The 288,358-nt window shown below is 47.7% G+C and overlaps 3 protein-coding genes and 1 pseudogene across 3 annotated transcripts; 3 read left to right on the forward strand and 1 right to left on the reverse strand.

Annotated features, from left to right (window-relative positions):
* Positions 1-73,659: 73,659 nt before the first annotated feature.
* Positions 73,660-172,127, reverse strand: BANP (BTG3 associated nuclear protein). The gene is made up of 16 exons (XM_087827210.1): positions 171,771-172,127; positions 168,775-170,529; positions 161,691-161,786; positions 158,131-158,269; positions 152,963-153,054; positions 149,598-149,797; positions 130,453-130,569; positions 128,545-128,720; positions 115,772-116,011; positions 109,784-109,951; positions 108,546-108,572; positions 106,890-107,020; positions 105,224-105,286; positions 102,207-102,245; positions 77,291-77,434; positions 73,660-73,850 (listed from the first exon to the last, which is right to left on the reverse strand). The coding sequence occupies exons 4-16, from the start codon at positions 158,198-158,200 to the stop codon at positions 73,779-73,781; spliced, it is 1,539 nt and encodes a 512-aa protein (XP_087683336.1). The 5' UTR covers positions 158,201-158,269; positions 161,691-161,786; positions 168,775-170,529; positions 171,771-172,127; the 3' UTR covers positions 73,660-73,778.
* LOC148091009 (small ribosomal subunit protein eS1 pseudogene) lies at positions 154,692-157,023 on the forward strand (annotated as a pseudogene).
* Positions 172,128-177,021: 4,894 nt separating the features above from the next.
* On the forward strand, positions 177,022-214,744 carry CA5A (carbonic anhydrase 5A). The gene is made up of 7 exons (XM_016197333.2): positions 177,022-177,057; positions 189,207-189,404; positions 204,622-204,740; positions 206,451-206,546; positions 206,701-206,763; positions 211,930-212,085; positions 214,464-214,744. Exons 2-7 carry the CDS (start codon positions 189,236-189,238, stop codon positions 214,605-214,607), a joined length of 747 nt encoding a protein of 248 aa, XP_016052819.1. The 5' UTR covers positions 177,022-177,057; positions 189,207-189,235; the 3' UTR covers positions 214,608-214,744.
* A 19,782-nt stretch (positions 214,745-234,526) lies between these two features.
* On the forward strand, positions 234,527-271,501 carry SLC7A5 (solute carrier family 7 member 5). The gene is made up of 10 exons (XM_016197320.2): positions 234,527-235,076; positions 249,025-249,150; positions 260,784-260,889; positions 261,485-261,529; positions 261,980-262,103; positions 263,484-263,587; positions 264,042-264,138; positions 265,561-265,710; positions 267,856-268,033; positions 269,196-271,501. Exons 1-10 carry the CDS (start codon positions 234,527-234,529, stop codon positions 269,249-269,251), a joined length of 1,536 nt encoding a protein of 511 aa, XP_016052806.2. The 3' UTR covers positions 269,252-271,501.
* Positions 271,502-288,358: the final 16,857 nt, after the last annotated feature.

A 288,358-nucleotide genomic window follows, 5' to 3' on the forward strand; every position in this document is an offset into this window, starting at 1 on the left:
AAAATGCGCAAAAAATGTAAAAAATTAAGAAGTAGCAATAAAGGCAAAATATTTATATTTAGTGAAAAATAATCAGAACTAAAAGAGATAAGAGTAATGAGGTGTGGGAAGTAGGATTTGAGGTGGGAAGAGAGGCAGGGAAGGGCTGTTCTGAAAATATGTCCTATTGGACTTTCAACTGTGTGTATGGATTACTGGGAGGGCGGGAAGAGGAGGAATTACACTGAAGAAAAAAAAAAGCAGGGAAATAATTGAAAAGGGGGTGAGTTTTTCATGACAGCTAGCCATTGTCTTCCCAAAGCAGGTGGGCCATGATTCATCCACATGGCCTGTCTAATGGTTCTTGACCTTCCTTTCCTTGACTAAAATTTTACTGTGCAGCATTGCAACCAGTGAGCTGGCAAGCGGGCAGCAATCACTAGACTCCCCTGGCTCCTGGAGCATTGAGCCCCCCAAGCAGGAAGCCCTTACCCCAAAGGTTACAAGGACCAGAGAGTCATCCCTACCACCAAGCAGTCCTACCCTTAGAGAAGGGTTCCCAATTTGGACACGAATGACATTTGGGGCCAGCTCATTCTGTGTTCCGAGGGGCTGACCCGTGTGTAGGGTGTTGAGCAGAAGCCCTCCTCCCACTAGACGCTGGTAGGTAACCCCTAGTTGCAGCACCAAAATTGTCTCCTGACACTGCCAGATGTCTCCTGGGGATAGGGCTACCAGATTTAGCAAGCAAAATATAGGATGCCCTGTTAAACTTGAATTTCAGATAAAGAAGAAAAAAAAAAAAAAAAGATTTTAGTATAAGTATGTCCCAAGCAATATTTGGGATATACTTATGACTACTTTTAAACCTATTTTGTTTAATTCAGAATTCCAAAATTCTTATTTATCCAACCTTTCTGTATTCTATCTGACAGCCCTAAAAACTGCCCCCCATTAAGAGGCACTGCTCTAGAAAAAGTCTCAACTTTTCTAATTGCACATCTCCATCTGTGAATAATTCTGTCTCCTTTATAAGTTTTACACATATGCTGTTCCATGACTACACTGGAGATACGGTTGAACATATACACATATTGAAATGTTAAAATAATGATATTCAGAAGTCAATAGAAGTTTTCATCCTTTCTTTGCACATCCTAGTGGGTCATATTGTTCGCCCAATTGGACACCTCTGCTCAGTAACCACCTGTGTGAACCCGTCCAGTGCCTGGACGATGCCACCTCCCAGGGGGCCACCTTTTGACTCCTGGGTGGTTTCAGAAAAACAATTGCTCTCTTGACGCTGATTTCCTGCTAGGACTCATGAAGCTCTTGGCTATTACCAATTCCTGGTCGATTCATCAAGTCATTCTTGTGTCCGTTCGTTTGGCAGGTATTCATGGACCCAAGCGTGCCAAGGGTTGGGTCCCAGGTTCAAGCAGCGAACAAGACTAGAAAACCCCTGCAGCCCAGAGCTGATATCCTAGCGGCAGGACAGACCCTAAATACTAAATATGTACATAAAGTGTTGGCTGGGGCTGTGTGCCACGAAGAACACAGAAGCAGGTAAGGGTAGCTGGGGAGGTGGTCTTTGAGAAGAGCCCAAATGGAGTGCAGGAGCAAGCGGGCAGTGATAGGTCTGAGGAGAAAGTCCCCACGCGGAGTGCTAGAACGCCTGCCCTGGGCAGAAGGGCAGGGCAGGCAGGCAGGAGGGGTAGGGACCTCCCTGACCGTAATTTGGAGAACCAATGCCGGGCCGGGGGGATTGGGAGATCTGTCAGCAAGCTATGGCAATAGTCTGGGTGAGAGGAGGGGCTTGGACCAGGGTGCAAACGCTGGAGGTTATTACAAGATTTTGCATCTATCTTTATAGATAGAGGACCTGCTGAGGGACTGAATGTGGGCATTAGAGTGAGAGGGGGTGGAATTCAGAATGATTCCAAGGGTCTTGGCTGGAGAGAGCAGGAACATGGGATTGCTCAGGAGGGGAGCTCGGGGGAGGAGCGGATGGGGGCAGGTGGTCAGAGGCACGGAATTGGGGGTGGCCATGGTAAACAGCTTTCCAGAAACAATGGATCCCTGTGTATCATGTACCTTCCCTTACCTCAGAAAATAGACTAGATGGACATGGGAAAGGGACCTGCTAACTGTAAAGCCCCCCACAGAGGCTGTCTTGGTTATTGGTTTCATCATGATTGCTGTGCAGGGGTGAGGAAGGAAGGAGCTAAGTCCACTGGCAGGAACGAAGCAGAAGAGCGACGGGCACGTCAAGGAGTTGTAGCAATGACCGTGGAATGAACAGATAACCAACCGTCGAGTGCTTTCTGCCCATTACCTGGCCTCCATCCTCACAACAGCCTGGGAAGCATCACTATCCCCAGTAACAATTGTAGCAAATGAGATGCAGAGAGGGGAAGGGATTTGCCCAACATCACAGAGCAAATTAGCAGCTGAGCTAAAACTAGGCCTCCGACCCCGGTCCCCAGCCTAGGGCTCCTTCCACCCCACCCCCCAAACAACTTCCTTTTAAAAACAACCATGGAAGCCCATGAAAAGATGCTCAAGATGTCAGTCATGAGGGAAACACAAACCAAAGTCCTAGGGAGGAGCCACTGTAAGCCCACCAGGATGGCCAAGAACAGAGACACTGAAGGGACTGAACTTGGGAGGCTGTGGGCGTCACCAGTGGACATGCCTCCTGGTGCAACCACTTTTGAAAATGGTTCAGCAGTTTCTTATAATGTTGAATATACTCTTGCTGTACAACCCAGAAACCCCTACAAATATGCATGAAAGTACTGGCCAAAAGTGGGGAGAGAGGGGCAGAAACACCAGTCTGAGCACAAAGCTCATAGCCTTTCTCTGCATGACTACCAAGAACTGGGATCTGCCCGGACATCCTTCAGCAGGTGGCTGGATAAAACGGCAGCGGTGCATCTGAATCGCGGACCACCACTATCATGATGCCCACAATAGTGCCGGTCATCAGACGCAGCACTGAAAGAACACAGGCTCAAAGGGTTGCATTCTGGATCATTCCATTTTGATGATGTTCTGGAAAAAGCAAAACTAATTTCTGTGACAGAAATCAGATGGGGGCGGCTAAGGGCTGGCAGATGGAAAGGAGTTGACTACAAAGGCCATGAGGGAGTTTGGGATGGGGGTGATGCAACCCTTCTGTATCCTGATTGCGATGTTGGAACCACAACTATATGCATTTGTCGAAACTCAGAACAGCATGGCCAAGAGAATATAGACTATGTAGATTATATCCCAATAAACCTGACTTAAACAACAACAAAAATTGGACCAAATCCTTCTGTAGGCACATCAACGTGTTCTGATTACCCTTTGGGTAAAATGCAAATTCCTTTCTGCTGCCTCTGAGCCAAGGATGACCTGGCCCCGGCTCCTCCTCTTTGCCCGTTTCCTGGTCCTTGAGCACACCCAGTCCTCCAGTGACTCGGGGATCCTGCATACTCTGTTCTCCACCCAGAATGCTCTTCCTTTCACCCCTCCCCACAGCCTCCTTCTCAAGCTTCAGACTTCAGTCTTCCACCACGTGCCAGAGAAGGCTCCTATCTTGTCTTGTCATACCTTGATCTTGCCCTTCATCGCAAGGTGCAATCAGGTTTTTATTTAGCTGTTTACCTGTTTGTTAGCCACCTATCTCCCAGACAAGTGTGTCAGCTCTAGAAGGACACACAGAATGTCTTATGCTCATCACTGTTGCCCAGCCCTTATCATAGCACTTGTCACATGATAGGTGTTCAATAAAATTACTGAATAAGTGAATGAAGAATGAACGAAGCTCTAGAGAAAAGAAACAGACAGAATTACTTCTCTACGTGCCATTCTTTGGCAAACAAAAAAAGGCTATTAAAAAAAAAGTCTCCTAGACTCCTCAAGACTCCACGTAAGGCAACATAGGCACACACTGGGCCATCCCAACCAACAGAGGAGCAAGTGACATTGAGTCCTACCTGTCACAGGAGTGGGCCCTGGACTCCCTGCTCAAAGCTTGTTGTCAGCCTGAAAAATATAAAGAGAAAAAACAGTTAATAAATTTGCCTAGAGTCTAGTCTTTCCCGACTGCCTGGCTTTGCTCAGACTAAAATCAGTAGAGAATGTTCGGCCAAGTTCAGTGCCTGCTCAAACACCAGGGCTTCTGAGTTTCGGACCAAACGTCAGTCTTTTGAAGTTGAGGTTCTGTTAAGGCTTGGCTCAAAACACCAGGGTCAGTAAGAGGCTTATAAAAAAGACTTGAAACGCTACCCAGGCGCCAATTAGCTCTTACAAAAGTCTATATTTTGATGAGCAACGTGTAAATGAATTAGCTACACATGGCTTACATTCCCTGGAAACACTTAAAGGGTGGATGGGAAAGGTGGGGCCCAGGGAGAGGGATCTCTGGGACCAAACGTCAGCGCAGGTTTTGCCAGGGCCCTAATGCTGGGAGGGGGTAAATAGCTGAAGACATCTGGCTGACATAAAAACGTGGCTGGGTTCATCCTTCCTCGAAGCAAATATTATTCTCATTAAAACATGATCAGATCATCTATTGGGAGGAGCGAGTCATCGTGGAGAGAGATGCAAAGAATCCCTTTTGTTACACAACAGCTGCGCTCTCCTCCGGGCTGCAGGAAGGAGGCGCAGACGCCACCACCCCAACGTGGTTCCTGCCCAGCACGGGCTCCCTCCAGTGACTGGTCAGACTCTCAACCAGGACCATGACTCTTCCCTTCCAGTTAGGTCTCTGGTTGTACCTCCCTCCTGTCGGCGGAAACATCCTCAGCCAGGGCTGGGGCAGGAGGTCTCAACTCAGAGGCATTACACAGGGTGGGTGTTAATTGTACGTGTCAACTTGGAGAGGCTGTGGCGCCCAGCTGTTTGGTTGAGCACCAGCCTCCATGTCGCTGTGAAGGTTTTCGGTGGATGTGGTTGGCATCTACCATCCGCTGGCTCTGAGTAGGGAGATTATCCTTCACTCGACCAGTTGAAGTTCTTATGAGAGAAAAAATGAGGTTTTCTAAAGAAGAAAGTGTTCTGTCTCAGGACTGTAACAGACATCCTGCCAGAGTTTCCAACCTGTTGGCCTGCCCTACGGACTTCAGACTTGCTAGCCCCACAATCCTTAAATAAAAATCTCTCTCAGGTAGATGATAGATAAATAGATAGATAGATAGATAGATAGATAGATAGATAGATAGATAGATAGATAGATAGATAGATAGATAGATAGGATAAGACAGATGATAGGAGATAAGATCAGATCGATGATAGATAGCCTATTGGTTCTGTTCTCTGGAGATGCACAGAGAAAGCAAAGATCTGTCAGTCTCACAAAGCCCTTGAAACACCCCTCACCCAAGTGGCAGTGTAGCCAGGTGATTAAAAATGCTGACTCTGATTCACATGAAGCTCTGGAACAGGCAAAACTAACCTATGATGAAAAAACCAGGGCAGTGTTTGTCTCAAGTCCAGGGGGCTGGGGAGCAAGGGTTGCCTGGGAAGTGAGCGGACTTTCTTGGGTGGTGGAATTTCCAGGTCTCACAGGGAAGGTGTTTCATAGGTGTTTGCTTGTGTCAAAATTCAGAGAATGGTCCCCCAAGGCTTGTGCATTTCATGGCATGGGAATTTTACTTAAAATACAACTATTGAATTGTAGTTGATGAAATGTTGGCTCAAGTGTTTAGGGGTGAAGGTAATTGTTTTCTGAAATGCGTACAAAAATAAGATGGATTTGCTGGTGGGTAGAAGGATGGAGGGATGGTCAGACATGTGAAAAGTGAATGCAGTTCTGTGTTGATGGTGGAATCGGGTGGCGGGTAGGTCTGTGGCCATTCGCTACAAAATTATTTTAACTTTCCTGTGTGTTTGAAGTTTTTCATAACAAAATGCAGGAAAAAAAGAACAAATGCAGTCTGTGGGGCCAGCCCATCTGCTGTGCGTCCTGCCGGTGCCGTTACACCAGCTGTGGGACCCTGGTCAGCTTCCCCACCTCGCTGTGCCTCAGTTCCCCCAACTGACCATAGCGAGCAATGGCAGCCCCGGCTCCTAGGGCTGTGTGTGGGTCACAGAGTTACTGTGCATAAAGCACTGGGACCAGTGCCTGCACAGTTCAAGCGCTCAGAACCACCAGCGATTCTTACCCGTCGTTTCCCCCTAAAGCTCTAGGAACTGAGAACGTGGGATTTGACAGCTCAAAGCCCTGGGTTTCCGAAGCTTCTGAATGTGGGACTCCTGAGGGGGCACCTCACTGAATAGGAGAGGAAGCCAACCTTGGCAGCAACACCCTCATTCAATTACTTTCAATAAGCATCAGGGGATACCAAGCTGGAGGCTCAAGGGGACCTGGAAAAATAAGATGAGTCATGGTCACCTGGGGCAGCGTGAGCCAAGGGCTGGGGGAGCCCAGAGCAGGCAGAGGTGTGTTCTATATGGACAGGTGATGGGTGGCCTTTGGGGAGAGGTATTCAAGGTGGGTAGGACTTCAAGAGATGGGCATGGGTCTCAGATTAGGTAAAAGATGCTGTGATGCAAGGTTCTCATCCACAGGTATGCGGTTCTCATCTGCCAGTTACCTGCTCAGAGTCAATCTGGAAAGAGCAGTTGGGGTTTCACCATCCTGCCTCGTGGAAAGGGTCCCTGGCCAGTCCTGGCTTCCAAGGGACAAATGCACTGTCCAATCACAAAGGAGTCCACAGACCACCATTCAGAAACCCAAAGGCCACCTGTTTCCCAGCAAGGGTTTGGGAAGTTTACACTGACCCACTCTTGGTTTCTCACCTACTTTCCCTGATGACCAGGGGCTCACAGAACCAAAAATACAATGTGAAATGAGCCGGCCAGCAAAGAGATAGTATTGTAATGAACCAGGAGAACATGCTTCAGACTCAGAAAAGGGGAAAACTCACCTTTATAGTATCAGTGATGCCCTTATTAATGACTAAATTTAATCTACCCTCCCATCCTCCCACTACTCACTCATCCATCAATATACTCACCTCATGATCAACCCATCCATCCTTCTACCCACCAATCCATCCATTCGCTCATCCACCCATCCACCCACCCATTCATCTATCCATCCATCCATCCATCCATCCATCCATCCATCCATCCATCCATCCATCCATCCATCATCTACCTTCCATCCACCTTCCATCCATCCACCCATCCATCCTTCCATCCACCCATCCTTCCTTCCATTCATCCATCCACCCACCCATCCAACTTTAAAGAGCCTTGCATTACTAAAACCTTGCTACTTGCTCGTTTTATGAAGTTGCAATATCTGGCGTAGAGTAGGCACTAAGTATTTGATGCATATTTGGATTAAGTAAATAATGAACCCAAAAATGAGTAAGATATTTGTATTTTTAAGGAGCAAAGGAAACAAAAGGGAACAAAATAATAATCAGGGTGACAATATAATATCAAGCAAACCAAGGCACGGGCGAGAGTAAGAAGGGAGAGTAAAAGGGGACACTAAAAAATTTTTTTAAAATGTATACTTTTTTAAAAATCCTCATCTGAGGATATTCTTTCCACTGCTTTTCAGAGAGAGTGGAAGGGAGAGAGAGGGAGAGAAACATCAATGTGAGAGAGACACATCGACTGGTTGCCTCCTGCACGTGCCCCAACAGGGGCCAGGGATTGAGCCTGCAATTGAGGTTCCTGCCGTTGGCTGGAATCAAACCCAGGACCTTTCAGTCCACTCGCTGGCATTCTAACCACTGAGCCAAACCAGCTAGGGTAAAATATATACTTTCTGAAAAATCTATTTATTATCTGACATTTTTATTTTACTGGTGGACCTATAAAATAGTTCTATTTAATCTGCTCTCAAAAATAAATTATTCAAGCATATCTGGCTCTAACACTGTGTCACTAGTATTTTTTTGAAGACTGTTTCTTCATTATTCATTAGCTTTATTTTCATAAATTATTCCCAGTCTTCTTCAGTGTTGTGCTGTGTGACTGATAAATTCAAAAATGTTGCCACCTTTGACCAACTCTCTAAAGTGTAATATTTTATTGAGAAAATACTCTTCTTATAGGTATTGACAGACCTGGTAAGCTCAGAGGAAATGTGGTCAGGTGGAGAGTTTCCTCAATTCTAATTTTTCCACGTGGACTCATGTGGCTATTTCAGCCTGGGTATCTGAGCAGGTGCTATCTTCTGTCTCCATTCAGAGACCGTCTCATCAACAAATACTCCACGAGCCAAAATTCATCAAGTAAGTTGTCTCTATTTAGGATTCTTTAGAAATGTTTCAGAATCTTAGGCTGTCTCAGCTACATTCCATTTGAGCAGAGAATATAAATTTATCCGATTAAAAAATGTGAACTTCATCAGAAGATTCCTCAAGTCCAGGACATTCCAGAGTGAAACTGCAGCGCTGCGCAGGAGGTCCAGGCCCCACGCTCACAGCGTTTGGTGCCTCTGCTCCTCCCGGGCTGGAGGGAAGCGTTTCAGCACCTTCCCGTGAGCTGGCTTTCCTGGTGAGGCTGGTGCTCCATGAAAACCTGCAGCAACTGAAGTTTTCTGGTACAACATTCGTTGAAAATTTTGCAGTTTCCAGTAAATTTTGAATAAAGTGCAGCCAAAATTTAAGGACTCATTTGCAAAGCAATTCAAAGCCACTGTGAGCCGCTTTGTTTCATTTCCAAAGACCCCAACACATCTGAACCCAGTGGTGGCAGGCGGCTCAGCAAGAAAGCAAAGCTGGGGATGCCCGGCTGAAGCTCCTTTTGCTTTTTTTTTTTAAATCCTTACCCGAGTATATGTTTTCCATTGCTTTTCAGAGAGAGTGGGGGGGGGGGGGGAGAGAAACTTTGATGTGGGAGAGACACACCGATTGGTTGCCTCCTGCATGCACACCAAGGCCAGGGGCCAGGCATCAAGCCTGCAACTCAGATACGTGCCCTTGACTGGAATTGAACCTGGGACCCTTCAGTCCACTGGCCGATGCTCTAACCACTGAGCCGAACCAGCTAGGGCTGCTTCTACTTTAACTCAACGTTGGCTTCATCGCACAGATTCTGTGGTCTCGTTGTCTATGTAATAGTCATGCATTTGGACAACCTCAGCTTCTACTGTGATTGGGAGAACATTCTAATGCAAGTGTTGCTTGTGGGGCAGCATTGATTCCAAGCATATTTCTGCCTCATAGATGTCCCAATTCAGCAAAAATATTTTTACTATGATGTATGCGCCACCAAAATTGGAATTTGCGTTAACACTGCAAAAACAAATCGTTGTACCTTCAACATTGAACTTTTAACTGAATCAGCAAAAGCCTTTATATTTCCTAGGCTCCCTACTGCCCCTGCCAGCTGAGGGTTTCCCTGTGTCCCGCAGGCCACCTCTGGGGATGGCACAGTGTCAGGGAACCGGAGGTTGGCAAGGCAGCGGGCTCCACACCCTAAAAATATTCATTTTTTAAATCTTTAAATTCTAGCTAGATTCTCTTGCCCACCACAGTCTCTGCACCTGTGATGTGCTGCTTCTTTGCCTAAAAGGGAGATTAGTGAGTGTCAGAGACGAAGCTAACACCTGGCTGAGTCTTCCCTGGTCACAACCACAGGACTGGAAAGAACAGGACCCTAGTCCCTTTCTATGGTTTTCAAGACATTTGAAGTGGCACACGGAGAGTCACCCACATGGGATGGGATGTGGGAAACTCCAGGAGTGGGCACTTGAAGAAAATGAGTTGCAAGAGAGAAAGCAGGGCCCTGGCCTTGTGGCTCAGTTGGTTGGAGGGTCATCCTGTGCACCAAAATGTGGTGGGTTCAATTCCCACTCAGGGCACATGCCCAGGTTTAGGGTTTAATCCCTGGTCAGGGTGCGTACGACAGGCAGCAGATCAATGTTTCTCTCTCCCTCCCCCCCCGCCACCTTCCTCTCTCTCTAAAATAAAAATTTTTTAAAAATTAAAAAAAGGCCACCCAGGCTGTGGGGAACCAGAACCTCCACACCCTCCCTCCACAGGCTGCCCACAGACTGCCGGGGACACCAGGGGACCAGAGGGAGCCTCGCCTGTGATGTCCAGTCATGACCCTCGGAGCTCCTGGGTGCCAAGGGGACACCCCAGCTTTTGGAGACGACAGCCCGGCCCCCCACCACTCATGACAAGGTATGGAGACTGCTGGCTGCACAGTGAAGACAAAAAAGCTATTGCTCAACAGGAAACGGGAAACATCCCCTAGAATACAGCAAATAATTTTAAATTATAGGAGGAATGTTAAAATAAATATTTAGAGGTTTTGATGAAATGCAGCTCTGTTTTGAAGGAAAATGAGATGCTGAAAAACAGGCTCAACTGCTATTTTTGTTTCAAGAAGCCGAGCTGGATGCAAGAACATGTGGGAAAAGCCATTCCTTCCACTCCACCTACACTCCCAAACCGGGTCTCCATAGTCAGCCATTCAGTCCTTTCACAGTAGCTCTCACCGTGAGCACGCTGTCCCCCAGGAGCCCTGGGAACATGGGGCCGACGGCCATGCCCCTCCCAGGGGCCAGGACAAAGAGGAAGGCCGGCCCTCGTGGACTCTCCCAAAAGGCCAGCACTGCTGGGCACACGCAAGGATCGCCACTCTCCCTCCTGTCTACAAGTCTCCACTGTGTACAACGACCAGGCCCGCACCCTTGAGGAAACTGAGGCCGGTGGGGGTGAGGGCCCAGCCCAGTGTCACACTGAGAGGTGGGCAGCCCTCGGTGCCTCTGCACTGCCCCTTCCCCTCAGCCACAGCCCAAGCCTTCCAGGGCAGTCTGAGGACCAAGAACCAGGCTGCTTGATCCTGAGCCTCCTCATGACAGGGCGGGACAGTGGGCAGGTACAGCCCCTGCAGAGGAGCAGGGGACAGGCCAAGTGGACACGTGGGCAGGACCAGCTTGTTGGGATGGAGTTCAGCCAGTGGAGAAGGCAGTGCGGGTCTGTGTATTCTCCTGGAGGAGGGAGGAACCAGGCTCCTCTCTGCACAGGTGAGGGAGGTTCTAGAAAAGTCCCTCACTAGCAGAGGGCAGGCAGGATCAGAGTGCACAGGAAGAGCCAGGTCCCAGGGGATGGACCTGACACTGACCAGCAGTCATTCCTCAAGGCCCCAGGAGTCCCCACCAGCTCCCAGCACTCAGCTGTGACCAGGATGGCCAGTACATCCCCCTGCCCTCATGGGGATGGACATAATGACAACAGAGAGCCAAGAAGCGCTGACATGAGGGCTGCAGCAGGGCTGAGGCCACCTGACCCGGGAGTGGCAGGGGCTGCAGCAGGTGTGAGTGGGCTAGACTGACACACTGTCCCGACACTGTGGGGACCAGCCAAGGAGGGCTGCCCAGAGGGAGGGCTGGACTCTTCTTTGTTAGCCCCACATTGGACTAAATCAGACTATCCTTGCAGTGCCACCCTTTGTGGCATCGTCTGGTCCCTGAGAGGGTATGCATGGCATGGTTACCGAGAGAGCAGGGTTTTGAGGGTCTTGGGAGAGGAGAGCTGATGGGGGAGCCCTTGAGAGTTGGACATTGCCTGCCCTCAAGGGACAAGAACCTGCTCTTGATGGGGACTGCGGAGGTTGTAAGGGACAAGGCTTGGCTGTCCTGTGAGCAGCGGCTGAGAAGGAAGAGTAACTGTCTCCGGGACCCTGTTTAATGAATTCTGCATGGGATTTAGCACAGGAAGTAGAATTTGGTGCAAGTAGGACTCTGGGAATATGAGAAGCAGCTTAGGATTCAGGTCGTCCCTGAGGCCAGACACACGATGTCACCATGTGAAATGAAGTGGCAGTCACTCATGCCCCAAGAGGTGGGACATGGAGGACATGGGTCCCCCCACCCAAGTCTGGAGGCACTCCATTGAATCCAGCTGCATAGGACATTCAGGTAGACAGGATGTTAAAACACCAGGCCTCTTGGAAATTGCTTAGAAAGTCCATGGGAGTCTTGGTCTTTGCCTCAGGCCCCAGCCCACAGCAGAGCAATGCCAGTGTGGTCCTGAGCTGCTGCTGGCAGGTGGACACCATCCCTAGGTACTGGCTGCCTAGGTGCCCTCACACACTTCACAAGGGATCTGAGCAGCCTGAGGGTGAGCCAGGCTCTGGAGGGAAGAAATGCCTCCTGCAGCTGCTCCGCAGGCAACGAGGGCCCAGCGAGAAAATCCGGGCGAAGGGGCCTCCCTGGAAACCACTGTTTGGGGCCATGTTTTCTCCAATCCTTTGTTACCAAGGACGTTTTGTTCCAAACCGCTACCCTCACCTGAGATCATCGTCCATCTTTGTGAAGAGAAGGAGTAATTCTTTCCATGCCTGCTGGCCAGGTTGGGTGCGCGTGGGCCAGGCCGTGCTGGCATGGCAAGGAAGAGGCGGGAACGAGTGAAGGCCCACCCCCCGCTCAGCCCCAGCCCACTGCCTCTCCCTCCGGCCTTCATCCCCCAGCAGTGCACTGCTTCCAGGAGACCAGCCACCCCCTGCACCCACGCAGTCTCCGTCATCATCACATCCTTGCCAAATGCCTGCATGCCTTTTAGGTGCCAGGCCATGTATGGGAAGCTCCTCACGTGAATTATTTCATTTAATCCTCGTAATAGCAATAGGATACCAGTATTCATTTTTATCCTGAGTTCAAAGATAAAAATCTAATGCTCTGAACCCTCACACGTATGGTCAATTGATTTTCAACAAGGTGCCAAGACAGTTTAGTGGGTTAAGGACAGTCTTTTCAACAAATGGTGCTGACAGCTGGACACTCACATGCAAAATAATAAAATTTGAGCCCTATGAAACAGCATAGACAAAAATTAACTCAAAGCGGCTCACAGACCTTAATGGGAGAGGTAAACTGTAACTCTTGGCAGAAAGCAAAGGCACAAATCTTCTCGACCTTGGATTAGGCGATGGTTTCTTAGATATGACACCAAAAGCACAAGCAAGCTAAAAAATAGATGCACCGTACTTAGTCAACATTTAAAATTTTGTTGCGAAGGACACCATTAACAAAGAGAAAGACAGAGGGCTGCGACTTGGCAACCGGAGACACGTGTATTATGGGGCCAGTGCGCCAACCGCAAGGAACTTTTCACGGACAAGTTAAGTTTTCACTCAAGACCAAGGCTCCCGGCTTTGGGTTCAAAATGGTGGAGTAGGAAGATCCTGAGCTCACCCCTTCTCATTGACACCAAAGCTACCACCACCTCATAGGGCCATCTGTGGATTAAATAAGTAGATGCATAAGCTGGTACATAGTGAGTACGCAATAAACAATAGCTGTTATTATTACACTATCATTAGAACCATTTTATTAGTAGCTGCCCTCTCACACCTGTTTTGCTCTGGTCAGTTCCTCCTGGTCCCTGTCAAGACTAGGTTCCAGGGTTACTCCCTTCTGTGACTCCTGTCCTGACCTTTCCTACCAGGCCTCACATACACACATAAATGTGCAACTCTAATCCCCACAGCCATGTGCTGTAGGCAGATATTTATATGAATTTAACTTACCACATATTGGAAACAAAAGACCCATGAGGGGAGGAAAGGCATGGTTTCTTTCCTTCCTCTTCTGATCCAGCGACGTGGGGTCACATCTTACATGTGAGATTCTAAAGTGGGCAAGTCAAGTCACAGCTGTGTAGTCAAAGTGTCCCCTTGACAATCCTTTCTGTTGTCCTTGCAGAACACAGGTGGTTTGGTGCATACGTCCCTGACTAAGGTCACTTATGAATGTACTTATTTAATCCACACACTGAAGGCGGAGACCCACAGGCCAGGCAAAGAATGGACCTGGATCAAAGTCTACATGCCGAAGTAGGGGCCTTTGATCCCTTCTTTGAAGAGGGCTGGCCAAACCCAAGAAGAAACACCAGGAGTGGCGGGGAGTGGAGAGGAAGGGCTGAGAGTTCCAGTGTCCTGCTCAGCAGGAAGGCTCACTCAACTCTGTCCCTGTCAAGGTTCATCTATAACCTGTGAACAGGTCTGGCGATTGTCAAGAGGGTAAAAACAAATGGAGGTGAGTCCTACAACGCAGGGTAAATTGTCAGCCTGGGGAGTTAGCTAAATGTGTGCCTGTTGGAGGCTCCAGTGCTATGAGGTCTTACTGTGTGTCAGTCGTTGAACAATCCTTAAAAATACAGAAATGAGTAAGACAGTCTGTTTCTTCAAGTAGATTCCACTCTCTTCTGTAAAAAGCAGTGGGGAGCGGGTGGTCTCAGAAGTGGGTGTTCCGTGGAGGACTCTCTCCCCTCCATTCCTAAGACAGAGTAGGGCTCGGCTCGGTCAATGTTTGTGGTTCAAATGAATGAACAAGAAAAATGGAAGGGCGAAACCACCATCAGGGTAGTTCAAAGTGCACATGTTAACAGCTTCTGATTGAAGAGGCACCTGGGGACAACAAGTAGCTGTTTCCTTCATACTTTGTGTCCAAACTCCACTTCGGGAACATCAAGATCAGGAATTATGGCTCCCGGTGGCCTCTCCTGTTTCCACGCAGGCAGAAACAGCGCTCTGCTCCACCCTCAGGGCTACGAGCTCGCCTCTATAAATCCCTGCGCTCCGTTTTCACGCTCCAGGGCCTGCTGACCCGGGCCCTGCTTTCCTCACTTTGAAGGATGAGCCGCTTTCCTGCTGGACCCTGGCGGCTCTCTCTCCAGTCCTGCGCTTACCTTGCAAAAGATCTGGGAAAGAACTCCGCACTGCAAGTGCACACACGGTTCACATGTTCTCCTGCCTTCCTGGGAGAGACACTCCCCTCTACACACCCACCACACACACACACACACACACACACACACACACACACACACACACACACAGTACAGAGCCCCCTGCTGGCAGCCTGACCCAATGGCACAGATGAGGCCCCTGGAATTCTTCCTAATGGGCCAGCCCCACTGTTCCAACAAAGGGACAGGCTCCCCTTCCCAGAGAGTAGCCTAGCCCGGGAGGGTGAGGAGTTGTGGCTCCAGACACACGGACAAGACACCTACACTGTGAAAGACACACTCCACCCCCAAGCTGGAACAGGCGGCCTTCCCATCTCTTTTTTCTCTCAGCATCAGAACTGCCACCAGGCCAACCCAAACCAGCAGAAGCCACACGTGCCCGGCAGATTAACAAAGATCAGAAGGGATGGTGGTACACAGAGTCGGCCCAAGTGCACACAACCACCTAAACCGGCGCACCCACATCTAAAAGGCAGGTGGACACAGCAACCGCATTCCTAGGTTGGTGCGGTACGAAGATGTGGGCACAGCGTGATGTGAAATTTCAGTAACCGCACCCCCGTTACCAGCAGGGAAACCGGCTAAATCAGCGAGGTTCGCCTTCCCTGTGGACTGTGGCACAGCTGTTCAAAGGCATGAAGCCGGGCCGCGCTTAGGAAAGTGAAATGGCTCGAGATAAGCTAAGTGAAGTCAGCAGGGGTAGGATGATGTGTTTCCAGAATAGAGGAAACCTGTGTGCCCACGTGTGTGTGCAGGCATAGGTGATCTCTGGCAGGTATGGAAGGAAACTGGAGAGAAGTGAGGAGGTTTTTAAGGAGAGAGACTCGCTTCCCCTGACTTTCTATCTGGTGCATGGATGACTTATTCAAAACAATAAATATTGTCAACTACATTTTACTATAACATTAGAACCCAGAAACCAGCAATGCTTCCAATACGTGTCCCTCTTCTTGCCCCAGACCCAATGTAAGGCCTTCTGAGGTCCTCGAGATGCCAGGCGGGTGGGTTAGAGGAGTTAGTTCTTGCCCAACTCTGCCTCTCCTTAGACCAAGGGGAAAGACACCCCAGTTTGGGTTTTTCCAAGCTCACTGACTTGGGGGCCTGGTGGTGAGATGGTGGCGTGTTGTAAAGATACTTGGAAAAGTAGAGAGCTCTGTGCTGTGATAGAGACAGACTGAAAATACACAAATTCGCGGGTGTTGGGGACTGAAATGTGTCCCCTCTAATTCATGTGTGGAAGCTCTAATCCCCAATATGACTGCATTTGGAGATGGGGCCTTTAGGGGGAATGATTAAAGTTAAATGAAATCATAGGGATGGGGCCCTGATTGAACAGGACTGGTGTCCTTATAAGAAGCATAAGACAGACACCAAAGGCATTCATTCCTCACGAGGAAAGGCCACGTGAAGACGCACTGAGAAGGCGGCCATCTCCAGCCTAGAAGAGAGACCTCTGGAAAAACCAACACTGCCAATACCCTGATGCTGGATGTGCGGGCTCCAGAACTGTGAGAAGTAAATGTCTATTGTTTAAGGCCCCAATACTTGGCATTCTGTTGTGGCAGCCAGAGCTAAGCCGATATGTCCCTACATCTTTGAGCTGGGGACCTTGCTGATGGTGGTGGTCACCTTCCATGCCCACACACCTCGCCCATTCTCCCAAAATGCAAACACAAAGATGCACCTTGCCCGTGATGGGAGGGCACACCTTTGTGCCCCCCTCCCCCACTCAGAGAAAAAGCTTCAGGGCAACCAGCTAATTCTACCCTCTTTTCCTGTTCGCTTTTCTCCTTCCCAAATGCCAGATAGCCTCACTGACTCCAAGATGTTAGCATTGTAGGAGACAGCAGAGAGCCACCTGAACCAGCCTCGGCCAGGTGCACAGTGTGGAGCCCACCTACCCTCAGGACAACGAAAGACACCCCACCTGGAAAACGCTGGTGTAGAGCCAGGCTTCTAGCACACCTACTCCATTCCTTCACCCCCGGTTCAAGTGCAGTGTGACAGGAACTAGACTGCATGGAAATGGGCCGCCCTCTCTGGGCTGCTCAAAGGCATCCTCTCCATGCTCACCGTCCGGTGGGGCGGCAGACACCAGCCGGGGCTGGTGGTGCTGGGGGCACCCACAGTGCAGGGACGCCTTCGCAGCAGGCGTGATGGAGGAAACAGCATTTGGAACAAATGCCCTTGACAGAAACTTGCCCCAGGTCCAAAATCATCATTGAAAACCCAAATGGTTTAAGTCTGGCAACTCATCAGACGGCTGTTTGTGTAAGAACCGTGTAGGGAGTGGTCACAGCAGAGGCAGTGTTACCAACGCTGCGTGCGGGTCTTCGGAATCTCAGAATCCTCAGCAAGTGACAGCTTCCCTGGAAATGAAGTTGTTTTGAGTGGAGCAAAGGGATTTAGCAATTGCTAAGTGATTCTCACATTTAAAAAAACAAACAAACAAATAAACAAAAACACACAAAAATCCATCCAGAGAGCCAGGTAGAGGTTAAAGGTTTCTCTCTGATTAGCACAGACTCCGGGATGAGGTATTTCGGAGGGCGCCCCTGCTCCTGTGACTCAGCGGGGAAGGCACCAGCAGCAGGCCGGGAGAGGACCTGGCGGGGCAGATTCCAGCGCAGTGGTGTGTAGCCGGCCAGGCAGACATCAGCCACACGGATCCTGGGCCTCTGGGGCAGCCAAAATCCACAGCTGCTGGGGCCCTGGTTCCGGCCAGCACCTCAGCGTGCAGAGCGGCTGCACCCTGCTACCCCGCACGAGTAAACACCCTATAGGAACGTGGGGAAACCCTATGGAAACCGGATACCTGCCTGCGGTCTGCTCTCGGGCATCGCACTATTTTTCCTCCACCAAAGCCTGTCTCCGAAGGTTATAATCAGCTCAGAGCAGAGCAGTGCCTGGTGCAGAATTACAGCCAAATGGTAATTTTTTTCCAACACATTTAAAGATGAAATCTTCCTTTTGCTGCAGTTCTTAGAATTGTTTTTCCATCAACAGTCTAAGACGCCTGCCCCCTCCTCCCACTCCCTCACCCCCTCAGCCCAGTTTTCTCTAAAGTTAGCTCCCTACTGGGTTTACCCATTCCCGGTCCCTGAGAACTGGGGAAATGGGGATTTTAATTTCTAAGATGTTCACTGTGTGAGGGGACTGAGAAAATCTATGGTTGCTGTAGGACAGTTAGCTCCTCTGCAGAAATACATCCTTTGCAAACTTGATGGTTAACCAAGGAAGAGTTTTCTGAGTTTCCAGGGTCCCGCAACTTTGTCATGTGAAGCAACTTCTGTGCCTTAGTGGTGATTAGCTCATGAGCACCCATACTAAGGTGTTTTAAAAATTATTCACTGCTTCCTACCCAACTCTGAGCTCCATTTCTTGTGAACTGAGGTTTCCAGTTCAGAAGAGGCCAGGGTGAGGATTCTTCTTGAACCTCAGGTCAGCTTGCTGAGAACGGTTATCAGCGGGCCCTCAAGTGGGTGCACCGGGCATTTGGTAGCTGCTTTTTAAAGAACAAGCACAGTGTTTAAAGTTGGCACCCGTAATCCACATGGAAGATACTAGAAGCAGTGGTGTTATAGACATGACTATGACAAATGACTTTAGCAGATGCAATTTTAACATGAGTCGCCTGGAGCAGGGTCTTCTCCAAAGCCCGTGTCTCTGCAGACGTTTCAATGACTCTTCGATGTGCAGTGCCCCCTTGCAGAGCTGGGGCACCACTAAATGACACTGTGAAGAGCAGGGGAGTTTGTGGCCAGTTCTCTTTCAAGGTTCCACCAGGGACACACACACTTTCAAACTCCCAGTCTACTCCAGTTTCCGTATTAAAGTTGTTGCTAAGTAACTGGGTAACTCAGGCTGAGTGGCCACGTGAACTTCACAGGCTGGCCGAGACTATCTATGCCAATTCTCAGGACGACTGATCTAGAGGGGTGGGGGCGTTTCTGGGTATCAAATAACTGGTTGACGTTACTTTGGGCAAAACAGATCTCTCTTTCCTTCTTTGTGTTGTTGTTGGATAATGAGAATGTCCAGGCTAATATCCATCACTTCAATAAACATCGTGACAATCAGCTGACTTTCTTACTCTGTGAGTTTCCTTTTTAGTCTTATTTTTTTTTTAAAAAGAGAAAGCTGACTGTTGAGGCCTGGGTCATGTGTCCTCACTCAGCTTGACATTCCATGTCAGCAGCAGGTGGTCTGGGGCACCTGTGTCACTAGCATGCCACGACCACGGAAGACAGTGTTCCTTGCAGGGTCTGCACTTGGCCTGGGCTGGCCGAGCTGCTCTCGGGATTCTGGAGGCTTTGTCCTACAGGGTTTCCCTCTGAAGGACACCGGTTCAAGGACCAAACAGCATGTCTGTGCATTTAAATTAGTGAGTCCTAAGCAATCTGGAAAGCATGTTCCTCCTGGACATTTCAAGGCTACATTTTTAAACCAATGGCCATAATCGCCTCCAGGGGCCTGGGGAATCCAGACCCTCTGCCTCTGCTCTCAGTTTCCCCATGACGTCAACTCATACCTCGGAGAGACGATCCATGGAGCAGAATTCTACTGCTCTGCCCCCGGAATCCTGTGGCCCTTCTACAGCTGGGCCAGTTTCACTTTTCTTGCTTAAATGTTACCTCCTCACAATTAACACCCCCCCACCCCCCATCTACCTCCGCCCCATCAAACAGCATCCTGTCCTCCCTTTGCCCTCACTCTGCACTGGGACAGCCTGTAGCTGCAGATCTATAACTGTGTGTGCTGTTTCCCCCCACTCTGGACCCAAATCCACAGGGCCGGGGCCAGGTGTGTAAACACCCACCTAGCAGACCTTGATCGAGAGGTGTGAGGAAGGACCCCAGGCTTCAAGAATGCTCCAGGGGAGCTTGGGGCTGCCTAGCAGGGCACCTGAGCTCCACAGCAGCAAAACCACGGTGTAAACACCTTCTTCTGAGACTGGAAGGAACGTGGCAAATTAGAAGTGAATTCTAGAACTACACCTCTGACAGGTGGCAGGGAGGGCTTTCCGCAATGTCGCAGAGCATGCCAAGCACCAAATAAACCAAGGATCCAGCTCCCTCAAAAAATTAAAGTAAAATTACCATATGATCCAGAAATTCTATTTCTGGGTAAATACCCAAAAGAATTGAAAGCAGGGTCTTGAAGAGAAATTTGCACATCTGTGTTCATGGCAGCATTACTCACATTACTCACAAGAGCCAAGAGGTGGAAACAACCTAAGTGTCCCTCGACGGGTGAGTGGATACACACAACATCGCATATTACGCAGCCTTCGAAAGGGAAGAAATTCTGACACATGTTACATCATGGATGGATCTTGAGGACATTATGCTGAGTGAGATAAGCCAAACACAACAAGACAAATAGTGCAGATTCTAGTCACACAAGGTCCCTAGAGGAGTCAGTTTCATAGAGGCAGAAAGTAGAACTGTGGTCTCCAGGGGCTGGGGGAGGCGATGGGAAGCTGGTTTAATGGGGATAGAGTTTCACTTTGGGAAGATAAATAGATTCTGGAGATGGACAGAGGCAACGGTTGCACAGCAATGTGAATGTGCTCGATGCCGCTGAACTGTACACTGAAAAATGACTAACTTGCTAAGTTTCATGTTATGTATATTTTACCACAAGGAAAATGAGTAAATAAATAAACCAAATGTCCAGACAAAGTCCTTCCGCCTAAGCCTGGATTTATCCAGCGTCTCCTGGGTACTGTGGGTTCAAAGCTCGGAAGCCGGAAACTCCCGCCTAGCACCCTGTTTTTAATGAGTCCTGCTCACGTGGCACTTTTAATGGTCTGAGCAGGGATTTTCGCTGTGTGGTCAGAGACCACCTACGGCAGAGTCCTGTGGGGGCCGATTTACAATGCAGATTCCTGGGCACTGGTCCAGGCTCCGAATCAACTTGGGAGTGGAGGGGCCCAATTACTTGCATCTTAGCAAGCCCCTCACATAATTCTTATGCCCACATAAACAAGAAAACAGTGCAGAAGGGGAGGTCTTCTACCCAGACTGCCCTTCAAAATATTGATTCATGAACCAAAACCCAGCTCTGGTCAAATCCCAGGTAGGAAGGTCACTAGAAATTGTTTTTCATGAGCACGCTTTGAAATAGTTTAAGTCCCCAGGTCTCCATACTGCAATAACCTTTTTAAAAGGGTGTTAATCTAGAGGTGACCCTTAAACAGTTACTAATCTTGAAAATTTATAGAATCATTGACTTTTTCAGGAGAGGCCAATAAAACCTAGCCCTCTCACTTGCCCGTGAGGCCGCCCGGCCAACTGGTGCAAAGCTGGAACCCCAGTAAGAGATCCCAGCAAGTCACAAGTGCTGCTGGGGCCACTTGCTGCTCTTGGGTGTCCACGGTGGCCCAAAGTCACAGTTCCTCTGGAGCACGAGGTGAGGGGGTGTGCCACCGCACTGTGAGAAGTGAATTTCCCCTTTGATTCAGGGGGTTAATCTCACCTGGCATCCTGCCTGCAGGAGGAGGAAGTAGTGGTCAGACAGTTGAGAGGGTGTCAGCCACACACCGTCAACCTCTCAGGGACGCTGGCCAAGCAGGCAGTCCACCAAGGACATTCTCCTTCTCTCCCTTGATGACTGAACCTCACTCAGAAACCGTTCCCGTTAGCAGCAAGCAAGCCCTCTCAGTCCAGCCTGGCAGGCTGGGGGGCGAAGAAGTCAGAACTGAGACCAGACAGAAACGACTTGGAGGAAGACAGTTACAAGGGCGCATTCGAACCCATCGAGGCCAGGCCTGGGGAGGGAAAGAGTCTCCCCGGGTGGGCCAGGACATGCTGCTGCAGCCACACACCTCAGGGTCCCTTCCGGAAAGCCGTCTTCCCTGGAGTTATTGTGCACATAGAGGAAAGAACAAGAGTTTGTTTAAAACAGGTACCTTCTATGAGGACCCCCCCAAGAAGGCCACCAGCTTTGAGTAGTTTGTACTCTCTGGTGTTTTTTCAGTCAATAAATGGTTTTTTAATCTGCAGATGTGCCAGGGGGCTATCTACCTGCCTGTCCATGGGAAGTGTGACACATGGCAGATTCTACATTGGGGCACAACAAGGACCCAGAGGACAGCAAACCATCCCCACCCTGAGAGGAGGGGCACATGAGCCGGGCTTTGAAGGATATGTAGGAGTTTGCTGGGTGTAGTATTTTAAAGACCAGCTCTGCCTCCTGTTTTACCAAAAGGAATCTGGGCCTAAAGAGAGAAAAGAATCTTCCCAGCATGTATGTATTAGCGCTAACACTGGAACTGGGCGCTGAGGCCCAATGCCCAGCATTATCTGTGTCCTGGGGAGCTGGGAGACAGGAGGGGAGCAGTTCTTCAGAGGAGAGACCACCTGACAAGTCAGTCCTCTTGCTTCTTTGTGAAAGAGGTTCTCTTAGCTTGAGTATCAGACACACGCAGTTTTTACTAAATTCATCTCCACCTTGCAAAAGCTGGCAGCCCTGAGCAACGCCGATAAAGAGCGAGATGAGTGATTCTCTCGTCTCTGCTCAAATGCTGCAGTTACAGGGTCGGGGAGAGGCAGGGGCTGGACAAATGGTATCTGCCAAAGGACAGGAATACCAGCCCAACAGATAAGGGACACTTAGACGGCTGCAGTCTGTTCTGTGAAAATGGACACAGTGAAACCCCACACGTCCCATCAGATGCCGTGCAGAACGAACTTGACAAGGAAGAGTCTGGAGAGACCACGGACAGGTGCCCTGTGTGGCCTTCACACATCTCCTTCCAGGAACAGCCCAGGGGGATGGGCCTGGCTACGGCCTTGCAAGGGGAATGCTCTGGTTCTTGCCCTCTGGCAGCAAGGGCACAGTGGGCGGGGTGACCTTGGAGAGCATTCCCCTTTACATGAGCTCAGTTTTCTCCTCCAAAAATGACAGCAGAATCAGCTCCAGCCTCCCCTGACCCCACCAGGGAAGGTGAAGAATTTGACTTAATAAATTGAGCAAGCACATGGGAATCCAGAAGGGGCTTGACCTCTCTCTGACGGGACAAGCCTGTCAGTGGCCTGGCAGTGAGCATCCCTCTCTCAGTCGCCACAACCAGAGCCCTCTCGAGTGTCCACTATGCACCAGGCTCTGCCTGAACACCCAGCATGCTCCCCACGGGAATCCTACCCATAGGGGAATTCACAGCGCCACACGTCCACGGATGCCTTATTGACCTCTGGGCCATGTGGGTGCCAGCCCCACCTCAGTCTCCCCAGCATCTTCCTGCATAGCAGTTACCTGGCACTGGAGCTGCTCCGGGACACAGAGGCCCGCCCAGTCAGGGCCCGACACCCCAACTCTAGTGTGCTATCTTCCTAGGGACCCTGGGGTTCTGGAAGTGAAACTCCCTCCAGGCATCTGGAAGATGAGGCCCAGCGGCAGGAGCTCACTGCCCTGGGCCTCTCTCAGGTGCCTCTGTGAGAACAGCAGCAAACCCTCGAGGACAGCTGGTCTCTGGTGCAGAGTGGCCATGTGAGGCTTGCAGAGGGCAGACAGCAAAGCTGGTACTGAAGGGAGAAGCCAGGATTTCAACATGCTATTGTGGGATTGACCTTCACGTCCCCCGGTATGTGCCGGGGGAAGGTATGGGGAGCCGAGAGCGTGGGAATGACAACCCTGCAGCTCAGTGATGGGTGCACGTGCATTCACCGTGTATCCACATGTTTGAAATTTCCCAAATAATTGTTTATTTAATCCTGACCGATTCGACTACGAAGTCATGCTGTTCCCCTGCAGTGTGATTCATTGCTCCTCCCTGGGACTTCAGGTCACTTATGGTTTTTTAAAAATGTTTTTAATCTTTAAAAAGGCAGCAATGGCACTTAACTGATGCCTGAGGTGAGGGAATCTAGTCCAAAATTTAGGGACACATTCAGAAAATAATATGAAAACTGCTGCAAAGTTCAATACAGTGGACTTCTCGTTTCATTATTTTGGGTTGAAAACAAGGACACAGCTCTGCCTTCTCATCAGAACGAGTGTATTTGGGGAGGCCACATGGCAATTGCAGAGGTGAATTCAGAAAACACGTATCTTAAACCGCCTTTGGGATCAAAGGCAAAAATTAACCTAAAACATTTCAAATGCAGCACGTGTCACATCTATTATCACATCTGTTGTTGAAAACTGAGATAGAAAAATGAGCCTTGAATAGCAAGAAAGAACTTAAAACTTAATGTATTAATGGTAGAGGTAGTTGGAGGGATGAGAGAGATTCCATCCCCCTCATGAGAGCAAAGGCAGCTGGCATTAATCACATGTGCTCCTTTATCTTCTCGCCGCCTCCCAACAGGACTTCAGAGAGCTAGGTTGACGCCAAGCAAATATTTAGTAATATTTTATTCTATTTACAGCATCTCATGGCAACACTGTGCATGGTTATTGAAGTTAGACACAACTTAATCAACAAACAGACACAGCTGCAGCTGGTAACACAATTCAGCTCCCCAGGGCAAGACCCTGTCCTGGACCACCCCAGAAAGTGCCTGGACTGTGCACCCAACTGTCCAGCCTCCCCTTCCCAAAAGGTAACTCAGCCTAGATGCACAATCTCAGCCTTATGGCCCAAACCTTCATAGTATCTTAGGATCATTGGTCATCTACCCCTCTCTTACTTCCAAACTCCATCTTCTCCTAATCCAAGGTTGTTGAAATGCTTTCAAGGAGCACAGAACCTTTTTTCCACAATCAGAAACCAAATATCAAATGAAAATCAACCTAAAGACAGCAACATCCTGGCTTAAATTCATACTGAAGTGTAAATGACTGCCAGAGGACTCCTCTAAGCCCAACTAAGTCTTGGGTTCTTTCCATTAAAGCCTTCAAGAGCCTGCACAGTTTTGGCCCTCTCCCCCTCTCACCTGCCCTCTCTGTTCTTTGCTTGACACTTTGTACTGAACTGTTCCCACTTCCTGCTCTCCCCACTTTGCCTGTGCTCCCACTGTGCCCCTTTCACTCCCCTCTACTGCTCCTCGCTCCCACAGACCCGACCAGGCACTCCTCTGCTTCAGTTGCTCCATTAGTGCCCAGGCGCATCTCTACTATCTCGCCCCTCCTGGATGTGACCGCGCATCTGTCTCCCCAAATAGACTGGTTCTGTTTCTAAGCCTTTGTTGTTTTTCTAGCACCTGGCACATGTCTGGCTCCTGGTAAATGTTTGTGAGGGAAAGAACAAAGGCAGGGAGGATGGGAAGCCCAGGGCCAGATGCTATCAGAGGCCTTGGGAAAAGTAAGGCAGCAGACACACACACACACACAAATAGCAGCAGGTCCTTGCCTTGGCTAAGGACCCCAACTGTCAGTGACCACAAACTGTGCCTAAGGAGGGCCTAGGATCATGAACTAATGCAGCTCAGGGACAACGCCTGGGCCATCGGCGTGAGCAGAGCCCAGCGGACCTGGGCCGGTGAGAAGCCTCTCATTCCCAGGCCAGCTCAGCATCAGCAGCCCCTTCCCCTCCCAGCTCTTGGCAGCTCAGCAGCAGGCATATCCGCTGGGGTTTATTTGCATCCACTTTGGAACAAATGGATTTCTTCCATATTTATATCATAGAATAAACAGAGATTTTCCTGATCAAAGGCCGCCCCGGGGCCTGGAGACAATTACCAGAGTGGTTTCCCAACTGAGGTCACACTGCCCATTCAGGAGATGGGCCCTGGCTGTGCCCAGGACATGTTCCAGTTTGGTGACCATCAGCATATTCTGAAAAGGAACAAAATTTCACACTCTTTGGGGCAGGCGGCTCCCTGCTTAAAGAATTAATCAAGAGCCCAGCTGGTGGGAGTCAGATCGCCACTGCCACTCAGGCATGATGTTTCCCCTGCAGGGAGGTGGGGGTCGGCCCTCCACACAGCCCTGTAGGCTGGTGGAGTCACCCCCCTTATAAATGGTGGGTGGAGACCTGCCCTGGCCACATGTACCCGAGGTCACATGGCACCTAGCGGAGGAGCCGAGATTGGAACCCAGGCCAGACGCTGCAGATCCTGCTCAGTCACAGGGCGACCTAGTGAGGCTGGTTTGTAGAGAAATGGTCAGGGGAGGTATTTCTGTCCATAATGAGGGCGCGTGCAGAGACAGCAGGGTATTTAGCTCCCTAATCCATACGAAATTTATTTTGTGTGTGAGGTAGGGCTCTAACTTTATATTTCTCCAAAAGGTGGATTAATTGTACCAACAACATTTCCAAATGATCCTTTCCCCTATTTGAAACATTACCAATTTCCTAAATTAAAGTCTTCTTTCAAGGGCCACATGCTAGACTCTATTTGATTTTGATTTTTTTAAAAATATATCTTTATTGATTTCAGAGAGAGGAAAGGAGAGGGAGAGACAGAGATAGAAACATCAATGATGAGAGAGTCATTGATTGAGCCCACAACCCCGGGCATGTGCCCTGACCGGGAATCGAACCCCGATAGCCTGGATCCTAGGTCAAAGCTCAACCACTGAGCCATGCCTGGCCAGGCTATTTGATTTTTAAATCCACGGACCTGTTTCTGGGCCATGCTCCTGAATTTTCACAGCTTTAGAGTAGGGCCTGATGCCTAGGGGGGCAAGGCCGATGCCTTTTCCCTGGTATCTTTAAATCTGGCCTCTCCCAGGCTCTATCTTTTCACTTGTGTTCTGCAGCTGCCACGGGGGTTTTCTGCTCTGCCCCCCTTTTTCTAAAGGTCTGTCCTCTCTTCCGTACGCCTGCTTCTCTCTTCTGTGTTGTAATTTCTTCAGATCTAACTTCCAAATCGGCTGCTTTTCTCGTCAGCTTTGTTAATTTTAATGACTACGTTTTCATTTAAATAAATTCTGCTGGCTCATTTCCAAAACCATTTCCCCTGCCCTCGTCTTCCATTCTGACTCCTTTTATATGTCATAATTTTAAATAAACACGTCTACTTCACATAGTCCGGTTATTTCTGTGTTGACAGAGAACTGGTCCTGTGCTGGTTAATTATTCCTCGTGAGAGTTCATTTCTTAATGTGGTTTCCTCGTGTGCTTCTCTCTGGGAGGAGCTAATTGCTGGGCCTGTCCCAGGGACGTAGAGCTGAGGAAATGTATATGCGTTTACCAGCTCCCTGGCTTCTGGCCTCAGTTTTATGTGAATTCCTGTCTTCATGATTCTGTGCCATGCAGACAGTATAAATGCAGTCACCAGACCCACACACAGTAAAGGTCTGAGTTTATTTTTCATGGCAAGCTGCTTGCCTCTCCTCAAATCCCTGGACAGACAACATGTTTCCTCATCACTTCCCCAGGCCAGAGGCGAAGGGTTTCAACCCACTTTTCATGGCATCACAGCCCCTTGGGGCTTTGAACTTCATGAGAACACTCTATCCCAGTCCCCTGCAACACCCAGAGTTGTAGGCACTCGTAGGTATAGGCATTCATAGTTGTAGGCATGTGTAGCTGTAGGTACAGGGAGCTGTAGGCATGTGCAGATGGAGGCATCAATAGTTACATACACACAAGTCTGTCTGTGGATGCTGAGGTCTTTGAGGTCCAAAGGCAGATTTCATCTATGCGCCCTCCTCTCCAGTAGCCAGGCTCAGGACAAAGCTCGTGCACATTCATCCCTCAGATGCACTTATATTAATTCAATACCCAAAGTCTGAGCACTCACCAAGTGTCACGCTGTGCACCAGGTGTTTTTATACATTAATACCATTTAATCCTCTCAAGAAGGGAAACAGATTGGATTAAGGGGTGGGCTGGCTGGGCAACCCCTTTATAATGGGCAGGAAAAGATTGGATTAGCTGGAGTCGGGGGGGGGGGGGTCACTGAGGTCCCCACTCCCCTCTCTTGGTAGTTAGCAGGTGTAAACTGGTCTTCAGTGGACAATGTCCCCACTGCATCTGTCAGGCTTTTTTTAAATTGACTGTTACAGCGGGGTACTGCTTGCCAGGAACACAGAATTTACCTATCTATTCAACCCTTTAATATGAAACCCAAGAAGCTGTGTTTGAGAAAATTGCAAAATAAAACCGAAAAGAAATTAAGGATTCTTATTTCTGATTTTTTTTGGTCTGGAACATTGGTTCACCCAGAGGAGGTCGATGAGAAAGTTTCCATGTCAGGAAACCAGTGTCTCCAGCTCTACTCAAGGGCCATTGGAAGCCCTCGAGGCTGCACCAAATGCTGAACCCTCTGCATTCAGGCCCTGGGCCCAGGCATTGTCCCCGTTGTAGGTGAAGAATGTGAGGCTTGTAGAGAACAGTCAATTGCCCAAGAGGCCACGTAGCTGATGGGTGTCCACAGGGGTCTTTGAGGGGCCATAATCCAGGACCTCCACCCTCCATGAGAGCCCCCCATCTGCCGAGGCTGCCTGGGGCACAGGTCCGCCTGAGGGACCTGAAAGCATCCTTCCCATGCTCCATCACAATTAGACTTCTGGTCAACTGCTTTTCCGCAAAGCAGGCCTTCCACCAGCCTGCAACCCGTGGCTCCTACTCAAATTCCAGAAGGGATTTGGCATCACACACAGCGCCAGATGTGCGGTCCTCTTCCAAGCTTGTAACCACCGAGCCCCTCCTAGAGCCCAGAGAGATAGCTGGAGGGAAGGAGGTGACACAGCCCCACAGAGATACAGCCTCCAACCTGCCTTCTGTCCAGACCAGAGGCCAAGAACAAACCCCACCTGGACCCAAGCCCAGATGACCACCCCATGTCATCCCGAGGCCCCGGGGCAGTGGTTCACCTTGGAAATGGCTTGGCTCTGTGGCAGCAATTTCTGTTTGAAATAACAGAAATTAGAGAGGCGAGAAGGAAGATGTCCATGCCTGTGGAAAGAAGCCGGAGGTGGTGAGGGGGAGAGGCAGGGCCAGGCTGGAAAGAAGACCAGATGTGACTCTGCTCCTGGGGGCCTCCCCTGAGCAGCTGGGAAGCTGTTTAATACAGCGATTTGCCTCTAGTCACAGACAGGCACTGCTGCACATCTTGTGGGGTCATTAGCCTGCTGACCACATATAATAAAACGACACATCATTGCCCCTATGAAAAACAAGATTCTTGGGGCCAGATCTTTGTCTTCTCACTCACGAGGTCCCCGTACCCAGCCAGCATTTGCTGAACAACCAAATAATCAGGAAGCAGCAGCACTGATTGTCCGGAATACGCGGGCCTGGTGTGGGTGCTCCCCACCCCGGGGCCCGGCTCCCAGCAGTGCGGAGGCCCCACGCCCTGCAGGGAAGCCCGGAGAGCACACCTTCCAACATCAGGCCCTTCCAGCTCCATCCACCTGGAGTGAACTCTCTTCAGTGGTGTCACTGACAAAAGTCAAGGAGCCTCAAAGTCTTCCCAGCAGATGACATCTGAGTGAGCTGAAACCCCAAACGCTATGCAAGAGAACAAAGGGCTGACAAGCGACCGGAGCCAGAGAAAACGCATCAGCAGATATGGACTCGGGACAAGGAGCCTTTATGAGATGAAGGAGGGGGAGATGGGGCACCACAGAGGAGCCGAGAGGGTCTTCTACAGCCCTGTGCCAGGGACTGCTCACGACCCCGGGCAGCAGCCTGCCCTTCGGATACGGGGTGCCCCCCTTCTCCTGTGCTGTCTGGGGCCCTCTGCCACCTGTGCCTCCTTGTGGCCACGTCACTGAAGCACAGAGGACACTCAGCAGGTACCACTCCTGACTGACCATCGACGACGGGCCCCCCCGACATGAGACGTGTCCTGAATGAGACAGCAGTCACGCAGGGACGTGGGACACACCAGGCAGGCAAAATAGAAGCTGGTGGAGGTTTTTTAGGAGTTACTTGGATATGTGCCCAAATTTTAAATGGGCTTACTCCTGGCTCTGGAATCCCACTTCTGGGAACTTATCCTAAGGCAGTAATAGGACACTTACTCAAAGATGGATAAATAAAGATGCTCATTGCCACGTGGGTTTGCAGAGGGAAAAGACTGGATTGCCTAAACACACCAATTAGGGATTTATTAAATAAATGCTGTGCGTCCATGCAGATCTTGTCTTTGTTCTTCATTTCTGTATCTTCAAGCCCAGAAGGTGCCTGGCACATTTGAGGAGACCCTCCACTGATGCTGAAAACATGAATACCAGAGGATCCAGGCAGCCACTGAAAAAAACCACTGAGACGCGGCTCTGTCTGCCAGGAAGGACGGCCTCGGTGCACAGCACACAGAGAGGTACCCGGACAGTGGATACAAATAACCCATTTACACAAAAAGAACTACAAAAAAGATGCATGTAAAACTCAATCACTGGGACCATTGTGCTGTTTCAATTTTTTAAATCAATAATATTCTATCAGCAAGCCACATAAAGACATTTCCAATATTGAACACACATTCAATTGTATCACTTTAATATCCCAGAAGCATAGAGAATTTGCTGCCAACTTGGACTGGGAGGCCAGCCTGCATCTCCCACCAGCAGGTGACTCAGTTGTCAGCTCTGGGCCGCCGGTCTCTGGACTCTGACCCCACCAGGCTCTGGAGTGGCTGACAGGGACGGATGGGAAAGGGAAATGAGAGACTGTGTGTGAAAATGTTCTCAACTGCTGTCAAGGGGAAGAGCTGCTGAGGTGTGGGGCTGCTGGGACATCATTCACGGCAGGATACAGTAGAAAGAATACTTTATTCTCAGGCCATCAAAATAATAACAAGAAAGAGAGCCCATGCACCAGCCCATCTCCATGCCCGCATCTCCCAAGTGGCTGTGGAATGGCCAAAGTCATGGCCAGCCACACCTGGGGGGGGGGTGACACTTCATCATGAGACTGCACTTACTAACTGCACACACCAGGAAGGTGGCCTTCCTGCAACACCACTGTCATCTCAAACGCGTTGGTGACCCTCCTGCTGAAGCTGACTACAGGGCCTCCTGCGTCTATCTCCAGGGCACCCACCACACCTGCTTCCATACGACACCTCTGCCTGCTCCGCGGGCTCCGACGGAGACCTGCTGCGTGCGGAGCGCCCTGCTGACCTGATGACGTGTCTTGACTCCCTCTTCAGGGCCACCAGGTGGGCTCCCAGCTCTCACTCTGCCAGAGAAACTTGGGCTTCCAGGCTGCACAGTCACTTGTCAAGGACACTCCGCGAGTTTGCATTCCAGACATTTCCAGCTTGTCCTGAAATTTCAATCCACCCTTGCAAGATAAAAGTTTGTCACTAGTGAGAACGTCCAAAAGAATGAAATACGGATGCTTTTCAACGATTCCAAAACTACTTTGGTAAGTGGCAGCAGAGCTGGAGCGAGCGGGGGTATCCGGAGCTGCTGTGCAGGTCCTGACGAGTCTGACACTGGACAGGGACATCTTAGGTGAGCTGGAAGCAGCAGGAGCACCAGGTACAGAAACATCACACAGCTCAACAGGCTACAAAAACATCAGTTGACCGGAGTGAAGCTGAGGGCGGTATGTTTTAGCCGATACCGCCTGACCCGAGAATGGAGCCGTGATAAAGTCGACTTCCCCTAATCCCGCTCCTTGGCTCAGTGTCCTGCGGCTGTTGGAACAAATGACCACAAACTGAGTGGCTTAAAGCGACACAGTGGATTCTCGTCTAGTCTGGAGGGCAGAAGTCTGACATGGTCTCCCTGGGCTAAGGTCAAGGTGTCTTAGGGCTGGTTCTTCTGGAGGCCTCAGGGGAGAATTCGTCTCCTTGCCTTTTCCAGCTCCTAGAGGTGCCAGCGTTCTTGGCTTCTGGCCCCTTCCTCCGTCTTCAAAGCTGGAAGTGGAGCATGTTCCCATCTCTCTTTAACTCTCAACCCTTCTGCTGTGATCATATCTCCTCTCTGACCCTCCTGCCTCCCTTTTATAGAATCCAGAGGATCACCTCCTCATCTCAAAACCCGTAACTTAATCACATTTGCGAAGTCCCTTTTGCCACATATCCACAAGTTCTGGGGTCAGGCTGCAGGCGCCTTTGGGGGCCGTTACGCTGTCAGCCACAGGGCAGTATCGCCGCGCGGGGCTCTGAGCGAGGCCAGAGCGCGTACATCGCAGCCGTGGAGCTCCACACCTCTGCAGGGCAGGCGCTGGGCTACCCCCCGCAGGTAAGGAGCCTGAGATTCGGGGCAATACAGTGCTTGCGACACATGTCCAGGAAGCCGGGACCCCCGTCTTTTCATTATGCTCCTGCCCCAACTGAGTTCCCTGGTTGGCCGCACCCCAACACGTGGCAGAGTGAGGACTGGACCCCAGCTTGCCCTCTGGCCACGCTCTAACGATCACCAGCATTAACCCCAGCCTGGCTTTTGAGGATCGTCAAATCCACTCAGGAAGACAAGACAAACACATGGAGACATTAAATGTAATACTGACATTTACGAAGAACCTGAATGTTTGTTGTTTTGCATCCTGCTCTCCACGAGAAAACTTGGGCTGGGAAGGGCTGAGTCGTTGACTCAAGTCATAGGGATGGAGTGATGGAAGCGATCAGTCAGCCGGGTCTCTGACACCCCGTGCAGAGTGCACCCCTTGGCTGAGTTCAGTGAATGAATGACCGAGGATGTGGGAGCCAATCACTCTCTTCTGGAGCAGCTTGTGGCCAGGGGAGCCAAAGGTCAAGGCGGTTGGACAGAGAGACCCTGGGGCAAGCACCCTCCCAGTTTGAGCTACAACGGGTGGCGGGCAGTGGGTCCTGTGCCATCACTGCACAGGAGGCGGGCCAGCTGAAGTCATCACGAGGCCAGCCTGTGAAGGGGAGTTTCCAAAGCATGTGGCCGAGAGTGAGCGTGAGGCACTGGCACTCCAGGCCCCGATGCAAAACAGATGGAGAGGTTGGGCGTGTCCTCCAACAGCTGATGGGTTCCTGAGGAGCCAAGAGTGAACACCACTGTCCTCAGCTCCCCCGAAGATGAGTAAGGGATGGGCAGCAAGCAGCATCCGGCCCAGGAATGTCATCCTCGGGCAGCTGGCAGCTCCAAGCCACCCACCAGGAGGTCACAGAGGTGGATCCTGACCACGGGCATGTCTAAGGGGAGTGCCCGTGCGCCTGCCCATCAGCAGTGGACAAGGTGACCCCTGTCCCGTGTCCCTCTCCTGGAGGGGTGTCCACCAAGACACCCATGGACACTGCTTTGCCTCCCGCATCTGCTTTCCCACGCCCCACCGAACACATCTGCACGAACTTCACTGAGCCTGCCTCGCCTCGTCAGCTTGACTTCCCGAAGAGTGAAGGGGCCGTTAGGGAATGACCCTCCCTTCAGGAAGGGACAGATGAGAGGCACCGACTGGCTTTCTGTCTGCATCTGGCCGGGGTCACAGACTTTGACTATGGCGATCCAAGTCTGTGACTCAAAAGGACAGCTCAGGCCCTAGCACAGCGGCCCCGCTGCAACGCTTGTTTTGAAAATGTGAATTTGCTCCAACATGATTGCTCTATTAGGGAGCAGTCTGAGCATAACACAAATGGCACGTTTTCTTATGCACGATTTCACCCACCGGAAACATTTGGTGCACAGACAAGGGCACCCGCTGAACTGAACCTTGAAGAAGCCCACGGCACACGCTCACCTCCCAGCCCACAGTGGTCCCAGCGCACCCAGCGGGAGGGCCACACCCTCCACCTCCAGACCACTAGGCATCTGACCTCACAGTGTGGGCCCTCCCAGGCCCGCGTCCAAGCAAACTCTGCCTGGTGCCATGTTTATTGTACTAGTTCTGTATTTAACTATCTAACACATGAAACTGGACTGCCGTTTGTATTAGGTTCTTAAATTACATGTCACTGATGAGGTTTTGAGTGCTGTGCCTCCAACCCCATTTTTCCCACAAACCCAGTGGCTTTTGTTGTCATTGTTAATCCTCAACAGAGGATCTTTTTCCATTGATTTTTTTTTTTTTAGAGAGAGGGAAAGGGAAGAAGGGAGGGAGAGGAGAGAGGGAGAGAGAGACATCCATGTGAGAGAGACATATCGATGGGTTGCCTCCCGCACATGCCCCGACTGGGGCCAGGGATCGAACCTGCAACCCAGGTACATGCCCTTGACTGGGAATCGAACCCGGAACCCTTCTGTGCTCGGGCCAGCACTCTAACCACTGAACCACATGGGCTAGGGCAAACCCCGTGGCTTTTAATTGCGAGATTTTGCACAGTGTGGTGATTTTTTAGGAATGCATTCATCACGTTATAGGAGGACCGTCCACATTATGTGTGCTGTGTGGTTTGTCTATAGAACATCCCTCCAGTATCCTCCCTAAAGACCCAGAGAGCCTCTTGGCCCCGCCTCTGGGTGTGTGGGGAGGAACTGCTCCCTGTTCCAGACTCACCTCTGATGACACAGATTGTGGTTTGGCCTTTAGATTATATATAACAGTAGGTAAGGACGGGTCTGTAAGTTCTAAAGAAAGGCCCCTCCCTTATCTACACTGTATAGCAGTTCTTTTAATTCAGACATACAAGCCTTTTGAACTAAAGGGAAAATTTTAGTGCAAAACTTTCTGCCGCAAGACAATTTTGATGAAAAGTAAGAAGAATTCAGCCCCAAATTGGCAACTTTTTCCAACCAAAGACCAAAGAACTTAAGGATTAACTCAGAGTAACTTCAGCAGCTGGTTAAGCGATTACCTCAGTTGAGCAAGCATTTATTTATCACCTATCGACTCCTAAGCACTGGCCATCAAACCAGATCAAGAGTCTAGACAGAGAAACAGGAGCCCACATAAATTAATATAACACAGCCCAGCACTTGCAAGAATAAATAATAGGTGTACAGAGTTCAGAAGCCGAGAATGAGGAGTCTGCCTCCGCTGAATCACTCACAAGCTCACGGTGTCGATGGTGGGACAAGAGCCCCAGTGGGGTTCTCGGGCCTCCCGCCCGCCTGACACGCCTACAGCCGTTGGTCACCGAAGCTCTGTGACAGCCCTGAGGTGGATCCCAGCCCAAGATAAGGGATCTGCGGCCCAGAGAGGGTTAGTGACTTGCATGACTTTATACAGCGTGAGCCGCAGAGCAGGGCGCTGAACGCAGCTCTCGGTGGATAAACGCTTTTTCTTGTTTGGGGATTTTATGCTGTGTCACCATAGCACAGGTTGTTTTTATTAACTCATGTTACTTACTCTTAACCATTCCTACTGTGTTTATAAGCATGGGACCTTTTTGGAAGCGAAAGTATGTGTCTTCCGTAAGTGGAAGGATGCTCTCCACCTTCGTCTCATTACCGTGAACGTGTTTGTTCAGAGGGCAGTGAGGCTGCTGCGAGCAGAGCTGCCTCCACGCCACCCCCTCAGAGGTGTCCTTGCAGCCAGGTGAGCAGAGCACCCGGCTCCGTGACCAGGCAGGTGCACAGGGAGAGGAAGCAGGTCCTGGGAAAGGTTCTGTCAGGGGTCCCATCCCACCCAAGGCACAGCCGAGAGGGGTTTGCACCACCTTCTCGGATGACAAGAAAGTACCCAGAGGAAATATTCGAATTCCTGGGCAGACAGAGACCGGACAGGGGTGGGGGGGAGCAGAAGTCCCTGACTCCACCCAGAAAGGTTCTCTCGCCTGGGCTGGGGTGTCACACCACAGAGGGTGCGCCTGGTCCTTGGCTTAGGAGCTCAGGTTTCTAGGGGTGGAGAGAACTTCCAGCATGTTCCAAGCCAGCACGTGTGAAATGGGACGAATGCATCTCGAGCGACAACAGTGCATCTTCCCAGAGCATCCGTTTTATTCGAGGGTTGAAGGGTAAGAACAGTAAAAGCAAAATTCAGCTGGTCAGTTATTTTAAACATTATTTTTATGTTAAAAATATATGGCTGGCTGGTGGGAGTCAATGTAAAACTTCAAAGAAATATCGCCCTTGCCGAGGGCTGCACCAGCCAGTGCCCCCAAATCGCCATCAGGGTCACCGCACAGACACTGACCTCTGCCCTTCCTGGGCACAGGCGGTCACGACCTCACTCCCACGTGTGTGAGATGGCACCGCCCCTCCTTCCCAGGACATTCGCATCTGACACTAATCGCAGCCGGGCACGAAATGGCCTTCCCGTAGGCGAGCTTCGGGCTTGTATGTTCCGGGGGAGGCGTCTGGGAGCCAGCTCTGATCTTCAGTGTTGAAACAGCCCTTTTAAGACTCTCTCATTCTTAGATGAGGAGATAGAAAGATCTTCTGGTAATTTGGGGGGAAGCGTTGCTTCAAGTGACAGAGTTTCCCTCCTAAACACGGTTCCGATTGTCACCAAATCTAGTCTTCATCTCAAATATAGAATCCAATCAGAAGGAGACCCTCCCTGCCTACAGCCTGAATCTGGCCGGTGCTTCGACTTGGGAGGCAGGGTATCCCCGAGGCCCCCCCTGCCACCCAGCGTGCCCAGCGGGTGTCATGCTTTAGGTCTTCCCATCTCTATGCACAATTCTTGCCACATCTGAATGCCCCTTATACTACTGCTCCCTTACTTTACTTTCAGCAGACTTATGTGTAAGCTCAGACATATGTATGGAAATCAACCTTGACATTGCTGCTGCAAATGAAACACCAGAATCAACGGACTAAATGGTAGTGCCCACAAAAGTAAAAATAGGGCGATGCTATTAAGTTCTAGCTAGATCCTGAGATCCCGGTGCATTCATCACTGAAGTCTACCGAATTTATACAAACTAATTCCGAAAACAAAGGAGAAGGGACATTTTCTTATTCATGTTGTGAGGCCTATTACTCTGATACCAAAACCAGACGGAGGCATTACAAGAAAATAATAGAGCAAAACCCCCCTCACGGCCATAGACACAGAATTCCTTAAAATATGAGCAAGTCCATTCCAGCAACATTTGAAAATGACAGCACATTACTACCCGGCGGGGTTTGTTCCAGGAATGTAAGGTCAGTTTCATACTTGAAAATCAATCAGCCTAGTTCACCATACACATGGAAAAAAGAGAAAACCAGTATGATCTTCTCGAAAGATGCAGTAGAAACTTTTGACAAAACTCAGCATCCAGTTATGATACAAACTCCGGGGACAGAAGAGAACTTCCTCAATCAGGTAAAGGGCTTGTGTGTAAAACCTGGAGCTCACATAATCCTTAACAGTGAAATATTGGACCTTCCCCCTAAGACAAGGGCAAGGCAAATATGTCTCCTCTCCTCCCTTCTGTTTAACGTTGGGCTGGAGGTCCTGGATGGCACAGGGGGACAGAAACAGACAATAAAAGGCATGCAGGTTGGAAAGGAGGAAGTTAAACTCTATTCACAGACAACGTGAACACCTACCTAGATAATCCCAAGGAATTAAAAAGGAAGGTGCTACTAGAACTAGAACGAAGCAGGGTCTCAGGATAAAGGCCAATATCAAATATCAGTTGTATTTCTCCACATAAGCACAAGTGATTAGAAATGGAAAAACATCAACTATCATTTACAGTTGAATCATAAAATGCTTAGGGATAAATGTAACAAAATATAGGGTGCCCCCAAAAAACATATACACAATTTAACAGCTGATAACTCACTTAATTTTCACTCCTTTTCAGGTTTAACTGATTTGAAATAATGGATGAAGCCAGACTAAAGTGCCACTAGACTTTTTTTTATCTTTTACATAAAAGATAAAGTTTATGGTACAAAACCAGCAATAGTCTACACACGAATACCAAAGGAAATGATTCTTGATGTTTGCGATTCCACTGCTTCACATTATCAGCAGGGCCTGGACCAGAAGGGTCATCAGTTTGAAAACAGTCACTGACAAAAAAATTATTCATTTCTGTAGGTTCTTTTAAATTTTCAAAATGAACTGTATGCTAATAAACACCGACTTTATAATCATTCAAAGAATGTGTACATTTTGGGGGGACACCCTGCACGTGCTAGACCTGAGGATGAAAACTACAAAACATTACTGAGAGAAACTGTAGAAGACCTAAATAAAAGAAAAACCTTGATAAAAGAAGAGTCCAACTATATTAGAGGATTATGGAAGTCAATACAGTAAGTTGACAACTTTTCCTAAATTGGCCAGTACATTCAAACCAATCCCACTCAAGGATAGGTAGGTGATTTTTGTAGAAATGCACAGGCCAGCCTAGCCAGCATGGCTCAGTGATTGAGCATCTAGCCATGATCCAGGAGATCGTGGTTCGATTCCCGGTCAGGGCACATGCCCGGGTTGGGGACTCAGTCCCCAGTAGGGGCCGTGCAGGAGACAGCCAATTAATGACTCTGATCATTGATGTTTCTATCTTTCCCTCTCCCTTACTCTTTGAAAAATAAAAACATATTTTTTTAAAAAAAGTTGCACAGGCCAATTCTAAAATTTCTATGGAAATACAAAGGCTATATAATAGGCAAAATAATTTTGAAAAAAGAACACATTTTGAAGACATACTATTTAAAACAGTATAAAGCTACAATAGTCAAGACAATGTGATATTACTGTAAAGACAGGTCTAGAGATCAAAGGAAAGGAGTCAGAAATAGACCCACACGTAAATGATCAATTAATTCTCAACAAGTTACCAAAGAAATTCTATGGGGGAAAGACAGTGCTGAAAAACAGTGCTGACACAATTGCATATCCATATGGGAAAAAAATGTGAATCTCAGCCCTTACTTCTCCATACACAAAAATGATCTCAAAATGAATCACAAATCTAAATTGAAAAGCTAAATTTCTAAAACTTCTGGAAGAAAACATAAGAAATATTATTCATGACCTTGGGATAGACAAATCACTCTTGGAGGAACACAAAAAAGCATAAGTCATTTAAAAATTTGATAAATTGAACATTATAAATTTCTGTTGTTCAAAAGACATTATTAAGAAACTAAAAAAAGCAAGCCACAGATTGGGAGAAAATATTCACAAAATACATATTTCATGAAAGACTTGTGTCCAGACTACATGGAAATGCTCTCAAAACTCAGTAATAAGAATATCAATACCCCAATTAAAATGAGTAAAAGATTTAAGTGGTCACTTCGTCAAAGATTGCAAATGGGTCCATGAAAAGATGCTCAAAACCATTAGTCGCTAGGAAAGCTAAAATTAAAGCCATAATATGATACCAGTACACACCTATTATAATGGTTAGAACATTTTTTTTAAAACTGACAATATCCAGCTTTGGCAAGAATGTGGGACACCTGGTAGCACCGGCATTAGGGTGGGGCAAGTGAGGCGTCTAGGGTGAACAGTTAAGGAGGCATGCTCTCTGGGGTCCAGCAGGCTGACTGTGGGGGGCCCCTCGCCTGCGCACCTCCTTAAATTCTGCCTCGAGGTGCCTCCGAGCGTCGCCCTAGTCCCGGCCCTGACATCTGGTGCATTGTGGTTGGAACACACGATGGAGCAGACGCTTTGGAAAGCAGTTTGGCAGTTGCTTATAAAGTTAAGCACACACTTATCACAAGACCCAGCTATCCCACCCCCAGAGCGGAGAAATGGAAACACATGTCCATAATAAGATTTGTACATTAATGTTCATAGCAACTTCATTCCTAACAATCAAAACCTGGAAATAACCCAAATGTCCATCAGCAGGTGAACACATAAGTTGTCGTACATGCAAACAATGGGACACTACCGACAATAAAAGGGAATGAACCTCTGATAAACAATACTACAAGATAAATCTCAGTGATATTATGCTCAGTGAAAGGAGCCAGACACGCAAAAAGTACAATTGTCTGATTCCGCTGATATGAAATCTAGAAACGAAGTTAATCTATGTGAGAGAAGGGAGACCAGGTGGGCCACAGGCTGCGATGAGGAAAATCGTTTATCTCAATTGCGGTGTTGGTTACATGCAGGTATAAATTTGTCCAAACTCATTGACATGCATAATTCAAATGATTTAAAGTATTTCAGATAAAAAATAAGAAAATTAGTATTTAAAAGGACACAGGAGCATCTTAAAGGTTTAGTTTTCCACTGGCCAACGATGGAGTCATTTGAGTATCAAACATTTATTGGCCATAATAGATGGTGTACAAACCCTTACGTTCAGAATTATACAAAAATATGCTTGGCCTTTTGGAGGTTCATCGGGATAAATGCCTGGTCACCCCTCCCAACGATATTTACCAATCGCTAGAACCAAGCACGAGCTTGTATGAACTAGATTTCAGAGCAGCCTCATGGTCAGTGAAGGAAAGTCTTTTTCTATAAAGGACTGAGAAACACAGAAGGAATGATAGAATCGGACAGTCACTGTCATGCAATCTGAGCACAGCCGTGGATCCAGGCAGGCTCTCCTGCTGCTCAATATCCAGGGGAAGGGCTGGAGGGGATTTTGTAATGGATGGAGCCACAGGCCAACATCCCAGCCTGCTGGTCAGTCGAGCTGGGATTTGCTCTAAATACTCGGGTAGAGGCGTGCGGTGTGCATGGGAGGGACAGGTGGAATTGATGAAAGGAAATTAAGACCTGTTTATCATTGTTGCAGCTGGTGATGGAGCTAATCATTCCTACTGTTCGTTTTACTTCTGTGTAGGTTTGGAAAAGGGGAGGGAAGTAGCTTTGATGAGGCTGATAGATTCACACCATCTCTCTATGTTTTCATGAATTTCTACTCTAGTAGCCGGTAAGATAAGAAAAAAAAGGCATATTTTGACAAAATAAAGCCGGAATTATAAAGAGCGAACTTGACCTAAGCAGGCTTGTTAATATTACGCAGTTACATCAGAACTGTGTAATTTGGTCTGGCAACTGCTTTGCCAATTAGGGATTAGGAAGGCAAGACTTAAAGGTTACCGAACAACAGGCAAAATGATTTATTATCCTTAGGTCATTGGAATAAAACATAGATATGCTTAACTATTTATGGAATTTCACCTACTCACTTTCGCACAGGCCCAGGGCCAGATTTAAATGTTGGAGCCAGCGCCATGGTCTTACAGCCAGACTTCAAGGGCCGTGCAGCCAAAGTTGAATTCCTTTCAAGAATGATTTTGTTTCTCTGCTGATAATGTCATCCTAATTGTTGAGCCTATTAGTCTATCCATTGGCCATCATCAATGGTTTTGAAATTTATAGCCCATGATATGGCTTGAACTGCTTTGCTTAGTTTCTATTTTCTGCCTGACTTGGAACAAATCTCTTAAACTCTCTGAGTCTTTCTTTAAAAAGAAAATCTGTATAATAGAGTTAACATCTAAGAGAGGATTTTATTTTATTTTTTTAAATTCTCACCCAAGGATATGTTTACTGAGAGAGAGAGAAACACTGACGTGAGAGAGAAACATCCATTGGCTGCCTCCCATCCGTGCCCTGACCAAGTATTGAACCAGCAACCTTTTGGTGTACAGGACGACACTCCAGCCCACTGAGCACCCGGCCAGGGCTCCAGGAGGGTTTGGACAAGGATCGGGTCAGAGGAAGGAAACCTTAGCAGACTCTGTGCCTGGGACTCAGCAGGGACTCGGTCATGTCACATCACCTCAATGGAGAAAGGACAAACGTCGCACACCTTATGATGAGGCTTTTCCAGAACCTCAAAAACAAACGCCCCTGGCTGAGATCCAAGAAAGACCACACCAAATTCTCACCAAGGCCCAGGGCATGTGGCTGCAGGCAGAGACTGGCTTGGTGGCCAGGCCTAGTTTTCTGACTGCACCCCACAGGCTCATCTCCTCTAGAACCAATACTGGACCCCAGTGACAGTGTCTGTCCTCCAAATTCCCTTTCCTCAGCATTTTCCAGCCAGCGTTCAGTGCCTTCCGCCAGCCAGGAGCCAGTTCGGAGGAGCATGGGAACCATGTGTCCTCGCCTGCGAGGCCGGCTGGGAGGCGGTGAGTCAGGCTTTCTGGCTGGTGAGTACCAAGCACCACGAGCCCAGCTGAGTGGCCCCGGGCCAAGGGCGGGGCCTTCCCCAGGGTAGACACCCGCCTCCTCTAGGCCTCCAACTTCAGGGTCAGGCCACTGTCGCAGCAGCCAGCAGCCTGGGGATGCCCAGCACCCAGCCCCTGCCGCATGCCATTAATGAGTTTTCAGGTGACCATAATAACGTCCGGCCACTTCCACCAGCTGCCTGGGGTCTGGGGAGAGCCACCTCGGCATCCTTTCCCAGCTCTGTAACTAAAAGGGCCTCCCTAAAGGGCCCGGTGACATCACCGCATGGAATGAAACAAAGCTCCAAGGCACAAACTGCTTCATCACCTGCCATGTCTGTGATGTGCACACAAAGGAAGGGGGTGAGACCTCCTTCGTGATCCCTGGAGAGAGTAAGCGGTCAGGGGCACTGCCAAGGACGTGCTCTGCTGGGCCTGCTTTGACTTCCTTTGAAGAGTACTCCGGCCTCAAAAAACAATCTGGCCAATCCAGCATTTTCTGGAAACGGAGAGCCGGAGAACGGGTTGGGGCAAATGCTTCCCCACCTCCACAGGCCACATCCACCCACCATGGAACCAGCTGGCATTAGCTTCTTTCTCCAGACCCCCATGCAGACTTGGGGGGGCCTCTTAGTTTGACCAGTCTTAGAGCTATCTGAAAAATCTAAACAAAAGAAAAGTGATTCTGTCCATAGAAATGCAAAGGATTGTGTGTGGGTGGAAGGCAGGACCCTGGCCCTGGGTGGGCCAGCTTCCCACCCCGGCACTTCTCACTGCCTAGTGCGTGGTTCTCTGAAATCTCCTGTGAAAAGCTAGTGACATCTTCCTGGATCCCTCCTTAGCTCATGAGTTAAATAAAATCTCTGACTTGTGTGCATTTTGTATTGGTTTGAGTCAGAATTTTCTCTTAAAAATGATCCTTTCCCACCAGGCCCCACCGCTAGTAAATGGCAGAGCGGGGATCTGAGCCAGCTCAGCCCACTCTGTCCGGAGGAAGGAGGGAAAGGAGCCTCTCTGGCACATCCATGGTGTACCTGCCACCTGTACTACTTTCAGTCCCCACTTCAGTGCCACAGACGTGAAGGCGAGGATCAGCCAAAGCGGCAAACTCTGCTCCTAAATCTATGATCAGCCCCAAAGCCGGCACCTCCAACGGGGAATGGACGGCGACCCCCTCGGCTGGGAATTAACCTCAGTGAGGGGGTAGAAGTCCCCTGGATGCTGCAGCTGGGTACAAACTGCCATCATCCGCCCAGAAGGTGGCGGACCCCATGTCGAGTGACGGGCACGTCCCCTCCCATCCAAATATGGCGGCACAGAGGAGGCTGACGTGGGGAAAGCCGCCCTGAGGAGGCGTCGCTGTGCGTTTTCCTCCCCCCACCCCAACCCGTTGTTTCTCCGTGATGATGCCAGGGACAGGTGACCCACAGCCCCAAGACGACGCCATTCCAGGAGGCTTGTTGCTCCTCACAGAAAGGAGAGAGGCCCCTTCGCCCCAGTGATAACAGGACTTCCCTCCAGTCAGGCCGCAGCGAGCAGAGGAGAGAGGCTGCCTGTGTCCCCACTGTACAGCCGGCCAGAGCCTGAGGGTCAGAGGCTGAGGCCCAGAGAGGTGAAGCGGCTTACCTGAAGACACACAGCAGGAAGTTTCAAGGCCTCCAAGCAGATTCCAGGCCCCCAGCGAGCTGCCCTCTCCTCAGGCTGGCGCGTCTGCGGGTCCGCACTGCGGGACTGCAGGAGGCACTGGACATGCGCAGTTACGGGAGCCCGCTAGGCAGGAGCAGCGCCCTGCCCGCTCTGACAGCCGCCCCTGCCCCCGGCCCAGGCTCCGCCAGGCTGCGTGGCTGCTCTCACTGCTTAAGGACCCCGTGAAGGCAAAGCTGTGTGCTCAGGCCAGACCCAGCTTCCCCACCTGAGCTCTGCTGCCCAAGAAGCCAGCTTCACCTTCCGTGCCCTGGGCCATGCAAGGGACAGCGGGCCAGGCGCGGGCAGGGCTCAGCCCAGGTCAGAACCCACAGGGGAGGAAACTGATCGCCCAGACTTCTCGGCTGAGCCACACCAGCCAGGACACAGGCTCCCCTTTAGCTTCTTCAGTGGTGCAGTCATCAGCCTCCTGAGGCCGGAGAAATGCCATCTAGAGCCAGGTGGCCTAGAGTGGGCTTGTCCTCCCTGAGACAGGCGTTCCAGGGGTGTGTGGCAGCTGGTGCCAGCTTTTCCTGCATTAATTTTGGTTAAGCAGGTGGCCTCCAGAACTGGATGACCTGGGTTCAACCCACTTTACCACTCACCAGCTGTGTGAGCTGGGACAGTTTGCTGTACCTCTCTGGGCTTCACTTTTCTGTGTCTGGCACACAACAAATGCTCAATAAATATCTGTTGAATGGGTGCTGAATAATACAACTGACAACTTTGTGGGTTACTCATCAGTCACCAAGACTTAAAGAGGGCCATGACCTTCTGGGGAAAGTCCCGCCTCTCCTCATTGCTGTCTGGGGAAAAAACCTGACTTTCAGCACCCCAGCCTCCCCAGAGCCCTCCAGTGATTCAGACACTAATTACTTAAAGATCTTAATCAGTTCTCCAAGTTTAAAAAGATTAAAGGGACACAAGAATCCGTGCTATTTTTCCTTTGGTTTTCCCCTTTTAAAAAAAAAAAAAAAAAGCTTTCACTTTTGAAATAATTCACAGGAAATTGAAAAGAAATGGATAGCAGGTCCCATACACCCTTTCCCTCCGTTTCCCTCCTCCTGTCGCCCCTGGGTAACTATCTGGCACAACTGCAATATCATTGCAACAGTGCAACCAGGGGATTGGTGCAAATCCCTAGAGCGGAGCCAGATTCCACCAGTCCTGTGTGCATGCATGTGTCTGTGTCTGCGTGTGCATGTGTATATGTGTGTGTTTCCCTCTCTACTGAGACTGTTTCTCTTTATTGTCCAGTAGTATTCCATGGTGACCAAAGGCATCTGAGTTGTTTCCAGGTTTTGACTGTTAGAAATGCAGCTGCTACAAATATTCATGTACGGTTCTTGTGTGACAATAGGTCTTCATTTCTCTAGAATAAATGCCCCAAGAGCGTAATTGCTGGGTTGCATGTTCCGTTTTAGAAGGAACCGCCAAACTGTCCTTGAGAGTGATGGTTCCCCTTTGCATCCCATGGGCAGAGGACAAGAGACCTGTTTCTCTGCATCCTTGCCAGCATTTGGCATTATAACGGGTTTTTACTGCAGCCATCCTGATCCGTAGGTAGTGGTATCTCACTGTGGCTTTACCTGTCCATGTCCCTACTTGCCATTCATGTCTCCCCTTCGGATGTTCGTGTCTTTTGCCCATTTTCTAATTGGGTTCTTTCGCACGGTTTTTGAGTTCTCTCTATATTTGCGACCCAAGCGCTCCGTTAGACATGTGATTTGCAAATATTTTCCCCACGAGTTAGCTTGTCTTTTCACCCTCCAAACAGAGTCTGTCAGGACGCAAAATTTTCCACGTTGATCAAGCCCAGTTGATGGACTTCAGTACATGCTTTGAGAGTCAAGTCTAAGAACTCTTTGCCTGCCCCTAAATTCTAAAGATTTTCTTCCATGTTTCTTTTTTCTAAAGTTTTATAGTTTCACCATGTTCCACTTCAATCCACAACCCATTTGGCGTTGATCTTGGCAGAAGGCGTAGGGTTACCTGGCAGCTCGTCTCTGCCTCTGGACGGGCTGCTCCAGCACCGGCTGGGGAAGAGCTATCGCCCTCCACGGAAGGGCCTTGGGCCTGTAGTGAGAGTCCCTTAGGCATGTCTGTGTGGGTCTATTTCTGGGCCTTCTGTTCCCTCCCATTGATCTGTGGGTCTGTCCCTCTGCCGACGCCACACCGCCTTCATGGCTGTTGCTCTCACACGCTGGCTTATCAGGTACAGTGATTTTTCCTACTTGAGTCCTCTCTTCCAAAATTGCTTCAGCTCTTTCTTCCAGGTCCTTCGCCTTTCTGTAAAACTTTCAGAATAAATTTGTCTATGTTGACAGGAACCTTGCTGGGTTCTTACTTTCTCCTTTTAAAATATGCATTTGAAACAATCTGCATTTACACCGGCATTTCTGCGCACCCCTGGCCAGAGGTGCCTCGAAGGCTTCCAGAGCTCTGGGTGGATAGAAGCTGGGTTTCCTGGGACACCAATGTTTACCACTTAGTGAGTGGCCTCCTGGGTGGCCCTCGCCTACTGGCTTCCTCTAGCTGGCCCCTCCCCCGGCACACTCGCAAAACCAGAGCAGAGAGTCTCTCTCAGCGGCTTCTGCAGCGGCTTTGGCTGCTCCCTGGGGCTGTGCCTACTGGGCGTGGGGGGAAGCACTCCTCAGAGGTGGGGCTCCAACACCTGCACCGCACTAGCACCCCGAGGGCTCGTAAAACACAGATGCTAGCCTCACCCAGAGCTTCTCATTCAGGCAGCCTGGGACCCAAGAAGCTGCATTTCGAACAAGCTCCAAGGTGCTGCTGCTGCTGGCCAGGGATCCGCACTTGAGAACCCCTGCGTTACATGATAGACTCCTGGCCTGCAGGCACCCAGAGCCCCAGCCAGGCTCTTCTTAGAGAAACAACACCCTGGACGATCTGTGTGGGCTGATAACAGCCCCCAAAGATATCAGGGCTTCACCCCTGGAACCTGTGAATGTGACCCGATATGGAAAACGGGACTTTGCAAGTGTGACTGAGTTAAGGATCTTGAGATGGGGAGACTGCCCTGGATTATCCTGGGGACCCCTAACTGCAATCACTGGTGTCCCTAGAGGAGAGAGGAGGCGGGAAATCTGGCCTAGATAGAAGAGGAGGGGACACGTGAAGATGGAGGGAGAGACCGGAGTGATGTGGCTACAAGTCAAGGATGCCTGGAGTCCCCAGGAGCTGGAACAGGCAGGAAGGCTCCTGCCCTAGGACTGCTGTTGAGCGGCAGCACCTGCAGTGCTAAGGTATCAAAGTGACATCAGAGGGGCCAGAGAGCAGCTGCCAGGTCCATGTCCCAGGCAGGCTCCCAGGACATGAGCAGAAGCAGAGATGTGGCTGCAACGGTTCCCCAAAGGATGCTCTCAGGAGCAACTTCTGCAGCGAGTGAAGAAGGCAGGCCTGGGCAGAGAACAGCGGGCTGGCACGTTCTCTGGTTGGGCCAGTGGCCTCAGCTGAGTCTCCTCTCCAGAGCTCTGAAGCTGGGACACCGCATGGAGGCAAGAAGGCCGGCAATTGCACCTGTCACATGCCACGTGCTTCCCCAGGCTGCCCCAGAGAAGGCATAATTGTGGGGAACATAGCAGTTTCCGAGGGGGGACTCAGCTGTGAGCTACCAACCTCTCCTCTCCCTGGGTGTATTGGCGCATTAGTTCTCTGTTACTGTGAAACAGATCATTCCAGGACTTTGTGACTTAAAATGACAGCAGTCATTGATTATTTCACAGTCTCTGAGAGTCAGGAATTCGGATTTGGCTTGACTGGGGTCTCTCATGAGGCTGAATGTCATAGCGTCATGCTGGGGTTGTCCAAAGGCTGGACTGGGACTGCAGGACCCACTTTGGAGGTAGCCCCCTCACAGGGCTGCTGGCTGGACCTCAGTGCCTCTCCCTGTGGGTGATCACACAAGAGCATGACCACGGGCGGCACCGGGTCCCCAGGAGCATCTTGGGGCCACGTCCCTGAGAGACGGCGTCTCCCAGTGCTTGGCAGCATCCACACAATCCACTCTCCAGGAGTCTTCCCAAGGATGGGACAGTTGAACTGAGGCTGTCCAGGCTGACAGAGGACAGGGAGGAGCCCAGGACATCTCTACATCAGAAACTTGGCCCTGAAGCAGAGCCAGCCGGATGGTGCAGACACTAACCTGGGTCTTCCTCTCCTTGTCGCTGCTGTGTTTCCCATCCCGCCCATTGGCTGCCGTTTCCATAGACACATGCAGAATGATGAATCATGGGTGCCTCTGTGGACCCACAGCCCCACGGCTGCACTGTACCTCCAGTCACTGCAGTCTCGGCATTTCCCGGCAGAGAGCCCTCCACGGGCCTGGCCGGGAGAGCCAGGTGGGTTGATGGCTGGACATGTTGGTGAGCTCTCCATCCCAGGGGTTAGTATCATTTTAATGATAAAAGCACTGAAATTGGAAACTATGCACTATCACTGCCCTTGTTTTATAGATGAAAAGAGTAAGGCTCGGGGCCTAAGACCCTCGTCCAAAGCCAGGCCACATTATGCTGGACCCTTGGATCCATCACAGGACCCTTTTCCCCCCTGAGCCACATCGGGTTGGAACTCTCAACGCACAAACTCAGAACCAAGGGGAGATGCAGAATACACCTGGGTGCTCAGCTCAGCCCTAGAGAATCTGCTTTCCCTAGATGCTCAGGAGATAGTGTCCTGGAACCTGGGGGACCTTCCAGGGGAGCTGTCCCCCAAAATAGGCTGCACAACACCCACAACCCCCAGCCCCACTTGGAAGGGAGCCACCGTGATTGATCTGGTCTCTTGCTTCCAGTTTCTGCCTCTGATCCAAGTAAGCATCTCTCCTGTTTCTTACTCCCGACCCTGTCCTCACTCCCCTAATTCCGTCCTGACAATTAGGGGAGGCCTCCTCACCACAGGCCATGTGCTTCGCAGTCCCTGCCCTGTGCCTTCACGCATTCCACTCTGCTTGGGGACTGCAGCGGGCTGAATTAAAGCCCCAAAAGTTGTATGCATGTCCTAGTGTCCAGAACCTGCGTCTCTTACCTTAGGTAGGAAAAGGGTCTTTGCAGGTGTGATTAAGATCACACGATGAGATCATCCTGGATTTAGGATGGGCCCTAAATCCAATGACTGGTGTCCTTATAAGGTAAGGACAGAGGGAGGTGTGAGACACAGACACAGGGAGAGGCCATGTAAGGACAGAGGCGGAGACTGGTGAGATGCAGCTGCAGACCGAGAATACCTGGGGCCCAGGAGCTGGAGGAAGGAGGGAGGGTTCTCCCCCAGAGCCTTCGGAGAGAGCATGGACCTGCTGACACCTTGATTTCAGACATCTGGCCTCCAGAACTGGGAGGGAGTACATTTCTGTTGTCAGCCCCCTGGTCTGTGGTAACTTAGTTCCCCCAGTAACTAAGACGGTGTCCAGCATCCCTTGGGCAGGATGGGTCAGCTAAAAGGCCTGCTGGGCATTCTGGGTTCAGCTTCTGAAAGAACAACAGACAGGAGAAGTCTGGGGAAGGGGCATCAGACTTCCTAGGGGACCTTCAGCGCCTGGCAAGTTTTGGGTGAAACATGCACATCCTGGTAATATTGATTTCCTGGCACATTTTCGTAGCTAAACAATAATTTGAGCCAATAAAACTGGAGATTTGTATGGTGGGAGGTGCTCACAGGTACCCTCTCCCTCCTTGGCTTAAAGTCCAGGCAGACCCTGCACATAGACTGGTTTTTATCTTTATAAACCAGTGCAACGACACCTTACGCAGTTCATGTTCTGAAAAGGAAGAAACGGAATTATTTTCCTCTCTTAACAACAAAACTCACTGAAGCCGCCCACACAATAGCTGGGCCCTGTTCGCTTTCCAGAACTTCTCTGTCTTTGTCTTCTCATTTTAGCTTCACCAGAGCCCAGACCCAGATGGGGCAGGAGGCACCATGCCCATTGTTAAGATGGCATGGATGCTGGAGAAGGGAGGGGCTGGTCTAGGGCCACAGTTCCTCCATAACAGAGCCAGCTCTGCCCCCAAACCATGCTGGCCACACCAGTGAGACAGGCAGCTGGAGAGCGCCAGAGCTGGGGTCTCTCTGCCCAGCTGAGGGCAGAGTGCCTGGGTCTCCCCACCAGGAATGACTTCATAAGCTGATGGATGCAGGCCTCACTTCTTCTTAGAGAAAGGGGAGCAAAAAATGCTAGGGAAAAAGTCCTCTGTCCTCCACCTTTATTCATCTCCAAATGATACAAAAAATGGTGTGGAGGATCTTGGACCCTGGGGTAAGCTATCCTGCACTCAGGTCCTGGCTCTTAGCTGATGACCTAGACCTGAGTCACTGCATGGATTTCCTATGGCTGCTGTAACAAATTCAATGGCTTAAAATAACACAAATTTATTTTTCTGCGGTGGCTAAAATCAAGGTGAAAGGGGATTTGCTCCCTCCTATGTCTCCAAGAGAGTCTGTTCCTGCCCCTGCAGCTTCTGGTGGCTGCCAGTGGTCCTTGGCTCTTGTGGTTGCACTGCTCTGGCCTCTGATGTCACATGGCTTCCTTCTCTCCTGTCTGTGCCAAATCTCCCTCCACCTCCCTCTTATGAAGACCCTCTGATTACATCGGCCCACCTGGACAATCCAGAAGGACCTCCCTATCTCAAGATCCTTAACTTAGTCTGTTAAGGAAGTGAAGTCCTTTGCCATGTAAGGTCATGTATCCACGTGTTCTGGGTATTTGGACATGGACAACTTGAAGGCCATTTCTCAGCTTACCACAGTCATCTAATCTTAAACAGGAGTTATAAACCTGCCCTGAGAAGCCTGAGAGGGCAAAGGCTCCTAGAGCATGCATAGCGGGGGTGGGGGGGGTGGGGGTGGGGTGGCCAATATGAGCTCAGGCCCTGCCACATCAGTAGCTGGTGGCCATCAGTGTCCCCTCTTATGGCTGGTAGAGCCACCTCTACCCCCTGGACTGCTCAGGTTAAATGCCAATCTCTGGGGACCAGGAGAAGCTTTGGGCCAGCTCAGCCCATCTGCCCACAGAGCAAATGACATGGTGGATGACATTCAAACTCAACATCCGTGAAGAGAAACTTCTGGTCAACCCAGATATGGAGAGGCTGGCCATATACTCATTTGCTGTCTGGATTGGTTTTTAAGGGGAAAATTGGATCTTTTGCAAGAAATGAATTAAGCAGAAGGTTGCAAACAAATAAAGGAGGTAAGTTAGGTGACAATAAAGAAAGTTCTAGAATTCTGGCAACATGAGTCCAGACACCCTACTCCTTTGAGAAAGTACACAGGGTTCTTCCCGCTAAGCAACCAATCTCACTTGTGGGAGTTTATTGTGCTCAATTCACTCTCTATTGGAAGAAAGTTCCTCTGGGAGCCCTTATCTGCCAAGGACTGTTTGTTAATTATGAGCAGAGGAGGTTCAGGGGGCAGGACAGTGCAGGGGGAGGAGGAGAGGCTTGTAATTCCTTTGCAATGCACTGACTTCAGAGGTGTGGAGACATGTGGTGGGAGGCTGGAGCCCAGCCCGCGGTGCTGGCGCCCATCCACGCTGTCTCCCTCTGTGGGGACCCACTGGCCAAGAAGGAAATGCATTGTGCCGGCCCAAATATTGCCAGATGTGACAGGGCAACGGATTCTGGTTTTTAAATCCTCGATTACTCAGAGGTGGCTGACCTGGGACATGACTTCCTCCTGGACTCCCTGAAACGGGCTTGCTTGGCCTGGGCCCAGACCCCGCCCGACTGAAACTTGGCCTGGTCACTGCATGGCTGGGTCTAAGGATGTGTCCTTCAGTCCACACACATACACACATGAGCTGGTGTAAGTACTTGTCTTCTGAGTGGGCCTCAGCCTGACTTCCGGGATCCAGCGACTTCTCTCTTCTTACCAAATTTGTACCAGACACCACCACATAGCATGCTTTCTATCAGCCCATTCCCCAGTCCACGGCAGACATCACTAATCAATCACCTAAATCCCAGCAAGCCCTCTAGGATCCTTTACAACATAGTGCTTCAGGCTCTCGATATATTATCAACCTGAAAAGACACATGTTTACTAATCTTGCCTGAGACACTGTTTACTTTCAGATACACATCACATACACTATCTTGACAATGTCCCCCAGCACCCCCTGAAAGTGCTGGATGTGTTCCAGAGCCTTTTATACTTTCAATGGTCAGAATCCCTCTTATTATGCAAGGGGTGTCCTGTCCATGAGGAAAATGACCACGGTGCTCAAATCAATAGGGGAAGGCAGGTGAGGCTGCTAACAGCAAATCTAGCTGGCAGTGCAAGGATCTGCAGCCTTCTGTGTGTATTGGGGGGTTGGGGGGAGGGAGCAGTAGGGAGGGACTTTGTCATGACACAGAGAACAGGGCAGACCATGGGACTGTGCGAGGACGGTGAAGTGGTTCTGCTGACAGAGCCACAATAGTGAAGTGAGGCCACTTACAAGCCTGTGTCGGCTCCAACAGGAAAGGCTAAGATCTCAACTGGAGACAGCCTGCAGTGTCTGTGATGCTGAGCGAGAGAGGCCAGGCAGGAAAGAACACACAATGTCTGATGCCATCACAGGAAATGCCCAGAACAGGCAAATCCATGGAGATGGAAAGAGGACTGGGGCGGCCAGGGGCCAGGGAGACGGGGCAAATGCTGATGGGAATGGATTTTGTTTGGGGTAATGAAAATTGATAGTGGTGAGTACAGCTCTATAAATATGCTAAAAGCCATAGACTTGTGCTCTTTAGTGAGTGGACTATATGGTATATGAGTTGTAGCCCAATAAACCTGTGAGGCAGAGTCACCTCACAACAGGACAGCCAGGTTGCTGGGAGGCTCAGGGCTTCAGGGTCAGGTGGCCTTCACAAGTGTCTTAACCAGCCTGAGGAACAAATTCTATAACTATGAAATAGGGTTAAGACAACTCACCCAGCTGGGCTGTGGGGGCTCTTATGAGGATTAAAATATACCAGAGACAGCCTGGCATGCAGGAGACAGTAAATCTGGGTCCCTCAGGAGCAGGCCTGGTGAGTCCCAGATGTGGACCTAAGAGTGGCCAACAGTTCCTCTGATGGCTTCTGACAGGCAGGCCCCAGAGCTCCCACGCAGTGAGAGCACGCTCGCTGCAGACAAAAGGGGACCAGATACCCCCACCCCCACGCACGTAGCCGCCTGGTACCAGCGCCCCTAACTCTCGTGGGGAGTGTCCAGCAAGGAGCCCCTTCATGAAAGGGGCTCAGGGAAAGTGCCCGGGCAGAGAGGAGCAGCACCCCCCTGAGAGCGGTCACCGCTTCCTTCTAGAGTCACGTAAGGGAGGAGTGGGGAGCGGGGTGGGGGGTGGGGGGTTGGAACGAGGTTCTACTGGAAATTTCCACCCCAGAGGCTACCATGAGGGCACTTGTAGCACCTGAAGGCCTTTCCATGCTTGGGACTCCATTGGGACACCATTTCAAGAGAAACCAAAACCATGAAAATGTGGGTTCGCCCCAAGCCTGGCAGTTTCCTTCCTCTTGTGGTCACAGCCACAAGGCACAAGCTCTGGGACACAAAACCGAGGGGACAGGATCCCAGCAGACAAACGTCGGAACAACACACTCAGGCCCCGGCAGCTCCTCTTTTCTGTCTTTTCAGCTTAAACCAAGCTCTGGGTCTGGAAGGACTGTCCTCAGAGTCCAGCGTCGGGAACACTGTGGGAACAGTGGATAGATGGCACTTTCGAATCTGGGAGCCTGCCCGCCAGCGGGGACAGACCGGACCGAGGCCATAGGGGGGTCGGAAGCCCGAGATCTCAGCCGTCCCCACGGAGCCGGGACATCCTGCCAATGTTTTCAACAACCGAAAAGCCGCTTCGCCCTGTCTCCGGTACAGCGCGGGCCGCGCAGGGCACGAGGGAGCGCCGGCGCATCGCAGCAGCTCCCCGCGATCTCACGTTAAGCCCGATTTTTACAGAGCATAAGGACACTGGGGAGAAATGGGACTTCGGAACGGCCTTTGGCAAACCCCATCCATTTTCCTTCCCGTTCCATCTCTCAAGTCCCCTCCAAGCATCCCTGTTAATTCGATCGCCACCCTTCCCAGCTCTGAAGCTCAAGCCCAGGGGGCCTACGGCAACCCCTCCCCGCCTTCCCGAGTGAGAGTTTTGGGGTGCGTTTGCATGTTATGGAAGAGCCTTCCCAGGGAGTTTCAGGAAGTTTATGTGCGGAAACCCAGATTGTCACTTTCGTTCATCGCCCGACTTTCTAATGGGAAACAGACACGTCAATAAGCACCAGGAAGAGACCAGCTTTAAAACTCGCTCGGATGAAATTGTTAGGCTCACACATGCTGTAAAAGCGGCTTATTATCGGTAGGGCATGCTTAAGGTGGCTTGTGCACAATTGCAAGCTGTTGATCCCCAATTCTGCCCCTGGTTGGTAAGGGGGGACCCAGCCCTGCCTCCATGCTTGGTCGGAAAAACCGTAATGAGTTGCACATTTAGCACAAAGTATAGCTAATTGGGTTTGTTTGTGGCATATCCGAACCGGGTGCTGAGAGACAAGCTTGTCACCAGGGACATGTCACAAAATAATGCAGTAATTGATAGAAAACCTTGATGAAGGAGGAAGCCCCTGACTGCATCAGATCAAAGGCTGCAGACAGATCGCTGTTCCTACCAAATGAATCTGCTTTTGAGCTTCTGCCTTTGGTCTAGCACTCGGGATTTTCGCTGAGAAAACAGAATGCTTTGTTTTGCTTAAAGATATTCCCAGACTGCATTTGTCACATAATTTCATTGCCAGTCTGAATGCATTAATAATAATTTAAAAATACAGATTTCCTAATAGCATCACATCCAAAAACTCCTAAAGAAAGCACTTAATTTCCGACGTCCGGGCTAGAGCCAGGGAGCCCGCACTTACCCTGGAGGCAGCGGTGGGTGTCTCTGCGTGTCCTGCTGTGTGGCGTGTGCTGGGTCGGCTATTTACGTGTCCCCCCTGACGGCACTGGCCCAGGTGCCCGCGGTAGTCGCAGGGCGCTGACTCTGCTCTCCTGGACTGGCTTGTGCTCAGCTGGGAAGTTTCAAGTTCCAGGCAGTCTGGGATTCCCTCTCCCCTCGCACACACTTAACCCTGCTTTTGCCTGGTTAAGAGGGATCTGAGTGAAATCAGTCTTGCACGCTTGGGGACACAGACTGCCTGTGCTCGGTGGAGGAAGGACCTGCTCTTGGTCTCCATCTGGCTTCCCTCCTGCTTTCTCCCTAATAAACTGGAGCATGTGGGGAACATGCTAGAAGATGCTTCTTTGCAAGGTTTGTTGGTTTTCTTAACCTGCTGGGCTCTTTTTCCCCAGGCAGCAGAGGGTGCACCTGCTGGAAGGAATTCGGGAGTCCTCCCTGGGGGTTACCAGCCTGCAGGTCTCATGATGGGGAGTCCCCTTGGCCGCACTCCTTTTCAGGGCTGCCTTTGGAGAGTTGAAGGCTTAGACCCCACCCCCAGGCTCAGGAAGGATGGAGGCGCTGGGGAGAAGCAGGGCTGGTAAATTCCAGCCCACTCCCAATTGTCTGCGGATGCTCAGCCAGCTCCTTCCTTCCTTCTGCGCCTGTAGCAAGTAAATAGCGCCCACTGACCAATAAACTGGAAAGCAATTTACTGCCCAGTGGAGGCAGCGGCCGCCAGACTTCTGAGCCCACCTCTTCTCTGAGCCCTCACACAACCCCTGGCCCCTGAGTTGCCCATTCTGTCCAATTACCAAGGCATCCTCAGCTCTCATGAACTACAGGGAAACTGAGTCATGAGAGCTTGACATGCTGTATTTCACCCCATAAGTAGGCACTGAGCTCCTACCATGCACCAGATGGGGGTTGCATGGAGGATGTAGGCAATGACACACACACGTGCTCACTCACACACGCTCACGTTCTTGCTCCCATCCAACCACGGCGACCACATGAGGCCATCGTTAGTATGTTTCCCGGTCACATGAGAGTCACAAAACCCTCCCAAAAGGGCCCTGGGGTCTCAGGTATTCTCTCTTGCTGACTAAGACACCTTCAAGAAATAGGTGTCGGTAGCCATTAACTGAAAAGACACAACCCCAATCTCGGTTCTGATTCCTGATTCCAGAACTGACACCCCAAAGTTCCAGCACTTGGAAGCACGTCTCTGGGGCCTTGTTCAGTGGGCCTCCATCAGCCCCCATATGGAGGAAAAGAGAGACCCACGTGGCCCAGAGAGGCAGCAGCAAGTAGGGGTCAGACTGACTCTGCAGCCAGCTGCCTGGATTCAAATGGGACTTCACCACTTACTGGCTGTGCCACTTAAAGCAAGTTGCTTAACCTCTCTGAGTTTCAGTATATGTATTGCTAAAATTTGGATAATAGTACCCCTCTCATGGGGGTGATGTTCAGGATTAAATACTTTAAAACATGTAGAGCTCTTGGAAGTGATATTACTGAAACTCAAAAGAGAGATGCCATCGTTCCCTGGTCCCCTCACAGGGCTCCCTGGGAAGCCCCGGGGGCTGGAGCACGTGAGAGCCAGGCTCTGGCACTCATGCTGTGACTGCAGCCAATTTGATGTGTATCTGCAGCCTTGAAATCGCTGTTAACCTTTGCCACAGTCGTTCCCTGGAATCTCCTCTACAGAATAAATCCAAGATCCAGGAAACAGAGTACAAAGTACTAATTAACCAGAAACTAAATGCTCCAAAATAGGGGATGGCAAATTTGGAAACATTGTGAAATGGGTCAGCAGCAGCCCATGGGTGATGCATAAAGAGCTCCTACTTCCACGGGGTTTATATATAAACATAGATTTAGATACGAGCACTTTCCCTAAAAATGACAAAATAAAATCTTCAAAATGGAGGACCAGTTCATTAAAATAAAATCATTAGAAGTTTTAAATCATCTTAATTGATATCTGAGACACAAAATCTTGCAGCTGGGTGGGAGTGTGGGAGTAAAGACTGAGCGGGCCACCCCACCCCACATGTTCATCTTGGGGACGCCTAGATGGTAGGATTAGGGGTGGTCTCTACATTGCTTTTCCACTTTTCTGTATTTTTGCAGTTTCCCACAATGAGCATGCATTTCTCTTAGTACCAAGACCCAGACATTTATAAAATAAAAAAGCCCATCCTGACTTTTCCTTCCCTCCTTTTCATCAGTTCTGCTTCTTCGCTGCAATGTCTCTCTCATTGTTTCCAATTTTCTGTCTCAGCTCTTTTCTGCCAGTCAGCAAATATCCCACCACCCACCTCCAGCTTCCCAAACAGGCCCCCTTGCCCTCTGCTTGGGGCCACCTGCCTGCAGTGGTCCAGTCCACTATCACACTCTCCCTCCTAACAACCTGGGGGGTGCCAGTATTACTGTGCCCAGCTCACAGATGTGAACACTGAGGCTCAAAGACTGTGACTTGTCCAAGTCACCCAGCTAACAGGTGGCAGGGCTGGGAGGTGAGAAATTCCACCCCATGAAGCCTAGTTGGGAAGATGCCGAATTTGACCTGCTGCTTCCCTGGGTGCTGCCTTTCAGTGTAGTGGCCTCATGATTCGCATCCCAGTCGTCCCGAGGTCACCATCACAGTTAGCATCTGGTGGGCAAGGATGGTGTACAAAGTACCATGAGGGAATGAATGCTTAATCCACTTACTCAAGGGACACTTCTGAATGCCTCCGCCTGAGCCACGGGGACAAGTTCCCTACTCTCGGGAGCTCACACTATATCGAGGGGATGACTCCAAAGGCACCCAGATGAGCAAGAAAACGTAGGAAATGCCTGAGTCCGGTGTGTTTGGGCAGAGAATTCCAACAGGGTCTTTATTTTAGGGGGTGACCAAGAGAGGCCCCTCTGAGGAAGGGGCAGGAGGATCCCAGGCCGAGTCTGGAGCCTGAGATGGTCAGGTTTCCGTGTTGGCTCAGCCAGGCTGACGTCTTGGTGATTCAATCAGCTCATCTGGGTGTTGCTGTGAAGGTTTTTGTAGACATGGTTAATTAACCCCTGCAGCCAGGCTTCAGGTAAAGCTCATCACCCAATGGGTGGGCCACCCCCACTCAGCTGAAAGACTTTGGAGAAAAACCGAGGTTTCCATGAGGGAGGAGAGTCTGCCTCTGGACAGCAGCGTAGGCTCCTGGCTGTCTCCAGCCCTGCCCCAAGAACATCAGACTTGCCAGGCCCACAGTCGTGAGAGCCAATTCTCTAAAATAAATTTCCTTATATATTTAAATCTCCTACTGGCTCTGTCTCTCAATACAAGATGGAAACTTTGTCTGAGTCCTGAGACTCTATGGTCTGAAGGAGCCTCAAGAGTTAATAAAACATGGATTTCTCTACTATGCTTCCTTTTGTAATGAGATTTTATAGTTGGGAAACTGCGTGCAAGGCAGGTACACAATCGGTTAACCATGGTGCTTGTGGCCATTTCCATTTAAAAAGCCAGGCCGGGCATCCTGCCCTTCACAGCACCATGGCACTGTTTCCTGTGGCAAAATGTGATTAAACATAAACCATTTCAGGTTAGACCACCATTTCCAGAAACACAATTTCCTCAGTTGTGGACTGCCAGTATTTGTTGGATCCTACTTTTTAACCAAGTGCTCTATTTTGTACACAAGGCCTGAAAAAAACTTTATAAGCAGGAATCTGGTCGATTTAAACCAGTGGTTTCAGCCGTGGCGGCATATTTGCCCGGGTGGGTTTGTTCTGAGAGTGCCCACTTCAACTCCCGACAACTAAGCCAGTCTCGGGGTTGGGGAGGGCACCAGTGCTTCAAGTTCCCCCAGCTGTTTCCAAAGCATCAGCAAGGTTGAGCACCTCTGGTTTACCCACAGCACTCCGCTGAGGCATTCTCTGACTCCAGATGGGCGTTCTCCTTCGTGAGGCAGGCAGGGGCGTGCCCTCTGCCAACAGCATGCCCAACTTTCGAGAGGAGCCGAGGACCAAACACTGGCCTCCCACGAGGTGAACTTGCTAGGCTGATAGTCATCAAGTGAGGGTGACTGGTGGCTGGCCTATTTAAATGACAAAAGCTATGAGAAAGCCTCGTTCGTGTCCCTGCACCTAATGGAAGTTGAAATCTCAAAGCAATTGATTGATGCTGATTGGAGTGCAATTACCCCGGGATTATTTTTTTTTTCGGGGGGGGGGGGGTTAGATGGTGTTGTCTGTTTCTGGCCCAAAGACATGGTGCATGCCCTCTTTTCTATTATGTGCAGGTCTGGGTGCTTGTTTGAGTATCTTGCTGTGTTACAAACCCCCCAAACCTGGTGCCTCGATACAGCAAAATCACTTCTCTCACACTCTCCGCTGACCACCACAGTGCTGCCCTAGAGAGAGGGAGACATGGAGAGGCTCAGAGAAAGGCAATAAGAGGTCAAGGAATCAGATTAACCCATTCCATCTGGAAATGGCCAAATTAGCCAGGGGTGGGGATCAGGGCTAAATCATGAAGGGTCAGCTAGGGTGCGCCTGCAGAAAGAGCCAAAGTCGGAATCTATGGACCGAAGCCTTAGCCCTACCACCTCCTGCCCCGCCTGTGACGTCACCTGACTTCCTCACCAGAAAGTTGGAGATGAAGCTGGTGCCTGACCTCCCTTCTACATCCATTTGTTGGAAGAGCAAAGGGGCGACAGAAAGCATAGTCAGGTACAAAGAGTTATGCTGTTTTCATTGATTTATTTATTATAATTAGCATAAGGCCTTTTAAAATTACGCTTTATTGTGATATAATTCACATACCATACATACATTTCACGGATATGAAGCGTGTAACTCACTGGTTCTTAGTCTACCACTGCTACCGAATAATAAAGTCCCTTTGACACTCGAGGGGGTACTGTCAGGCCACGAAGAGAAGCACCAGCGACATGGCAGAAGTGAGCCAGGGAACCCCCCCGGAGAGACTAGCACCATGACGTTCGGCTGAAAAGGGGCTTCGGTGGGCAGAGAGGTCTGGACACGCTGGGGGTGGGCCTCCTGTGCAGGGGTTTCGGGACAATCCGTTTCACTCCCTTGGGGCTGGAGTAAAGCTGACAGCCTGTCCTGGGGGCCTCGGGACCACAGTCCGAACCCGCTTCCTGAATCCTGAGCACCCGTTTCACTGGCCGATGTTCTTTCCCTTGTTCTCTTACTCCAACGGCGGGGGGGCCCTTCCCTTCCAAGGCAAGTCGTTTGGGGGTAAGGGGCCCTGGGGCCTGTGGGACCCGCCCAGCCCTGTGGGATGGGGAGAAGGGTCATGAGTTTGGGGGTTTAATGCCGCCCCTCCATGTGACCCTCGTGAAAGCCTTTCCGGCCAGGCCATTCCGCAGCCCAACCAGGGAGAGGGTGGATCTGCGGGCCAGAGCACCAGTAGCAGGTTGAGCAAATGGTGGCAGAGGCTCCTCAGGGCAGGAGACAGGCTCAGCCCCACCTAAGCACCTCCACAAAGGATAAGGGCCACTGTCAGGTGTGCTTTCCTTCAGGCTGACCACATCCAGGTGGAGGGGACAGGAACACCTGCGGCGGCAGAGGGAAGGCAGGGCAGCGAACACGGACTTGCTGGGCACGCCGATGGGGACTTGCACCTCTGCCCCTCCCTGGCTCCACGGCAAGTCCAGTGAGCAGAAGGCACTGCCGGCCCACAGCGAGGGTATGGGGGTGTCTCCTGGAGTGAAGCTGGGGGGCTCCCTCCCGACCCCAGCAAACAGGTTGGAGTGCTCTCTCTCCCACTGCGCTACCCTGGGGCCAAGTCCAAGCTGTTTTGCCAAAACATTGTCTCCTCTCACCTCCGCAGGCTTCAGCTGGAGAACCACCACCGCTGCCCTCTGACCCCGACCCTCAGTCAGGAGTCAAGAATTCTGTGGCATGCCCTGGCCGGTCTGGCTCAGTGGTTGGAGCATCAGCCTGAGGACTGAAGGGTCCCAAGTTTGATTCCGGCCAAGGGCACATGATTCAGTTGCAGGCTCGATCCCCGGCCCTGGTCGGGGCGCATGTGGGAGGCAACCAATCAATGTGTCTCTCACATCAATGTCTCTCTCTCTCCCTTCCACTCTCTCTGAAGAGCAACGGAAAAAATAACCTCAGGTGAGCATTAAAAAAAAAAAAAAAAGAATTCTGTGGCAGTCACCCAAGCCACAGTTCAGGGAGCCATTCTCTCATCGATGAACTGGAAGGGTTTTCAACTTTTTGCTCTTATAAAGAACACAGCTAAGGTCAGAAATCTGTTCAGAGAACCTCAATGGAAAACTGACTTCTGCCACTTGTCCAGGTTTCCCTGTAAGCCCCAGTGCTCCCTCCGTCAAAGTATAGGCTTGAGGGATATGCTTCTTCCAGGCCACAGAACCCTGGTCTAGATTGAGTGAATACTGTACATCAATGAAGTGAAAACACAGACCGTTTGACAAGGGAAGGAAGCCGCCATTGGCTGACTGGGGAAACTCACTGGCAGATAAAGATGGATGAAGTGTGTGAGCAAGTGAGTGCATTTGTGCAGATATAAATTTGTGAGTGTGGACTCATACACAAAAATATCTGTACACACATGTGCATGTATGCGCACGCACACACACACTCACACTGCCCAGTTCTGTTCACTGGGAGGGCTGGATCTGGGACACCCTGGGAGCAGGAGCACCCCCAGCACCCAGATCTTGGTTTCTAAATACCATCTTCCTCTAAAAGTGACCAGCACTCCTTGGAGAGACAGCTGATTCCAGTCTGAGCAGGAAAAACACCAGATGCTTCTGGAACGTCTTGACACATCAGATGGCTGGGAAGCCATTCAGGAGGAGCCTGGGTGCCGTCAATGCCCTGGGAGCCAGCTTGATGGGGAGTACTGAGAGCAACAGATTACACCCTGTTGAAAAAAATTGTAATTCATGAGTTCATACTCAGACAAATAGACGAACAAGTGAAAGTTTGAGGAGGCATGAGATGTTTACATAGTTTTCAAGTACTTTCCTACAAAATACTTATTTATAATAAAGAGGGGAAGTAACTTTGCAGGGGAGTGGCGTGACAGACACCATATTAATTAACCAATGTTTACATGGCCAGTAATGGGACAAATAAAAATTTACCCCCTGCTCCCTGGACACACAGAGGTACAGCCATACTTCCTGCTGTTCCTGCTCAACTAGAATCCCATCTCCGGGAGATACCAGACATCCTATGAAACCAGCCAAATGCCAAGGCTGAGAACATGGGGACAGATGAGAAACTTGCACAGACTAAAGGAGATGGGGGAGGGAGTGTGTCTGTGACAACCCTGTGCTGAGCACAGATGGACCCTGTGCTCTCCAGCCAGGCTGGACGGGGCTCAGATGGACCATGCTGCTTTCGGATTCTGACAGCACACTGAGGCTCATGGAAGGCCTGTGTTTGTAGGGGACACATGCCAAAAGGCTGGGCTGTGGAGATCACGGCTGGCCCTCACCCTGCACTGTACTTCCTGCACGCTGGCAGCGCTCTCTGCAGGGCACTCCCTTGCCTTTTCATGGAGCTGCTGTCTCATCCACATGTCCCTGGGTGTGAAGCCTGGTCCTTCCACATCCTCACTTCTGCCCATTTCTCTGCTGCCTCTCCTGATCTGAGCAAACCCCCCTCCCACCACCACCATACTTGGCACATTCTGCTGCCTGAGGCTTCACCCCAGAGAAGGGCCCAGGGCTGGAGGGACTGTAAGTACATCCAAGGGAGAGGGTCACCGAGGAGGGTCCCCCCGGGCCATGGGTCTGAGCAAGGCCCCAAGGGACAGGCATGTCCCTTGCACCCTGAGCATCCACAGGAGGCCCCTGACCTGGTCCATCCGCTGCCCACTCCTCCAGTAAATGCCGAATACAGATATCAGGGTGAGAACACCCCTTGGGCCAGGGCGTCCCTCTATACACTTCTCCCCTCTGCCCTTTTATGGCACTCCACTGTCACCCCCACATCCAAGCCAAGGAAAGAACAGTGCCCTGTGGATGGGAAGCCAGCTGGGTCCTGAGGGCACCTGGCCTCGCTGGGGAAATGGGGGCCTTTAGTGCTTTCCTTCCTTCCTCCCTTCCTTTTCCTCACACCAACTCCTGCATCAGCAGGTCCTGCTTCCACCCATTAGATGCCAGTAGCACCCACCCCCAAGTGTGACAAAAATGTCCTCAGACTTTGATCAATGTCCTATGGGAGTAAGACTTGCCCCTGGTTGAGAGCCCACCCTTGTCCACGGTCAGCCCACAGAGCTCCAGCTCCACGGCTTATTGGCAAAATGACTCCACTAGCTGGGGGGGGGGGGGGGGGGGCTGGAAGCTCCCGGCATTCAGGCAAGTCCCCTGGGCCTCTGGGGGCCTGGTCCCGGCTGGCGAGAAAAGCATGAGAAGAAAGCAAGAGGTCTATCTGCAGGGTTTGTGATAAACTCCAACAGAGCCCAAACACAGGCTTTCCTTGTCATCAGGAGCCCTCGGCCTGAGTCAGCTACGCCCACTGCACTGAGATCATTGCTGAAAACCCCCCAATCACAGACACAGCGAAGGCTGGAAGGAGCGAGTAAGAGGGAGCTGCTTGGCTGTGATAAGCCAGGTCTGGGGCTCAGGGGGTTCCTGGGGCTGCCCCAGGCCCGTGGCCAGCATGAGGTCCTCACTTAGGTATGCTGCCCCCAGGGGGCAGCAAAGAGAGCCTGAGAGTCCACAGAGAGGCCTTGACCCACACCCACTCAAACTGGCTGGGGGCCGGGGGCCCCTGTGTGGTCACACTCGGAGGTCCTCACAGGGAGCAGGTCAGCAGCAGAGGCAGCGAGGCAGCAAGGCTTCATGGCTCACCTCCTCCTGACAACCTGGTGGCCTGAGCAGGGCTGGGAAGGGCACGGTCAGAGGTATCTGAGGTGATGTTTAAGCCAGCCCAGCCCCATGGGCAAGCGAGTGCTGGGCAAGGGTCTCCCGGAGGCCTTCTGGGTCATTTCCCATGACAGGCAGGGCCAAGAGGGAAGCAGGGGCCTGCCCAGGAGAGAGGCTGCTGCTTTTCCCCCACAGAAGGGGCCCAGCTCCGGGGCTCAGGCAGTGGTGAGAAATGGCTTGTGACCAGAAGGGTCAGAGGGATGGCACACAGGATCCGAGCTGAAAATAAGACCTCTGCCCACATTCCAGTTCACTTCGGTGGTCCTTCTCTTTGGGTCCTTCCGACATCCAGCTCCCGTGATCTTTCTGAGAAACCAAGGAGTCGGTGACTAGATAGAGGACAAATTCAGGGTTTGTGGGGCCTCTGGCTTATGTAATTTGGGGGGACCTCTTCAAGAAAAGCAATACAAAATCACAGATACCAGACTTGGCACAACGGTGAATGCTTAGCTCCTGGTCTGGGTGCCCTGGGGATGACCTGATGTCAGATAACCAGTCCCGTGATGACTGACTTAGGAAACTGGCATTATTCTGCCCAGAGGAGGCTGCGACACCAGCCACAGACACCTCCCAATGTCTTGGGCCAAATCAGCAATATTTTACCTTTACAAATTGAGATTTATGCTATCACTCCCTTCATCATGTGCTAACCCTGTTTTTTAAGCCCCGTAAGACATTATTTTCTTTACACTGTCAGCTTTTTAGACTACTCATACGCCTACCACTTTCTCTGCTCTCCTTCCCGCATCTCACATCTTCCATCTGTGATCACTTTCCCTCTGACAAAAGCACAGCCTTTAAAATTTCTGTTAGTGCTTGTCTGCTGGTGGCAAACTTTTGCCCTTTGTGTGTTTTATTTAAAAATTTTACACAGTTTAAATTGAGAAATAACAGAGATAAGTGTGGAGCCATAGCACTTCTCATGGAGTGAGTGCACTCAAGCACCACAAGGACGCAGGCCCCCCCCATCACTACAGTCTCTTCCTCCCTAGACGGTTGTAACAGGGGCCTCTTTCTGTCCACACTCTGTGTATGCAACTCATCGTTGTCACCGCAGGAGTGGCAACCCGTTCATTTCCATGGCTGTTTCGTATCCAATGGAATTAGTTGGCCACGAAGCGTTGCTCATTCTGCTGGTGACGGGCACCTGAGGGTTTCCCTTTGGGCTCACCAACGGGCGGCTGAGCCCGACCTGGCACGTCTTCTGAGGCACACACGCCCGCAGAGCATGTGTTGGACAGAGCCCGCAGGGGCTGCTGGGCGATCGGGGTGTGTGCTCAGTTCAGTAGCAGGTGCCTCACCATTTACCACAGTGGTTTCGTCAGTTCCCACTCTGCCACCTCCCTCAGTATCATTAGTCTTTTAAATCTTAGCGATTCTGGAAGCATCTCGTGGTAGTTTTGACTTGACCAGTGAGGATGAGCGCCTTTTCAGGTATTTATTGACCACTTAGAGATCTTTTCTTGTTACATGTCTGTTCATGTGTTCATGTCTTTTGCACTTTTTTGGGGGGAGTGGGAGGGAGACAGAAATTCATTATTCATTAGCTAATTCGGCAGTAATGAATGAATGAGAGTTATAACCCTCGTTTCTGAAAATGATCAGGATGGCCTCCCCTCCTCCATCTCCATTCCTTCTTCTGCTGGCTTCCAGGCGGCACCCCTGTGCTTGGTCCATCTACACATGGAGTTGTTTGTCTGTATTACCTTACAGGTAATAAAAAACCTTATTACCTGAAATATTGTGGAAATTAGTCCTTCACTGGCTAAAAGGATAGCAAACATCCACCCCACTCTGTGGCTTGATTTTCTGACCTCTTAATCCTGTCTCGGATGAACCAAAGTTCTCAGTCGGAATGAACAGCAATTCATCAGTCTTTTCCTTTATAGGCAGTACTTTTGCATTCAGTTTAAAAAAACTTTGCTAACTCTAAGGTCATGAAGAGATCTCCTTATTTACCTCCTAAAAGAGTAATTGTGCTCCTCTCACATTTTGCCCCCTAACTGATTTCTGTATAAGTTGTGAGATGGGGATTAATAACTGCTTCCTTCACAAATATCTAGCTGACCCAGAACCATGTATGGACAATAGTATCCTTCCTCACTGAGCTGCACCCATCAGTACCACCCATCAAGAAGAGCTGCATGAGTGGGTCTGTTTCCAGGCTCCGCATTCTGCCCATTGCCCTCTGTCCATTCTCACACCAACGCTGCCTTCCTTGATTTCTGGGAGCATGTTAGCCCTCCAAAGTTGTTCAGTCTTCAGCACTGCCTTCGTTATTCTTGGCCCTTTGCATTTTCAAATGCTATACATTATAGAATCAGTGTGTCAATTTCCACAAAAATCTGTGCTTGGATTTTGGTTGGAAGTGCACTGAATCCACCGTTTAGGGAAGAATTGACCTTTTTACAGTATTAAGGCTTGCAATCCACAAACATGCCCTATACCTCCATTTCTTACATTTTCTTCATTTTCCTTCAATATTTTACAGCTGTCTCAGATATCTTTTGTTAGCTATGTAGTGGAAGTGTCTGAAAGGCTATGATAAATAACATTTATAAGTGATTATTGTCTTTTTCTGATATTTAGAAATACAACTGATTCTCATAGTTGAGCATGAGTCCAGCAATCTTGCAATATTTACTCATTGCTTTTAATATTTTGCTTTTGGATTTTTTTGACTTTTCTTTATATACAAACATATCATCTGCAAATGAGTTTCATTTCTGGCTTTTCAAACCTTATACCTTTAAATCTTCTGTTCTGGCCAGGTTCTGCAGTGCAGTGCCAAGCAGAAATGATGCTGGGCAGCCATCCTTGACTCGGTCCCATCTCAGGACAGAACTTTGATATTTCACAGTTATTTGGGGTGTTTGCCACAGGTTTCTTGTTTGATCAGGTTAGGGAAGTTCCTTTCCATTCCTGGTTTGCAAAAGGCTCTCTTAATCATGAATAGGTGTTGAGTTGTACAAATGATTTTTCTGCATTTATCAAGATGACCATATGGTTTATTTCTTTGTTGATGTGGTGAGCTACACTGATTACTTCTTTGAATATTATACAAAACTTGCATTCCTGAAGCCAACCCAACTTGGGATGACATATTATCACTCAAAGTCACTGGATCCACTTGCTCATACTTTGCTTAGGATTTTCAAGAGAAACACTGGCCCATAACTTTCTTTCTCTCTTTTTCCTTTGTAACATCCTTCTCAGGTTTTGATGTCAAGGTTATGCTCCTTCACAGAACAAGATAGGACATGAGCCTCCTTTTTTGTTGTTGTTCTGTGAAAGAGTTTATAACAGATTGTTGTTTTTCTTAAACATTTGAAACAGGGAAGTCATTTGAACCTGGAGATTTCCTTGTGACAAGATTTTAAATTATAAAGATTTCTTTAAGATAGGCACTATGAAGAGTGACATCAGCAAAGTGGCAATATAGGAGTTTCTGGTACTTGTCCCCTCCCAGAAACATTAATTTGAACAATTACCCACAATGAACATGACTTCAGAAGGACTAAGGATCCCACGTGAGGGATTACAGCTCCTAGGTTAAGCTCAGATAAGAAAAGATACACTGAAGAGGGTAAAAAAAGACAGCTTCGTGTTACCCCTGTCAGCCCCTCCCCCAGGCCCAGGCAGCCCAGCACAGAGAGAGACACTCTCCACAAGGGGGAGGGAGAGTGGGGAATGTTGCTCAGCTTCGCCATGGACTCCGGGGCCAACCCGCAGGTGCCAGGTTTGTCCCCGTGAACCCAGGTTTCAGGCCCAACTCTCTGGAGCCAAGCACCAGGCTACTCACCGGCTGACCCAGGCACCAGGCTGGCCTGCCCAAGAACTCCACCCAGGTTCCTGGACGGGCTGACTGGGGTAGGACTTTCCCTGCCAGTCAGTCTGTGAAGACTAAAGAAGTGCCTACATCTTCAAATGTGCAGACACCAACAGAAGGCCACAAGGATAATGAATAATCAAGGAAATATGATACCAAAATAGGACGCTAATGAACTCCAAAAACTGACTCTAAGAAATGCAGATCTATGAAATGTCTGAAAAGAATTCAGAATAATCCCTTTAAAGGAATTCAGTGAACTATAAGAAAGCATAGCTAACTAAACAAAATTAGGAAAACAGTGCATGAACAAAATGAGAAGTTCAATAAAGAAGCAAAACATGGGTTTTTTTAAAGTAACAAACGAAAAACACGATGTCTGAAATGAAGACTCCGACAGAGAGCTTCAATAGCAGACTAGATCAAGCAGGAGAATTAGTGAACTAGAACACAGGCCATTTGAATCATCCAGTAGAGGAGCAAGAAGAAAAAAGAGTAGAGAAAGCCTACATGAATTATGGGATACCATTAAAAGGAAAAAAACCCCACTACATATTACTGAAGTCCCAGAAGGAGAAGAGAGGGAGAAAAGGGCAGGAGCTTGTTTTAAAAAATAATGGCTGAGAATGTCTCATAATTGGGGACAGATTTAGATATCCAAGTCATGAAGCTCACTGATTTTGCCCACCCTGCCAAATTTCAACCCAAAGTGATTCTCAGCAGGACATATTATAATAAAACTGTTTAAAATCCAAGACAGAGTTTTAAAAGGAACAAGAGGGTTAAAAATCTTAGATACAAGGGAACCTCCAGAAGGCTGTAAGTAAATTTCTCAGCAGAAACTATGGAGGCCAGGAGAGGGTAGGATGATGTGTTCAAAGTGCTGAAAGAAAAAAGCCGCCAAGAGAATACCTGGCAAAGCTATCTTTCAGAAATAAAAGAGAGATAGACTTTCCTAAACAAATAAAAGCTGAGGGAGTTCATCACCACTAGACCTGTCTTACAAGAAATGTTAAAGGAGTTCAAGCTGAAATGAAAGGACACTAATTAGTAACCTAAAAATAGATGAAAATAAAAAATTTACACTGGTAATGGTAAGTATATAGTCAAATTCAGAATACTATAATACTATAATACACTGGCATGTTAATCACTTAACTCTGGTATAAAAATTAAAGGACAAAATTATAAAATATAACTACAATTACAATAATTTGTTAATGGATACACAATGCAAAATGATATAAACTACGACAATGAAAACAAATTTGGGGGCTGGGGAGTAAAAGTGTAGGGTTTTCGTATAAGATCAAAGTGGTTATCAGCTTTGAAAAGACTGTTATATTTATAAGATGTTTTATGTAAGCCTCATGGTAACAGGAAAGCAAAAACCTACAGAAAATTCACGAAAGATACACAGCCACAGTACGGGAACAAAATTATCCCGAACACACATCTGCATCAGCCAAAGCACCTGTACAACAGCTTGGACAACGTGGATGGGGTGAGCCTCACAGCCAGCCAGCCCACGAGGAGTTCCCACCCACAAACAAGACAACAACCACCAAGACCCAATTACAACAGAAGAGCCCAAATAACCCAGAAAAGAGACACTCCTAGAGCATCCAGCTCAGGAGCTTAAGGAGACTGCACCAGCAGGTCCCACAGGACATTTACTACAAAAGGCCACTCCAGGAAGACCGGGAGTCATAGCAGTTTATCTAATACATAGAAACAAACACAAAGAGACAACTAAAATGGAGAGACAAAGAAACAACCCCCAAATGAAAGAAAAGGAGGAAGTTTCAGAAAAAGAGCTAAATGAAATGGAGGTAAGCAACTTATCAGACATAAGAGTTCAGAGTAAAATTATGCTAAGTAAAATAAGCCAGGCAGAGAAAGATAAACATCACATGATCTCGCTTATACATGGAATCTAAAGAACTTAATAAACTGATGAACAGAATAGATTCAATGACATGGAAGCATAGATGAGACATGAATGTCAGAGGGATGGAGGAGGGCAGGTGGGTGGAGGGGGAGAGCATAACCAAAGAATTTATATGCATATATGCACAACCCAAGGCACGGACAATGGTGGGGAGAGAGACTGGGGAGGGGGAAGGGACGGGGTGGAATGGGTCATTGAGGAGAAAAAGGGACATCTGTAATATTTTAAACAAAAATAAAATTTAAAAGTTAAAATAAAATAAAATAAAATAAAATAAAGAGTTCAGAGTAATGGTTACAAGGATGTTCAAGGAACTTAGTGAGAACTACAAGAAACTTCTGGGAATATATCCTAAGAATTCTGAAACACGTATCAGAAAGAATATATTCACCCCTACGTTCATAGCAGTGTTATTTACAACAGCTAAAATCTGGAAACAGCACAAGTACCCATCAGTAGAGAAGTGGATAGGAAAGCTGTGGTATATTTACAGAATGGAATACTATGCAGCTGTAAAAAGGAGCTCTTACCCTTTGAGACAACATGGAGGGACCTGGATATTAATATGCTAAGTCAAACAAGCCAGTCAGAGAAACACAGATATCACATGATCTCACTTATATGTGGAATCTAATGAAAATAAACTGATGAACAAAATAGTTCGAGAGACATGGATGCATGGAACAGACTAAGGGGTCTCAGAGGGAAAGAGGTTGCGAGGGTGGGGAGAGATTAACCAAAGAACTTATATGCATAGGCCTTGGACACAGACAATAGTGTGGTGAAGGCCTGGGGTGGGGTGAGGGCTGGGTAGAAAGGAAATGGGAGACATCTATAATATTGCCAACAATAAAAAATACATTTTAAACAAATAAATACAAGGGGAAAGGTAAAAACAAAAACAAAAACCACACTCACAAAAACTAACCTAAGTGCATTAAAGACTTAAAGGTAAGACCTGAAACATAAAACTCCTAGAAGAAAACAAAGAGAAAAAGATCTTTGACCCTGGTGTTGGCAACAATTTTTTGGATAACACACCTACTGCACAAGCAACAAAAGCAAAAACAATCAAGTGAGACTACATTAAAATAAAAAGATTGTGCAAAGCAAAAGAAATAATCAACAAAGTGAAAATACAACCTACAGCATGGGAGAAAATATTTACAAGCCAGCCATCTGATAATGGGTTGATATCCTAAATAAGGAACTCCATAGCAAACAAAAAAAAAAAAAATCCAATTAAAAAGCAAGCAGAAAAACTGAATAAACATTTTCCCAAAGAAGACAAACATGTCTAACAGATGCTTAACATCACTATTCACCAGAGACACCAAAAGCATAATGAGGTATCACCTTACATCTGCTAGAATGGCTATTATCAAAAAGACGAGAGATAGTAAGTACAGATGGGGAAGTGGAGTTAAGGAAACCTGTGTACTGTTGGTGGGACTATAAACTGGTCCGGCCACAATGGAAAATAACCTGGATATTCAAAATGGAACTACCATATGACCCAGCAGTCCCACTCTGGGAACAGAACCGAAGAATTCCACAAGCTTTGATACATCAATTTGTCATATTTAATTGCCAATTAAAAATACCTTCCCACCCTGGCTGAGCGGCTCAGTGGGTTGGAGCATCATCCCAGCCACCAACTTGTTACAGGTTTGATCCCCGGTTGGGGCGCATAAGGAGGCAACTGATCAATGTTTCTCTCTCCTATCGATGTTTCTTTCTTTCTCTTTCTTCCCTCTCTTAAAAAAAAAAAAAAAAAATTAATAAACATACGCTCAGGTGAAGATTTAAAAAAACCCTTCCCATTTTGATTTCTCAGTTGACCTTCTTTATGGTCTGGCCTATGGCCAACTTTGATCAAGTTCCAAAGAGCACATGGAAGAATGCGTGCTCTACGACGGCCGGACGCAGTTTCTACACGCCAATTAGGTCAAGTTTGCTAATCACATAGTGGAAATATTCCGCTGCTTACTGACCGCTTATAATACTGTTTCTGAAACGTTTGTCACCAGATACTGAATTTCACGTCTTAAAGCTGTACAGAATCTTCATCCTTTATCCTGGGCAACAAAGGGGAGCTTTAAAACAACTTTACTCCTTTCCAGGCTATCCCAGCTTACAGAATAATGTTTGCCAATATTTTATTGTTTTTAACAACTTCATTGTGGGACAGTTTTGTACATAACTGTGTTTACTGTTCTAGTTGCGCACCACCCCTTCTTGCTCGGAACCTCCTCCTGGAATCCACATGCCTCCTCTTGAAGAAAATTCCTTACAACTTCCTTTCTTGAGGATTCATCTGCAGGTAACACCTGCATTTTTGTTTATTAATGGTTTTTAAATGTCACCCAATTCTCGCCCAGCCGGGCGTGGCTCAGCAGTTGAGCGTCAACCTAGGATCCAGGCGGTCAGGGTTTGATTCCCGGTCAGGGCACATGCCCGGGTTGCAGGCTCGATCAATGACTCTCTCGTCATTGAGGTTTCTGTCTCTCTCTCTCCCTCTCCTGTCCTCTCTCTGAAATCAATAAAGACATATTTAAAAATAAATAAATGTCACCCAATTCTTAATAACTTTGAGATATATAATTCACCCTTTTAAGTGTGCAATTGAATGACTTTTAGTGAATTTATAGAGTTGTGTCAACATAACCACACATTCTAAAACATTTTCGTCACCTCTAAAAGAAACCCCATATCCCCATTTCTCCCTCGCCTCAGCCCCTGACAACCACTAATCTGCTTTCTGTCTCTATGGCTTTGCCTATTCTGAACATTTCATATAATATGTGGCCTATTATATCTGGCTTCTTTTACTCAGAATGGTGTTTTGTGTGTGTGTGTTTTTGTTGTGTTTTTTAAAATATATCTTCATTGATTTCAGAGAGAGGAAGGGAAAGGAAGAGAGAGATAGAAACATCAATGATGAGAGTCATTGATTGGCTGCTGCCCGCAACCCGGGCATGTGCCCTGACCGGGAATCAAACCCCGATCCCCTGGATCCTAGGTTGACACTCAACTGCTGAGCCACGCCCGGCTGGGCCAGAATGGTGTTTTTAAGGTTCACCCATGTTGTAGTCTTTTTATGGCTGAATAACATTCCATCGTGTGGATGGACCACGTTTCGTTCATTCATGCATTCATGCACTGATGGACCCCAGGTTCTCTCCATGTGAACAGTGCTGCTATGAATATTCATGTATAAGTTTATGTGTGGTCATTGGTTTCAATTCTCTTGCGTGGACACCTAGGAGTGGAACTGCTGGGTCAAATGATTGTCACCAGCATTCTTGAACAATAGTTTCACTACAGACCCAATCCTGTGTAGAGAATTTTTTTCTCTCAATGCCTCATCGATACTACCCTCTGCTTCTGGCGTCCAGTGGTTGTTGAGAAGTCTGCTGTGGCTCCTTCATTCCACTGTAGGTGGTTTGGCCTTTCTCTCTGGCTGCTTTCAGAATTATTTTTGTCTTGAATGTGCTGTGTATGTCCAGGCATGGATTTGTTTTTATTTCTACTTGGAATCTATTCTGCTTCCTGAATCCTTTAAATGTTATCTTCTGTTTTCTCCACTCCCTCCATCCAGGATTCCAGACAGGTGTTAAATGCATTATGACTGGCCGTTTTTCCCACTTCTGTCTCCTGGAAAACAACCTCTCTCAGGTGACTGTCCGGGGAGGTCCTGAGGCCTCATTTCACGATGCGCATCCTTGGAGGATGAATGGAGGCATGGGACGTAGACATGCTGTCCCACTGTAGTGAGCTGCTCCCTACCCCCACCTTCACTCCTCAGCATGCCCTGGTGGGAATGACCCAGCCCAGGAACCCCCATGGGGTGGAAGGGGAAGAGGTATGACTGTTTGGAATGGCAACTTTAAATGTTTCCTAGAAAAAGCATTGAGCAGTCATAGTCTAAGTCAGTGAATACAATTTTGTTGTGAATTTCACAAACCCCACTAATGTAACTACCAAAACAGTTTGACAAAGCAGGCCCCACACGCCGGTCACATGTAATGCAAACCACCTCTGTGCTTGTGTTTGGAATTGTTTTCTCTGCCTTTGTTTTTTAACTCTAGACGATGAGGCAGGCTCCTTTGGCCACGACTTCCTCTAAGAAGCCCTGGAGGTATAATTTTCTGGAGCTGGTTAAGGTCTGTGTCATTCGACAGTACGGGTTACTGGTGGAGCACCTACAATACTGACACAGGCTCCCACTTTCTCTAGATACCAACAGTGTGACTCAAACAAAGGGGCCTGTGTCCAAAAGGGATGTTCCATCAGGCAATGCTCTGCCTCTGGGGGAGCTGACACTCCAGGCCTGTTACTGGGGACTGACAGAAACAGCACACCCCTTCCTTTGCAAGAACCCCACAAGTACTGTCTGCACAGGTGAAAGGGCTGACTGGGTAACCCTGAGCACCCACCAGGAGGGAGGCTGGCCTCAGTAAACCACCTCTTCAAAGGAAATAACATAAAGCCACTGTGGTCATAAATACATTTTATTTTATTAGAAATGCTTAATTACAATGTGGAGAGCATTTCCCCCTAGAAAAGTAGGTAAGCAATATGTCCATCAAAATTGTTAGTTGTCTTTGCAAATACCTATTTTCATTTCACTGAACAGAGCACACAGCAAAAGGCTTCTGCTACTCCATTTTTTTTTCAATTTTCTTTTTTGTTATAAACACCATAGCAAATTAAAAAAAGCTGTTTAAACAGAGAAAAATATTGTAGTTCTTGATTTTCTGCGTGTACTTAACGCATTCCACACTGTGCTTCCCCACTCTTTCTCTAGATATCAACAGTGTGACTCAAACGAAGGGGTCTTCTGGTGAGGGCGGCGGTTGTTGTTATCATCTGTTTATTTATTGGGACACTTTCCCTGTGACGAGGCTCCGGATGCACTTTAACAGAATGTGTGCTATCACCTCCCTGTGGAAGCCATGGGGCCAGGCGCATGTAGAACTGGGTGGTTGGCTGGAGCCGGCGCTGAGAGCGGCGACAGCTCCTCCACCTTGGGTCCTGTTGTGGTCGGGCAGCCTGTCCTGCATCACTGGATCTGGATGGCTCCGTGCTCAAGCTGCATTTCGGGCTGCAGGGTGGGCTGCAGGGTCTCGGCTGTCTGCAAGAGGGGAGAGAGGAGGGCTTTTCTATAAAAGTACCCACCAACTCAAGTCCAGGACACTCACTGGTCACAAAATACCACTGGTTTTCAAGCAAAGAGCAAACACACACAGCAGAACTGGAAGGGGCTGGGTCCTAAGTGCACCCCTGCTTTGAGCGATGACTTTCCCAGAACCTGAGCTGCTTTGCAGCAGCTCTGATGAATCCGGGCTGTAGAATCTCCTTGCGGGGCCTCCTGCTAGCCCAGGTCCCGACCGACCCTCCCACACAAGCTTGCAGGGCTCCCTAAAACCTGCGGTGATTTCCTATTCGTACCCCCTGCTTATCACCGGGGATACTCTCGGAGTGGTTAACGTAACCGTGACCTAATATATTTGCCTAGAATTTCAGTTACCATTTTGCCTTTTCTTATAAAAACTGTTCCAATGTTCAAAAAAAGCATTTTAGGGACAGGTACCTTTCTTTCCATAAAGACATAAGTACTATACAATGATTACAGATATTAAGAAGATTTTAAATGCATATTCACAGTTTTAAGACACGTTAAAGGGAAAAATACAATCTTGGAATAAGTCACCAATCATTCATCTCAACCATACAGAACTGGCTCCCAAATGGAGGTTTTGGAATTTTTAGGATCCCCTAAGCTGTCTATCAAAGGCGATGTCACAAAGACTAGACCCTCAGAGGTGGCCTTCCTGGCTTTTCTGGCAGGAAATTTAGTTGGAGGGGCCTGGCAGGGCGACTGAAAAGAAAGAAACAAAGAAAGCCACAGAGACGGGAAGGCGGAAGTCCCTGGGTATGGGGGCTGGCGCTACAACTCCTATTGCAATTCAAGACTGCAATTTTGAAATACTATACAAACATCAAATGACATTCAACAGTGTTTCCTTAAAGCAGAGGCTTTCCAGTTTCAGATGAAGGACTCAGCACAGACAATCCGTGCACTGTCATTGGAGCTCATGAGTGGCTGGTCAAGAGCAACAAAAAAGGGATCAACTGACACAGACAAGGTGGGGGCTTCCCCACAAGTTTCTGGATGAGGGAAAGTGGACTGACAGTGCTGGTGGCTTCAGGTGGAGGGGAGAGAGAGGCTCCAGGCCGGGGCAGTAAGCATGTATCTCATTCTCTGCTGTTGCTATCTGTCCTAATTGAATGGCTCTTGAGAACTGCCAGATGTGAACTGAGACCAAGAACATTGATAGGAAGCCAAGGTGGCAAGGGGCTAAAATGGACACGGCTTCCGTCAATTCTGAAATCTGTAGAATGAGAAAACCTATACTACAGGAAGCTGACCCACCACAGAGGCCCCAGACCTGAAGAACACATGCAGTGCAACCCTTCTGTGACTGCCCAGCAGCAGGGATTGAACTGCCTTTACACACGACCCTTTCACAATAGCCTCGTGTCAGGCACCATCACCTAATGTGGGACAAGGTGGGCCCACATGGGAGCTTTCTTCCCAGACAGGGTCACTCTTAAACCACAATAAAAAGCTGGTTGGGGAAAATTCATCTTCCCTCCACACACACCCCTCTGGGCTCCAGGCCATGACTCATCCTTCTCGGTCAGTCTCACAGTGGAGGGGGTCCCTGTAGTCACTGCTGTATGAAAGCCCAACACCACTAGAGTGGGAAATGCCTGGGCTTTGGAAGTGGCTGGAGGGGTCTGGGTTTGAGGGGTGGGGGGTACACACACACCTTTTTCAGGATATACCTTCCCAGACTCTGGGCCAGTTGGGGCCTCACTGTGAATCAGGACAGAGTGAGAATTTTAGTCCTCACAGGACTGCTGAGTCGCCAGGGTCACCTTGGGCAACCTACTTGGCTCCATTGAGCCCCACTCCTCAGCAACAACCTCACCAGGCTGCAAGCCAGCCAAATGAGAATTTCCTTTTCTCCAAGGGCAATGGAGAGCACATGGCACCTAGCACAGTGCAGAGTAGAGTGTGGAAGGGAAGAGGGACCATCTGGAAATGTGGGGCTTTAATTCTAAGTGTCAAAGGCTGATGGCATCAAGACACACGAGGCTCATCAGTACTGGGCCGAAGACAGGAGAGGAGCAGACCCAGGGAGGACAGTAGGACGTGCAGAGGGTGGGGAAGGAGCCAGTACCCAGCAGGCTGGAATAGTTCACTGACAGGGTCCTGTGGGCAGGGGACTCCAAGGCTGTCCCCAGGCCAGGGCTGCCCAGACACAAGGCCTTCCCCTGCCTTACCATGGTAAAGTAAAAGCCCCTGCATCATAATGGCACTCATCTTGATCTCAGCAGTAAAGTTAGTGATTTAACCCTACAGCCTATGAGGTTTGAGAATGCAGGCAACCAGCCTATCTGAGTTGTTCACAAAACCAGCAGCCTTGTACTTTGTTCCAATGACCCGGTGCCCTCTCAGGACCAATCCTATGATTATTCTCATGAAACAGGAATACGCATTTATTTTAGAACTGGTTGTTCTGAATACAACCAACCAGGGAGAACTCACTCACACTGTCCCCTAAAGCGGCTCAGGCTGTCAGGCTTCTGCCAGTTCTCCCTGCTAGTATGAGGGAGCAGGCTTGGGTCCCCCACACCCAGGGGGACTCTGGAGAAGCCATGATGCTCTCTCCACAAAGCACACTCACTGTGGGGCAGCTCCATGAAGACCTCAAACATCTAAAGAAGTGACCCTCTCATCTGACATTTTAAAAAGTGTCCAAATGGAGTGTGAATGCTGGAGTTTCCAGTGTTCCCAGGAAAGTACAGATAAAGGGCAGCTTGAGGGGAAATCCAGCAAAACCAGATGAGGAGAGGCTCATCAGTGGTCACAGTCAATCAGACATGCTGAATAAGCCCGTAACAAACACAAATGGGCCTTACAAATGTGGAGTTCCTGACAAGGCCGGCAGGCTGCCATGCTAGTAGTGTGAGAACCTGGCCAAACGGTGCCCCCAGGAGCAAATGCAGGCACCATAGCTAGCTGGGCCATCCTGCATTTCTACCCCAAAGCAGCGGGCTGCTTAGAGGCAAATGCCCCATAAACCTGCCCCTGGGAAAGGGGTGGAGGCTGAAGGCCAGGCCTGCATGAGTGTCGGCCCCTGGGCCAGGTGCCGCCCACACTGGAGGAAGCAGGTCTCAGGCCAACAGGCAACCCTTGCTTGGGAAGGAATATTGAGCAGAATTTAATTTTTGCCTCTGAATATATAGACAAACATTTGCACAACACAGAAGAGCTCAAGGATCAGTTTAAGACTGGCACCTGGGTCAGGATCTAACTTCTCACCTGCACATTTTCAGGCACTTATAAAAAATATAATTCTAAATGAGTGCCTATGTCCAAATTATGCATCTTTCAATGGTAATCACCTTCCTCCCAGAAGAATGCCAGAAGTAGAAATACCCAAGCTGTGTTCACACCCAGAGAAGGCCCAGGACCTATTCACAGACAGAGGCAGGACTCACCTGAGCTGCTGTGGTGTGGTCAGTCACTGGCGCCAGCTGGACATACTGGACCTGGATGTCACTGCCCTGCAGAGACGACCCATCCACTCCTGCAGCAGTAGGGTCTGAAGAGGCCACAGCTATCAGCTGGGCCCCCTGCAGCACCTGAAAAGACAAAGCAGACACCATCAGCAGCGTTACGGGCACAAGGACAAAAATGAGAGCCAAGCATGCAGACTCCATTGTGACCGTATGAGCCAAGGAGGATGACCCGGGACTGCACTCTACACTGTGGGGTCCGTCTGTCTCGGGAATCACTCTGGAGTAACGTCTGATTGGCCACTATATGTGTGTGGTGTGAACATGTGTGAATGCATGTGTGTGAGATCGGGTTATTCCACTACATCTGCAAGGGGCCTCCCTCAAACATCTACATATTGGGCAGAAAGAAAGCTTTTTAAGCCTAACAGGAAAAAAGCAACCAGCTCGAGTTTCTGAACAGTGAGTGGGGGAGTGGTCAGAGCACTGGGATGGAGAGATGGTAGGACACAGAGCAGGAAGGAAAGCACTTGAAGACCTCCTGGAAATCACCATGGTTCTAGGTTCATGGGAAGGGGAGACATGGAAGGCAGCCAGGAGGGACAGGAGATGGCAGCATGTCCTTAACCTGTAAGCAAGACACATTCACTGGACCTTCCTGGAACCCCCAGAGCATTTGCAAGTCAGGGGAGATGAAGAAGCCCCCAAAGAGTTGACCATCGAGTTTAAGAAACAGAAAACATGCATATGAATTACAACACCTAACACTCCAGATGGAGTCGAGAAGACCTCTGGGTGAGGAGCGGTGATCAGGAGAGGACATTGATGAAAGATAGCAGTAGAACTCCCAGGGGTGAGACCAAGTTCCAGAGACACATCACCAGTGAAAGTCCCCGTGACACCAGGGACAGAGCGCTGGTCTGTGCCTGAAGGTGGGGGGCCAGGTGAGGCCTTGGGGACAGGCTCTGGGTGACTCCACCACTCAAGAGCACCCCCACGTCCAGGCCTACTTCCCGCCCAGCCCACCTGGTGCTCCAGCAGCAGAAAGGCAGGCTGGTGCCTTGACATCTGAAGACCAGGATGGGGAGTGGGGGTGGGGATCTCTGAGGCTTTGTATTCATGACAGTGAGTTGCCAAGCACTGTGAGGGTTTTTACTTGGGGGTTGCATCCCACCCCTCCCTCATGGGCTGTCCAGGTGGGGCAACAATGACCATGCTTCCTGGCCAGCCCACTGCCTCCTGCGACAGTATCAGAGCTGAGGAAGAAGGTGCAGATCTGCAGAGAAAGGAGGGATTGCCCACTCTGGAAAAGGCAGGCTTGGAGTCCTTATGAAAATACAATCTGTGGTTTTCAAATAGCATTCTAGTTTTTGATAAGCACCAGTTCCATTTCTTTAACAAAGAACCATCAGTGGAAAAACAGGTAAATTCAATTTTTAGAAAAGATGGCAGAAGGTTCTTAACTACTTCTTCTTTTGTTTCTTCAGAAACCACTGGAAAACAGTTTCCACTCTAATGCCAGCCAGCTATGCCGGGAGGAGCGCTGCCCCTGGGCGCCCGCGTCCTCACCCCCAGGCCAACATGGGCAGAGGCACTTGGCAGACGGGATTAAGTTGATCATCTCAAGACGGAGAGAGTGTCCTGGAGTGTCAAGTGGGCCCAATGTCACATGGGCATCTTGAAAAACAGACTCTTTCCCAGCTGCAGAGGGACAGAGGGATGCAACATGAGTCGACTGGCCATGGCTGGCCTGGAAGACAGAGGAAGGGGTGCCTATAGAAGCTGGAAAAGGAGCCTCCAAAGAGACACTTCGGACTTCTGCCCTCCAGACTATGAAAGAGTAAATGCGTGTGGCCACACCACAGTGGCCATAGGATATGCACACAGCTGCACTCACCATTTCTACAACTGCCTTCTTCAAGCGCAGGGCCTGGCTTCTGGGTACCCAAAGGGCTGAGCTGAAAACAATGGCTCTTTATTAAAACACCACTCTTTTCCATTATAAACTGTTTACACTAATGAGTGAGAGGTTTAAAAAAAAGAGAAAACTGAAGTCTCCTCTATTACCCACATTTTCTTTTCCCCAGCACATACTCTCCTCCAGATCTTTCATGATCAGAAAAATAGGACATGGTTCTGTCCAGTTCCATAGCTTTGCTTCCCCATCGCCAGGGAGGCAGCCATCCCCCATGTGGTCCATGGGGCTGAGCAGTCAAGGGCAGCAGCCGACGTGGCCATAGCTGAACTAAGGAGCCTGCTCTACCTGGGAGCAGGCAGGGGACACTGGAGCTTGGGGGTATCCCCACAGCCCTAAGTGGGGAATCCCTGAGTCCCCTCTGCAAGGCCTGGAGGGCCTCCGCTAGGCATCAGTCTCCTTGTGGCTCAGGAAAGCATCAGTGTTTTTTTTAAGAAAAGGCAGCAAGACCCAGGAGGGTTCCCTAGGTCCCTCCAGAAAGAGTCCAGATATGCTCTCTATTCCACAAACTCCCAACAAGGTCAAAGGACTCAGATCCAGAAAAACCATCTGGGACCTGAAGAAAGGGAGACATGAAGCTGTATTTAGTCATGGATATGTTTTAGGAGCCTCCGGCCATCAAAGAATTTGGCAGTGGCTAGCTGATCTTTCATTCCTTTGCCTCTTTTTGGAGTGGCTGTAGGCACGACCCCCTGACCCAGAAAATAAAATCCAGTGTGTGACCTCACTTTGCCAGCCAGGAATGGACAAGGGTGCCACTGTTCTTGTCAGCTCTCAGCACCAGATGAAAATATGGAGCCGTGACCTGTCAGGGTCTCTGCAGGATTGCACAACATCTTTAGGACACGGGTGGGGCCACCAATTCCTTCTCTCCACAGGTTGCTTCACCCTGGTCTGTAAGCCTGAAGTTAATGACTGAACCACTTTGGTTCAAGGATTCTATACTATTTGTCTCTGGCCCCCATCCTCACATTTCTCAAATTATCAATTCTTTGTGCTATGAATACATAGCTATGTTCTTGGGAATGTGATTATTCAAAACCTCTAGCACAGTGGAGGAACCACTGCAGAAACACTGACCAGCGTACATGTCATTAGCTGGCCCCATTTCCCACAGGCCTTATTTCAAATCTAAGACTGAGACCAACACACCTGCGAGTGGGTGACCAGCTGATTTGGAGGCTGGTGCAGTGCTTGTGGCATCTGTACCTACATCTCTTAGTCAGCAGACTCACTCCTAACTTACATGCATCTGTGAACTTTTTATGAAGAACTCCCACACAGGAATGTCCATGTGATGTTCTTGCTGCCAGGCCCCACATTCCCCAAGTACATCACAATCAAGTATGGCTTATTCCCAGTGGCAAAGCTGAGGAAAGAGTAATGTGGGCAACAAAGTCCCACTCAATCTAAGTTTGTGGTTTGGGTCAGAAGTTGGGCAACAATGCTGTCCCACAACAGCTAGAAAAAAATAAAAATGGGGAAAAGACTAAAGGTAACAGAAGTGGTAGGAAATTCTCAAAACCACACAGTCGTCTGCCCTTTGGGTGGGTGAAAAGAGGGAGGGGGTATAGTCTGCGATACCATGGCTGCCCTACCTCAGCACAGATTTCCTAGATCCTGGACTGAACTTTAAAAAAATCTAAGCAATATTTTCAAATACTAAACTAAATGTTAGGTATTTTAATGTAGTCACAGTTTCATAACTGATGTGTATTTTAAAAGATCCTTTAATAAGTGAATTTGAGGTCAAATCATATAACCATTTTTTAAGTAAACTTATAAAATCATGGGACTTATTTCTGAGAAGGTTCTGACTGTACTATGGGTTTGGCGATGAGCCACTACCCCCTACAAACGGAAGGCATTTTACCATATCCTAAGAGAGATTTTCCCCTGTCAGCATTGCCAATATAATGACTTTTCACATGATCTACACAGCTGATTAAATCTTAAGAATTATAATGTCAGAAATCTCAGAATCTAAATGTGCAGAATTATAATAGTGAAGGTAGGCACATTACCAGCCTGGCTGGCAAATGAAAATAAAAATAGGAACATGTTCTCCAATGGGAATTCATTCAAAATGCTATGCCCTTTAAACATTTACACATTGGCTTGGTTTTGTTAAGTGATTCAGAAATGAGTTAAACATTTAACGTGCACACTACTGGAAGAAAAGACCTTCCAAACAGTTATCATTCTCCCTCTTCCTCGTACTCCAGACCCTGCAGAGAACACCTGCCCAGGGGACCTCCCCTACCGAGGCCTCAGCAGGAGTCCTGTGCTGCCCCAGCTTCAACACCTTGACTCCAGCACTGGGAGAGAGGATGGGCAGGCCAGCACCTAACTAAGCCTGCCTCCTGCTCATCTGTCCACAGCCCCATCTCCTGTGGGACAAAGCTTGCCTGGATGAATTTCCACTCATTTCCCAAAAATGAGCTTTCAGCTCCTTTTTCATCCTTCCTGCTCATTTTCTGTTTGGTGCCTTTTCCAAGCAGGCTCCGGAATGTAGAAAGATCTAACTGGAATGCAGTGAGCTCCAGGCAAGTAGCCAGTGGCAGCACCTCCAGGCTGCCAGCCACTGCGAGCTTGAGGCTGCACTTACAGTGGGGCTCCCTGAAGGGCAGCATATCATCCGTGAGGCATTCAGGGATGGGGTGCAGGCATGGGCTAGTGTCCCAGCTTCATTTAGAGGGTTCCTCTATACATTTCTGAAGCACAGCCAATTATTTTCCGACAAAAGAAAAAGGCCTAGGGTATGGATATAAAGCAGCCTACTAAGGGGATCATGGATCTAAGAGCACTGTTTAGTGGAGCAAACACATCTGGTTTTCCTCTCTACATTGCCAATTCTGAAACTCTGTTTAATACCCAGCTGAGATAATGCAAAACTGGTGCAGAACAGAAAATAAATGCAAGAAGCCCAAGGTCTTTTCAGTATCATTTAGATATAAAATTTCAAATCCAACCAAAAATCCACCCAGATACAAAAAAGAAAAAAAGAAAAAGAAAACCTAACTCGCACCCCCTCCCCCAAAAAAACAAACCAACAAAAAAGCCGTCAATGCACTTACAAGATCTGTTTGTAACAGTTTAATTAAGTTTGTGGCCAGGAATGAGACCACTCATCCCGAGGCCTCCTAGAAACAAGTCCCTTACTTATTTTGTGTTTATGTTTAAATTGAACTTGTCACCCTGCCTGGTGTGGCTCAGTTGGTTGGGCGTTGTCCTGTGCAAAATGATTGCTGATTTGATTCCCAGTCAGGGCACATGCCCAGGTTGCGGGCTCAGTCCCTGGTAGGGGGTGTGCAGGAGGCAAGCTGATCGACGTTTTCCTCACACATTGATGTTTCTCTCTCTCTCTCCCCCCTCCCCTTTCTTTTCTTTTTAAAAATCAATTTAAAAAAAATCTTTACACTGAACTTGTTAAGGTAACACAATCAACCAACCAGGCTGATTTTCTTAAATCTGGATATTAATTCAAGGATTAGCTTCCTTGTGACAGAAAAATGAGGAGCTGGGAGAAAGACACCTGCCCCTATCCTGGGAATGCTCCCATACCAACTGGCCAGGAGACCAAACCAACTGGCCAGGAGATCTACCAGCCCAAAATCTTTTTTGTACATTTGTACATCAACTGTCAAAAACAAATTATCATTCTTAAGTCTTTAAACCCTCTGACGGACCACTAGTATGTTTCCTTGGATTCCATTTTGAGTGCTTTCATAAACCACATCGCCACTAGTAGATGGTCAGAAAGGAGGTCAAATGGCAAGGCTCCTCTGGGATCATTTCTCAACAAGATCCAGCACAGAAACTCCTCACAACCCTCAGCATTCAAGACAACTGATGCAACATTTTAGAAAAGCATCCTACAGCCAGTAAGGCTACACTTGCAAAGCTAATGGGCTAACAGCCATAAACCAGATTTACAGCCCGGAGCTGATGGGAAGATGCCCCAGAGAACCAAGGTCCAGATTCTGTGCACACGAAGATGCCGTGTGGCAAGAGGTAATAAAAAGCAGGTTCTGCTGTAAGCTCTGTGGCTCGTTCCAGCATTGGAGCATGAACCTCAAACACAATCTAGGAGAAAGCAAACAAAACCTAAAAAATAGAATAAAGCTGAAACGGAAGTCTGGAGATACTTGGTATTCATCTCCCATCGCTCCAGATAGGCCAGCCTTCCTGGGAACAAATCTTAACCATGTGTCTTAAAACTTTCCAGTTGATTGGGGCTGGGGGTGGAGGGAGGTTTAATAACTCAGCCAGAGTCAAATCCAAGGCCCTCCACTTTTTCCCAGGGGTCCAGGCCTCTGGCTTCTAGAAGGGGTGGGTAGGTGGGGAGTGGGTGAGACACAGCAGGAACAAAATAAAGGTTTATTTTAATTATGCATGTGAATGATACATCGTATCACTATACTGCTGCTCAGACACTGGGAAGGAAAGGGTGCACCAGCCTGCCAGCCATCACACTTCATGACTGCAATGAGCTGGGAAGCCCAGTCATGGAGGTGAAAACTTCCAGCCATCATCCCAACTGATAATGAGCACAACGTGGCTGGTGGTGGCCTCCCTGGGAAAGACCAAGAGAGGTACCTCATATGGCAGGTGCACCCACATAGGAAACACCTTGAGTCCTTGCATAAACTTAAAAGTTCATCATGTTGTAGAAACAGCCTCGCTATTCATGCCGATGGATGATTTACTGTGAGATGCTGACTAATCGGGCATCTACACATTACTTACACGGTGATGTAGCCTCCATCAGACCAGCGTTATTATTCTATTCTGATAAACCACAAAAAGTTCAGAAACTGATTTCTACCGCTACTACCAGTAAGAATATTATTACTACTTACTAACAGTAAGACTATTACATAACAAGCAGACAATCTCATTAGTTAGACAATCTCAACTTATCTGTCTTCGCCACAGAGGCCCTCTTTGGTGAGGACAGTATTTCTCCTGTTTCAAGGCAACAGTTCTAGAGGCGACTCCACTCCCACATGGGCCTCATTTCAGTATATGATGACTACAGTGCATTAAGGAGGTGCACAAAAATATGCCCACGACTGAGTGTCCTTTTATATAGGAGAAGAACGACTGCATCTGTGTGCACATCAGTGACTGGGAGGCCTGGGAAGGATGGTTAGATGCAGAGAACACACAGGTATCTCCTATAGGAAGCCCCACTGCACCCAGAACATCACCAAATTCACATCACTCCACAAACAACTTGTTTCATGGTGTAGAGCGTGGGTTTATCACATATTTCTGTGGGATGTAGGCCCAAGGTGGGGAGGTCAGCCAACATTTTGCCAACAATGGGGTTGGGGATATGGGGGGATCAATTATGTCTTCCAAGATATCTCTACCTGCCAACCTCCGAAACCTGTAGTGTGAGCTAATTTGAAATAGGGTCTTCGAGGATGCAAAAGATAGGCTCACCCTTGCCAGGTAGCCTCACTCTTGTACTGGCTGTGCTTGGTTCAGGACCTGCTTGCACTGGACCCAACACAGATCTGCTCCCACACCTGTTAGGGTGTCCAGAAAGCCTAAGGCCCAGGAATTTAGGAGAAAACTGTTGGCTTCTCCTCCTTTGAAAGGGCAGAGGAGTAATCTGGAGACACCCAGCTGTGAGGAGCAGACAAAGATTAGGGAGAGGAGAGGAGCTGTCAGGATGTTCTCAAGAAGCAAAAGGTCTGACCTTTGTCAACTAAAAACAGTTGACCAGGTAGCCTGGGTATGCATTCTAGCTGAGGGTCTAAAGTGTGAAGACTGTTCCTGGGCCATCATCCCAAAAGCAGTGACCTCCCCTGGGTGGCTTAAAACAGCCAGAAATATATCCTCTCCCAGTTCTGTAGGCCAGAAGTCCAAAATCATGGTCAGCAGGGCAGCAGTCCCTCCAGAGGCTCTTGGGGTGGGTCCCTCCTTGTCTCTTTCAGCTCCTGGGGCTCCTGACAATCTTGGCTTGTGTCTGCATCATTCCAACCTATGCCTTTGTGTTCCCATGGTATTCTCCTTTCTGTGTCTATATCCAAATTCTTCTCTTCTTATAAGGATACTTTTCATTGTATTAGTTAGGGTCTAACTAAACCCCTTTCTGCATCCATAGCAGAGCTCAGTCTCAATGTCCCAAATCTTTTCTAGGAACAGACAGGGTGCTCTGAACTAAATGTCTGTGACCCTCTCCCCCCACAAAACTCATATGTTGAAGTCCTAACTCCCCAGTGTGATGATGTTTGGAGGCAGGGCCTTTGGGAGGCGATTAGGATTAGATGAGGCCATGAGAGTGGGGCCTCTATGATGGAATTAGTGCCCTTTTGAGAGAAAGGGGAACTCAAGTGCTTTCTCCATGCATGCACCAAGGAAGCCATGGGAGGACTCAACCAGGGAGAGAGGGACCTCATGAGAACCCGACTGTGCCAGCACCCTGATCTCTGACTTCCAGCCCCAGAACTGTGAGGAACAGACGCCTATTGTTTAAGCCCCCAGTGTGTGGTGTTCTGTTACAACCGCCCAAACTCAACAGAGAGTGACGGTATATAAAGTCACCATCCTTCTCGTGAGGTGGAACAGACATCTACCTTCTTGTGAGGTGAAACCAGTTTGGAGATGGCTAGGAGGAAAGGACAGATCACTGTGAAAGAAAAAAACCCACTAATGAACCCACAGGCATCTCTAATAGATCAGCCTTGGTTTAAAATCTACTGTTAATTTCTATAGGACTTTTAAATGAAGTGACATTCTTACACACACACTGTGTTACCTTCAATGGTTTGCAAAGACCTAGTTTACATACATTTCAAGTTCATTTTAAGAAGAATCCCTTCAGCGAGTCCCTGGACTCCTGACACCATAGAGCACTTCTCTGGGAGCATTTTAAATTTGGGGACTTCACAGCAAGTTCACCTCGGTCCCTTGACACTGAGAGACTATGTTTCTAACCTCTAGGGTTCAGAAAGAGGAAAATGTAAGACAGGCAAGGACAACAGCCTTTTTATTGTGCCCATCTCTGAAGGGTTTTCAGCCTTGAACCAGACCAGTGTCCTGTCCTTCCACTGGGCGCCCTTCAGATGGGACCAGGAGTTATTTGCTCTGTTAAAGCATGGCATGCTGCTCGCAAACACATTGGGTCAACACAGAAAGGCCTAGTTTGTATGTGGCAACTGCTTGCTCTCACTGCATAGTGTGCTTGAGGCACCCCACTCCGAGGTCAGATTAACTGATACCAGGAGTCAGAGACAATGCAAACATTTAACTTCAGGTTTTAAAAATGTCTTTAAACTTTGTCCAAGTGAAAAACACCCAAAAAGCAACACTTCATACTCGGCCAATGGTGGGCTGCCTCTGGGGAGGAGAGTGTGGGCTGCTTGTGAAAGAGGGCACACTTTACAGTACACTTCTGTACCCTACCCAACGTGGGGCTGTGCTCATGCTATCACTCAGGCACTGAAACGAGAAACCGTCACCACAAGTGAGAAAGACGGGAGATAGAAGGGAGGAAGGGGAAACTTCCTCCTGAAGGTGATTCCACCTCAGAAAACACCATTTTGCAGATACAAAGGTTAAGCTACAAGTTCAGGCTGTGCTGGGGTGAGGGTGCAGCCAGGTCAGGGCCCCGGGCATGTCAGTAGAATGTAGGCCTGGAACTCAGGGCTCCCTCCTCCTGCGGCCCCTGCTGGCCAAACCAAAGAGGAAAGCCAGTGGGTGAGGGAGCCTAGAGAAAATCAAGCCAGGAAAGCAAGGGCTCATACAAGAGAGGCCAATAACAGGGATATCCCTGTGTCTTGCACCACCACAGTATGTCCTCTCTGGGGGATGTCGTGGCTGCTGCTGATGGCTGCAAGTGTCAGGGTCACACGTACACTATTTTAGTCATCAGAAGAGCCCTTGTCAATCATCATTCAGCCTGAACATGAGCAGACAGGGACCCAAAGCCCTGGGTAGTGGGTAGGACTGCAAGGCCAGTGAGTTTATGTGGGAGCAGCAGGACTGGCTGGGGTCCTGGGACCTTGGCTGCACACTGGGCATTCAACACAGATGCCATCTTGTTTGTTATCATTAGCTCCACTTTGCCAGGAGGAAACGGGGCCTCAGAGGCTAACTTATGTGCCCAGGATCACAGGCCAATAAAAATACAACTAAACAGAAGAAGCTTTGAGCACAGTTGTGGCAACTCCTCCAGGCTGTTCCCATCGCACCACGAGGCCAGGGCCAATCACTTGTGTGTGACAGAGATGTGTTAGAAAAAAGTGAAAAGAATGATTACACAGCAAATCATACAACTAAGAAACCTCAAGAGCCTCGGTGACTTTAAACATAATTTACCTTTAAAACAAAGAGAATTATTTATGCTAAATCCCCTCTACTTCAGCCTTCACTCGGGTTTTTTTGGCCAATTTGTCTCTTGGCTGAACACCTGCCAGTCATGAATTATTTGGCTTTGGTGTATTCTTCACCTCTGGAGGGGCTTTAGGAATTCAACTCAGGTCCTTCAGTTCCCCACAGGTTAGTGAGTGAGGTAAACAGCATAAGATTCTCTTTAATCATTTCAACACAGTGTTAGAGCAGCAACTTTAACAATTTAAGCAGAGACCCTGACCAGACTGGGTACATGGTTTCTAGATGACAGTTTCCTTATAAACACATAGTGAATTTACAGTCCCCTCAGTGGTTCACTCTCAAAGTCAATAAAAAGGGGGAAATTACATTGTGCTTGAAATTTTGTTCCTTTTGCAGTAATTCTATCATTTAATGGTTCAAGGGCTCAGCACAATTTCAGTCAGGCTCACTGGTGTCTTATTATCTGTCAGAACTCAGGACACTGTGGATCCCACTGCTCACACCTCTTGCCACTAGATTGTCTAGCAGGTGGTTCCTTTGACAGCCCCATTTCCCCCTGCTCAGTGCCATGATGAAGATGATGTGCTCCTGGAATCTGCAGGCCCTGGAGACCAGCAGCACCAGGGCACGCTCAGTGCAAATTACAGCACCCCTCCCTGCCTTGACTCCCCTCAAGTTTTTCCTACTATGTATACTCTTCCCTGGAGGAATGGAGCCACCTGAGTCCAATCACGACAGTTAAGGGCATGGAGGACAATCTGCCAGTTTTATAAACGTGGACCAGTTAGAGCTTCTAGAGTTTGCACAAGGGAAAAGCCAGGGCCTGAATAGGAATGAAATGTCCTAATAGGTACCTTCGCTTTCTAATGTTTCTGTCTACAAAGAGGTGAAATATCTGGAGCTAATGACAGAGTTCCAAGGGGCATTCCTGCTCCTGAAATTCTACCTCGCACCTACCTTCACTCTCTACAAGCCAGAAGTTCAGAAATCAAGCTCCTGGTGCAGAAGTGGTAACTCTGCTTCCTTTCAACAGATAGCAGCTGCTCTGACAGCTTACAGAATGGAATTCTTGGGTCTAAAGACTTCTTTACACATTCCTTAGATGCTCTGCATGGCCACTCAAACCAACAGGTACACTGGCCTGGCCCCAGATGTGGACTCGGGCTGCCCACCTAGTCAGGTGACAATTCCTACCCATGACACAGGCCTGCTAGCAGGCAACACAAACGCAGTTAAAAAACTGAGACAGAAAACTTGCAGAAAAACCCAAAGAAATCACCAAAACTCCCTCATACAGAAAAAGTTCTACAACTTGGATCCCACTAGAAAGAAAACTGAAATTACTCAAGAGTCACAATTTTTCAGGTTACTGAGCTGTAGGTTTTAAATAAGTACTCTTCTATACATTTCCAGGTTATTATTCATGATTAAAATGGAAAAGTATTTCAAAATGTCTTCAATTAACCTGTGTAGCTTACAATGAACTAAGTGCTAACTTGGAATAATTACTATTGTATTCAATCATCAATCATTAAGAATTGATAATTTGGTACTACCCCAGGTACTGAGCAGAATAGAAATGAACAAAATTTAGATCTAACAGTATTAAAACTACTTAACCTTTTAAATACATATTTGACAGTAATGAAATTGATCAAAAATACTTTGGGAATTTTAGGGCCTGCCACCCCTCCCTTGACTGAGGTCAGAAGACTGATGTGGACACTCAACCAAAGGGGCTCAGGGTGGCCGTAAATACAGTGACCAGCGTATGATGTGTCCAAATCACTGGAAATTATCTTTGGGGTTTTATTATAAAGCTATTTCAGCCTACACTAATAAGGGCCCCTTCAAAGGCATCTTCATTTCAACTACCTAAATACTGAAAATGTGCATTTAAGTAATCATTTCATCCAACTTTTCTCTAAAATACATTATAATACCCTGCCCAGCCCAAACTGTTGTCCAGCCTTTTCCTAGTCTTTCCCGACGTGAAACAATTTTGTTCATTACAGCTACAGAGGCAAAATAACAGGCCTAAGTGGATACGCCACGTGAGCCTGAAACTCCTTCCTCCCTGCTCAAAAGAGACCAAAGAGCTATATAGCACAGTGAGTTCTCTAGTCTTCTGTGCCCACTGGCATCAGGTCCATTTTGCTTCATATAACAAGCCTCTGTTTGGGACCAAAAGGATTCCTGAAAAAATTAGAGCCAGCAGCAGGAAATACCGTGGGCCCCTTGTCCTGTCCAGGCCAACCACCTCAGACAGGGTGACAAATCCACAGTGTCTCGTTTAGCCCAGGGCTGCCAGTGGGTTGGGCTCCTCAATCAGGCAGCAGGAGACCCACAGTTGTTTTTGTGACTTTTCTAGGATTTTTTTACAACTAATCAACTAAGCTCTGACCTTTAATGTCTTAAATTATATTTTTCACCATTTCCAGTATGGAAGGCTTTTCCATAGGGATGAATTCTCTGAGCTACCTGAGTTCTCCAAGATTTGCTTGTGCTTTGGCATGCAATACAGGAACATATTTCCTTGAAGGGAACATTTTTTAGTACAAGTGAAGTGATCAGTGTATACCATCTGGGAGGGTGGCGCTGTTCTTGTCTCTCCACTGCGACAAACCATTAAAAGTGGACTAAATCTTCCTGGAAATAGAGGAGACATTTTACTGCTACAGATAAAGGCACCCTACACATGCACATGCATGCACACACATATCTTACACACATGCCCTAAATAAACGCCCTCCACACACACATGCCCCTCACACACCCTACACAAACCCCCCTACACACACACACACACACACACACGCATGCACGCACACACACCTATTTTTCTCATGGACTCTAAAAAAGTCCTACATATAAAATGTTGGATACTTCTCATCTCTTCAAATCTTTTTCCCAGCTGGGTTTAAAGGCCTCATTTCATGGAAAAAATTCTGAAAGCTACTGAAATTTACCTTGAAGCAAAGTATAAGGAGGGACACAAATGCCAAAGAAGTCAAGAACGGTTTAAAAGTTTAAAGAATGCCCAAACTGTTGTTAGCTGGTTGTTGGTAAAGTTATCTCACCAATACGCAAGGAGATTAACCTGGCTTTATCACTGGGTTGCTTAACTTTGTTTAACGCATATGTATCCTGTGTGTGTGCATGGTGTATTCGTTATTACAAAGATGGGCTTACCAGAACACACATAGAATCTCCCTAATTATCAAGTGATCTGACACTGTTTAGCCTATAGACATACAGTATATAAATTCTTTCATACACATCTTAGATGACATTAGCTACAACTGTAAAGAGAAAACCTACCCGTATCAAAGTACACATCTAACTGAAACAGTACTAAACCATTTCATGATTCACGATCTAAGCAGCATGACTAAAGCTCATCTTTCAAGATTTCCTAAATGGCTGGAAACCTCCCAAATACAGAGAAATAACTGACCCAGATTTGAGTGTTTCAATAGATATAACATTGTGTAGCAACAGAGTTTGGTACAAAGTGAGGGTTCAAATCTTACTGAATCTCATTCTACTGGGTTCAAATTCCACACCCTGCATGCAGCCTGTATCTGGAAGCAGCACTATATGCCTTCTTGGTTTTGCTTCACACCAAAGTGTCTACTGAACACACACTGTAACAAGATAGGAAACAGCTCCCATGGATTTTTCCCTTACTTTTCCAGTATATTTTCGTAAGTTCAGTTACCTTACTCCCAACAAAAATTCCTATGAGCTGGGCGAAGAAAGCACTGTCATTTCAGTCTCTACAGAAAGAGGTTGAGAAGGCAGTAAGCAGAGAAGACAGATTAGAACACAGTGCAAGGTGATCAGAAAACTCACTCTCCTTGGTAGTGGCTGGTGGTGGTAGTGATGGTAGTGGTGGCTGGTGGTAGGTAGTGGTGGTGGTGGTAGTGACGGTGGTGACAGTGATAGATGACAGCGATGGTGGTGATAGTGATGATGGTGGGTGGTGGCAGTCGTTGGTGGTAGTGGTGGTGGTGGTAGTGGTGGGTGAGGGGTGGTGGTGGTAGTGATGGTAGTTGGTGGTAGTGGTGGGGGAGGTTGGTGGTAGTGGTGGTGGTAGTGATGGTGGTGGTAGTGATGATGGTGATTGGCAGTAGCAGTGATGGTGATGGTAGTTGGTGGTTGATGGTGGTGGTGGTGGCAGTGATGGTGGTGATTGTTGGTGGTAGTAGCGATGGTGGTGGTAGTGATGGTGGTGGTAGTGATGGTGGTGGTAGTGATGGTGGTAATAAGAGTGATGATAATGTTCTAGAGAACTGGAACTAGTCTGGAGCTTCAGGAGTCATGAGAGTTGGGTTCTAGGTCCACCCCTGACCTCACCTCCCTTCATAATCCTGGAAAAGCTACTGTCTGCTGTCGCCACATGTAAAAGGAGAATAACACTCACCTAGTTCCTGAATTTGTCTCATTTCCTCTACAGAATACTACCAAAGAGTTTATGACACAGCAGAAAGCATGTGCCCTGCTCCAGAAAGGGATGCCTGAGTCATTGTAGGCAGACAGATAGCTCCCTGTGATGTTTTGGAAAGAAAGACACAGTTTAGCTTCTGAAGGTAATTTTATATGATGGGAACCTCTGTATGTTACATTGAGGTTAAAGGGACCCCTCACTTGTTCTTCTTGGTTGTGTCTGATCTTTATTAGCAACTTAATGTTGACTAAAACTAAAAATGCACCAGCACCCTCTCAGGAACGGGTGCCTGTCCTTCCTTGGGTGTTGAAGGGCCTAGTAGGCAGAGAGGAGCCGCAGACATGGTGCTCCAAGAGGAATTTGAGGTTAACCAGCAGCAGCTGCCAATTATCCCAAAACAGACTGCTTTTGGAGCATTATTTCTTAGTCACATGAATAAATGTTGAGGTTTTTTGTTTTCTTAAACTCTCCAAAGAAACGAGATGAACAGAATGCAAAAGAATCTCGAAAATTGCATAAATCTCTATTTTAAAAATCTAAGTTTTTAAAAGCAAAAATATTTTAAGACTGTTTTAAGAATTCAATAATTACTTGGGGTGGTGAACACACGATACAATATACAAATGTGCATTATGGAATTGTACACCTGAAACTTATAATAATTTTATTAACCAATGTCACCCCAATAAATTCAATTTAAAAAACACAATTCAATAATTAACAATGTATAATGATGAAAACGTAACCGATTTTATCATTAGCCAAGCTGCCCTAACAAAGCACACAGTTAATAAATCATGTAAAGTTTCTCGATGTGGATTTTATGCCACATGGGTGGGCTGGTGTCTGCCTGAGGTCATGACCCTGGCATTGACAGACTAACCCCTAATCCATCAGCCTGAACAGGGAAGGTCATTTCAGGAAGTTGTAGTGCAGGATTCACCCAATAAATGTCTACAGGAAATGTGTCTGTCCTCTAATTGCAGTGGTGCCTCACCTTAGAATCACTGAACTCCAGTGCAGCCCATGCTTTCTGCGTGCCTCCTGTGCACTCAGGCAGGGTACGTCCTGCCTTAAAGAACTCAGAGTTAAGCCGTGTTAGGCACAGCATGGATGCTGAGGGACGCAGGCAACCCCACACCTCATCCTTACCAATTCAAGATCCTGGCATGGATGTCGCATATTGCCCCTCTAGGAAAACACAGGCACCATGAAGGCTTGCAGGGCCCTCAGCCTCAGCTTTTAAATGTTGGTTATGATCCTTCTTGGAATCCTGTCCCCATATTGTGGGGGCCCAAGTCACACGGGGAGCCTGCACAGAGTACTGAAGGACTCAGGCAGACAGCTCAGCTGAGCTCCCGCCATAGGCCAGCGTACTCCAGCCCCAGAAGCGAGCACCCAAACAGGGCAGCATGCTGAGCCTCCAGATGACCCTGGATGATCCCAGAGACACCACCTGCTGAGCCAAATAAACCCAGAGTCATGAAAGATAATATATGGTCATTGTCCTCAGCCCTAAGTTTTGGTTTCTTAATACAGCAAGAGGTAAGTGAAGCAAGAGTGATAATTAAGTGGTGGTGTAGGGAAGTGTCCTTGTGCTCACAAGTTCTATGGTAAAGTTTTTAGTGTCTGCAACTTACTATCAAATAGTTTAAAATACAACACACACACGTCCATACTTACTTATACAAATGTATGAATTTCTAGTTGTTTGTACTTTTATACAACTGAATCAGGATTCATTCACAGTTCGTTCTAATTCAAGCAGATTTAGAACTAAAACCCTCTGTATTGCAATGCCAATGTCAATTAACATCTGCAATTTTTGTGAACACGGTAACTTCTTGTTCAACCATCATTCTCACTTACATGACTATGTGAAGACAAACCACTTATTGGCTTTCACTAGCAACTCAAATGCTCAAAGCAATTGTCCCAAGTAGAGGTCACAAAGGCAGTACATATATGAAATGCGAAGTGCCCTGTCTATGTTTAACTGCACTTATTCCAGTTGTTCTTACTGGAAATATCTGAATTAACCCAAAAGAAAAGGATTCACAGCCTTGTTAATGTGACTGAAATGCTCAGCTTGCAAAGGACTGGAAACCAAGTTCACATGCCAGTTCTCTCCTAAGGAATGTTCTTAATTTGAATAGTATTACATGATGCTCTAATTAAAACAACACATTTCCTATGCCTTATGCAATCTAAACCCCCAAGAAAACAATTATCTTTAGAGAAGTAAGAGGGGGAAAAAATAAAGCATTTTCATTTCAGCTCACTTAAATGAGTTACAGGAAATGTCTGGTTTTGATATGAAGTCATGTGGCTGGGAGCTTCATGTCACCAGTGTGTGACCTTGGAGCACTCTTGCTTCCATTGTGGTGCCAAAGGCAGGCCTGTGTCCTATGTTGACTCCACAAAGCCCCCTGCAGAGCAGGGCACACCTCAGTTTCAAAACCGCCATCTCATCTCCCTCACCTGTCACACAGATGTAAACTTTAATACCTTATACTTGCATATTGTGATTTGTTTTGTAGAAGCCAGTTCAACACTGAGGATATTTTTAGAATAAATGTCCTTTCTTTTTGGCCACTTCTTTCCTCCACTACTTAAATTTAATATAATCTCTCCACTTCCATGTTTAATTCTATAATTGCAATGCAATCTCCTAAACTGAACCAGACTGTTTAGTTGTTTCTCCAAGTGCTTAGATACTTCTGAAAAATTATTTTGAGTTGGCCAAGTGTTCAATCACATCAAATTAATCAGAACCAAAGCATGTACCTCTTGCTAACTAAATATCCAAATATTCGCTTTAAGAACTTAGAAATTTTTTACCCAAAATTCATCACTTAAATTGAAAAACTGTTATAACAAGCTTGCAGTCAACTGTTTGAGCTGCATGTGATTTTGAAGGGGCTGATGCTTGCTGTGATTAATTACATGTGAGCTTTTGACCCATCGTCTTTGCTCTCATGGTTTAAAAGTATCACCCATCAGCTTCCCCTCACCTTCCTAAGGGTTTGCCCCCTAAGCCCACAGTTGGCTTTTGCCAGCACCTGGGGACACTGCTAATTGGGGTCAAATTTAGATAATAGCTTTGAAATTATTTAATTAAAGGACATAGTCCTAGCCAAGTAAATAGAAAGCATATTCTCACCCAACATGTTAGTGCATTACTGCAAAGCGCATAAGACACAGCAGCAAGTACGTGAAGCACTGCAAAATCAGGTCACTGGTGCTATAAAGGCTCTGAATTGAGAAGAAATCCTCTGTGGACGTAACCTAGTTGTGAGAGTGTTTTAGTGATACCTGGGGAAAAGGTGGGGGGGTTTGGGATGGGCTGGAATGCACTATTATTGCCCTATTTAGAACATCAGGGCATAAAGCCCCCACGCACTAAAGTCTTGTTGTCCAGTGCATTTCCGGAAGGGATCTGAAGAGTGAGGGTGCCTCACTAGGGCCAAAACTCTGACTCACCCACGGGGGCTCATCTCTGAGCTCTAACAAGGATTCACAGAACAGAGATGCGCACTATACTTTGTTTCACCAGACCTCAAAACTCGAAGGCTTCCCTATAAAGAGAAGGCTTTACCTGTCCCACAGGCGAGGTGGGACAAGTACAGAGCATGACTTGAGTAACTCCAGGCTCTGCATGTTCTCCCCACCCTTCCTCTAAGGGGAATCCTGTTATTTCCCCTTCCTCACCTGAAAAAGCTCCTCCAGCAAACCACAGGGTGTGAGAGCACCAGGCCAATCAAGCACCTTCCTGAGCTATGGGCGCCAGGTCTGAGTGCTGATCTGTTATACTCTGTGAGGACTGTTTGTAGCAGGCCCCACTTTTGAGGCTCAAATCCAAATCTTAAAAGTTAAAAGGGGTTTCAGAGATCCTCTTGGTTTTCCCAGGGAGAGTTGGACTTTGAAGTAACACTGTCTATGTGCACCAAGCACTTTGCTTGGGCTCCTACCCTCCAGGCTGATGAAGGCAGGAAGCACACACAGCTGTCAGCCCAAGCCACAGGCCTCAGCTTCCTTAACCATTCACTCACAGGAAAGGCACTCGTTTCAGAAAGCGAGTTTTTCCTCTCTCCTCCTTAAGAATCGCATCTTTTTGCTTGAATCTTTACTTTACCCTAAAGAATAGCTAGTGTCATGAGAAGCAGAACCATCAGGCAGGCCCAGGACAGGGGGTAATAGGAATTCTGTACAGCAAAATGCACACCATGATGTGACTTTATAGGCTATGACCAAAGAAGTTCTAGTGAAAGGACAATAACACTGTTACATGAACACAAGGTACAATTCATCAGAATTTAAGGATTGCTCCCCAAACATATTTTTAACCTCATCACTCTTCATCAATGCTCAAAACTGGGCCAGATTCTATTCATTTAAAAGTTTGGGTGTTTTTAAAACATCCCCATAACTTTACAAGTATCTTCTATGAACAAAGGAGCAAGGCCGAGAAGACATGGTGACCAAAGTCAGTCAAACTGAATTCTGTGCCTTAACCTTCCAAGCAACGTGAATGCTCTGAGGACTGTTCTAGTCACGTTTGACCAAATTCAGTTTCCTGGTTCAGGGAAAGAAACACATTCACCGAAACACATGAAGAGGCTGCCATGACCAAGATGTTCATTCTACCTAATGGGAGTTTGATAAGAAGTGGGATTGGCAGTTTTCTCCCAGGAATTAAAACAAGCATCCTCGGCCTTTTCCAACCCCAGCATCCTGCGCTGTTACACGTCAGCCAGCTCCAAACCTTGGCAACGTTGTGAACCATAATCTGGGATTTTCAATAACACAAACATAATGCCTCATGCCATCCAAGATTCCACTTGCTAACTGTTCCCTAAGATTACTAAAACATGTTTATATTATGTTTGGCATTTCTTTAACAAATCATTTTAATTCATTTTAAAAAGCTAAGTTCTAATCTAAATTGCTTCACTGTCATGAGGCTCAGATGATCTACCTTCTTTGAGAGGTTCATTCATAATTTTAACAAGGAAGGGAACATTTCCCAATTAATACTTTAAGTATATATTTTCTAAATAATGTCTCTAAAATCATACACACACACTGAAACTAAAACGATGTTCTCTGCCAGAATCTACATGTAGAATTACGAAGGGTCACAGGTCAGTGACATCACTCAAGAACAAAACAGATCTTACTTTTTTAAGTGTGTAAAGTAAAAACTTCTCTCTTCAGAGCCTATTCATCACTCTCACGTCCTGCCTGCACGGTCAGTTTCTGGGGGTTTGGACAAATGAAGCTGCTCTCCCAGAGAGGTGGCCATGTGTACAACAAGCGTCTATCAGGAGCCAACCAGATGCCAGGCTGAGCCCTGGTCAGCCTTCTGTTCTCAGGGAAGGGACACCTTCCTAAAGCAGGTCCCTTTTCAGTGTCAAAGAAACTGAAGCAGAAAGAAGTCTCTGCCCCAAGAAGACACACTGATTGAGTGGAAGCACGAAGGAGAGACTTGGGCCACAGTTATGACCCCCCCACCCACCTGGCTCTCTACCAAACAATATCCCACCTCAAAGCAGGGCCTCCTCCTCTGTGGCCAAAACAAGGGTCTCAGGAGGTAGCACCATGGGAGTATACGGGTGTGGTCAGGGGGACGAGAGCCCTGAATGGATGCTTCAACTCTCACCCCTCACCCCATCATAGAGCCTACCAGGGGCAGGCAGGGGCTCCAACTCCAACTTTCTCTGACAGAGAGTAAGTAGGAGATTTAGGTGCATTAGGTCCAACATGGCAGCAGGGCACCATGGAGAAAGGCCTCTGTTTCTGGCAGAAGCTGGCTCAACATCCCAGGCTGCTCCCAGCAGGACCTCCTGGCACAGAGCTGCTGCAGCTGACCCTCTAGGACAGGGCTCCTTCTCTCCCTAACCTTCCCTACAAGGGTGATGTGAAGACACACAGTAAATGACTAATTTAAAAATAATCACTGAGCCCGGCCAGGCGTGGCTCAGCAGTTGAGTGTTGACCCAGGATCCAGGCAATGGGGGTTCGATTCCCGGTCAGGGCACATGCCCGGATGGCGGGCTCAATCTCCAGTCGGGGGCGTGCAGGAGGCAGCCGATCCATGACTCTCTCATCATGGATGTTCTATCTCTCTATCCCTCTCCTTTCCTCTCTATGAAATCAATAAAGATATATATTTTTAAAAACAATAAAAAATAATAATAATAAAAATACTCACTGACTAAAAAAAGGAGACAGTAGCAAGTAACAGTATAAGAAGTCACCTACACTCCTCCAACAGTATACCTATGGTCAGACTGGGGACAAGAGAAATCAGCGCAGTTTGAATTCTTTTAATAATGTGACTTTTAACAACAATGTCATCTGGAACAAAGCCACAAATGCCTGTGAATATCTGAAAGACCAGCCTCAGGCCCATGCATCTTTCTCCAAGGTCCCATAACCAAAATTAGTGACAGAATCTTAATTTCAACCCTAACAAATTTGGCCATTTGGCTTCCCCACAAAACAAGAGATTAGACGAAGGATAAGGAATGATCACTATAAGAAGATGTGCAGTCTACGGCCATACCACCCTGAACACACCCGATCTCGTCTGATCTCGCAAGAAGATGTGCATCACCAAAAATGGAGGGAAGAGAACAGGAAACAGCTGAACACACCAAAAGGCCCAGTGCTGCCTCAAACCTGCTCATAGCCACAGCCATCCCTTGAAATGTAGCTTCCAATTAAACCTCCCATTCTCCATGGTCTGCAAGCTAGTCATCTTTCCAGATCCTTCCTCCCCACGCTGAGGAAGCACTAGAACACTGCTGCCCTAAGCCCCCATGTCTATAACATACCAGGTGCTCACACGCTGTCATCTGACCCATAGCGGACTTGCCACATGCCACACCCCTACATGGGACAGGACCAAGATCTCTTGATATTTAATTTAAAGAAAATATATAACTCAAAAAAGGATGGTTCACTGTCAGAAACATGTTACACGGTTATGTAAATGTAGTATAATAAACTCCACACAATGTAAAGACATCAGATCTCTCTCCCGGAAATAAAGTTCACTGCGGACTTGACCCAGCAGCAGCAGCAGCAGCAGCAGTGGTCAGACAGCACACATTTCCCTCCTGTCTCCTGCCAGGTAACCAAGGAAGAGGTGCTTTCACAGAAGCTCTGCGCTGACTTAGAAAACACTCTGCCAACACAAGCAAGACCAGCAACACACATCTTAGAAGGAGAAATGAGGAAGCCTGTGATATACATGACTGTATCACAGGAACAGAAGTGGGAAGGGGCTCGACAGCCCCAGCATCTGGAAGAAAGTATTCCTGGTCACCAGCACCTGAGGGATGTTTAACTGCTCTGAAAGGATTTTGAGTGTTGGTGCTTAATCAGACTTAAATAGCATTTAACACCCACCGAGTAAGAATTCCGCATGAAGCTGATGAGACAGTCAGTGAATCTATGAACTAAAAAGACATGTAATTTTGTGATAGTCATTTTTATGTAATTTTTAAATTATGTCACTAATACATAAATTTCTTTGTGAGCTTCTATAATTCAGGAGCATTTTCTGTTCCCCAGAGTTGAGGCAGCTATTCAACACCTTTTGCCCCACAAAACTGGAGTGAGCCTGGTGTTAGTTTTCAGTAAATCAAACACCAACACTTATACCGGGACTGGAAACTGGGAGTAGCTGCCTGGAGCGGTAAGGAGGGAAGATTCTAAGGCCAAGTCTGGCTAAAGGGGAAAGAGCCCTAGATGCCTAGGGCCTATCCCCTTGTGGGCGTGAGAGAGACTAGAGAGAAGGGAAAGAAAAGGGGAAAGAAAAGAGACAGAGACGGAGGTGGTGTGGGGAGAGGGGAGAGATGGGACAACAGGTGATCCTGCCTCCTGCACTGCTATGTATCTTAGTCAGCCCTACCAGTGATATTGGGTTGAGTGGGGTGTTCTGTGTCTTGCAAAACACTATTCTGTTTCACAAGTACTTGGTCAATTTAGAAAACAAAGCTGTTATGAGCAGGATAACTTAACAGATAACTTACTCAACAGGAACAAGAACTGGATAGATGATAAAATAACAAAAAACTATTTCCACAATGAAAAACAAGAAAGGATTAGCTAAACAGATGTTTAACAGAAAAGGGCAGCTTCTTATGAACACATAACTGTTTATTTAAATCAGGAAGCAGAGTTTCCTTTAAAAAAGAAAAAGGCGCTGGGTTCCAAAATCCCCTTAGCCACCATCAGCATCAGTCCGTCCTTTACTTACGTTCTGTCTTTAACTGGAGGTCACAAAAATGTGACCAACAATGAGAATCAGGTGAAGGTGGGAAGGCAGCATGGGATTTTATAGGCAGAATTCAGATGACTAATTATTATTTGTATGACACAGAAAGAGATCAGTGCAGTAGTTCTATTTATTTTGTAGTGAGGTTACTAAGAGAAACAGTTAGTGGGAACCTGGAGAAAGACATGCTTGAACAGATATAAATCGGTGGTAAATCCCGACTGCTCGTATAAACAGCCCGATGAGCCATGGACACAAACTCTGGCGAAGCAGCAGCACTTGGTGAATGTGCAGAATGGGAGAGCACAGAAAACACTCCTGTTTGGAGAAGTTTCAGAAGATGACTATTCCGATGTGAACTGTAGGAGTCCATCCTGAGTTGACAACTATGGATGAAGCTTATGTGCCTGCTATACCTGTCCACAAAAGTTGGGTTCTCTGCCTTCAAGACTTATGTGTAATTGTGTTGCCTGATTATAAACAGTGACATGATAGCAACATAATATAAAAACCTGATTATATTTCAAAATCCCTGGTGGTATTCTGCTCAGGAATATAGGCAGAAACAACGGGAAAATCAGAAGCAACAGACTTATTTTTCTCATCAACTGAAGTCCAGCAACATTTTAATTAGGATCAAATCTCACTCTCAGTATGAATACAAACCCACTAAATTGTCAAAAACAAAGAGATAAATTTCTGATAGTTTATCCCCTACCCCAGCCCGACATCTCGTCTCTTCAAAAGAAACATCAAATTGAAGCTGCTGAGAACTGACTTCTACTGGGCCTGGATCACAACTTTATCACCAAGACAGCTCAGAGAAACAACTGTGAATTTTTTTTTAATTTGCAATTCTTTAGCTTTTGGGCTCTTTTCCATGGCAGCAAAGTTATATTTATATATTAATACTGCTTCAGGACACTGATTAAAACCTCATGTGTATGTTCAAGAAGAAACTTTCAAACCAAGAAACTCCAGTTTAAACAAATGCTTTAAGGTCTGCTGCAATTCTCCCGAGGCGCTCTGAGGGTTCAAGAGAAAAATCCAAGGGGTGTAACTACTCTTTCACTTCCTAGTCCAGCAACACATGTTCTCCACGATCTACTCCCAGCAGAAATCAGGCCCTCACCGATGATGACGGGAAAACAGGTGTTTCAAAGGGGAGTTTGCACTTGGTTTTGAAAATAACAAGCATTATCTTGACAGTAAACAAGCTCTGTGTTTATGGTTCATAAGTTTTATAAAAAAGGAAGATCATCCAGGCTCTTTGTCATAATTACAAACATCACTTTAATAGAAACTCTTCAAAAGGACATGAAGATTTTAACCCTTGAATTTACCAGCAATTTCACTAGATCTTAGAAAGCAAAGCACTCCCTAGAAACCCTCACAGTTGGCACTCTTCACTTTGTAAGGAAAAGTCATATCAAGTGTGTTACTTTTTGTCGAGACTAGAAAAAAGGCAATAGCTGGAGTTTGACAGCAATACCCATGAACAAAATCTACCTTGTTCTGATATATAGCTACTATACAAACACAGTGATCAACAACATGTCAATTCATAGAAAATGGGGATAAACTGATGGGAGTTTTCATCTGTAAGACAAAGAGCTACCTGAAACCCCAGAGAAGCAGATGTAGCCCAGAGCCCCGCAGTGTATATGTCCCACTTCCTTCAGCATGTCCTTAGCCACCAAGAGTAAAGCCAGTATTTCCCTGGGGCTAATGCAACGACTCCCTCTGGTTCCCCTTCCTCACTCCCTCCCTGTGGCAATGCAGGGTCTGACCATCCACCACAGAAAGCAGCACGAAGTGAAGGCAGGCGAGCACTTACCTGCCCATCCTGTCCCACATGGTGTATCTGTAGATTGCCCTGTAAAATGGATGAAAAAAGAGCAATCAAGAACAAAACTAATTTCAAGACCTAGTGGCAGGAACTTCCCGATGCCATTGGTGAATACCAGCAAAACCAGTTACAACAATTCTATAAAAACTCAACCCTCATAGCAATAAAAACCCAAAGCAAAATATTTAAGCTGAGTTTACAGGTTACTATTTTTTCTTATAAAAACAAACCCACTGTATCCCTCTGACCGCAAATGCAACTGTAATTTTTTTCTAACTTTTATTTTGAGATAATTTTAGACTCACAAAAAGAATCAAAAGTGGTATAGACAGAGGTCCTATACCCATCACTCAGCTTTCCCCAGGGGGACACCTTACATGATAATAGTGCATTATCACAAGCAAGAAATTGGCAGAACACAATGCAATTAACCAGATCACAGGCGTACTGGGATCTCACCAGTTGGAAATTCATTTTCACATATTTAAAAAAATAACAATTGCTTTAAGTTTGGTATGTTCTGTTAAATGTCCCTTTGCAGACATCCTCATTTTGACAAAATAATTAATTTTTAAGTGAACAAGGTAAAACTTGATTGTGATAAGAAGACAACTGCATATTATAACTTATTACAAAGTAATCATTAGTACTATCAGCAATTTCTTCTAATTCATTGCATGCAATTCCTAATGGAATAAAAAAAATATTGGATTATTTACACAAGAGGGATTCAGTTATGAAAACTGAAGAGGGGGAGAATTGATTTAAAAAATTAAAATTAAGGAACATTCTAATGATTTCTTTAGCAAAAACAATGTAAAAAACAAATGTATGTTGATTCATTCCTTTTATTATTATATCAATTTTCCTTCTTTCCCAATGACTACCAGCAAATCAAGCATCGTGACTGAGTGTACGTGCCTTCTAGGCTGATACCTCTCAGTTGGCCTCCACTTGTCAGTGCCTTTAAAAATGAAGTCGCCCTGTCCCTCAAAGGGACACCCTGCTTAGTCTGTGGGTTTCCTTACAACCTGCATTAGGGTGAGCTAGCAGATTCCTCTCCCATTGCCATCCAGCTCCTTAACTCTGACGGTCAGGCCTTCCAGAACCATCTTCAAGTTCACTGTCTGCTGCTCTCCTTCCCCTGCCCGAAGCTTTAGCTACGCCAGTGTGCTTTCTCCCATTCGCTCATTTGGCCACATGAAGATTAGTGAACTAATCATTCCTATGAATGAATCAACCCCCTCTGACCAGGTATTAACTGTTCCTCTCACAGGAATTCACTCAGCCAGGTATCCCCGTTCTCCCCTCAGAACCTATGCTATCTCCTCCCTTTGCATGCTGGGCCCACTGACAACCTTCAGGGTCTGAATGAAAGAACTTCCCTTATAAAGCATCCCAGAGCCCCTCTCTCACGAGCCCCCCATTCTCTGCACCAGTGAATGCACGTCGCTTCTAGCCCTCCTAGCACAATCACCTCCGTATACTGTCGGGAGCCTCTAACTCACATTTTTACAGCAGCAACAGCCAGCACAGCAAGGTGCGCAAAAGGAGAGCTCAGCAAAGGACTCATACTCGAGACAGTAAGCAAATTACTGCCACTGCCACTGCCTCCTCAGCCCCCTAGGTTCTAGGAACTGAAAAGTCAAAAGGGCTCTCATGTCATATCTACTTAAGGAAAGCAGCCTAGGTTGCTGCTAGAATACAGAGAAATGTCCACAACGCACCTCTGAAACGCTATCAGGCACCACTAAACTAGTCAAACGCTTCCCTCGAGAGGTCCTCCTAAAAGGCTCTTTGACAAGTCAGGACTTTCACAGTTACTGCTGATTCTGTACCTGCTTTCCAGGTTGGTGTGTGAGGAACCCTGACACCATGTAAGAACACACCACAGTGCAGGTGTGTTCTATCTGGTACTATCTTCCCGGCCTAGAAACAAGTATGTTCTTCAACACCCAGCCCACACTGCAGGGGGCACGCCGTTCCCTATCACGCTGGGTTAGCAGAGGGCATGTGCACTGCTCGGCAGCCATGGGACAAAGTCAGAGGAAGCCAAGTACACTGAGTCTGCTGACGCTATCCTGTGCTGTAGGAAACAACCAATGGTGTCCCCGCAACAGATAGCCACCAACCACTTATGCCCTGTACAAGGCAGGAAAGGCAAGATTCCCCAAGAGGAGCTCCAGAGAATATCAGCACCATGACTGTCTAGCCTCACCTTCCAACAACCCAGGGTCTACCTGACCTTCATGCACCGACCCCCATAGCAGCTGATACGCATATGCAAGAGCATTTCTGCAGCTGGTCCCTGCATTCTGTCCTTATCGTGAATTACAATTAATGAAAAGTAGAATGCCGAAGCACTGCCACCAGTGATAAGAAGCCTGGATCTCATGAACTTAAGGCAGCTGAGGGAATTCTAGAAGTGGCAGGAGTGAGGAGAACCATGAAAAGATGCACTGAAAACTTGCAGGACACACACATGCTATCTCACCAAACCAACCCACAATATGCACATTGATCCTCCAGAGACAGCCAAGGCCCATGGAGGTGAGGAGAACTTGTGAGGTCACAGTCACAGGAGCAGGGCCCCACCTCCTGCTTTTCCCACTCTGGCATGCTGGGGAGCTCCCTGGGCGGGAGAGCAGGGCCAGAGAGCAATGCTGGGGGCTAGGTCTGCATCTCATGTGGGAAGACGAGAAAAGCAGGGTGGGCTGGAGAAAAGGAGAGCTCAGAGGGCAGCTCTAGCCAGGAGCAAAAACCTGGATATAGCAAGTGTTGGCAAAGAAAACCAGATGGGGCTGCCCAGATAAACCATCAGTGTAGCAAGAGCAGGACAGGTAAGGCCAGGAGTCTGTGCCCAAGGAAACGAGAGACAGTTGGTCAATGCTGGGCATCGTGTTGTCTGGGGACTCCCAGTTGTCCACCTCATTTGACAAAGGTCAGAATGCAGAAAGCCCTCAGGCATACAGTGGGCCCTGGGAAGTGCTGTGGCCACAACTCACCTCACTGTCCTGCGTGATCTGTACCTGCTCCCCTTGAGGCACCTGAGCGATGTGAAGGTGACCCTGTGGGATCCGCAGCGAGAGAAGATAACAAGAAGCATCAGAAGAAAATCAAAACTAGAGGAAACAGAAAATGCTTTCCGAAATTTTTTTCTTGATTATCTGCTCACAATTCAAAAAAAGACAGCTAAACCCTGAATAGTGCAATATAATATGTGCATAGTATCAGCTACTAAATAGCCCCTTGAAATGAAAACTTTTGGTATGTAACACATACAAAACATTTTGCAGTAATTCTTAAAGCAATGGGGCCTAGGAAAATTCTGTTAAGTCTTTAAATTTGCTTAAACTAAACCAGCAAATTTCAGAAGGTGAAGGACATACAGAAAAAGGAAACAGAATTTTCCAGAAAATCAGAATAACTTTTTTTTAAAAATCACACTATTAACTCAGAGTGATCGGAGACCTCGTGGAACTACACGGCAGAGTCTCCCAGCGATCTGGGAGTGCAGGATGGCTACACAGCGGTGTGGGATTGCGGGGAGGGGAGATGTACATGTGCATCTACACCGAAAACAAGTCAGGCAATATTTTTTAAACCAAAGAAACACTTACATGACTATTTAAACAGCTGGAATAAACACAAATAAATCAAGCATCCAACTATACAATGCATTTATATCTGTAGCTACAGGCAAATAACTACTGTAGAAATTTCTATTGATTTCATTTTACTATGTCTATGTAAACCCTGTATCCAAGTTATCTATTCTGGAATTCTTTCACAAAACTTTCTAAGGTAAGAGCAGCTGGCTTCATAGCTGTCAATTAAACAAAGAATTCACTATTCACAAATGCTTCATCTCCTCTGAAAGAAGAAAAAAACCCATCTGAAAGTCCTCATCGGCACTTTCTGGAAGCCCACCCCTTTCTAGGCAGTGTCCTGAGTGCAACAACAAACTGAGGCCACCCTGAGATGAAATCGGGGTTCCTGGAGAAAGCCCTGGTGATGCAGCCATACAAAAAGAGTCTGGGCGTGACTCAAACATCAAAAGGATCCCAGGGGCACACTGAAACGGTCCCATTCCCTAGCAAAGTTCCTGCCCCTGACACCTCAGCCACAGGACCCATACAGGATCTGGAGGAACTTCCACCTGGGCTGGCACTGCCACAGACAGTTAGCTCATTGTTGAGCTAACTGCCCACACGAGCTCAGCACATATCCCACAATCAAAAGAAAGTGCTACACAATAACTGAAGCCACCAGCTTTTGCCACTGACCCCAGAAGGAAATTACTTTTTCTTCCCCCAGTAAAGGGGTGCCTGTGTTTCTGAAATGAGAAAATATCTATGATATATCTATGACAACTCCCAGGAAGACAGGCAGAATCATGGACCCTTAGAGCTGACAATGACCATTGGGCATAGCACAGTGGGGGGCCATGAAGGGCCCTTGACAATGACATGGCCACTCAGTAATCACCCTCATTATGAAACGTAAGAGCTCACACCCTAACTACTTCTACTTTAACTTGCACTTTTCCCTCATCCCAAGCTATCCATGTGATCCAGAAACGCAGGGAGGACTGGTCTTGGCCTTCCCAATCCCCACCGCACCCTCCCCTCCAATTCATTCATGGAGACAGACTAGCAGAAGGGTACATACTACTTGGACCTGTCCGTCCTCTCCAATCTGGTGGATCTGGACCTGCTGGGCATTGGCCAAGGCGTAGTGCAGGGCCTGTGGCTGGGGCTGTGGTATCTCAGTGGCGGGTGGCGGCGTGCTCATCATGCTCTCTGTGGGGAAAGACAGGCTCAGCATCAGCCCAACAGATGAGCCATACATGCACAAGTCCAGGCTGCCTTCTCTTCCCCAATCCCCACCCCAAACTCCCACAGAAGAGGAAAGGAAAAGTTTCATTCTGAAATCCAAGTCAACATGTCCTAATGAATACCAAGGCATTTTGTAGAGCTCATTAAAATCAGCATTAAATAACAGAGATTTCTGACCTGTAGATAGAAGGAATCTAATGAACAGGCTATTCTCATCTACTTCTTTAAATGAGTTCCTCAGGATATATCGACAAAATTAAAAATAGGAAAAATTAGATATTAAATTCTGTTTTAAACCAGCAATAAGTATTATCTGTCTTTGGATAATTAAACTACAGAAAAAAACTCCACTCACTTATTTAAAGATACACTTTAAATAAAATTTTACTTTCTACTTTTAATCCAAAATGATGTTTGTTTTGATGGTATGTATTAATTTTAACTGCAAAATCTCTATGAGAAAATTTTTCTTGAACACTTAGAGCATTAAGGGCTCAGAAAATAATTTAATTTTCACATATTTTGTGGCAGAAAATTATGATAAATCAAGAAGACCTTTAAACATAAAAACATATTACGTTCGAATGAAATTCTATGAGAGAAGTGGATTAGTAATATGAATGAAAAAAGAAAAGTTATAAAATGTCTGATTACTAAAGAAAAACTTTTCAAACATTTTTTAAATAATTTAATGGTGGGCATCAAATTGACATGGTATATAGACTCCACTACATATATATTTTTAAAAGTAATACAGCAATATGCCAGAAATTACATCCTTTTAAATTATTTCAAAGTATAATGAAAAATTTTAGGTGTCAACATTTTAAAATGCCAACTTAAAAATATGCAAGGAAGAACACTTTTTCAAACTTCTTTAAGAGGGTACTGACCAAAATATTTAAAATCCACTCTGCTGGTTAATAAGAACTATAAAACTAAATAGGTTACCAAATAATGTCTGCTCCAATGTTAATAAAAATCAACACATTTTGCTGGTTTTAAAAAATATAACCAAAAACAGTAACAGTCCCCAGTGTTCTTAAAAAAAACCAGTAGAATACAGGACTCGTGGGTATGATGGTTCCCAAACCTAAAATTCAAATTATTGAATTTACCATTTAATCAATAGCTCCCTATAATTATACAACATGAACACCAATTTAAATTCATGTTTAGTAATTTTTACTGATATCAAAATCTAGTACAAAAACTTGCATTGATGACTTGTTTGTGATCAAGAACAGAACAAGATCTACAGCCAAGTGATGGGAGACAGGTGTGGTCATGCTGACACAAGATCAAGGGATAGTGCTGAGGCAGCTCTGGAACACTGAGCCCACTGGAAGAAACTGAAGCAGAAAGGACAGGCCACCCAATGGGCCTCCTCCCCTCCCTGGGCTGGCTCTTCCCTGCGTCCAGTGGAAAATCAGCTGTAAGAGCTGGCTCCCTGCAACTCTAAAATATTGGGCACTAAACAGATGCCTACCTAAGGTCTTCAACTCATCAATGAGACCTGTGGGGAAAAAACGCTGAATTGTATTTTAAACAATAAAATGTAGCCACCTTAAATTGTATAGTGTTGCTAGATAAGAGAAAGCAACTCAAATGTTTTAATAAACTGATTTTTTTAAATGCCTTGAAACTAGTGGTTTTATGGTTTGTGTTCAAACTGGCAGTACTAACCTTGGCTCAGGGTCTTATTTATAGCATTTATTTGGAAGTTCCTTTGATGTTAGCTGATAATTCAAAAGTAAGCAAGACACCCCAGCTGGAACTACTACCAACAACAAAATCCTGGTTTAGTTACATTTTACTGAATTATTTCTGTCATCAGAATATCCTTAAACATCAGATTTGCTTTGTTAGGCTGGGTATGCAAAAAGAACAATGACAAAAATTCCGTAAGTCTCTTCAACCACCTATTTTGCTTTACCTAGCTTTAGCCAAGTATGTAGTACATTAAAACAGAGAACAATTAAATCAATAGAAATTTACAAAGCAATGTACTTTTCTTAATGTTTGATTTAAAAAATGAATATGTTCTGTGTTTCTCTCAAAACTAATCTGATTCCAGCACTCGCGAAGCGGCAGCCCTCAGACCAGGAAGCCTCTGGCCTCTTGCAAACTGAGCAGGAAGGCAGTGCTTCAGAGTTTATTAGTAGGAGCATGAGACTAAATATAATAGCTCAGAAACTCATTCTTCATCCTCTCCAGACAAGCAAACACCTGAAGGCCAAGGGAATGTAATTACGCTCATCTCCCTCCTGGGTGTTTTTAAAGCCCTGACTTGAATGCCACTCTCCTCTTTACCCACCCACCTATGTCTCTGTTCCCTCCTACTCCAAACACCTGGCAGAGAGCAACATGGTAAATAACTGGGCAGAGGGAGGAAGTAAAAGAGCTGCTCAGTACGGAGCCCGACATGGTCCTAACTGTACCCATCATTCTGCCCAGCCCCACGGGGCATCAGTGTGTGGTGGTCCTGGTTCCCATGCCCTCTTCTATTGCCACCAAGAACCTCGAGTGGGTCTGGCTGAGGCTCCCCACCTATCACAGAAGCAGCATTCCCTAAATAACTTCCACTGATGTGTGTACACAGAGTTAAGGCTTGAATCACTGGGATCCAAGTGGCAGCTCTAGATTCTGCGGGTGAGGGGCCTCACTCGGGATCAGCCTCCCAAGTCCTGCAACGCAAACTGCTTCAGGCTGCTCCCCTAGGCATACCTGATGCACTGTATGAGGATGAGGAGGGTGTTCTCCGAGAGAAGCTCTTCACGGCCAGGCTCTGGCCTCGCTGTTTCCGCCGCCAGGCTGTCCTGCATTTGGAGTCGATGCTCTGTTTTATTCGGTACCAGTCAGATTCCGTGATTCCAAATTTATAGAAGAGGTGACCTGGAAGAAGACGTCCCAAATAAAAGCACCATGAGGTGAAGGCCTTCCTTTTGGGTCCTGGCTGTTTGGGAGCAATTTGAACATAAAAATGTGATTGGGACTGAGAGCCTCCCCGACATGCATGCTGGTTATATGTTATAAATTCTTTTCATTTATTTAACTTTTAAATAACTCTGACTGGACCCATCCACACCAGACAGAAAAAAGGCAACAAGCTAGGTGGTGAGGGGTCACACAAGCTTCCCAAATGCTCCACGAACTTTTCTCTAACTTCTTGGATGTCAAAAATCAAATCAAAGATCCCAACAATTTTATCAGAACTGGTTTTCCAGACTCCAGCTCTATTGATTCATATATTCCTGGCTGTCTCCCTCCCTTCTTTCAAGTCCTGGCTCAAATAGGACCTCAATAATCCTACCCTTATCCGGCCCCTTTGACCCCAAGGTTCCTCTCACCTCTACCTGTCCTGGGTCTCTAACAACTTAGAGAATTTATACATTTATTGTGTTTACTCTTTGTTTCTCTCCCAGATACAGGGATCTTTGTTTTGTGCACCCATTTATTCCAAGAACTAAGACTATACAGGCCCATAGTAGATGCTACAACACACGATGACTTGGTGACAACTCTTAAAACATCTCCATTGCTACTTGAGTCTGCTCCTGGTTTATGTATAACTCTCTATGTGTTTCCATCTGCCTCCCCAATCAGAATGGAAACTCCCTAAGGGCAGAGGTGATGTTTTATTGCCTAGAGTCCCGCACATACAAATACATGGGCTCTACCTCCATGGAACTGCTGGCTACGGAGGGTGCATGTAGTCTTGCAGTCCAACAGTTTATCCTGAGCTCAACAGAGCATCTTAATGGCACTCACATTTGTTAACCTCTTACATCACAGACAGCTCTCTATATGTGACTGAACAGCATCCAGAGACCCCTTATCAACAAGGGATCCAGTGATATGAGAGGCCACTGGGTAGCAGATGGAGACCTCTCACTGCAACCCTGCCTACTAGACCATACCACCTCTTCTTTATGCTGAATCAACAGAAAGTAATGATCATGAATGTGGGAACCATAAGAAATGCTTCAGCAGGGTGACCTTCTCTCTAGCTGGCTTATGAAACTTCCCTGATTAATGGAAAAACAAATGGATGTAATTCAAAAATTGAATAATAAAAAGATTAAGCTGAAAAACATCCTGTTTTGACTACTAAGAGCATTAAGTTAGGACCATCTACTGAGAATTAACTTGATTCACAATTCCTAAAATCTGTTCCTGTCAAGACCAAAATACTACAAATAATTAAAAACAAAGGGAATCAAGTTCTTAAGTACCATATTAAGTATCGAAAGTTTCTTTTGTCTTGGAAAGACATTTCTGGATTTTTCTATGAGCATCTCCTTAAAACATCTTTGATTCTAAATATAATGAAAACAAAAATTTTTGTAATCTAGATAAAAAAGAAACTGGGTTAAGGAGGGGTAAAATTTATAGGATCAAAAATAACAAAAACCTGAGGTAGTTTTACCACTTTGTAATCCTCATGCATAAAAGGAAATACATAAATGAAGCAGCAACTCTTTGCTTTCTGATTTTCAGGTCATCTCTGAAATATTCACAGAATCATTAATTAATATCTACTAAGTGATTGCTACATGCAGGTTATGGCTTTAGGTGCAGGGGGTGGCCTCACAAAGTTCTGGGTTAGGGACCAACGTTAGTGACAAGAAAACTCAACCACTGCTGTAGTTGCAGAACCCAAATATTAACTGTATACTCACCAGAGAACCCAACTCCCGGCTATAGTTACAGGGGAGTGCAACTGCCAGAACTACAGTTATGTAGCTACAGGAGAACCCAACGCCTGACTGTAGTTACAGGGAAATGCAACTACCAGAACTAAAGTTATGTAGCTACAAAAGAACTCAACTCCTGGCTGTAGTTGCAGAGGAGCCCAACTACAACTGTGGTCTCCAAGACAAGGAAAAAAACAGCAATCACACACAGTATCAAAATATCTTATTAGGTATATCCTTCAATAAAGAGAAACATTCTACAAACCCTCCTCCTGTTCTCACACCCTCACACTCAAGGAAAAAAACTTTCCAAATGCCTCAAAGGATTAATGAAATTATACACAATTTTAAAAACTTGTCAGGAACAGAAAATATATACAAGACACACATGGGTGTATAAATATAAGAAATGAGCAAAAACATTAACATGTAAATTCAACTTGTAAAAACCAATTTGCCAGTTAAAAACCTGGCTTATATCCTTTGAAGAAAAAAATATACATTTATGTAGTTATATATTATCCATTTTTAAATTCTCCTAAGACATCATATTACATAATTCCTTCCAAAAGCAACTCAAGACTCAACTGGATGGCAAATGCCATCCTGATGACTGCCAAGAAAAACTAACTAATGAATCAGCAACACAAATGTTCCCCTGCTGAGAGCCCTGGGGGAGAGAACAGGAGGATGGATGGAATGGGGCACAGCTCTGCCCTCAGAAACCCTGTGGCATCAGCGGGCAACTCCAGGAAGGAGCGCTGATAGAGGGTGCAGCCTCCTGACCACACACTCTACTGGATACTGCTGTTCTGACTTTTCCAAAAGTGTTCATTTGAACTCAGCTGGTACTTCACACTTGTGAAGCATTTTACCTCTTAAGTTATTTAATGTTCATAAGCAAACCTCATGAAACAAGAATGCCATTATCCTCACTTCAATTACAAGTTGAATTATCACTTAGGAGTGAGACCCGGATTTAAAATTCAGGTCTCCCAGTGCCCACCCAAGTGGAGAAGAAATGGTGACAGCATAAATCCCAGGAGTACTTCCCTCTGCCCCTCAACAGCACCCAAGAGACCCACTGGGGGATGCTCAGGGGACCTGGGAGAAGATGACATCTATCTCACAACATAGCCTCTGCTGGCATGACTCCCATGGCTAGCTAGGCTATCACCCTGGCTACCCTGAGTAGACACAGGCACAACTCTAAGGTCATTTCCAATTCGCTGCCCCAGTGTACAGGGTCCCTGGGGCACTGCACAGCCATCTCATCCAGAGGGAGAGCCACATAGCCCTCTCAGTATCTTTGTGGGGGAGCTGTTCAGCAGACAAGCCCCCTGGGCCACCCCCGGAAAGATGGCCCCTGCGAGCTGGCCCGTCTGCTTTGCTGGCAAGCTGTCTGGCCACTTCCTAGAGATCCGAAGAGTCCGTCACTGTTAATTGCCTTCCCACTTTCCAGAACGCCCATGGTTAACACTGGTGGTTCAAATCACAAAACCAGATTCCCAGCTCTCAAATAATGAGCCCCACAGAGGGGCTGAGACACATTGTGGGAAAGAGGAACAGAGGAAATCAAATGAACAGAGCATGTAATCTTGCATCCTTGGTGGGTGGCATGGGCTTATCAGTCACAAAGGAATGAAAAACACTATCGCTGCTAATGTAATCTCAAGTTCAAGGAGAAAAAGAAGTAAAAAACTGAGTGCCAGCAATTTATTTCTTAAAATTACACTCTTGAATTCATAGTGACTGGCCTAGAAAAACAACAGAAATCTTCAGCTCTCTGAGTGGGGGAAAACTGGCCGGCATGCTCCCTCAAGTGGTGGGGTCAGCATGCCTCTGATGCACCATGCACTTCGTACATCCAGCATGTCCTAGCCTCAAGGCCAGGTTAGGCTCTTCTCCCCATGCAGTGGCCAATAAGTGTAATGCAGTGACAGCTCCTCAGTTTACAGGAGAGCCCAACGCTGCCGTCAGGCCTCTCCAAGCACTGCGTGCCTGTGAGCGGGCTCCCAACAGTTCTGCATCTCACGGGCCCCTTCTCACCACTAGCCCACACTGACCAAAGCTTCCGCCCAGCTCTACATTCAAATGAGTGCCTCAGCATCCCCAAATCCCTGTGGTGCCCCCCCTGCCCCACCGAGAAACTGTGTGAGACACAACATTTGATGACCAAAGGTCTAAAAAACCCAGGCCCTGTGTACTGTGCTGAGATGTCCCTCAAAATTCTGTCCTTCCCAGGACCTCAGAATGTGACCTCCCTTAGAAATAGGGTCTTTGCAGATGTGATTAATTACATTAAGATGAGGTCACACTGGAGTACAGTAGGCTCTAAATCCATTATGACGGGTAGCCTTATAAGGAGAGGAGGAGACACAGGGAGAAGATGGCCATGTGACAACAGAGGCTCAGGGACAACATGGCTGTGTAATGATGGAGACACAGGGAGAAGACATCCAGCTGACAATAGAAACACGGAGAAGACGGCCATGTGAAAACAAAGACACCGGGAGAAGATAGCTGTCTGAGGATTACTGAAGATGTCCGTGTCACCCAGTCTGCAGAGGCAGCAGAGACTCAGGTGGGCATGACAAAGTAGCCAATGCCCACACTGGCCACTGTTCAAGCTCAGGGCTCAGTAGTTTGATCCATTCATTCGTTTCATTTGTTGTTTTGAATAACAATCAGCAATACAGATTAAACAGGGCCAAAAGGAAAAAAGTCCAATACTTTTAACCTTTCAAAATTCCACCTGGATTTTAATAGTGAGAAGGCAGCAATTTGCAATGGTTCTAAAGGAGGGAGAGCTCAGAAGGCGGCCAACTTCCCCGTGTGCAGGGAAATACGACTTGTCCATTCTGACCATGCTGGGCCTTCCCTACATCACTCGGACTCCCTGAGCACAGCCATGTCCACTCATCCCCATCCCCATTCCCATCCCCATCCCCATCCCACCCCCATGTGCTTCTGCTCTGAGTACCACCTGCCCAGCTTCCCCACCACTCCTATAGAATGTTCTCCAAGCCTCTGCCTAACAACCTGTGTGTCACAGCCTGTACCTATGTTCCAAGGCACCTCTCCAAATCATCAGCACTGCTTGCAGGTAGCCCTATGACTCCCTATGGGAACAGTGGCCCACTACCCAGAGGCCATCAGACCTGCACAATGCTAGGCCTGATCCAGGCCACTCTCAGAGCCTTTGCATATGCACTGTTCTCCGTCAGGGCAGACCACTGCAGCATGGTCAGCCTCCCTGTGACACACTGTTGGGCTGTGGCTGTTCACATGTATCTGACTGCATACTGTGCAGTTGGGAACTACTTCTTGTTCATCTTTACATCCCAACAGCACCTTGCACTATGGGTTATGCTGTCATACACTGTCACATGGTATCCCATCACCATGCCAACCCATGTGTTCTAAGGTTGCACATACATTTGTCCCATCAGATCTGAGTAGTGCCCTCTGCACTAGGCATCATGCTCTAAAGCATGGGTTGGTAGACAGTCGGCATGCCCCTGTCTGCTTCTGAAAGTCACATTTATGGAACACAGCCATGCCTACTTGTTTACATCTGGTCTGTGGCTGTTTCAGACTGAGTAGTTCACAACACAGACCCTAAGCCCGCAGCCAGCATATCAACTGCATGTCCCTTGGGAAAAGTCTGCCAACTCCTGCAACACTGTTCTGAAAACTGCTTTATCCCCACCTGAAGGGCTGATGGCAGCTGGTTGCACAAGCAGTTTCTCAGTAACCTACTCAAAATAATTCTCAGGGTCTGAAAGGCCCACACTCCCATTGTCTATTCCATGGGCTGGGCACCAAGCAAGTTACTAAATGAAATGCTCAAACCAGAAATCACTCTCCTTGCTCTGTGACTAGTTCTGATGCCAGCATCCTCTCCACCCCAACAATGGAGGTCTGACTCATCCCGGAAACCCTGCCTCACAGGGCCCACCCTCCAGCCAGGTCTTTCCTTAGAGAGGTGAGCAGAGAAGCAGCAGCCCACACTTACACCGGATGCCATAGATGGTGAGGGGGTCGAGCTGCTTCTTGCCGTGCTTCCCCTGGCCCGAGAGGTTGGAGACAGCCTGCACCTCCCGGTGAAAGAGGTAGTCCAGCAGTGTCAGCGCCATCTTCTCGGCTGTGCGGCAGTTGGTGCTGATGTGCAGCATATCAGAGGGGATGATGGCACAGCGCACCCGCATCTCAGGGTTGTTCTCGTCTCCCAGCCAGGTGCCGTTGGGGTAGTCCTCTGAAAGAGAGAAGGGGAGTCTCAGACAAGCTCACACACTCCAAAGGGCCCAGTATTCAGCTCAAATGCACACAAGAAAGATCCATGGGGTCTGGTCAACAAATCACTTTCCCAACTTCCTAAGTGTCAGCCAGGAGGGCTAGGGCAATTCCTGTGGTCACCAAACAATGTGGGATCTTATGTCCGATCAAGAACAGAAATGAGGACATCATTCCCAAAGGATAGGCCTAGGTTTCTGTTTATCCATCTCAGGGAGATTAATGCAACATGTTGTAACATGTAAATATTCTTCTGCTTGGGAAACTGGCTTCCCTAGGGCTAAGCCCACCTTGTTAACTCACGAAGGCAGAGGGCTGTGTGTTGTCGGCATGTTCTCCACCCAACAGCTTGCCCAGAGCTCACAAGTCTGATAACAGGTGGCTGCAGAGACCCCTCAGTGCCAGATGACAATGCTGCCTGGACCTGACACACACAGGCCTGTGTGTCTAGAAGAGGTGACACTGGACAAGCTCTAGTCTCAAAACCTGGATTCTCTTTACAACTCCAGCAGGGTAAAGAGCTTTTAGAAAGACTTGTGTTTATTTTCAAGTTCACCCCACATCTGGAGGGGCAGCAAATTAGAGTGGGCTGAGAGTGCCAACATCAGGGATTAGGGAGGGAGGCAACTTGCAGAACAAACTTGCTCAGGTTCTGACTGTGAATCTGCACCATCAGTACAGGACAATCACAAGCAGTGTTTCATCTCCAGATGAGAACCAATGCGCAATCCTGTGTTTAGAAGACTCTGTGACTCAAGTCTCCACTTGGAAAACTGCTCCGAGAAGAGGCCACTTGGAAGCTGGGTACATCTTAAATGAGACAAGCTATTTACATGATGTAAGCTGTTGTTCTGACCTGCTGAGGACTTGGGCGGCAGCCAGCTCAGCATGAATAAAGGGCTCAGGGGATGCTAAGCTGCCCACACTCCTCTCCTCAATCTGAGTCCTCCCACTGTCCTGCTGTGTGACCTTCACTCCCTCCCTCGCTCCCCTGACCTCCCAGCAGTGAACCTGGAAGTATACAGATCAGAAACACCTTCCAACCTCCTGCTCAGAGCATCATGATCCCTTCCTCTCCTCATGACCAAATTTCCTTTCCTGTCACTTGTTCCTTCCAATAACCCTGTGGAATGCACCATTTGTGATTTTAAAATCTCAAAGGTCACTAATAACAGAATGAACACCCCCCAAGCCTTGCATCTACATTCCCCAGCCTTTGTCTTTCTCAAGGGTAGTCTAAAATGTAAACACCAGAGCTCAACATTCATATGTGGGAAGGATCCCACTTTCTCTACCTTCAGAAAGGCCACAGTGATAATCACGGGTCAGGTGTGTGGCTGATGTAGAGAGAGAGGAGGGAGGGCAATGAGGTGGGTAACTCTCCCTCCCACACAGGAGAAGCACTGCACTTAAGAACTATCAATTCTGGCCCAGCTGGCATGGCTTGGCGGTTAAGCATCAATCTGTGATCCAGGAGATCGCGGCTCGATTCCCAGTAAGAGCACATTCCTGCATTGTGGGCAAGATCCCCTCTCTCTTCCTCTCTCCGAAATCAATAAAGATATACTTAAAAAAAAAAAAAAAAAAAAAAGAAAAAAAGAACTATCAATTCTGCCTGGAAACTTGGCAGCTTTCCAAACAATCTCTTCTTACCCTAACGTGGGAGCAAGTTAAGGTACAAGAGATAGTCCCTGTGCAAATACACCACTGTGAGAGGGGAGGAATGTTGACAGGGAGTTAGAACCTCCCTCTGGCTGGCAGGGATCTCAGAGGGACACCAGCTTTCTGCTAAGTATCCACTAGGCCTGTGGGCTGCCAAGTCATGTCACAGCCATAGTCACCATTGCTTCAAAATGTCTCATTAACTTTATTCTGAAACACCCAGAATAAAATATTCTGATAATTTACATTCCAGCTTCCACCCACAGGAGAGGTCCCCAGAAAGGGTGGCCAGCCTGCCAGCTTCGCCAAAGGCCTGGAGCAGAGCAGAAAACCAAGGGGCTAGCTGTCCATGACTCCTACACCCTGCCCCTTCACAGGCAGCCTCTCCCAGCCGAGCTCCTGAATCATGAGATTTCCAGGAACATCAGGTGAGGCTTGGCAACCCTGGCAAGATGACCCCATTGTCACTAGGGCAGATTGGCCATTGAAGAACTGCTTAGGGTGGTTGAGGCTAGGCTCCTGGCTTTGGCTAAGGCCAGAAAACAACTCACAAATCTAATTTTTGGAGCTAAGAGTAAAAGATGAGTAAGCAGTATCATTTCCCAGAAACATCGATGGTTTAGAAGTGGAGAGGTGCCATGAGCATATGCTCAGATATATGCATTTTTCTGAATGTCAGTCAGCTACTATTACATTTAGCCTATCTACAGAGAAACAAAATGAACACATGATCTAAATATGGATGAGATAGGACTTCTAGAGGGGCTGTCTTGAGGTCTTAGCTGGAATGCCAAAAGGGCTCCAACTTCTGGGGCACTTATTAATTTATCTACAAATACTTGACTGGGCAACTCTACCCCTGGCACTGAGTCTAATGCTCAGGATCTAGACCGTCAGTGAACCCAGAACCAGTCTTAATTACACCAAACAGAGAAAAAGAACCACCCTCCAACTGTAGCAGTCAAGCCACGGAAGCAAATGGAGGGAGGGGGAGGGAGAACAGAGGGAGGGAAGTGGGAGGAGAAAAGGTACAGGGAAGGAGGAGGAGGGGAGGGAGGCTGCTACAGAGAAAACGGCAGGTGCTAAAGCGGAAACAGGAGTCTTCTGGGACCGGGAAGTTATACTTTGTTTCAAAACATGGTTAGAGACAGTTAATGAACTCAGTGGGACTAAATATTCATGCCAGAGTCCTTGGGACACGATGCAAAGGTGTGCCCCAGACACAGTGACCTAAAGGAGCAGCAGGACTCCAGAGGATTGGAGGATATGAGCTGGAAGGCCATCCATGCTTCTCCTTGGCAGTGGGAGGCTCCCTGACACAAACTCTGTCCCCTGATGCCAAACCCGCCAAAACACACCATACTGCGAGTTCCAATTAGATCAAGCCTGAGAGGCTGAACCCCTTGAAGACGTTTAGCACTGCATGATGGAGGTCTCTGAGGAGTGGAGGCTGATTAGTGAGGAGCTGGCTAGAATGCAGGATTCCTGAGATCCTCTGGGTGACTGGCTGCCTCACCAGCCAGTTTCCCCACATCTGGTTCAGAATCACCTCCTCACTGCTCTGGGTCAAGTTGTAAGTGAACACACTGAAATTCGCGGATACATCTCATGGACATCTGACAACCTAAGTCAGCCAGAGGAGCTGCCCATACTGAGCTGATGAGCAGAGGGGACAGAGGGCACAGTAAACAGAGAAGTGGCAGCTGCAAGGCAGGAAGCGTCACACAGCAGAGGGCAGAGCTGACCACTTTAGATGGAGACCAGAGCCAGCCTCAGTAACAATGGGACTGCAAGCAGCCACCCCTGGGGAAGAACCACAGAAAAGGTTCCAGATGGGGGAGCATTTCGAATGTCCTAGACTGGGAAGGGCCATGTGCTCTGGGAATGATATGGAGCTACTGTGGCCAGAGCAGGAAGAACTGGGCAAAGAGGTGCATACAGAGGACTGAACAGGGAGTGACACAATCAGTGCTGAGAACAAATGAATGGGAAACAGAGCAACAGAGGGCACAAGTGACCACTTCTGGGCTACTTAGCAGTCCAGGAAGAACCCATGCACATGGGCATTAAGTCTCAGGACAGGGCCTGTGGTGGTTGAACCTTCCCACGTTCAAGCACTGATGCTAACCAACTGCGAATACAGTCAGACCAAAGGTAGTATCTAGTGATACCATGCATATTGAAACTTAAGTGTTTGAACAGGAGAATCCCATGTGAGCCCGCAGGGAACCACTAGGGGTACTGGGCGATGCTGCCCTGCCTCCCTGATGGGCAGTTACACTGCACACGGGCCAGTGCAAAGACAGTGTGCTGGAGCTCTCAGTCTAACTACCAACACTGCCAAAGATTGAGTGGCCATTTTCAGGAATAACTAGTGAAGCGGACTCTGCTTAGCAAGCTCTCCATGTTTACATAACATATTTAAAGCAATGTAAACATTGGACAAGAGCTCAGTGTTGTTTTCCAAATAGCAAGTCAACATCCTGTCAAAGTGATACTGAATGTGTGTGTGTGCGTGTGGAATGCCAACAGGGAAGCCCTTCAGTCAAGAAGGGCTGACAACTCGAGGTCTCTGTAAACTCACAGTGTTTACTTATTTCTTACTCCAGCCCAGAGAACCAGCTTCCTATCGGGATGCCCTCCATACTCATCCTCTCCTTCCACCACAGCCATGCCCTCTACACCATGAGGTCTCCCACTGGCACCATGGTGTACAGGCCCTGCCCAGGCTCTCGAATCACAGGCAGGGAGGAAGCAAGGGGGCTTCTGACGCTCACACACCTGTGCTAGGAGCACTCCACCTTGTCCAAACCCAATACTTTGCACTGGTGCTGAACCAGTGACATGCAGGAGAAAAAGCCATCCTTCCTCCAAACATCACCCACTGAAGAGCCTCACAGCTCCAAAAACAATCTAAAAAATATGCCTGCAGGCCAGCATTGTGACTTTACATTTACACAGGCACAGGAAACACACGTGTAAAGGCAGATATTTTCAAACTGATTCAAGAGGAAGAATGAAAAAATGACTTCGTCTATTCAACTTAATTATTTTGAAGGCAAAACATGATGTTAAATTAACAACAAAATTTACAAATGAAAAGTTAAGCTAGCCTCTTTTTATGTAAAAAATAATCATCACTGCCCAGCTGGCATGGCTCAGTGGTTGAACATCGATCTAGGATCCAAGAGATCCTGGTTCGATTCTGTCAGGGCACATGCCTGGGTTGTGGGCTCAACTCCCAGTGGGGGACGTGTAGGAGGCAGCCACTCAATGACTCTGTCATTACTGATGTTTCTATCTCTCCCTCCCTCTCCATTCCCCTCTCTGAGATCAATAAAGACATATTTAAAAAATAATCATCATCATCATCAGTAAGACTGATTAATCAGAAATTACTCAGAGTTCACAGAATGATCTCTGCTAACAGTGTTGCAAAAGGTAATAATACCAAAGGGTACAATGTGAAAAGTGCAGCATTGCCTTCTCAGCTGAGGAGCCCACTGTCCAGCATGGAGCATGAAAAATGTGAACTGGGGAGGGCACCTTAGTTGGGCTCAGTGGACCATTGAGGGTTCTTTCCTCACTGGGCCCACCATGAGGAAGTCAGCTTCAATGTCCCATGACGACCCTGCTCCCTGCTAACTCCTGCCTGTGGACGAAAGCTGGTCCGCAGTGCTAAGTACACGGACTTCCAGAACTACAACTAGAATATTCTGGAAGATAAACAATATCATTTTAAACTCCTACAGTAGTTGTTATTTCAGGGAATACTGTTCCCTCCCCTGAAAAAGTAAATTAGTCTAAAACTCAACTTTCCTTATTTTCCCTCCCTTATTAATACAGAAAATAATGGCTTAAATTTCTCTGGTAATGCAGGAAATTATCCAGAAACTTTATTCCAATCAAATATCTCAAGATTTTAGAAGGCATTTTATAACTTATTTATAACCTACTCATTCCTAACGTCACATAAATGCCCTGTGAATTGCGGTTGTGTCGTCATCTCTCAAGCAAGAAATCTGAACCAGGTAGTCAAGAAACACAGGCTGCAGCAGAGGTAAAAAGGCATCGCCATGGGAACAGGGGACCCATCCCAGAGGGAAGAAAGGGCCAGGGCTCCACCATCATCATCTGTGGGTCTCACCTCTGAGCTCCCTGGCAAGAAGAGAGACTCACCGGGGTCAGTGGGTGGGCATTTCTCATCCGAGTCATGCTGGGTGCACCTGCTGACTCAGCTCTGCTCCCCTGGAAATACTCAGCCCTAACTCACCTCAGACTCAGAGCTGGAGCCCAGTCTGGATCCCCGCTTCTCCCCAGTGACAATGAATCGTGTCTTTCAAATGGAAAACAAGACAGAGTACCTGCCCACATAAATATTTGAGAAATTTGAGAAATTCGTCTTTTGACAATTCATAAAGGATATATTTATTTTACTAAAATTACTTGGTCCAGTCTTGGCATCTGAAACAATAGAAAGATTCTAGTAGCTTTATTTGAAAACTACCAGTTGGAATATAAGAAAAATAAACTTACTTTCTATTCCCATCATTTAAATCTTCAATTAAATTAACTGGCACTTCTGAAAAACCTATTACAGTGAAAACCCTTCAACAGTAACTGCAATTTTCTTACCATTAAAACGGCTCAGAACACACATATTTGTTCTGAGGTTCCATTTTAGTGCCAGGAAAATGAAATGAACAGGAGAAAGCACAGAGATGAAAAGGAGGAACACATACATTCTCGTGGTCAAGTTTAAACCAAGAAACACAACCAACTGCTGTTATGCTTCCCTCCCTACCTGCTGACACACATACACACATTCTCAAGATCCTGATGCACATTCCTGCCACCAATGCCAGTCAGCCTTGGTTCCAGTCATACTGCTATCCCAGGAACAAATCTCTCTCCCAAGGATAAGAATGGATCATGTGGAGCAAAAACAAGACAATATTTACTCAGCATCTACTATGTACCAGGACTTCACGTGCATTACTGCAAATCAGGGGCTCTCGGCTAAGCAAATGTGGACAGCTAAGCTGACTCCATATGATGTACCCTTACTCCTCCAAAGCAAACAGCAAAACCCACTTCTGTGTATATCTTGTGTGTGAATGACCTCATAAAGTGCAAGGCTGGGCAGTCTAAATGCCATCTAGCACCAACCAAGCCTAACCTGCCACCTTGGCTCTTTCCAAAAATGATGTGGCTTGGCCCGTGGCGTCACACCTGCCAGTCACACAAAACACCTCAAGAGTCATGATATCCCACAGTATTAACAGTTCTGATGGGTAAAGGAAGAGGGAGCAAGTGCCCAATTCCTGCAAGTGTGCTGCTTGGATATGCCTGCAGATTCCCATTATGCTTCCTCTGCTCCTAGATGCGCCCTCACTCTTGCTGAGAGCTGCCTGTCACAGCCGATCCCTTAGCCTTTACTAAGACAATATATTCAGTTCTTTGTAGCCATGAGAGGTAACTAATGACCTATTTCAGTCTCTACCCAAAGGATAAGGAACAAATCAAAAGGCAATACTTTCTGATTCACTAAAGGCTTCAGGGGGGTTCAAAGGCTCGGACCATAGTGTCAATTCCACAACACAATGAACTTCATGTCAATCGAGTTCCTCAAGATCAGCTCCTACCATCTCCAGGCAAGTCTTCAGAGAACGGATTCATGGTCATAAGCTGGTATCAGGTTATATTTTCCATCTATTCCCCAAACTAATTTTCATCTGGCTTTTGTAAAGGCCTGCCCAAACTGTTTATGAATTTCAAAAGCAGCATACTGCATAAAAACATAAAAGACATAGTCCAAATATGTGTGGTAATACAGAATAAATCCACATAGAATTCACCGAGCAGGAAATCTCAGGCCAGTGTCCTGAAACCTCTCAGGCTGCATTACCGTCTACATACATCATGGCTCAAAGTGTTTCCAGAGCCAGGACGTGCATTCACTGTAACGGAAAATAAATAATTTCTTCCACCCAAGGTAGAAGTTAAGAATCCTATGTGTAATACATGAAACATTTTATTGTTATACTACTTACAATTACCTGTCCCATAAAGAATCCTGTGTTGGGGTATTCCAGGATCCCAGGGGCTATTTTTATTTATGTAAAAATAAAGCTACACTTTTCACATGTGAGCTCTGGCCATCTGCCAGCTAAATTTCTATTATGTCATATACAGATGCTTCAAAAAAATCTTCATCCCAGTCATGTAACAGGGGAACACGTGGGAAGGGGAAAGGGACCAGAATGATGAAAAGAGAAGGGGACCAGGGGACCCCACAGGCTGGGGAGGGACAGGACTGGGAATGAGCCAAACAAGGCTTTTCAAAGGTGTCCTGCTGGGCCAGTCCTCCCAGCTCTGGATCACACAGTACTTAGAATCTGGCACCAATTACTGAGCCCTTATAAATAAAGGTGTTTACATCCGGACTGTGAACCTCATCATGTGTGATACCTCCAGTGACTGTCGATAACACTCTACCCCTTCTGGCAAACCCATAAAAACTAACAGCCGTTTTCTGATTTTAGACACAGTTAACTTTGTACCTGTGGCCCAAACACACATGCTTATTGGAGAGTGATGTGACATCTTTAAACTGTACACAGAGTGATAATTTGGGGTTTTTAAACTGGCAATTCAACAGGGTTGACTTACATACAGAATAACGATACAGGAAAAGGGAAAAAACAAATAGCTTTTGGTACTGGAGTCAATTCTTTTCCCGCCGACATGAGCACACTTCCACAGAAACAGCATGATCACACCATTGACCGAGGGCCAAGGTCACCTACTCAGGCCTGGACACCCCCTGTCCCAGATGTCAAATTCTGGACTGCATGGCAGGGCCAGATGGGCTTCTTTCCCACTGAACTCCTGCCTGCTTACCACGGATATTGTCCTGAGCCCGACCATAACTAAACCAAGTGTTGAAGAGCACCCTTTGGCATAAAGGAGTGGGAGCCACTGGGCACAGGCAGGATGACCCTAATCAGTATCACATGCTGTGCATTCTGAAACAGCATGAGAGGCTGAAATGATGTTACCCTCCCAGCACTATTCTAGATCGCCCTTTGGCCCCTTTTCTCTAATCTAGGACAAGTGCAGCATTCAGTGCACAGCCACGCTCACACATCCACTGACATTCTTATACCAGTTCCTCTTTATTAATTTGATTACATTTTGGTCACTAACCTGTCTATAACCCTTTACTTAGCAGCCAATTTATGATCGCTAATAAAATGTTTTAATGTTATCACACACAAAATTTATGCAAAAAAAATTTATGTAAAATAAATTATGGAAATATATTCTCAAGAAATGTTTTTGGCTAAATTTCCCTCTTTACATATGTACGGCTAATGTTTTGTGAACACAGCAATTTGTACTGATCTTATTTCATAGCCACAGGCACCATGAAATTTCGGAGAACAGGTCTTGACTTCCCATTACTGTGACCGACCACCCCTCACAAAGGAACTGATTCGCCCAGACTACACTTCGTCACTCCCCACTGAGCACATCACAGATATTTACCATGTAAGTCAGCTTGCTGACTGGGCTTCAGGACATTCATGAGGCAAATCTCTGATACGATTAAATTTAAACCTGAAGTACAACCCTCCTACTAAAATTAAGTACCCAACATTTTATACACAGGATTAGTCAGGTTTTCTAAGAATTACCAAATGCATACACAGCAGGGATTTAAACTCTTCATTAAGAATCTAACTAAATCCCTTCGTTAATCAACAGATCCCATTTTTGGTCCATGCTGCTCATTTGTTTCTCCAACTCAATTAGCCAGCTTAATCTCTGAAGGATTATACCCAACACACTTTCCCTACAACACAAGTAGAAGCACACCAAGACCAAAACTTCCAAGAGAAGACAGGAGTAAGAACTAGGAAATAAGTTTACTGTTCACTGCTCTCAACAGTTAACACTTCTTTCTTATTCTAATGGAGTTCATGCCCGGACAGATGGGATTGCCTAAACAAAATACTGGGATAAAATGATACAGTACCTTTGCAGTATAAATAAAATAACTCCAAATTTGATATAAAACAGCATGCCAATTTGTGCAAACCACTTGGAATTCTTCAGAAGTAACTATTTTGATACCTGTGGGTCTCTAAAACTTTAGGCACTTAAATATTTTTATGAGAAGATAAGAAAAATCTGTATTGTTACAGCTCTGGGCTCTCATTAGGAACTAAAATGGTTCAATCTAAAGACAAGCCTATGGCCCCTTAGCACATTAATAATGTTTCTCTAATATAAACTAGGTGACTTGACAGTCTCTCCAGCTGAGCAGGTTGCTCTAGTCTTAAGGGAGGACACGGTGGGAGACAGCTAATCTGATTCTCAGTGCATTCATAAATCTCACAGAAATATTTAACAGGTGATACCACTACAGGTCGGTAGTAAATCTGATACAGGAGACATTAATGGATTACCTCTTCCTCCAACATCACATACGCGGCAGTCACTTAAAGATGACTCCATCCATCCGTCTCTGTATCACCTTCCCTAAACAACTGTGCCAACTAAGACTTGCTCAGTCCAAGTTCTCGTAACACTGAAACTGCTGGGGGAAACATTCCCAAGGACAGTGTCAGTGAAACATATTACAAAATGTTTCTGCCTAATGGAATGATAAAACAGGATGGTCCTGACTTATAACCTCTTCTTCAAAATAAAAATGAAATTTAAAATCAGAAAGATTTCTCTAATTTGCCCCAATCCTAACAACCTGTATTGTACATCAAAGTCACACTTGATGGAAACAATTAGTTTTAAATGTGGTTATAAAGCTTTGCTCAAAGACTTTGCTAAAGAAAAATGTTTTACACAAAGCGTATCACTTCATATTTAAAGAACTTAGATACAAAAAAATCCATATTTTTTCTTACAGATATTAATAATATTAATAAGCTCAAATTTTGATTCCTTTTTGTATGTTCATTTTAGTTTCAGTCTGTGGTTCCCCCCCACTGAAATGTATTTCACATTAATCATATCACATTAAGAAACAAATATAAAAAATGAAATTTTTTACTTTTATAATAACCCTAGACTCTCCCCAAATTATCAAATGTTATGTTCCTTAGCTGATGCAGTTTAAACCAAACAAATGTTAGGCCTAAAGTAGGTTGCTAGACCTGGTGAGTATTTACCCAAAATCCACATGGAAAAAGAGTAAGAAGTTTTCCCTGCAATTGTTGCAAATGTGATTTCATTCAATATCCTTGAGGATAAAATCAGCAGTAGCCCTCTTTCCCTCAAATGTAATGTGTGAAAAACTAGTTACCCTGACCCAGCAATTACACTCCAATTTCTTGGGTTGACTGGGTACCAATCAACCCAAGAAAAATGAAAACATACAGCCACACAAAAACTTGTACACAAATGTTCACAGTGGCACTATGCATAACAGTCAAAAAGTGGAAACAACCAAGTGTCCATCAACAGATGAATGGACAAACAAAATGCAGTCTTATCCATATGGTAGAATATTATTCAGCCATAAAAAGGAATTATACATTGATGCCTGCGACAGCATGGATGACATTATATGATTTCATTTATAAGAAATGTCCATAATAGGCATATCCACGAAGACAGAAAGAAGATTAGTAGTTGCCAGGGGCTGGGAAGAGAGAGAACTGGGAGTGACTACTATGGGGTTTCTTTTAGGGGTGATGACAATATCCTGGAATTAGACAGTGGTGATGGTTGCATAACTTTGTGTATAAATTAAAAACCGCTTTAAATGTATGATTTAAAATGGTGAATTTTCTGGTATGTAAATTAGAGCTCACTTGTCAAAAAAGGTTCCCCCTTGTTCTCTTCTCTTCCCCCTACTCTGCAATCCCACTCCTAGTAATTTGTTAGAGAAATTTTGAGAAAAACATTGTTTTTAATGTTTCAGATATGGTAACAAGTCTTTCTAACAGGAAAATTTTTGTTCAGTAGAAAAATCTACCTCATGTTTTTAGGGAAAATCAATGACTGAGATGTAGAAGCGGAAAACGAGTTCTTAGTATTAAACAAATTACAAACTTCTGAACTCAGTAACAATGCTAGATTTGTCTGTGTTCTCTCCTTTCTCTCCATGCTGTAGTAAGTCCTATCTGGGAAGCATTAAGTTAGTCCTCAAAGGCATGACAAAGGTACCAGGTGGCAGGAATACTTTGAAGGGCACACCGAGCCAGCCCTTCAGGGATGGGAGTGCACCTTCAGGCCTTGGAAGGAAAGAGGAAGGAGGAACATAACGCCCAGCGTGGGTAAAACAGGGTCACTTAAAGGCTAACGGCCACCCCACACAGCTCCCTCTAAGTCTCACAGCTCACGAAATGGACCCGACTTGAACGTGCAATCCCCCCTGAGAGTCTACCTTAGGCCCTCATCAGAGACATAAACAGACCTATTGCCCAAGGCAATGAGCCAACTACTAATTATACCACTAGTTACAAAAATGACAACTGTTCATCACTAGAAAGCATCCAGAACTTGATTAAATAAGCAAAACTGACTGAAAATAATTATGTAAATCTGTACTAATGTGAAAAGATTTCTACTATGCAAAGGAAAAAAGCAAGTTATAAAATCACAAATTAGTTTGTAGGTTAACATAGAAAAAGCCCAGGAAATGTAGAGACATCTCTAGACATAGAATTTTCCAGGTTATTTCCACTTTCTTCATCATTTTTATATTCTATTGCTTTCTAAAAACAATAAACATATATTACTTTTTTAAAAAGAGGTGTGTGTGCCTAATGCTATTCAGGCAAAGGAAAGGCTCTGGGGGCGCACCTTCTGAGTTCAGGGTGATGAGAGTGACGTTGTTCCCGATGTTCTGACTTCCCGACTGTCCACAGGTGGAAACGGAGTCACTGGCCTCGGACCCGCTCTCCCCGTCCTCGTTGTGGCTGTCTTCTTGCCCTGGCACCTTCACCACAATGGTGTTCTGCCGACGCCCGGGAACCGCACTGAGCGGGAAACAAAAACACCACCAGTGTTGTGAGAGCAGCACCACTGATAAGCAGAGACTAGCACTGAGTCGCTGCGTGTTCCTCTTTCCTTCCCTTGTCAGAGACTAACTTTGCACAGAGCAGTGGGCCCAAGTCTTCCCATGCAGCTCCTTCTACCAAGATTAAAAGCAATTTAATACCAGGAAATAGTCTGGGTTAGAAGAAACTATGTACCATCTTAGAAATTTTAAAAAGTGTTTATGTCATAAAGTAAAATCACAGCTTTCTGTGACTCAAGGCCTAAATGCTGTTTCCTGATCACAAAGGTATTCCTACAAAATGCTGGCATTCATGTAAGAGTAACTTTTAAGGGTATGTCAAAGGAAAAACTAAATTAGGAGGAAGTATGGCTAGAGACGTCCATTGAGCCAATCCACTCCATACTGTTATAGACATTCTAGAAACACCTCAGCCTTTGAAAAATGCAATTATCACTCCCAATGCTTCCCACTGACAAAAACCACTGAAGTGGGTTTAAAAAGCCAGTCAAGTATCTCTGATGAAAATTCTCACCACCACCGGGGTCCTGTACGGAGAACCGAGATATTTTCAGAAAAACAGGGCACAGTCCAGCTCCAAAAAAGTACTCAAAAAAAAAAGAGATTATCTTGAGACATGCTACCTGCCTTTTTAATGACCCTTTCAACGTCCCTTCACGTGAACTGCTAAGCACTGAGAAAGGGGAGAGAAGCACAGTTTCCCTGTTTACACATCAAACTGTTTTAGATCCTGGCCCTACCCGGAGAAGGGAGCTACACTTTCTTGATTCCACAGAGGCCTGTGCAGGCTGATCTGGCTCCTAAAGGCTCAGACTCTGAGGGATGACCTCCACCCAAGCCCTCAAGAGGCACACCTGACCCTGCCTCTTCTCCACCGGCCAGACCTTCTCAGCCTCTGAGCATCCAGACACCCAGACTTCACCTGGTCTCCCTGCACCCCAGCAGGCAGGCCCACAGCAGCACAGCTGGGCTCCCAGAGACCTAGGCTATGACAACAAAGAAAACAGGACACAGCTGGAAGAGGAACAATCTGCAAAGAGACTGAGAGAAAAGGCAAAACAGAACACTATGAAGACAAAGGCAGGAAACAAAAAGCAAAAGAGCCCTCCTGGAGGCAGGTTATCTGGAAAAGCTAAGCCCCAACCACCAGGCAAGGCCACATGGAGCTCACTTCATCATTAGACAAGGGTGGCAAAAATGCCTTTTATACACTCCCATCTCTGACAAAGGTTACATTCAAAATGTCTCAAAAGAAAAAGGTGTGAGAAAAAAGCCATCACCTCAAAATGTCTCCACCACTTAGCAAATTTACATGAGGATGTCTGTTGACTTGGCATGGTACTGGACAGACAGATGTGAGTAAGCTGTGAGAAGATAAGAGGACAAGGGCTTGACTGACTGTCGTGAAAACATGTCATAATGTCCCGATTCCACACACTACACTGGACACGGCAGTCCCAAATGCTGTCTCTCCTTCAGCCTCTCACTCTTATCCAGCTCATCCGACGGGACCTCGGTCAGAAGTATGGCACAGCCCCCCCACCGCAAAGAACTATGGGCAGTGCCTATTGGGCTCAACCCTTGTGAGGACAGAAATGCCCAACTGCGCCCGGCTCAGAATGCTGATTTGTCCTCAAGGGGACTCATCACAGTGGCAGTGAAAGGTGGGGTATGGTGTTGTGGCTACTGACTTGCTAATGATATTTTCCAGGGAATCCGGTGCCCTGTTGCTCAAGGGGTCTTCCATCTTGGCTACAATGGCGTTCTGCCGATCACTGTTGAGTATTACTGTAGTCTGGGGGACGACGCTAGGGAACAAAAGAATCACAAAGAAAAAGAAGACCTTAAAACAACAACATTCATTGTAAGAGTGCATAAGAGTAATTCAATACAGTCAGCTCCCAATGATGGGCACTAAGAAAGGGAGGTGGCCCCAAGCAGAAACCACATTTAAAGTAATAAAAAACAATTTACTGGGCAAAGAACAAAGTGAAGATGGGGATTTTTTTAAATAGAGAATCAACCTTGCTCATTGCTGGGATTCTCAGTTTGCACAACGGGATAATACAGGAAAGGGATATTTAAACCTTTATAGAGAATAGATCGAGATGTCACAAATTATGCAGTCAATAAGGTTCCTAAAGTAGCGTTTCCTGAAAAACAGCTTAGTATTTTTACTCATTCCATTCCAATGGATTCCTACATGACAAATCTAGGCTTTTGTAACTGCTATACTTATCAATACCATCCCAAAATGTTAGTGCTGCTCTGGAAAGAAAAGGCAAACACAGTAGAGGGACTTTGGGTGGGCCACTTCTAGGGTCCACTGGGAGAGTGCAGAAACCATGACCACAAGGCCCGGCGTTTTGTTTTGAAGGAAAATGATCACAGGAGAAAACTGAGCCCTAACAGGGCACCTTCCTAGAGGTAGCACTGTCTGTTCACCAGTAGCCAACAGCCTATATGGAGGGGCACACTCACTGAGACTTCTCAGTCATTAATCTTCTAGCCCTCGGCACTTATGGCCGCAGGAAATTTGAGAGTCTGTTCCTTGTGGAGGTCAGAGTGCCACAAGGAGCACTTGAAACACACGGCAATATTACCTGAAAAGAATGTCATTCTTGACTTCACTCTCCAAGACACAATTCTGGGGAAGCATCACCTTTACCCATGACAATTCGCATAACCAACAGCACATGTGAAAACCTAGCCCACTGTCACAGCCACATGGCTGTTCAGCAACCCCCCCCAAATCAGGGCACAAAAGACTCCGCTTCCTCCACTGCACTTCACTCAAAGGTGGTGTTTTTTCAATTATTCTATTTGTTCTTTGGTGACATCTAAAGTCACCACCAAACCCTGAGAACCTCGAAAGTAACCTAGGTGACCTTTGACTTGGTCACATACTAGTTGACGAATTCATGCTTCTCAAAACAGACAAAAAGGTTTGTATGTGTTTCGTATTTCCCAAAGTGTATTCCATGAACACTGGCATCCCCCAGGACTCCACACACATACCCATTCCTGTTCCCTCTCATTCCATGAGGAACTAAGTAAGTTCTGCTGAGTAGACAGCAATTCCCTAATGGACATTAGCACATTAAAGGTCTGAGAAGTCCCATAGGAAACACACTGATTAAAATTTATTCATGCCTATCCGGCAAAGTTCTGATTAAATATACCTTTTCTCCCTAAAGATTATTAAGATCAAGGAAGCAATGTTCTCAGACAACCAGCTTCAAACTGGAATAAACATAGACCTAGGTACCCCAAGACTTCCAGGAGGTTCCTGGGTATGGACAGTTCTCAGCATTTCAATTTCAAGATCCTCACCTTCCAGAATGTACTATTTCCTAAAAATGATTCTCCCTGGGAGAGCACCTCCAGTCAGTTTGGTTTTTTTTTGCTTTTTTAAAAAATTACCTCTCACTCTTATTGTACTCAGATGCACACCTGAGGTGCAGACACAGGGCCAGTCTGAAACATGGCCACGCCTCTAATGCCCACCTGGAAAACCCTGCAGTGAGCTCTTGTTCCACATGCTTTGCTTTCAACAAAACTGACAGGACCCAGTTAAATATTCAGCTCACAGATCATCAAAAATAATTCTTGATGATAGACCACAACAATTTTTGGCATGTATCTTGAAGGCCTGAGGAACCCTTTCCTCTCCCACATATTTATTTATGAGAACGTTTCTCAGAACTTAAAACTATAAAAACTAAAAAGAGAAATAAAACCTGTCTTATTCTGAGCAATAAGTCATGGATTCAGAAATTAACTAAAACTAAATCCACCTCCATCTCAAGGACATATTTACAATATCGGGTTATTAGATTTCATTATAAACAAAAGTAACACATTTATGCTGTTTTGTTCAACTGTGCACTAGTAATTGTTATAAACTTCTTTAACCCTGGGGACTTACTGTTACAGGAAATAAATATTTAGCTTCCTTTTCCATCCATATTTCTGTTACTGGGGAGTGTGACAGCCTGAATGACAGGACAAAATTTTGTGACAGAAAAAGCAAAGGAACAAGGTAAAATTTGGCTGTCAAAAGCCTATTCATAGGATTTTAAAAAATGAATGATGGTTTCAGATTAAAATATTTAAAGAATGAATCAGTTTTGTTTTTAAATATCAATATTACAATATGCCAGAAATTACAACCTTTCAACTAACGCAATTTATGTCAACCTCAAATTGTACAAAAGAATATTTCATTTTTCAAAATTATGGAGCATCCATATCACATTAAGAAGAATAAAGTAGTTATCTAAGGGTTGATATGGAAAAATTGTCACACTAAGTTTCTTGACTTAACTAGAATTACAGTCCCCAGTCAATCAATCAGACACTAATCTGGGTGCTGCTGTGAAGGGATTTTGAGGATATGATTAAAGTTGTAATTTGTTGAAGTTATTCAAAAGATACAGTGAAACCTCGATATAACGGACTAATTTGGGCAAGAGGATGTCCATTAAAGCCAAAAGTTCATTATGTAATAAAATAGGTTTTCCAACTGTGCGGGTTAAAAAATTGACAAATTAGGTAGTTTACCTGTTTTTACTTACGTAGAAACGTTTGTGTAATTAAAATTAAGCAAGTATGAAAAGTTAAATTTCATAGATAAATTTTCTACATGTATTACAGTAATTTTAAATTTATACTGAATAACTCTAATAAATGTGTGCATTCACCAGTCACCAAGAGTAAACAAAAGCACATGGCTGGAGCATGGCTTATAGCACATGGCAACATTGGCTGCTGCAGAAAGTGACAAAAGAACCAATTACCTCGCTCGATGTGGTGTGATCACGTGCTAATCATTTGCTGAACATTGTTTCCAAGCAGTGATTCTTGGATTTAAATATGTAGACTATAGTTGTAGATATGTAATATTTATTTATGTTGATGAAATTACTAGTGTTTTTTCCTAACATATGGCCTATTCGCTAAAATTTGTTAAAAATAACAGTGAATTAATAACAAAAAAAATAACCTGTTATTTTAATTATAAGTAAATCTTGGTTAAAAGCATTTTTAAAATTAACAGGGTGTTAATTTTCACATGATATATAGACTGGAAATTTTGTCCCTTACATCCGAAGTCCATTAAATTGAGGTCAGAAAAATCGAGGGTTTACTATAATGCTAGGTGAGCCTGGCCTGATCAGATGAAACCTTGAAAGGTTTAGGCTTTCCCTGGTCTTGAAGACTCCAAACAGCTCCTGCCACCTGCCCTACAGCCTTCAGATGTCCTTGGCTACCCCCACACTGTGTAAGCCAATCCTGTGTGATAAATCCCTCATAGAGGTGCTGTATTACTCTGTCTGCCTCTCTCCCTCTCTCCCTCTCCCTGCCTCTCTCTCTCTCCTACTGGTTCTGCTTCTCTAGTTGAACCATGACTGATATGTTTTGAAATAATTATAGATCAATAGGAAGTTAGAGAGGAAGCATATCAAGTCCTGTGTCCCCAGTGGTGACATCCTATAACCTGTAGTACAATATCAAAAATAGGAAAGTGACATTGGAATACTGCCTCTTTCAGATTTCACCAGTTTCTGCATGCACAAATGTGTGTCATGTGTTGTTCTATGCATCTGACATCATGTGCAGATCTGTGTACAGTTCCATTGCCACCTAACAGTGGCCTCCCACTGCCCCTTTAGACACACCCACCCTCCTATCTCACCCTATCCCCTCAAAACCACTAACCTGTTCTAATCTATAGTTCCGACAGTTCGGGAAAGTTATTGGCATGGAAGCATACAGCACATGACCTGCTGAAACTGGCTTTTTGCACTCAGCACAGTGTCCCCAAGGTCATCCAAGTGGCAGCATGTATCAGCAGTTCATTTGGTGTTGGTGCTGCATACTTTTCCATGGCCCGGGTGTTTGTTTACAGGTGGATTAGTTTGCATAGCCTTTTATCCGCAGAAGGGTATCTGCAGGTTTTGGTTATTACAAATAAAGCTGCCATGGACATTCATGCACAGGTTTTCATGCGGTCATAAGTTTTCATTTCTGTGGGACAAATGCCTAAAAATGTGATTACTAGGCCATATGGCAAGTATGTGTTTAGTTTTATAAAATACTGTCAAACTGTGCTCCAGAGTGGCTGCACCATTTTCCATTCCCACCAGCAATGGGTGAGAGATCCAGTTTCTCCACATCCTCATCAGCATTTGGTGGTGTTGCTATTTTTTATTGAGCCATTCTTTTTTTTTTTTAATATATCTTTATTGATTTCAGAGACAGGAAAGGAGAGGGAGGGAGAGAGAGAGAAAAACATCAATGATGAGAGTCACTGATTGGCCGCCTCCTGCACGCCCCAGACTGGGGATCGAGCCCGCAACCCGGGCATGTGCCCTGACCGGGAAGCGAACCCCGATCACCTGGATCCTAGGTCGACGCTCAACTGCTGAGCCACGCCCAGCCAGGCTATTTAGCCATTCTGATAGGTATGGAGTGATACCTCATTGTGGTTTTAATTTGCATTTCCCTGATGACTAACAATATTGAACATCTAAATAATCATATGCTTATTTGCCCTCCTATATCTCCTCTTTGGTAAAATATCTGTTGTATTTTTTACCCACTTTCTAATTGGATTGTTTATTTACTGCTGAGTTTTGAGAGTTGTTTGCTCTAGAGATCAGCCCTTTGTCAGACAAGTGGTTTGCAAATATTTCATCCTAGGCTGTAGCTGGTCTTTCCATCCTCCTGGAAGCTCTTTCACAGAGCATAAGTTTCTTATTTTGATCAAGTTCAATTTATCTTTTTATGCTCTTGGTGTCAAGTCTAAGAAGTATGCCTAATGTCCAAGGATTTTGTCCTGTATTTTCATTTAAAGGTTTTCCAGTTTTACATTTGACATTTAAATCTCTCACTCATTTTAAATTAATTTTGGTAAATCTGTGAAGTTGACATCAATGTTCATTTCTTTTCTTTTGCCTGTGGATGCCCAATTGCTCCAGCACCATTTGTTAAAAGTCTGTCCTTCCTCCACTGAATTTTTTTTTGCACCTTTGTCAAAAACTATTTGGACATATTTGTGTGGGTCTATTTCTGGGCTCTCTATTCTGTTCCACTGATCAATTTATCTATTTCTCAGTCATCTTGTTTATAAAAGCTTTCTTATGTGTTCAGTTCATTCTTTTGCAATCTTAAATCATTATCTGAACCTTTACCTATAACTGTATATTTGTTGTTGAAGCTCCTGTTAAATAAAAACTTAATCAAAACTAAGGAAAAGGGAAATAGCTAGGCCCATAGACTGTCCTAATTGTTTAATTCTAAGATTATGCTAATTATACAAATTGAATACTCTTGCTAAATATAGTATCAGAAGTAAAACACACCCTAGAGCTTGGCCCAGTGACCTGTGATGGGTGAAACAAGGACCATTCACCCCTTGTAGACAGTGACTATGAGTGCAGGACCCCCACGGACCCCAGTAGGGGCAGTCCCAGAAGCAGGACTACCCCAGTGGCTCTGTGTGAAAGGAGTCATTCAATCCTAAAAGTCTGAGGGGACACTGCACAGACAGGTGAATAACCTGCCCAAGCCCACACAGCTGGTAAGTGGCAAAGTTAGATTTGAGCCCAAATCCTCAAGCAGCAGAGCCAACATTCTTAACCAAAATCAATGAAATCCCCTACTTCTGAAATATCAGAATTTCCTGGAGAAGCTAGGGCACACCCTCAGACAGCCTGGGACTTAAAAAAAACACAAAAAACAATTCCCAAGGTGATTCTGATGGATGCCCCTAGTTTAAAGCAATAACAACAAAATTACACACAACCTTATACAGGAGACACAAATCTGTTCTGTTGACTGCTTCCCCACAGCACTCAGCATCTTCTCATCTATTACACAGTTCCATTATTACCGTTTCGTTTGTTATGTGGTTGTCCACATACAGGGATCTTTTGTCTTTGTTCACTGGTACATCACAACTGCTAAGGTGAATGCCCAGTACATGGTCAAGCCTATGTGTTTAAGACATGAATGAATTCAAGAATAAGCCTCATATCTGAGTGCAAGCCTCTGGCTGTTACCTCTAGATTTCCTTGGTCTCATGCTGCTAATTCAAATGCTAAAAGAAAAAAGGCTTAAGAATCATAAGCCGTGCCCGGCTGGGCGTGGCTCAGCCATTGAGCATCGACCTAGTATCCAGGAGATCGAGGTTCAATTCCTGGTCAGGGCACATGTCCAGGTTGCAGATCGATCCCTAGTCGGGGGCGTGCAGGAGGCAGACAATCAATGACAACTCTCTCATTATTGATGTTTCTACCTCTCCCTCTCCCTCTCCTTTCCTCTCTCTGAAATCAATAAAGATATTAAAAAAAAAAAAAAAAAGAATCACAAGCCAGAACAGAAACCTACTAACACAATGCCAGAGGAGGGCCTAGAATAGATCATCCAGAGGAATTTCTGAAGATACTAACTGAGGGTGACCTAGAATCCTATGGTCTTACTGGTGTGAGCCCAGCATATACCACAGGGCCTAGTGGGTATTAGACACAGTGAACAACCAACATTAATATTATTAATTTTTTAAACCTCAGGGTTTAGAAGGATCAAGGAATACTAAACACCTATATTCACGACTGGGACCCCAACAAAATTCATTTGATGTGAACCCTGAAAAGGAATTTATCTGCTGAAAATAGACTCCTATGATCAACTGAGGGCCCAAATTTTATAAATACTAAGAGCCTAGTGGCTACTTCCTGATAGTGGCTCTCGCGTACCCTGCATACCAGAACCCTGGGCTCCCCTCCCTATACCGTTTGTTTACACTGTCTGGGCCAACCACCGCAGGGAAACCCTGGTTTTGACTTTCAGTACTGTACAACTAGATACCTTATTTACATAAAAAGGACCTAATTGAAAGCCTTGGTGGAAACTTTTTAAAACCCAGCCTGCCCTCTGTCTCAGTGGAACACAATTTAGGTTGCTACCTGAATCTGTGTCTCCTGGGCTGCAGCTCCTTTTAGTTAAATAAATGCTTTTTATTTTTTATGAAGAATTTTATCAATCTAAAATTAACTTTTTTGGTTTACCATGATCTCATTCACAGAAACCCTAGCTTACTACTTTTAGTCTCATTTTACTGATGAAAAAACTGATGCTTAAAAAAGGTAAAATTTTGTCCAAGTTCTCACCATTTATAGGTGATGGAACCTGAATCTCAAACCAAGTATGTCTCATACTTTAGCTACTTATTGATCAAGAAGGATAATCCCATTTCAATTACCATTACAACTTACCCTCTCAGTGTTTAAGCATTTTAGTTATTTTGTTTTTAAATACATTTTGTATCTTCAGCTTTCAGAATTGTCATGGCAAACATTTTCCAAGCTGTACTTAGGAAGTGGCCAACTTAGTATCAGTTTCGAGAAATTGCTTTGTGACGGTGTTAGAAGTACCTGTATTATTATTTTAAAAAGTCAACTTTTCTGCCCCCTTTGCTCATCAGTCACAGGAAAAATGGACTATCATTCAAAAATACACTTGGGGGCTTTATTCAAATCTGTGCAAAAAAAATTTAAAAACCCACCAAAATGAAAGACTTGGAAAATGTAGGGTGTAAACTATTTTCCACAAGTTTGTGTTTGCCACTTTTTATTACAAAAAGTTTGACAAAAGCAGCCCCTTGGTTTGAACCAGAGAACTTGGAGCCCAGTTAGTGTAGTCTAGTGCAGATGAGGATGGGACAGAGATTGGGGGGGGGGGGGGGTGATACCAGGACAGGATCAGCCAACATGTAAGAAGAGGTCAGTATCTGACATGCAGAAAGCCCAACAAGAACACAGGCAGACCTGGGGCAGAGAGAGAAGGGTGGGGTGAACCAGAGATTGCACCCAAGCCCTCTACGGAAGAACTAAGGGTGTCAGATCTGTACATATTTAAAGTACTTCATAGGAACTCTAACACAGAATCTGCTAAAACCCTATACACTTTTCAGGGACTTCTAATTGGATTCTGAATGTGCACACACATGCAAACACATACACACACACACCTCTTATTGTGTACTAACAGAGAACACCCCTTAGAATCAGAACAGTCAGCTTAATATTTAGAAACAGCTCCATTTACCTGAAAACACCACAGTGATTCAAGTTTGAAGCTCAGAGGGATGAACCAACATCAATTAACAAGTCTGCCATGGAAATGGCTGAAGGTGTAGGAGTCATGCCTATATTCTCAATCCCTACCCAAGAGTTTCAGTGCACTGGGGTTCAACCAAACAAACACTTCTGAAAGTTCCCTTGTAGAGTGGAGTCCCCTGGGACAATCAGATTTGTATAAGCAGCACAGTCATTCCTTATTTCCAATTTCCAAAGATCAAGGAAAACTTCCATGAGTACCAAAAGCTTTTAATCCAAGCAAAAAACTCAACCAGGAAATAAGAAACCAACTGCCACCAAGTCTGATGTATCACAGTGACATGTCTATAGATGTTCACTGAATAAATGTGTAGGGCTTAGGGGACATGGGCATATTGCATCAAATAATCAAGAATGTCCACAATTATGTTCTCTGCCTAAACCTCACTTTCCACGTATGGGTGCTAAGAGCACATACCATTTTAGGAGAAACTAATCTTCCAAAGACAAGTTTAAGTAACTTAAAATGCCCAAAGGCCAAATCCTCCATCACTAGCACTGTCCTGAGAAGCCCACTCCAGGCACAGCGGAAATGCCCCACCCTTGGGGAGTTCACATTCTAAGTTACTTGTATTAACCCAAACTAGGAGCAAACCCTACCTTGAAGGCTTAGGTACGACTAAAACTTTACCCAGAACTGTATTATTTGCAAATAACTTCCCATTCATTCCCTGTGTGAGGAAGTCAAGTCAGATGATATTTCTATTCACATAGTGACCTCCAACTTTGTTTTCTGTGGCCAGGGTGGGAGGAATTCCATCAGAATATCTGAAAATTACATGAGAAAGTTTTTGCCTCCCTCCCGCCTACAATTAAATCTCACTAATCTATATTCTGCTGACCACTGATCCTTCTGTAACTCAAAATGATGATTCATCAAGTTGAAAGTTTGCAAAATCTAATAATATCAACTTTCTAATTTTTGTGAATTATCTCATAGAAAGTCTCTCAATTAACAAAAGCAAGTCAGCAAGAATCTCAAGTAATTTCTTCTGCTCTCTACTTATAAGAAAACATGTTGACAGATTCTTCTAAACCACACAGGTATTTGTTCACTCAATACATTCTCTCCCATTGGCTTTCACAGTTATACTCCTGCATACCACACGAGAAATTGGGTCACAATAAAGAAATTTTTCAGTTCAGTGTAATATACTTACAAAACAGAATTGTTTACCAGTCTTAGAGTTTCAACAAGGGCCAAAAAAAGGGGGGAGAGGGGGTAGCAATCCTCACTTAAACAATGAAGTCAAATACTCTGAGACCCTCAAGCCCAAGACAGGCAGATGGGCTGGGTCCACCAAGAGTTCCTGCCCCTTCTTCATAGGGTGATACTGACCCTGGGAGACACTACACAGTTCCAGGCTACAGTTCCAGGTGGCCTTCCGTGCACATGCAGCCCTGGGACAAGTGCTTATGGGTGGGATGTAAACAGGACAGAGGTGTGTCCTCCCAGGACAGCATTTTAAGAACAGAATGTGACTTCTCCAGTCTTTCCTTTCCCAGACTAAGGACCCTGAGGCCTTAGGGGATGTCTGAGCACAGATGGAAGGTACCAGCATCTGAGCCACATGGAAGAGGGCTGTGGGAGGCCCAGAAGCACTCACACTGTTCCATGAACATGAGCAAGAGGCAATCTTCGAAGGTGTCAACCCCCACGAATCAGGGATTCTTCATCACATGGTTCATGTTACCTAATCAATGCACCAAGCATTCAAATAAAAAATTTATGAAAATTTGCTTTAAAAGGTTTTTTTCTATTGCTTGTTAAAGATTAAAAAGTCATAACAACCAGGAACCAAAACAATACTCTTAGTGATAGGAATAAATTACCAATAAAAATTTCTTTCCAAGCTAATGAGATAAGTAAAATATAGTATAAAATCAACCCCTCCCAAAATAACCAACTGCACTAAAAAAATGGGGACAATCTAATGCAACAAACTTCAAAAACCAGCTGTTTAAGAAAGAAGACTCTGGAGCAGACACACTCTGGAAGGCTCGGGTTCTGACCTGCACCTAACCCCACTCCACAGAAACCATGCTTGTACACTAACAAATTTCTGTGAATTCAAACTACTGGTCCCAAATTAAGAGAAGAGCACACTGGTCAGGAATGCATATTTTTTTCCTTCTTTCCAAGGAGCTATAGAAACTACTAATAACAAACAAACGTAAAAGGGAGCCTGAATGATAGGCTGACTCCCAGGCAGAACAAGTACTCCATCACTATACAGAAGAGCAGGAGACCTGCATGTGGCAGCCACAGGAATGGACCCTGTGGGGAATTCTGAGCACTCAGAAGACACCTAGTGTCCAGATCTTGTCTCTTATGCCATTTCCCAATAAAAGGAGAAATGGCTTACTCTAGGACTAGGGTAGCTAGCTACAAGATGAGCCTGGAGTGCCTTGTGGTGCCAGAAAGTAAGAAGTGCTCAGACCAAAAACAATCCCACAATGTTGGGGAAGGGGGTGGGGGTGTTCAAAGGCACAGGAGCCACCCGAAAGCACTCCCAATGGCCAAAGCTGGAACAATTTGATAAACAAAATAAAGTAGTACAGATACTTCTCAACTTGTGATGGGATTATACCCAATAAACCCACTGTAAATCAAAAATACTGTTAAGGCGAAAATGTATTTAATACACCTAACCTAAGGAACATCAAAGCTTAGCCCAGCCTACCTTAAACATGCTCAGAACACTCACACTAGCCTGCAGTTGGGCAGATCACCTAACACAATGAATACACTGTAGGGTATCAACTGTTGGCCCTAGTGACCTCATGGCTGACTGGGACCTGTGGCTTGCTGCCACTGCCCAGCATGACGAGAGTATCATACTGCATATCACTAGCACGGGAAAAGGTCAGATTCCAAAGTTCTAAGTATGGTTTCTATTGAATGTGTATCAATTTTGCACCACTTGTAAAGTTGAAAAATCCTAAGTCAAACCATCGTAAGTTGAGGACTATGTGTAATGAATTCTAACCCAAAGTATAAAATAAATATCCATGAACCCATACTGATATAAATGACTGATGAAACCAATAAGTGGGGAAGAAAAGATAAACTCCCACGAGGAAGAAGAGAGTGCACAGACGCTCTACCTTCCAGGAGGAAGTGTGACTGCCCACTTTGTAAGTGGGCACCAAGCTTAGTGACATCCTTCCAAAGAGCAGAGGTTGGAAGGGGCAGGGGGACGATAGCAACTGTGCAGCTGAGAAGTCTGACAAGCACTCCTCAGCGTGATGATCCATGTCAGCACCACCCACACTAAGTCATGGTGATGGCACACAGCCTTGGTAAGATGCAATCAGAAGGGCACTTCACTTCTATGGTCTTCCTTCCAAAAACCCACAATCCATGTCTAATCATGAGAAAAGCATCAAATTCCAATTGATGGATACTCTATAAAACACCTGACCAGCACTCCTCAAAAAGTCATAAAAACAAGAAAAGCCTAAAAAACTATCATAGACCAGAGGTGCCCAAGGAGACATGGCACCTAAATGTCATGTGGGCCTATGGGCATTTAAAAGATAATATTATATAGTATGAAAAATATTATGCTAATGTATTCTAGAATTTAGATGAAAAGGGAAGCCCCTTGAGAGATACAAATTAAACAACACTGACTCAAGGACATCTACATTTATTGAAGTTCTGTATTTATTAAAAATATTGAATTTATAACCAAAACCTAAGCACACATAGCTTCACTGGCAAATCCCATCAAACAGTTAAAGAAGAAATAAAACTCAAACTATAGAAATGCTTTCCAAAAACGCACAATAAGAGACAACTTCCAGCTCATTCTTTGAGGCTAGCATTAACCTGATAACAAAACAGATAAAGACAGGTCAAAAAAGAAAACTACAGGCTCATATACCCTATGAACATAGATACAAAAAATTCTTACCTAAATATCAGCAACTCAATCCAAAAATATATAAAAAGTGTAATGCACTATGATCAAGTCAGGCTTATTAAAACAGAAATGCAAGGTTAGGCTAGCATTCAAAATCAGTGTAACAAGAGAATCAAGAAGAAAAAGCATAAGATCATCTCAAGCAGATACATTAAAAGTGTGTGAAAATTCAATGCCTGTTCATGATAAACTATCACAAAAACAATAACTCTCATGAATAAGGAATAGAAGGGAACTTCTTCAACCTGATAAAAAGAATCTATGAAAAATTTACAGCTAACATCACACTTAATGGTGAAAGACAAGATGCTTTCACTCAAAGATCAGACATAGCACAAAAGTATAAAACAGACTACACTGAAATGGAGATCCTAGCCAATGCAGCAAAGTAAGAAAAGATATAGGAATTTGATCGGAAATAAAACTTGTTATTTTAAAACAATATGACCACACACATTTAAAAATCCCTATATAAAAGTCCCTAAAATAAATGAATTTAGCAATGATACAGGATAATATCAGTATAGAAAAACCTTATTACATTTCCATACATTACCAATGAACAACTGGATATTGAAATTTAACATACAATATCATTTATAATAGCATCTAAAAATATGAAATACTTACAGATAAATTTAACAAAGTATGTACAAAAGTTGTACACTGAAAACTACATGGCACTGCTGACAGGAATTAGAGACCCATGTTAAGTGGAGAGGTGTACCATGTTCATGAAGACTCAGTGATGTTAAGATGGCAATTCTCTCCAAATTAACCTACAGACTCAACTCAATCCCAATCAATGAGATGTGAGTTATTCTAAAACTGGAAGTACATCAAATTATTAGAATATGCACAATCTATTAAGACATTTGACTGTGCTTTATTAGATTGTATTTGAGTAATCAGATTAGGTTAATGAGTCCCTAAACTGTATGTATGTATGTAAACTATGTTTTCTTGGGTTAGTACTTAGCCCTCACACGTACAGGGAATCACAACAAAGTCACCAAAGGTCTGTAGGTTTGTGAGGTACTATAGACGAGTCAGGAATAGAAATCATGTATACAAAATTAAATGGAAACATCAAAAATTCCAAATTTGCAAAGGAAAGAATTAAACAAGTCCATCATGGCCGAGACCACACCCTTCCTTCACAGTTCAAAGAACCTTATGTTGAGTTTGTCACATTCTAAAGATTATGAAATGCTATACTTTTGACAGAGAAGGTCAATGCCCCAAACTGGAAACACTCTGAACACTGATGACCCAGGCCAAGACTGCTGGTGCTCAAATGCCAGAACGAGATGCACAGAGTGAGACTTCTCTCTACCCAGAAGCCATGAGGGCTCAAAAGGCCAGAAGAGTCCTTCCACAAATATCCAGCAACATTTAAATCAAAAGACCCCTCTGGGAAGTAAAAGAGAATCAGCAACCAGCATATAAAGGGAACTTAATATGATCAAATATTTCTATTTTCTGTGGATCAGTGATCAGTTTAGAGGAAAAGAAAAAAATCTGCCCCTCCATATGTCTTACATGACACATCTTTCTATAAGAAAAATTTTAAAATAAATCACTTTTTTACTTTTAGAGGATCACAAAGAAGCCTCTAATTAATTATAATTGTTTTTAAATTGTAGAAATACACTAAGCTATAAAAAAAAAAAAATTTAAGCTTTTAAAAATAAAAATCTGTTATGTCAATCTCATCTCAATAAAAAATAAACCACTTGTGTGCCCTGGCTGATGTGGCTCAATTGGCTGGACCATCGTCCCGTACACCAAAAGATGGCAAGGTGGGGGTTTGATTCCTGGTCAGGGTACACACCCAGGTTTTAGGTTCCATCCCCAGTGATGGTTTCATCAATCGAAAGTCGATGTTTCTCTCTCCCCCTTCCTCTCTCTAAAATCAATTTTAAAAAAATAAACAACTTGTGCATACAAAAAATGAAAATAGCAAAATAGAGCCTGGGCCGATATGTCTTGGTTGAGCATTGTCCCATGCACCCAGAGGTCGCTGGTTCAATTCCCGGTCAGGGGACATACTAGGGTTGCGGTTCAATCCCCAGGAGGGGCATGTAAGAAACAGCCGGAAGATATTTCTCTTTCATCAGTATTTCTCTCTCTCCCTTCCTCTCTCTCTCTAAAATCCATAAAAACATATTTTTAAAAAATAACAAAATAGAAATCTATTACTTTGAAAAGTAAGAAATATAAGCATTTTTCTAGTTAGTCAATATGTTCAGTTAATGAAAACAAACCCCAAACATCTGGGTTTTGAGTTGCTGTCTGATTTATCAAATAATCTGTTTCTATAAGATCCCACTGGACACGCCGGTATTCTATCCCAGGATCCATGCATTGCATGCTGGCATTCTAGAGGGGTCATCAACTAGGACAGCACCCCACATCGGGCCAACACCAGGTTCAGCTGTGTCCTACTAGTGTACTTTCTTCAATTGATTCTATGTCTAAACTCAAAAAAGTGCAAAGGGGTTTCCACACTGATCTATAGTATAAATGTCCTTGTCCATACACTTGATCCCTTCAATCCAATTAATAAAATGAAAGCCCTTCCTGAAATGCTCACAGCTGGGCATTTAAAAGACAAGCCTACTCTACTCTATAAGGACTTCCTCAATACCAATGCGAAACAACTTTAGCGTTTAAACCTCCAGTTGCTACTCCTGGAATGACAATAAACAAAATCCAAATACTGGCACACTTGAGAGGAAGAAAAAAAGTACCTACTTAAAAGAATTCAAGTCCATTTTTCTATTCCTCAAGTAGAACACTGTTGTTGGGTGAGATCCCACCCAAATAACCTCACATTTTATTATAATGATTAAGTTTTAGCATCAAAGATTTTCTTTGTTTCTTTCTTAAATTTATTTAAAGAATCTCATTCAGGTGTGGAATCTGAAAATCTGGATCCAAAATGCCAGTCAAGGTTGGCAGCAGTCCACTGCCTTCTATCCTCCAGGGAAGACAATAACTCTCAGAGATGATAGCATGGTCTAGTCCAGGCCAGTTTTAATTAGAAATAACTAACAGGTGAGTGGATTTCGGTATGCAGAGAGGGATCCAGAGGTGGGCCCCAAGCTGAGAGGCTGCACCAGCCCCTGCAGGTGGGGCTGGCTCTGGGCCATGTGCAGCCTCTCCAAAGGGAAGAGAGAGCGGTACAGCTTATCATCCACTATCTACAGGCCTTATTATAACTGAAAAGACCTTTACAGTATCTGCATTCAAGCTGTGAGATTACACTCAGACTTCCCAAAAAATCACTCATAGCAAATGCAAGTAGGCCTAAGGAATCTTAAGTAATTTTTTAAAGCATCCATTTGGATATAAAATAATCTAGGACTTACATAGTTCTAACCTTTATTTTAAATATCTGAGGCTCAAAATAAATACATTGTAGAAGGACCTTATTACTCAGAATGTTAACCAGTTTTTAACTGTTTTGGGAGACTTTCCCTTTCTATGTTCTACTTGCTACATTTAAAGCACACAATTCTCGTTTACTTATCTGTGTTTACAAATTAGTAACTTTCTAATTTAAATATATTTTTTCATTGATATACTGGGATTAAATTCTTATCCTTTAATTCCCCCAAAATTCCTTGTTAACAGCTTTCAATTGTTGGTAATTTTTTTTCTCATTTTCAGAGCTTATCCAGAGAGAAATGGCAGATTTAGTATCTTCTTTAAAAATTCACATACATCCTATTTAAAACTATGCCTATGAGAAAATAGATTTTTCCTCCGAATAGTCTTACATTAACTTTCATTAGTAATGGTTGTATAAACAATATCAAAAAGTCTTATTTCAATATACAGTAAGTATATTCTATAATAGGTTGATTTTATCTCACCCAATACAATTCTTTAAAACCAGAAAACCCAACTAGATTATACATCTGATTTAGTATTAAAAAACTTTACTAGTTGTTATACACACAGAAAAAACTATGGCAAGGCTCTAAATGATAAAACCTTCTGCCCGCAGAGGGAAGCACAGTAGAATTTCTGACTAGGAAAGTTGTTAATGGTTCTTTCCACTAGCCCTGCAATCACTATAACGCTAAAGAAAGTCAGAAAGATGGCAGCTCCTGGAAATGCCTTTCTTTACCTAAGCAAGTAGCTCTGTTGTCAAACAACTCAAAACCCAAAGGATTATGGCTTACCAGTCAGGAGGGAAACCTCAACAGAAGTGGTGCCACCCTCTCTCCTGCCCACCTGCATGAGTGAGTATAGGCAGTTTTGTTATTAGAACAGTGAGAGAAACTGATGGGCCCCAGAGCTAGCCTAAGTCACCTTCTTCTGGTCTTTTTAAAGCTGACAAGACTGGCAATCAACACAACTATATGACTTGGTCCAGGTCATCCCAGCTGTTTCAAACCAGGGTAACTTGTAACAGGCAGAGGCCTGTTCTTCCTCCTGACACAGAAGGAATCCCAAAACAAGTCATCCTGGAGGTGCAAACCATAACTGTAATAGCTCTTCAGTCCCTGGGCACTCACCCTCAAAGACCTTACCCTGATGGAACCATCACGAATAATCGAAGACTGAATATGAATGGACAGATTTTGTCAACACTCTCCCTGACTCATCTCATGAGGATTACACCTTCCAAACACAGGTAAAGAAGCAATACCCCACCAAGGAGGACCGTCCTTAGAACGTGCAAGCTTCTTACTAATGGGCAGGAAGCATGTCATTCACTCTTTTCTCATCCCTTAGAGCAATTGTTCTCAATGAAGGTTCCCAGGGGGCGGGTGGGAATCCAATGGGACATACCTGGTTATTAGAATTAAGAGATACCACTGAGATTTAGTGGGTATAGGCCAAGGACATTAAGATATCCTTCAATGCAGAAGACAGTCTCAACTAGCAGAAAAATCTTCCTGTACAAAGTTCAAATGTCCCAGACATTCATGAGTGAAAAACATGCTTCTAACTCTCTGAGCCCAGAATCTTACTCCATTCTATATTTACACACAAAATATTTTTGGATAGTTGTAAGAATTGAATTTTCTAGGAATTCAACGACTGTTGAAGTCCAGAAAAAATTACACTTTGCTTTATTTGAAACTTCATCAAAATTGCTCATCATTTTGTACTAGTCCATCACCAACTAGCATGAGTCACCAGGACTCAATACGGGAGGTTTGAGCATCTGGCATATTCACTGCCGCCTTATGTAGCTAATCCAACCATTTACATAATGAAACATATTCTATTTTATTATACACTACTACCTTTCTGTTTCTCCTTCCATTACACTTAAGGCATTATATTCATATTTTAATTATAAATTACATTTTCTAAACATTGCATTTTAGAATAAGAGGGCATTACAAAAAAATTAATCTTAAAAAAAGCACTGGGTCTGAAAGGTCTGAGACTCACTGCCTGCACAGAGGACATGCTCAACAAATGTTTGCTGGGAGTAAACACATGGGTGATCTGTTAGGACAAAATATAAACTAGGGCAAAAGGCCCTGTCTCACAGCAGCACCGTGGACTGCCTCATATTCCCCTATGGGGAATGAGATCCCTGGAGTCCCTGGCCCCAACCTGGAGATCAGGTGTAGGGGCCATGCAGAGTTTCAAATACACCAGGGCATCTCTGAGAGTCAAAGGAAGCAATTATGCCCACCCAGCAGGCATCATCCACAGCTGTCCCAGACAAACCAGAACAGGTGGCCACCCTGAAACTGAGGCATGTTTGTGAGCATCCCCAAACCAACCAGGAACCCTTCCTCAATCCCACATTCCCCTGAAAAGTCCACAAAGCCCCTAATGCCGCTCCTGTCCCCAGAGCACAGGGCGAGGGCAGAACCCAGCCAACCCTGGCAGCAAAGCCAACTACTGTCTTTCTGTCTCAATATGACTCCCACTCCTTTGCATCTACCCTGACAACCCTACTCCACCCCAACATCTCACTGCCCTCCCTCCTCACAGGCACACAAGGCAGGAGGCAGCTGTCTGTCCAGGGAACCAAAACAGAAGAGCCCTCAGTAAAAATGCTTCAAGTTCTCCTCAAGTACAAAGACAAATTTTGCCACTGCCACAAATATGGCTTCTTTGTAACCTGCTGTGGGAAAGCACAAAAATGCCAATAGGACTAATGGAACTGCTACCCAGAGCCTGAGCTTTAGCTCGTTTCGGAAGCTCAAGTAGGTGACAGGGTTCTGTGGACTAACGAATACATAAACAGGTCAAAGACTTTAACACATCTTTCCAATCTAACCAAATTCTTAATAAAGTTTCTGTTCAAATGGCACATACACTACTACTACACTTCCCACTAACATAAGGCTCTAAATATATTTTTTTTAATCGGTAAAATAAAAACTACAGATGTGAATGGAAAATTTGATGTACTCAAGTAAAATTTATAAATACTAATATGGAGAAAAAATATCTAAGAACTTGCCAGATAGAAAAAAAAAGAAAGAAACAAATGCACATCTTCAAAGATCTGGTGGGTTAATTCCAAAGAAAAGATTCACCAGTCTGGTTTATGTTAGAAAGAAAATGTGAGGATGACTCCAAGTCAGTCCAGCAGGGTGTCACGTGTTTAGTTTGGGTCTAAGTGAAATAGGTGCTGTGAAGCTGCAGAGGCAGATGCCCTATGTATACTACAACTTGGGTAACCAATCAGGGGAGCCTGGGGGAGGAGGTGACCACAGCCCACTGGTCTGTTCTTACCATCGCACTTTGTTGCACGTCTGCGTCGCGCCGAGAGGGGAGCCTGCCACCATGGGGACTTGGATGGGACTGTGCTGCTTGTTCGTGACTAGATCCAGCTTTTCTTCTAATGATTTACAAGTAGCCTCGAGAGCTTGCAGCTTGGCTTCAATGCTATCCAATCGCAAGCATATTGTCTGGTTAATGGAATACAGGAATGACTGGAAGTGAAAAAAAGAAAAACTTCAGAAGGGATATCTTGAACTTTAAGGAGAAAGTTCCAAGGAACATCAAATGGCTATTTCCTAATTTGAATCGTATCTACTCCAATAGAATAATCCCTGCACTTTAGCTCTTTAGTTATAAGCCAGAAACATTTGAGTAAACAAGTTCAACCTCTTATATTTAAAATATGACTACTTAAATCATGGGTTTACTTCCATGTGTAACTGTGATCCTTAGTAATGCTTAAGACCATATGATAAAAATGTATGTAGTTTTTAGGATGTCCTATTAATCAGTAAATTTACATATAAAACTAGTCACATCTTTCTAACTATAAAAACACATTTATATGTAACATCAAAACAGCATGGAAACCATTGGTCCTGCACATTCACATTATCCCCACTGCCCTGATGTTAAAATTTGGTAGAGTACGAACAGCACACCTGCCACCTAGTGGTCAACATGAAGAGCAACCTCACATTCTATTATCATTTCTGAGCCAAATCCCAATTACTAACTCCGATTGATCACAGTAAGCAGAGACATGCATGACTCCGGACCCAAGAAATGGATCAAATACATACACCAGACAGGAAAGCTCTTCACTTCCCACAACTGCCATTTCTGCCGTGAGTCGACAAGAATACAGATAGAAGCATGTTTTCAAGTAAGACTTACACCGCAATGAACACCCTAAGCTGATCTCATCAGCTGGTAAAAGGATTAAGAGTACTAGTTAGGAGCAAGTTCATAAAGTATCCAATAAGCTCAATTTAGTAGAAAGGCTGGCTTGAGAGTCAGCAGGTGAAAATAATGAAGAATCTGCCTTTCGTCTTTCTCTCTGCTTGTCTGCCCACAGTAAAAGGCTGGCCTCCGTTTGGCTGACAGGGCATGCCATCTAACTGTTGCTGGAGTACAGCATTAGCTAGGGCCTGCTTTCCTAATCTGAAGCAAAATAGCAAAACTAGAGCTATATCACATCACGCAGCTGCATCAAGGCCTGGGAGAAAGAAAAAATGTATACTCTTAATCAGTACATTTTCAACAGACTGAGCTTATCTTGTGAAGAAGTTAAATGTACTTGTCTAATTGCCTGGTAGATATGGCAGTAAGGGGCAGCAATGCAGTAAACAAAACCCACACACTGTCCAAACAACTCACTTTGTCTCAAGCAATCACGCCCCCTGATGAGACTCATCATGAGTGCTAACATACAAAGCAAGGGGCTAACCTCTATGTCCCCCGCTGACTGCCTTCAGGAGAACAGGATGTTGGAGCAAGTGTATGACAGAGGGCCAGGCAGAGACACACACAGTGCAGACATTCCATCACCCGGGATCTACAAAGAGGTAACTTCCATGGTTCACTCTGATGTAAGTTAACATTAGAACAACTCATTGGTGGCTGAATTCTTGAGACAAAATCACTTATAACACCACTATTCTTTATCATTTGAAGACATCAAACATTTGGCTCCTGAATTCTTAAAACACAGTAAAACCTTATTATTTCAACTCTGAATTACAAATGATTCTGCCTGGAGTTTGGGCAAGATTCACTGTTATGTACTAATAAAAAAATTATCAAACAAATTAATACAAAGAGGAGCAGAGAATATATTTTTGAATAAGTCTTTTATATACAAGTGATATTAACCATAAATATTTAAATTTATTCATGCCTTGGCAATTTGGTGAGCAAACTTTTCCAAACAGTACACACATGTAGCAGTATTCAAACTATGGCCCAAAGTCTAACTTATTCACAGTGGAACTAGGACTGAGGCTGGACCACTTTCGTTTTTTACTTTATACATTTTTGTATTGTTTATGTTTATAATGAATGTATCTCTGGTGGTAAAATTAGAACTGCATTTTAAAATATGATAATTTGGTGTTACTAATATAGTCACCTTCTATCCATAAGTCCAAAACATTAATTTAACTGTGAATATACTTTTAAATCACCTACATGTTTAAGCTTATACTGTTTCCCCTTGTTAACAAAATTGTTACATTTGGGGGGATATGATGTTTCTAAACACACACCCCATATAAATAGAGGGATTACATAAAAATCTACTATGGTCTTCATTTGCATTGCTTTCTTGAACTTCTCACATGTGCTGATATTTATCCCCATGACTCTGTAAACACTAAACCAAAAAGGTAAATCCACAGATCCAAAATCACTAACTGACTGACTGACTCAGTGGTTTCCAAGACCACATCTAGTAAACTTTAAAACTTAGGTGACTTAAATGGTAGATAAAGAAGTATTTCGGCACTAGTGGGAAATATTATCCACACAAATTGTTCTCTTTCCTTCTGGCCACAACTGGTCTATGGTTCTATAGGAAGATGCCTCCTGTGGCAGCAATCTCAATCTAAACAATGTTGATTCTTTTTTTTTTTTTTAATGTTTTTATTGATTTCAGAGAGAGACAGGGAGAGGAAGAGAGGGAATAAAAACATCAATGAGGACAGAGTCATTGATCGGCTGCCTCCTGCAAGCCCCCTACTGGGGATCGAGCCCACAACCCGGGCATGTGCCCTGACTGGGAATCGAACCATGACCTCCTCTTTTATAGGTGGATGCTCAACCACTGAGCCAAGTTGGCTGGGCACAATGTTGATTCTTCATAATCTTTAAGGGGGGGAAATGGTTTTATGCACTATATAAGGGGTTGAATGGTGACTCCCAAAAATAATACATCTACATCCTAACCCCCAGAATTTATAAATGTGTTATTTGGAAAAGGGTCTCTGTAAATGAAATTAAGTCAAGGATCTTGAGGTGAGATCTTTCTGGATTAGGGTGACCCCTAAATTCAATTAACAATATCCTTATAAGAGAAGAAAAAGGGAAACAGACACCAACACATAGGGAGGAGGCCATGTGAGGATGGAGGCAGAGACTAGAGTGATGCAACCACAAGCCAAGGAACATCTGGAGCCACCAAAAGCTGGAAGAGGTAAGAAAGATCCTCCCCTAGAGTCTCTGGAGGGAGCACAGCCCTGCCTGCATCTTGCATTCAGACTTCTGGTTTCCAAAGCTGTGAGAGGATAAATCTCTGTTGTGATAGGCTCCCCATTTTTGACAATTTGTTTTGGCAGTCCTAGGAAACTAAGGTATAAATAATATATTTGTACTTTTACCTTTATAGAAGGGTCCTGGCAATTGATCTCTAATCGCTGGCGTTTCAAAGCTGGCTCATCTTCATCTGTCACTACATGATTCTCCAATACAACTGAAAACCAAAGGCAGAAACAAAGGACTTAAATGTGAAAGGTTTTACCAACTGTTTTAATATTAAGATAGTAAACCATTCTGACACCTTAAAGTTAAATGAGAAATGGCACAACCCGTTTCATATTTTGCCTTTTTATCATTTTAACTTAAAATTTTCAGAAAGAAAATAGGCTCTCTCCTTAATCTAAAGAAAAACTGAGATACTGGATAAATAATTTCCCTAATGTGCACTGGGTTGATTCTAACTCCAGAAACTATAGGTTTCTCATTCAATGTTCTATTAAGCAACCCTATCTGAATTTTAGCATAAAACAAAATCATTATAATAATGATATTTTCCCAACTTTAAAGGCTTGTCTGTTGGCTACCTAGTTTCAAATTCAAAATCTATCTGGCTATTACATCTTCTTAGGTGTTGATCATCAAAACAGTCCCAAACTTAACATTCTAAGTTACATAGGAAGCTACTCCACAGTGCCGCGGAAATCAATGCCTCCCCATCAGCAATTTCAGCTGATCTTCATAGCTTCCCCACAGAGAAGCAACTCAGCTCACATTCAAGGCCTGCCACAACCGCCTTCCTTTCATCGAAAATTAGCTACAAAAACAGTAATATTGCCACAGAATCAAAGACCAAAATTGTCCACAATCGTATCATTTCTGCAAATTGTGTTTCTCTGTCCCTGTCTGCTTGCTCTAGACCTAGTCAATCACTAAACATTTACATATTAGCAATTCTGGACAGACTATCATAGTCATCATTTTTATTGAGCATGATACCAGGAGTGCTTTTCCATTTTGCTGCAGTATTTTTCCTTCTCTCCTTGCCTGAAATTACCACTGTTAGCTGCCTCATGTGTTTCTCTCGCCTCTTTCTGCAAGCTCACACATGGACAAGCATATTACATATATACCAGAGGGCCAAGGCCATCTTACACCAATAGATCTGTCAGCATCTGTTGTCTTCACTTAACAATGTAATGTGGACAGCCCTCCCAGTTCATAGCTTTAACTCACTTTTTAACAGTAATATCAGTTTATGAGTCTATTCTCCAGAAATGAGTACCAGCATATGAGAGTATATATTATATAAATATACACATAGAACATACACATTATAATATTGTATATATATACATGTGTACACAGAAGTCCGTTTATTGTAGCACTTGTGGGAGAGTGTCTACCCATGGAGAATAAACGTTGGAGTTTGCACACTTTCGCATATTGTCAGACCTTCTTTCAAATGCAGCCCATGATACAATCAAGCAGGATAAACTCACTGTGGACAGATGATGCCTGCCTCATCTGGACAATGCTGTCTGACCATCCCAGCTCTTCCCCCTCCAATCCTCCCTGTACCCAACCACCTCCACTCAAGGAAATCTATCCCTCTTCCACCTAGTCGCACATCAGTGCTGCAACTAGTGCCTGCTAATGATGTGACACCAGCAGTGGCACAGTGACTACCCCTAAACATAGACTCCACCCCGCCCCTCACACAAGGCTGTCGACATATGTGGACACAGCATATCTGGTTGGCATTGGATTTCTCATCTGCTAAGAGAGGGTCAGGGGCAAGCACTGGAAAAGCCAAGTGCACAGGTCACTAAGGCCCAGGCCCCATCTCAATCAATGCACCGCCACTTCGACAGGAGGTACATGTTTAAGTTCCAAATAAGATGTCGATTTAAAAAAAAGAGTGTCAATACCTTTAAACCTGTGCATACTAGATGATTCATTTCAAAACTCTTAAGTGTAAAGATACTGCATAGTCCTATGGCTCTAACATGAACCTTTCATAGTTTCTAGGCAAGAGGAGTAAAGTGATCTCCCAGAGGTGATTACCTAAAGATCCTCTGCAGAAACCAGTGAAGGACTGACGACAACAAAAGGCATCCTGCCTACCTAAGATCTCTGTATTATACACTGTGGATCCTGTGTGGCAGGAAATGCCTCGACCACCTCCACAGAAATAGATGAAAATGCATGCTCATTTAATTAAGTAATAAAGGGGAAAATCCATGTCTACAAGTTTTTGTGGTTAGCAAAACACAGGTTCTCAGAACCTTAGTCACAGCCTATTTACCTCCATAGGAAACTGGTAATTATATTGGGACTAGGAGGACAGAGAGAAGTCCTGGCAATCATTATTCTAACCCTTTTAATTTGCTGAATAGGAAACAACTCCAGAGAGGTTGAGTTACTTGTCCAGGGCCACACAGCTAGTTCCTGTAACTACAGAAAAGAAGACTCCATGCTCCTTGGCAGCGTGAAGCACCTCAGGCTGGAAGCAAAGGGCAGTAAAGCAGACACGTAAAAGGAGATGTGTCTGTGGCACACAGCACAGCCACAGGCACCCGGGATCAGCAATAACTTCCCATTGGCTGCGGGACTACACGTTTCTTTTCTTCTTTGTCCTTTGCTGCCCTGCTTTTTATAATTTTGTGTGCATTACCTTTAGAATTAGACTAAAGAATCCATACTCATTTTAAATTTCACAAACTTCATATTTTAGAGATGAGGGGGAAAATAATCTCAAACCCACTCTGAATGCAAACATGTGCACCATAGTACTTGCTGAGTGTGTATAAGTTCTTTTGGGTAAGAAATTGCAGGCTTTCTGCATATGAAGGCCTGAGAGAGCCCTGCACACAGGTTTTCATTAAATGGTCAATAAACTGTAGTTCCCAGTTATTTAAGGAACAGAGATGGAACAAAACAAGATTAGAAATGCTTCTCTAAGCCTTCCATAGACTATACTCTATAGAGAGGGAATTTATGTAAGAAGTTAGTTATCAGAATTTTAATAGTTCTAAAAATTCTCAGATTTTATGTAACTGAAACATTTCTCTTTTATAAAACTGCAGTGTGTGCTTTCTAAAGAAATTGTTCACCTATAAAAATATAAACACGAATATTTTTTAAATTGCTATACACAGTGATAGTGCTGCTGCTTTTTTAAGTTCAAAGGTATTTAAGGTGTGGTGCTAATGAGGCTGCAAGTTCTAACTCTAAACAACTTGGTTAGTTTTCACAGAGAAAATTATAGTTGAATAGCTGCACTCATATCCCCAACGTTGTTCAATGATATAAGACTCTTGATTTTGCCAATTAACAGGTGACAGTGCATCTTACTAAAAAAACAGAAGCAGCTTTTGGCTCTCTGAGCAGCACCACGGTGGTTGGCAAGAATTAAACGCCTTACAAAAGGCGGCAATAAGGGAGCCAAGAAGAAAGTGGTTGATCCATTTTCTAAGAAAGATTGGTGTGATGTGAAAGCAACAGCTGTGTTCAATATAAGAAATGCTGGAAAAATACTAGTCACGAGAACTCAAGGAACCAAAATCACATCTGATGGTCTCAAGGGTCATGGTTTTGAAGTGAGCATAGCCGACCTGCAGAATGATGAAGTTGCATTTAGAAAATTCAAGCTAACTACTAAATGTGCAGGGCAAAAAACACCTGATTTCCATGGCATGGATCTTACTATGACAAAACATGCTCCATGGTCAAAAAATGGCAGACTGTGATTGAAGCTCCTGTTGATGTTAAAACTACCGATGGTTATTTGCTTCATCTATTCTGTGTTAGTTTTACTAAAAAAACACAACAATAAGATTTGGAAGACATTCTGTACTCAAGATCAACAGGTCCACCAAATCCGGAAGAAGATGATGGAAATCATGACCTGAGAGGTGCAGGCAAATGACTTCAAAGAAGTGGTCAATAAATTGATTTTGACATCATTGGAAAAGACAGAGAAAAAGCTTGCCAATCTATTTATCCACTCCATGATGTCCTTGTTAGAAAAATCAAAATGCTAAAGAAGTCTAAGTTTGAACTAGGAAAACTTATGGAGCTTCACAGTGAAGGTCACAGCTCTGGAAAAGCTACTGGGGATGAAACAGGTGCTAAAGTTGAACAAGCTGATGGATAGGAGCCCCAAGTCCAAGAATCTGTTTAAAATTCAGACTTTTAATGATGACAAATTCCAGAATTATTTATATTACTCTCCCCTTCCATATCATAACCAATTTCCAAAAGAAGTTTTTTTTTTTCAATTAACATATCAAATAGATCATACAAGACAGACATGATGCTTTCTTATGAAATTTCTGAAAATTCTCTTTTCTATGGGAAAAATAATTCAGCATTTCAATTCTACTATTCTAAAAAGAAAAACAGGAACCAGACACTCAGTAACTTAATTATGTGCACTTGTAACTATAAACTTAACAGAAATATATAAAACACTTAAAACTTTAAGGCAAAAAAAAAACTTACTGAGAAATTTTTTAATAAAGTAAGTGTAAACAAAGTTTTTTCATAGGTGAAGTTCTTGAAATTTAGTGTTTCCTTTATAAGGGGTCTTCTTAAAACAAATATTTAGTTAAGGTTTCAAAGTAGATGTATGACTTTAACGTCATTAAGAAAAATTACCAGCCTTAGCCAAGTGTAGGAAAAAAGTTGTTCTCACTCAGCTGATGGAAGAGTAACTTAGCAAGACATTTCAGGGAAATCTGTCAGTTTCTTATCAAAACTGTGAACATACAAAACAATTCTACTGCTGGGAATTTACCATAAAAAAAAAATATTTGCGAAGATATATGTGCAGGGATCTTTTTGCAGGGGTTTATAAGAAAGAAAAACAGTGCAAAAAAATGTAAATGCCATCCACAAGGGGGAAGTTCAATAAATGAGGGGGCACCTATAAGTGGAATACGATGTAGTTGTCAAAAAAAATGCAGTCACTTTGTGCATATCAACATGGTAAGATTTCCATGACCATTATACAATAGCAAATTTTAAAAGGGGGAAATTATAAGGAAGAAAGTTGTCACAGAAGCCCCTGTGGGTGAGGGCAGAAAGAGGAAAGCAGAGACTATGCACATCAGAAGAGAGGAGAGCTGACAAGATGCTGAAAGCCTACCCACCTGAGAATGGATCTTTCATACAGTGCATACATCACTTTTTCTGTTTCTTTCTTTAAAAGATTAAAGAAAACTTCTGGAAGCACTTTTAGATTTTTAAAAAATGAACAAAGTCCATCTACTCTCCCATAGCTCCATACCTGGGTGATGGGGACTCAGGTCTTCTACTGCAATCTGCACCACGTCCGCCAGATCCTGTTCTGACATCATCCAGAGTGAGAGGAGAGGGGCCGATAAATGAGCAAGAATCAAACTCACACAGGGCTAGGATTCTATCACCTACAAAACAAACACAATGGCAAAGAGAAAGATTAATGATACTGACCTGTGAAATGAAAATTGCTAACCATGTATATTCAAGAGGATGTCAGGCACTGGCCGGGTAGCTCAGTTGGTTGGAGCGTCACCCTGTGCACCAAAAGGCTGTGGGTTCAATTCTCAGTCAGGGCACACACCTAGGTTGCAGGTTCAATCCCCAGGGTGAGGCTGGAGGCAACCAATCGATGTTTCTCTTCTCTCTCTCCCCTTCTCCCTCTCTCTCTCCCCTTCTTCCTCTAAAATCAATAAACATATCCTTGGGTGAGGATAATAAATTTTTTTTAAAAAGAGGATGTCAGATGTCCATGAATGTTTAATATAGGGTTCTTCTTGCCCCAAACCACCAAAAGGTTAGCATTCTTGGAGAATTGAGAAACAACAGCCCAAAAAATGCTCACTGCCTCTGTCTAGCCCCTACCTGATAGCCTCTCACTTTATCAATCCATTCCTCACACCACCTCCAAAGTCACCTTTCTAAAATGGCTTAAACTTATCATCCCCAAGCCAAGAGTCTCCAGTGGTCCCCTACTGCCCTCAGAACACGTCCTATCTTCCACCTGCCCCCCATGGGGCCTCAGCTCCTGCTACACACACCACACCCCAGAAAACCATCATGCTGTTGTCTCCACCAGTAACACAACTCTCACCTCTCAAATATTACCCAAATGGACCCATCAGCCAAGTTTATCCTCTATTTCATACTCTATTTCTGCTACTCAAACCCACCCTCCCCGTGAGCTCCTCTGTTTTGTTTCCCCTTGGCTTCCAGCGCAAACCTGAAACACAGGTTTCATCTAGCCTACTGCTGTGTCCGGGAGCACTGTCATCCTATGGCCACCTCTGGTGTGAGTTGTCATCCCTGAGCCTAGCACTGTGTCTGGAATAGTCAGTGACTTTCTTCCTGATCCTGAAACACTTTGATTAGGCCTAGACAGACCTTATTTTCCAAAACAAAAATGAGGCCATGTCATTCCAAATATGATCAACCAGGGATCTAAATTTAGTACCTGAAAACAGGATGTGCTGAAGAACTCAGGAATCAATGTCAGTATTTTTTATCATATTTACTTTATATTATTTATTTATAAGTAAATATTTATAAAAGAAATTCTTTATTTCTCCACCTAGGCTACATTCTCCCTGAGGGGAGAAACCATGCACTCAACTACAGCACAGCTCCTTTCATCAGTAAGTACTTACTATCCCTAGTCACAACTCCTGTGGGGTAGCAGAGAGATAACTTACAATTTTCAGATCATCTAGTTTCAAGTCAGAATCTCCTGAAGGCAACTTTTAATGGTAAGTTCCAACAGGCATTAAATTAATCTGCAGGTTGCACACCTGTTCTTAAAGCCTATCAATAACATGGTTCCTCTTCTCTTTTGTTCAGATTTAAATTCTACCACTTAAATGGTAGCAGCTCCAGAATTTCATATGGAAAAGAAGTTGTAGGAAGAACCATTCTTCTCTCTTAAATCTTCCTTTATAGAATAAACATCTGATCAAATGTTTGATCATTAAGATGGCAAAGCTGTTTTTATTCCCAGTTTATACACTTCACACAAGACTGAATGCAGTGAGAAAGTATCAACTGTCCTTTAAAAAAAAGAGATTGATAATCAACAATCTGGATGAGAAACAAAGGATCTCAGAGGAACTTCAACTGAGCACTTTAGTAAAAGAATTTTTATCTTTGCAAGTCCCCCCCATAAAAACACATGGAGCAGCTAGGATAGCAAAACCAAAATCCAGGTCAATGTCTATAACAGAACTAAGTGATAAGGTCTTCCTAACAAACCCCAAAACAGAAGCAAGTGGAGACAGACCACTGACAGCTACAAGATCATCACGGTAAAAGTGCATATGAAGCAGGAAGCAGAGAGAAGCAATGTGTCAACTTGAGAACAGCAGCTGAAACCAGTGAGCACAACCCCACAGTAGACAAATACAAGAAGTCTGCAGTAAAGTCCGGAAGGCTTAGAACATTCTGGGCCCCATGAACTCTTAAAAATAATCATCCAAAGCTCCCTTTAGTCCAAACACACTGAAAAGAAATGACTGGGAACAGAATACAAAATATACAGGACAGGGGAAACAGTGACAGAGGCAAAAAAAAGTCTAATTAAAAGTGGGAGAGAAAAACAGAGCCAGGAGAGTTCAGAAAATGAACTGCTACATTTTTTTAAACTTCCTAAAAAGCATATAAAATAGAGCTCTAGAACACTGAAATTAGAAAAACTATTCTAAATAAAGTCTCCCTTCTAAATATTCAGGAAAATTAATTCCAAATCAAAATAAACAAGAAAAAATACTGAGTACCAGTATTTGTTTTAAAACAGAACAAGGAACAACCTAACATCAGCACAGTCAGTGAAGGCACGCTAGAAAGATGTCCCCAAAAGAGATGAAAATACTACCCTGGTATTTCAAAACAAGTTAAAATACATGAAGGAAATATGGTATTTTAACCCTAAACCATCATGAGAAAAGCTCAAAAATGAAGTGAAAGAACTCAGGAAAGATTAGAAACAAAAGAAAAATAATTTTGGAAATGAAAACTAGAAGGAACCCAAGAATAAATAAACACAATAAATTATGCCTTCAGAAAAACAAGTGAGAAAAGGAGGAATATTTTAAGAATAAAAAAGAACTGAAAAGAGTTCAAGAAAAAGCAGCAAAGTGACAAAGACAATCCAACAAATGTATAACGGGAGACTTTAAGAAAGAAAACCAAATCAACACTCACTCAGTGTGGTACATTGTACTGGAAAAGTATCAGAAAATAGGAAAAATAGCCCTCCTGCACTTCTGGTAGAAGCATAACCCTGAAGAGCAACAAGCAAGACAGCTATCAAAATGCTCGGCCACAGCCCTGACCACACCATTCTCCATTCAGGAATCCTTCAAGCAGTTTCACATACATTATCTGTGCAAAGATCTACATAAAAAAAACAACTAAGGCATTGCTTTTAGCATCGAAAGAATGGATGCAACCTATATGTACATCAACAGCAAACAGTATGACAGAGCCAAACAATGCAATTTCAAACAACTGTAAAAGGAGGCAAATATCTCTATGGACAACTCCCAAGATGCATTATTACATGAATATAAATAGGGCAGAATGGGTACAACATGCTTTTTTTAAAAAAAATAAGCTAGATATAAACAGAATAGCCCTGGAACATAAAGTGTAAAAAGGAAATTATTTTCACTTTTCACCTTTTTATACTATTTGCATTTTTTATCAAGTGCGTTTATCATCTTTTCAAAAAATAAAATAAAACCAAACACTTTTTAAAGATGGCCAGACAACTAAATATTTAGGCATAACACACTAAATATTTAGGCATAAACTGTGGGGGAAATTCTCAATTCCAACCTCAGTTATATCCAGTAATATTCTCTGAACCTGGTGCCTGTGCTGAACACTGGGAGTTTCTTCAACCTTCATCCTCAGCAACTGCTCCAGGAGAACCTGTCAGGATAAGGAAATAAGGTGTCTTGCTAAATCTGTGTCCTCTGAAGATAACCTCTAAGTACAGATTAACTGGTGGTCAGTTTGAAGATCAAAGCTACTCATGCCATAAACTCAGTCTTCTTTTTTCCAAATTAAGAACCAAAGCAAAAATTATTAAAGGGATACACTGAACTCTGTAATGAAGGTGGTAGTCCTCAGTTAGATACCACCCAACTGATCTTTGACTTGAGAGACTTAAAACATTTTAGAGTCAGAGACTGCTTTCAGAATCTAATTTTTTTAAAAAGGTGGACTCTTTCCCTGGAAAAGTGCACAGACAGACGACATTCTGCCAAGTTTCATGAACTTCACCAATACCAGTGTAAGAGCTTTAATTTATAGGGCCATGTGGCCACCAGAGAAAGCTCCCCGCCTCTCCTACAACACACTGTGGCTACGTGGCCAAGTTCGAGGCGATGGAACATGAGATCAGACACAGTACAAAACTAGTAATGGACATGGCCCTCCCTTCTTATTGTCTTGCTGCTGCTGGACATCAGGGATGAAGATGGACAGGAGCTAGAACAACGGAGCAAAAAAAAAAGTAGCTTGGGGTCCTCACATCTATGGAGCTGCCACACATCCTGGACTGCCTACCCCAGACTTCCTCATAAGAAAGGAAAATAACCAACCACTTGCTTTAAAACAACGTATTTTGCAGTCTGTCACATGCAGCCAAGCTTGACCTAAGTGATACACCCTGACGCCCATTCATGATGGCCCTGGATCCATAGCTTTCAGGTTTAATACCTGTCTCTCATAAAGGTCTAGTGGAAAGTTTTCAAGGGCCTTTTCAAGCCTTTCCCTGGCTTCTGAAAGTTCTGCAAGTTGCTCAAGAAAATACTCCAAACTCACCAGAAAATCCTGAATCCTAACCTCTTCCAAATGAGACACCATACATTACCCAAGTTGTTTACTCAAACGGATTTTGTGGCCAGGATAAAGAGTCATTTAAAATTCTGCTAACAGTGAAGGCTTGAATAGAAAAAACTAGGGCAACAAGCCCAAGAAAACTGGAACGGAGCAATATATGCGGTTGCCATTCTGGCAAATTAAATTTGCCATTTCTCAGAAGTCCTGGAGACAGTCCAGTCTTAATATAATAAAACAACTGGACTGAGATTAATGTTCAATGATGTCTTTAGTGGCAATGACTAGTTAGAACCCTGCTTTAAAACAACGTATTTTGGACTCTGCCACATCAGCCACCCTGAAGTCCATTCATGATCCACGGCTTCCAGGTTAAATACATGTTTCTCAGAAAAGGCTAGTGGAAAATTTCAAGGGCCCAATTCAAGCTTTTTCCTGGTTTCTAAAAGTACTGCAAGTGACTTAACATTCCAAACTCACCATAAAATCCTGAATCCTAACCTCTCAAGTGGCTGAAGAGAGCTTCTAGGGTGCACATAAAAAAAGAGCCCACCAACCAAATCAGCAACCTAAGTCCTCCATTGCTTCATCTTAGGGGAGTGGTAAATGAGTAAAACACTGCAGACACTAATGTGAGACTGGTTTAATTACATGAACCACAATAGAAAGGTCTCCAGAATATAATACTAACAGGAATATAAAAGGAAAACTGCAAAACAGTATGTATATGATCTCTATTCTGTTTTCTAAGAGTTGCGTATTGTAGTCATATGTCCCTGTGAGTAAATGTATACCAGATGGTCTGAAATGATACACACTGAACTTAAGGTTACCCATGAGAGAAGGAATATAGACAACATGAGCTGACCTTCATTCTTTTTTTTTTAATCCTCACCTGAGGAGTGAGGATATTATTTCCATTGCTTTTTAGAGAGTGGAAGGAGAGGGAAGGAAGAGAGAGAAACATCGATGAGAGAGAGACACATCGATCGGTTGCCTCCCGCACATACCCCAACCTGGGACGGGGATCAAATCTGCAACCAGGCACATGCCCTTGACCAGGAATTGAACCCACAACCCTCTGGTGCGGGGATCAAATCTGCAACCAGGCACATGCCCTTGACCAGAAATTGAACCCACAACCCTCTGGTGCGCAGGCCGATGCTCTAACCACTGAGCCATGCCACCAGGGCTGCCCATCATTCTTGATCCTTCTGAACTGTTGAATTTTCTATAACCCCATGTTCATTTATCACCTGTGAAATTGTTTTTCTAAAACAAAGTAATAAGTATATAGCCTACAACTCGTGTGCATCCATCACACACAGCCATATCCACTTGCCCAAGTATGCCTGAGGCTGCAGACACAAAACAGCCCTTCCCTCCTCTATGAACACTTCCTTTCTCCTGGACCACTGTGTCATACTTTCTCCTTTCCCTTCCAAACCCCAGCTCCTTCTTCTTCAGTAAGATAGCAACCTTGCTTTCTCTTCCCCATTAGTTCCCTTGAACTTAGCCTCCCCACCTGTGGCTGCTATGAGCACCACCTGGCCTCACTCCTGTTCACAAGCATGCCCTTCCCTCTCCACAGCCTGGGGCCCCCACACTGCAGCAGTTCTGAGTCCCTCATCATTTGCCTCTCAGGTCATTCCCAGTACACATTGCACTGCTATTTCCCCACCTCCCCTCCATCTCCATTCCTCTGCTTCCATTCAGAGCAGAATTCCTCAGAATTGCCTAACCATGCTATCTCCATCTCCTCCCTTCACATTCTCTCTAAAGCCAGTCAATCAGACTCTGGCTTTTCCACCAACCAAACTGCCCCCATTCAGCCTGCCCTGCCCATTCCCGCCTCCTCCACAGCCAGCTTCCCTCACCTTCCTGGCCTGGTCTTGCAGAGGTTTTTTTGAAGGTCTGCATCATCTCCCTGACGTGGAGGGCCCAGGGCCCAGTGCTGGACCTCTTCTCAATCATCCTGAAATACCACCTATGCGCTGATGGCACAGATTCACCTTTCAACTCAGACCTCACAAGTGAACTCCAGATCCATGAAGCAAACAGCCTGCTGGACAGCTCCCCTGAGTGTCTAGTCCCAATTGTAACATGCCAAACTGAACCCAATACCCACCCCACAATCAACCTGCTCCTTCCAGACTTTCCATCTCATTTTATGGTAACACCCAGTTGCTTAACCAAAAACCTTCAGCCCTTGGTTTTTCTCTTACTTGTGTTCCATCTGTGGGCAAATCCTCTCATGATACACATTCTGCGGACACCTGGAGTCATACACTGGCCTTCACAGGGGCCTCCCTTTTCTGCCTTTACCCTGCTGCTGGGACATGGGGGCTATGAGGTTCTACACCCTCAGAATGTGGGCCTACATGTGGTACTGGCTGGTTCCTCACAGTAGAAGCGCAAAGTTATCATGGGTTCTTGCACTTATAACAAGTATATACTTTACAACAGCCAAGTTTTTAATCAGCAACTGGTACTAACTTAAACACCTCTAAGCTCCTGTCCAATTCTAAATATCTAAAATTTTATGGTGTAAGTTTATAAAAGACAAAATTCAGACTATATGCAAACTTCTATCAATTAAAACAGCACCATTTGAGGTTGACAAGCATAAAAAGATACAGGTTCTGGCAGGTAAAGTTGGTGATAACAATAATTATAGGAGCTACCGTTTATTGAATCTTGAGCACTATATTAAACATTATCTCATTTCATCTTCCCAACCTTTGATGTAGGTGTGTCCCCCTTTTACAGGGATAGGCCCATCCCTAAATGCTCCCCTTATCTGATACACCATGAATATTTATTAAGGGAACATGAGACCAGAGAGCAGCGAAGAAGTGGGGGTGGTGTAGGGAGGAAGCAGAGCACGTTCCCACAGTAACACATTTTGTGTCCAGTTAACTAAGCCCACATGTTAACCATCAGCATGTGTTCTTATTTCCTTTCCCTGGAGTTTAGGCCAGTGCATCCATCCATCTTCCAGCTCCCTCCAGAAACTGAAATCCTTTTATCACCCATCTGCTCCTCCTGTTTATTGCCTCATGCTGCAAAGCTTGGGGAAGGAGGTGGTCAGCAGTCCAGGGCTAAATGTCCTAATCTCCTCTGTCCACCTCACAATTTTATAGAAACCAAACCAAACAACTATCATGTGCCAAAATGTTAAGGGAATTTATAATCCTAACTAGCAACATAAAAACAAAAGAAAATTAACTCCCAACTTGAGCAATCATTACAATAAGTAACAAAACAAAAAACAATGGCAGGTGGCAGATGCAGGGACCATCCCAGAGGTTGCTGACCCACACAACAGATGTCAGGCAAGTGCAACCTCTGAGAGGCAGAGTGAACAACCAAAGAGAACTAGTTAACATGATCTAAAACAGAAAATGAACAAAAGCATAGGGAAGTCTGCTAAGGTCATGTGTTTAACACAGGCTGACCACGCATAGCCCTGGCAGACACATCCACAATAGTATCATCATGGGGGCCAAATATTCTTGGAAAAAAATATATTCATCAAAATTCATAAAGGAGTCCCCTTTTCCTTCACTATAAAGGACATTACTGGGATAATTAATAAAATCTGAATTAGATCTATTGCTTAGATAATAGAGCTGCATAATGATAAATTCTTAGTTTTGTTAATGGTACTGTGGTTATACAAGGGAATGTCCTTGTTTTTAAGAAACAGACACTTAAATATTTAAAAGTAAAGATATATGTTAAGCCCTAGCCACTTTGGCTCAGTGGTTATAGCATCGGCCCTCGGACTAAAGGGTCCCAGAATCGGTTTGATTCCAGCCAAGGGCACGTACCTTGGTTGCAGGCTTGATCCCCGATGCAACCAATCGATGTGTCTCTCTCACATCAAAGCTTCTCTCTCTCTCCTCTCTCTCCCTTCCACTCTCTCTGAAAAGCAATGGAAAATATCCTTGGGTAAGAATTTAAAAAATAAAATATATATGTTAAACTGTTCAGAAAAAATTTACATATGTATACACACACACAAAGTTGTAGAGAGATGATAAAGCAAATATAAAATATTAACATCTGAGAATCTAGTAGACTATACCATAATTCTTTGTACAATTCTTACAACTTCTAGGCCTGAAAGAAAACTCAATTCCTATAAAGAGACGTTGAGGCTTTTTCTCAAAAACATAAAAAGGGCAGTGAGGATGGAGAGAAGCATTTTCATTTGAAGGTGACTTTGCTAACACTAATTATACTTCCGAGAGGCTGCTACTGACAATTTTTTTCCAAGTAGATTTTCTCAAAACAACTAAAAGTTTCTGACCTACACTCTCAGTGCCTTCCTCAGATAAATGATATGGTTCAGTGGATCCTTCCAGATTGCCCCAAACTCTCCAAGTCAGCAGTGAAGAACATGGATGCTAGAGGTGACTAGGACAGCAAATCTCTAAAATGACACCACTTTCAACAGTGCTTGGCACCAACTGAAGTGTTGGTGCCACTCTCATCCTACTGTTATTGAACTCCCAACCATGATTTCTTTCTCCAACTTGCGTTAGTACTTTTAGTCTAGAGATTGGGGATTCAAAACTACAGCCCGAGGGCCAAATCTAAACAGGTCCCCAATCTCTAGACTAAAAGTAGGTAAGTTTTGTAAGTAAGTTTTATTCAAAAACAGCCCTACCCATTCAGGCTTCCACCCTCCAGGGGCAGAGTTGAGACCCCAAAGCCAAAATATTTATCTGTCACCTTTGCAGAAAAAGTTTGTTGACCTCTGCCCTAATGTTTAATGATGTCCCCAGCATCTACAGAATCTTGACACTGCTTCTTAAGACAGCAGGATAAAGAAATTACAGAGACTATTGTTGAAGAATAGTAATCTTGACCTCAATTACCTACAGGTCTGGATTGGTTTTTCCTGCTCCACCTCCTGTTGGCTGTAAAGAGGGATTTCTGATTCAGATTTTAGTGGATTTATAGATGTCCCAATAAGGCAAAGCAGCCATACTGAGCTCTTGAATGATCCTGGGAGAACCCATGAAGCAAGTCGAATTAAATTTTTTGTTGCTTTTTTAGATAGAGTGGGAGGGAGGGAGAGAAACATCAATGTGAGAGAGACACATCAATTGGCTGCCTCCTGCCTGCACCCCAACCGGGGCAGGGAATGAACAGGCAACCCAGGTACGTGCCCTGACCAGGAATCAAACCCTCAACATCTTCGGTCCGCGGGCCGACACTCTAACCTCTGACACACATGGGCCAGGGCTTGAACTGAATTTTTTATTACTAAAAGGTTTGTCAGTACAGGGCTCTTGCCCAGTCACAGAGGCCACAGCCTGGCTGGCTCAATGCAGGCCCAGGTTTCCTGATAGTGCTCTGGCCAAAATAGCCACGCCTCCACCCCTACCTAGGCCCTTCTGCTCAACTTTCATTTTTGGTGCATTATTTATCTTCAACTATTTAAAATGCTAATACAAAACACCATAGGACAAGGTAACGATGGTCAATTTCCACACATTAAATTTCACTTATCAACTTTTTCAGTGATTTAACTAAAAAACCTGTTCTCACCTCTTCACCTCTGGCCTTTTCTGACAGATTTTATTTGCCCATGCTCATGCCTTATAAGCAATCAGGCCTTGTGTGTTACCGGTCTGGGACACCCAGTCACTCACATCACCACCATCCCTCCCCCTCCCAAATGTGAGGCTTCTTAAGGAGACAATGCAAACCTTACTGTCACCCCACCATGGAGGCACATGATCCAAAATATTTTCATCATATCAGACAGTTCTTAACTATGGGTAAACGTGAAAGATGCAGAGAAGTTAATTCAAAGTAGGAACCAATTTCATGACTTTACAGTATTTTGGGCAAACTATTTACTTGTAGCTTAAGAAATTAATGGTTCCATCATATTTTAATTCAAGACTATCCACAGGTTTCAAGCAATGGGAGGCTCTAGGTGCAGATGCCAAGCTCCACTTCCGAGAGACTTACTGTGGAGCACTATGATGTGGATGCCCAACCTTGCCAAAGCACTGGGAGATAATGAAGGGTCAAGAGCATTCCTCCTGCTTCTTACCTTCTAGGACTGAGGACAGACACCCTCTCTTCCCAGGGACCAGGCTGAGCACAGCCCTGAACAGTGGACAGAGCCAAAGGTAAGGCAGAGGGCATAAAATGAGTAGCTGAAGCTCTCATCTTTAAGTGGTTTCACATCCTGCACAGGAGAAAAGTGGGAAACCTAAGAGTTAAGTATTTTAAAAACTATTTGAGAAGGCAGAGATGACTGCTAAGATTTTCTTCATCTGTGATGTGCTAACTGAGCTCCAAAACTGTCCATGAACAAGAAAACAAGTATAGCTTTCTAAGAACAAATTGCATCCATGTGATCCCACTCAATATTTGCTCTCAAAGTCCCTGAAACTCCTCACATCCCCACAAAATGAACATTTCAGAATGGTTCCGAGCACTTCTGATGAACAATTCATTACGTGATTTTGTTTTTACGACCACCATATATATGAAGTCAGAGAAAACAATAACGATTTTTATTTACCTCTAGTATAGGGAAAATTTTTAAAGCTTTTATCTGAGACATTCTCATTGAGACCCTTAATGTGTATTTTCCCCACAGAAGTCTTTTCTTCAAAATGAGAAAATGTTTATTGTTTCCAGATTTAAATAGTTAAAGTAGTAAAGTTACATGGGCATTTTAAAGTCAGTTTGGCACTGTCATGTAACATATTTAATTGTATAGCTAATGTTTTCAGGATACATACAGTATAGATGAAGATCATAAGGAAAAACTAAGGCTAATAAACTATAACAGGTGTTATCAATAAATCACTAATGAAAACTCATCTAGAATCTGTGCCTAGCACACCTAAATAACCAATCCACAAAACAAGGTTTGTGGTTCACTGTCTCTTATTTCCTTGGTGACCATCTAGCACAGGAGGTATTCTTCAGCACCAAAGTGAATAAACAACACCTGGCAATTTTTTTAAATGCAAATTGAGTCTTTCCCCATCTTTCAAGACTGGACACTTCTACTCCAGGCCACATCCTAGAGCAGAGAATAACTAGAAACAACCTAAATGACCAACAATAAAAGAACTGCTAAGCAAGTTATGATAGATACATCCACTCAAGAAATGTTATACACCCATTACAGGTTATCATGAGAACTACAGAAACAGGGAAAATAACTCATATTTTTAAGTAAAAGTCACTGAAAATGTTATGTTCATATGTAGACAAATTATGTAAAAAAGTGTCTTTTGCAGATAAAAACTGGAAAAGTATTCTCAGATATATAACGTATGAATGTGGTAGGATTAGAGGGGGATTTTTTCAGAAATTTCTTTTATGTGGATGTGCTATTCTACAATAATAAAAGAAAAATATCTAGGAAAAGTATATGTTTTTAAGAAAAGAACTGTGTGTTTTATCCTGAAAATCAATCTGGGAAAAAAGCAAATGCACTTAATTCAAAACAGTGGATCAGAAAAAGATCCCGACTACTATCTGGTGAGGGGAAATACCACAAAAAAGCAGAAAAAGTTTATTAAGTTTACATATTTTTTGCAATTATATCAAAACCTGACATTTATTTCTTAAAGTATTCATAATCAACTTTAAACCTCAAAGAAAGAGAGTGTGCATGTGCTAGAAACCATTACTATTTGCCTTTTATGCTTTTCCTGATAGCCTTTGTAAGGTTTTACTTCAGCTGATACTAACAATTACACCAACTAGGTGATGGTCCAAGAATCTGGGGTATAGATGCAGCATGGAAATTAGTTTCCTCAAAAATCTCTGGAACTGCCTTCTCCTAATAAAATAAAACAAACAAACAAAATAAAAATAAAGCCTTTTATTGGATTTGTCACAATATTACTTCTGTTTTAGAAGAGAAATACCAGTTCACAAAATTGGGACTACTATTAGTCCAATTGAATTGTTTTTCATTAACTTCTGGGGAAAACCAATATGACATAAATCACTTCTCCACAATACAGCTTATCATATAATAAGTTACTTAACACCTCAGAAAATTCAGTAAGTGACTGACTGTTAAATAATTATGGAATAAATAAATTATGGAAAATATATTCATACCATTCTTTGGTTCTCCACATTTTGATTGTGGCAATAACTTTGCCATTATTTTGTACATGTTAGTAAGTTATGTGCATATAAAGCTGTCTGTTTCCCAAGAAATTTGAGCCTCTTAGTTTCCAAATCTGCAGCAATCTCATTGTTTTTGTGAGGATCACATGCCATGTCTGCAAAGTGCTTAACTCAAGCACCCAGTAAGCGCTAAGTAGGGGAGAGCTAGTACCCTGTAGTGGATAAGCATGACAGCCTAAAGCCATATTGCCTGCTTTGAAGCACAGCTCCATTACTTACAAGTCACTCCAATTTCCTGTGCCTGTATCTTTAAATATCAAATAATGACTACCTCACAGGGTTGTTATAAAGAATAAATGAACTTGCATAAACATTTGCTATTATATTTTCTCCTGAGCATCATGCCTGCAATTTGAATAAATTGCAGCAAAAGAGGTTTATCTGTCTTTAGACAACTTTAGCTATCATGAAACTCTGCCAAGACTAAGACACAACCTTCCCAATGGCATAGCTAAAGGTAATTAGCATGACTTCTTCCTGTTATTTTTAAAAGGGGTAAAAGAGAGAAAACATTTTAAACATTTGCAAATATTAGTATAAAATTATACTTTAAGTGGTGATGATCAATGGAGTTGTTTTTGGAAACTGCAGGGATATTTTTTGGTTGCCAAAGTAATGGAGAAGGGGGTGCTACTGGCAGTTGTTGTGGGGAGGGGTCACTGTACACCCTGTAATACTTGGGTTGATCCTTCACAACAAAGAATTGTCCGGCATCCCTCGTGACTTTCAAATGCCCAGAAGACATTTCGTGTAAATGAAAATCTATTTATAATGACCAAGCCTAGAATCTAACTATATTTTAATTAGGTTCCTTGTAAAATATTCAAACATTACAGAAACATTGTAGAAAATATTTAAGAAAAGTAAATCTTCCATAGTCACCTGTTATGGATATAATTGTGTCTCTCCAAAATTCATGTTGAAACTTTGGCCCCAGTGCCTCAGAATGTGACTGTATTTGGAGACAGGGACTTTAAAGAGGTGGTTAAAATAAGCCATTAAGGTGGGCCCTAATCCAATATGACTGGTATCCTTATAAGAAAAGGAAATTTTTACAAAGAGACACCAGACATGTATGTACAGAGGAAAGACTCTGGGAGGACACAGAAAAGTGGCCATCTATCTGCAAACCAAGGAGAGAGGCCTGAGAAGGAAAGAAACCTGCTGACATCTTGATATCAGATTTCCAGTCTCCAGGAACTGTGAGAAAATAAATTTAAGCAAAAAAAAAAAAAAAAAAAAAAACCACCAAAAAAACAAAACAAAACTGGACACTTCTGAAAAGCACTAGTCAATATTTGGCAAATGTCCCTCATGAGTTTTCTCATGATTAGACTGAGCATATGCATTTCTCATCTGAGGGTATGTTTCAGTGCATCATACCGGGTTACATATCATTACGTCTTATTACTGATGATGTTAAGGTGGTATCTGCTGGGTGTTTTCACTGTGATATTACTAATTTTCTCTTTGCAATTTATAAATTTCTTGGGAGATATACTTTGGGGCTATATAAATATCACAGATTGGAGGAGATTTAAGGAGCTATGACAACTGAATGAAGAGTGGGATCCCGGATTAGATCCTGAAACAGAAAAAGGACATTAGTGGAAAACTGTTCAATAAGGTCTATTATTTAGTTAATATACCATGCCGATGTTAATTTTCTGGTTTTCCTACGGATATTTGATTATGTATGATGTCAGCATTAGGGGAGATAGGCAAAGGGAGTAGGAAAGCTCTCTAAACAATTTTTACTCTTTTATAAAAATTAAGTTTATAAAACTACAGATTCTGATTCCATACATCTGGGCAGGGCCTGAGAGTCTGCATTTCTCTAAAATGCCCAGTAATGGTGACGCTCCTGGCCCATGGACCACTTCACTTGCAAGGCCTTGGCAAATACAGCTGGTGCATTCTACTGTGCACAACTTTCAAAGAACAATCAACTAAAACGCATCAAGATTACACTTCGAGTACAGTCATCACTGCTTAACTAGAGTCATTCCTTAAACTTTGGTACACAGAAATGCTCTCTTAGTACACTGATATTCTGTGAAACTGACTGAAGAATCTGAAATCACAATCTTTGCTAAAAGACCCATCTATGGTTATTAGCCTTCCCCAGCTGAACCTGATACCCTCTCCAAGACTGCAGAGCCAGGAGAACCTCCACAAGGAACGCACACCATCCTCCCACACTTGCAATAAGGAAGCAGCCATGGTGATTGTGACTGGACCGAGGTCCCACTGATGGTGGGCATCATCACCTAGGCCACTGGGAGGCATCAAAGAGGAGCACAGGGATGAGGAGAATAGGTTCTGGAATTCCTGCTCATAATCAGGAACTGACTGGTATACACGTGATCTCTGCTCATCCCATTAAAATTATTTTAATAGCACATAATAAACCCACAAGAAAGAAAATAAGAAGGCAGACAAGAGATTTTGCAAATTTCTGGCAGACTAACAGGATCTAAAGAGAGCAAAGGGAATAGCAATGTGGAGCACACAAGAGTGGGTACAACCAAAGGGGGTCTGTAAGCCTGCAGCATGCTGGGAAGGAGAGGTCGAAGTCTGCGCCTGCACATGGAAGACAGTCCTGGTACAGGAGAGCTGTACAAGGGGCCCCTTAGACCAAGCGGGCCACACCCAATCAAAGGGGTCTTATGCTGGAAGGCCCAGAGCAAATCTCTTAGCCATCTGGCATTCAAGTTCCAAGCACAATAACAAGTTCCCAGTCACCCAAAGGGAAACCACACATTTTCAAAACCAACCCCACAGACTCAGATCTACCACCTTCCTCTTGCTTTAGATAACAAGTACCAATAATTGAGGAGTACTTGCCATACAAAGCAAGAAGCCAGTATTTTAAAAAAACAGTGACACTAGATGAAATAAGAAATCAGAAAAAAAAATGAAAAAATCCTTACTAGTATCCTCAGTGTAAAGAAGATAATGCATTAAAAAATAAGCTACTATGAAAAAGGAATAGAACAAATATACTCTTGGAAATTAACATTTCAATTATGGAAATAAAAAATTTAAAACAGGATTGGAAGATAAATTGAAGCCTTCTCCCAGAAATAAAATGACACAGGAAGAAGATAAAGATAAGAGATTCAGGTGGTCAAGATGCCCATCACCAAACTAACAGGAACTTGGAAAAGAGAAGAGCAAAAGAGAAGAAATTCTCAAATAAATAATACAAGAGACTTTCCCAGAGTTGAAGGACAAGCCCCCAGGATCAAAGAGCACATCCTTTGGGACTCCTGAAATGTCCTAAAACCAAAGAGGATCCTAAAAAGTTACCCTAAAGGAATAAGGCTACTTGGTCAAAGGTTCTCACTGAAATGAAGAAAACCAAGACTAAAATATGAAGCCCTGAACAAACCCAGATATGTATAACAAAGGAAAATACCAGAATGATACCACTGCTGGCATAGAAAAATCAATCCAGATTAGAAAAAGAAGACAGTGGACTGGAGAGGAAGGGGAAAGTTGAAAAGATTTGACACTACCCTTGAGAATTTAAAACAATGTAAGAAGTCAATGGAAGCCGGAAATGCAAAGAAAAAGAAAGGCCATTACAAACAATAGAAAAAACAAACAGCTGTATTAGAAGGAAAATGCATTACTTGGCTGTGAAGCAAACAATATATAACAACTTGAGTTAACTGAGCACAGTGAATTCAGGGGATAGAAGAGGTGGAATATGACACAAAGAGTTAGATCATACTATCGTAACCAAGTCAAAAACATGTAAAATTAATACCAGCTTATCATTTAGAGCTATTAAGAACTTGAAGAAACAACAAAAAGATGTAAAAGTCTCTGAGGAGGGGGACTGAAAGGTGGGACAGGGGACTGTTGCTTCTTATTGTAAGCTTTTCATTGACATTTCATTGTGTACATTTCTTTAAAATATTAAATAAAGGTATGTTTAATTTTTTAAGAACATTCAAACCTTGGCTTTGTGTGTCAGGCAAGTCACTTAACCTCTGTGAGTCTCAGTCACCTCATCCATAAAACAGCAGTCTCTACCTCATTTGGTCCCTGTGATTAGAAACACTGGAAATGATTAGCAGTCCCAGCCACAGCACATGACCCATAAATGGCAGCTATTTTTTTAAGAAGCCAATGATGGCAGAACACATGACAAGAACACATTAAACTGCAAGACAAAGGGGAAATGGGAACTAAATATATAAAATTTTACAGGCAGTTGTCGTGTCTTCTTTTACCACTGGATATCTGTCTGTATCCAGGGTTGTCCTAAAAGCTGAAAGTTAAATGACCCAATTATCTACTTTCTGATGTAACATTTCCCTCACTGAGGACCACTCAACTATCCCAAGTTATTTTTCAGTTTCCCAAACTTCCAGTTACAACTCTACCCTTAGGAAGGGCTGTCTCCTCTCATTAACTGGTTTAGTTTAGTGCTAGTTTTACCGAGGCAGTCAGGTCTCGGTGTACGTTCCTTAGAGGACATTGGGGAAGAACAGGTAACTCAAACTAGAGAAATCACCTGTTCCACTTCCAGACTCTAGCCTGGGCCCGCCCTGGTCCGGGCAGGCAAGCGCTCTACCCTTGGAAGTCACTCTTGTTGACAGTTCTTCGGGGAATATTTATTTCTCCAATATCAAGACAATCCCTACCATCTCATCAGAGACAAATCAGTCCTCTATTATCGCAATGTATCGAATGCACATCGACTTTTTGCCAGCACGGGAGCTGTGCGGGACTTCAAAGAAAAAAACTAAGGTCACATTTCAAAAGGATTAAACCACAGAAATAGCAAAAAAAAAAAGTATAGGAAGGGGAAAAAAACCTGAAATCCTCATTCATCAAGTTCGGGAGAACTGGATCGGATCCTCTGTGGTCTAAAGCTGCCTATTCCTGAAAGGGCACCTAATGTCCCTATTTTCCTTGGTGAAACCATACGCAAATTCAGAGAGCGCTGTTTGTGTTCCTGACTCTCGGGGCTCCATTTAACGTTGGTTAACTCAGGACGCCAACCGAGTCGGATGTCGGACTGACAGGAACTACCACACCGCAGGGTCTTTCGGGTGCGTTCGCAGTTTCCCATTTCCCACGGAAGGGACACCCAGCCCGGCCCCTCCAGCAGCTGCGAGCCGTCTGTCTGCAAAGAGGCCCTAGGGACGTCTGGGTGCACTTCTCGCAGGGCTGCTCCCCAAATTTAAAGGCAGCTGGCGCGGCCCGGAGGCCGGGCCTGTCACCCGGACGGTCCTACCCCGTGCACCGCAAGGCAGGGGGCTGGGGGGGGGGGGGAGTGCAAGTGCAAAAAAAACCACAACAAACTAATGAAAAGAAAGGAACAGTCTTCTCTGGGAAGAAAACGAGCCTGCGCTCGGCCCTTTGACCCAGCTCCCCAGTATCAGAATGCGGGGGTACAGCGGCATGCGCCCAACGGGAGAACGCGGGGGTCACGGGGGCCTCAGAAGCCGGGGGGCTGACAGGGTTGAGGGGGCGCCCGGAGAGGCTGCGGGGAACGGCGGAGGTAAAGAGAGTGCCGGCAGGCCTGAGGGGGGCAGCGGTGCCCCGGGGCGCTGAGGCCGAGGGGGCGTCCGGAGGGACTGACAAGGCTGGGCGGAACGGCAGAGGGAGAAGGAGTGCCCGCAGGGCTAAGGGGGGAGGCGGGGCCCGGGGGCGCTGAAGGGGCTACCGGACGGAGGCAGCGGGCCGTTGGCGGGCCGGGCAGGGCGTCCCGGGTGGGGGCGGCGGGCGCGGGCGCCGCGGCCAGAGGAGGGCGAAGGGAGGAGGGAGGAGGGGAGATCTCGCTCTCGCTCTCGCCCCGCGGGAAGGGGGAGGTGGAGACGCGACCGGCTGCGGGAGCTGCAATTACCGTGTGGGCTGCGGAATTCTCGTGGTGTTTGTCGGGGAGATGTGATAATGGCGCCCGTCCTCGCGAGAGAAGCCGCTGATCTGCGCAGGCGCTGCGAGTCGCTCCCCGCGGCCCATCGTCCTACATGGTCTGCGCAGGCTCCCCGGATCCGGCGGGCTGGCAGCGGGGGCGGGGCTAGGGGCGGGGCCTGCCACTCCAGGCCTGCAGCGCGCGCTAAGCTCCGCTCTTGTGACCACGGAGCATGCGCACGCGTCCTACTCCAGCGCCACAGTTTGGACCCCGAAGAGTTCTTACTTCCCGATGGTATGCCTGCGCTTCTCGCTAGCCGGTTGTAAATCGCGTTGGTGGGCCGTTGAAGGAATTTGTATTTTCTTTGAGATTGAATGAATAGGAATTAGCTCCCCTCAACGACTACATATCCCGGAGGGCGTTGCGCGAACCGCGAGCGGTGCATTCTAGGACTCGTAGTCCTGGCGTCTCCGCCTTGCTTGCCGGTACTGGTAGTCTCTGCATACTCCGGTCGCCCTGCTCGCGCCCGGGGCTGCTGGGACTTGTAGTTCATGTGCTCCGGGAGCGGGCAGGAGCTTACTGGCTTCCGCTCTGGAGGGGTTCCCCCCAAAAATATGTGGTACTCACCGGTTTCCAGTGTCATGAATACAGTCTTGAGTGCGTGCGCGTGGGAAAAAATGTTAGTTATATGTGATATATTTTTACTTGTAATTAATGTTATGTTATATGCCATATAATGTGCCTATATAAACTTATAAATATAGTATGAATGTGGACATAATATATTTATATAGTATAACTGCGTGCTTGTGGGTACTCGTGGGGAAAAGAAATCGCAAATTATGGACAATTCCCAGGAACGTTACTTCCGCTTACTGGCATCACCATTACTTCTCAGTTTTCTTCTTTATACTCACCTCTATTTCCTGAGTTGTTTACATTGAGCAAGAATTCCTTTGCGCATCCGAACACAAGACGATGGAACTATTTTCGTTTGGAAAAGAAAATGCTTTACCATAAGTTTCCTGCTCATTTCCCTTTTGCCAACAATAAAAACCTGATTTGGAGCAGCGACCGGCTGTGCAACCTTGGGCAACCTCGTTGAGTTAAAATCCCTTCTAGAACTAACACTCGGGTTCTGCTGAGGCTGGTCACTGGTTTCCTTTCCAGGAAAAGTGCCTTAAATTCCAAAGAAGAACCACAGAAGATCCTCTGGAAAAGATTGATAATGCAAATGAGCTATAGCCTATGTAGAGATGAAAAGTCCAAAGAGATTGGGAAAATTGCTCAGCAAGGTCACATGGCTGGAAAGAGACCAAAGCAGGATTTGGAATCCAAAACACCTGAGTCTGCTCATGGGGGGAAGGAGGGGTTCCAAACACTAACCACAAAAATCCTGAGAGAGAAGTGGGGGTGGGGAGGGGAGGGGGGAGTCTAGAGAGCCATGCCTTCTATCCCTCTGCCTCAATCACAGCCGAATCTATACACTTAACTATGTAAGAATTTTTAACATTCTGCATCTGACAGGAAAGCAGATAAACGTAGGGTGGTATTTTTCATATTATTCCAAAGTATCACAAAATCCTTGCCTGTAGCTCTCTTCCAGGTATGGCTTTGCCTGCTCCTTCCTGCCCAGGCCTTCACACTGCTTGGCTCCAAACTACTGATGATTAAGTAATGATCAGAAATTAAACCAATCAAAATTATAGCTGTGCTTATGTTAGAGTTGTTGACTTCTCTTTTTTTGTTCTCAATGCTTCAAATTTATTTATTTTTCATTTTGCTGCCCAGGAAGCTCAAATAGAGGAAGGTGTTAATATTCACACCTAGCTGGTTAACCATGGTTTTAAAAAAATTAAATAGCTTGAAATAGGCAAAAATAACTGTCTACCAATGAAGGGTGACTTCCTGACCACAGAGGACCCTTCTCCTTGACAATCAGTTTATACAAGAATCTAGTAGAAGTTTCTGAAGTTAATTAGGCTGAAGTAACGTTGGTGGGGGCTTTATAGGAAGGGAGGGAGGTATACTCTGGCCTGGATGGCACCTGAAATGGGGAACCACTTAGATTTACGTACACCGGGCATTTGCAAAGATCTCAAAGGCCACTTCTTCAAAACTAGGCAATGCCCACCTTAAGCAAAACCTGGAATCCTTCAGAATGGTTCTGTTCCTGAAGATGTCACTAGGATAGAGAAAAGTGAATTATTCATGAAGCCCTTAGTTGCCCAGGAGAAGACCTAGAAAACTGAGCACACTTGTTTATAAGAACAGGGCTGTAGAAGCAGGCCCGACCTGGGCTTTGTATCCAGGCTTTTCTATGGTGAGTTGCTGAGGCTTCATACTCACAGCTCATGAGGATCTGGGGAGGATTCAATGAAGTAGAGCTTGTAAAGGGTTTAACAGAGAGTGTGACTTGGGAAATGATCTTATTACCACATGTTGAGTTACCATGCCTTGAGCCAGGCACGTCTTATTTTAATCCCTCTTCTTTGTGAACATAAAGTTCAAAGAGATTAAGCCACACATGCAAGGTCACACAGCCATTGCAGTGCTAGTGCTCTGAGGAGAAAGGTGGTGAGATGTGGTGGAAAAGGTAGTTAGGATAGGGGCTGTGCAGGTCCTTGTTGGCCAAGGGATGAGTTTCGTCCTGATCCTAAACATAATGAATGGGTAGCCCTTAACGAGGTTCAGGGCAGGGGCAGGGGCAGGGTTGAATATGATCACATTTGTGCTTTCAAAAGTCACTCTGGCTGGAGTGTTGGAAAATAGGAGTGGGAAGGAGGGATTTTGAGTGGATTTGGGAAGAGTGCTTGAGGAAGTTGTGGCAGGACTCCAGGCAAGAGATGATGGAGGCCTGGACTAGGGTGATCATAGTTCAGCATGCAGAGAAGGGTGATTCCAAAGAATGAATTCAATAGGAATGATCAATACTGAGGGCAGGGTAAGGGAGAGGGGACAACTGGAATGCCAAATGGGCCTACAGGCATGTAAAATTGGATAGTCAGAAGCACCATTCCCTGAGAGAGGGAACTCTGGGCACCACGGGCCACCAGCCACCATGGCTGTGGAGGCTGCCAGGAACAATGCCTCTTTGTTTTTGATCCAGCCAAGGGGACCTCTTCTGTAATTCCTCCCCCTACCTCCAGGACACCTCTTTCCACTTTACACAAAGCCACTGTGTGGGTTCCCAGGTTTGAGTGTCAACTGGAATCCTAGAGATATAGCCCAAAGGATAATTCAGGGGGAATGGAAAAAAGCAGCACCCAACAACCACTGCAGCCCCATTTCCCCCTGGAGTGGATTCCCCCCAGACCTGGGACAGGCCATAGCCACATGTTCTGTGCCATTAGGAGATTTGAGGACCAGGAAGTGATGTCAGCAACATGGCAGAATAGGAGATTCCCCATCATATCCTCCCTCAGCAACAATAATTTGGCAGCCATCCATGGACAGAAGTGCTTCTGTGGGACCTTTGGGATTTAGGTAGGAGACTAGAAACCCTGGTGGCGCGCAAAACTAAGGAGGGCTATTTTTTTATTTTATTTTTTTATATCTTTATTGATGTCGGAGAGAGGAAAGGAGAGGGATAGAGAGATAGAAACATCAATGATGAGAGAGTCATTGATCGGCTGCAGCCCACAACCCGGGCATGTGCCCTGACCGGGAATCGAACCCGGATCGCCTGGATCCTAGGTCGATGCTCAGCCGCTGAGCCACCCCCAGCCGGGCAGGAGGGCTATTTTGAGTCAGCTTCCCCCAGATAACAGACTCAGCCACAGATCCAGAAACAGACCATCCCCCTGTGGACTTGGCTACAGCTCCATTTGACCTTGGTCCTGCCACCAGCAGCATCTGCCGAGGGACCCAGCAAGAATCAGGCCTGCCCGTGCCCCAAGTAACAGGCCCACTGAATTTGGTTCTGGTTGTGGACCCTGATGTAGCCTGAGATCCAACTCTAGCCCCTCTTAGCCCTAGTTCAGGAGCAGTATCACCCATCCAGGGACCCAGAGGGAGACACACCTATCCATAATGTGATATACCATATTAACAAAACAAAGGATAAAAATTTACATGATCTCAATAGATGCAAAAGAGAATTTGACAAATTCAGCATCCTTCACGATTAAACCTTTCAACAAATAAGTTATAGAAGGGGCAAAGCTCAATATAATAAAGGCCATATGACAAGTCTACAGCCAATATCATGGTCGATGGTAAAAGGTTGCAAGCTTTTCCTTTAAGATCAAGAATAAGACAAGAAAATCTAAAACAGTACTGGAAGTCCTAACCAGAGCAATTGGGCAAGAAAAAGAAATGAAGTGCATTCAAACCCGAAAGGAAGAGGGTGAATTGTCTTTGTTTGCAGATAACATGATCTTATACAGAGAAAACCTTAAAGAATCCATCAAGAAACTGTTAGAAGTGCCCGGCTGGGCATGGCTCAGCAGTGGAGCATCAACCTATGATCCTGGTCAGGGCACAGCGCCCGGGTTGTGAGTTCGATTCCCAGTAGGGGACATGCAGGAGGCAGCTGACCAGTGACTCTCATCATTGATGTTTCTGTCTCTCACCTTCTCCCTTCCTCTCTCTGAAATCAATACAGGTATATATACTTTTTTTTTTTAAAAGAAACTGTTAGTACTAATAAATTCAGTGAAGTTGCAGGATACAAAAATTAATATGCTAAAATCAGTTGCATTTCTATGCACCAGCAATAAACAATCTGAAAAAGAAATGAAGAAAATAATCCCATTTACAATAACACCAAAATAATAAAATACTTGGATTAAATTTAACCAAGGAGGTGAAAAATCTACACACTGAAAACTGTAAGACATTGATGCAAGACATGAAGAAGACACAGATCAATAGACATCCCATGTGTATGGATCAGAAGACTTAATATTGTTAAAATGTTCATACTACCCAAAACCATCTACAGATTCATTGCAATTCCTAGCAATATTACAATGGCATTTTCCACAGAAATAGAAAAAAAAAAATCCTAAAATTTGTATGGAACCACAAAAGGTCCTGATTAGTCAAAGCAATCCTGGAAAAAAAAGAACAAAGCTGGAGCTATCACATGTTCTGATTTCAAACTACATCACAAAGCTATAGTAATCAAAACAGTATGATGCTGGCATAAAAATAGACATAGACCAATGGAACTATGTATAGAGAGCCCAGAAATAAAGGCACATGCATTTGGTCAACTAATCTTTGGCAAGGGCACTAAGAACAAACAAAGGGGAAAGAATAGTCTTTTCTTTTTTTAATGTTTTTTTAAAACTGATTTGAAAGAGATTAAGGGAAAGGGAGAAAGAGAGAGAGAAACAACAATGTGAGAGAGAAACATCGACCAGCTGCCTCCTGCATGCCCCCTACTGGGGACTGAGGCAACAACCCAGACATGTGCCCTGAACGGCAGTCGAAGCGGAGACCTTCGGTGCTCAGGACAACACTCAACTAACTGAGCCACACCTGCCAGGGTGGAAAGAATAGACTTTTCAATAAATGGTGTTAGGAAAAACAATATGAGCATGCAGAAGAATGAAATTTGCCCCCTATCTTGCACGGCACATAAAATTAACTAGAAATGGATTAAAGACCTAAAACCATAAAACCCTTCAAAGAAAACATAGGGAAAAACTCCTTCATACAGGTCTTGGCAATGATTTTTTGGATATGACACCAAAAGTACAAGCAGCAAAAGCAAAAACAAAATGGACAGCATCAAACTAAAAAGTTTCTGTACAGCAAAATAAAAGACAGTCTACAAATTGGGAGAAAATATTTGCAAATCATGTATCTGATAATCGGTTAGTATCAAAAATATATAAGGAACTTATACAACTCAACAGAAAAAAAAACAAAAAAACCCCACCCTCATTTTAAAATTGGCAGAACACCTAAAAAGACATTTTTCCAAAGAAGATACATAGGTACATGAAAAAGTGCCCGATATCACTAATCATCAAGGAAATGTCAATCAAAACCACAATTCAATATCTCCTCACGCCTGTTAAAATGGCCATTCTTCAAAAGACAAGAGATAACAAGTTCTAGTGAGTATGTAGAGAAAAAGGACCCCTTGAACACTGTTGGTGGGAATTCCACTATGGAAAACAGTATGACGTTTCCTCAAAAAATTAAAAACAGCCCGGCCGGGCGTGGCTCAGCGGTTGAGCATCAACCCAGGATCGAGACCATGGTTCGATTCCCCGTCAGGGCACATGCCCTGGTGGCGGGCTCGATCCCCAGTCGGGGACGTGCGGGAGGCAGCCGATCCATGACTCTCTCATCATGGATGTTTCTCTTTCTCTCTCCCTCTCCCTCCCTCTCTCCCTTCCTCTCTCTGAAGTCAACAAAGATATATTTTTTCAAAAATTAAAAATAGAATTAGCATATGATTCAGCAATCTGACTTCCTGATTGAGAGAGGCCCGCTTGGAAAGGAGCCACCAGCCAGCCAGCGCCACCTCGCCAGCCATGTGAGTGTCCCATCTTGCAAGTGGGTCCTCCAGCCCCAGATGAGCCATCTCAGCCAGTGCCTCCTGGAGCAGAGATAAGCTCCACTGAGCCCTGCCCACATTACAGATGTGTGAGCTCGATAAATGATTGTTGTTTTTAGCCACTAAGTGCTTGGCACGCAGTACTAAGCTTTTAGCTACTAAGTAATAGTAGCAGTACCATTCTAAGTACTTTATTCATATCGTCATTAACAACACAACAGACTTTTATTTCCTCACTTTACAGATGACAAAACAGAGGCAGAAGTGAGTGAATGAATGAAAAGTGAGTAGCTACATTTCTAAAGTGACTCCATAGGAGGAAAAGCACATATATTCCAGAGTTGTTTTTTGTTGATTTCAACAAAGGCAATGAACTTGTGGGTCCGTTCAGAGAATTGGATGAAAGCTACAGGCCAATTTGTGCACGTGATCAATGGGATTCTTGGGTCCCCCGGAGACCACAAGTAGACTCAAAGTTCAGAACTCATTCTGTGGGGTCTTTCAGATCTAACATCCTAGGATTCTAAGGTAAGTTATGATATCCCTGTCCCCCGGAAGCTTATAAGTTTAACCCCCCACCAAAAAAAGTACAAACTTCCCCAACCCTGTAGCCTCCGTTTCACTGGTAAAAGGTGTCTGCGAAATAAAATGCCATGTAGTCCAAAGTAAATTTGTCTGTTATCTGGCACGTGTAAATATTATAAGCTGTATAATGAGGGGACCCTCTAACTTACTGTCTAAATGTGGACAGTTTTGTGCATGAAAGGGACACCACAGCCTGGGAGTGTCCTGGGCCAACTAGGGCAGCTTACTTGGGCCAGAACAAATTTGTATCAAATCATGTCTGTTTTATGGAAAGTGGGGATTGGCTGCTTTTCCAGGAGTCTTAGGCAGAGAGGTCACCTGCCCCACCCACCCCACAGCTTTGACTGATTCCCCCCCACTCCTGCACTTTTGAACCTGTTGTTCCCCCTACATGCAGCATGGCTCTGTGCCTGGTCTGAAGCAGCCGGAGGCCAGAGGGCTGCTCGGCTCCAGTCTAGAGGTCAACACCAACAGCAGGGACTTTGCCCTCCCCTGTGTGCCCTCATCTGCTCCCCCAGACTCACAGCAGACCTGCCTTCCTGGCTCACTCATCCCGATGTTTACCACATCAAAGCACTGTGACCCTAGGGGCCTGGCCATGGTGAAGGTCACTTGTCCCAGGGCACCCACCGCTAAGCCAAACCAAGTGTCATCCTGGAAGCTGGGCAGGCATGGGTTGAAATTTAACTATCAGGGCTCAGGGTTTGGGTGAGTTTCTATAATAAGGGGTGGGTCCAACCCACTCCACCGTTTCCCCGATCAAAGTGAGGATAGTAGGGAAAATCACCCTCTCTTGATTGGGCTCCGTGGGGACAGACCCAAGATGCTAAGGACCCCGATGTTGGGCAGGAACCATCCAAAGTCCTCAGGTTTCTTCATCTTGGTCAAGCAAGTGTGGGGGACTCTACGAAGTCATCTGCTAAGGCCTGAGCGACCATGCTCCCAGGTTCCCTGTGCCCAGAGACGTAGGAATAACGCTTGTAAGTAGAGTTTCTTAGAATCCTCAAACTTCCCAAATGCAATTTGATGTGTGGCTAATTTTACGGTGTCTTTCAAAATGGATGACAATCTTGAGCCAGAACACTTAGGTTCAGATTTCTGCTCTATCTCTTTTCTTGTGGGCAACCTTCAGCAAGTCCTTTAACCTCAGATTCTCAGGGTGGTTGGGAGGGCGAGAGGCTTGGAACAAGGCTGGTACCAAGTGCCCCTTCCCCCAAGACAAGCTGTTATGTAACATCCAGCCCTGAAGGATCGAATGAGCTAGTTATTAGATCTCCAAAACCTCTCCAGCAGAGAACATTCTCAGCAAACGTGCGTTAAATAGACCACCGACCAGTTCTGTCCAGAGACAGCCCCGCGTCAGCCTCGTTTTGGCACTGGCATCCTTAATGCTCTCTCAACTTGGACTCATCCTTTCCCCTTCCTGGGTCTCAGAATCTCCCTCTGTCACACAAGGGCCTGCGTCCAAAGCTGATAAGTTGGCTTCTGGTGTAAATATTCCACACCTTCCAGGACTGGATAGTTGAAAGAGCATGGGCTTCAGAGCCAGTTGCTCCTGGGGCTGGGCATTAGTGACACTTGTCTGCAGTGGGTGCTGGGTGGTTGCTTCACCTCCCTGAACCTCAGTGTCCTCATCTATAAAATGGGGTGACTAAGTGTCCCATAGGGCTGCATAAAGATGAAATGATGTGAGTGGAAAGCCTGGCACACCCCAGGCTCTCAGTGAGCATTATCAGCTCTCTCCAGTTAATCTGTTGGTCCACACCGGCGAACGATGCTGAAATCTCTGTTTTGAAACCACAGGGCAATTTACAGGAGCACTCCAGGCTCCACTTGGGTTCCATTTAGGTCAGAACTCAGGCCTGTGAAGGTGAGGGCAGGCAGCCTGGGGTGTACTGGACCACATGCCCTGGGGCAAACTCAGGCTTAGGCTTTAAGAGGACTTTGGTATTCAGGAGCTGCTGTAGGTCTCCGAGAGCAGGAAACCCAAGGAGTCCTCCAGAACATGACACAGAGATGGAAACCATGTCACTGGATGCACATCAAACCCCCTACCCAGAAAGGGCTGGGATGGAAGCTTGTCCCACCTCTAACCCTGATCCTTTCAGTTACCCCAGACTCAGAGTGCAGTCCCCCAGTCAGCAGCCGCAGCACCACCTGGGAGCTTGCTAGAAATGAGGAACCTCAGGCCCCACCCGACCTACTAGTAAATCTCAAACCATACGGAAGCGCATGCGCTCACATAGAAGGACCCTCCCGCCTGTCTTCCTCCAACCCCAATTCCCAGAGGCAACTGCTAAGGATAGTTTGCAATGCAGCCTCCCGACATGTTCCCCCTGCACATAGAAATCTGTCCACACATACACAAAACTTTCCAAAAGATAAAAAGTACTGCACTGTACGTGCTTATCTGCACCTTGGTTTTCTTTCTTTACTTAACTGTAGCCATCTCCACAATTGTCTCCTAGTAACCATCCCCTCTTAGTACAACCACTAAGAGCATCAGACCACTTAGATGGAGTCTTGGCCCCACCACTTTGTGGATGTGTGCCCCTCGCAAGTTTCTTAACCTCCCAGAGCCTCAGTTTCCTCACCTGTAAAAGGTGGGTAATAAGATTACTTATCGCACAGCACTGCTGGAAGCATGAAATGAGGTGATGCGTGGAAAGGCTTGGGTCAGAGCCTGGACTCTTGTGAGAGCTGTCTTTGGCATTGCTAGTATCGCCATGGGTCATCATACCCATGTTCCTGTGTTTAGCCCTGTTTGGGGACATTAGGTGGTGGTCAGTTTTTAGCTCTTACAAACCATTAGGATGGAATAACAAAGTAACTGTATCAAGTGCCCAGATTGGTTTGTGCTGTAGTTCTCCAACCACAGGGTGCTGTGACTTAAGCATCCACAGTAAACGGGGTCTTTTCTGCCAAACAAGGAAGGCTGGAACTTCTTTCCTCTCTTCACTGTTTTGTTTATTGGGATTTGGCAAAACATTTCATTTGGGAGGAAAAAGAAAGGTTGCTACTAAAAATGATTGAGAATCACTGATGGTGGGGCCCAGAGAGAGTCAGAGTTATAAAATGTTCAGAAAAAATTTTAGGGACCAATCCAATGAAGTGTTCTCTGACCATGTTTCAATGTGTGCGGTAGGTAGCTACCTTTTACCAACAGTGGGCATCTCTTCTGGGGGTAGGGGTGTGGGAGCGTCGGGATCTGTTCAACGTTTCCCTCATCCCTCCCTGCGCTGGGCCAATGCTGCACCCACAGGAGGAGCACTGTGAATATTTACTGAAGGGTGGAAAAGAGGGTACTGCTTTACCTGTATTACTTCCCATCAGAGAGCTGCTTTAGTTATGACAAGACTTACTTTGCTGACACCAGCTTCGGCCTGGAGATACATGGCTGACTTGAGCAAACTTTGGAAACCCACTTAGGATTTAAGCGGCGTCACCTCTTTGCGGGCCGAGATGAGCAGCAACTTTCACTCGGTGGCAGGGCCGGTGTTCACTGCAGATGTTTCATGGTCGGCGGCCCCTTCACCCTACATGAATTTTTGCAAATGTAGCCTAAAGACCCCCACTCTCTGTACCTTGCATCCCTGGGGGCGGGGGTGGGGGCTCAGCTGAGTGCCGGGTTAGAGGGGGGCTGCCTCTGTGGCACTTAGCTGCTCCCGGGTTCCGTCTGTGTTAAGGGTCGTGCAACCGTATTAAATCCCCGATTCCCCTTAGAGGGGATGGACGTGAACATGGTTTGTGAGGGCTGTGCTGTTTGTTAAGTGTCGCTTCCCACCAGACACAACCATGGTTTGTGCAGGTCAGGAGTTTGGGAGAGAACAGACGATGGAAGACCAGACACTCCTGGTACAGATCTGGGTTAAAGCAGAAGGAAGCACAACCAAGGACACCAGACAGAGGTCCAGGCCAGTTACCGGGCTCTGAGTGGGCTGCCATCTCTTCATCGGTCATGAAAAAGAAGCAGAGCCGTGGATGTGCCTGCAGGGCGCTTCAGGCTGCTCTTCCTCTGAGCACAGCCGGTCATTGCTTTAGGGCACTGGACGGGGGTCTCTCCCGAACTGTAAGGCAGGAGCGGGAGCTAGCGGGCATCCCACAGGCTCTCTCATCTAACCTTGGCCAACCTGCTATCATTATACATTATTATTTTTGTTCTTACAGATGAGGAAACTGAGGGGGGTTGTTCAACAAGGAGAAAGGAAATAACCTGCCCAGTAACTCTAGTGAGTAGGGAGAGCTGGGTTATTTGCTCACAAATATTTCTTTCCCCTACATAATGTTAAAAACTTTAACACAAAATTAATTATCAACACAAACATGGGGAGATGTTGCATGAAAATCTGCGTTTTTATTGTCTCTTGAAAAATCTAAAGGTCCCAAAACAAATGCTGCCATGCTTTCCAGACTGCCACGGTCCCCACCTCTCCTTACTGCCTCCCAGCACCACGGTGCGAGTCAGCTGCCGCATTTACATTACTTGCCTGGCCTCGGCAGGCCCCCAGTCTGCACCCCAGGATCTGGCAGGGTGACTGCCAAGGCCTCCATCTCTGGGATTTTGTGAGCACTGGGTCTTTCATGCGGTCGGGTGACTCCTGCCCACGTGAACTCAATTGGTAACCTCCCAAATGTGGAAGACAGCACCTCTTAACTATGCCACCCTCCAGGTTCCAACTCTGTGCCCCTCCCTGGCTCGCTCTCAAATCAAGGTATAAGTTATTTTTTTAAATATTTGTATTTATAGGATTTCCTCCAGCAGCATGTCCGCTTTCATTGGGAAAGCAAGACACATGAATCTAAGGTGGAATTTCTTGGGTCACCTTTGGCAGAAGGGTTGAGGGAACAGAGAAAGCCCTGCCAGGTCTGGGTGGCAGCCCCAACCAACGCGAACCTTGAGAAAAGGGGGCAGGGTGGCCATTCTGCTTAATTTTCTTGCTGCCAGAATACTGTCACCTCCTCCTTTTGGGAGACTTTGAAGCATCTGTATCATCCAGTGGGACGGACAGGAAGGGGTCCCAAACTGCTCTGCACTCTGCCTCGCCCACCTGCTTCCCCGGCTCTGGCCTGGACCCACGGGGCGTGGACTTCCTGAGACCACACTGTGACACAGATCAAAACCAAATCAATGCAGGCCAGAAAAATCGGTATCTGGGGATGGTCCAGAGAGGGCATGGAGCAGGGGCCCCTCACAGGTGGGCAGGGTAAGCAGCGGGCTGTCTGGCAGCCCCCTGGCTCCACGCTGGGCTGGCTTTTTTGGGGTCTCTGCCGTCTGCTACTGAGGTTCAGTGAGGCCAGCGCATCGTCAGGGTCTCCTTCTCTCCCTTCTTTCTGTCCCCAGTGCACCCCCTTTGGAAGGGCCCAGCCTCCATGACAGGGGGCTCCCGGCAGTCTCCCATCAACATCCGCTGGAGGGACAGTGTCTACGACGCCGGGCTGCAGCCCCTCCGGGTCTCCTACGATGCTGCGTCCTGCCTCTACGTCTGGAACACCGGCTACCTCTTCCAGGTGGAATTTGACGATGCCACCGAGGGGTCAGGTGAGCCTGAATTGGGATTTAAGGCCTTTCTCTTCTCCTGTCACATCCTAAGAGTGGAATCATGGGCTTAGCAGAGAAGGAGATGAAGGTTTTGCTTAAGTATGAAGTTTGGGGACAGGGAACAGCATTGCGAAGGCAGGAACAGGAAGAATTCGTGAAGGCTCTCTGCACGGACAGAAGTGATGCTTATTTTAAAGATTGTAATGCCAATCACCTACATTCACATGGTTTTACTGGGCACAAAACTATAAACAAAGTTAAGTCCCTTTCTTTGTGGGTTACATTCCAGGAGCTGGGGAGGAAGAAGCCCTAAACTAATAAAATCGCAAAAATATAGCATGTCAGAGGAGATAAGCAGAGAAGGGCAGAGGAGAGGCGTGGCGGTGCTGGGGCCGGGAAGGAGAGGAGGAGGGAAGCTGTGCTGACAATGGGGTGAAGCACCCGGAGCCTGGCCACCTCGCTGGCTCTTGCTCAGAGCAGACACTGACCTGGCTGATGCTTAAATGAAACAGCGGCACAGCTGCTATGAGGAAGAGGAGGGGAGGACGGGGGTGGAGTGGGGACCAGCCGGGGGCTGTCTGGGATGATGGTGGTAGAGGGCTGTGGGGCAGCTGGGCAGGGAGGCGGGAGAGGAGCCCCAGCAGCCACTGTCCCTTCCTGGGTCCCAGCGCTCTGGCCGGGCTTTCTGTGAACCCACTCATTTAAAACCCCCTCCAGAATGCTCGGAAGTGAGAGATGGCTACCCCATCAGGTTGGGGATCGTTCCTTCTACTCCTACGATACTTGTCAGGATTGGCTGCTCCATTCCATCTGGTGTTTTTCAGCCCCTCTTGGTATCATCATAAGCTTTGTTTATGACAAACGTGTTTCCTTCCTGGGAGTGGAGAATGTCAGGCAGAGGGTGCCCACGTGACAAGCCCCCAGTGAAAACCTTGGGCACCAAGTCTCCTATGGGCGTCCCCGGTGGACAACATTTCATGTGTGTTGTCACAGCTCATTGCTGGGGGGGTCAGCGCGTCCCTGTGACTCCACCAGAGAGGACCCTGGAAGCTGGCACCTGGTCTCCGCCAGACATCCCCTGTGCACCTTTGCCCTTTGCCGATTTTGCTTGGAGCCTCTCTCTGTAATAAACCTTAGCCGTGTGTACGACTATGTGCTGAGTCCTGGGAGACCCCTAGAGAATCATGGAACCTGGGGACCCCTGACACAGCCCCCAGCCCCCATCCTTTCTGGGCTGGCCCTTGGCCCACCTCCTTCCACATGCTTGGTTATATTGCTCACTCACCTGTTGCCCTGGCAGGGAAGTGAGCTCCATGAGGGCACCCCGAATGGTGTGTGCTGTGTGCTGCTAGCCACCTTGGCGCCCAGGGGGGAGGGGACTGGATGCCCAGCGAGCAAAGTCGGGCCTCACCTGTTTTACCTGTGATGGACTGATGGCTATAGCAGGGAACAGAGAGTACTTCCCCCGCGCAGGCCCAGTGAAGAGCTTCACACACACCGTGGCTCAGCCTTCCCGGGTCTCTCCTCATCTCCCAGGTGAAAAGCAGCTTGTGTTTCCTGAGAGACACCCACATGCCTGGAGCTGCTCTCGGTTCTTGATCAGTCTTCGCAGTAACCTCAGGGACACTTCTCAGGTAGAACTCCCCAAATGCAAGGGACCAGAACCCCAACCCTGGCCAACATAAGCAAACAGGAACTTCTTGGGAGGCTAAGCCTAGCTTGAAGAAGTGAAGGGGAAGCCCAGATCTTAGAAAGCAAAGAACTAGGCCAGCTCAGGGCTCTGGGGAGCAGGGTTATGCATTTATTTACTTAGCGCACCAACTTTTTTCCTGCCCATGTTGGTATGTTCCAAGTTCAAATTCCCAAGGAGCAACTAAAATAGGCTTTTCAGGAATATGGTTTGTATTATTTTTAAACATTTTATGCAGCGACTTTAAAAGATTAAAGAAATAAGAATAATAGTTCCTGAACTTTTGCTTTGTTAATAGTTGTGTGAATACATATTCTAATAAGATTGAGAAAAACAGATATGGATGTAGTCGAGTTCATAACCCTGTATAATTGTTATGTGTAGCCATGGGTTTTGCTGAATCTATGGAACAGATTTATTTTCCTTTATGTTTTAAAATATGAAAGGTGAAGGTTGCTTTGGACTTTTGTAGTAGTGTTAAACACATTTGGCGAAATAATTCAGATTCCCAGGCGAAAAGGTCTGATGGCTGAGCTTGGTATTCACCCAGCCCTTGGTCAGCGGGGGACCCAGCACCCTGACCCATATCCTCACCAAGACCACATGCTCAGGGAAGAGGGGGAAATCGAGGTGCTCTTTCTAGAAGGGGGAAGGTATGTGTACTGGAAGCAAACACCCTCTTTAAAAAGCACCACCATAATAGCCCACAAAACAGACACCCCTGTGGAAAGTATTGGGCCTCCTTCTGTGCAAGAAGAAGCGGAGACTCAGAGGGGAAGCGGCCCACTCAAGATCGGGTGGCGGGGAAGTGAGTCAGGTTCAAGGCCAAGTCCCGCTGATTCTAAAGCCCCCACCAGTCATTTACTGCTCCCTTCTCCTTGTCAAGGGCTTCACTCGCACAAACTTAAATATTCCTTGTAACGACCATGTGAGGCGCATATTATTTCCCATTTGACAGATGAGAAAAATGACTCAGATTCACGGCTGGAAGTCACAGAGGCCTCACGATGAGATTCTCTGCCCTCCAAAGAAGGGAATTTTAGGAGCAGGAGCCCTCTACGGATGGGATCTGCATCCAGTAGCCACATGGTTCAGGCATGAGGCCAGAGGTGCTAACCTCAATGTAGGGAAGGAAAGTGCTAGCACATGGGGTGAATGTGATCATGTAAGGTCCTCAGGAGAGCCAGCAGCTTGCCCAGGGTCCAGGTGGCTCCTGGCTCAAGCCCAGCCAAGCCATGTCCAGTGTGCTCACCCCAGAAGGAGGGCCAGTGGGCAGTGAGGTCAGCCTGGGGCACCTATCTTTTACCTACGGGCAAGAAGACACCCACACCCAGACTCTCCTGACAGGTGGAACAGGGAATCTCTGCAATGCTCAAGGGCCCGATTGTTTACATTATATTTTTATATTGTACTTTCATTTGGGTGTCTTACAGCATGTGTGCCTTGGAATCTAATTGTTCCTGTGTCCCACGGGAGTACAAGGTCAGAGTTTAGACTGGGAAACTAGTCTTTTACAGGTGATAATTATCCCCAGACACACAAGTCAAGGCCTCTTTTTGGCCAAGAATTTCAACCTCGTGAATTTTTACCTAAAGCTTGAATCATAGGACTGGGCGTGACCAGTCCCAGCAACCCTTTCTCTGGCTTCAGTGATTTGTTCAGGGGTGGGCATGTGATTCAAGCCAAGCCAATGAGAGCCAAAGAGCTTTTCTTGGAAATGTTAAAAGAGAACCTCTCTTTCTGCCTGCATTGTGCTGGGGTCAGCTGCAAGGCTGGGTTTGCTGGTCCTCATGGCAGAGCAAAACCAAGAGGTAGATAAAAATTGAGGCCTGAGGCCATTGTCAGAGCCCCTAACTGCAGTTATGACTGAAATCAAACCAGCTCCTGAACTAATCAACCACTTTTTTGCGTCAGTCAGTTTGATTTACGTTGCAATCACTTGTTTTCAAGAGTCCTAATATAAGTAGACAAATAAAAAGTGACTAAACTAAGAGAGAAGAAATAGAAGGGAGGCAGCTGGAGAATTGCCAGTTTCAATCCTTTTAATCTTTGCTCAAATGTGATTCGGCTGTAGGCTGGGTCTGTGCCAGCCACCCAGGGTGGAGGGGAACTTTGGCAATGATCTGTTTAACTTGACCCAGAGAGATTGGTCGTCAGAGCGTGGTGCTTTAAGACTCTAAAACCTGTCAGGGAAGCCAGACCCATATAAGTCTAGCCCTTCTGACGTATATGAAGTCCTGGTAAATGTTTAGCAACTGGCCTTCTGGGATGTGAGTTGTGGGGTGGAGGTGGGGGGACAAGAAGCCATGATTTGTAGTGTTTGCCACTTTCCGTGGTGTAAATTATTCCCTCACAATTGGCCAATTTCAAGCTCCCACTGCAAAGTCGTTGATCATAAATTAGGAAGAGTCTCGCACCGTCAGTTCCCATGAACCAGTATGAGCCTGTCTCACACGTCACTGTCCTGTTCTTTCTTCCCTCCGGTCCCTGCTTCCTCAGATCTTATTTTTGCTTTTATTTTTGCAAGGCATTCACAGTATTGGTTAAGACTTCCTTTGTGTTGCATGTGGCAGAAACTCAAACTGGCCTAAGCAAAGAAGAGGGAAACATACTGGCTTAAATTCCTCAAAAGCTCAGGGTGTGGCTGGATCTGAATCCCCCACCACTCGGCTCTGCCTTCCCCTGGCGGGGATCCTGGAATGAGGCAAGGATGGCGGCCCTGTAGACCCTCCCAACAGAGCGGCACAAAGGGACAGTGCCTCTTTCCCAGCAACGGTAGCATCAGCCCCAGGGCTGGCTCCCACGGCCCAGCTTTGGTCACTCATTTTGGGTGAGCCAGTCACAGTGACTCTGAGGGTGAGCTGCCCTGGAACAAGGTGAGACCAGAGTAGAGGACCACAGGGGTGTTGTTCCCAGAAGTGAGGTGAGGCTGGAGGGGCACATTTGGCACTGTCTCCACTGGGCCTGACATTATTGCCCTTGACCCTGAGCTGACCTTGGCCCACCCCCGATTCGCATGCCTCTGGAAGTCCAAGGTTTTTGTACTCATTGTTGCAGCCAGGCCTCTATGTTGACCCAACCCTGAACCCCACATTTTGGCTTCTCCACCACCTTCTCAATCTGGTTCAAAAGGACCCACCCCACCCTACTACAGACGGGAAGAATTATCTGGGTGTCTCTCCCAGGTCACATAAATTAGTTGGATAATTCCCCCTGTGGCTCATGTCCATATAGGCCAATCTGGTTTTACTTTACTTTTTATTTTCTCCAAAACCCAGTTTCCCTTTTTTTCCTTTCCTACTCAATTTCCCAGGCTCCCACACCCATCTCCATAGCTTGTTTTCCAGCCTCTAGCCCCAACTTTTTCAGATTATCTGTCTTCTTTGTTCACTTCTATTGGATATTGGGAGCCAAGGGAGCAAAGGAAATGGAAAACACAGCTGAAAGACAGAAAGCTCTAAAAAGAAGTCTTGCAGCAAGAAAGTGAGAATAATGAGACTTTCCCACAATTCTGGAAAAAAAAAACCCTGGATGTACTAAAAGAAAATGCTTCATGAGCAAGGAAGGAAGTGAATAAAGAACCCGCGGGGTAGAAGTAATTCTGCATTAAATACGATCACTTAGGTTCCGTAACACCAACAGGCGGGAGCCAGAAACTCAAAGCGAAATGTAGCTGGGAGGCCAAGGACATTTTCCATCAGTGTGGAAGGCTCCAGCAGCTTTTCCAGCGGGTGAGGGACACGAGCGCTTGGAGATTAACACCAGCCAGCGAGGATGAATAACAGAGGTGGAGCAGCGGCTCCTTCCAAGAAATGTGAGTGGCGCTGAGGCCCAGGACAAAGAGGCTGGTGGAGCCACAAAGGACTTTATGGGAAGGGGGAGGCAATGAAGGAAAACTGCTGCTTCAAATGGCCCCCTGCCGTCACACCCACAAACCACTCTGCAGGTGAACAAAGACCCTTTGTCCCAGCACAGCGACCCTTTCCATGATGAATGACAGTGCCATTTCCACCTGATGGGCATGTTGGTGCAGAAAATGTATCAAAGGTCAAGGTTCAAAGGGCGCAGATAGATCCCACTGCTTCTGAGCAGACTCTGTTCTGTGAGCCAGGCCCTAACTTACTGCAGTGGTGACAGTCATCACGGCTGCTGCTGCTCAGACACGACAAATCAACATGCTAGTTGGGGAGCAGTTTTCAAGGCGTTTAATTCTCACAAACCCCCAAGAGATAGGTAAATATTTCTATTTATTGGAAGAGGACACCCATATCCAATATTCAAATCCAGGGCTGTTTCCAAAACTTACTCCCTCCCCTCCAACCACATGAAAAAGCCAGTGCATCTGGTCTTGCTGACAGTGTAGGGGCCCGACTCCAGGGCGCTCAGATGGCCTGTTGTCCCCCATCCCACCCACTTAGCTGAGTGGAGTGAGTTGAGCAACAGATGGCAAAATGCCTCCATCTTCCATGCTAGACCCTTCTTCTTTAGGGGGACAGGGCCCTGGGCTGCCCCTCCAGCACCCAAGTGGCGACTCATCTTACTCCTGAAGGGTGGGGGCTGGACAGCATGGTGTTGACGGCCTGGCTCTGGAACCAAAAAAAAAACAGGGTATGAGGCCAAGTTCTTCCACTTACCATGGTATGGCGTGAACATGTCACCTACCCACTCTGACCCTCAGTCTCCTCCTCTGCAAACTGAAGATCTGACTCCGGTTGCCTGGTGGGAAGATTAAAAGAGGGCCCGTGTGAAGCACTTAGCTCCGAGTGAGGAGAATTAAGTACTTGATCAAAGATAGCTTCGCCTACTGTGTGCATTCAAAATAAGATGGTCAAGCAAGGCTCTGGCTGTGCACTCTTTTAATGTCTTCCACTGGAGGGAACACGGAGAAGGCAGAGAGGCAGCTGCCAGCCAGGCCGAGTGTGGCTTTCTCTGACCACGGAGGCCTCCCTGTGTTTGCCTGACCAGTGGGCAGAAGGAGAACGAACGGAAACGCCAACCCTGGAGGCCCCGTGGTGACTTGCAAGCAGCCTTCCTGAAGGGTCACTCACACGCAAGGACAGGAATGGGCAGTTAAGGTGTCAGGCACAGAGGCCACAGCCTGCTAACTCTCCTTCCAGCATCAAAGTGAGTTTTAAGTCATTCATAAGTGGGGCCAATAACAGCCTTTCATCCTCTAAGTGACTACTGAAAACTGTCCTCACTGCCAGGAGATCCCAGCTGGGCACGGTTCCTGGAGCCTTGGGTGTCTTGCCTGAGGGTGTCATTCATTGTCGCAGAATCAGCCTCGGGCACACGCCACAGGAAATCAATGCATGTTTGCTCCTGGAGTGAATGCATGTCCTGCAGACCCGTATGATTTTCAAGTTTGCAGACTTCACTTCCATCACTTGGGGATCTTCCGGTGTAAGGCAAAGAAACTGACTCAGGCCACAGAAGCCAAAAGGGAGCTGTCTGTGGAAGAATCTGGGGCTCCCCTGGAAAGGTGGGCTGCAGGTGGGGCCTGGAAATGGGTCTGGGACTCCAGCAGCAAGGACTGCTCTGCCATTTCTCTATGCGGAGATGGGAGTCCCAGGGGATCCTTCCACTGTCGGGCCACCTGCAGTGAGGCATGGACTAGTGGTTTCCAGATTATGCAGAGGGGAGAGAGGGTCCCCAGGGAGGAAATCCTGTGGTGTCAGGAAGGGGACTGTGGCTACCAGGCCAGAAGATGACACCCTGACTGGGGTGAAAGAACACAATTATCACACTCATCCTGGGGCAATTATTTTTCACTGCAAACTTGTAAATTGGCAACCTGGTTCCTAAAACCATAGACTTTCCATTTTCATTAAAGAATGAGATGTAATTTACTTACTACCTTACTTATCTCCTGTTCCTTCCCTCAGGTCCTGGGCCTGAGTGTTTTTGGAGGTTGTGTGGAAGTGTGATTCTCTGAGCCTGTTCCCTCACTCAGTCCACTGGAATAATAACTTCCACCTAGGAGAATGCTCTGCCCACAAGGGCCCGTGAATCCACGCCAGTCCCTCCCCCCTGCAGCCAGCCCTTGTCACTGGCCCATCCGGTTGCCAGTCTCTTCCTGCCCTCTGGTCTCCCCTCCCAGCTGCTCCCTGCCCTCATTATTTCTTCTTCCCTTGCATTCTCCCACACCCTGGTCACGCCGCCCTCCCCAGTCGCCCCCACATCTGGAGTGCACGCGAGGCTGAAGAGGGCTCCCAGGCAGATGTGCGTGGCAAGCCTGCGCCCCGTCTGTGCCGACACAGTGCTCCACCGAACAGGAATCGATTGGGAAAGGGACGATTCTCTTAGGACCCTCTGAAATCCCCATCGGTTGTCAACTCCCACGCGGCTCCAGGCCTGTTCTCTCTCTCTCCACCATTAGGAACGCTGCTCACCAGTGCTTCCAAAAAAGCACCCCGGAATTAAATGTACTTGTAAATCTGCAATAGAGCAGCTCAGGCCTTTTTCTCTTGGCAAACATTTACTAAGCGCTTACCGTGGATGGAAATGTGCTAAGTCACAGAACCTTCCCAGACGCAGTCCTTGCTCACAAGATCTCAAGGTAGGAAATATGTGAAAAGGAGAATGCACTGCTGCCACTCCCCCTGCCCCCCCCCCCAAGGCAGGCACGACTTGAGACCCTGAATCCTCCCAGGTCTTTGCGCAAGCCACTGGTGGCACATGGCTGCCCTCAGAAAGAGTGCAAGGTCTAGTAACGACGCCTGCAAGGCTGGTGTGTAGAACAGAATGGGCCACTGCGCTTCCCCAGGGTTTGGAAAGGCAGAGGAACCGGTGGGTTGTGTGTGACATGTAGGGAAGAAGAGGAGGGGGAGGAGGGGGGCTGTGTGTGGCGGGGGAGACCACCTGGGGGAGGAGGGGAAGGAGATGGTGGGCGAGACTCAATGGAAGGGGCATGAAAGAGGAGAGCTTGGAAAGGAGCCATGGTGGAGGCCTTGGACGATGAATTGAAGGACTTTCTGAATGAGATGCTGAGTAGATTCCTGTGACACACTCAGGAGAGCCCACCGCAGGGACTATCATCCTTCAGGGCCTTTAATGTTGAAAACAATGGCAATGGCAATGGCACGCAGTCTCCAGGCACCCCAGCTGTGCTGGGGGGTCCTCACTGCTCCAGCCGGGTAGACGACTGCCTGGAAAGGATGCCCAGTCCACACAGAGCAGGGTTTCTGCCTGCAGGCCTATCTACATGCTGAGGTTAGAGTCAGGCTGGGGGAGTTGAGGAATCCAGCAGTTGATGGCTTGGGCAAATCTTGCATGATGTGTCTTTTTTTCAAAGACCAGAACATTCAGTCTGTTGATAAAGGCTTCCCTACTTGGCCACTGCCAGCGCCTACCCCTTTGCCTCTTTCTTTGCTCTGCTCCCTGCCCTCCAGCCACTCGGATGGTCCATCTGTGCCGCCAGGGGGGCCCACTCCCTCTCTCCAGTCCTCGCTACCTCTTGTCCTGGGCTGCCTAGAACCATCTTCATCTTCACTCTCAAGGCCCAGCTGAACCACCACATCCTCAGGGATGCCCTACACCAGTTTAGGTCCCCCCAAAGCACTTCCCTCGTGCCTGTCACAACACTCATTGCTCACTCTGATTATTCATCTTCTATCTGCCCTTCTCTCCGGATTCCCAGCTCCAGGAGATCAGTATGACATCTGCATCGTTCCCTCAGGATCCCCAATACTTAGCATAAAGTTGGCACACGGTAGGAACTCAGTGAGTATTTGTTGAATGAATGAATGATTTTTCCTCTTTTATGCGTCTGTGGCTGGCTGAGCCCCTTCCAATGGACAATCTCTTAAGATAATGTTTGTCCTTCAATGTCCTTACGGGATGTTCCTATCTTGGGAGTAAGAGTGGCTGTTTCAGCTGCCTGCAAATCTCTACTTTGACGGCGATAATGGTGATGATAATTTTAATAAGAACAATAATACCAGTAATAATAACAGATAGTGCTACCGCTAGTTGAGGCCCTGCTGGTGCCAGCGGCTCTGCTGGCGAACATTTTCTAAGCATCACTGTATCTGTTCCTAGCCATGTTCCGATGAACTCGTGTCGTTATCTTTTAAAAGTGTCAAGTCTGAGACACAGAGAGAGAAAACAACCCATGCAAGGCTGCACTGTGTGAAACCAGGATTTAAGCTGAAGTTTGCCTGGCTTTAAAACCAGAGCCGATATGTGATGATCTGAGTTTAACTCCCAGAGAGTGAGCTGGATCCCCTCATTCCAGGGTCCTGGGAGTGGGGCTGTGCCCCGCACACACTGACAGCATGCTGGTTGGTACCTGCTGTGGCTCCCACTTGCCTGGAGAGCATTACAGAGGGCTTCCTGGTCTGGAGAGCACACAGGAAACCTTTGCCTTTGAGCTTGACAGCTTCGGAACATTAGTAAATCCCAACAGCGGCGTCAAGAACAGGCTAATCCTCGGCAACGTCGTGTTAGTTGCAGTGTTGACTAATTCAAACATCTTAAACGTCTCTTACACTTACTTTAAGCCTTAAAACAGCCGTGGTTGCCAAAAGCCTGCTTGTCCTGGTAAAAACATGGAACTACAAATAGGTGGCTGCTAACGGCCACTGTTGTAAGCACTGAGACAGTAAATTGCAGCGTGGATCGTCCTCCAATGCCATCTGTCCTCGGGGTACTTGAAGGGTCTGGCAGTTGCTGATACAGTTCCCCAGTTACTTCTCAATGCACCTGCTCATGGAGAACTCTGGGGTGATCAAGGCCTCCTCTCTGTGATGACCCTGTTGATGGCAGAGTCTGGAAGCTGGGGACTGGCAAGCTAAAGGGCCCCTTCTCACGTACTGGGCTTGCCTTTTTAGATTGTTTTATTAAAGGAAATTTTTTTGACACTGTGTTGTCATTATGAAATGTCACTTTGAGATTTTTAAAACCAAGGGCTGCAATCTTAATTTGGATTCTTAACTTTCCTGGCAAGAAAAACCACAGAGTTTGGCTTAAATCCTGCTACGTAAGCCAATGGACTGAGCCTTCAAGCAGGCCTGGATTGAGGTCACCGGGTGACCTGGGGCAGGTGACTTAACTCCCGAGTCTTAGTTTCCTCATCTCAAAAATGAGCTAATAGTACCTGCTGCAAGGAGGTCCTATGTTTCCTGGGGGAACCTAAGTGCTTCGGACAATGCCCAGCAGGTAGCAGGTTCTCAGGAAATGCTGGCTTGTTAGGTAGTAGCGTTTACAGCATGTACTAACTGTCCATCGGGTGCTGACAGCCACACAAGCTGACAGATGTTGGCTGCACAGCACCCAGGAGGAGACGCTGACCAATGAGAGCCTTTGCTCTTTAATCAGCTATTTCATCCCATGCGGAGACCTTCAGTGGCTGCTGGGTTTCGTTCTTTGAGTGCTTCCAAACTGTCAGGCATCATGCTAAGAACTTTGTATTTACCACACCACTTAATTCTTGCAGTGCCCCTCTGAGTAAGCACTAGGATCACCCCTACTTTACACATGAACAAACTGAGGCTGGGAGCAATCCAGTAACTGGACCAAGATTGCTCAGTTTGGAAGAGACAGTGCTGGCATCTAACTCCAGACCCTTGCTCTTGACCACCTACAGAAAGGGCGACAAAACACTATTTCCCAGTTTTTACATAAATGCACAGGCACTCTGCTAGTGGGCTGTCTTTGCGGGTCAGATCTAATTTAAGAGACATTATTACAATGAGAGTCTTCTCTGTAGTCCAGATCTGCTGGCGTTCTTGAACTTAAAGTGCTTTTTTTAAAAAATCAATTTCAGAGAGAGAAAGAGAGAGGAAGAGAGAGAAACATCAAAGATGAGAGAGTCATTGATCGGCTGACTCCTGTACACCCCTGACTTAGGGTCGAGCCCACAACCCAGGCATGTGCCCTGACCAGGAATCAAACCTTGATCTCCTGAGCTCCTGGATCCTAGGTAGGTGCTCAACCACTGAGCCACACTGGCCGGGCCTTAACATGCTTTTTGATGTGCTGGTTTTCTCTTCTGAATTGCAATTTAAAGGAGTGAGGCTGCGTGGGCCAGACGGTCTGATCCCCGTGTGTCCCCACCAATCGGCCACAGGGCGGCGCCCCAGCCCAGCCCATGTTATAACTCACCCTGTGCCTTCCTGCCCCAGACCTTCTCCCTCCTCACTTATCCTAGAAAAGCTCACGTTTTGCTTATCTCTTTATCTCTATTTGCATGTTACAAAGCTAGTAAGGGGCAGCGGGCTTTGGGGGTTCTGAGTTTGCTTGGTCCCAGCCCAGGTTTCCAGCAAGTCCCTGGTTCACGTACAAATGACCAGATGTCGGCTTGAACGCGCGAAGATCTATATTCTGAGGCCCCACTGAAAAGAAATGCTTTCCTGCAGTGGGAAAGCCCCAGGATTTCTAAGAACAGACTTCCATTTATATTCGGGCTACTGGGCCTTTCAGAAGCAGACAGGCCGAAGTCCGACTGGTGAGAGCCTGCTTCAGTCAAGAATTCTGGGGGCAGTTTGATGTTGGAGTGGACCTGTGGCCCACGGGCTCCAGTCCTGCTCAGGGGCTGAACTTGGGAAAGCCTTCTGACCTCTGCATCTCTTTACCTGCCAGAGGAAGGAGCAATGCTCTGTGCTCACAAGTCCCCTCCCGTCCCAGCAGTCTCCAGTTCTGGCTCTCTGTTGTTGGCAACCGCGGGGAGTGATTTTTCTAAGTTATTTTTGGTGGGGATCTGGCAGACATCCTGCTAGTGGTGAATGTGTGCCTCCTGCAGTTGGTATCATTCTTTTTGGAGACCTTACATATGTACCTACATAGAATTCTAAGATGCTCGAGCTGGAAGGGGACCACAAGAGCCATTTAGGCAGTAATTTTTTTTTTTTTTTTTTTTTAATAGATGAAGGAGCTCAGTTTCTGAAAGGTTATATGATGTTTAGTCACCAGCACCATTAGTATCATTGTCGCCTGACATTTTACAAAGTGATTTCTCTGCCATTATCTCCATTTATCCTGTCAGCATTCCTCATTTCACAGGTGAGGAGGCTGAGGCTCAGAGAGGCTGAGCAACTTGTTCAAGGTCACACAGCAAGTTAGAGCTAAGCTGCAAATCCAGGTCTTTAAGTAATTATAGTGTTCTGTGGAATTCCCTAGAAATGCCAAGCACTTCCCAAGCTACCATGGGAAAGACTGAATTGTGCCGTAATACACAGATCTGCTTACTGAGTGACTGAATGAACCAATCCTCAAGCTGAGTAATCCCATTCATTCACCCACCAGGTGCCTCCAAGGGATGTGTCCTGGACTAAGTCTGAGAATACAAAGATCAAGACAGAAATGGTCCCTGTCCTGGGAACTAGACTGGACGGTACTTAACTCACAGCCTTATAAATTGTATTCACCAGTTTGTGTCTAATTCAATTTGTCCCCGACTTAGATGAAACACACATCATTCCTACCTTCTGGCACTTAACTTCTGGAAAAGATGATACAGGTGTGCATTGGTGTTCATGTGGTTACCAGCCACTCTCGGTCTCTCAGTGCCCAGGGCATCTCCTGGAGGACAGTTGGTCAGATGACAGGCATACTAGCCCCTGAGGCTCACCTCTCAGTCATAAGCGATGCATTTTGCTGGCGTTTGGTCTCTGGCTGTCCAACGCTACAACTCCTTTCCTACTGCAGATACAAGGCACCAGGCAGAAGTGGCGCAAAGACTCTCACTGCCTGTGTTTCATGGTTATGTTTTGTACTTTGAAGGGTAAAGTGGAAAGGCACACATTTTAGCATCAGAACTGGGTTTGAATCCTAGGTCCAATTGCTACACCTCATGAATTACAGGCAACCTGTCTAACTTCTCATCAGCAATTAATATACAACACAAAACTACAAAGGCTGATCTGCTCTAAACAATCACCCCTCTTGTTATTTCTAGCCACAGAAAATCTCCATCAAAGTCTTGCAATTCGCACCCCTCTGAGAGGCTTTTCTCTTTCATGCTCACAGTGCTCTTGGCCACCAGTAGAGTCAGACTTTATGATTTTAAATGTTTTTATATACTTGGTAAGGAAAGAGATATTTCTGCATGTTTTTAAAAATGGAGATGTAGTTCATGTGTATGTGTGTTAAGGAGAACAGAAGATCACTTCATGAAACCATAGAACTTTATGAATGGATGAGACCCTAAGGACCTAGACCAACACCCTCATTTCAAGTCAAGAAAGACGGTGGGAAGCTTTATGACTTGATCAGGAACAGAATCATGAGCTGAACCTGTTGTCTAGTTTATAGTTCAGTGTTTCCTGCTACGAGTACTTTTTATGGTAAAGACCAATCAGAAAACACCACTAGTCAGTAGTATTTGACATGTGGAGGAGCTGATGCGAGCAAGGGCCCCTGGAATTCACTCCATCGCTCTGCCATGTCTTCCAGACTTGTCCCAGCCACCCCAGTAGCACAAGCTCACTTCAATTAAAAGTGGGTTGTCCAGCTCTGGCCAGCGTTACTCAGTGGTTAGAGCATCAGCCTACAGACCAAAAGGTTGTGGGTTCAATTTCCAGACAAGGGCGGGTACCTGGGTTGCAGTTTCGTTCCCTGGCCCCATCAGGGTACATGCGGAAGACAACCAATCAATGTCTCTCTCACATCGATGTTTCTCCCTCCCCCTTTTTTTCTCCCCCCTCCCCCAACTCTCTCTAAAAAAAAAAAAATCAATGGAAAATATCCTCAGGTGAAGATTAACAATACAAAAAAGTGGGATGTCCAACAGTTACCATTACATCTGTAGCAGTTGTTCATGGAAATCTATTAGCAAAGTGCAGTTAGAGGCAGGCTAAGCCATGTACACCAGAGCCACGCAGGAGGTCATTAAAATGCAGAGTCTTTGCCGTAACCCTGAACCTCTGGATGGCACCCACAATCCTGCAGTTGGTTCCCCCATGAAGTATCCTCCTGTCCGAGCCCGTGTACATTAAGCTAACAGCTCTTGGGGAGGTTGGGCTGGGTATTTAGAGTGACTTAGAAAGGAGTATTCCTATAAAACCTGGTCATATAGTGGAACTAGATTAAGCTAGGGCTGCGTAAAGACCAGAACTGGTGGAAAAGGTAGCATGTTGTAGCTCAGAATTTCTTTGTTTTTAAATCTTGCTCTTTACATAATTAGTTTATGAAATTATTTGGTGATAGGATTTAAGCCCTTTTTTTTTCATTCAAAAGACATTTTCTTAAAAATTAAGGAAGTCTGGAAATCTTATAAGACGGCATGCATCTCAGATACGGTTTTTAGTACAGTATTTGCCTTATTGGTGCAGGCAGGGTTGAGGCTCCTACCGCCACCTGGCGGTAGCACTGGAATCTGCATTCACTCAGGCATTTACTGTGAGCAGGGTGTAGGCCTGCCTGGGGCCAGGTGACTGGGACGCGGGGCCCACCTTCCAGTTTGTCATTTCAGCATGACATCAGTCGAGAGTGGACTCATGTGACTTCACTTTAGACAGTGTCACAGCAATACCACAGCCCAACAAATAGACAAACTAACAGGCAAGTTCCACTGGTTTCATTTTTCAGGAATTAGTGGTGGCCCCTTGGAAAACCACTACCGACTGAAGCAGTTCCACTTCCACTGGGGAGCAGTGAACGAGTGGGGCTCAGAGCACACGGTGGACGACCACGTGTACCCAGCAGAGGTTTGTGGATATCATCCTAGCAGGGAATATGTGGGTGCTTTCTACGTGCCAGGCTCGGTTGTGGGGTGACCAACCATCCCAGTGGCCCAGAAAGGGGGGTGTGTCCTGGGATGTGGGACTCTGTGCTCAAACCAGAACAATTGGCCACCCTACCCATTCAATCACACAACTATCCTAAAGGGAGGGTATTATTAGTACTTTTATTTAACAGAAGAAGGGACTGAAGTTCTAAGTGGTTTAAGTAACTTGCCGAAACCAGACAGCTGGGATTCAAGAGGTTTAACAGCCTCTCACTCAGCCCCCCGGGGTTGCTGGTAGTTGATTTTGGACTCATACCTTCCTGTCCTTCAAGGCGTTTGAGGCCTCCTATGGAGAATCTGAAAATCTTTATAATACAGATCATCCTAAAACAAGTGATATTTGTAACATTCAAAAACGGGAGTCAGAGAAAAAATAAGCAGAGAGAAATGTTAGGAATTGGTTTTTGTAGTTATGGTGGGGTGATACATGGTGCCTTATAAATTTCCCCCAATATTTTATTATGAAAATTTTCCAACATACCCCCAAATGGAAAGAACTGTACAGTGAGAACCCATGCGTCTGCCACCCAGATCCTATGATTAACATTTTGCCAATATTCGCTTTATCACACTTCTGTCCACCCACCCGTCCCTTTATCCACCCACCAACCACCTGACTTTCGGACACATTTCAAGTTACAAACTGTTTTTGTTTCAACTATTTATTGCCATTGTTTTGGGACTGATACTGTAGTTCAAATCAAACTAGAGTCCGGCCAAACCAAAAAATAAAAATCACCTGTAATCACACACCCAGAGGTGACCTCTGGGGACAGCTTATAAATAGGAAGTTACATCTATTGTTCTAATGATACACATGGACCCAGCACCCCAGCAGAGGACCCCAGGGCCCTGGAATCCAGCAGCTGCGTGGACGGGGCTTGCAGACTCGGGGTTTGGGTCACCATTCAGAAAGACCTCCACACAACACATCCCCATAAAGAAATACGTATGGATGCCCAGGGCCCTTCCAGGTTCTGAGCCAGACCCGGCATCAGCAGCACCACACGCTCTCATCACAGAGAACCCCGAGCCAGGCCCCGGTGTCCCAGCTCTGCCTCCTGCTCGCCAGTGACCCAGGAAGCCTGTTCCCCAAGCCAGTCCCCTGCCCCTGATTTAAATCCCTATCATCTGGCCGGTTCTGATGCCAAATTTAGATTTGGGAAGACAGAAGGAGGGGTAAGTAAGGACACAGCGGAAGTTCAAAGGAGGGTGACAAATGTAGGGGGGAAAATGCAACATTTGGGGCATTAAAAATTATTTGTTGTTTATCTGAAATTCAAATTTAACTGGGAGTTCTATGTTTAATCTGGCAAATCACATTCAAGGATATCTGAAAAATACGAAAAATAGCAAATAATCCAACTCCCCGTTTCTATTTTATAAAGTTACAACAAGACTCTTCCTCTCCCACCAAAAACGCTGAGGCCCTTGCTCTCTGTGACTTTATCAACCCTTTGGGGGCTCCAAGCATGCTGGTGGAGCCCGCATTCCTTAAGCCAGGCTGCTCCTACTGAATTCGTTAAAACCACTAAATGGACACATAGGTCTGCCGTGCAGCAGGGGGAGCGACTGGTTTATTTCTTGCTGCAACATGATGGGTATAAATTCTCTTTCTCCTGTGTTTCAGCTGCACTTAGTTCACTGGAATTCTGTGAAATACAAAAACTACAAAGAAGCTGTGATGGGAGAGAATGGCCTGGCTGTAATAGGCGTATTTTTAAAGGTAACCCATTGCTAGGGCGTAGCTCTCCTAGTGAAGAAAGCGCGCTCCGTGACTAAGAACTGCTTCTTGAACACAGTCTACGTAGCGTGAGGTGTGCTTGTCGCCCCGTCCTCTGCCTTTTCGACTGAACATTTTGTGTGTCTGTGCCGTGCAGCTGGGGGCCCTCCATGAGGCACTGCAGAAGTTGGTGGAAGTCTTGCCAGAAATAAAATATAAGGTAAGCTACGCATATGAAAATCAGCATCATTGGAAAAGCAAGATTGTTTGGAGTATTGACTCCTTGGCAAGGAGAAAAGCCAGCTGGTGGAAAGAGTGCTGCAGAGAGGGCCTGAGTCCCATTCTGGAAATGGAACTCACTGGAGCTGACTCCAGTTGTGTCACCAGCCGGCTCACTCTCTGACATTTGTGTCACTGCTGTTCCTGGGGCCCCTCTTGTCTCAGCATAAAAGGGATGCTGGTTTAGATTTGGAGTTCGGTCATTCGGGCAGCAACTCGAAGATTTTCGACATGTCCCCCGCACTGGTCCTGTCCCAAGCAATGACATTTATGAGTGATAACATTTGTTTTAAAACTGATTGAAATAAACACCTATTACCTTTAAGAGTGCCTACCCAAGTGCCACCTGGCACACTCCCGGGGGAACTTAGGATCACCCCCTCCCCGAGAGCATGGGGACCACGGGAAGAGGGAAAGTCCCGCAAACCCACCACTCTTGCGTGGCAGAGCGCATCTTGGCCCAGCTCCCCTTGGACGCGTTGTTGCACAAAGCACAACTCAGAAAGATGACAAGGACAACACTGTAGCTTTTCCCTAACATCAGCTAAGAAAGCACTTTGATGGAGAAGTGGAAATTCCAAAGAAATGCAGTTTATTTGTTTGGTACCAGACAAAAGCATTCTGAGACGGAAGGAGTCACCGTGGTCCTTGAACGTGTGGACGGATGGGGCTCCCACCTGTCTTAACAATGGTGAGCTCGGATCCACAGGAAAGCTGGGGGTCAGCCCTTCCTTGGTTGGTTCACAGGGGTCCTTTGATCTGTGTGGTACATTCTCTTTGATGTCGACCTAAGGGTGGACCTCGTGGGACCGAGACCACATCACCCTCCCCACCGCCACTGCCATGGCTGCCGGCTCAGGAACTCCACAAGGCCAAGGTGCTTGGAGCTCCCTCTTCCTCGCTGGCCTTCGGCCAGAGTAAACCTGGGCTGTTTTCCCCACCAGCACCCACCTCCTCCATGGGGTGGTCTCCATCTCCTGGTGGGAAAGAAAGGAGCTGGCTGTGTGCTACTCAGGGGAGTGTTTTCCTTCTAGGGAAGGCCCTGGAGCATCCCCCCCCCCCCCCATGGGCTAACTCAGGGTCTCCTGGGCCAACCACATGGGAGGAATGGTGTCAGTGGGGCAACGAAGACGCTGCCTGGGCTCAGCTCTGGTCCTGAGGATCATCTCTGGGCCTCAGTTTCCTCCCCTGAAAAGTAAGACTTAGAACCTTAAGAGGTCAAAAAAAGGCCCAGGCTTGGCGAGCAGGAGCCCATGCTCCATGGCTGGGAAGTGTAATCTACTAGAGTGATTTATCGCCGTTAGCACTCCACCCTGGGCTCTAGGTCGATTTGTAAAATTTGGCAGCATTATGAGTCACCTCTGTGTTGTGCATTCTGTCGGTTTTAACACATTCATAGAGTCACGGGTCCCCCACCCAGGGCCACACAGAGCAGTGCCCGACCCCGCACGTGCCATCCTTCGGCCCTCGCAGAGTCAAACCCCCTTCCCCGCAAGCCTTGGGGACTTCTGATTTGTTCCAAACCCTATGGTTTGGCCTTTTCTCCCATTTTTATTCTGCTGTGTTGTACCGAATGGAGCTTTCTTTGTAAGCTACCTTCTCTCCTTCCAAAGTGGGATGTGCATTTTAGAAGAGAGAACAGGGAAGACTTACGGAGTGGGCACCGGTCCCCCAGGAGCTGGCCTGTCTGTGTCGGGGATGGACGGTGGACCAAGCTGCGCCGTGCGTTCCCAGCCGACACTCTAGCCAGCAGGGGGAACAGTTTTCTGTATCACAGGCTGCTCTGAACCCTAATGTGCTTTAGGAACAGGACACAGGGCTCCTGGGGACGTTACTAGAAATAGGTAGATGTCCTCTCAAAATTGTAATTGGCAAGAAACTGGCAGAGGGCAGAGCGGTGGTGCACCAGCTGCTCCTCTGTGTGACCCTCTGCCTTTGCTCCCACCTACAGCCCTTGAGGCGGGAGGAACCAGCCGGCTTTGAGGCAGACAGACCTCCCGTAGCATCTGTATTCGGCCACTGTCTAATTGTGTGGCTTGCGGAGAGTCACTTATATCTATCTTACTTTCCTCATCAATAACATAAACCTAACCCTGCAGGGGTGGGGAACGTCCAGCCCGTGGGCCTTTTGGTCTGGCCCTGCCGAAGCAACCGCAGGCGGGACTCAAAATTCAATAAATCTAGGAGCTTTTTTCATAGCTCATTTTTAAGTTGATAATTTTGTATGGCCCTCGAATGATGCTATAAATATCCAAATAGCCCTTGGCAGAAAAAAAAGGTCCCCCACCCCTGTGGCCAAAGGGTGGTTCTGAAAATTCAAGGTAATAGCTTCAGACGTTGTCTGGCAGCCTTTGGGGCTGGGGACAAGGGGAGGAGGAGGGGATGTATTTGTCACCACACACCCACTGGTATTTTTTGCATTTTGTCCCATGTGCATATGAGACCTGTTTCCTTCAAAAATTAAGTAGACCAAACAATGGGACCAAGCACCAACACAGTACAGCCTGGAGAAGCCTGGGCGATGTGAAGCTGAGTGAGAGAAGCCAGACGCAGAAGTCCACGTGTTGTGTGATTCCATTTCCAGGAAATGACCAGAAGAGGCAAATGCATGTGGACTGAAGGCAGAATAGTGGGGCCTGGGGCGGGGCGGGGCAGGGTCCCCAGGTTAGGGAGTGACAGTCAAACAGTATTTACTGGGGACCTTTCTTCTGAAGCGATGGAAATGTTCTAACTCGACTGTGGTGATGGTTGCACATGTCCACCTGTGAATATACTAACAACCATAGAATTGTACACCTGAAGCGGTGAATTCTATGCTCTATGAATTATGTTCCAATTATGCTGTTTTGAAGACATTCCTAGGTAATTAATTGCAAAGAGGAACAATACCTGTGCCCACGAGGAGCCTCGGAATTGTCCGTGGGTGTGCACCAATTTACTGCCTTTTTGTTGGCAGCTTAACGAACATCTCCCCACTTCTGAGTGATGGGAGCCAGCAGTCAGTGTACAAGTCTGGTCGTCTGCACCCCTTGCCTTTACCTCCGGAGGCTGGGGGGAAGGGTCCGATTGGCAGGGAGGCCTCCCTCCTTGGGAACGAGAGGATGCCTGCTCCCTGCTTGAGTGTCCTCCGGCAACGCCCAGCCCGGGCTGGTCCGGAGTTGAGGCTGGTTGTGTTGTGTTGCTTGCAGGCCTCTCAGTCTCACTGGACTTACAGAGGGGTCCCTGAGGGATCCTTTCCTTTCTGAGCAAAAGCCTGCTCGGATGCCTTTGGCTTACAAGGAGGCAGACAGTGGCCCAGAGGCCCTCCTTTGTCTTTGTAGCCTGGGTGGCGCACTGAGCAGCGTCCAGACAGCAGCCCCTTGCTCCTGCCTCTGCTGGTAGACTTCCTTAGCGGTCCCGCCCTAGGCAGAAGCAGGGGTGTCCCCATCTGCAGGCTCCCCCCACCCGATCTCTTTTTACTGCCTTTGTGTATCATTTACTCACTCCAGTCACCTGGCCTCTTTGCTGTTTCTCTAGCCCATCAGCCTCACCCTGCCTCAGGGCCTTGGCACTGGCTATGACCACCCCGCAGAACCTGTATAGCCTCTTCCTTCACCTCCTCCATGTCTTTGCTCAAATGTTACCTTCCTGGGAAGGCCTTCAGGACCACCCCTCTTACAACACTCCCCCCACTGCCCTACTTTATTTCCTCCATCATAATTATTACCATGTAAACTGCTAGATATCTACTTATTATTTGGTGTGCTGTCTGCTTTCTGCCGGTAAAAGTTGAGTCCCATTAAGGCCGATGGCTGTGTACCCCAGAACCGAAATAACATCGGGTTCACCGCAGATGCTAAACGCAGAGCTGTGAGGGAGGGAGGGAGTCAATGGGGCATCCCACCGACGTCACTAGGAACTCAGAGGGGCAGGTTTCTCCCTACCCTTTTATACAGCACAGGAATCGAGCAAACGTGAATTCTGAACACAGGGCTCCCAAGCAGGACATGCTGATGAGAGTCCCTGGTGGGAGCAGCGCAGAAATCTGGGGATGCAGTGGTTGAGAACAGCTATCCAGGTCCATCAATCCCGCCTGTTCCCTGTGAGATGGAAAATTCTGGCGCAAGAGTCGGGGAACAGGCTCAATGCAGGGCACCCTCCTGAGCGTATGTCATTACCACGGCTCTTACGGTAGGGACGGCTGCTTGAAAGAGCAGTTCAGCTGTCCTAAAGGGGCAGCCACAGTGGAAAACAGTGCGACGGTTCCTCAAGAAACTAAACATAGAATTCCCATAGGATCTAGCATTTCCACTCCTGGGCAGATATGCAAAATAATTGAAAGCCGGGTCTTAAAGAGATATTGATATATTCATGTTTACAACAGCATTACTCACAATAGCCAAGGGGTGAAAGGTATCCAAGTGTCCACTGAGGGATCAATGGATAAACACAGTGATATATTAATTAGTCAGCCTTAAAAAGGGAGGAAATTCTGACACATGCTACTGTATGGATGAACCTTGAGGACATTATGCTGAGTGAGATAAGCCAGTGGCAAAAGGACAAATAGTGCATGATTATTCCACTCATCTGATGTCCCTAGAGGAGTCAGGTCACAGGGACAGAAAGCGGGAGGGTGGGTGCCAGGGACTGGGGGTGGGGGATGGGTGGGAAGTTAGTGTTTAATGGGGACAGAGCTCCAGTTTGGGAAGATGACAAAGTCCTGGAGATGGATGGTGGTGATGGTCACACAAGCAGTGTGGATGTACTTGATGCCACAGAACTGGAAAACAGTTAAAATAATAAATTTTGTTATGCATGTTATGTTACCACCGTTTTTAAAAGTGTAAGTTTTTCACAGCCTAGGCATATGAAAAGAAATAACTTTAAAAGAAAAAATAGAAGCATTTGGTAAGGATCCATGCTCTGCCGCAAGGGTCATATTTTTTTATTACTACTTCCAAATGCGACAACTGTGGCCTCACAGCCTTTATCTCGGGAACACACTTCCCTTCTAGCCACGTGGAAGCCACAGCTCCGAGATAAAGATGGAGCACCGTCCCCTTCCTTCCAGAGCCTCTGCTCCTCCACCCCAGCACTGATGCAGCCTGTGGTCTCTGTCTCTCAGGATGCACGGGTGGCCATGGGCCCCTTTGAGCCTTCCTGCCTGCTGCCCACCTGCCGGGATTACTGGACCTACCCGGGCTCCCTCACCACTCCTCCACTAACCGAGTCTGTCACCTGGATCATCCAGAAGAAGCCCATCGAAGTGGCTGCGAGCCAGGTGAGCTGCACCTGTAGCTGGTGTAGTGGGACCGTATCGAAGGAATTGTTTGGCAGTGTCACTAAGATATTGTAAGCGAGCATCGTGGGGTTTTATCTTCTGGTGCATTTTGGATGTTCCCGCCTCAGGAGAATTTTCCAATTGAAATACAAGCTCGTTGAGATTGAACAGAGAGATTCCTGAAATCACAATTCTTTGACCTTGAGATATTAGTGTGTGAGAGAGGCAGAGACAGAGAGAGTCGGGGGTTGCTGGGAAGGGAGGAAGAAGAGAGCATCTTAGTTTGTTCCACTTCTTTGGATGATAAAACAGTAAGTTACAGAATTATATATGCTGAGAAAATTCCAGAAGGATTGCATCAGTCAGCTATTGGTACAATAATGCGGAGTAACCACGCAAAACTCAATGGCTTATAACAAGCATTTGCTTTTTCTACTTGAGGATCTGCGGGTTGGCTGGGGAGGCTGTATTTTAGGTTGCGGATGGCTGAGCTTCACAGAAGGTGGTTGGTGGTTGGGTCGGGCCCAGTGTCTCTCATGCTCCTTGGATCAATGACCACCAAGGGCTGGTTCTCTTGGTAAATGACAAAAAATGCAAAAGGCAAGCCAAACCGCAAATGCACACTTAAGGCATCTGCTTTCATCACACCCATTCACACCCTGTTGGCCAAAGCAAGTCACAATGGCAAGGCCAAAGTCAGTAGGGGCGGAGAGGTGGTGAGTGGATATTTACTGAACAATACTCTGATTTGTCACATAGATACATACCAAAACGTTACTACTCATTGTCCCAGGGTCATAAATCTGCAGTGGTTTTTATGCTCTTCCTTTTTCTTGTCTAAATATCCTATTTTTGTAAAATAAGTAGATATTTTTGTAAAATAAGTATATATAATATATCTACTTATTTTGTAGTATCTTTTTCTCTGGAAATCTCAAGAATTGGGAGAAAGTCCACCTGTCTAAGGCAGTTTAGATTTAGGGATGACAACTATGCAGCAAGCATGGTGTCACTGTCCCACCCCTGCCCAGGGCAGACATTTCTGATCAGTCATAGCATTATTTATCACCTCTGGCTCAGATACTTTTTCTGAGGGCTCTAGATGCACTCTTAGAGGTTCTTCCAGCCTCTTGAGCCTGTGCAAATATTCTTTAAAAGTCATGGAATGATGCCCTTTGCTTTGGGAGTCTGAACTTTGATGAGATGTGGGCTGCAGATTACTTATCCTACCCCCAAACCAGAACTGTTGCAGACATCAGAAAGGCCTTGGCAGAGGAATGACCCTTGTCCCCAAGACCCCTCTGCCATTCACAAACATGTAATAAGCACCCATTCTGTGTCATGTTTGTAGCAGGAGAGGGTGGGAGAGGGGTAAGAAGGGAGAGGGTGATACAAAAACAATGATGTCAGTCTCTGGAAACTACTGGCTGGTGGGAAATGAAAACATAGGTGGATATTTTTAAGGAAAGGTGGTGAGTATTATACAAAAATACAGAGCAGGAGCCCCTTACCCTGACCAGGGGGACTGGGGAGGTGATGTGTGCACCCCCTGGACAGTGGGAAGGAGAATGCCGAGTGGTGGAGAGGAGAAAGGCTCCATGTCTGAGAAAGTAAAAAACATGTGCAAAGCAAGAGCAGGGAGCTTGAGCGTCTGGGGGACTATGTGCACCATGCAGATCTAACTTAATAAGTGGTCACTATGTAGATAAGATGTCTTGTCTCTATTAATTAAACATGTGAGTTATTTTCACAGAGTTCATAATTACATTCTGAGAACAAAGGAGATGACACATAAATAACCTTTTAGTCCCTCGAGTGAAAAGTAAATCAAATGTTACTTCAGCATTTATATTGTATGTGTTAGATCTCTACTGCTGTGTAACAAATAGATCCAAAACTTAGTGGTTTAAAATAATAATAATCACTTATTAAGTCTCAGAGTTGCTGTGGGTCAGAATGTCGGTGCTTCTGGCCTGGGATCTCTCAGGGAGTTGCAGTCAGATGTCAGCTGGGGCTGTAGTTTTCTGAAAGCTCGCCTCAGGCTGGAGGATCCATTCCCAGAGTGGCTCACACCGGTGGGGCCTCCTCCCGCGGCTGCAAGTTGGTGTTGGCTGAGGGCTCAGTTCCTCTCCACGTGGGCCTCTCCGTGGGGCCAATTGAGTCCTCGCAACACGACAGCTGGCTTCCCCAGAGCAAATAATCCAAGAGGCCATGGTGACCACTGCAAAGCCTTTCCTGACATAACTCAGGCGTCACCTCAGCCATATTGGCCATCCCTGATTCAATGTGGGAGGGGACTACACAAGGCACCAGGGGCACCTGGGAGCTGCTGCCCCCTGTCCCTGCCCCCAGGTAACTCTGATAGCTCTCTATTCCAGCTGGCCGCCTTTCGCAGGCTCCTGTTTACCGCCCTCGGTGAGGAAGAGAAGGCCATGATGAACAATTACCGCCCGCTTCAACCCCTGATGAACCGGGAGATCCGTTCATCCTTCCAGGCCGCCGAAGGGGACACCAGATCCTAAATGCATTACGTCCACAGCAATGGGCAGAACTGACTTTAAGAAGAGGAAGTATTGTTTCCCAAGTTTCGTGGTCTGATCATATGTAACCTCTGAAATTAAAGAGAGAGACAGAGATCATTGTTTCGGTCCACGTGCTTTTCAGCTGCAAAATGGAATCACTTAGGAGAAAGTTGAGTATGATAGGGAATGGATATCATGGGACTCTCAGAAGTGCATGGCAGCCTCAGGGGCTGAGTAAGCCCCGGGTGGCTGAGGTCATCTGCCCAGCTTTCCCTCACTTCCATGCTTTCGTCTCTCCAAGTGGGTGTCCTGTTTCTCCACACTCACGGCCCCCCCACAGTTCCCAAGCAACAGAGCCTGGCTGTATCCATGTCCTGGGGTTGCTATAACAAATGACCCCAGACTGAGGGAGTTACACAACAGAAATGTATTTTCCCAGTTCTGAGACTGGAAGTTGGAGATCGAGGTGCCAAACCACGGGGTTCTGGTGAGACCTCTCTCCTTGGCTTGCAGGTGGCGCCTTCTCCCTGTGGCCTCCCTTGGCTTTTCCTCGACGCATGCACACAGAGACTGAGCTCTCTCCCTTCCTCTTTTTATAAAGCCACCAATCCTATCGAATTATGACCCCACCCTTCTAAAAGTCCCATCCCCAAATACAGACAGATTGGAGGTGAAGGCTTAGACATCTGAATTGGGGCGGGGGACATAATTTAGCCCAACCACACACTGTGGGCTTAAAACAACAGAAATGTGTTGTCTCCCAGTTCTGGAGGCTAGAAGTCCAAATTTAAGGTGTCGGCAGGGCTGGTTCCTTCTGGAAGCTCTAGGGGAGAACCCATTTCCTTGCTGTTTTCCAGCTTCTAGAGGCACCTGCTTTCCTCGGCATGTGGCTCCCCTTCTTCCATCTTCAGAGCCAAAGACTTGTCCAAAGCAGCTGCTCAGGACACGCCACCATTCTGGAGGGTGTGTAGTGGTTTCTCTCTGTTTGTTGTTTTATTTCAATTGTGGTAAAATACACATAACATAAAATGATCATCTTAACCATTTTTAAGTGTACAGTTCAGTGGTCTTAAATATATCCATAATGTGCAGTTATCACTGCCATCCATCACCATAGCTCTCTTCATCATGTGAAACCGAAGCCCTGTCCCCATTAGACAATGACTCTCCATCTTCCCCTCCCCCAGCCCTTGGCACCCACTGTTCTGCTTCCAGTCTCCGGATTCTGAATGCTCTTCGAGTCAACACGAGTGGAATGACAGTCTTTGTCCTTCTGTGACTGCCGTATTTCACTCAGCATATGTCCACAAGGTTCATCTATGTTGTAGCCTGTGTCAGATGTCCTTCCTTGTCCTTTCTCAAGGCTGAATAGCATCCTAATTGATAAAAGTACTATTATTTTTGGAGCATTTAAAAGAGTCCCCTCTGGTAGAGATGCAGCTCTATACACAATAACCATGGTATCTTCCAACATTATCTTACCGTCAGATAAACGTGAAAAGCAGCGCCGAAAAATAAGCCAATGCTAGTCTGCCTACCAAGGGCCAGGGATAAACTCCATCTCACTTTGGGGACATAAAGAATAAATATACTGTCGGCCAGGAGTGGCTCAGGGGTTGAGCATGGACCTAGCATCCAGGAGATCGAGGTTCAATTCCCCAGCAGGGCGCATGCCCGGATTGTGGGCTCAGTCCCTAGGTAGGGGCGTGCAGGAGGCAGCCGATCAATGACTCATCATTGATGTTTCTCTCTCTCTCCCTCTCCCTTACTCTCTCTGAAATCAATAAAGACACATTAAAAAAAAATAAGAATAAATATACTCATTGTAGTCCACAAATAACATCTAAAATCGAAGAGAGCCTGTATTATGAATGTGGTTTACTTAGGCACAGATTTACATTTCCCCCCCAATCACAGAACTTCTTATAGTTCCAACAATTTACAGTTTGGCTTTAAGCTCTTCGATGTTCTGACACCTACTACAGAGAAATCCTCAACTTCCTCATACGCATGCTTTCCTGGAAAAGTGGAGCTGTTCACCAGAGCCCTTCGTATTACAGTGCTCTGTTCAGATGCAACACAACAGGCTTTAATGTTGGTTTACAAAGGCCCCAGAGTCACTTTTGTTTCACCACAAAAGGAAAAAGTTTGGGTGCGTTTAGTGATGGGTTGAGGCATGGATGTTCCAGTTGGGTGCGGGGCTCTGGATGGGCAGACAGCTTCAATCGCCAGAGATGTATGGTGTCCAGGAGGGAAGGAGATATTTTTAAGTTTGGTTTGGACCCCCAAATATTTCTTGTCTTTTGAGAAAATGTAGCCATTCTTGAGTCTCTAGTGAAGTGGGTTTTAGGCCATAAGGAGAGTTCCCTATGGCTGTTGTAACAAGTGACCACAGCTTGGTGACCTCCTGCCTCCCTCTTATAAGGACGCTGAGATGACATTGGACCCACCGGATATCCAGGATAATCTATCATCTCAAAATCCTTAACTTAATCACCCCTGCAAAGTCCCTTTGCCATGTAAGGTCATTCACAGGTCTCAGGGATCAGGATGGGAACACCTTGGGCCATTGCTCTGTGGACTGTATATGCAAAGACAGCCTGTGGCATCTTCAGCCAAGCAGCAGCAGCAGCCTGAGGCTGGCCTCTCCTGGCCGCAGGGGGCGGGCTGGGAAAGGCGCGATGGAGCGGGCGAGCGTGCCTGTGGGTGTTGGACGTGTTCCTGAGCTGTGCTGTCCTGCAGCACCTCCTGCGGCGGTGCACCGTATGATCCAGAGCGGCACTGTCCTATCTATGGCAGCCCTTGGGCACACGTGGCCATGGAGCACTTGAAATGTGGCCAGTGTGATTGAGAGGCTGAATTTTAATTGTACGTAATTTTAATTAGTTAAAACTTAAATGCCACACGTGGCCAGCCAGTGGCTACCTTGTGGGACCACACAGCTCTCTATCTTAACTTGGGCTTTCGTTACGTGGGTTTGTATGTATGTAAAACACCACCGAGGTGAACACTCAATATTCATGTACTTTCCGCCACTTCATAAGGTGTATATTATACTTCAATTAAAGAAATACTTTGCCTGCCGGCCAGGGGGCTCAGTGGTTCAACATTAACCCATGAATCAAGAGGTCTCCAGTTCGATTCCTGGTGAGGGCACGTGCCCGGGGTAGCAGGCTCGATCCCCAGCAGAGGGTGGTGCAGGAGGCAGCTGATCCATGATTCTCTCTCATCATTGATGTTTCTATCTCTCTCCTTCTCCCTTTCCCTCTCTCTAAAATAAATAAAAACATATTTTAAAAAAAGAAAGAAATACTTTGCTTAACCACTTGAGAGCTCAGGTTTCTGAGTTTCTGCGGACGGGATATGAGGCCGCCTGGGATATTGGTTCAGGCACTTCTGGGAATAAGTGAAGCAGGCGGGACATTGGAAGCACAGGGTACACTGACGGGGGTGCAGGCTGCAGAGTCAGGGATGTCGCCGGAGTCTCTTAGCGGAGTCGCCTAGCGGAGGCCAAGCGGACAGGCCCTCGCCTTGCCTCGTTCCTTAGCTACCCACTAAGTGCATCATGCAACATGCTGTCCCCAGGTAACTGGCGCCACCAAGAGACGTTGGCTCTTTTTCCTGAAGCAGACACAGGTAATTCATGCTCAACAAACATGGCTTCAGATAAAACATGTTTGGCTCTTAAAAGGATTGAGTTCAGTGGTGATGCTGGGTGCAAGAGGACTGGCCCAAAGGGGTCAAAACCGGCGTCGAGAAAGGAACCCGATCAAAACAGACACGCTTTTGTTCAGCTTCTAAGCCGATGCCCCTCCTTACTTACAATCTGTAATTAAGAGTTTACCCGACAGCAGGGTGTGCCACTACCAATAAAAGTTTGCACAGCAAGGCTGAGTGTTTTCACGCATATCCAGCCATCCTCAGCCCCACTGTGTGTCCGAACCACAGGGGCCCAGCCCTGACCCCTGAGCTTGTGCTACCCTGGGTCTGAGGAATGATTTTTACAAAGTTCCCCAAGTGACTGGATTATGTGGCCAAGGATGAGACCACAGCATTCCCAGTTAGTTGTTATAACAAGTTCTACCAAAATTCTATGAAACTGTCCTCACGGGGAAACTGAGAGGATCATTTGAGGGGTTGAGGCTCTTGCGGTCTCTGGATTATGGGCAGCTCTCTGGGTCCTGGGCAGCGTTTTGCCTTTGCCCTCTCTGATGTGATCAATTAAATGAAAGAAGAGAGAGACATAGCCTTAAAGCAGAAAACACAAAGTCCTGAACTTTACAATTTAGTGAGAAATCGTATTCTACAATAACCTGCAGATGCGTTTCCAAACTCCACTCAAAAGAGGCACCTGCTCAGACCTCCTGTGGCTTGTGAGCGCGGCATCCTCAGGTATGGAAGGAATGACGGTATTGGGGGGTGGGGTCTTTGAGTTGGAGCGTGCAGAGAGCAGCCACGTGTCAGTTCTCTGTGGGCCATTTCCATGGGGACTTTGGGACAGAGCAAAGCCCATTGTCAAGAGGAGCCTTGCAGGGGGAGAAAGGACCACAGTGTCTTGAACTCAGTTCCACCCGCCACATGGTGATCACACGTCCCAACAAGAATGCCAAGAACAGGTGGGGTACTTTTCCCCATATTTCCCGTGTTGATATAGGTCCTTCCTCTGAACACACAAACATCTTTGTCTCCTGGTGTACATTCTCTGTTGTCAGTTATTTTTAACAAACTGGCCTTAACCCTGAGACAGACTTTCATGGTAAGCACACCGAGCCTGACGGACACACTGCAATAAAACCATAAACACACCGAGAAGAAAGACGTTGACCTCAGTTCTCAAAGCAACAGCACAGATAAAACAAACACACTTCCACTCTCCGTCCCAAGTGGCAGCAGGTGCAAAAAGCAAGGCCTGTGGCTTTGCTGGGTGGTGCTCACTGTGATACCATTGTGATTTAGAACTGTATTGTAGAATTCCTGGCCCAGCTTTTAAAGCCCAAGGCATCCTCTCTTTGCTTTTATGTTATTTTCTCATTTTGTAAAAAATACAAAGGTGTGAGAAGCTTGCAGCTTCATGGCAAACTGCTGTCCCTCCCTTCCTCCCCTGCCCTCAAAGTCCCGAACTTTACAATTTAGTGAGCAATCGTATCATACTCTCCCTCCCCTCCCCTTCTCCTCATTCTTGGGTCTATCGCTAGAGTGGGAGTGGGCTGCAGGCCTGACTAAAGCCCCTCCTCATTGCCCTCCTTGGGACAAAATCCACAGTTCTTATGGGGTGGCCCCTGCCCGCTTCCCCACCCCCTGTCCCCGGCCGCCCACATCTGCGCCAAGCAGGAGCCTGGCCGCTCCCTGCAGCTGGTCCCGGCCAGCCCGGCCAGCCCCTCTCCCACCTGCTCCTCAGCTGCTCCCCCTTCTCTCAGCTGAGACACCCACACCTCGCAGAGGCCTCCCTGGGGCCCCAGACTGCACCTGGTGCACAGCTGTCCCCCCGCAATAAAGGGGCACCTTGTCCCTTAGGGTTTGTCCCTTGTGCTGAAAGGCCCCCACTGACCCCATCTCGGTAAATGGCGCCTCCACCCACCCAGCACTCAGGCCAGCCTAGGGGAAACCCCTCATGACTCCCTGCCCCCCAGTCCCCACATCCCAGGGATCAGTGGGCCCTGTGGCAGCACCCCTACCTGTGGCACATTCCAGATCCACTCACTGATCTCCATTCCCTCTGCTGTTGCAACGAGGCGGCCCCACCTCTCCCCAGAACTACGTCCCCAGCCTCCTGATTTTGCCGCATCTTCCCAGCATCTCCCCGCCCCCCACCTAACCCATTCTTCTCTTTACAGGGCAGAGACTTTGGAGGGGAAATTTCAACCTGACTGCAGTGGTACCTCGGTTTTCGGATGTAACCCATTCTGGAGGACCGTTTGAGTTCTGAAATGTTCGAAAACCGAGGGATCCACAGCCGACAGCTGGGCCTCAGGATCTTGCCCTCAGCGGCAGCCGCGGGGCGTGTTCCACTTCCGAGGCGTGTTCGAAAACCGAAGCATTTACTGCCGGGTTTACAGCTTTCATAAACCGAAATGTTCATCAACGGAGACGTTCAAAAACCAAAATACCACTGTATTTGCTTCCCTGTTCAAAATCAAGGCTTCCTATTACACTTGGAATTGAGCACAAGCTCCTTCCTGTGCGCGTGGGGTTCTCTGCTTGGCTTGCTGTCCCCACAGCTATCTGCCTGAGTCACCCGCACCCTCGGTCTCCTCCTCAGCCTCTGCCCTGGCCACAGGCCTCCCTGCCACCCTCCACCCGACTGCTTGGATCCGGACTCATCTCCGTCCACACAGTTGGCTTGCTGTCATGCTTGTTAGCTGTTCACTGCTTGCTTCTCACGCTGGGAGGTGAGCCCTGTGAGGGTGGTGTCCTCCCTTCCTCACAGGCTCACAGTCATCGGTAGAAAGTGAACGAGGTGCTCCAGCTTGTAAAGCGCAGTGCTCCCTTCCATCCCCACTCAGCAGTGTGCACTCTGTTCTCTCTCCTGGAAATGCCCTTCCCCTTCAGGCTCTGCTTGTATACTGTTTTCTATCATTCAGGCTCAACTCCAGTGGCTTCTCCTTTGTGATATTTTCCTTGGCACCACCCAAGGAGAAATCACCCTCTCCTCTGTGCTGCTGCACATCCTACTGGTGTGTGTGAACGTGAGAGAGGGGGAGCACCTATGGAGCAGTGTGGGTCAGCATGGAGCAGAGGGGGTCAGCATGGAGCAGCGGGGGTCAGCACGGAGCAGCGGGGGTCAGCACGGAGCTGCGTGGGTCAGCACGGAGCAGCGGGGGTCAGCACGGAGCAGCGGGGGTCAGCACGGAGCAGTGGGGGTCAGCACGGAGCAGCGTGGGTCAGCACGGAGCAGCGGGGGTCAGCACGGAGCAGCGGGGGTCAGCACGGAGCAGTGGGGGTCAGCACGGAGCAGCGTGGGTCAGCATGGAGCAGGGTGGGTCAGCACGGAGCAGCGGGGGTCAGCACGGAGCAGCGGGGGTCAGCACGGAGCAGTGGGGGTCAGCACGGAGCAGGGTGGGTCAGCACGGAGCAGTGGGGGTCAACACGGAGCAGGGTGGGTCAGCACGGAGCAGCGGGGGTCAGCACGGAGCAGCCACTGTTTATGGGCCCTCACAGTAGGAGGCATTGTGCAGGGCGATGTGGTGAACATTTCTAAAGTACAGAATTGAGCTCTCAGCTCCAAATCTCCCTTTGAAGATCTGACCTCCTGTTCCTGACCTGGTGTCTGTGGCATATGCCCTGTGGCCTTGTGTCCAAAACTGAGCCCGAGTGAGCAACTCTGAAAACCAGTCTGCAGAGATCGTAGGTCTCTCCAAACTCTACAGGATTACAAGAATGGCTTCCTAGTGCACCCACCTCTATCCTACACTGCTCGGTGCTGGGATGTGGCACTAGGGATGAGGGCTCCTTGCAGTCTGGGACAAGGTGAGAACAAGTTCAATGTGAGGGTCACTTTGTCCTCACATCTGCTAATACACAGGCGCAGTTACACTTCTGAGGCTGGGCAGTAGGAATGCCTGGCTCCCATGTCTATGGAAATGTTCAAATGTATGTCAACAGGAAAAAAAAATCTTCTGTTTCCGCTATACTTAAGATATATTCACCAACTGTTGCATTGAAGATTAAGGCTGTGTATTTTTTCAATGTCAAGATTCCCTTTATCAGAATTTCCTGTGTCAGTTTGGAATTTTTTTTTTTTTTTTTTTTTTTAGTAACAACGAAATAAGAAAATTGTTTTTAAGCAAAGTGAAATCTTCTGATCCTTTTTATTGAATTCTGGAAATTCAGAGGAGCCCTTCCTCTAGAGGTTCTAGGTCCCTGAACACATAAACACAAATCAAAGGTGGAGACATCAAACAATAGGCTTTTCATATACATCCATCTTACACACTCCTTGATATTTTTTCAGTATTTCGTAATGAAACACAGCATTACTCCAATTTCACATCCCACCAGGATGTACCAGTTATTGTGCAAGAACAGTGGGACATGCCAGTGGACGAAACTACAAAGCACCCAGGCCCTGGTGAAGCTTGCACCTGCGGGGCAAACAGTACCGAGACGGTGGGTGGAATCAGCAAGTGTGGAATATGCTAGAGGCAACCAGGGCTCCAGAAACAGCAGGTTGGAGGCAGGAAGCCAAGTACCAGGTCCAAGGGACCTCACTGAGACGTTGACATCTGAGCAAAGACTTGCAGGAGGTGAGGGGGTGAGCCGTGCAGAAACTGGGAATGGTTTCTGGAAAGTTCCGGAGCAGCAGAGCAACCAGAGAGTCCAGGATGACGTGAGGGATCAGCCCTAGCTGGTTTGGCTCAGTGGTTAGAACTTCGGCCTGGGGACTGAAGGGTCCCAGGTTCGATTCCAGCGAAGGACACATACCTTGGTTGCAGGACCCAGGTCGGGACACGTGGGGGAGGCAACACAGTATGTCCCTCTCACGTCGATGTTTCTCTCTCTCTCCTTCTACTCTCTCTCAAGAGCAATGGGAAAAAATATCCTGGTGTGAAGATTAAAAAAAAAAAGAGGAATCAGAGGGGACAGGTCCAGAGGGGCCTTGGGGACCACTTGAGGGGAGTGAGGACACCAGAGCCGGCACAGCTCACTCGTGTCTTACAGAAGGGAGACGCAGGCGAACTGCAAGCGGCCCAGCCGAGCCGAGCGGCAGTGGCGGGAGAGGAATGGATGCTGGGGACACTGTACCGTGATCCAGCCCTGCTGGCTGTGGGGTACGAGAGAAAGTGAGGTGTCCAGGATAAAGCCAAGGTGTCTGGTGGCAAGTGTTCAGAGGGAAGAGTTGCCCTCAGTGGACCTGGACGGCTGGGATGGAGGTTTGGGGGGAAAGGTGGGGAAATCCGTTCAAGACTAGAGGTCTTCCGTCCCCTGAAACTCTGCCTTCCTCTTGTCTTTTTAAGTTGTGAGAGCTACACTTTTGGTGATCAGTCATAGCTTGTTTTTCCATCTCCCACTCATTTCTGGAACCTAAAAAGAATAAAATTCAGTGTGTGTTTTTTTTTAAAAAAGGGCAAATGCATTGCTGACTGGAGGAAGATGGAAATGATTGGGCCGGACCCTCGGCAGGCAGGCGTAGCCCCTGTGGGCCTCAGGGAGCAGAGTGATACTGGGGTGACATGTGCAGCATCCCCAGAATGGAGGGCTCAGAAGCCATCAGGCACAGGGAGCAGGAGCTCCTCTGGAGTCCATCTGGCTTCTCCTAAGGAAGGGCTCCAATCACAAGGGGGTTGAGAACAGAGGCAGCCAAGACCTTCCCTCCAATGGCCATGTCCACTTTGGGATGGAACTGTCGACGGGGACAGGACAGATGATGCTGGAGCCCCTTCGCCCAGTCCTTGCAGCTTCCTTCCTGCTGGCCTGAGTTGGCCATCAGGAGCTGACCGACCGCTTGGAGCTACTTCATCACCCCTGCAACAAGGGCTGGGGGGGAGGGTCTAGTAAACATGCCTGGAGTCCTCCTGACTAACGCTGGGGTGAAAATGCTTCAAGTGATTACGCCCAAGTTCCTTTTCTGAAGCAGGTTTTCATGTCTGAATCTCTTTAAGAAAAAGGGGAAGTAGGACGGGTGGAAGGGGCCTAATATATGGTCACAGAAGACAGTTTGACTATGGGCGGTGGGCACACAGTGCAATATACAGATCTTGCATCATAGAAGTGTACACTTGAAACCTGTAAGATCCTATTAATCAATGTCACCCCAATACATTTCTTTTTAAAATAATTTTTAAAAATTTTTAAATGAAAACAGGGAAGTAAAAAAACTCTTGCTGGGTTCGTTGGGCTCTAATTGATTTCAGTTAGAAATAATCTGTCTGCCAGGGTGGCACATCCTGGGGACACTCACTCTGGACCCTCAGAGTTCCCTCCCCTAGGAGTGTCACATGTCAAAATCAGCTGGTGGCTGTGGAGAGAAGTGAGTTAGTAGTTGAGTGGTGAGGGAGCTGCAAAGAAAAAAAAAAAGAGCATGGACTGACAGGCGGATAAACAAACGGAGCCCATTTCCCCACACCCCATTAAGCCAGTCCCCCATTCCTAGGAATAAATCTGTCCAATAAAACGTCTTTGCTTCATTTATCTGGTGGAAAGTATTAATCCTTTCTTTGCACAGATTTCAGTTGCACACCGCCTGTCCCGTTTGGTTGACACAGAAGTAAAATTCTTCATGGACGGTTGCACCAGCTCCCCCTTGTCGGGCAGTCGGTATATCTAGGGCGGGACGATTTTGGAGAACCGCCGAGATAAAGCTGTGACCTTCGGACTGGAGTATCTTCAGGGTTTGTATAGTGGTACCGAACTCTGGTTTCACTGCATGGAGAGATTTAAGATCGCTTCTTCCAATTCATAACCTCCAAGGCTTGGGAATGAGAGCTTCGATGAGGAGAAGAGCTTAGAGCTGTGAGTGTGTCTCTGAAAGGCTTCCGCAAAATGTTCAACAGATGCTTTCGGTTGTCCACCCTTTTGACCAATTCACTTTTGGAGGAAAGACTTCCGTTAGCACTCCTACTAGCGGTTGAATGTCAGCTTCTAGTTGAGCCATCTCCTGCTCATTTACAGGAAGGCCTGGGAGGGAGTCTGGCCATCTGTTTCCCCTCCGAGGGCTGTTCTCCAGGAGGTGGTCTGGCCTGTCTGATAACTTCTGTATAATCATGGGCTGCAAGTACTCCCCTTAGCAGCCAATCCAGATCCCTGCGTGTGAATTTATGAGAAGCTATCAATCTTTCTAATTCCTCTCTGAACTTTGTTGGATCTTCTGAGAGAAAGGGTAAGAGGGTTTTATCAGATTAGCTGCTGTTCAGGGGACATGTCTTCTTGGCGGGGGGAAGGGAGACAGGCAGGATACAGCCACAAGGCACCTTGTGTATGAGTAGCTGAAGCTGGTAAGGCCTGCTTATGAAGACCTGGGAAATACGAGAAATCAAAGGGAGGGGAGCAAAGTGAGTCTCTCTGCCCTTCCTGACATTCAGTAGTTATACAAATTACCTGGCCACCTCTAGCTTGAAGGCCAGGCCTGAATGCTCTCTGTAAGTCCTGTAAAGAAAGGGAAGTGAAACAGGCAGCTGGGGAGGGTGGAAGATGTTTAGGATTTAAAAGACCTGACTGGGGAGCTGAAGTTAGGTTTAGGGGGAGGGGCACTTAGAGCAGAGGATCTTCTGGACCATCAGGGACAGGGAGTTGAAGATAAAGGGGAGTATAGGTGGGAGGAAGAGAACAGGTTTGTTGTTTCATTTTTGCTTTAAGTCCAACTTCTCTCATTTTATTAAGGGAATCTTTGAAACTCGATGTTATGCTTCTTTGTGTTCTCCTTTTAGTTTGATCTCCTCATAAATACCAACAAGACAGTTACTTATTATGAGAACTTTCTAAAAGTTGTTTTAAATATAGAAGTTTCTCCAGTTCAAAAAAAAAAAATCTATCTTCTAGTCATTGGCGGATAGGATCCTCATCAGTCTCTTTATTCCAATAGCGACTCATTCCAATAAGCCTTTTAATGGAAAGACCCAGGGTTAACTTCCCAGGCTTAGAGTAAGTTTTTACCACGGGCACTAAAGGCACCCCTGGGGTGGGCTCATAGTGTAGCCTCCATGATGCAAAAATTCACTCCCAAAGAAAGTCAGAGAAAGCATAGACCTTCGTTACATAGGCGGCAAGGATGGTGTAGGGGATATGGTGTCTCAGGTCACACACAAAATGTGAGATCCCTCTAGCCACAAGCCCACTAATTTGTGGCACTGGGCAGGCACTACTGGAATGAGATTTTTTTTTAAACTATGTTTTTATTGACTTTTAGAGTGAGAGGAAGGGAGAGGGATAGAAATTGAAAAACATTGATGAGAAAGAATCATCATCGATTGGCTGCCTCCTGCACGCCCCCTACTGGGGATCGAGCCCACAACCCAGACATGTGCCCTGACTGAGAATAGAACCAGTGACTCTTGGTTCATGGGTCAATGCTCAACCATTGAGCCACACCAGCTGTGCTGGAATGAGATTTTTCAGTACTAACAATTAACAAAGGTTTAGACAGCACAGGCCCCTGGAAGCCTGGGATCCCTTATGACAAACTCACCTGAGACCTGGCACAGCTGGACAAAGACACTATTCCACTGGCTACCAGGTGTAAGTGTACTTTCTGGATGGTGGAGATCAGAGAAGATATATTCACTGGTCACAAAGCCAAGGTCTTAGGACATAGAACAAGACGGAAGAAAAACCTTATCCAGTTTTTATACGGGGACCCACAGCAAAGTTTGTCTGCAAGGCCCGTCTGGAGAGAACTGCTTAACTCCCCGGCCTGTGAGGCTGGCTCGAACAACAGGCTTATGGGGAGTCTCTACCTGTGTTATATTCCTATGGTATTTCCTTTTTTTTTTTTTTTTTTAATATACATTCATTGATTTCACAGAGAGGAAGGGAGAGGGAGAGAGAGATCAAGGAAAAGACCATCTCTGGGAGAAAGGGATCAGTAAAGAAAATCCAAGAGTCACTCTAGGCCCAAGAAGCTAGCTTCATAAATATTTTCTGTCAATCTAAGTTTAGAAGAGATAAAAAGGACTCTCCTCACTTCTAACTTCTATGGAACCCTGCAGAAAAAGAGCAGAGAGGGTGACAGAGCAAACAAAACAATGATCCCCTCTGCCTGCAGAGGTTCCCCAAGCCGGCCGTGTCCCAGCCAGTAATGTTCCTGCTGGCTGGGCACGTTGTCATAGCTGAGGAGGCTTTTCCCCTACCCCGTTAGTTCTTCTGGCTGGTCAAATAATTCAAACAATATACAGCAGATTAACAGGAGAAAGTCAAATTTTTTAATATGTACACATGGGGAATTCACATAGGCATGAAAATTCCAAAAACGGGGCAACGTTGGGTATATATGAGATTTTGGACAACAGAGGAAAGTGATCTTAGATTTCAGAAGTGAGAATAGGCAATTGACAGTTACTTGAGGGAGAGCTGAACACACATGGCAGGTGAAGTTTCACTGGGCAACTCTGAAACAATGAGATGGGGGTAATCTAGAGGCATGCTTGGAGTCTTCCTGACAAACGCCAGGGTAAAATGCTTAAGGTGACTATGCCAAGGTTCCCTTCTTTGATGCAGGGGAAAGTAAAAAATTCTGCTTCAGTTTGTTGGGCTTTAATTGATTTCAGTTTGAAATAATTCGCATGCCGGGAATACTTGCTCCCGACCCCAACACCATGTACCCACATCTGCTGGGAAACAGAACCTAATTTCGGATCTTGCTAAGGGCGGTCCCACCTTTCAAGCATGCAAACAGGAAAAACTAACAGCTGAGCACAACAAAAGCATGACTTTTAAAAACAAATTTCCAGAAGAAAAAGACACTTGCTACATCAAAGAACATAAACATTTCTCCCATGTGGCTGAGAACAAACCTAGCAGGGCAGCCACACTAGGGGGGCAAGCTTCCACATCAATGGTTTATCAGATACATATTTTCTGGGGAAGAGAATGGGTTCAAAGGAAGAGCAAAGATCTAACAGGGCTATAAATACTTAGGCCATCCCTCTCGAATTGGGCAGGGTGATTAGAACCACAACCTTGAGCATCAAGAAAACTCCTTCTGCAAAAACAAACAAAGAATGGTCTACCTTCCAGCTCTGCCACCTTGCTGCCCTACTGTGGTTGCTTCCAAGGAGACAGAACAGTGACAAAGGTTAACCCAGTTGGAAAGAGCAAGCTGTGAATCTCTCCGTTCTGGAGCTCTGTGAGATAATGTATCTGCCTTATCTCATTTAAACCTCAAACAAGTACTCTTAGTTCCCACTGGACAGATGTGGAAGCTGAAGCACAGGTTGACACACGGTCCGCAGCTAGAGCTTCCTTCCAAAGCCAGGCCACTAGCCGTTCTGCATGCATTTAAGTAAGTGCAATTCTGGGTCAGCTGTAAAAGCAGGATTGCTGAGGAGGTTGTGAAAAAATAAAGAAAAACCTCACTCAACGTGGAGTCCTCTGAATGGGGAGCTCTCACACATGTACCACCCATCGCAACTCACTTTACAAACTGGGACAGGAGGAAGCTTATTTCACATACACAGCGAGGAGGAAGGAAGATTTTCTTCTTGCCCAGCAACAGCCCAGCCAATGAGAAACCACCACACTCAGCTAATGAGAAGCCACCACCACCATGAACTCTTGCTTTTCTCCTATGGACTTTTGCTCATACCCACCCCTCCTAACTTCCTCCTTTTTCTCTGTTAAAAAAAGTTCCCCTCCTTTGTTCCGTGGGCTTGCCTGTGATTTGCCATAGTTTGCACGTCCTGAATTGCATTCCTTTGCTATTCCAGAATAAACTAGTTTTTGCTGGTAAAATAACCAGCTACTTTGTTTCCAAGGTTGACAAGTACAATGTGGGGTGGGAGGCAAGGCTTAAAAACCCTGTCAGATAAAGTGAGCCCACTGCCTATCAGAGCAAAGGGTCTGTCTAGAAGGGAGAAAATCACTCTAAATGTGATTTGTAACTTTTCTTTACCTATAGAAACAATAGGCTTGCTTTAAGTGAAACACACCTGGAGATGGCTTTTGTTTGGAGTATTTGTGAAACTCGATCCACTTTTGCTGATTAAAGATTTCTAGGGCCATTCAACACTGCTTGAGTAAGGGGGCCAAACCTCTTTCCAAGGCCCAAAACATCAGAGTTTATTGCTCAATACAAACAGCAGTCAGAGACTAAGCCAGGTGACTGGGAGGGAGATTTTCCATGGAGTTCTACTTTCCCCAAGGAAGAGACACAAACCAAGGCTAGGAGAGTAAGGTGCAGCTCGAATGGAAAGGGAGACATAACCATGAGGCTGCTCTTGTGCTCTCTGGATAACCTTCCTTTCAGATTAACAATGTAAAGGGAGTATAGGCTCATAGAAAGTTTAGAAACAACAGGGAAACATAGAAAACAAAAACATACAGTAAGTCCTCACTTACCATCCTTGACAGGTTCTGCAACTTGAAGCGAACCCAGTTTTTACCCTAGGCTAATTGATATAAACTAGAGTTAAGTTCCTACAGCATCTCATCAGTGTTATATTAAAACAATGTTATTGGAGGACCTGCTGTATGTAAGCCCCCTCCACCTGAAGATGGCTGCTATTACCATTTTGGTATATATTTATTCAATTTCATAGGCATTTTATAGACACTATTACTACCACTAGTGGCTACTATTTATTGAGTTCTTTTGTGATATATGTTGTTCCAAGTGCTTTACATATATGAGTTCATTTGTAGTGGTGTTTTAGGCAGCAAGAATGGCACTGGGTGTTAGTCTGGTGGGGTCAGACGGGGCCTGGGTCCAGCAACCTCGGTACTTGAGTTCTGGTTAGGAAAGAAATCCAGAGCCAAGACCCAAACTATAAGAGAACGTTTATTTGGTAAATCACAGAGGTGGAAGAAGTAATTCCTAGAAGAAATGGGCTTAGGAAACAAGGTATAGAGGCAAAGGAAGGGCCCTTGGAGCTTGGGAGTGAGGAAGCCTAATGCTAATGCTAACCTGCCAGGAGGGGGCGGGGGATGGGGGGGTAGGGAGGTGGGGAAGGAAGGAGAAAGGGAAGTCCTGGGCCTGCTTGCTGGGTCCTGGTTCCTAAGGCTTTTAGGGGTGGAGATTTTAGGGGAGGTCCTAGGGGGAGAGCTCATTATAATATTCAGCAGCTTTCCAGGTGTGTCCTTTCAGAGTCTGGGTCTCCACTGATGGATTGGTTGGCGCCGGGGCGGGGGTCATTATCAGTGCAGCTGGTCCTGAGTCAGCTGTGGCTGGTTTTGTTGCTTTTCTGGGCCTGGAGCTGAAATATAACTAAGGCCTAGAAGTTATCTCTAGGGAGGAAAGGTCAGGGGGTTCAAGCCACTTAACTAGCGACGTGCTAGGGGAGGAGAGGTAACCCTGAGGGCAAGGTCCCACCCTACAATTGTTGGTTGCTAGACATCCCCAGGGGCTTTCCACCCTAGTAATCTTCAGTACCTGGCCCATCGTCCTTGCTCTGCTCATGTCTAACTGCCTACCACAGTAGGTGCTACTATTTCTATTTTATAGCAAGTAAAACCGAGGCCCAAAGAGGGGTAGGATTTGCTCAAGTTCCTTCAGCTGGTGTGCAGTGGGGCCTGGGAGGGAACTCAGCTTGACTCCAAACCTACGGTTTATACTGCTACATAAAACCCCCTCCTCATTTCCCCCCAGTTTTATTGAGATATAATTGACATATAAAATTGTATTAGTTTAAGGTGTACAACCTGATAATTTCATATTTGTTTATACTGCAAAATGATCATCACAATCTGTGTAGTTAACTATCACATAGTTACCATTTTTTTTCTTGTGATGAGAACTTTTAAGATATAGCCTCTTAGCAACTTCGAAATATACACTACAGTATTGTTAACAGTATAGTGACCACGCTGTACATTACATCCCAGGAGTTATTTATCTTGTAACTGGGAATTTTTACCTTTTGACCACCATTTCTCCCACTCCCCATTTTCTATAGTCCACATTTTGCCAACAGGAATCTGAAGACCACTGAAGGTTTGGAGATAACAGATAAAGAGTTCAGAAAGTAGGCAGAAAAAGCTTGAAGGGCAGCTACTACATTGGCCCAACCTCCAACCTGTCTCCTGGCAGCTGGAGGACATGCAACAGGTTCTTTTCTCTTCAGGTAGCCCCAAAGCCTCTAAGACTCAAACTGGAGAAAGAGGCTTCCTAAAAGGGGCTTTAACTTTCAGCCTCTACAATAGATACAGCTCTGCCCGACTGGAGTGCCATGGGCCTTTTCCAGGGCAGTTCAGCTTCTGCAAAGCCAATCCTTCCTATTCCAAGATGAAACGTTCCTCCCCAGGAGGCTGTTACACCCTACACCTGAGAAAGAGGAACTGCTTACTCCTACAAAACGGCAGCTTTCCCAGATCTCAAAAATGCAGGTGGGGTCCCAGCTCAGCCAGAGTACCCCAAGAGTCCACCAAATGGGGCCTTGGAATGTTATACCCCACTGTTTCACTCATGATATATCACAAACATATTTTCCCAGCAAAGATTCTTTAACATCCCGATTTTTAATGATTATACTGTATTCCACCATTTGGATATAGCAATATTTACCAAAGCGAATCCATTTGGCTTCTATTCAATACTGACTATTCTATTTTAAAGCCGTAATAAGCAACCATGTACATAGCCAAAACACAGTACACTCCTTATTTCCTTAGAGAAATTGCTAAAAGTGAAATTACTGGCTAGACAGAACACACAGTTTTAAGGCTTTTGACAGAAACTCTCAAACTTCCCCCTACAGAAATGTTCAAGATATTCTCCCTTCTAACCTTGGTGAGAATAAATGACATGACTCTCAATAAATTACTGGCCGCTGCTGAGAATCTGTGTATAAACAAAAAGGCTCCACCAGTAGATGGCACTCTCTGCTAAGATTTTTAGAGTTTTGGATTTCAAGTCAGGCTCTCAGGGCTTGATTCAGTTTGCACCAGGAAAGTCAGAGACATACATATCAAAGCAAATTTGCAGGAGGAAATCTAGGATGTTATATGAAAACCAATCAACAATGGTGGCGAAACAGTGGGATCTTGGGATCCTGTGAGATCTTAAAAACGCTCCTGGAATGTGGTCACTCTTCCAACTTAAGAGCTCCTGCAGCTTTCCAAGAACCTCACAGGGCAGCCACCAACATTCCAAGTGCACATGCATTCCCTCCACTTCCCTTGTTAATTCTCACTCCAGGAAAGCAGGATTGGGGCATCCTGGTTCCTTCTGACCAGCTTTCTGGGTCCTAGTAGTACTATTAGCTTAGAGTGGCTGTAATTTTACACTTCCATGTGTGATTGCTGATTGCTTCTCTCTGTTGCCGGAGGTGGCATTCACTGGAGCCCGGTGCAATGGCACCACAGGGGATACACCCTGAAGGTGTCGGCAGTGTGAATCCAGGCGGAGGTCCTTGGGGCCTGGCCTTAGAGCTTTGCCAAATGATGCCCTTCCTTGTGAAACCAAAATCCATCCTGAGACTTTCAAGTCTTAGCTGCTATAAATGACAAAAACTTAACAGTCTGGAGGTGAATAAACCACAGGAAGAAGGGTGGTAGAACGACTAAAAGTACACGTAGGTTCAGGGGTCATTAGAAGATAGGGTTCAAGCTCACTTACTGGTCAAAATTACATCACTCCACTAAGCCTCAATTTCCTCATCTATAAAATGGCTCTAACAATAGCACGTACTCTAGTAAGTAAGAATTTGCCGTGCAAGGGCTCAGCACAGTGCGTGGCACCCAGTAAAGGGCTCTGTAAGTTTGCTTGGCCATTGCATTCTAGCCTCCTGTTAAGCAGCACCCTCTGAAAGGACAGTGGGAAGGACAAGGGTGAAGAGATTATGTTTTTATTATCCTAAACCATCAATTTAGATAACATCTTGCAAGTTAATATTTGTGTTGTGTGACCTCGGGGCAGCCGATATTGCAAACAGCTCTAACATCAGATGAATGGCTGGCATGCTGGGGGTTGGGGGGTGTTCTATTGGAGGATAGAAGGTCCAGAATGACATGCTTTGGCTTATGTCAGTTTAATCAACAAGTATTTGGGATTCTTTCTTGCTTCCAGGCCTGGAGGGACTGGTTATCCAGCACTCCTTGTCTGACTTCTGGCCAGGCTCTGACTACCTGGCAGCCCTTCTTACCTAAACGCACCTCCTGCGTTCAAGAGTAACAGGATAGCCCTGCCCGGCATAGCTCAGTGGTTGAGCGTTGACCTAGGATCCAAGTGATCAGGGTTTGATTCCTGGTCAGGGCACATGCCCAGGTTATGGGCTAGGCAGGCAATCAATGACTATCTCATCATTGATGTTTCTCTCTCCCCCTCCTTTCCTTTCTCTGAAATCAATAAAGATATATTAAAAAAAAAAAAAAAAAAGAGTAACAGGATAAAGCCCCTTCCCCTGCAGCCCTCCTTTAAATTCCTTGAATTTCCAAGCTAGATTTGGGGGCACAGTTCTCAGGGTGCTCTCTCGGGAATCCCCCATTTTGTCAATTTAACTGAGCTGATGCAAACACCTCATTTCCCAAAGCCTGTGTCACTTCTTCTTAAAGCTGTGTGCCCCTGAACGCCGCTCTGAACACCGTCCTTTGGCAAGGAGATTTCCCTTAGGATAAAATCGGAATTTCTGAGCCCAGGAGTGAGCTCAGGATGTGGCTTCAGCGCTTGCCCCTCTCAGAGCCCTGGCTCACTGGCCCAGTGATTCAGTACCCCAGGGCCCGGGTGGAGTCCGAGCCTCCCGAACCAGCAGGGGCCGGTTCGGATCCTCTTCATACCTCCCAGGTCCCCCCATGAGCAGACTGTGGGGGACTCAGCCCACTGGGGACGGAAGCCCGTGCCCCACCGGGGCTAACCGCCCTCCAGGGAGCAGGCAGGCCTCCTCTGAGCCCCAGGGTCACCCTAAATCCCACCCTCCCAGCGCTTTGGCCCCAGGCCCGCCCAGTTACACAGCGTGTTCCCAGCCTGGGGCAAAGGTGGGGCGCCCCGACAGCCGAGTCGCGTTCGGATCCACAGGGGCGGCGAGGCGCGCGGGGGCGCGCTCGGGGCCACCGCGGGAGTGAGGCTGGGGCCACGTGGGTGCTCCCGCGCTGGGCGCGGGCCAGGGCGCCCCACCCTCGGGACTGCGCGGGGCGGGGCGGGGCGGGGCGGGGCTCCTCCCCCGCGGGGCTGGGGAGCTGCTTCGGGCCGGGTTAAGGAAGGCAGGTGCCGGTTGGCCCGCCCCGGAGGCGGGGCCGGGGACTGGAGCAGAAAAGCCCCGGCTGAGCCGAGGGCGCCTGTAGTTTCTGGTCGGCGGCGCGCGCTCGGTCCCTACGCCGACCCGCGGCCAGGCAGCAGCATGGCGGGCGCCGGCCCCAAGCGGCGCGCGTCCGCGGCCCACGCGGCGGCCGAGGAAGAGGAGCTGCAGGCTCGGGAACGGATGCTGGCGGCGAAGCGGCCGGCGGGCGCCGAGGGCGCGGAGGGCGCGGGGGACGAGGGCGTGGCCCTGCAGCGCAACATCACGCTGCTCAACGGCGTGGCCATCATCGTGGGCACCATCATCGGCTCGGGCATCTTCGTGACACCCACCGGCGTGCTCAAGGAGGCGGGCTCGCCCGGGCTGGCGCTGGTGGTGTGGGCCGTGTGTGGTGTCTTTTCGATCGTGGGGGCGCTCTGTTATGCCGAACTGGGGACCACCATCTCCAAATCGGGCGGCGACTATGCCTACATGCTCGAGGTCTACGGCTCGCTGCCCGCCTTCCTCAAGCTCTGGATTGAGCTGCTCATCATCAGGCCCTCGTCGCAGTACATCGTGGCGCTCGTCTTTGCCACCTACCTGCTCAAGCCGCTCTTCCCTTCCTGCCCCGTGCCCGAGGAGGCCGCCAAGCTCGTGGCCTGCCTCTGCGTGCGTAAGTACCCGCGCGGGACCCGGGCCATCCCTTATCCCTAGCGCATCCCCGGGCCCCTGGCCACCTTCACCTCCCCGTGTCGTTTCGCTCCCCCAGGCCAGCCTCGCGGCTCTAGGGTCAGGTCTGGAGCCCACGTGCGTCTCATTCATTCGGTTACGCGTCGCCTCCGGAATTCCGCTGCGACAGACTGCGGGGTCCCTGCGCCCAGCCTCTTGTGGGCGGTTCACTTCCCCACCTGGTCCACTCAGATCCGGTGGAGCTGAGCAATATTCTCTTTCTCTTGCAAGGCCCACGTGGAGTGAAACGCGAATTTCCTGTTTGAGCTCCCCAGTGCTGTTTATGGAGACAGAATGCGTTTTAAAGATTTTCTTCATTCATTTCTTCTCTGCAAACTAGCTTATCAGGAATGAGCTGAGGCTGACTCATACAAAAAAACATAGTAATAAAATTCTGTGTCGGCAGCCGTGTTGAATCCCCTAAAGATTGCCTTCAGTAGTAAAAGAAGGGTGCTTGACTGTAGATTAAATCTGTGTGTATTGGGGTGGGTTTGGGGACCCCAAATTGTGCTGACAGCCACTGGCCATAGTCCTAATGTTGATGGGCACTGTGTTAGTGTATTGGTAGGTGTGGTCCTAGTATGTTGGTGGGCATGTTCCAGGTGTGTTGGTGGACACATGTTATATAAAATTTCCTGGGGGCCAAAGAAAGGCTGACAATATCATTACATTGAGAGTTTATTAAGGAAACTTATATAGGAGGCACACCTTGGGCATTGGCAAGATGACATGGCACTAAAGAATTACGTAGGACAGGGCAGGGTGAAAAGGGGTCCTGGGGTGTGACCTGCCCCAGATAAGTCGAAAACACTTTATTACATACTGGCCCAAATCTAGCTGGATCTAGCATGAAGGTCCAGCAGTGGTCAGGCTGCGGGTCCCTGTCATGGAACAGTCTCTCCTCCACACTATGGTGTTAGTATGTTGATGGGCATGGTCCTGGTACGTTGGTAGGCATGTGCCTGGTATGTTCTTCACCAAGGAGTGAACCAGGTCGGAGAAAATTGCTGCTTTGCAAAACAGTTTTCTTATGGGATTTCAGGAAAAAAATTATTTGTACCAAATGTAATGTGATTTTCTTTTTGGCTGTTGGCAGTTTTTCCACCTACCCCTTGGCCAACCTCTAGAGAGGCTTGCAAGATGGAAGGTAAGTGTCCTGCTTTCAGAGCTGCCACCCTGAGGATTTGCCTGAATCTCAGTCATGCATATAAGTACAGAGATAGCAGGGTACATTCATTGTTTCAGGTCCTAGCTGTGAAACTCAGGAACTGTGCGGCTACTTGAAGTGGCTGCTGCCTGGCCATGCCTGCTGGCCTTGTTGGAGTGTGTGGACGGAACTGGGGCAGGTATTTTAGAACTTTGAGACACACTCTGGAAAGTGGCGTATCCAGAAGGCAGAACTCAGCGCAGCTCTGTTTGACTGCCGGCGCTTTCCTGAGACCCTGACAGGCAGGCAGTCACACTGGGTGAAGGGACAGTATTTGCCTTTTGAGGGGGGTCTCAGTGATATGGATCTCAGCTTTAAAAACTTTGATCTAAATCTAGGGATAGTTGTAGCAATAGTCTGTGTTGTCTGAGAATAGGAAAACCTCTTGCTTCTGATGGTCTTTGAGATGAGAGTTTTATGGGATGATGCATCGGGGCTGGCTAAGGAAAAGCCCCTCTAAACGCAAGATGACTTTGTTGGGTTGTTTTTTCATTAGGAGAATTTTAATTGTCCAATTTTCATCATTTCTAGATACGATATAATGTTTGGGCCCAGTAGTACGTAATGAAACAGTATCTTTAAAGGGCCCCCCTCTCTAGTCTTTAAAAAAATGGATCCCTACTGCCCTAGCCGGTTTGGCTCAGTGGTTAGAATGCTGACCCTCTGACTGAAGGGTCCCAGGTTTGATTCTGGCCAAGGGCACATACCTTGGTTGCAGGCTCCATCCCTGGCCCTGACTCTGACTGGGCCCTTGCAGGAGGCAACCAATCGATGTGTCTGTCACGTCAGTGTTTCTCTCTCTCTCCTCTCTCTCTTTCTCTCTCCCTGTCTCCCACTCTCTCTGAAAAGCAATGGAAAAAATATCTTCAGGTGAGAATTAAACAAATAAAAATTTAAAAAAATAAATAAAAATGGAACCCTTACTTTTTTAAACTTCTGGGTTTACACAGGTAAATCCTTAGATAGATTCTAGAGGGCTGCAGTGGATATGTTCTGGCCAGCGCTCCAGGTCACTTCTGTTCTGGCATTGCCAGCCCAGTGGGGCAGGTTATGCCAATAGCACCCCTTTCGGTAGGGGTGAGGGTGGCCTTTTCCATGTGTTGATTGGCTTTCGTAGCTCTTTCTTTGAACCTCCTGTGTGAGTGTGTGATACATGTGTGTACGTGTGTGACTTTTTCTGATGGAAAGAATTTTCAGTAACACAGAGGTGTGTGCCATTTGCAAGAGCAAGTGCTAGCCTAAAGCCTTGCTGGGTCTGGAAACGGACACGGACTTGTCCAAGGCTGAGAGAACTCAGCCTGCTGGACTGGCTTGGCTTTTCTCACCTCATACAGTCAAACCTCTGTTCTTGAACGTCTCCCATCTCCAGCCCTGGTCAGGGTGAGTGCAGGAGGCAACCAATTGCTGTGCCTCTCACATCAATGTTTCTCTCTCTCCCTCTCTCTCCCCCTTCCACTCTCTCTGAAAACCAATGGAAAAAATATCCTCAGGTGAAAAAGAAGAGAAAGGGTGCTCTGTTTGCACCACTTTCTTCCCAGACCCTATCCCTGTGGGTGTGTGCCCCAGGGTGGCTTTCAGTGCTGGTGCTTTAGGAAAGGGCCCTGGGGCCGCTCTTTCCGGTGATGTCGTGGGTTCTGGAGCAGTTTTCATTTTCCAGGTCGATCTTTTCAGTCCCCTGGGCTCACCCCACAGCAGTTTCTTTCTGCTTGTTAAAAAGTTGCGCTGTGAAGTGGGTTGCCTTTGATGCTTAGAATGATCCTGGGGACAGTATAAATGGGGAAAGAATTCCCTTTTCTTGTAGATCTGACAAAGAAATGACGAGATGGGCCCTCTTTGATAGCATGGCTAGGCTATTTTCACTTTTTTAATGAGTCAAAAAGGTGAAGAGCTAGCTCCGTAACTCCTTCTTGACGGCCATGTGGAATTTGATATAAGACAGGTTTACATGGGTCATTTATTGCTTAATGAAAACTTGTTAGTGGTTGCTGAAATCAGGTGAGTGTGGGATCTGCGTGTGACGGTCTTTCGGGTTGGAGTTGAGTCCTCGCCAGCAAGGTTTGCCTTGGACTGTTTATCCTTCCTGGGCCACTTTCTTCATAAAATGTCTGGAGAGGCCCCAGCTGGGGGCTCATGAGGGCCAGCCCAGGACAGAGTCTTGTATGTGAGGGCCCCTGTGGTTCGGAAAGACAGCGGTGGCCTCAATTGGTCCTTTATCTCCAGGGAGAACCTCTTGGAAGAAGGGATCTAAATGGGTCCCCTTCTCCCTTTGCTGAGTTGTGAAAAAGACTTGGAGCCCATCTGAGCCGTGGTCGCTCCTAGCCAGGATGCATAGGTGTCAGGGAAGTGGCTCCGGCACACCACTGGTTGCCTGCTCTCTTCTTCCCACTCCTAGTGGGGGGAGGGTGGGACCATGCCTGCTGGGACAGCCCCCACACTTGGACTTGCTAGTTACTTGCAGCACTCAGGTTGGTCTGCTGGTGACTGAGAATGGGACTCCCGGTCACTGGGTCCCCTTCCTGCGTGGTGGCCCTTCGTGAGGTCTGAAGAGCACTTTCTGCCTTCTCTTGTAATGAGACAAATTGGCCAGGGCTCCCCTAGACTGAGTTAGGGGCCCCCACCACGACCCTTACTTGGGCAGATACGCATGGTGTGGGGTTGCGGGGGGTCCTCAGCTGTTGTTCCTCTGGGGACCCGTGGCCTGAAATATTTTCCACCTGGTGTCAGGTAAAGAGCCTACGCTATGCACGTGGACAGACCTGGCTTCTGTTTTGAGAAATTCACTGGGACTTCCAAGCCTCAGTTTACACATATGTGAAATGGGGATTTGTCACAGCCCTGCCTGGGTGTTTTTGAGGACTCGAGGTCATGGTGTATTTAACAATGGCACATGGGGACCCAGTCACACAGTGGTTGTGACTTACGCTCCACGCTGCCCTCTGTCTGATGTTCACCTATAACATTTCGAGCTGCCCTAGAACTTGCTCTTTTCTGGTTTAGACAAAAGGAGGAAGTAGAGAGGGTGGAGAGGAGGGGAAAGCTGCAGGTGCCTGCCAGCGCTTCCCACTGGGGTCTGAGCTGACGAGATGCCCATCGCACAGGCGTCAGCCCCACTGGCCTCAAGGGCTTGGGGGGGGGGGATGCTAACCTGCTGTCACCTCCTCTCCAGGTAGGGGTGAAGGGCATAGATGAGGTGCAGGTTTGGTGCCTGTGGGGTAAGCCATGGCTAGCTGACTTGCAGAGCAGCTGGTCAGTTGGAGTGATGACCAGAGTAGCGGGGGAGACCGTAACAGCCCCCTCTAGCCCCCAGTCTTCTAGCTGCCTGGCTCGTTTCCATCAGTGCCAGGCAGTGACCCTGCTTCTGGGACCCCATACAACATGTCCACCACTGTATCCCTTGGACTCCAACCAGGCCTGTCACAGTGAGGCCTGGTTTGGGGTGTCTGGCTGCCTGCCAGCCGCCAGGGCTAAGCTCCTTGATGTGTGAGGCAAGACTTCTGGGTGTTTTGAAGGAGCCGGCAGCCCCAGAATCGCAAGCCGTGAGCTCAGTGCAGACGACAGCCCAGTAATTAGCACTGAAATCCGACTTGCCTGTCAGACATGAAAGTGGTCCGGCTGCTGGAGAGAGTCAGGCGGAGTCACGGGACTGGGGCCGAGTCATGTCTGGTCCTTCACAGAAGCCTTAGACCCCCAGGGAGGTGGGAGATGCCGGTGAACATTTCTAACTCTTTTCCCCTGGGTCACAGCCCCTTTGATAATCCCATGGAATGTGCGGGCTCTGCCCAGAACTGTGTACCAGGCACTTTTACTCCAAATTGTGTGGTCATAGGATGTTCAGGTGCCCTAAGGCCCTGGCCCGGGTCAGGAGCCACTCCTAGCCCCAAGAGGGGCCCTGATCAGGGCAGAAACAGATCTGACATTTTCTAGCCAGTGTACTCAGATTCCTTTCTTCCCTCATGCTCTGTGCCTCAGCCTATGAAATCAGTGTTGTCATTCCCATTTTACAGGTGGGGAAACTGAGGCAGAGGTGGGTGGGGAGTGCAGGCTGTGCATCCTCCATGCTGAACTGCCATTTGTCATCAGCCATGTGGGGACACACAACCTAGTCTATGGTGAGGATGGAGGGCACCAGGAGTCTAGAATGGTGTTGGATCCCATGTCCAGGCATCTGGTTGGCCAGGGCAAGGACACATGGATCTGAGGTTTGGCCATATCCCAGGTTCCTGGGAAGTGCTTCTCCCCCTGTCTGTGGGAATGCCAGACTCCTAATATACTTTTTATCTTTCCATGGAAATCACATTGCAAATGAGCTTCTAGGGCAAGGTGGGCCAATAGCCACCCCCTGGGTTCCAGCTGCCCAGAGGCCATGGGCCCTGTCCTGTGGCCACACTGGCTTCCAGTTCCTGTCCCCTCCTTCCATGACTCACAGCAGGTGCTGGGGACTACAGGGCGCCATGTGATTCTACACCCCCCAGTCAGTGTCACCTCCCCAGGCTATTGTCTGGATTGTGGCCAGGGGAGTTGCCCAGAGTGCACCTGTTCCCACCCCAGGCTTTGGCCCATCCTGTCCCCACTAACAGAACTACTGCCGAGTCCAGCAGTTTTTTGGCTCTAATGGTTGGGGTCCTGTCTACATCATGGCAGGAGTACCCCACCCAGCTCTTTCCTTGATCCCGACAGGATGCTGAATTCTTGCTCTTGCTCTGCAGAATGGGCTATCCCACGCAGGGCATTTCTCTCTGTCAAGCCCACCCCTCCTCCCAGTGGATTTTGCCTGCTGTGTGAAGAATTAGCACTGACTTCCCATTCAGGATCTGGGAGCATGATACACGCAACCTGATCCGTGCTCTGAGTCACTCTGACCTTGATTGCTGGCTGACATCTGTCGATGCTGAGACCTGATCATCTATAAGTCACTCAAAGAGTAGCTGATACGGACCTGAGGCCACTCCCCCATAAAAATGAGCCCCATGGCCCACTTTGACCCCATGGCCAGCACAGCACTTTGTCCCTGTCTGCGTGAGTTGCCCGAGACCAGCACAGGATTCGGCCCTCTACACTCACACAGGCTGCAGGCTGTGTCTTCATTTGGTTCCCTTCTAGGGGAACCTATCAGCCTGACTAGCTGGAAGTCCAGGGCCACTGCAGAAGGCCTAAGTGGGGCCCTGGCTCTGTCTCTCAAGCTCTTTGGGTCCTTGGGCTATGGGGCACGGGCCAGGTGCTTGGCTTGTCTGGGCCTGTGTTTCAGAGCCCAGAGCAGGGCAGGGGTGTGTGTGTGGGGGGGGGGGGGGGGAGTTGTGCCTGCAGAGGGTGTGTGAGTCAGACATCCCATCCCTGCAAGGGTCAGGTGTCAGAGGGACTGTCAGGAATTAAACATGACAGAGCAGATGTGTCTGGTGAGGGGAACAGTGGACACCCTGGGAGACCAGAGACTATGGCTTCTCCAAGTGCAGAGAGGAGGCTGCAGGTACTCTTGAGTGAAGCAGGGGGGGGAAGGTGGGGCCTGGCGGGAGCTGCTTCTGGTGGGTACCCTATGCAGTTGCACCTGTGCCTTATGGTTCTGAGGGCATTGAGACCTTAGAGCTGAGGGAAAGGACTGGAGGTGGGTGTGGGGTGAGGGTGGCAAGTTCAGAATGTTTTCCCTCATGCCAGCCTGTCCCGGGAGGGGCTGTCTGCTGGCTGGGTCTGAGGAAGTCCAAGTTCAGGGGTCTGGGGAAGGAGAGAAGCCAAACCAGAGTTTGATTAATGAGCATTTTGTTTTGATGGATTGGTGGGGGCAGGCTGTTCAGCTCAGAGGGAATGTGAAGGTCTGTGTCTGGCCTGGTCATAGGTAAAGGGGGGCATCCTGTGTGTCCTGTAGTGGTAGAGGGAGGGGCTCCTTTGCAGTGAGCTCAATCCAGAACATGAGGGAAGAGGCTCTGAGCCTTCACTGTTTTCCAGGATGGCAGGGCTTGTTGAAGTCCAGCGTTGTCGGGTCCATGTGAAGACCCTGTACCGGGGTGCTGGGTCGTGATCTGTGGGGGCAGAATGGGGACTGGGCCCTGTTCTGGGGTGGCCTTACCCAGTAGGAGGGAGACATGTAAACACACGTTCTATAGCTTTTTCAGGCCCTGTGTCTACAGGGCACATGCAGGCAGGATAGCTGGGGTGGGGCTGGCCTGCAGCCCAGAGTACTTGGGGCAGGCACTCATGGGCACTACTCTCTGCAAGTCCCACCCGAAACCTTCCACCCAGAGAGCAGCAGCCACCTGCCCAAGACTCCACTCGGTAACAACAGCCTGGTTCAAACGTGTGGGACAGAGTCCCCCACACACCCACCCCCTCGTCTTTGAAGGTGCCCAGTAGACTTGCACCTCAGGCGTGCTCGTGTTGGGTAGGGCCCTATGGGATTTGCCCCCATTAATGAGTCTCAGCCCTGGCTGCACCTTGGAGTCACCTGACTGGAACTGATGCCCATGTCCCCTCTAAGACCTAGCAAAGAAGCACAGTGCAGGTCAGGGAGCTATGGTGGAGCTTCTCATGGGCAGCTAGGGTTGAAGATCCTGGTTAGTGGCCACAACATGGGAGTGGGACTTCGGAGACCTGCTCTGTGACTGCTGTGTGATTTTTCAGCATGTTGGACAGCCTCTCTGAACTCTCTTTACTCCAATTATCAAACGGGGGTTGAATACTACACATGTCCACTCACCTTTCAGGTACAGTGACTGCAGAATGTTTACTCTCCTTTTTCTTTATTTGCATAACTGCTGGAGGAACAGGGTCAGGGAGGGGAACTCCCTGGGATTTCTTACTCAGGGAGCAGGCATCCCTCCTGTCAGTCCTGGCTGTTCTTTGGTTTAGGTGGGGCCCTTTGGGAACCTCCCTGTGCTCCAGGACTCTTATTTCCAAAAAGCCCAGTGAAGAGAGAAGTTGCTATTTGTGGGGTTTCCTGCTTACCCCCAGACTTAGGGTGTCGGCAGATTTTAGAATTGACTAATCTGCCTTTCTGGCGTGTTTTGAAATGAACTGTCAGCCTTGTTCCAGATGCTCGCTGACACCTCCACCCTGGGCTATGGTGAATTCTGTGTGGTCGGGCATAACTCAGTCCTGGTTAAAAATGGAAAAAATGCAGAAACATATTTTGTTCTTGGGCTGGACACAGGCAATTTGAAAATGTGATGCTGTCCTATTAGTAATGTATTTTTGCAGAAATCAGTGAATGGAGTTGGGGAGGGGCTTGAGGCCAGTGTGCCCCCTGGGACTCCAAATTCCATGTCCTGCCTCTCCCTCGGGTGGCAGCCTCTTGAATTGGAGCACTTCCCTTTGATCCTGGGAAGACTGGGGTCCCACCTGAACAACTCCCTGCTCCTGGGAATTGCTTCATTTTCCCTGTGGCCAGCAGGGGGTATGAGGTCTGAAGCCATGGTTGACCTGAGCTGCTCAGTGACCTAGTACATCCTGGAAGTGAGGCCACATGGTTTGGGTTGTCAGGTCACACACATTTGTTTCCTTGGGGCCCAGTAAAGGTGACTTGTGCATCAGGAAGTTACCCCCTGGTTCTCTAAGTGCGGTCCCCAGACCAACAGCTTCAGCATTCCTAGGTCAGAAAGGCAGATTCTCAGGCCCCAGCGGGACTGACACACCCTGGAGTGAGACCCAGTCTGTCATTAGGAGGGATGAAAGTGTTAAGGCAAGAAATGAAGAAATGGTGGGAGGGAAAAGGTGGGGCTAACTGTGCGGAGGAGCCCCCACGAAGCCCAGAGGACTTCTGGACTTCCAGGGTCCAGGGAGGAGGGTGCTGATAAGCTACATTTCTGTTGAGTGCCCACCAAACCTTGGGTCCCCGTGTGTGTCAGGTAGATTTGGATGAACAAGGCAAAGGCATGACAAGAACCCATGGAGTGACTAGATACCCCTTCAGTGGTCACCCTGTTGGTGGCAGCTCTTCCAGTCACCTGGGTCACACCATCCTGTATGTGGTCACTGGCTGTTGTCCTAGGAGCCAGCCCACCTGTAGCCAGGGTCCAGATGCCCCGTGAGTGCCGAGATGTCTGACAGGTGGGGGTCCAGCTGCAAGTCAGCAGGCTGGCTGGCTGCCCGAGCTTGGGTCTCGGACCAGCCCTCAGTCGCAGTGGTTAGCAGGCACTGCTCTCTGGCCTGGTGCCAGCTGCTGCCCCGAATAAGCCTGGGAGACCAGGCTGGATGAGCTTTCTGGAACTGGCACAGCCTGCTGGCCACTTCCTTTTTATCTCAGAGCCTGTGGCAGAGCTCTGGGTCAAACGATAGTCATTTGCCTGGCATCTCAGATAGTTTCCAACAGCTGGACCCCACCTGTGTGACACAGCATTGCTCATAGGTCTCAGACTTGCCTTTGCCTCAAGAATTGGCCCTTTTTATCAAGGACCCGAAAACCTTGTGTAGAAAGCACCACCCAGATGGGGAAACAGAGTGGGGTGTCTCGTCACACTGGTGGGTGGAGACTCCCCAGAATACACCATGCTCAGGGTTAGGGAGAGTCCCAGAGGGGCTACCCAATGGCGTCCTGAGAAATAACAGATTGAGGGGAGGAGCCGCTCTGTGTCCTTCGCTCTTGTGGCCCTCAGGGGATACGGTGCCCTTGCAGTCTGCAGATGACTGATCTGAACCAAGTCACCTAATCAGGCCAGCACTTGAGTTGGACCTTACAGCTGGGCTCTGAGATCCCCTGAGGCCAGAGGGTGAGAGCAGGAGGCCCAGCTGAGGGATCTTTCTTCACTGGACAGCGCTTTCAGTCCTTGAGGCGTACCCGACATGAAGATGGGGGTACAAGTGGAGCCACCATGGAAGGACAGGAGCCCCTTAGCAGAGGGATGGTGACTTTGCAGCATAGCCCTGGGATCCCGGCTCCTTTGCCAAGGTTGAGCTGGGTGCCCCTGCCAGCCAGCTAGGTGGGTTATGTTATAGCCGGGCGAGGAAGGGACTAATGAGGAAGGACTGTGGAATGAGCCATCTGCACAGAGCCTAGAGCCACCTCCCCTCTGGGGGGCACTGGGCTTTATCTCCTTCGCCTCAGCTGCAATGAGCACAGCCATGCTTGTCTGGGGGTGCTGGCTCAGGGAACCCTGGAGATGGCTGGCTTCTAGTGAAGGTGCCCTCCTGATAGCCACCCACCTTTATCAGCCTGCTGGTGGGCCTGTGCCCTGGTGAACCCCACTCTCTCCCTAACTGCAGTACAAGTACTTTCTCCTAATCTCCCTTCCTGGAGGGGCTGCAGCTGCAAGTCAGTATTCCTGGTGACAACAGCAGCAAACCCTCTTACATCTCTGTACACCCAGAACCTCCCAATCTGCCCATCAGCCCCTCCTGCAGGTGTGGGAACTAAGGCTCAGAGGAGTCAGGCATCTTGTCCAGCTGGTGGAGTTTAAAGCAGGGCAGCTGGGCCGCAAACCCAGTCCACCAACTCCTCTGAGGACTGCTTTTGTTAAGGTTAAAAGATACTGAGTCCTGATGGAGTCGCCTATTAAGATTATATTTTGTTTTGAAATTTTTTAAAAAGGAACACTATGAGAACAATAAAGTGCCTGTTTACTCAACAGCCAAAGTCAATGAAAATGAAAATTTCATCATGTGTTTTGGTTCTTTTTACGAAGAAATAAATATTATATAAAGTCCCCTTTGTCCTGTGATCTGGTCCCTTCCCCTTCTAGACTGTGGGCCACCAGCCCATTGCCTGTCCACAGTCTGGACATGTTTAATGTCTCGAGATGGTACTGCACTGAGGGAGGGAGCCTCAGGGCAGGGGGCTCTGATACCTGCTGGGCAGGGCTCGGCACAATTTGGCCGGGAACAGCTGGGTTGGATCTTGGAATGGGCAGGGGTGCGCCTTTTGTTACCAATGGAGGGGCTTTGGGGTGTCAGAGGAGTGGCCTCTGTCCCACCCTAGTGACAGCTAAGACCCCCTCGGTGTCAGTGTCCAATAGGATAGCCCACAGACTGGGGGCTCTGGGCAAGCTGTCTCCCCTGGAGCTTCAGAGTCCTCATTTGTGAAAGGGAGAGCTGCCCCTGCTCCCCAAGGAATGGGAGGGCGGCAGAGGGTGAGTTGAGCAGAGGATTCAGCCAGAGCTGGCTGTGCTTGGTGCTGGCAGCACTGCTCTGGTTTCTGAAGCAGGGTCCAAGTGCCCACTGTGAAGAGAGGACCAGCTCGTTTGAGGGCTGGTGGCAGCAGAAAAGCTGCCTCAGGAATCGAAGGGCTTGCCCCCGCCCCCCCCCCGCCCCCCCCCCCCCACACTTCCCTGGGACATGAATGGAGGGTGATGCAATCTGCCGGCCTCTTGCTGCAGCCGGAAGGCTGTGTGTGTACTTGGGAGGAGGAGCCTGAGGCACTTTAGGATTGTGTTGCCGGGAGGGAGTGGCTCAGCGGTTGAGCATCTACCTAGGATCCAGGCCAGCGGGGTTCGAGTCCCTGTCAGTGCACATGCCCAGGTTCCGGGCTCGATCCCCAGTCGGGGGGCGTGCAGGAGGCGGCCAATCAGTGACTCTCTCATCATTGATGTTTCTATCTCTCTCTCTCCCTCTCCCTTCCTCTCTGAAATCAATGAAGATATTAAAAAAAAAAAAAAAAAGGATTGTCTTTCACTTACAAGGGAAGGGGAAGCTGACTCAGAAAAGCCTTAGGATCCTCGGGCAGTAATGAACAGATTAGAATCTGGCCTTGCCCTCCAGGGCCCCTCCATCCTGGATCCCAGACACTGGGCAGATTGAACCTGAGAACACTAATCTGGAAGCCCAAGAAAAGGGAATTCCACTACCACTCTCCCCTCCCCACCCTGCACTGTCAGCCCTATGGGGGATGTCAGAGGGCCCCAGAGACCTGGATCTCAGTCCAGGGTCTCCCTCAACCACCTTGGACAGGGGGTTTCTATGAGCCTGAGAATGTCAGTGCTGACCTGCTTAGTACAGGACAGCTCTCTGCCCATTGGTCCTGAGGGCCAGGACTGAGCATGTGTCCACCCCAGAGCCACACAATGAAGGCCACGGGGGCTGTTTGCCTCATGCACGCATCGGCCCTCTCCTCCAAGCCTTTTGGTTCCTGCTTCAAGAGGTGGCGTCAGAACTGTGACACAGACACTTTTGTCATGAGCCCCATGCCCTCATGGCCTCATTTAAACTCCCACCACCCTGGGGCAGCTCATCTTACGAGCCTCTGACAGGTGTCTAGAAGCCACCTGTAAGGGCCACGCCAGGACCGAATGTCACCCTTGGCTGTCATACCTGGTACATGGGGACTTCTGAGTATTTCAGTTTAGGAATAGCAGCCTAAAGCAAATACTTTCAAAACAGTTTTAGCCTGAACTTTCTCTGCATAACATACAGTCCCTCAACCAATGCATTAGCCAGAGTCGAGAGCAGTGAGGGAAAAATGAGGGTGAGGGTGCTTTTAAGATCAGTTAATTTCCAAGAGAGATAGGCAGAGCAGTGAGGCTCTAATCCTATCCAGAGCACACTGGGAAGATTTTCCTGTTTTCCTTCTACCTGAACTAGTGGCTCTCATCCCGTTAATTAGCGTGGATTTATCTCTTTGGGGCCTAATCCTCAAATAGTAAAATCACATGTAATTACTCGAGCTGGGGAAAGATGCCACCTGGGGTCCCCCCGCCCGGGTTAGTTCTGTCTGGAAAAGAGAAAGGATGAGCCTTCTTACCTTACCGAAGCCTTCTGAGCAAGTGATGGGTATGCAGGAAAGAGGCCCTTCCCATAGGCCCTGGCCATGCTGGTTAATGTTTAATGACCAGCCCTCCAATAAAAAATGGCCCCCCGTCTGTGCCTCTGCTAATTCCTGGTGTAAATGCTCCCCGGGCAGCTGGTTTCTAGCACATGTGCATGTGTGTGGGGAGCTGGGATGAGAGCCTGGCGCGCTCACCTGCGAGCAGAGCGCCTCAGCAGCATAGAGACCTGAGTGCATGGACGAGTTAGAAATAGGGAAGTAGGAAGGGATCCGTGTTGAGTTTTTTTTGTCTTTGTTTTAGTATAATTTTCATTCATTGTAAGCTTATGGAGTGGCTGTGTTAACAGCCATCTCTCAAGATCCCTAAACACTTAGTGGCGCTCGTGAGTGTGTGTATATCTCAACCCTCCACCCCTCCCTCAGCACAGGGCTGGGGTCCTACAGGCACCGGGCAGTGCCTGCTGAGTGCATTTGTTGAGCGTGACTGAGCTGCCACCATATCTCCATCTCTGCTCCCATCCAGGTTGGGGGAAACCACCTGTGACTGGTGCAATTTTCAGTTTCGAGGTATGCCGTTACAACAGCTCTTATGTGGTTTCCTGTACCAGCTAGGACCACCTGAGCCAGGCTGCTTGCTGACGCTGGGGCTGTGACATACACCTTTAACCCCCATTTCAGCTGTCAGAATTGTGCCCTCATGGTTTCAGCGTTTGGCTTGACACGCAGATTTGTGCTAACAGGATACTTCACTGACCTGTTAACCCTGTGGGATTCTAGAAGATTCTCTCTGAAAAAAGGGTTTCCCACCTTCAAGAAGTTTATTACACTGTGTATGAACCTGATAAATCATGCTAAATGTTGAGTGGGTGCGAAAAAGTGAATGCAGTCCCCCTCCAAATAGCAGGTTTGTGACCCCACCAGAGGGGCTGGGTTCCTTCTCAGCCTCCCCGTCTCGCGTGCTGACCATCTGTCCGGTGGGACTCACTCACTGCTCTGTCTCCACAGTGCTTCTCACGGCCGTGAACTGTTACAGCGTGAAGGCTGCCACCCGGGTCCAGGATGCTTTCGCTGCTGCCAAACTCCTAGCACTGGCCTTGATCATTCTGCTGGGCTTCATCCAGATCGGGAAGGGTGAGTGCAGCCTCTGGGCCTTTACAGCTGTCCTATGAGGCCCTGCTGTGCCGGGGGGGTCCCCACTTGTGAATGCTTCCAGCCCCCAGATCCACCAGGTTCTCCAACACATCACTTCACCTGCTCTGCACCCTCACCCTTAATAGGGGGTCCCCTGCTCTGAATGCCCCCAGCCCGCTGGCATGATGGCATGAAGGGTATCATTTGAATTGGGGCACTGTGAGCTGGGTCACACCGTCCCAGGAGGGGCACTGACATTGAGTTAGAGAGACTAAAAATCACCCAACAAGTTAAATCTGTCCCAGAGTGGCAGGGAGAAATGGATTCTCCCTGTCCTCTGAACCCCGCTGTCCTACCACAGTCAGGGTTGGGTAGGATGGCTGATATGGGAGTTCTTAGAGAGAACTTAGCATTGGGCCTGGCACATCGTGAGCATGGCAGAGAGGAACTTGTTTTGTCTGCTGAGACAGATCTTGCACACAGGAAGCTACAGATTGCAGTTGCCCTGCAGGTAAATTGCAGCTGCCTTCCAGGGAATGATGTAGAACAGCCCAGTCCCCAGTAGGGCGCTCATGCCCATGGATGGCCCGACCCACCAGTGTCCACCATGCTGACCCCTCTCCTATGATCAGCACTTTGTTCCATCATCCGTGGGTCGACCACGCCATGGCATTTGGTGGCGGTGCATCCTCTTACTATTGATAGGCCTCGTTCCTTGCAAATGTGCTGTGATTTGCTATCATTCTATGAGCAAGGATGGGGTGGTCCCCCCCTTTCTGGCCACTATGGAAAATACTGTCAGGAACATTCCTGTAGATGTCTTTTGGTGAACAGAAGTGCTGGTTTCTCCTGGAGTGGGTGGACAGCAGGCCCAGGGTGGGCATTGGCTTAGAGTCCACAGATGAGTGATCCCACAGTGGCTGGTCCAAGGCAGGTTCTGAGAGCCCCTTCAGAGGAGGAGGTCACCATGAAGACACACACATAACAAGGCCCCCGCAGCCCTATGTATGGAAAGGGCAGGTGGCCACCAGGGCCTCACTTTACATCTGAGTGCTGTTAGAAAACTGGGGCCGCAGAGACCAGCCCTTGTGTCCCCTAGCTCACCAGGGACACTGCTACCTGATGCAGCTGGACCTGGCATCAGCTCAGAGTTCTGTCACTGGGAGAACCAGAACTTGGGCCACTTCCAAAATCCCGTGTAGGCACAGAGGTTGCACATCTATCTCATGTCAGTTCCCCTCCACTGTGAAGCCTCGTGCAGGCAGTGGCTGCTGTCTTGTCCTAGCCCATCCTCTCTCACACTTTGGAGCTGACTAGCTGTGAATTGTGTGATTGGGAAAACCCCTAAAGGCCCCATACCTGTGTCCTCGAGGCTTCTGCCTGTGATACCCAGAGATCTATCCTTGCAGTTGTGAACTTCCCTGATTCCTCCCACCCCCTGCTGGCCACAGGGGGCACTGCACTGTACAGGAATTGCATCCACAGACCATTAGACTGCAGGGATCATGCTAAGGATTCAGGACAATTGGGTGCACGTGGGGCCGCAGTGGATGCCACATTGCCTGCCCTCACTGGCCCTCTCTCGGGGTAGAGAGAAGCTCACAGTTCTGATGTACGCTGACCTAGTAAAGCGAAAGCAAGAATTCAGATCATTCAGGCAGACCATCTTTATAAAATATGTCAATATACACGAAACCTTTAGCATGGCACCTGGTGCCTAGTAAGAACCAGCTCCCACCTGATTTGCAGTCACTCTCTCTGGAAGGTAGCCTAGGTCGCTGCTTCAGGAGCTGGACCTCTTGGGAGCATGGGTCTGACCCAGTGATATCCTGCCCCCCGGGAAGTCCTGAACATTGCCTGTGGGTAAACCCACCAGGCAGGGCTGGGATGAGCCAGAATCTGCCTTTACTCCTGCTGCTGCTGCTTTGAGTGCTTCCACTGTACTTGAGAGCCTTCCTGGGACTTCAGGTTCCAGCATCTTCCTGAAGACAACACCATTTCTTACCCTTTATTTTTCAGGTCTCAGGGACGCTGGTTGGGGCTGGGTAATTTCCTGGCCTCATGGAGAGTGGTTAGGACAGATGGGTGGAAGAAAAAACTCCATCCCACACCCACCACTTTGTCCAGCTAGGAGATGGGTCATTTGATAGAAGCCTTGCTTGTGAAGGCATTTACTTGGCCGGTATTAGATACAGACAGATGAAGAATGTGGGGGGGAACCTCACTTGTAAAAACAAATTTCAGTAGGGAGAGCAAAGAGCTTTTGTTCAGCCTGAATACATAATGTGTTTATAATTCTGTTGCTGTTGCAAACATCCATCCCCCCCACCCGCCTGAAGCAGTTCCTTTCTGAACTCGGGATACAGTGCAACGTCGGCAAAATTCCTGTCTCCTGGTTTTCTTTAAGAGATTTGCTTTGTTCCCAGATGAATGCCTTCCTTTCTAGAGGACACATTGTTGAAAATGTTGACCCCTTTCTCCCACAACATTTGTCTGACTCTGTTTCCCCCTTGGGCAGCGTGCCCGATCCCCGTGGATCCCCGTGCTGCTGGAAGGAGGGCTGAATCCTCTGGCAGGGGCTCAGCTCAGTGTGCTCAGATTGGCCACTGGCCATCCTGCGCCTGTAGAATGCGACCTGCTGGCGACCAGCATGAAAGCAGTCTTCTTCCTTGGCCTGCCTGGCACCCAGGTGGGCCCAGGGCTGCAGAAGGGGCTCAGGCACGGGGCCCTGCCGACCCAGGTTCAAGTCCAGCTGGCTGTTTGTTAGCCCCAGGCCTCTGTTGGCTTTGTTGCCTTGTCGCCATAAGACCGGTGAGCAATTCTGCCGTCGTTCTCAGTAGAACCTCCTGAGGCTCCAGGTGCGGCTCTGTGCAGAGACCCAGTGAGGACATGGCCCTGCAGCCCAACACTCACTCTGTGGTTCAGGGACATCAGACACACAAAAACTGGAAAACAGCAGACGGGCTGATAGGGCTCCAGCCTAGACCAGGAAGGCCCTTCTGAGGTGTGGCTGAAGGCACCAAGTGTGACAAAGGGACTGCTCTTCAGGGCCCCAGGGCTGAGATTTGAGTGTGGGAGGAGCTCAGACTACCCTTATGGCTGGGTATGCAGGACCTGGCACCATCTAAGGTGCCTGGATTGACTCCTAGCCTTTTCAGAAGGGGAAACTGAGCTCAGGTGGGCATTTCAGATCCGGGTGGCTGGAGTAGCTATCTCAGGAAGTGTGGGTTGGAGCGGCTTGGCGTGGGGTGTCCACAGAGAGGTGGACAGGGTAGGCAGAGGGCACTTTGTGGCTCAGGACGTACCTGCCAGCCACCTCCACCTGCTTTTGCTCTTTTTCTTTTGTCTGTCAGCCTCTTACCTACGACACCCTACAAGGTCCACAGCCCCAAGGTCAGGCTGTTCCCAAAGCTGAGCAGTGTTTCTGTGGCTGGAGGGTGAGAGTGGAGTATGCGGAAGGCTCATCCCTCATGCCCAGGTCCTTTCCAGAGGACACACAATGGGACCCTTGTGGTTTTGCTTGGGCTGCGGCATCTGGTGGGAGGACACTTCGTGTCTCCTTGAGCAGTTATACAACAGATTGTGTAGATGTGCAGATAAAAGTTCCCACAAAAACACTTTCTTCCTCTCCCACATTGCATCTGAGCAGGATGCCCTCCGCTGGGAGGTGACAGGAGGAGACGTGTCCCCTACACCAGGGCCTGGCACTCCAGCCTCCACAGCAGCTCACACGAGCTCACCCAGCCGCTAGGACATTGTCCCCAAGCGCCAGGAGACCAGGTGTGGTTCGCACTGGGAAAAGAGGCACTTAGACTCTGAGCTGATTATCTCCCATGTCCATTACTGTCCCAAAGTTACTGGGGGGAATGGAGGGTCGAGAAAACATTGGAGATTCTGCTGGCCAGAAGGAGCAGCCTTGCAGTGGAGAAGGCCCAGGCACGCCTGTGAATTGGACAATATGCTCCCAGCACGCCTGTGAATTGGACAATATGCTCCCAGGGCTAGAGACTGGTGTTTGAGTCATTTTACAGTTTGAATGAGATTCTTAGGTTATTGAATCAGGGCTCAGAAGCAGTGGCCTGTCCAGTCCCCCGTAGCACTGTCAGTGACCCCACATGGCCGGTAATGGTTGGCACCGTGTGCGGGGACATGAGCTCCCTTAGAAGAAGGCCCCCGTCTGTCCTACCCAAGAGCGCAGCGTCGGGCTGCACAGGGGAGGTGGTGGGAAAGGCCCACGCAAACAGGCCAGGAGATCTGGAATGGCTAGGCAGGGGCAGGGAGGAAACACTAGTCTTGGGAGAGGGTCTGGGTCTTGAGAGACCTCTCCCCTTGGGCAGGTCCCTTTGTTTACAGGAGCCTCAGCTTCCTTGTCTGTGAAATGGCAGCACTAGCAACAGCAACCCCAGGGCCATCGGGGCCATCTCTTGGTGTTGTGAGATGTTGCCAGGCACCTCAGGTGGCCAGTGAAAAGGGCTACTCTCCCTCGCAGGGAGAAGATCAGCATATGAAGCGCTCCCAGGTCCCACCTCCCGCTTAGGGAGGACTTGAGGGCACCAGTCACAGAATCCATCTCTGGGATCAAGGTCACTCTGAGACTGCAGGACACTGTAACAGGGGTGGGGCAAAGGGCTAGGGTTCTGCTCTACGAACCAGTCACCTGTGTCCCAGGAGACTGGGATGGGGCCTCAAGGCCCCTCCCCCACTGCAGGCCAGTCTGCCCCTCTTGAAATGCCCACAGTGGCAGTCACACGGCAGATATGGGACCCCCCCCCGGCCGCTGTGGAAGAACTTGTGGTGAGGGGGAGGGTTGGTTGCTTTTCCTGTGGGTGTTCTTTGATAATTTTTAATTGAGTCCTTTCATGGGGCCTGCACGGCTCCGTGCTAATTCAGCATCCAGTATCATACCAGATTTGCAGTCACATGCTTTGCGTGCTGCCCTCCGGGATGAAATCAAAGGCCTGGAAGTTGGGCTCTTTCCCACTGCCGCCCTCAGCTCACCGTGCCCTTGGCAGTCAGCAGCACGGACAGAGTGTGGGGCTAGAGCTGCAGCAAGAATGGGGGTACAGCCACAGAGCCCCTTGCTAGCATGGTTAGTTCTCAGGGGTCTCTGAACCCTGTGCAGTCAGAAGAGGGTCCTTTCTAACCAGAATTTGAGGCTTGAAGCTGATCCTGAGGCCAAGGAGCCGGCTCTACCAAGAGTTTAAGACTACGCCATGGATGGGCGGTGGGCCGTGGATGAACACTGTCCTCCTCTCGGCTGCCCCCAAACCCAGATTCCTGCCACATCACTGTTCCCAGACGTCAGGCAGAGCCAAAGTAGAACAGGCACTGGATTCAGTCGCTCAGCCCAGCGGGGGGAGACGGATGGGAAAATGGAAGCCTCAGTGAGCCGGCCGTGGGGTGTGGACCCTCCAAGTGTACTGGGTGTCTGTACTTTCTCTCTGAGCCCTCTCAGGGCACACAGATCTGACTAACCAGATGGGACTCAGCCCACTTTATAGAGCATGATCCTGAGGCAAAGCACCTGCTCACTTGGCCTATGATTGCAAAGCGAGACCCAAGGCCACGGCTGTTCTACCACGTCCCTACCGTGTCCGTGAGGCACAGAGTAGAATCCAGGAGGTCTGACCGGAATGGAGTGAGGCCTGGTTGGTCTCTGTCTGCAGGGAGTGTTAGGGCTGCCGTAGCAAATGACACAAACTGGGGGGCTCAAAACAACACATTTATCCTCACAGTTCTGGAGATCAGGGCCATTGCTCCCTCTGAAACCTGTAGAGGAGGATCCTTCCTCATCTCTTCCAGCTTCTGGTGGTTCCCTGGCTTGTGGCATCATCACTCATCTCTGCCTTCATCCTCATGTGGCCTCTGCCTGTTTCCCTCCTTTTCTGTGCCTTTTAATGACACTTTCATGGGATTTCAGCCCCACCATGACCTATGGTGTCATCTTGAAATTTTTACGTTAATTACATTTGCAAAGAGCCTTTTCCAGAAGAGTAACATTCCGAGGTTCCACATGGACATGAATTCTGGGGGACCCTTTTCAGCACACTCCATGATGTAAATGGCCATCGTGTGTGACCCCAGAGGATAAAAGTGGGACTGAAGGCTGAAGGTTCCAGTGGTGGACGCTTCCTCAGTTAGGGGAATGACTTTCTCATAGTCAGCGTCTCGAGTCCCCATCCTAGGAGGGCTGCCAATCGGCTGGCTGAGCCGTCACCCCCCTCAGGCTGTCACAGGAGGGAAAGCACTGGGGGGGTGGGGGCCTGAGGCTCTGGACATCCATCCCCAGATTGCGGATGTTGACCAGCAGTATGTGGGCTTCCCATGCCTGGGGCCCAGGCAAATCCCTGCCAAGCATTTGGCCAGTCCTTCCCCAAGGCACAGAGGCCCGGCCAGGCCTCAAGGGATTCAGGAATCCTGGGGAGCTCTTTGTCCTCTGGATCAGGAATCGGGTGGATCCTGGTCCTGTCCCTATATGCACATGGCTGTGGGTGCCCTTCCCCTGCTTCTGCTATTGAGGAAGCTTCTCTCTGAGGGTGGGAATTTACCTCCATTCCTGGGTCAGTGATGGTTCCCGTAGCTGTGTCTGCGTGTTACAGTAATTTGGTTTTCTCCGAAATCAGCTCCCCAGGGCCTTTCGAACGCTCCCACCCCAATTACTCCGGTTCTCTAGGGGATCCTGGCAGCCGGGAGGCCAACATCGCCTGGTTCCCAGGGCAGCCTGTGACGTTGCAACTTGCAAAGAGCCCTGTATCTGGCCGTGTGCTAGTTTTCTCATTCCTGGCGGTCCTCCCAGGAGGTGCTGTTAAGGGCTGCAGTTTAGGACAAGAGAAGGCAGGCGAGGTGCAAGGCCTTCCGGGGTGGGGAGTGCAAGTTACAGGCGGCTCTGAGGCTGCAGAAAAGCCCCAGAAAAGGGGCGGTGGCACAGGGGACTCTGTAGTGTGACAGGAGCCATCAGCATCACACTGTGGGGCCCTGGGGCTCCCATACCCCTGCCCCTGGTCCCTGTGGGAGGTCCTGCACTGCTGCTGTCCCTGCCTTCCCTTTGGACGGCAGGAGGGGGGCATGAGGCTAGAGCTTGAGTGGGGGAACTGTGCAGTCATTCATCTGTGTTTGCCTGTGCCTGGAGCTCTATGTTGAAACAAGGATCGTGCCCCACTTTGGGGCCCATGGGAAAGAGGACTGGAAACAGTTAGTGGATCAACTCTGGCTTGGGGAGTGGTGGCACGTGGCATCTGTCATCCACCGCCCAGAGTAGGGTCTCAGCCCAGCACTCTTGCCTTCTGGGATCATCTGCTGTGGGGCCACCCTGCGCATTGTAAAATGTTGAGCTTGTAAAATGTTGAGCGGCACTCCTAGCTTCCCACTAGAAGACCCCCACCCCAGTGTGACAATCCCTAGTCTCTCCAGACGTCACTGCACATGCCCTGGTTGCTGGGGTTGTTGGGCAGTTGAAAGCCACTGCGTAGAGTCCAGAGTCTGCCCTCCCCCTGGGAAGGCGCCCTGTCTCCCACCTCTCCTCCGTGGGGGCTGCTGGGCACTGCTAATGCACATCGTTAAATGGAGGTGTGGCTGCCTCGCTCGCTTCTTGCTCCCCTAGGGACAGGCAGGCAGTTCTCCGGCCCAAAGGCGAGAGCAGGCAGAGCCACTGCTCCAGAGCCATCACCCCTGAGCTCCTTCAGGCAGTGCCAGCCCTGCGAGGGCCAGCCCTGGGAGCGCCGCTGCAGCGCCAGCAGACCTGGCGCCCTCTCCGTGGCGCCCATTGAGAGGGGGCAGCACGCTCAGCCAGCATTTGGTCAGGTGCCCAGTGGAGCTGTAGGTCTCTTATTTGGGCCAGAATCCAGCACAGACAGGCTGAGCAAACCCAGGAGCTCTGCCACTGGTGCACATGTGTGCTGGCTGCTCTCAGATCACTCCCTCTGTCCCTGGTCCTCAGTGGGGTACACTGTGCCTGTGCAAGGTGGGAAACAGTGAGGTGACAGGGCAGGGGGACAGCTCAGGGGAACTTGCAGCGGGTCAGTTGGGGTCCAAAGCTGACTCCTTGACTGAGCTTTGCTAGCCCTCCCCTACCCCACCTCATCCCACCTCACCCTACCCCTTGCCGAGAGAGAAGTGGGAGGTCTGCCTGCTAAGCTCAAGGTTGGGGGGACTGTAGGTACTGGACATCTGTTTTTCTCCAAGGGACTTTGGGAGTGAGGCTCTGGACAACCAAGGGAGGTCCCAGCAGGTTGCCCCAGCCACACCTGTCCTAGGAATTTTCAGAGGCTACAAAATTGAGCTGTAAATCCTAGGAAATACCATTCCACAGCAGGAATTCTTGTCCCCAGCATGACTGCCTTAAGGAGATGACTGCATTTACCTGTCAGAACTCTGAGTTGGTGATCCCTTGATGAAAACATCGAAGCCACCCTGCCTGGGGGCTGAAAACATTCAATCTTACCTGAAAGCCCCAGGCTGTATTTCAAGCCTTGAATTTTACCCTTAGTAACTGTGGCAGCCATCCCTCTGTGTAGCAGTGTCTCCAACCCACGTATGCACATTCCTGCACACACGCGCAGTGTTATTAATTCAGGATCGAGCTTGAGGTGGAAGCCAGTTTTCACAACTGCACCAAAATCTGTATCCCAGCATATGGGAAAAGAAATACCCAATCTGAATAATAAGTAGGAGGTATAAAAGTATATCCTAATAGGAAAATGGGGCAGATGACTGAGAAAATTATAAATTCAAGGCAAGCCTGTGGACTTGTAAGGAACCTTTATCATGAAAAACCTTGACTGTTCCAGAAGTAGTTCTAAGACCCTGACCTAACAGCACCCTACTGGGGAGTTGGGAATGGGATATGTAATCCTTTGGAGATCTAGGCTAGCAGGAGCAGTCCTGGGCAGCTCCTTCAGGCTCTAGGAGCACCAGGAGCATCGTGGGTTGGCGTGGCCTTCCAGCTCATGCATGTGGTACCCGGAGGTGTGACACATCACCTGGCCCACATTCACAGGCACTGTCATCATGATCCAAGACCAACTACATACCAGTAGGTTCCCACAGCCCTAGCCAGGAGGCTTGACCCCCTTCTCCCCCCAGTTTCCCTGACTGTGGGACAGATGCTCCTCCCTCTCCACGGAAGTATGTGGGCAAGGCCCTGGGTCAGGCAGGGCTCTGCAGATGCAAAGGAATTTACATTCCAGAACATACCATGGGAGAGCAGCTCTCCTAAGGTGATCTTGAAGAGTACACTGTCCTGAGCTGGCTCTAAGCATTGCCCTGCCCCCCATCCGGCCTGCTGACCACCCCATGACCAGACAGTCCTAAGGTCAGGCCTCCCAAGACAGATCCTGTGCAGGCGGTTCGAGGGGTGAGGTGCCAACTACCCTGGAGCCTATTCTGGTCATAAGACCATGGCCTCGTGGGCAGGTTGAGGGGAGCTTGTGGATCCCATGTTCATCCCCCACCTCAGGGAGATCAAAGACCTCAGCATACCTGCAGGGTTAGGACAAATAAGCTCCAGGACAGAATTCAGTGTCCAGGATAAGATGGACCCATAGACAAGGACTCCCCTCCCCCCCGCCCCAACACTGCAGTGTTTGCCGTAGGAAATCTGGCGCTGCTTTGAAGTGCAGGCTTCAGTTAGGTAAAGTGACAGGTTTTATGGGAACCTCCCTTTCACAGGTCTCTTTGCAAACCTCACATGCTGTCACTCTGTCCTGTTTCCAGGGTGACTGAGGCTGTCACCTTCATGGAAGACATAGGCTCCCTTGGAGACCTTGGGCCCCCATGGGGTCCCCTCAACCCCCTGCCCCACCAGGGACCTGCTGACCCACTGGCCAATGGTGACATTGATCCATGTATCAGCCCTGGAGCCATGGCCCATGTTGGCCCCTGGGATGTGGGCAGCAGCTTCTCAGCAGAATGGGGGCACAGTCCCTCACACATGGAGCCACAAGACTTGGTTAGAAATGGTCCCCAAGCTAACAAACTGTCTGCACCTGACCAAGAGTTCAACTCCTCCAATGTCAGGTGGGCAGGAGGTGACTGGGTGCCTCCGGTCCCTTTGTTGGTGCCTTTGCTATTGTTTGAAGCCCTCCTGTGAGGTACATGTCTGTGCCACGTCCACCCCCAGAGCCAGGGGAGCCAGGAACTAAAAACCCGTGAGCCAGGTGACCCTCATCACTGGGGAGCGGAGAGCTATCCACCTGACTCCTGGCATGTGTCTGCTGGCACCTGCTGATGGGCTGGCCCCTCCTCACAGAGTGAGTCTTTCCGGTCCTAAGTGTTTCTGGATCATTTTACAGATGATAGAACTAACTGAGCCTCAGAAAGGGCCACAAACTTTCCTAGTAGCTAGGGACCTTTCTGAGGCACCCACATTTCACGGTGTCTACCATACTGGGCTGAATGGTTAACCCCAAAATACATGTCCAGTGGAACCTGTGAATGTGCCCTTATTTGGAAAAAAGGTCTCAGATGTAATCAAAGTAAGGATCAAGATGAGACCATCCTGGATTAGGGTGGGCCCTAAATCCAACGAATATCCTTATAAGAAACAGAAGAGGAGACACAAGGAGATGGCCATGTGAGGAAAAAGGCAGAGACTGGAGCGATGCAGCCACAAGCCAAGGGCGCCTGGAGCCCCTAGGAGCTGGAAGAGGCGGGGAGGATCCTCCCCAGAGCCTCTAGAGAGAGTGTGGCCGTGTGATACCTGGATTTTGGACTTCTGGTCTCCAGAACTGGAAGAGAAGAAGCCTCTGTTGCCTGAGCCTCAGTCTTGTGGTCATCTGTTAGGGCAGCCCCAGGATACTCACATGCGGGCCTCACAGAGGTCACATGTGGTCAGCAGAGAAGCGGACTGCCGTCCAGACCCCACCCTGTTATATCCAAGAGCCCAGTGCTTTGTTCATCTGGATTGAGGACCAAGGCTGAAACCCACCCTGCTCACCCTCCCCCGACACCTGTCTAGCAGGCGCTCACAGTGCACCATCCTGGGCAAGGGAGTTTCCTGGCATCAGGGTGCCATCAGCCAGAACCATCCTCTTGTTCAGCTCAGTCCCTTCCGTGTTCCAGGGTCTAAGTCATTTCCAGGTCATGTGCTCAGCGGCCACGAGGAGGTAGCATTCACGAGTTCCATCGCACACACGAGCAGCCCGGTATGAGTTTGGCAGCTCTTGATTCTCTGGGCACAAAGGGCTAGAGTGAAGCTCAAACCCAGGTCCCCCTGACCTTTGTGGCTCACGTCATGGGGTCTGCGGGGACCATGCTCTGAGGTGACCAGGGCTGATCGGCCCTTCCCTCCTGGCACGTCCCTGCATCTGCCTGGGCTGCTGGCATTCGGAATGGCCAAGGGTCTACAGAGCTGCCATCCCCCTGCCAGCTGAACGGGGGCCCCTTGAAGGCCACATTCCTCTAGGTCACAGCAAGATCGTGCTCACCTTGCCTGCACTCCGGCCCCAGGGTAAGTCAGGAACGTGTGCGTCGGTGGTGCAGCAGGTGCATCTCATTGGTCACGGTGGAAAGCTTCCATCCCAGGAGTTTCGTGTATTACTGTAGTTTGCTCCAGGAACTTTCTGGAACTTGCGGCATGACCCCTGTGTAGCACTCTCTAATGCAACACACCTTTCTGTCTGTTTGGCCTTTGCCAGGTGATGTGTCCAATCTGGATCCCAAGTTCTCATTTGAAGGCACGAAACTAGACGTGGGGAACATAGTGTTGGCGTTGTACAGCGGCCTCTTTGCGTATGGCGGATGGTACGTTCCAGAATGCCTGGGCCTCTGGGCCTTGGGCCACACGGAGCAGGCCCTGAGGTGTCCAGAAACCCGAATCTCTCAGTCACCCAAGGGCAGCTTTAGAGAGTGGCGGGAAACCCTCTCAGAGCCGCCTGCGCCCGACGCATCCCGAAAAGCACGGAGAGGACAACGCAGCAGCCCTGGCGCTTTTTCCCAGTGTCTTGGCTCCTGAGAAGGCGGCCCTGTAGACAAACTTTTGCTGAGGGGGAGTGAAGCACTTGACTTCGAAAGGCTGGGCCTGGTGGTTCTCCTACTCTTCCTCACCAGGAGCAGGATGCCTGCCTGCAGCTTTCCCCCCACGCTTTCTGCCCTGCCGGGCCACAAGAGTGGCTGCCGTGTGGCGGGGGAGGGGTGAAGGTGCTGGAAGGCAGGTCAGCGAGAGGATAGGGCCGTTTGAGGGGGCCGGGCCTGCTGGGGTTAGGATTTTTCCCAAGGGAGCAGGATTGCGCCCTTTCCCCTCTCCACTGGCCCTGGGTTTTCATGGAATCTGTGTTCTTTTTCCCCCCTAATGAATGTGGAAAGAATGTATAATTAAACTCTGCTCTCTAAATTCTAGGAATTACTTGAATTTTGTCACAGAGGAGATGATCAACCCCTATAGGTATGTGTGTGAAGAGAGATTTTTTTATTTTATTTTAATATGGGAGAAGGGAAGAGGCTGGTTCTGCCTCAGACTTCATCCATGGGCCCAGCCCAATCTCAGGTGAAATCAATGAGGGGCCTTTCAGGAGGGGCCTTGGGGTTAGGATCATGCTGGGGTGAAGGTGTGACCTCGAACAAGATTCCCTCCCAGAATAAGCAGGAATGCCCGTTTGCCAGATGGGAGCTGAGGCCGGCGGGGTCGAGTCACTAGCCCAGGTTCACAAAGCTGCCCAACCCCAGGTGCCAGCTTCCAGCGGGTGACCAGAGCTAGTGAGCGGTGCTGGTAGCAGTCTCTCTGCTCACCACTTCCCCGCACAGTGAGGCTCAGGGCCAGGTCTGTGGGTTGGCGAGCCGTCGGGGTGATTCCAGCAGGAGCTGCACTTTGATGATGCCCTTTCATTCCTTCCAGAAACCTGCCTCTGGCTATTATCATCTCCCTCCCCATAGTCACCCTGGTGTACGTGCTGACAAACCTGGCCTACTTCACTACACTGTCCACCGAGCAGATGCTGACGTCAGAGGCGGTCGCCGTGGTAAGATGCCACCTGCCGGGGTTTGCCCAGGTTGCAGAGGACTTTGAAAGTGCTGATGCCCAGGCCACACCCTGGGCCAGTTTTAGATCAGCATGTCTGCGGTGGTCCTGGCCTGAGTCATTTTTTTAAATCAGGTATGGAGGGGTGGAGTCCATCATGGTGATTTGGAAGGTCCAGTCCCCAGTAAGTGAGGTCTGCAACCCAGAGCACAGGGATCAAAGGGATCCTCACCCACCTCTTCCTGGGTATTTTTTTCTCTTTAGCACTTACCAGTAGTTGAGTACAGTTTCATATTAAGTTGCTCACTGTCTGTCTCCCCCACTGGTGTGTGGGCCCAGGAGGGCAGGGGTTTCTGATTTGTTCAGTGCTGAACCTTCAGCGCTTAAAATTGTGCCTGTTGCATGGCCGTGCTCACTCAGTACAGATCTGCTGAATGAATCAACAAACAGCTCCAAGCAGTAGGTACAATGAGGATCATTCCCATTACACAGAGGGTGAAACTGAGGCACTGAGAAGTGGAATCACTTATCCAAGGTCACATACCTAGTAAGTGGCAGGGCCAATATTTGAGCCCAGGCAGACTCACTGGGGAACCTGCACTCTTACCCACTGCAAATCACCCCGTGCTGGGGCAAGAAGTGAGTGAGCTCCTTGGAGCCCCACCCCATCCATGGCTCTGGGAGGAAGGAATTTGGTGGCCTTCTACCCACTGCCCACATACATCCTGAGCCACCTCTGCTGGGCATTCTGGACACGGGGTTCAGAGGAGGGAGAGCAACATCCCCAGGCCCCCTGGTGGCAGCAGCTGAGTGCCTTGTCCACCTCACAAACCAAATACAGTGGGGCCCTAAGTAGAACCAGCGGGCTTTTGAATGCATCCTATAGGCTCACTTCTCATAGTGTCCTCACCAGCAATTTTAGCAGTTGAGGGTCGACACCCACCCATTCCACCTTCTAAATAATGCCTCACCGAGCTCTGCTCTGGGTCGGGCAATGGGGACCCAGCCAGAGACAAAGCAAAAAGTGTTCCCTTGTGGAGCAGCCGTGTGGATTGGGAGAAAGACCGGGCAACTGGTCAACCTGATGTAATGCTGGGGTGAGGAGTGCCCAAGGAAAGTGCCAGTGTGTGGGGCTAAGACTAAGGCTCCAATGCTGTTCTAAAGAAGACCCTGTCCCTGGGACAGCCCCCCACAGTCCAGACCCCAAGGAGTTGCTTGTGTGCGGGATCCTTGTGAGGAGTGTGCAGGAGGGCTTGCACACAAGTGGGCTGGGCCTGGGCCCGGCTGGGCTGTGAGCACGGCGTCCTGTCTGGGTGGAGAAGTCGGGGCCGTGTGCTGGTGTCATGGGGCACGAGCTCACTCATGCTCGGCATCTGTCTAGGACTTTGGGAACTATCACCTGGGCGTCATGTCCTGGATCATCCCCGTCTTTGTGGGCCTGTCCTGCTTCGGCTCTGTCAACGGGTCCCTCTTCACGTCCTCCAGGTGAGCCCACCCAGGACCGCCCTCCCACACTCAGGCTCTGTGGGAACCAGGGCAGGACCGGAGGGAGGCTGAGCTGGGGGGCCAGCGCTGCATGCTGCTTTTTAACGCGAGCTTCAAAAGTTGTGTGTTTTTTGTTACGTTGAGTAATATATAGCTGTCAAAATGTTGAAGTAATACAGAAATAAAGGAACCAATGACTCTCCCTTACCCAGAAGTGACGCACACAACTGCTGGGTCCTTCTAGACTCTCTCATGGGTTCATTGTGTACCCTGCCCAGGGGGAGGGGGACTGGAGGTGAGCAAGGCCCCTAGTTTTCCCCACTGCCAGCTGAGTCGGTCAGGGACACCAAGAGGCCCCCGTCAGGGAGCGCAGCCCTCAGGCACAGGCTCTCTACTCCCTGCCCTGCCTGGGTTGCTCGGGGGTGAGGCTGACCACCTGTTTTTCTGTCCACAGATTGTTCTTTGTGGGGTCCAGGGAGGGCCACCTGCCCTCTGTACTCTCCATGATCCACCCGCGGCTCCTGACGCCCATGCCCTCCCTCCTGTTCACAGTAAGCTGGCGGCACCGTTGGATGCTCCCCATCCCTGGGAGGATTGCAGGCAGATTAAAGTGCAAGACTGGGGTGTCCCTCAGATATTATCTCGGGAGCCCCCAGCAGCAGCAAGGAGATCAGGGTGGGGGGTGAGGCCGCAGGGTCCATCTGCACGACGCCCTCCCAGCTTTGCCTGATGTCAGCTAGACAGCAGACCAAGGGGGAGACCGAGATGCAGATAAGTTAGCAGAGTGTTTCCTTGTATTGTGCTCTTCGCTGCATGCTCCACTGAACAAGGGCACTGGGTTGTTTGTTTTTTTTTAAGTTTTTAATTCCAAAAATAATACACAGTAGTTATAAAACAACTTCAAACAGTCCAGCATGTGTGAAGCAGAAGCTCTTTTCTCCCAGGGAGCTGTGGTCTACAGGCGGCTTCACGTGCTCCGTGCTTCCAGTGCCCTGTGGCCTGTTAACAGATGTGTGACGTGCACGCACAGTGTTTGTATGTTTTAGTGAGATCACACTGTGTGCATTTTTCTTCAGCTTGTCTTAGTCTTTCCATGCCAGGACACACGATTTTATTAGTTCCCTGTTGCTATATAACCAATCACCCAAAAACTTAGTGGCCTAAATGGAAAGCATTCATTGTCTCTTGGTTTCTGTGAGTCAGTAACAGGGGGCAGCTTAGCTGGGTGGCCTTGGTTCAGGGTCCTTCGCGACGTGGTAACAAGATGGTGATCAGTGCTGCTGTCCCATCTGAAGCTGCTTCCAGGATGGCCCCTCACGTGACGTGGCTGTGGGCAGGAGGCCTCAGTTGCTTTGGATGTGGACTTGTCCACAGGGCAACAAGGCAGCTGGCTGTCCCCAGGGCGAGGGAGCCAAGAGGAAGAGCATGGAGAAAGCCACCAAGTGTCTGATGTAGCCTCAGGAGTCACACTTGTCATTTCTGTCTTGTTCTATTTGTTAGGAGTGAGTCAGTAAGCATAGCCCAACTCAAGGAGAGGGCTTAGCTCCACCTCATAAAGGGAGAAGTACCAGATGATACTGGGACACATTTAAAACCATACAGAGCCCGAGCTCAGTTTTGAAACTCCTCTGTGGTATCCAGTGGCCTGGGGGGGTCTGTAGCTGATTTAAATGAGCCCCGGGGTTGGTACTTAGCATGGTTCCCAGTCATTGCTCTTACAAGTAATGCTGCATTGAGGGTTGGGTTTAAGCGTCTGTTTCGTTCCTGCTCTCAGTGGGGCCTTTGCTTTCTGAGAACTCATGTGTTGCCCAAACTAGGTCTTCCTTTAAAGCAAGAGTGCACAAGTGCTGTCAGCCCCCTGCAGACAAATCCCAGCATCGGGGTGGCCTCTGTCATGCAGGCCATCCTGTTCCTGGCTCTGGCTCTGGCCCAGCCCAGCAAGGCCTCATGCTGCCCTGTGTTTCTACTTGCAGTGCCTCATGACCCTGCTATACGCCTTCTCCAATGATATCTTCTCCGTCATCAACTTCTTCAGCTTCTTCAACTGGCTGTGTGTGGCCCTGGCCATCATTGGGATGCTGTGGCTCCGCTACAAGAAGCCTGAGCTGGAGCGGCCCATCAAGGTGAGGGCCCAGCCATTGCGGGCAGCCCCAGGTCTGGCACACACCCAGGGCCGGCTGGGGGCTCGGTGTTTTATGTGCTGGAGAAACAGGGTTCCAAGTGTCCCTGGGGGCCCTGTATGGGGAGCCAGCTCTGCACAGCTTCTTGGTTCTGCCCCTTCCGGCATGTGCCTGGGAAAGCTACCATCCCTCTTTGAGTTGCCATTTCCCCCGCCCCTCTGAACCAGGGGTCGAGATGCCTCCTGTCGAGAGTTTCAGTGCGATTCTACCAAGATGAACGTGTGATTGCTTCTAAACTCAACAAACGTGGAGGGTAGTTAACTCAGCTGATAACTGTATACTGGGAACCTTTTGAGTACCTACCAAGAGGGTGATTCCAGGTTCTGGGGTTCATCAAAGGAAAAAAATGGACTCCCCCCAAATTCCTGTCCTCCTAGAGCTTATATTCTAACAAGAGGGAGAAGCAATAAATACGAAGCCTACAGTGCCCAGTGGTCGGGTGATGAGGCACGCAGGGTGAGGGGCCTTCCTGGCCTGGATGGCTGGGTGGTCCTGAAAAGATGCCACGTGGGCAGAGATGTAGAGGCCATGAATGTTCAGAGTGCCTAGGGTGTGAGGGGGAGACTGTGTGGAGTGGGTAGGAGGTGACGTCTGAGCCCGCAGGGCATAGACACAGCCAGACGGGCTCTGCCTCATTGGAGAGGAGTTTAAGCATTAGACTGCCTGGTGCACCTGCCCTGGCCGCAGCCTGCCCAGGAGAAAGCCGAGGTGCCGGTGGAGCCCGGCCTAAGGTGAATGCACTTCTCATTAACCCATTCCCTGGGAACAGCTGCCCAAGGGTCACCTTGTTTTTCCGAAAAAGGTGAAGTCCACTTTCCTGCCGGGGAACTCAGTGAGCATGTCAGCTGTGACTCATGTCAGGGAGTTAGAGAGATGAACTCATGGTGGCCACTGGCTAGCAGCTCTCGTCCCTTGTCCGGTCCCCAGTGGCATTTGTCCATCACATCTGGCACCTGTCCCCAGGCCACATCCTTGTCTCCCCTTCCCAGCAGTCCCACAGGGGCCAGCAGGGCCCAGCACCCTGCCTTGAAGAGTTCTCCTTGGTACCAGGGCAACCTTAGTGCCCTGAACTGCCTTGCTCCCTGCTTGTGGCGGACTCTGTCCCCTTGTGTCCTGGGCACATGGTGGATTCTATCCATGTCACCTGGGTATGTGGTAGGCCCTGTCCCTGTGTCAGTGTGTGCCTGTGGTAGACTCTGTCCCTGTGTTATCCTGGGCACATGGTGAGCTTTGTTTCACTGTCAACCTGGGCTGGGGAGGGGCATGCAGGGTGGGCTGTCACTCAATCTTCATCTCCCAGGGCCTCTTGCCAGTATGTGGGCAGATGGTCAAGTCTGCCCACTCAGATGCAGAAGCAGGACATGGTCTTTGGAGTCGGGCTGGGCTGGGCTGGGGGCATTTCTGTGGCTGGGCCCGTCTGCCCGTGGCTGTGCAGACTGCAGTCAGCCTGCCCACAAAGGCTCTCTGAGAAGGCGGGTGCCCCTCACTTATTAGTGGGTGGCAGTGGTCTTCCCAGAAGTGCCCCCACCTTGGGTGACTATAGGTGGATGCTGGGCCACGGTTTCTGCCCTGTGATGTGGGAACCAACAAGGTCAGCCTCCCCTGACCTTGGGAAGCCTCGAGGGACCAACCTGGTTGTTTGTGTTTACTGTCGGCACCGCCTGTGCTTTGGGTAATTACTGCCTGGCGCCTTGCGCTGCGTAAACGGAGAACAGGGGAAGGTTTCAGTTCTCCAGAGACCCCAGCCTCTCGGAAGGCCAACTCAGAGTAAACCAGCGTAAGTCAGACCGGTAAATACTGGAAGAGGGAGACAGGCGCGAGTGATGGCCCTGGGAGGTCAGAGTGGTTCTTGGACCAGGCGGGAGGAATGGGCTTGGAGCTGGAGGCACAGGGTGTGCTCTGGGGGGATCCCATGGGAGAAGCTGAAAGGGCCTAAGGGGGAAGATGACTCCACCGAGGTCAGGAGGGTGGTGGGGACAGACACAGCGCTCTCAGCAGGGTGGACAGGACTTGTGATGACAGGATGTGAGAGCTGTGGAGAGGGAGCCAGAGATGCTGACTGCCCGTCGCTCCGCCCTCTGTCCCCAGGTGAACCTGGCACTCCCCGTGTTCTTCACCCTGGCCTGCCTGTTCCTGATTGTCGTCTCCTTCTGGAAGACCCCCGTGGAATGTGGCATTGGCTTTGCCATAATCCTCAGTGGCCTGCCGGTCTACTTCCTTGGAGTCTGGTGGAAAAACAAGCCCAAGTGGCTCCTCCAGGGCATTTGTGAGTATCTTCCCAGTGCTGCCCGGCAGCCAGGGCCTGTCTCCATCCCTGCCTGGGGTCCACAAGCGCCCTGCCCCCAAGCGCACTATCTGCTGTCTCATCTAATCCCATAGCCAGGAGTTCAGGCATTTGGCGTGCCTGGTGACGTCTGGCCCACGTATTGCAGGGATAAGACGCTGAGCTTGGCACCAGCTAATCTCAGAAGAAGGGATTCCAGAAAACCAGGCTGCTTTTGCCAAGTAACAAAATCCCACTGCCTGTCGCCAGCTTAAACACAGAGGCTGACCTAGAAAGGCAGGGAAGGAGAAAACAGGATCTCTGCTCTGTGGTCACAGGGCCAACTGACAAGCCAAGTTTAAGAGCCTGTACTGAGGCTGCTGTTAATATGACCGGCTCCTGGAAAACTCATTGGTGTTTGCAAGCCTGCACCCAATTACCATGTCCTGGGTGGCTTGTAAAAGCCCCAGAATGGCCGTCTCCGAATTCTGATTGGTACCTGCCCGGTGACTAAAACATTTCAGCAGACCTTAGCCTCCAGCCCAGACTAGGCTCCCTATTAACCATCTTATAGAACACACCCAGCCCCTAAAGCAGGGCCCTCTGTCCTTAAATCACTCCCCACAGAGTGTTATCTGGGCCCCAGGCACACATCCACCTGTCCCATCCCCTCTGCAGGACCGCAGGCATGTGGCTGTCATCAAGTAGTGGTGGGCAACCTGGGTGTCTGCCAGGTGATGGCCCTGGTGTGAGCAAATGGGAAGGGCCCATCCAACAGTCCCTCAGCATCGGGACTTATTAGCCCACTATTGCTCCCATGACCCCAGGGTGGGGGGCAGGGCCAGTGCCCAGCCCGTTGCCAAGTTCTTGGCCACACCCCCCAGGGTGACTTACAAAAAGTCACTGGAAGACGTACAGCATCTCTGCTGCTAACCTGGAGTGAAGGCTGGTGCCCACCAGGAGGGAGGCCCCTGGGTTCAGGGTACATATTTTCAGATTGGGAGGTTTCACATAAAGTTCTGGGTTTCTGGCTTTTCTTGCAACCATGGAAGTGGTATTGTGAGGCTGGGTAAACTGCAGCTCACGGTATTCGCTGCTGCCCCCGGGCCCCCCAGGCCTGTGATTGCATGACCCCCGAGTGACTCTGCTCTCCCCTCCCTTGCAGTTTCCACGACAGTCCTTTGCCAGAAGCTCTTGCAAGTTGTCCCCCAGGAGACATAAGAGAGAAGAGCCAGAAAGATGGCAGACGGAAACGCACAAAGATCATTTTAAAACAACTCACCCACCTAAAAAGCCACCCGTTCCGTCATCCAGGCAGCTCAGCGAAGCGCCCGGCACCTTCCCTCCACCAGGTCGGGTGCCAGGGCCACTGTGAAAACTGGTACGAACTTAGTCCCAGAAGACGAACTTCTATCAATACCTCCTCAAGAGTGTGAGGCACGAATGTTGAACTGAGAAGAGGCTGGGCCTTCTGACCGATCGTGGACTTTTTGCCGTGTTGGGCCCTTGTCCTTTCCCACCTTTGTTTATTTGTATTATTTTTTTAACTTAAATTTTGGGTCAGGTTGACACCACCAAGATGATTATTTTTTAAAGAAATGGCGGAGAGGGCAGGTGGGGAAAATCTTGTCCCTTATCACTGCCAGCAGCAGGATGTGCCTCAGGGACCAGGGCCTGTCGTTGGGTATGACCCCCAGCGCCAGCTTCAGGCACAGTCTCAAGTTGGGAGGAATTCTGAGAGCCGAACACTCCAGCTACCAATAAGCTACCGAGACTTGGGCCTTGTATGGATAGCAGACTTGCACTGACAGATGTGTGCTTGGCTTCCTTGTTTTTTTGTTAATAGATGTAGTGACGTTGGGAAAACTAACCCTGAGGTAGATCCATCCCTCCCTGACCCCTAGAAAGAAGAGAAAGTCTCAGTGAAATGGCTGTCTTTGGAGAGGTTTGTAGGAGAACCTAGGACTTGGGCTGATTCTGATGCCAGCCCCAGCTCCACAGAAAGAGCCAGTTCCTGTGCCTGGTGTTTGTGGCTGGTGGAGCTCCTGGTAGAGGTCACAGGCGTCTGGATGATCCTGGAGCTCCCACCAGACACGCAGAGCAGGGCCGGTTTCTGGGCTAGAACCTGGTCACTCAGGATGCCATGGGGCTCCTGACTGCTTCCTGCCCTGTATGGCAGCCTGAGCAAAAGCACCAAGGCAGGAGGATTTGGGCATCTCCTGTGGGCAGGCAGTGGGCGGCACATCAGGCCTAGCATGCAGTTAATGCTGCCTCCTGACCTGTTCTGCATCTAGTTGGGGAGCCAACTCCGGTTCTCTCAGACAAAGCCCCAGGCTCGAGACCTAGAGATTCGACAGGAAGGCAGATGCTGAGACCCCTGATGGGCTTCTCATTCAGGTCCCCCAAGGCAGCCCCTCCCAGGGTCTGCAGAATTGGCCTCGATGGCTGGGTGGCAACCCCAAAAGGCTGTCGGGCTGGCTTCCAGCTCCTGGCCAGGGCACCATCATCCCCTCCCGCCAGTGACATGGCCTATCCCAGACTCGATTCCAATCAGCAGAAGATGGAGCCAAGCCTTCCTCCCTGCTCCAACTCAGCACCTGCTCTGGAAGCCACCCTGACTCTCCAGTGTCTGGCTCCCAACATAGCATGCCTACCCTCCTCTCCAGACAGATTGTGCTAGCAGGCGTTTGTCCTTGTGGCTCCCATGGTATTTTCCCCGAGGGAGCCAGCTGAGGCCCAGCTAGCACATCTGGCCACCAGCTGGCTTTCCTAAGCTGTCACTATATCCAGGAAGCCATCCTGGGGAGCACCATCAGCTAAGGTCAGGTTGCCCTCCTCTAGGCCCCTGTCTCAGGTGCTGGGACCTCTGCTAAAGGTGGGTTGGGGGACTCAGTCTGATTCTTGGGGCTGTGTTTCCCAACTCAGTCCAGCCCAGGGACCCACCTCAGAAGGCAGGGACTGTCTGGGGCTACATCCGAGGTGCTTGCCTGCAGATACCCCGGGTCCTGCTATGTTGGCATCAGGGGAGACAGACTCTGCCCTTTCTGACCACTACTGACAAGTGTCCCAAGCGCTCACATTTGTGGGGGTTAATTTTTTTTTAACCAAACCCTGGCGTAACCAGCAAGCATTTGTTCAGGTGTCCTGCTGTTCTACTTTGTCCTGAGGTCTCAATAATTAACGTAGGGGATGCCGTCTGTGCCATGTTTATTTATTTGCAGGGTCAGTTCAGCCCAGCTTCTCCGGCATGTTTTTGCTGTCTTTGTGTCCCTGTCGGTGTCTCTTGCCACGTCGATACTGTCACTGTGACATTGTCATCGGCCCGGCTGGAAGACCACCATGTAATGATGTCTGTGGCTTCAATGTCTCTTTCTCTCCTCATATTAATGGCTAGTCTGTAACACTTGGCTGGTCAGGGGTGAGAGTTCTGGTTTTTTGAGGGGGGATTGTTTTCAAAGAAAAACTGAGAATTATAAGTACTGCTGGTGGCCTTCGTGTTCTTTCCTTCAGCACCACATTCTGAAGTAGGAATGTCCCTGGGGATGACTCCCCTGGAGAGGGTTGGTTGTGTGCCCCTTGGCCTACCTCATTCATTCATTCTGAGAGCCAAACAACTGATACAACCCCCTGGAGGCCGAACAAGGTGGCCATAGCCCCTGATCACATACTCAATGGGTGGTGAAGGCTGGGAGGGAGGCAGGAGTCTGAGAATTCAGTCTGCCTCTTAGAAGCGGCATCGAAGTTGAGACCAGGGAGGAGAGTGGAAGGACTATTCCAGGCCCTGAGGTGGGAAGAACTTGACCACAGGCCTTCAGGTGACTGGTTGCTGCCAAGACCAGCACCAGGAGGTTAGGGAGGAGACGTGCCAGCTTGGGGCTGGGAGGAAGGGGAAAGTATATTTCCTCATTTCCAGGACGTCCCTGAGAGTATCTGGTCTCAAGGTGGACTGGGCTGAGCTCCACACCAGCTCTTCCACGAACAGCTCTCGCTTAATTCCAGCAAACTCCATTCCAAGCACTGGTGTTTGTCAGGGGCCTTGAGAACAGGCGGCGTGTGGGTGTGCTGGGATGGGAAGGGTGTGGCAGGGTTGCACAGTGAGGGTAAGTGGACCAACCACAGTAACTGTCCAGTGAGCCCAGGCCAGGGGCACCAGTGCAGGAAGGCTGGACCTGGGGGCCCACGAAGGGGGCTTCTACTCCAGGTATTGGGGCCACCAGACCGGTTTGGGGCAGGAAGTACTGCCTAGAGCCACCTGCAGTGTACAGAGAGGCCCTCTGGGCACCAGGTCTCAGTGCTGCCACCACTTGTGAGAATACCACAGTTCACAGGTCCCGGTCACCACGTACACCCTTGCATACTGGACCCCAAAACCAGGCAGGCCCCCAAATGAGCACATGGAGGAATTCCCCCCCTGCAGGCTGCGCGGGGTATGGAGCTGACAGGCAGGAGGTGGGATTGCACTGCCCTAGTGGGCAGGGGGCTGCCTGGGCAGGGCTGATGGAAGCTTGCCTGTGTTGGCTGCACCCACGCCCCCAGTGGGTGCGGTGCCCACAATGGTTCTCACCCCTGCCTAGTCTACCTAAGCATCCACTTTCTGCTAGAACTCCAAGAAGCTTGGCTGAACTTACAGATCACAATGCACTGAGAAGTGTGTTAAAATCCTACTTCTGCCCTAGCTGGTCTTGCCAGTGGTTAGAATGTCGACCCACGGACTAAAGGGTCTCGGGTTCAATTCTTGTTGAGGGCACATACCTGGGTTGCAAACTGGCTCCCATCGCGACGTGTGCAGGAAGCAACCAATCGATGTGTCTCTTTGACATTGATGTTTATCTCTCCCACTCTCTCTGAAAAGCAGTGGAAAAATTACCCTTGAGTGAGGATTTAAAAAAAAAAAAATCCTACTTCTGTTGGCATGGAAACATTTGGGAAACATAATAAAAAAGGCGTGAAAGATTGGGAACCTCATCGTGACTTCTGTAGACCTGGCTAGACCCTGCAGCCAGCCCTTTCCCCAGTTCTGGGACGAGTTTTCCTTCCACAGCTGCTGATGGAAAAGGGTCTGGACACTTGAAAGGACAGTTCTCAAACCAACCCGACCAACCTACCCTACACATGTGGTCAGAGCAGAGCTGTCCCAGCTCTTCCTTTGAGAGGGGAGTAGAGAGAGAAGGGAGGGGTGAGAGAGAGCTTGAGACAGAGGAGAGGAAGGAATTGGAGGGGAGACAAAAATGTCCACAGGGTAGGGGTGCCAGAAGCAAAGTCAAGCAACAGCCTACAATTACTCAACCACCATGCATGGAGAGGAATGTGTGTGTTTGGAGAAGGGGAAGGGGGAGGCAAGACTGGAATGGTGGCTGCAACAGGAGGAGACTTCTTATGATCCCCATATTCTTAGAAAAGTTCACCGGGCTCACCAAATTTGCCATGTACATGTGTGGAACCAGTGGAGGGGGGTTGGTGGCTATCTACAGTGAGGCAGGGCCCTTTGGCATTGCAAAGCCACCTTTGCCCATGCAACTAGCTAGAACGACAGCAAGAGTGGGATAGGGCAGGCTGTGGGAATGGGAGTGACATCTCGGCCAAGAGGGAAAGCTCAGAAACCTGGGGATGTCCCCGGACCCCAGGAAGGAATCAATGCTTCCACCTCAAGAGTTCCTCTGGTCATACCCCCTACCTCTGCACAGGACCCCTCTTATGAATCTTAAACATAGGACACTTCTCCAGCCTCTAGAGTTCATAAGTCCTTGTTGATCTCTGAACAACCTCCAGAGATCAGGACAGTGGGGGAGGCCCTAAACCAGAGTCCAAGTCATCGTTGGTCCAGTTCCCAGTGGAAGCAGCAGATCCTCACCCCAAGAGCCGTTGTCTATAAGGATGGGGACTGCCTGAGGCTAGTGGTATCTATGGGGCCTGAACACCTTCAGTCTCCTGCCAGAAACTTCTAAATTCCCCTGTGTGCACGCCCACGCCAAACAGGTTATGTGCTGCCCATTTCATTACGTGGGGTCCAGTTTCAGCAAGACTCAGTTATTTCTCTTCCAGCCAAGGAGTGACATAATTCTGCAAGTAGGAACTCAACTGTGCAATTAAAGTTAAACGCTTAAATCACATAAAATGCCCCGGGTGAACAGGCCACTCACAAAACTGGTATCAACCAGTTTCCTTGAGTCAAAGAGGGGCACAGAAGGTTCCTCTCCCTCACTGACCTCTATGCAGGCTGCTGTGGAATGGCACGTGGCCTCCAGGAGGGCTCTTACTCCTCCAAGTGAGGCTCCAGGACCCAAAGTCAAAGCATGAGTCCTGCCTGATCACCTTCCAAGCCTGGTCCCGACACTTCCAAGCTCTGACAGGCAGTGGCTGCCCCATGCTCGATGGAGTCCTGAACTTCTCAGAGAGGCCTCAATCCCTTTGGCAGCTCCTGCCCGACTTGAGGTTGAGAAACGCATGTGGGAGACTAGGGGCTAGACTCAGTCTCCCTGCCTGAGGCTGCAGTGAGGTTGCAGGGGGCAGCTCTTCACCTCGAGAGCATTGTACCACACTCACGCTGTTGCCCAACCAACAAAGCTGATTTCTCTAGTCGGTGAGAGTTTAACTAGTGTTTCCAAAGAGCCATAGTCTGTCCTTCTGTGCGTCCTTGGACATGACAGCTGTCCCCAACCCTCTCCTCTAGTTGCAGTAACATTTCTCCAGGTTTCTGACACCCTCATGGGACAGCAGCCCTGCCTACTTCTCAAAGAGCCACAGAGAGGAAGCCTTGAGTTCCCACTTGTTCCGTTAAAGCTGCTTCTATTTTATTTCTAGGCTTGGCTTAGTCCCTAGAGTTAGGCTGCGAATCCCACAGGGATGGAATTGCCAAATATAAACCAAATCTGGACCAAGTAAGGGGAGACTTTGTTGGAAAGAGTTATTGCAAAGGGCATGGGCCATCGCCATCGAGAGAACACTGCTCTGACCTAAGAAGTGCGGCATCTGGGGTCTGGCAAAGGGCCTCTCTTCTACAGAGACTGAACAGGGTGGGTGTGGGGTGGGCACCTGGGAGGGTGTTGGGTAGAGAAGGTTTTCTCCCAGGCCAACCTGTTGCAGAAGGGGCTGGGCTCAGGCTGGCCCAGGCTGAGGGGGGCAAGTTCAGGGTTCTGGGGAAGGAGAGAAGCCAAACCAAAATTTGGTGAATGAGCATTTTGTTCCTATGGATCAGTGGGATGGGCAGTTCAGCTCATCACTGCTGAGGTGCAGAGGGAATGTGAGGATCTGTGTCTGGCCTGGTCACACGTAAATGGGGACATAAACAAGAGTGTCCTAGTGGTAGAGGGAGGGGCTCCTCTCCTGTGAGCTGGATCCAGAACATGAGGGAGGGGCTCTCAGCCTTCACTGTTTTCCAGGATGGCAGGACTCAGTGAAGTCCAGCGCTATCTAATGAAAATGGGTTGTTCTGTCCCTGGGCACACTGCCCCCGCTCCAGCCACTTGCACCCTCTCCCACCCTTCACTGGGGCTGTAGACGTGGAGAGCCTGGCTTTGCTTTCCTCTGTCCATTATGAGCTCCTGCTGACCTCAGATCCCTTAGGTGAGCTGAGCAGGGATCCTGAGTATCTGGGGCAGGGAAAATATGTTCATCTTATACCCTTTTGTTCCTTTTGAATTTTGAGTCAGGTTAGTGATTCACCCATTCACAAAACCATACTTTTAAAATTAACTTTTAGATATCAGCAGGCTCCCTGGGATGCTGGCACTGGTCTGTAACTTGATCTAGTTGGATGGAAATTCATTGTGCTCTGCACATAAGATTTACGCACTCTTCTACGTGGGTTTTTGAAAGTGTGCACTAGCTAGCTTTGCCGCCTGGCCTTTGTCCTGACTTTGCTGTGTTTTTCCAGGGTGCCCTGCAGACGCTCATCTGAAGATGGGGGCATTGCTGTCCCTTCCTCTCCAGCCTTGGGTGTCTGTCTGATTTGGGCCTGGGACCCCTGACTCATCAGGAGCCACACTGAGGCCCAGGAATCCCAGCTGTGGGGAAAGGTGGGAGAGGGACTCTCTGGTGTGGCCAGACTCCCAGGCTGGTGGGAAACTTGGGGCAGCATGGGGGCATTCATAGCCTTGGGAGTTACCTGCCCTCTGAGGGTTGGAACCTCTAGTACAAGCTGCAAGAGGCTTTAGGGCCCGGATGCCTCTGAGAAACCAGGGAGCCCAAATTTATTAATTCACTGAAGTCCAGATTCATTGATTCTGTGCCTCTGCTCCCATTTTGATGAGGCATCCCTGGGAGGGAGGGTCAAAAGTGTCTTGGGACATTACTGATGTCACCCCAGAGGAGAGAGTTCTGGAGCTCCCTCTGGAATGGCCTTCGGGGCTCCAACCCCCGGGGCCCCACCTCGCTGACCCGGGCAGTTATCCTGAGCTCTCGCTGAGTGACTCTGGCCCTGGCCCGGCTGTTCCTAGAGGCTCGCTCACCAGGCTTCCATGTGATTACCGGATGGCAAAGGTGTGTCTCCAGGCGATGGTGAGTTAGAATCTCAAACTGGGATCAAATGGCTGCACTAGGATCATCAGGGCCCAGGTCTTTGTTGTACAGAAGGAGAAACTGAGGCCCAGAGAGGACAGAAAGGCCCTCAGTTTGGGGCGAGACTGTGAGCAACAGATGAGATTAAAAAGTGCAAAGCCTGAACTCCTGTTAGAATTTCACCTTCTTTACCAAAGAAAATGACTTCATTGTTTTCATTAAGTACATATTTTAAAATAGATCATACATACAAAAGATACAAAATCCCAAAAGTTCACAGGACATGTATTGAAAGCAGGTTTCTGCTTCCCCCTGTTCCCAGCTCTCTTCCCAGGGTTCCTGGGTCCTTGTGGCCTATTCAGGAGGGTGCAGAGCACCCAGGGGACAATAATGAAGTGATTGTAATGAGCTTATGCACTGGGCTTGGAAAAGTTACATTCTAGGGGACAGAAAGAATTAGAAATGCCATCCCTTATGGAAGGCCTAGGGCCCTGGACAGCAGCCACTGTGGCTGCTCTTTGTAAAGGGAAGAAAGGCCACATGAACCCACCTGGGGTGTTTCTGGCCAGGGAAGCATCCAGAATGAATTCATGGAAGGAAATGTGTGAGTTTACACTAGGAGGCGATGATCACTTGGGAGTGGGGGCGGGGGGGTGGGATGTGCAGAACTGGCAGATCTGGAGAATTGCAGCAGGCTTATGGGTTGCATCAGGTAAAGTTTCACAAGTCCTTGTTCCCAGAAGACAGAAACGCTGGTGGTGGGACGGCACCTTCAGGCTGGTAGGCGAGCCACTGGGTCACTGGAAGGTCACCTCCAGAGGCCAATGAATGAATTGTTCATCTGTGAGGGATGCCTGGGGGTGACACAGGTATCTGTCCTGAGCCCTGTTTGTCTACCATTTCTATCCTTGACTTGAAAAAACATGAACAAGGTGCCAGGAGCAAACATTTGAAGGACATGATGCAATGGCTGTTGTTTTTGAGACAAAGATCCATCTCCTTAAATGTTCCCAGGGCCTTGCATGTCTGCTTCTGCCTGCTTTTCCAAACTTTGCTGAACCCCCCTCCCCTCCCTTCTGCGCCCCAGCCCACAATGGCCTTTGCACATATGCTTCCCCACTGAGCCACTCTTTCCCTGCTCCCCCTGCAGTACGCACTGTGGCTGCTCTGGTCCTGCAGAGTCCCTCTGTCTGGGCATGGGGAGCGCGGACTCCTCCACCCCCTCGAGAGTCATAGACTGTTGTGAATCACCTATTGGCTTTTCTTTTCCTTGCTCATCTGTAAGAACATGTTGGATGCTGGGGATTCCTAAAGACATTTAGATGGAAGCCAGAGAATGGGCGAGATGCTATCTTGCTAGTCCGCCCAGGATCTGAGAGGGTGGTTTCTGTGTGAAATCTAAGCCCACCACCCTCCAGCCGTGAGAAGCTGAGCAAGTTGCTCTCCTGTCGAAGCCTGTTTCCCCACCAGTGAAGTGAGTGTGGCAGGAGGACCCATCCATCTCCCAGGTGGGTGAGGGTTAGGAGAAGTGGCTCCACCCCCAAGCACACCCATGTCCACTCCAGAATCCGCCTTTCTGCCGGGACCCTGAGCCCACTGCCTGCTCCAGGGGTGGAGATTGGCTCAAGGGCAAATGCACGCTTCTTTGCAGCACTGCTTCCTGAGCTGCAGGTGCAAGGCTTAGTGAGCCCTGAGGAACATCTGCTCGGGGCTCCTGGGGAAAGCTCCTGAAGAGATGTTTCCTTCCTCTGGACATGGCTTAACGAAGGTTTCTTCTCACATACACACACACACACACACACCCGTCCCACCTGTTGTTCGATTGCACGCTCCATAGCAGCCACGTGGGCCCAAGCACAGCCTTGGCAGCAGACGTGCAGATGGGGAAATGAGACACAGAGAACTCTGCATCTCCTGGGCCTGGCCCTCCTGGCCCTGATGAGCACGTGTGCGGGCTTGCGGCCCCAGGGGCTGAACTTTTACAGCAGGACAGAGCTGAGCCACCTGGTCATGGATGAGACACTGGACATCTGGGAGCAGTCCTTTGTTTTTGCTCCATTAAACCTCATGGCAATTGCTCACGCCCTCCTATGCGTGGGTCCCCGAAATGCTTTTCTCGAGAAACCCTGACTCGGTGGAAGAATCCTATTTCCACTGGCAACACAACCCCTTGGGAGACGGTCAGGCAGCGTTTACTAGTTCTAGTATGACTCAGCAATTCCACTTCTGGGGTTGGATCCAGCTAAAAGACATGTGCACGCACACCCAGGGAACATGTGTGAGTATAGTCACACTCATGCTGTTCACAACAGCCCAAACTAGGAGCTACCTAGATGTTCATACATTGTAGAAAGGAGCATCTGTGTTGTGGGCATGTGCTGGGCTAATAAATGGTGATGAGAATGATGACCTAGCTGTGCCCGGCCACGGGGAGAAGTGCCACAGACCTAGTGTTGGGTGAGAGAAGCCCGTACCAAGGGCTGCCTGCTATATGACCTCGTTCCCAGAAAACTAAAACCCTGGGGACATCTGTGGAGTGACACAGCAGCTGGGAGTGGTCCTGGGGCTGCTACCAACAGACATTTATCAACAACTTAGCACAAACTGGGGCTTAGACAACAGACATTTGTCCCCTCACAGTTCAGAGGCCAAAAGTTGGAGATCAAGGCTTGGGCAGGCCTGGATCCCTTCAGAGGCTCTAGGGGAGGATGCTTCCTGTCTCTTCCAGCTTCTGTGGCTCCCTTGGCTTGTGGCTGCATCACTCCAGTTTTGGCCTCTGTCCTCACATGGCCTTTCCTCTGTGTGTCTGTGTCCAAATCTCCCTGTCCCTAGGAGGACACTGTCATTGGATTTACTCCAATGACACCTTACTCCATCACAACCTCATCTTTTCTTGGTCACATCTGCAAAGACTCTATTTCCAAATAAGGTCACATTCTGAGGTTCTGGTGCACATGAATCTTGGGGGTATGCCACTCAATACAATATATGCTTGAAGAGTTCTGACTAGGTGAGTCCCCAAGGGGCCTTCTGTGTCATGCTGGCCACAATGACAATCCATCAAGCTGTGGACACTCAGGATATGAGCACTTTACTATTTGTATGTTATATTTCAATTAAAACTTTCCATTAAAGAAGGGGGTCACAGGATATCAAACTTAAAGAAAATATAAATCTGCTCATTCCACAAATATTTATTAATATTATTAGTTTCCTGGGATGGCTGTAACAAAGTACCACAAACTTGGGAGCTGAAACACACATTTATTATCTCACAGTTCTGGAGGCCACGTCTGACATGGTCTTGCTTGTCTAAAATCCAGGTTCCTTCTGGAGGTTCCAGGTAGATCCCATTTCTTTGCTGGTGGCCCCTCTCTCCATCTTCAAAGCCAAAGTGTGGCATCTTCCCTCCTCTTGGACCTCCTGTTTCCCTCTTACAAGGATCCTGTGATTATAATTGGACCCTCCTGTGTACTCCAGGATCATCGCCCCATTTCAGGGTCCTGAACTTAATCACGTCTGCAAAGTCCCCTTGCTCTGTAACCTAACGTATTCACAGGGTTCGGGATGCATGGACATTTGGGGGCTGTTATTTTGCTAACCACTTATCTACCATGAGGCCTGAGAGAGAGAAGGGGAGTCTGGACAAGTGAGTTGCACCTGAGGCAAACCCATGCCCCCACTTTGCCCCCAACCCCCGGGGTGGGTCTTGGGGTGGGGATATATGGTGCTGGCTTGGATTGAAAGGGAGGTGACACGGGGCTTTAAGAACTGGGACGCAGCGTGGAGTTTGGTGGGATGATTGCAGACAATATTCAAATATTCTCTTCAGCCACGACTGTTGGTTAGGTAGCCTTAGGATTCTGCAAACTGGGAGGGTAGGATTGGTCCAAAAGAGAAGAGGGCGGGGTGCTATTCAAGGTCTCAAATTCTAGAAAACTCTCTAGCCTGGTAACTTTCACACCAAGATGGCTCAAGTCTGAGACTTCGTCAGGGACTCAATGTTTCTGCCCTGACAGCTGTCTGGCATCCACCCCCAGGGACGGACAGAGAGATAAGCAAGCGAAGGATCCCTGGCAAAGGACACTCATTCTAGCCAGAGGTGTTCTTTCTCCCCCTGTTTCATCAACTCATTCATCACCTGGTCTCTGCTGCCTCTTACCCTGGAGGCTCCAGTGTAACGTCAGCAGCTAATCCACCACTTTCTCACCCCTCGAGGCCTTCTCACAGCAGATCAGCCAGCACTCGGCCTTGCAGCCCAGGGGGCCTGTGTGCAGGGCCCAGAAAGTAGCCTTCCCATAGGAACCTGTTGGACATTTGCTTGATCCCTGGGTGAGACTGGGGGGGACTCGGGAGACAATGTTAATGCACGGACATTGGGGCTGATGAAAGCTGTTAAGTTTGGACTCATGCTATTGCAAAACGTTTGTTTCCTAAGAGAAGATATAAAGATAATGCCATATTTTATGTGACAGCAAGATCATTCGGGGTTATGTGTGAGAGAGGTTCTCTTGCTTATAAATACCGTCTTCATTGCAATGGTGTCTTGGACACATCTTGACCCAGGATGTCCGGGACCTCCCCCTCGCATGGCTGTGGGTGGAGTTGGCCAGGTGGAAATGCTGCCACATGAATCCATTATAAGAGACCATTTGCTTGAAGGGGGAGCCTGAGGAGGGGGGGCATTTTCCCTCCAATGTGATGGGCCCTCCAGGAAGAAGCTCTGGCGGACTGCATTCAGGGTTTTCTTTAAAGATCAGGCCCTATCACTGTGACCATCTTAAGATGTTTTTTTACTCTCAGTGAAAATATCAGTGTCCTGCTGCTGTAACAAAGGACCGCAAACAGTGGGGCTTAAACAACAGGTGTGTATCCTCTCACAGTTCTGGAGGCAGAAGCCTGAGATCAAGGTGTGGACAGGGCTGCGCTCCCTCTGGAGGCTCTAAGGGAGGGTCCTTCCTGCTTCTCCCAACTCCTGGGGCTCCAGGGGTCCCTTGGCTTGTGGCCGCGTCACTCTAGTCTCTGTCTCTGTCTTCACAAGGCCTCTCCCCTTGTCTGTGTGTCTCTGTGTTTCCCCTTTTCTTCTCTCGAAGGACACTCTCATTGGATTTAGGACCCATCCTAATCCAGGATCACCTCTTCTTGATCCTTACCTTAATTACATCTACAATGTCCCTATTTCTGACTAAGCTCACATTCTGAGGTTGGCGGGGGCGGGGCATGAATTTTTTTTTGGCAGGAAGGACACCATTGAACCCACTAGAGACTCCACGGCACTCCTTGCCAGCACAGACCTCTCCCCTCTCCCGGTGTGAACATTTCCAGTCTTGGTCCATGTAGAAATCCTGGCATTTTGTAAAATATCCACCAGCGAGAGAGTCCCACCCAGAAACTCGAACCAGACAATTTGCTTGTGTGCTGGGGGTGGGGGTGAAGCTGGGACCTCAGGAAACCTGACAAGGGCCTCCGTCTAAACCAGAGTCTTTGAACTTTGGAGCCAAATGACCCTCCATGCAAACAACAGCTAATGGGAAGCAATGAATAAAGCAGGAAGATCCAGCAGGGCCTCTGGGGATCCTGAAGTGTGTGGGGGGGTCCCTTCTCAGCTCCCCACCCCCACCTCCAGAGTAACACCCCAGAGACTGAGGAAGGAGACTGAGGAGGGCGCACTGAGCTGGGCTGACCACGGGCTCTCTGCCCTGATGTTGAGCCGCTGAGCCTCTGTGTCCTCCTAACACCACGGTGAGCTCATGGGGTCACCGTGAAGATGCAGAGCTAACAGAAGCTTTGAGATGGCCGGCTTACCTTGTACCCAAATGATATTCCAGCAGCTTCCATTTCTAGATTAGCATCAGTTACCTAGGTGATTTAATTACAGAACCACACACCCAGACAGAAACCATGGTCTAGGCCAACCCTAGGTGGGACTCAGCCATCCTGGACCATCTCAAATGGTCAGAGGGTGTATTGTTCCATACAGCTGAGAGCATTGCTCCATGCTCTGCTCTAGGACCAGGCGCATCCAGTCACATTGAGCTGCTTTCTGCCATACTTAGAACCCACTCCCCTCCGTCTCCAGGTCAAGCTTCCCATCCTGTGAGTTCCCAGTGGTGTGAGCAGAGCAGGCTCAGGTGGGGGTTTGCTCTGCTCCAAGTCTCCCCTCACCTGTCACCTCTCAGCCACTTCGGGTTGGCCACACACCACGTGCTCAGTTAGGCCTTTCCAGGCCTTGCCCTGATCCCACAGAAGCATCCTCATGTCTTTTATCACAGAGCAAATATATCTAGTCCAGGCCTTTGCCTTGTTTCATCTCTAGGATAAACACTAGGATGGGCCAGGTGTTGAAGGAGAGAGTCGGCTCCTTGTGGCTCCAGAGAGAGGCTGGTGCGAGGGGATTGCCCATCCCCTTCATTGTTCTCTCGAAATCTGTCCTATGGCTTCAGGTGGGGCCATGAATGGGAGGCTCCAAAGGAGGAAGAGAAAGGGGGTGCAGTCCATACGCTGCTGCCCTGCCCACGGCCTTGGGGTGACCATGCTCCTCTATTGCTGTCATGGGCTGAATTATGTCCTAAAAATTATGCCACATCCTAACCCTTAGTACCTATACACGTGACCTTATCGGATGTCACCAAGTTAAGATGAGGTCATACTCAGGTCGGTGGGCCCTAAATCCAATGTCAAATGTCCTTATAAGAAGAGAGAGATTTGAGACACAGACACAGAGAGGTTATGTGATGACAGAGGCAGAGACTGGAGTGACAGGGCCATGAGCCAAGGAATGCCTGGAGCCCCTGGGAGCTAGAAAAGGCAGGAAGGATTCCCCCTCTAGAGCCTTGGAAAGTAGCACAGCCCTGCTGACATCTTGATTTGGGACTTCTGGCCTCCAGAACTAGGAGAGAGAAAATGTTTGTTATCTGAAGTCACCTTATCTGTGGCATTTTGTTATGGCAGCCCCAGGACACTCCTACAGCAGTCCTCACTAGGTTCTGGAAAACTCACTGCCCCCTTGCCCTGGCACCTCTATGTATTGGAGGGTGCCTCCCCACACCTTCCTGGTCCCCTGCATCCTGTCCATGCTCTCCCTGCTCAATGCAGAGTCATGTGCCCTGCATTACTTGTGAAGGGGTGTGCTCAGAATGGGCCTGCCCTCAGCTATTCCTGAGTGCTGAGAATCCCCCTCTCAGCAGTGTGGTCTTGGGCAAGCTTGAGTGCCAGGCTGTGGCAACTATGGGATGGGGGAAGCACCTGTTTTTCCCATGGGAATGTGAGAGATAGGCTGCAGGAAGTTGTGGGTGAGACTGGAGCAGGCTTTAGCATCAGCTAAAAAGCCTATGAAGGATGCCACGGCCTGAGGACACCATGTATCCACAAGACAGGTGTGGGTGGGTAGAGGGTGAATTAGTGTCCTGGGTCTGACACAATAGATGACCACAGACTGGGCTTACAACAACAGAAATGTTTTCTCTCCTAATCCTGGAGGCCAGGAATCTGAAATCAAGGTATCACAGGGCTACATTCCCTCGGAAGGTTCTAGGGGAGGGTCCTTTGCCTATTGTGGCTCCTGGAGGCTCCAGGCATTCCTTGGCTTGTGGCCACATCACTCCAACCTCTGCTTCCATCCTCACATGGCTTTCTCCCTGCTTCTGTGTCTTAAATATAAGGACACTAGTCATTGAATTTAGGGGCACCCTGATCCAGAATGACCTAATCTAAACTTAACTAATTACATCTGCAAAGACCCCATGTCCAAATAAGGTCATGTCTGAGTTTCTGGGTGAAGGTAAGTTTTTCAGGGACACTGGTCTTCCCCTAGCAGAGGACAATAACTCACATTGTAACCAGCTCCCAGGGTGTCCCAACTGCTCATTGGGGAGCCTCAAGTCAGTCTTGAGCCCTCTGAAAAGCCCTGCTGAATCCAGCCTTGGCCAAGGCAGTCCCTGACCCCACGGGGCCTGGGCCTCCTCCTTGTTTCATGCGTTCTACCCGGGTGACTTTTTCCGACAGGGATAATACTCCCAGCAGGCAAGAGGATTAAGTGAGCTCTGAAAGTTGGATGAGACAGCAGATGGCTGTCGCTTCACTGAAAGCAGGCGGGTTTTGTAGGCGTCTGTTAGTCTTCTAGAGCGGATGATTTCAGACACATCATTGTGGTGGCTGGAGACGCGCTGACCTCGGCACATTGTTTCCTCCCTATGTGGCCATGAAGCCTGATTGATAAGCTGCTGGTCAGAAAAGGAAAGGGTGGGGGAAGTGGTTAAGAAGTCTTGGTCCTCAGGGCATAGGGAAAGGGGCCAGGGCAAGTGGGGACACAGGAGAGGTTTCCTTCACCAAGTGCAGTGCCCTGTGCCTCAGGACCCCTCTCTTTCCTGGTTGTGTCCCCTCCTATGTCCTCCTGGGGCCAGGGCACTTTGTCAAGCACAGACAGCTCTCATCCTAAATAGGGATTTCAGTGCCTGTTGCTCAAAGTTCCAACTTCTCATCGCTCAGTTTTCTGAGCTCAGCTTCAGGCATTAAATCATCTTGGTCTCATCTCTCCGGGACTCCCTTAAAAAAATTATATATATATAATTGATTTCAGAGAGAGGAAGGGAGAGGGAGAGAAGGATAGAAACATCAATGATGAGAGAGTCATTGGTCGGCCGCCTCCTGCACGGCCCCTGCTGGGGATCGAGCCCGCAACCCGGGCATGTGCCCTGACCAGGAATCAAACCGTGACCTCCTGGTTCATGGGTAGATGCTCAACCACTGAGCCACACCGGTCAGGCAAGAGTTCTTTCTTTCTTTATTTTTTTAAATATATCTTTATTGATTTCAGAGAGAGGAAAGGAGAGGGCGAGAGAGAGATAGAAACACCAATGATGAGTCATTGGTCGGCTGCCTCCTGCACCGCCCCTGCTGGGGATCGAGCCCACAACCCGGGCATGTGCCCTGACCGGGAATCGAACCCCGATGGCCTGGATCCTAGGTTGACGCTCAACCGCTGAGCCACGCCTGGCCGGGCAAGAGTTCTTTTTTTTAAAAAAAATTATTTTAATAGAATTCTTAAATTGAGGTGTAATGCACATAACACAACGTAACCCGTTTTAAAGTGCACAGTTCAGTGGCATCCATCACATTCTCAGTGTCGTGCAATCACCACTTCTATCCAGCCAGGATGTTTTCAACACCCAGAAAGGAAATCTCATAGCCATTAGCCACTCCTCACCCTCCCTCTTTCCAGCCCCTGGCAAACACTAACTTCCTTTCTGTCTCTATGGATTTGCCTATTCTGGACATTTTATAGACCTGGAACCACACACTGTGTGGTCCTCTGTGTCTGGCTTCTTTCATTCAGCGTAATGTTTTCAAGTTCATCCGTGTGTGTGTCAATGCTTCACTCCTTTTTATGGCTGAGTAATATTCCATTGTGTGGATACGCTGAATTTGTATATCCATCATTAGTAGATGGACATTTCAACTGTTTCCACTTTGACCATTACAAATAGTGTTGATTTGAACAACCATTTTTGTTTCTTTGGGGCACATACCTGGGAATGGAATCTCTGAGCCGCCCGACTTTCCTTTGATCTGGCCCCACTCTCATTGCTGTCTTTCCCCATCTCCCTCCTCAGGACTCCCCACTGCCTAGCTTGGAGAGGAAGAGAGTCTCATTCTCACACTTCACCAGCCAGGTGAGCCACATGGTGGGTTCAGGACGTCCTTCCCAAAGCGCAGGTGGAGGAGCTTCCCCAAGGTGACTTGGATCTGAAGACCCTGCATGTAAAAACACTGAATCATGTAGTGAGGCCCTTCTGTCCTCATCAGCCCCTTCTCAACCCTTTGATGGTATCAAAAAGTCCCAGTTAGGTGCTGGTGGGCCTTCAATGCCTCTCACACTTGTGATTTTTCCTGTTGGCCAACCTGGAGTCCCTATCCTCTGGTGAACAGCTGAAACCTGCTAGAATCTAATGTGCTTTTATGTTGTATTTGTTTTTACACTTATCTTCTATTTATGGCTGGTTTTCCCTTTAAGTAAGTAAACTGAGTCAATTTAAAGAAAAATAGCAAGTAAGAGTACAAAGGTGGGGAGAGGTAAAATGGTTGATTGAGTCATGGTTTGGCCAGTGGAGACTTGTGCGATTTCAACTCCTGACCCATATAAAACCCAATATGCCAAGAAAACACCAATCCACATAAAACCACCACGTTGCAGAAGCCCTGCAGGTGTATAACATGTGACCCAGGTGCAAACACCTTCTCCTTAACCTGGGGCCCTCCTGGAGCTGGAGGGCAAGGAGACTTCAAGAACAAAGATCCCACTGAGACGCTGGGGGAGGTGCCTGGATTAACTGCTTTCATTTGGCAGGTGGGACTGGGATCACAACTAAACAGCACGGGGCACCAGCACTTCCCACCTCTGTGCCAACAGCAATGGATTATAGCACTCTCGAAACCAGGGTTCTCAGTCTTGGCTTTGGACATTTGGGGCTGGACAATTCTTTGTGTGGGGGTGGGGTGGGGGCTGGAGAGGGCTGTCCTGTGTCTTTTAGAATGTTGAGCAGCATCCCTGACCTGGACCCATTAGCTGTCAGTAACAACCCCTTCCCAAGCTATGACAACCAAATATGTCTTCAGACGCTGCCAAGCATCCCCCTGCTAGAAACCTAAACCCAGATGCCACTCGGGGGCCTAGGTAGCCGTCACCGTTGATTAGAGCTGGCCCAGTGAAGCCTCTTTGTCATTCCTGGCAGTACAGAGTGTCCTGGTTTGTATATCCTTGCTTTAGCACCGTGACCCCTTCCAGGACCTCTTTGCATCATAGCAACAGGCAGAGAGCCACGCTTGGCTCCCAGTGGCCCTGCTCACTGCCCTCCTCCGCCCTTTCTTCAGGGCCAGTAACTCACAAACCCAGGTGAGGGCGGGCACGTGCCAGAGCAGCGCCAAGGCGCACCAGGCCCCACTGCAACCCTCTTCTCCACTTGCACAAGGGACAGCCTGTGCATAAAAGGTGAGGCATGTTCTCTTGAGAAAGAAGCCCCTAGGGACATGTTCAGTTCTGTGTGTCAGTAAACCCAGGGGACAGGTGAAGCTCCAAAGGCCTCCCTGTCTCCACTCCCGACCATCACACCATCACAGGGAGGCTGGTGGCTGATGCAAGAGGCCCCAGGTTTGCTTTCTTCCCTGGAACTGCAATTCGAGAGGGAAGTGAGAGCAAAAACTCTGCCACCACAGGCCACCCGCAGGCGAGTCTGCACCAGATGCCAGCATTTGGCTCAGCAGTTAGTCAGAGGGTGGTGCTGGAGCTCTGCAAAAGGGGGGCTGAAAGTGATCCACAGAAACGGGAACCTCCCCCCTCTTGGAGCCCTTACAATTGGCGTGGGCACAGAAGAGAGACAGGGAAAAAGCGGGACCATGCATGCATCCCCCATAGACCTGGGTGGGGGGGGGACTGTGCCCAAGCGGGATAGAAACATAGTCTCCAGTCTTCAGCAGGACTGAGCAGTGGGGATTTGACCTGGGGACTCCAGCAGAGGCTCTGAGGCCTGAGAATGCGGGGTGGGGGGTGGCGGGGGTGGGGGGCTTTCTAGAGGAGAAAGATGGGTAGCATTCTGGTTGCAGATAGAGGGGTCTGGGTGGCTGGGAAGTTGGCCTTGAAGCTGCGATCACATGGCAGACACGTGTCTTTACTTAGCTATAAGTTCAATGGGGGCTTGAGGGGCCTGGTGCATATTAGCTATCCTTGGTGTCCCCATTGCTTGAGTGAAAAGGAAAAGAGATGGGCAGGAGTCAGGAAACTGTGCCCCTTTGTCTCAGGGTTTTACATCCACCATGCAAATGACATTTAGGGCCAGG

Source organism: Miniopterus natalensis, chromosome 18, assembly GCF_054644295.1.
Source record: "Miniopterus natalensis isolate mMinNat1 chromosome 18, mMinNat1.hap1, whole genome shotgun sequence".
NCBI lineage: Eukaryota > Metazoa > Chordata > Mammalia > Chiroptera > Miniopteridae > Miniopterus > Miniopterus natalensis.

Coding starts and splice junctions, on each gene's coding strand:
- BANP (XM_087827210.1), bottom strand. CDS start 158,200: ATGATGTCAGAACAGGATCTGGCGGACGTGGTGCAGATTGCAGTAGAA. Junction 116,012..128,544: donor CATCACCCTGAACTCAGAAG/GTGCGCCCCCAG, acceptor TCTCTCTTTCAG/AGGACTACCCCAACGGCACC. Junction 107,021..108,545: donor TGATGAGTTGAAGACCTTAG/GTAGGCATCTGT, acceptor CTTTCCCCACAG/AGAGCATGATGAGCACGCCG.
- CA5A (XM_016197333.2), top strand. CDS start 189,236: ATGACAGGGGGCTCCCGGCAGTCTCCCATCAACATCCGCTGGAGGGAC. Junction 206,547..206,700: donor TAATAGGCGTATTTTTAAAG/GTAACCCATTGC, acceptor TGTGCCGTGCAG/CTGGGGGCCCTCCATGAGGC. Junction 206,764..211,929: donor TGCCAGAAATAAAATATAAG/GTAAGCTACGCA, acceptor TCTGTCTCTCAG/GATGCACGGGTGGCCATGGG.
- SLC7A5 (XM_016197320.2), top strand. CDS start 234,527: ATGGCGGGCGCCGGCCCCAAGCGGCGCGCGTCCGCGGCCCACGCGGCG. Junction 261,530..261,979: donor GAGATGATCAACCCCTATAG/GTATGTGTGTGA, acceptor CATTCCTTCCAG/AAACCTGCCTCTGGCTATTA. Junction 265,711..267,855: donor AGCTGGAGCGGCCCATCAAG/GTGAGGGCCCAG, acceptor CTCTGTCCCCAG/GTGAACCTGGCACTCCCCGT.